The sequence below is a fragment of the Vanessa atalanta genome, chromosome 7, assembly GCF_905147765.1.
Source record: "Vanessa atalanta chromosome 7, ilVanAtal1.2, whole genome shotgun sequence".
Taxonomy (NCBI): Eukaryota; Metazoa; Arthropoda; class Insecta; order Lepidoptera; family Nymphalidae; genus Vanessa; species Vanessa atalanta.
Window position 1 is genome coordinate 4,888,327 of NC_061877.1, and position 211,221 is coordinate 5,099,547.

General features: G+C 30.8%; 11 protein-coding genes across 48 annotated transcripts; 5 read left to right on the forward strand and 6 right to left on the reverse strand.

The window, feature by feature from the left end:
* Positions 1 to 61,075: 61,075 nt before the first annotated feature.
* On the reverse strand, positions 61,076 to 69,890 carry LOC125065393 (arylsulfatase J-like). Its single transcript, XM_047672963.1, has 7 exons — positions 69,528 to 69,890; positions 67,395 to 67,554; positions 65,777 to 66,003; positions 65,266 to 65,371; positions 62,297 to 62,449; positions 61,451 to 62,107; positions 61,076 to 61,365 (listed from the first exon to the last, which is right to left on the reverse strand). The coding sequence occupies exons 1-7, from the start codon at positions 69,636 to 69,638 to the stop codon at positions 61,148 to 61,150; spliced, it is 1,632 nt and encodes a 543-aa protein (XP_047528919.1). The 5' UTR covers positions 69,639 to 69,890; the 3' UTR covers positions 61,076 to 61,147.
* Positions 69,891 to 72,805: 2,915 nt separating this feature from the next.
* LOC125065425 (arylsulfatase B-like) lies at positions 72,806 to 87,043 on the reverse strand. The gene is made up of 8 exons (XM_047673005.1): positions 86,986 to 87,043; positions 84,053 to 84,143; positions 83,376 to 83,535; positions 77,341 to 77,567; positions 76,028 to 76,136; positions 74,553 to 74,705; positions 73,310 to 73,978; positions 72,806 to 73,200 (listed from the first exon to the last, which is right to left on the reverse strand). Exons 1-8 carry the CDS (start codon positions 87,009 to 87,011, stop codon positions 72,806 to 72,808), a joined length of 1,830 nt encoding a protein of 609 aa, XP_047528961.1. The 5' UTR covers positions 87,012 to 87,043.
* A 13,529-nt stretch (positions 87,044 to 100,572) lies between these two features.
* Positions 100,573 to 102,522, forward strand: LOC125065232 (inositol polyphosphate 1-phosphatase). Its single transcript, XM_047672739.1, has 4 exons — positions 100,573 to 101,047; positions 101,240 to 101,384; positions 101,536 to 101,735; positions 102,021 to 102,522. The coding sequence occupies exons 1-4, from the start codon at positions 100,612 to 100,614 to the stop codon at positions 102,251 to 102,253; spliced, it is 1,014 nt and encodes a 337-aa protein (XP_047528695.1). The 5' UTR covers positions 100,573 to 100,611; the 3' UTR covers positions 102,254 to 102,522.
* A 98-nt stretch (positions 102,523 to 102,620) lies between these two features.
* Positions 102,621 to 104,386, reverse strand: LOC125065298 (RNA-binding motif protein, X-linked 2). Its single transcript, XM_047672831.1, has 5 exons — positions 104,255 to 104,386; positions 104,017 to 104,169; positions 103,811 to 103,940; positions 103,133 to 103,279; positions 102,621 to 102,777 (listed from the first exon to the last, which is right to left on the reverse strand). Exons 1-5 carry the CDS (start codon positions 104,266 to 104,268, stop codon positions 102,661 to 102,663), a joined length of 561 nt encoding a protein of 186 aa, XP_047528787.1. The 5' UTR covers positions 104,269 to 104,386; the 3' UTR covers positions 102,621 to 102,660.
* Positions 104,387 to 104,669: 283 nt separating this feature from the next.
* On the forward strand, positions 104,670 to 112,456 carry LOC125065505 (transcription initiation factor TFIID subunit 13). 6 transcript variants are annotated; one of them, XR_007119632.1, is made up of 6 exons: positions 104,671 to 104,858; positions 104,936 to 105,114; positions 110,282 to 110,439; positions 110,820 to 110,874; positions 112,182 to 112,217; positions 112,336 to 112,456. XR_007119632.1 is itself a non-coding variant. In XM_047673164.1 (5 exons), exons 1-4 carry the CDS (start codon positions 104,829 to 104,831, stop codon positions 112,184 to 112,186), a joined length of 372 nt encoding a protein of 123 aa, XP_047529120.1. In that variant the 5' UTR covers positions 104,670 to 104,828; the 3' UTR covers positions 112,187 to 112,217; positions 112,336 to 112,456. The 6 variants fall into 6 exon arrangements, 2 of the variants coding, with proteins under 2 accessions (XP_047529120.1, XP_047529119.1); XR_007119631.1 differs by having other exon boundaries at positions 112,182 to 112,212; XR_007119630.1 differs by having other exon boundaries at positions 110,820 to 110,870.
* A 1,190-nt stretch (positions 112,457 to 113,646) lies between these two features.
* On the reverse strand, positions 113,647 to 138,994 carry LOC125065501. 3 transcript variants are annotated; one of them, XM_047673156.1, is made up of 14 exons: positions 138,853 to 138,994; positions 138,353 to 138,582; positions 137,921 to 138,115; positions 137,699 to 137,809; positions 137,522 to 137,542; positions 136,332 to 136,437; positions 135,909 to 136,026; positions 135,197 to 135,332; positions 121,765 to 121,904; positions 120,339 to 120,457; positions 118,577 to 118,731; positions 117,183 to 117,312; positions 115,736 to 115,911; positions 113,647 to 114,737 (listed from the first exon to the last, which is right to left on the reverse strand). In XM_047673156.1, exons 2-14 carry the CDS (start codon positions 138,516 to 138,518, stop codon positions 114,622 to 114,624), a joined length of 1,689 nt encoding a protein of 562 aa, XP_047529112.1. In that variant the 5' UTR covers positions 138,519 to 138,582; positions 138,853 to 138,994; the 3' UTR covers positions 113,647 to 114,621. The 3 variants fall into 3 exon arrangements, with proteins under 3 accessions (XP_047529112.1, XP_047529111.1, XP_047529113.1); XM_047673155.1 differs by having other exon boundaries at positions 137,489 to 137,542; XM_047673157.1 differs by lacking the exon at positions 137,522 to 137,542.
* On the forward strand, positions 123,021 to 124,236 carry LOC125065504. The gene is made up of 3 exons (XM_047673162.1): positions 123,021 to 123,261; positions 123,650 to 123,792; positions 123,916 to 124,236. Exons 1-3 carry the CDS (start codon positions 123,107 to 123,109, stop codon positions 124,146 to 124,148), a joined length of 531 nt encoding a protein of 176 aa, XP_047529118.1. The 5' UTR covers positions 123,021 to 123,106; the 3' UTR covers positions 124,149 to 124,236.
* LOC125065503 lies at positions 130,468 to 133,118 on the forward strand. 3 transcript variants are annotated; one of them, XM_047673158.1, is made up of 4 exons: positions 130,468 to 130,592; positions 131,496 to 131,663; positions 132,333 to 132,490; positions 132,697 to 133,118. In XM_047673158.1, exons 1-4 carry the CDS (start codon positions 130,525 to 130,527, stop codon positions 132,876 to 132,878), a joined length of 576 nt encoding a protein of 191 aa, XP_047529114.1. In that variant the 5' UTR covers positions 130,468 to 130,524; the 3' UTR covers positions 132,879 to 133,118. The 3 variants fall into 3 exon arrangements, with proteins under 3 accessions (XP_047529114.1, XP_047529115.1, XP_047529116.1); XM_047673159.1 differs by lacking the exon at positions 130,468 to 130,592 and adding an exon at positions 130,612 to 130,797; XM_047673160.1 differs by lacking the exon at positions 130,468 to 130,592 and adding an exon at positions 131,163 to 131,353.
* Positions 138,995 to 140,296: 1,302 nt separating the features above from the next.
* Positions 140,297 to 142,576, forward strand: LOC125065196 (thioredoxin domain-containing protein). Its single transcript, XM_047672696.1, has 6 exons — positions 140,297 to 140,634; positions 140,774 to 140,959; positions 141,112 to 141,250; positions 141,379 to 141,540; positions 141,773 to 141,898; positions 142,095 to 142,576. Exons 1-6 carry the CDS (start codon positions 140,502 to 140,504, stop codon positions 142,306 to 142,308), a joined length of 960 nt encoding a protein of 319 aa, XP_047528652.1. The 5' UTR covers positions 140,297 to 140,501; the 3' UTR covers positions 142,309 to 142,576.
* A 41-nt stretch (positions 142,577 to 142,617) lies between these two features.
* LOC125065167 (ELMO domain-containing protein 2) lies at positions 142,618 to 144,188 on the reverse strand. The gene is made up of 2 exons (XM_047672645.1): positions 143,476 to 144,188; positions 142,618 to 143,403 (listed from the first exon to the last, which is right to left on the reverse strand). The coding sequence occupies exons 1-2, from the start codon at positions 143,992 to 143,994 to the stop codon at positions 142,981 to 142,983; spliced, it is 942 nt and encodes a 313-aa protein (XP_047528601.1). The 5' UTR covers positions 143,995 to 144,188; the 3' UTR covers positions 142,618 to 142,980.
* A 4,338-nt stretch (positions 144,189 to 148,526) lies between these two features.
* On the reverse strand, positions 148,527 to 210,604 carry LOC125065479 (glutamate-gated chloride channel). Of its 29 annotated transcripts, none has more exons than XM_047673082.1 (16): positions 210,510 to 210,604; positions 210,174 to 210,245; positions 169,840 to 169,934; positions 167,373 to 167,462; positions 163,541 to 163,629; positions 161,726 to 161,790; positions 161,458 to 161,610; positions 161,033 to 161,183; positions 159,822 to 159,962; positions 158,183 to 158,335; positions 157,803 to 157,955; positions 156,858 to 157,072; positions 155,766 to 155,816; positions 155,104 to 155,166; positions 154,669 to 154,779; positions 148,527 to 152,513 (listed from the first exon to the last, which is right to left on the reverse strand). In XM_047673082.1, the coding sequence occupies exons 4-16, from the start codon at positions 167,450 to 167,452 to the stop codon at positions 152,367 to 152,369; spliced, it is 1,572 nt and encodes a 523-aa protein (XP_047529038.1). In that variant the 5' UTR covers positions 167,453 to 167,462; positions 169,840 to 169,934; positions 210,174 to 210,245; positions 210,510 to 210,604; the 3' UTR covers positions 148,527 to 152,366. The 29 variants fall into 29 exon arrangements, 28 of the variants coding, with proteins under 28 accessions (XP_047529038.1, XP_047529037.1, XP_047529036.1 ...); XM_047673081.1 differs by having other exon boundaries at positions 210,472 to 210,604; XM_047673080.1 differs by having other exon boundaries at positions 210,339 to 210,604.
* Between the last annotated feature and the right edge of the window lie 617 nt (positions 210,605 to 211,221).

Genomic DNA, 211,221 nt, shown 5'->3' on the forward strand with positions numbered 1-211,221 from the left:
TTGAGTTATTTTTCTACAGATAAACTCAAAAACCGTTAAGGTTTTTGAGTTTATCTGTAGAAAAATAACCAGGAGCAGCCTGGAACCTGCAAAATTGGTAGTTTATACACCACAAGCAAAGAAGCAAGTGAAGCTGCTTTTGTTCGTTGTTTAATTAGTTGGTCGTGTACCTGAAATATTTCCGAGTTGCTTTCCTATCATTATGAGAGGGAAGCATTAGAGTGTACACCTTTCTAATACAAACACTTTTAAATACGCAAACGGATTCCATCATAACATAAGTTCATTCATCAAGTTGGATAATCTTTCTTGAGAATGGCCGTTTTAAATATAAATAAATAAACCTTCTTTGATTAATTAAAATATATAGACATAGCGTTTTTATTGTAAAAATATTATAATTTAATAAACAAATCTCAATCTTAAAAATATATTCTAGACCAAATTCAGTAATTTGTAATTTCACTATATAAAGTGAATTACATCATTAATGAATGATTCTCTTTAATAAGTACCTACTAGGTAAAGCCCGATTAGTTATGCCTTTTGAAATTTAAATTACAAGGTACGACTCGTGGTGCCATCTATTATTGGTTGATTGTACTGTGCCAGAAATCTTCACGGAATTCGCTATTACAACTGTGAACGCGTAGAAAGTGATCAAAAAACTTAATGTTATGTATTGCTTAGGTTTATAAGATATAACATACAAAAATATATGTAGCTAACTGCTGGTAAATATGATCTTGTTTTTTTTATTAGTATAATATCCACTCGCAAGAGATAGTATATAACGGCGACGGAGTGGAGCTATGAGAGAGAGTCATGCTGTTTCGCCACGGCATACGAGTCGGCTTACTGCCGATAAATTACTTCCTTAGCATACCGGTAGTAATAATAAATAAAAAGTAATATTAAGGAATAATCTTTAACATATGAATTAGCTGTACGTTTCCATTTAATTAAACTTCTCCTAAGCGGTTTGAACAATTTTTTGTATATTTTCGTGGGTCTCTGGATGGTTTATATTGGGCTCGGTAAGAAGCGCTGCGATCGGGAAGTAAATAAAATTCTTACTTCACCCGGACGAAGCATGGGCGGGCAGCTAGCTTTTCTCTCAGTTAAAGTCGATTTTGGTTGATCAATTTCAAAGGCAATTTGAACGAGTTAATGCCATGAGTGGTCGCAAGAACTTCGAATTATGCGTTGCACCATTTCCAAATATTCAAATGCTTGGTATAAATCTGGTGGTTTAAATCTCACATCTAGTAAAATGACAATTCAAAGTGTTTCGATATGAATTTGGCTATATTTTTTTTGTATAAAATAGGAATACAGATAAAAATTTTGTATGCCTTCCTAAGGCAGAGTAAATGGCTCTTGTAATGTTAAATGTTCATTAACACCATAGCGGTATAAGAAATATTAACCATTCCTTACCTTAAATACCTTAAATATTAACTCTACTTACCTATACCGCCAATACGCTGGCACCCGGAAATCTTGGGTACTAATACGTTATGTTGTCCCTTGTACCTTTAGCTGCACTGACTGACCCATCAAACCGAAACTCAATAATACGTATAATATACAGTTTTCCGGTAGAATATGTGATAGGTGATACCTACCTAGAGGGGCTCACGGAAAGCCCTACCACCAAATAAATCCAAATATTAGTGACGAATCATATCTTTTTGCCTGATATTTGTAGAGGAATTCGTTGAGAAATATAAATTAGTGTTACTGTTTATTACCAAAAGAGCGTAATTATCCAGCACACAATAAGCTCAATTCAATTATAGACCAGTATGCATTTTCTATTGTTAGTATTTGTCCCTAGGGTTCGATGAAATGCGTATTAGTTGCTTTGTAGGTTTATACAGGTTTTAGTACCATGAAACATGTCCTTTGTGTGGAAAATTCAGAGAATTTGAATAATCTATTTTCGTGAAACTGCAAAACACAGCGAGCTTTTTTTAATCGGTATACATATATCTGCAACCGTGTCTGTCTGAAATATGTTTTGCAAAGTTTAGTCATTTTGTTTATATTGCAAAAAAATATTAAAATGTTATATATTCTAAATCGGTGGGACATTCTGCAAAGGAACACCTTATGAAATGCAGGCAAATACGAACTGAGATTTTTTGAAAATGAAAATTCATCTACTAAAACCGTGAAGCTTAGGATGTAAATGCTATTTAGGCTTACATTTATGTATGAAGGTCAGGCGTTAAAGCGCTTTTGTAAATTCGTCCATTAAGGAGGTTAAATTGGAAATGAAAGTTTGCATGTAAATTCTTTATTTTTTAAGGTAAAAGACGTTGGTTCTGTTACAGTGTATTCTGATGGGATATATCATCGGGTACATGGCTAGTATATAAATAAATGCACAATTATTTTAAGTACCCTTGCGTGATAATAAAATAAGCGTTTTAAAGCAATAAAAGCCAGTAAAGTTCAGTAACAATTATAGCATTCTGTTTGCGTTGAAAATTGAAAACTAGAATGGCATTCTGTAATGGTAGAAGATAACTCGCTAACGATTATATCCATTTATTACTTGGGATTACCCAAGTAATAAATACATTAGTATTGAACATTTATTACAAATATACTGTTGTTTCTATATATAATTACTAATACTTCAATAAAGTATTTTTGATTTCGATTTTTACCGATGATGATCAAGTCTTGAACGGAATTGGATCATTGAATTATTTCTTTTGGGAAGACCACTCGAAAATTAACTTTGCGGTACCGATATTTTTAAATTTCTAACATTAATTATATAAAACGATACTAAATATATGTTCTCATTTAAATTTTTGTTCTGCAATTTTAATGTAGTACTTTGTTATTTAAATTTCTAATTAAAAAAAGAAAAAGCCGTATTCTCGGAGCCTGCGTAGTGTCCAATTTTTAACGAACCCTTAACGCCACGCATTTTGGCCTAGAGCCAGTTCGAACTCGGCTACAACTTTATTATGCATAATCTAATGTCGTGTTAACCTAAATAAGCAGCAGAATTCTTGCCAAGTTGCGCCTTTACATTTTCATTAGATCATGTCGCTGTCGACGTGCGTACCCAATTAACAGGCTTATGTCTCAGCAGTGCTCTGATGAGAGCTAAATTTGTAACGCTTTCATTAAAGAAAAAACGTTTGCATGGGACTAATTCATCAAACCTATTTTATGTGATAACAAAGGGGTCTTTTTACTTTAAAAACTGCGCGGGACGTATTAAAGTGCACAATTCAATGTGCAAGCACAGGTGCACTCTCTATTCCTCACATAATTCCGATTGGTTGGCAAATCCAACAAGACCAAATAGAGTTCATGAGTATGTGAGGCATAGATCTATCACGGATCCGGTTGAACCGGGATTTGAACCCAGAATTTTAGGATTTGTAGCTTTATAGAACCAATGAGTCAGATTCTCGATAGCAACTACTAAACTAGGGTTGCTTGCCTTTGAGCCATTCAGTCACTACATTTTTATCACCACATAAAATGTTTTTATAGTTGTCCTAGTTTGCGAAAAGCGAATGAGAGAGTCAGTGTCAACGGTTCTTAGTGAGTAGAAAAAGGATAACGAACATGGGATAAGTTTAAGCTTCAATTGTATAATACCTACTTCACTTTGCCAAGCCTGTCTGCCACCCCCATATCATATATTTAACCGCCAAACAGCAATATCAAGTATCGTTGTGTTCTGGTTTGAAGATTGAGTTAGTCAGTGTAACTACAGTCACAAGGGACATAACATTTTGACTCCCAAGGTAGCTGGCACTTTGGCGTTATAAGGCATTGTTTATATTTCTTACAGTGCCAATTTTAAGGAGCGTGGTGAGCGCTTACCTTCAGTTAGCCTGTGAGCCATCTACAAATACCTACTATAAAAATGAAAAAAAAACACTAGGGTTAGAATTTTTTTTATTTTTATATTTATGCAAGAGAGCAAACTGTAGAGTATGTGAGTCTGTAATATGCTCCAAACCCTCTCGTTCAGAAAAAAGGCAGCCTTTGCCCAACTGTGGGACATTTACAGGCTGTTAAAAATATTCTTATGACTAAACTTTACTGTCCCGTTAGTAACTAACAAGGTTATCACTGTTTTACATCTCCTTTAGTAATTAAATAAAATATTTAACATATGTCAATATAGCCGCCCTCAGTTCAATCAATTAAAAAGTGCTCATTTTTATTTACTGGTTTCATTAATTCATATTTATTGTATAATAGTTAAAAAACATATGACTGATAATTCTCATCTCTAATGTGATTATGTTTAATTTATGTTTTTAATAATTATTATTATTGCCAAATTATATTTCTTTCAACGTTGGAATATGTGTTATGATTTACACATCTGTGATTGATTAGTATTTATTATTTCTTTAATACATATTGCGTTATGTGATAGTGCACGATGAGACTACTTGTAAATAGAAGATTATTTGCAAAGATAATTTTGAAATGCAATTTTGTTTTTTCATATGATATTGTATTTTTGAATATTTATTAACATTATTTCATCATTAAATGAGCGTTTTATAAAAAAATACTCACGTCTTTGAATCAACAATAGACAAACAATTGAATTAAATTTGTTAACAAGCATTTCAAGTTATGTTTACAATAAATTAGATTTCAGAGTGCATTGATGTTAAGTTCTGAAGTATTTTGGTCTTGTACCGAAATAATACTCTTATGCTCTTAGCGAATGTTGAAATACATTTAACGTATAACATTATTTTAGCACACAATATATTTACTATGCTTAAAAAAAATAATCTTATATTTTAAAGTAAATTATTAAAGAAAGTAAAGTAAAGTAAAGAATTTTGAATTTGGAACGTTTATAGGAATTTTTTACTCTAAGGAAACAAATAAACAAAATCATTTTAAGCTTCTATAAATAAAAACCTATGTTATTTTGAAATAACTCTTAAAGAATGAATTCAGTTTGAAATGAGTAAATAAGCTGTCTATTTAAAAATCTAAATTTATAAAAACGGAAGTCGTCTCGTTTTTTCTGTCACCCATTATATCAAAAGAGTGCAGATACATATAAATATATGCTGCACTCGACAATTACTCTCGTCTGAGAGCCCTTTATCACCCCTTGCATTTCGGCAGGAATAGCAGACGCCAAACATAACGAGCGTTGTACTATATACCTATTGAATGAAGGCTTAACAACAAATGTAATACCTATTTTCAGACATTAACTTCGTTTTAAATATTAGTGTGATAATCTTGATTGGTCAGATACTGCAAATATTATAAAGCTACTAATATATATAGAATATATCTAGAATTCTTTTTTCTTTCTTCATTTACTAATGTATTAATGTAGCATTTAAAAGCTATTATTATTTTCTGTATATGTATGTACTCGTACAGATAATATTATATACATAAATATTTTTATTATCTCATTGATATCTGTAATAAAGCTACAAAACCCTAACAAAGGTCGGTACAATCCTTTGATTAAACCAGTAAGAGTTAGTTAGGCTTTTTTTGTTAAGAATTTATCTTCTCGAAAATTCTATCTATTGATCTATTGCCTGATCTATTGTGAGTTTGAAGTAGTCGTTACGCTGATTATGCCATTGAAGGAATATAGTTAACACTTTAATATGTTCTGTGTAAATTTCAAGGAAGACAAAACGTTGTCTTCCTTGAAATTTATCCCTATGGCCAAAATAAGCCAAAACGGAAGACATCATAGCTTTATCGTCAATCGAGTGTTACTGAGTAATAAAAAATGTAAAAGGGGTTTTCTATTGTTTTCATTGAGCATCCGAAATAAAAGTTATAAGCTCTTTCGCATAGTGGTTTTAAATCTGAATGTTTCGTCTTCGCGTGAAAGCTAGTAAGCGGATTTACAAGTGAATTTTCCTGTCGTATAGCATATGATATCCACAGGGATCTCTGATCTACGTTTATAGAGTCCCAGATAGAATAAAAAATGCCGAAGACAGGAATTGGAATAAATATTTTATATAATTTGTTTAATAAAATACATATTTCTGAATCCTAATAAAGCTAAAGTTTTTCGATCGTGTCTTTTGGCACTAATGTAACATTATTTTCGATTTACTGAAACAGTACTTATTTGAATTTATTAATTATTTGGAAATATTATATATAAACAAAGTCAAAACAAAAGAAACATATACATAATTATACATTACTGTTAGTTGTCCGTCCGTCCGTTAGTATGTCTCTAATTAACACTATACGTGATTTCGATATTGCAAAGCTATGAATCGTTCTATTTTTTTTTTTATAATGAGAAAAGCACTTTTATATTTCAATAATAGCCGAGCTCATTGTTATATCCTATCGGAAACATTATTAAGAAACCAATTGAATTTTCTAAGTATTAGAGATTTTTGGTATCTATGTATCCTTGAAGCAAAGACAAAGCTAAAAACATTTATTTATATGTATACATATATTTAATATTTTTGAGTCAATATAATTAATAAAGTGATTAATGTAATTTCATGTTATTTTAACAGTTTTTATTCAAACTTCACAAATTTCTATATTATATATGTACACTTATATAATTCGGAATCTGAGTATACACTGACGCAATCATGACTTTCATCCCCCATTAAACCTTGTTAGAAGATGAATTTTCACAATTTTTTTCTTATCGCTTACTTACGTTCCCAGAGGAATTTCTGTGAAAAATTCTTCTTGTCGTCATCATCCACCTTAGTTTAGTATGTGCGTAGTATGTCAGTCAATCATTTTAAAATTGCATTAAGATTTTTTATAATAGTAGCTGTTTTTATAAGATTTTTAAAGAGATTGTGTTCCAAATATTTATCAATCACTTAAACTTAAAATACTCTGCATTAATTCATTTGAATAAATCGTAAATAAACATTACTGATATTTTTAAAAATACATGATTTCAAAATGTGACTATTCAGTGTGATTTAAAAGCTGTATTACCCATAAAATGAATTTAAGATTATAAACACTACATAAACGTATACTTTACTACATTATTTTTGAGAAAAAAAGTATGAAAACCAAGCTGTATGCACAATATTAAGCTTCAAACTTTATGTTATTTCTACAAAACTACATCGTTAACCGAATAAATTCTTATGCAATTATAAAGTTTAAGTCTTTGTTTAAAGATTTATTTTTTCAATTTACATTATGATTATTATAATGTATGTATTTTTTTTTTCAAAATTATCTATCAACATTGAACCGCAACGCCAATTGGAATTTTAAAAACAAAGATTGTGATAGTTTAATAGACATTTATCCTCTATGTTGCTTACATAGGTGGGTTTTTTTTTATTTTTCTAAAGTATAATTGAACCTTAAACAATATATAAATAAGAAATGTGTCAGTATTTATCAAGATTTTTATTAGTAGAGATGGTAAAAAAACTTATCAAGTAGCTGGCACAAATTTACTGTAAATATGTATGAGACATTCATACTTATAGATACAGAGCTGTAGAGACAGCCCCATAACGTCAATGGAACGCTCCTCAGGCGTAAACTTTTTATAAAGCTGATGGAATTACCAAGTAATCAAGATTTTGTGTAAACACAGCTTATAACGATTATGAAGGGTTTACTAAGCTTATTTTCAGTCCCTGAAGTAATTCCCATGAAATTTCTAATTGCAAATTTATTAAATTAATCATACTTTATATTTGGAAATCGTAGAACAAAATAAAATGTTGCAATGTGAATGGGGATGTATATAGATTATATGGATAATATAATGATTTATAATAGGAAAAACACGAAGGCTACTTATCAGCCGAAATGAAAGAAAAAATACTCCCAGTGAAGTCGTAAACATTATCTTCGTATATATACAGTTCTTACAACCACATTGACATTAATAGTACATTTATATAAAAATGAAGTGTGATATAAATATCAGTTATTTGTTAATCAGTATCAGGATCAGAATCAAGAGTTACATTGTAATACAGATTTATGTTTAGTAACAAATAGTTTCCAGTTCTGCTAGGGTGTTAGGGAAGAGGGTGAGGTCTGTGTGCAGGTGTCAGGATAAAAAGTAACCTGTGTGCTATTCCAGACTATAATCTATTTCTGAGCAAAACTTTATATAAATCTGTTCAGCTGTTCTGGCGTTGTTGAGAAACGACCATCCATCCATTCCAATTCTTGCACTTAGAATATTACTAAGTAGAACATTAAGCTATACAATGATTAAATACGTTAATATTTATAAAAAATAAAGTTAAATAAATAGAAAATGAAATATTTTTAAACATTAATTATCAAAATTAAAAAATAATAACAAAACGTAATTATAAAATAACTTCACTGCGGACGCTTTTCAGGTCGAAGCTGAAATCGCAGTCTTTAAGAATTCCAGTCTAGTCGTGTAAGGGGTCATATATATCTTGTTCAGCTGAAGTATTAGATTAGCTGGATCCTCGTCTCTAAAGATTTATGACGCCAATACTAAACTCTTTACGGATTCGAATAAATCTGTGGGCGCATGTTTTAGGAAATTCTTAAACAATAAAAATACAATACAAATAGGCGTTAGTGTTATTGGTTCCGATTTATGCAAAAAATTGGCAAAATTAAATTTTGAATCTCTTTCGCACGTATGTTAAATCTAAATGCTAGAAAACCGAAACAATTATTACTATGCTATATGTACATAGTCACATATACAAAATATTTGGATTGCATTATGCCATTATGTTAACATGCTGATTATTATTTATTTTGGTATGAAATATATATGTTTAATCTTAATTACACGATGAGCTATAAGCCTAAAATATACATTTTGCATATAACTTTTTTTATTAAAAAAAAATGTGAAATTTCATGTGCTTAATTTGTGTTTATAATTCATTTCGTGCTCGGCGGTGAAGGAAAACATCGTGAGGAAACCTGCATGTGTCTAATTTCAACGAAATTTTGCCACATGTGTATTCCGCCAACCCGCATTGGAGCAGCGTGGTGGAATATGCTCCAAACCTTCTCCTCCAAGGGAAAGGAGGCCTTTATCCCAGCAGTGGGACATTTACGGGCTGCTAATGCTAATGCTAATGCTACCTTACAAATAAAATATATTATGACACAACTATTTCTCGTATATTTTAACTTTATAATGTTATAAAAATTTAGTTTGAAAACGACTTGCATTCTTTATTGCACAACTTTGCATAACACTATCTTGGAGGTTGGCACTATTTTGTTCGCTTCACTTTATTGACGGTGAGTGACATTACGCAGAATGCAATTAGCGACCTAAACGCTGAACAGTAAATTAAACACAGTTTTCACAAAAAAGATGGAATTTCATTAAAATGCTACGATGTTTTTTACTAATTTTTGACCCAGTGACTGAAATAACAATAATGTTAAAAGCTTTTCCTTAAATTAACTCCTCTTTCTACATTTATTCATAATCAAAACATTAAAGGTAAATATAATTTTAAAATTTAAATATAGGGTTTTTTTATTTAGGTAATAGATCTTTTTGTTTCATTAAAATACTCTTCAAAATAACATTCGACGTCTAAAATCTACTATATTAAAAGTCCGAACTTTATTTTAATAATATATATTTTTTACCAATTGAATATAAAAAATTTCACGACGCTACAAAACCATGAATGTTAGTGACGCAGTAATGTTAATGTCCTTAAAATAATTGTCATTGTGACGTCACATGTGCTCGGGAACTGTCGGCGCAGCGTGCTTCAACGGTACTGAATTAAAAAATATGAATGTGATATAACTTTATAATTATTATGAAAAAAAAATATGAATCAAAGGTGCTTGTAGAGCCTACTTGAATGAAGTAAAGTATATTTGATTTGATATATCATTCAATGAAATTATATACAAAGTTCTCTAGGCTAGTTAGTCCAGTACTCTAGATATTTGCTTATAGAAGTAATTTGCCATAATAGATTTTATTTCATAAAATTTGAGTCGTCACTATATTTTATCGGCTTAATTTATTTTTAACTAGATGAAAACCCGACTTGGCTTGGGTAAAACAAATAAAACTAAACAAATACAGTTTATACTTTACTTTTCATATAATATATAACTTTTTCATAAATGTTGATCTTTAATTTAATGTGGATAAGTTTTCATAGAGTCTACCATACCCCTGCACGAAATTATTATTTGGAACATACTTTCTGAACGCACCCGTAAAGGTCAAACATGGCCGCCGGTTGAACTGTCATGTAATTTAATTTTATGGATTTAATATCGAAATATCTCGATTATACGAATTTTGCGGGTATATGTTGTCGACTATAAAATCACTATTTTTTTAACGAACTATCATTTTGGATAGGTTTAATCGCGTCTATCGTAGGCTTGCACGAAATTATAAATATAGATGGAAGAAGAGATTTTAGACCTTACTTAATATGTAGGCGCTTAAAGATATAATTTCGAAAATAGCTTAGTAAATTATAGAAAATTTGTCTAAACTCAAATGGCCCTCAAACCTATATTGATATAGAAATAATATTTGTTCTCCAATACTACTAGCTAATAGTCACGTTATCGTTACCGTTCAGCCGTTTTCCTTTTCTAGTAACACAACGATTCCGTTTCAATTGAAGCTGGATCGGAATAGAATCAAGATCGTATCATAATCAATATAAATAAGTAGAACAGGTCTTCCTTTACGTTAAGGTGAGTATTGTCGTTATTGTCGAGGAATAGTCAAAAACTCACAAATAATTCGAGGTCAACTTTTTTTTACTTTCTTTAAAGGAATTTTCATTTATTTACTACAACATATTATTTTAATAAAATAATTAAGTTATAATATATATTTTGATGGTAATTTAAAATTTATTTTTATTTGCGAAATACAAGCAAAAATTATATCCACTCAGCGGTAACTACCGTCATTTATTAATAATTTCAATATTCTAACAATTCCCTAACAATACTAAGGCCGAATTACGAGACTATGTCTCTTCTGAATCTAATTACACTGGCTCACTCTCCCTTCAAACCGGAACAAAGTAACACAAATTATTTCTCTTTGGCGCTAAAACCGTCCATTGTTCTTGCTACCAAGCAAATGTGTTTATAGCATTTGTTTTATTAAATATCTACTTTAAAAACCATAAAGTTTTGCTTGCTCGAACTAATTTATCAAACAAGCTGTAGTTTGTATGAATATGACTAGATTGGCTAGACTGGCAATTAAATCTTTTACCAAATAAATAAAAAAAGTTTAACATTTTTGTAAATAATAATTGATTATTATTTTGTATTATACTTTCCCGGCCTCTTAAGAACTTTATTTTTTAGATATACTTATTCTGTAACGAACTTACTTAAATCGAAACTATCGAAGTAATTTATCTATATTAAACTTTGGTTTCGCTTAACTACAGAATATTTCCGGTGTGGTCTCCTGCAGCAAGTTCATAGTCGTTGAACCGAAATCAATTACTCGCAATATGGAAATGCGTTTCAGCTTGCACTAATTGAGTATTTGACTGTTACTTGCTACTAATATTATTATTGTGATTGTTTTGAGATAAACCTAATATTGATGAAATGGTTAGTATAATTTACAGTCTGAAAAATATATATCTTATACAAAGATACAGATTCACGATCCCTACATTTAAATTAAGTGTCAAAATAAGCAAATTTTTGGATCAAAGATATTTTACGCGGCTGACAGTAGAGTGAACTGGTAGAACTCGGACGTAAGAAAAAAAGTTTTTGTCCTTTCCAGACGACCTTTCCCTCTCTTTCTCTTTCTGACATTTGATTTGATCTCCCCATCTTTTTCTGTTATAAACGATTTAATATAAAATTATTTTTTATTATTGTTTTAATCCCCACTTTTAATAACAATTTTATATGGCCATTATAAATTCTCAAACGTTGTTAATTTCTTCCATTGTGTCCATTACTTAATACATTATATAGCGAAAGCTTTCCAACCGGGTGTCCATAATACATCTCTTTTTATATTTTATAATTTCTTCTATAAATTATTTATCAATATGCGTGCTATACTTGGTGGTAGGGCTTTGTGCAAATCCGTCTGGGTAGGTAACAATACTCAGTATTATTGTGTTCCGGTTTGAAGGGTGAATGAGCCAGTGTAACTACAGGTACAAGGGACATAACATCTTAGGTCCCAAGGTTGGTGGCACATTGATGTAAGGAATGGTTAATATTTCTTACCGCGCCATTGTCTATGGTGGTGACCACTTACCATCAGGTGGCGCATATGCTCGACCGCAAACCTATGACATAAAAAAATCTCAATACAATATTTTTTTTAAATATAAATTATTGTACAAATAAATAAATCGTAATAGGGATATATATAGGACTTTTTTTTTATTTTTATTTTAAGTAAATTATTTTCAAATATTTTTAATCGAATACCAAATAAAATTATTTCACAATGATTAAAAATGTTGCTCAACAATCTATGTAGTTTGAAATTCAATACATTTTTCCTCTCCAGATGAAAGCTTGATGGCGAACATCCGGCAATATGGCGCGTAATAGAATTTTGTTCAGTACTCTATAGGCGGACTTTAACAAAAAAGGAGGTTTCCAACAGTGGTTTTTATACAGTATAAGAAACTAAGAGCTCTATTATTTTAAAAAATATACGTATATTATTGATAATAATTTACCCATAGGTAGTCTGATTTTGCAATTCATACTACACAAGTTGTGATATTAGGAATCACATAAAAAAAATATTTAACGGCCTTTACTATCCCGCTTCTGAGGAGAGGGTATTGATCTTATTTTAAAATATAATTCACTTAAAAAATAATGATAATAATTACCATGGTAACAAGCCGCGAAACTACATGCTTTGATAATTTAATTAAGACAATATATTTTAAAACAAAACATGAATAATATATATTAAAAGAACATAAATGCTTAATAGTTAATTCGGATGTTTTTTTACAGTATAATTATGCGGACGTTCAAATGGACCATCTCATCATGGTACCATGAAATGGTAAGTGATCACCACCGCCCATAGACATTGGAAGACTATAAGAAATATTAATCATTCCTTACGTAGCCAATGCACCATCAACTTATGGAGCTAAGATATTACGTCCCTTGTACCTGTAATTGCACTGGCTCACTCGCCCTTCAAGCCGGACCAAAATAGTATTATGTATTGCTGTTGTGCGGTGGAGAATATGTTGGACGATTCAAAAAACGCTTCATTGTTTTTTTTTATTTGAGTGGGTGCTACCTGTCCAGACGGGCTTGTACAAGGTAGAGCCACCACATAAATAAACACATTAAGTTAAAAAAAGTTATTTTTTTGGAAGTTTTAATTATTTAAAATATGCTCGTATGTGATTAAAAGAACATAAGCCACGTCGTCTAACGAAAACGATTCAATGAATATCCTAAGAAAACAACCAGTACATATAGTACATTTTATTCGTCCGTTTGAGTGATAAAAGTGCTTAACGGGATCATCAAATATTTTACTGAATAGCTCAAAGCAAGAGCTTAGTCTTTTATAGAGTGCTCTTTAATGTATAAGCCTACTTATATTTTTAAAAAATACTTTGTTTTCTAGTAGGTTGTAAACTTTAATTTTATTTAAGTGACGTGAGTAAATGTATAAATAATATTGATGCAATTTGGCACGATGCATACAAAGCGACATAAAAATAACGTATTTTATATAACAAAACGGCGGGTTATAAATGCGAAAGTAACTCTATCTGTCTGTATGTCTATTTCGCTTCCAAACCACTGTACCGAATTCGATGAAATTAGTATGAGGCATGCTTGAACACTAAGGAGAGTCATAGGCCATTTTTTATACAAAGAACCTGACGACCAACTCTTAAAACTAGTAATACATAAAAATATCTTCTCTAATGACGGTTCTTATGGGTACGCCACTCCGAGGTCCCCGGTTCATTTCCCAGCCAAGTCGATGTAGAAAAAGTTTATTTGTTTTCTATGTTATCTTGGGTCCCAAGACCCAAGATAACATAGAAAACAAATGTTTGTGGTACTGTCGTTACTACTAATTTCCATAACACAAGTGCTTTAGCTACTTACATTGGGATCAGAGTAATGTATGTGATGTTGTCCAATGTTTATTTTTTATTTATTTAAATACAACATTGATAGCTTTTAAATTGCTAGTATTGCTATATATTGCTATATATTTAAATAAATATTCACAAGTGCAATTTAATAACACAAAATATTAAAAGTAAAGTTTAAAATTTAGTTTTGTGAAATGCATTCATCGTTCACATATAAAGCTATAAATATACAAACGACTAACTTTAGAGCATCGACAGCATGGCAACAGCGTCAATAAATTTCTCCTCTGTGAGGAGTGTTATAGACAGGAACAATCACGCGACCATGTTAAGAAGGTTTTTTATTTCACTGCGTATAAAATTTGCAAAATGAATTTATAATTTTAATATATTTAAAAAAAGAACGTTGTAAATAATGCCTCTACTCGATGAAGAAATATAAATATGCTGAGAAGGGTAAATTTGCAGAAATATAATAATTACTAATCTTCTTTACAGTTCTTCGCGGTATAATCTACATTTCGAACAAGTGACTTTAAATTTGAATTAATTTAATTGTAAGAGCCTACGTTAATGAAGCCTATTTTATATTTTAAATAATTGAATTTATTTTCTCCATCCTATATTTAAATTAATCCTCTTTGTTTACGTTAACACATATCCACTGTAAAGTGATTTGTCACGTATATTTATTAAATCTGTCCGCGTTTAATCATTATTATTCCTAGTGTAACACGTCATTAGCTATTTTGTTTTAATTCTACTGAAACAAAATTAACACGCTTAAATTTTAGTTAGTCAAAAATTTAGCCAACAGTGTAGTGTGCTCTCGAACGTGTAAGGGCAAAAACCTAACCGAATTTCCCTTTTGATGCGCATCTTGATCAAAGAGCGCTCAGTGAGGCGGCACCCTGACAAATTTTGTCCTTGCCTCATAAAATTCATCACAATGTCCTGTACAAAAAGATCTTTACAATTTATTTACAACAAGAATTAAATTTTTAACAACCTAACTCATAGAACATTTTTTGTGTATAAATAAGCATTTGTATATTTAAAAAACCTGTAACAAATCATTACCTAAATATAATTTAGACGACTTTAATTAATTTCCTTGCATTGTATTATACATTATTGGTGTACCAATCATACTCATATATAATATATATATACATATTTAAATATGAATTAGGTATAATTATTAGTGTGTAAATATTTGTATGTAAGTTTATTGCCGCACCGCCTGCCTATACTAAGTTTTTAAAAAACTCTCTCAGATTGGGTTGTCTGGAAGGGATGGCTAAGTAGCCATAGGTCCGCCCGTTGTACAGTACGTCAAATATTTTTTTTTTATATTTTTGTTTTTATGTTGTGTATTAATTCTATTTTTTGTGATTAGTCGTAAGATTTCTGTATTTTATGTTTGTGGTGCAAAATAAAGTATATTAACAATTGACATTATTATAAAAAATATCTTATGTTTTTATTGTACATACATTCACATGAACATTTCCATGTCTGTTCTGTCTTCTATATGATTTGATTGACGTTATTTTAATGTTTCTTTCTGTATTTAGTACAACATCATAATCTTTATTATGATTGCTGATGACAATATAGTATTCATGTGTAAATCAAGTTTGTAATGGACTCGACGACGACGACTTCTACATTGACTACCATGTGTGCCAGTTTTTGAATCGAATCGAATCGAATATCAACCGAAAATCGAATATTATCTGGATGATATTCGATCAGTTTGTCCACAATCGGATCATCAATATTATGATAGCCATGTTTATATTTTATTCAAAAATCTACTTAGTCATATAATATATTTTTTAAACTACTTCAAAAATAAGAGGTTTGTGTTTTTAATAAATACTTTTTCATTTATTCTAATTAAGTTTACAAATTAAATCGTTTTCTGAATTGACTCAATCTTGTTTGTTAATTTTCAATTTATTTTTATTCGCCCGTAATAGTATTTTAATTATTAATTGGGGGTTAATAGTTAAAAGTTTTCCGCCTCAACACACAAATTCAATACGATAAATGCCAACAAATTAATCACAAAATCAGTTATTATTTATTCAAGCAGGCTCTTAGAGCCGAGATGGCCCAGAACACGTTCACCTTAACCGATGATTGCGGGTTCAAACCAGACAAGCACCATTGAATTGTCATGTGCTTAATTTATGTTTATAATTTCATCTTGTGCTCAGTACCAATCCGCATTGGAGCAGCATGGTGCAATAAGCTCCAATCCTCAAAGGAGAGGAGGCCTTAGCCCAGCAATAGAACATTTACAGGCTGTTACTTTAAGGAGGCTTTTATATGGAAATTTAAAGGATTAAATTGAGTGAAGTTCCACTATTTCCAAATTAACAATTAATTCGTCGTAATTTAAGTTCTATTGAGAAGAACCGGCAGGAAACTTAATTGATATTCTTTTATTTAAATAAAATAAATAATAAAAATATAACGTGTCCAATTTTTATAGTTTGTTTGAGTCAAATCTTGCCAGCTGGTTACTTTTATCCTACAGAGTTGAAATTTTCCATGAAATTTAATTTTTGTTTTGTAAGCATCAACTTATTCTACACTCGAAATTAGCTCCAGTCGTAGGCGTCCCCCAATCGCCAACAGTATAGACAAAGTTTTATTTGCAAAAACTTATTTTTGAAACTGTATTTTTACTATTAATTTATTCAAGTGGATTATTCAAGTCTATGAATTTATTACAGTTATTAAATCGAATTGTTTATTATAAATCAACAACGCTTGTTTGGTTAGCCTTTAAACATACTCATATATAATACACAGTATTTAATTGCGCGCTTCCGAATAAAGCATATCACAATAAAATTGATTTATTAATCACGCGAGGGAAATTAAAGTGTAATTAGTTATATTACAACTATTTAAAATGTAGAACAACTAAAACGTGACATGTTATGAGATAATAATAACAATTAGATTAATTACATTCATCTATATTACCGACTAAGCTATTATTTCAACTGAGTTATTTTTCCTGTATGCGGTGAATCGATATTGAGTTGTTTTGATCTTTGTTAGTAATATCATCTATTCTCGTCTAGATATTTTTTTTTTTATGGTATTGGTTGGCGGACGAGCATATGGGCCACCTGATGGTAAGTGGTCACCACCGCCCATAGACAAAGGCACTGTAAGAAATATTAACCATTCCTTACATCACCTATGCGCCACCAACCTTGGGAACTAAGATGTTAAGTCCCTTGTGCCTGTGATTACACTGGCTCACTCACCCTTCTAACCGGAACACAACAATACAGTGTACTGTTATTTGGAGGTAGAACATCTGATGAGTGGGTGGTACCTACCCAGACGGGCTTGCACAAAGCCCTACCACCAAGCATATGTATATATTTTGACAAAACGTTATCACGTTTTCAAATCAAAGATAAGGATACCTCCTTATCTTTGATTCACAAGTGAATATAACGGTACATTAATTAATACAAGCCGAAGTGAGTGTTTGAAATGGCATTGACTCTCTTCAATGGGTTACGGTTCATCGAGTTTACGCTCATTTGATTTAATTGTTGCCTTACATACATATGAAATATGAAAATAATGTATTGAATAAATAATACTAAATATGATTATATTTATAACGATGTTTAGTGCATGTTTATCTATAAGACATAATTTTAACATTTTTGTGTAATCTATTATATTAAAAAATATTCGACAGTAACTATCTAATAACCTACTTTATTAATTCCCGATCAGTATTCTGTGTTGTAAATATACGTTCAATAAATAAATAATTACTTTAGATCTCAGAAAGGTAAGATCTTCATGGGTCTTAAGGTTTTAAGTTTAGAATATCCCTCCCGATCGGCTAAACTTGGAAAGGGCTCTCTTCTATATAAAAAACGCAAAGCCTTAAAGGGTTGTAATTCCAATCGATAACATCTAAAAAAGAATATGTAAAACATACTAAATATGCCATCGTTATAATGTTATTGGTGGTAACGGCTTATATGTTAGTTATCTTCTGAAGATTTTTAAATATTTTATAAGTTACTTCTCATTAAGAAGGTTCCAAATAAAATTAAAACAAAAAGAGTACAATCCTACCTTTTTTTTTTGGTTAACGAGGAGGAAATGCAATTACGCATGCCGCCCGGTCGGGGGACCGGGACGGGTATGTGGGACTCAACCGGGAACTAATTCCCCGTGCCAGGGCACGCTAGTGCTAATGCCCTGTCCTACCCACTAAAACCATCCTCGGGTTTCCACCATGCCGCCGAGTGGTGAGGCCACGGGTTCGCCAAGGGCATGCAACCGCGACCCCACCAGCGGCAGCCGGCTGAATATTCATGGAAAGCGCGCCTAGTGCGCGCCTTCCCCCTCATCCTCCACGTGGGAATGTGGGAACGTGTCGCGAACAAAGCTGACGCCCTGCGGCGGATAAAATGGTAGGCTCCGCCGCTGACCGCCGGTGTAAAACACCTCCAACTCCCTAGTAGCCAATGAGACCACTCACATGGTCCGCCCTGACGGCGATCAGGGACGTACCAGGAGCAGCCCCGCGGCATCCCTCCCGCCAGTCTTAGCCGTGGCCGACGTGCAAGCTCAAGCCGGCCCCGTTGCCCAGGGTACACCACGAGGAGGTGACTGACATGTACCCCAGTACAATCCTACCTTGTTATTGGTAAGAAAATGCAAATGATGAAATAAAATATCTAAAAGGTAGTTTATCTCAAGAGGTTTGTTATATGATTTGTCTATCAACATATTTTATATATTTTATAACATACTCGTTTCCGTTCGCGCCTTCTCCAACGTGTTATTGCGGGAGTAAGGTGTCTAGATGTTAGATATCATCCCTTTTTGTAACCTTGACAACGTGCCAACATTGACTTCAAAGTGCAACAAACAAACTCACATTACTTAAATATAATATTATTTAGGTTATGTTTAAAATATAAATCCGAATACTAAAAAGAAAAAAACAAGTGGTAACGTTTAATACCATTCATCCTCAATCCTTCAGGAAAATCAAAGAGATTGACAGCAACGTCATCCGTGGATGCAACTCGAGCCGGTTTTTGTTAGCAACGATTTTTCGTAAAAGCATCATCCTCGAAAGCTGGTTTTTTTATTCACTTTTTTATTAATTGATGTTATTCATTGAACATGTTTGGTCTCATTGTACAATAATAATAAAATTGTGTGTCTACATAAAATAGTAGCTTATATCATTTGGTAACGGAAATTCAGAAGAAAATGCAAATTATATGTAGATTAGTCCACTTTTTACGATTAAACCATGCCACGAAGAATAACTTCCCGACACTGTACCATAGGATCTTTCACTCAGTCTATTCTATAATCAAGGGTAGTGCCGCACCAGCTTTTGATAAATAATGCTGCATTTATTATTTGTCCAACCCACAAGTGTTATAATTTTACTGCCCGTTTTAGTGAGAAAGTTTATGCGAAAATCGATCAATTAGTAAATATATAGCATTTGTAAGTAACCATCGTAAGATCTGAAGAAAATAAAATTATATAAGAGACACAATATTCTATTACATCGGATAATACGAAATTAGATATTAAATACTTTCAAGAAGAAAAAAAGTATATTACCAGTGTCAACGTTTTATCGATAAGAGGTGAACAAATACGACATAAACATAGCAGAGAATAATACCAAGCTATAAACATATGTATATATATATATCTATAAATATCAATGCTATCATTAGCAGCCTGTAAATTTTCCCACTGCTGGGCTAAAGGCCTCCTCTCCCTTTGAGGAGGTTTGAAGCATATTCCACCACGCTGCCCCAATGCAACCCGCATTGCGGCGGAATACACGTGTGGCAGAATTTCGTTGAAATTAGACACATGCAGGTTTCCTCACGATGTTTTCCTTCACCGCCGAGCACCAGATGAATTATAAACACAAATTAAGCACATGAAAATTCAGTGGTGCCTGCCTGGGTTTGAACCCGAAATCATCGGTTAAGATGCACGCGTTCTAACCACTGGGCCATCTCGGCTCATATATATATACTATAAGTTAAATTGTTTTATTACTTAAAATAAACATAAACAAAATAGAAATCAATTAAGACTTAACAGATTAAGACAAACAGACTCGGGATAAAGTAAAACAACTCAAAGAATACAAACGTTATTAAAATTATTGACTAAGCGTTAAGTACTTTAATCATGAAATATGTAATAGGCGGACAACGCTTTTATTTATTTCCATACTCTTTTTACTGTTAAATAAATAAAATGCGAGAGAAATATTAAAATATATTTGCCGTTGCTCACTCTTTTAGCGACATGAATTTACGCAAGAATAACTTATCAACTTAACTTATATATTGGTTATGAAATAATAATACTGAATCAAAAGAAAATAAATAGTATTATAACAAAATAAATAAGTAATTCAAAAAAACACAAACATATGTATGTGCAGACGTTTGAACAGTTCAAACATCTTTTCTTTCTATTACAAACCCGTTACAAATTTCTGCTCCTCTTTATTTAATATATTATACTAGAATACGCAAGATTTTTATAATCTATATCCCTATAGAATACATACCGCAGGTGCACTTGTTGTACATAATATACATACATTTATAAAAATTAATAAGTAAGTCAATCACTTAGTAAAAACATTATTTAGCTATCTAATGTTTAAATTGATTAACAAGCCAGAAGACGAAATCAATATACCTACTCACTCAAAATAGCTATAGTTTTAATAAACATTTGATCAAGTTTTCATACAAAATATATCTTATTTGTGTGCATTATAAGTACTTTAAATTGTATTTTTCCGTATTCAAATGTAAGTTATACGAAAAATAATTTGTAAAGGTACTAAGAAGTTACTTTTATCACTTAAATAATATCAGTACATATACGGAGATTACATCATTTTCCAGTAAGAAAACTTTTATAATATAAAAAATAAAACAAAATACACTTGAAATGAGAAAAAATGCTGTTATGGTATATTGCACACAGTCAAGTTCTATGTTACAAGTCTAGTGGATGCGGTTTGTTTCGCGATCAATGTAAAAAATTAATATAAATACATTTTCAGCTCTTCACGAACGACTCTTTGAAGGGATTTATAGAATGCAGTTGAAAAAAAACGTATAATCCTTTCATAATTGGCAAAACAGCGGCAAATCCACGAAGCGGAAGCCTCCTTCTTATGTCTTATGATTTAAGCTGTGCGTTTATATTCAACGTGTCAGTGTATTGCCTTATTTATATAGACTGTTCATTTTCTACTGTGTTTTTTTTTTAAATTTCTATCACAATATTATGTCGTAAAAATAAAGTTTATAAATATTTATTATTTTTTTGTTAAAATTCGTTACGTTAACTTTAATTTTATACATGGGAAAATCCAGACGCCTTAGGCGTCACGTTGAGCGCTCACGTTTACCTAGGAATTGAATTATTTTGTTAATGGCTACCCTACAACAATAAAAATACTGAACACGAACTTTATTTTTGGATCATTTTATTTATTTATATAAAAAATAGAAAATTTCGAAATATAAAATTTTTGAATTTTGTCATGTTAGTCATTAATAACTCTTGACCATTTCTAACAAGATCCCAAAAGAGTTCATTGATAGCATGACCTGGTAAGGAAACGATCCTAAATTATTATTGAATATTCTAAACAATATTAAAACTTGCCCTAAAATAAAAGAAATCCCGCTGAGTACATAACGCCGATTCCTCTCAAATCTGATATGTAATTGTAATGTAATGATAAATACTGAACAAAGAAAGAATATACTCAATACTAAAAATGATACAGGACTTAAATGTATATGAACGAAGATAACCGATATTTGACGACCTCCGTGGTCGAGTAGTGTGTACACCGTTTTTCATGGGTACGCCACTCCGAGGTCCCGGGTTCGATTCCCGGCCGAGTTGATGTAGAAAAAGTTCATTAGTTTTCTAACACAAGTGTTTAAGTTACTTTACATTGGGATCAGAGTAATGTATGTGATGTCCAATAAAAAAAAAAAAAAACCGATATATCACGTACCACGCCGATGTGCCAGTCGACTGGCCACGATGTTCCGAGAACTGATATCCGATGGCCAAGAAAACTCCTCAAATGGAGACCACGAATTAGTTACATAATTCATAATATCCCTCTCTCCTATCCAAATATATCTAACGACTGAACTGAATTTATTTGATGGAATTTAGTATTAAGAAAGTTTGAACTCCAAGGAGTCCTTCCTTACTATAGACTACTTTTTATACCTGACATCTGACAGCCAACCCAAAACAAGAGCGAAGTCGCGGGCGACAGCTAGTATAATCATAATTATAAGACAGACACTTATTATATACGCATATAAATGTTTACATATAAATTCAAAAAGAATTAAGCGACAGTAAAATTCCAATTAATTAAGTATTTCAATCGAGTTTTAAAACGGTACATTACAAATATTAATAAGATTATTATAAAATTTGATATTCTCATCTAATAATTAAAGTCTTGCTTCATCCAAGTGCGCCAAAGTTTACTTGTTACAATAACCGAGCAACTCGCTCATTACAATAATTTACTCTATGATTAATGGCAGGAGTTTTAATAAAAACATCTTCATTAAAAAATATATTATAATATTTTTGCTTATTAGCTATTAGGCTCTTGCTTGATCACAAACATACCTGATAATAAGTACTGATGAAGTAGAAGATTTAAAATTATCTCCCCTTAACTCTTACGGCGAAGACTCTCGGACTATAAGGCTCAGGATACACATGGGATACACAGACATCTTAGACATTATTTTGAGGAGATATCGGTTTGGTGTGGCAGATTTTCGTTCAATATGCAGGTTTCTTCCCGCGGTTCACAAGATAAAATATAAAGACAAATAAAGCACATGAAAAATGCCTAAGCATGAACTCGCAACCATCTTTTAAGATTAAGGTGTTGCACCTACTGGGCCGTCGGCAATCGTGAGCTCGGTTCTTCGGCTCCCAGCATCATAGCTGTGTATAAGAAAGGAGAATTCAAAATGTTTAATGTAAGTAGATGGTGTATTGTTGACCTTCAGGCGTGGACTCTCGTGGCGTATAGTTGTCTGATGGCAGAAGGGTGAAGGGATATTAAAACGTGTACCTAACTCCTATAAGTCATCTAAGAACAATTGTAATCGTACTTTTGACAAATTAAGAACACTAATATATCAATGTCTGTATATCGCTTATTAAGTTTAATATGAGCATTTTCACATCACCCGCATCTAATTTAATGCTGACAATGGCATCCATCATTTTATATTTACATCAACGTTAAGTCGTAATATTAATTGATCCTCGATACATTACGAATCTATTAATATATTGTATTAAGTAAAAATCCTGTTCATATAATTAACATTATTATTCAGAGACATCGTCGCCAAGGAAATAGGTGTGCGCTTGACTCAACTTGGATATCATTGGAAGTATACGCTTCCTTGATATTATTTATAATACCGGGCGTATTATAAATAATCTGGGTATTTTTACATTTATCGCATATGTAGTATATGCGATAAATGGGGGATATAATATATCCCATACTTCTGATTCCCAAGGTAGATGTAGTAGTAGTGATGTAGGGATTAATATCTATTAGAGTGACAACCTTTATTGACAGTGATAGTACTTACCACTGTAGCCTATTTGGCATTCTGCCTTTTTATTTTACTAAAATAGTAATAACACAAATTTACTTAAAATAATACATTCATGTTTAATTTTTTCCGGAAATATCCAAGAGAAATCACTGCATTTATTTCCGTGTCAACGTGAAAAAAATTGTAATAAAAGTTTACGTAGTAATTTTTATGGTCTGGGTCGACGTATAAAATTTTTACCAACTCGTCATCCGTCCACATGGATAATAAAAAAACTATCTACATATCCAAATTAAATCTAGCTGTAAAGTAACAATATTATTTATTGTATTGTTTTATATTAAAATGTAGCAAAGCGTTTACACCTAGCCATTATTATTTTTTTCTACAAAACGTGAATTATAAGTATGCTTTAAAATATTATATATTACTTGCAACTTTGTTTTCTTAATCAACAAGTTTATAAATTTTCAACTACACTTTCCACCGTTCCACTTTAACCAAGTTTCATTGAATTATTTTTCATTACCCGAAAACTTCCTGGTAAAAATCATTAAAGAATAATCATTTTCTGTATATTCTAACCAATACAGTTTAACGTCACTACGTAAAATTATTTGAATGATCATTTTAGTGTCGACGTATTATAATATCTTTAATATGACATAAAAAGTTTTACGTAAAATTTCAATGTACAGTACAAGAGTCCAAAATAATACCCCTCCTGCTATAAAATAATAATTTGCATGAGGAATGAGACCATCTGTTCCATGAGAAGTTGAACCACATAATTATTTTAAGTACTTTTGTGAGGACTGGAAAGTAAAGAATTAAACTTTAGCTCCACATGGGTATACATAGATTAAAGGGGAAATACGTTAAGTAATTATATAACCTCAATAAATAGAATAGTAAACTCTTTCATGATATGTTTATTTAGATAACTAAAATTACTAATGTTATTTAAAATAAGTATAGAAAGGTAAATATTTTTTTATCTAACTCAACAAAATATTTTTTTTATATAGTAAGTAATGTTGATGTTTAAGAAAAGATTTTTTGGTGGTAGAGTTATGTGCTTGTCTAAGTAGGTGTCACCATATTGTTTTGTTTTCCGGTTTGGAGAGCGAGTGAGCCAGTATAACTATTAATAATGATGACCTTGTATAAAATATCCGTGACATTAATTCAGTCAGGCTAAAGCGGTGAGCGATGTACATATATGTGATCTAAAGCCACCACATTAAGTGTGTTCCCGATGTAAGGAATAGTTAAATTTTCTTACAGTATGCCCAATGTCTAGGGGCAGTGATGACCACTTAGTTTACTCAAGTATCCCATTTGCTTGTCCGACTAAATATTTCAAAAAACAAAGTTTTAAAAAGAGTTTAAGAGAATTGTATAACGAATAGAGAACCTTGTTTTTTGAAAATTGTTCTAAATAGGCGTCAGTTTTTATATTTAAAACAGTACTAAAAAAAGTATTTTTCTTTTAATAAATAAAAGTTATAAAATATGGCCCTACTGGCACTGCAGTGTTTAAATTTGGCTATTAAATTAGACAGAAGGTAGATTTTTGTATTTGACTTGCGACTTTTTCGAATACACATTGAGATTGTAAGAATCACACCATTCATATATTTTTGAGAATGTATTATGATAATTAAGCGTATTGACTTTAAGTATATGGCGAGGAAGAAGAAATAAAGTGTCTAAGTACAGTTGGAAATTAGGACTTAAAAATCCCTTTATTTTATAGTTAGCCTTGGAGGATCTAATTATGTTATTAGGTTTAGGTTTAAAGATTATTTATTCTCATAAAGACAATTACATAACTTAAATGAGAACACAATTAAAAAAAATTAAAACAATTTACAGATATTCGTGTAGATGATAGATATGTTATTACACTTTATTTATTAGCAATTAAATAAAGTGTAATAACATCCGAATTACACAGAAACTAAGGAGAAATTATTTTATGGAAATATTTCTACATTTTTCGAATGAATTGAAATAATATTTTTTCTCAGTCATAGTAATTAAATGTAGCACAACGTTATTTTTTCATTAAAAAACGAGAGGAAATCTATCTTATTAGGATTTTTTCGTACATTTCTCAACAATTAATGATGATATTTATCTTGTTTAACGTCTCCTTTTATTTATTCCCGTTTCAGTAAGTTCAGTTTGTCGTTTGTAAACACAAACAACAAACTGAACTTACTGTTTTCTTCGACTCTATAATTATTTTTATTTTCTATGATTTATTATTGTATTCATCACTACAAAATTCCTTATCCAAAGTATTTTACAAAATAATATTGTATTGTTTCCATAAGCAAGCACATTTCGATAAGGTTTCAGGCGTATAATTTTTTATGATAAAAATATGATGCCGAGATGGCCCAGAGGACTTGTGCATCTTAACTGATGATTGCAGGTTCAAACCCAGCCAAATACTACTGTATTTTCTTGTGCTTAATTTGTGTCTATAATTCATCTCGTGCTCGACTGTAAAGGAGAACATCGTGAGGAAACCTGCATGTGTCTAATTTCAACGAAATTCTGCCACATGTATATCCACCAACCCGCATTTAGTAATGCATGATCACCAATACCAGTAACGTATCCACATAAAACCTATTTATTATTACACATTGAAAGTTATACCGTTATTATGTTCTTATAATAAAAATATACAACTTTAGCAAAGCTTAAATATATCTTTTCGCCCATCAAATTGTATAAAATAACTATTTTCTCGGCAGTTTGGCCATTATCTCTCGCTGTCAGCATTCCCGGTAGTATTTCATTCAGTCACTCGTTTTGATTCAGCAAACAATAACATATTATTTTATTTATTACTTTTAACGTAAAACATTTTAACGATTTAGCCTTTAGAAGTTATGAAGGTGTTGTAATGAGCCCTATGTAGACTCCAACATTTTTCATTGAAACATTTCTACGTCTAATATGATTACACTAAACTAAAATGAAGGAGCATACATCGTATTTTTTTATATAGAAACTTCTTCATTAGCTTCAATACTGAAGGAGGTGTCTGTCCTGAAATGCTTTCACCAATGTGACGACTAGTTTACTCCACATCACTCTATCCTCGGCTAGTCCTTATAGGCTAGCATGTAGACACTTAATGTACTTAAATATGTTTATTACATACGATATAGCAATTTTATTATTAAATAAATATGTATTGATAAAAGTATGGGAAATTATATTACGTATGACTTAAGTTTATCTTTTGGACTTTCAATGATTAATAATATAACAATACTTTTATTGAGTATTATTTGTTACAAGATTAACAATCATAATTAAAACAAACACGCATTGAAACGCGACAGCATTTTGTGAAAACCGTCCTACTATTTTCAAATGTACAGGCTTAATTTAAAATTCCACAAGTCCTTCGGGGAACAGCTGTTGAATATTTTTAACGACGGGAAATCTCGCTTTACGAAGGACATTTATGTCAAAACAGTAAATCCCTATATTTTTATCCCATTTCATTGAATTAAACTCGATAACAAAAGATGTTGCATTGTTTTTGCTCATAAAGAAACACTAAATTATCAATTATGAAACTTTATCTTGAATCCTTATTTTGAACCAATCACCCAGTTCTGTATAGCTATTCTGTAACAAGAAACTCGATTCTCACGCAGAAAACGAGCTTGAAATTTCAGGATATGACATGCGACATCGACTAAGATAAGTATATTTATAACTATCAAAATGGTGTAACACCATAAATCGGTCGTCAAGACTTCATGAGTGAGATACGAAGTGAAGTTTTACAGAATCGCACGCACACACTTGAAACGTTGACTTTTAATTTAAATACCAAACTATTATTAGAAAGATGTAAGGATTGTTTGTTTGTTTGTATTTTCCAATAGCAAAAACTAGTTATCCGTTTAATATAGAACTTTCATATTCGTTTATATTTTCAGGAGGAAAAAATATTACGTCCTTAGTATTTAAGCTTATATATACACTTTTAGATACTATGTATGATTGATGCATCATATTGTGTTATTTAAGTAGTCTGATACATATAATATACATTAATGACATTTTATTTTATTTTACTTAACAACTAATTGCTAATTATTTACTAGCGGTGAGGTCTTCCTGCTTGGCCGTAGGGTCAAGTCGGGTACGGGCGTCGAGGTTGCCCTATTTGTCCGGAAATTTCTTCAACTCTGACCCATTAGGTCAGAGCCTAAATGGTCCAGTTGTGCCTTCGTACCTTCCTTCATTCATCCGTTTTACGTCTAATCCATGTGGTTATTGCGTGGCTTGTTGTCTCCGATGGTCCTATTAGGACGACGCCCTATCGGCCCTCTAATACTTAGTATTTACTAAGTATAACTACCTCTATATAGTTATGTATTCTATAATCATATTATACTCAAATTGTTCACCGATAGATTCGATTACTATACAAAATACTTAACTAGTCACACAAGAAATTATAACTACGTAATCAATCATCAGTTACGTCCACGCAGACTAGTGACATTGACAATGTTGACGCCGAACACACTTATAGAGAATTTGGTTTGCCGTAATGTATGTGATAATAAATATTAAATTTCACATAACTGAAATCTGTAACGATTTCCTAATTAAAGATTTAACAAATCCAAGAACATTTATTTCATTAATTTTGGTAATTACCATTTTAATTGTACTCCCAACCTTCTAAAATATTTAACAAATTATAATTTACTTATAAAAATGGGTATTCGTTTTTACCCGTCCTCCTACCTATATAATAAATAAAGTTGTTGTTATTTCAACATAAATAATATCCTTTTTCTCTTTGATCTGTGCGCAAATAAATATTATGAAAAACGCTGAATTATTCTAAAAAATATACCATTACTAACCTAACTAACAATATTTAACATTTCTTATAATATTTTGTCCTTCGTCGGTCTCGTTCCTGACATATTATGTAGTTATTTAACGTTGTAGTGAAGCCAGCCGGATGCCTTAATGCGACTTTGAAACTTACTAACTAATTAAAACTTTAGCACCTCTTGTTGGCGTCGCTTCGGGCACGGCGTTTAGCTTGGCTTCCAAATTAGTTCAAGCTATCGTGTTTGAACCATTCACCTACATTATAACCGTTTTCCCGTCAACATTGTTAGCACAGAGCTAATATTAGTTAAATAGGATACGATCGTGAAATATTGAAAAAGAATTGTTCGCAAAATTTATTAGGTTCTAGAACAAAACTAAAAAAACATGTACAATTTTGTATAGAAAAAAAAAACAATATTTTTAATTATAGTTTATCAACACTTAAACACAATAAATATAAATCAAAATACTTTTTTTCCATTTTGAATAAAATACAAATATTATTAATATAAAAATATTTCATAATAAAAAAATTAATTATAATAAAATAATAACTATAAGGCTAATATTACACATTTTCTTCTGTTTAAATAAATGGGCATCATTTTTTATTCCAAGTTTAATTTAATAATTAACCTTTTAATTTCCTATACTCTAGCAATCTCGTTTTTCAGTTTCAGTATCGACATTAATACATAACATAACATAAGCAGCCCGTAAATGTCCCACTGCTGGGATAAAGGCCTCCTCTCCCTTTGAGGAGAAGGTTTGGAGCATATTCCACCACGCTGCTCCAATGCGGGTTGGCGGAATACACATGTGGCTGAATTTCGTTGAAATTAGACACATGCAGGTTTCCTCACGATGTTTTCCTTCACCGCCGAGCACGAGATGAATTATAAACACAAATTAAGCACATGAAATTTCAGTGGTGCCTGCCTGGGTTTGAACCCGAAATCATCGGTTAAGATGCACGCGTTCTAGCCACTGGGCCATCTCGGCTCTACATTAATAGAAGGGTATTATATAAAAAAAAGTGTCTTCATTAAACTAAAATGGCAATTTTGACCCACTTTGATACACTTGAGAGACGTTGTCCATTTAGAAAGAAATTATCCAAATATAAATTATTATACCGCTATACAACACTACTTATAGTACCGTAGTGTTTCAGTATGAAGGGCGAGCGAGACAGTGTAATTACAGCCACAAAGGACATGACTTCTTGTTAGTAATAATGATGTTTCCTCCTTGTATCATTACAGAGTATAAAACAAAGTTGCTTACTGTTGTCTGTCCCTGTGTATGCTTTTATCTTTAAAATTACACAACGGATTTTGATGTGGTTTTTTTTCAATCGATAGATCGATTCAAGAGAAAGCTTTATACGTATAATACATGCACAATATAATAGAGAACCAAGGTTTCTAAAGTAATATCGTAAATAAACACATGTTTTGCGCTTACATTGCAAACGCTGGCTGAACCCTATGAGATAGATCAAAATAATGTACTACAGTGTTGTTCACCTTAAAAAGGTCTTCAAAAACGTCTGCAATGGTATACGTCTATCTCTTAGGGATAACCCACAATAATCATTTTTATCCTTTACTTTAAACAAGAAATAATGACTTATTTTCGAAGCGATTTTAAGCAATACAGCATCAGTCCATATCCAATTAAGTACCTTAAATACATTGTGCTTTTAAAATAGATCAATATGGCCCTGTACAGCATGTAATTTAAATGATTATTTTCGATGATATTACAGATTTGAAATGCAGGGACATAACGGTTTGTATTGTCTAATGACAAAAAAGCTGTGAACGTTGTATGAGAGTCTGTAGTATATTTAGTGTACCCGTGCGAAGCCGGGGTGGGTCGCTTGTACAATATAGGTTTATGTCTGTTGTATAAGAGAAAAACTATTATGTAAATACATAATATTATGTCCTATGTACATTAATAGTATAACACGCGTCCGTGACATTAATTCAGTTAGGCTGAAGCGGTGAGCTGTGTATGTACATATATGTGATCGAAAGCTACCACAGAGTAGCACTGATTCTACTTAATTTGAATTACTAGACGCAACATTTTACATTCATATTTAATTTTCATAGTACAATGACTACCATTTTAAAATATTGACTCTAGTACAATTGTTTATAATATTTTTATATTGATCCAGGTGTTAAATGAAATATGTTAAAAAGTTAAATACTATTTTGTCTTGTTAGTATAACATTTATGAATAATACAATTATTATTTATATATTATAACAATAACCACTCCTTCTATCGTGAATGTATTTATGTAATGTAACTAGAGCCTAATAACAGACACTCGCTTACTCTTTAAATCGTTGCCCTAAAATGCCAATCTCCCCCCCCCCCCCTTCGTTTCAGCAGGTGAAAGCTACTCACAAACGATAATTTATTTAAAATATTTGCAAACTTCATTATCTCTTTTGTTTAAGCTAAATATTACGAGAATAAATATAAGGTAACATAGTTGTCATTCTATTTCAAATTTTAAAAAAAGTAAGGATATATATATATAACACTTTGAAAACGTTTGAAACATCGAAAATTCACATGCTCACATATTTATTTTAAAAAAATGGAGAGGAAAATATTATCGATTTAATTTTTCGTTAACGTAACCTCACCTAACCAAACATTTATTTTCGTATTCCAAAAACCACAAAAATCGACATTCATACTTCGAAGCAAAAAATGAATCTCCTACATTTCACACTTTAAATAAACTTTACGTACTTACTGTTAATCTTTATAAGTTAATAATAAATACAATTTTCGAACTGCACTCTTTAATAATAAAGTTGTTCTCGGTTTTGTAACGCTCGAACTCATTGTTGTTGAACAAGTTCATAAGATTCTTAGAAACAGAAAATTATAGAACTAAGACAAAAGTTGTTTTCCCGTTAAAGCTATAATAAGTTTAATATCACTAACTATAGTTTATAAGACTAAATATAGAAATAGCGACTACTCCAAGTTTTCTTCGTATATATTAAAGAAATATAAATTAGACGAAACAAATAACTGCTGTAGTATGCTATAGCCATTCGTCAGAATTATTTACAAATATTGACATGACGTTGCAAGGTATATATTAAAGTCTGTTTTAACGTAAACCGCACCGGTTGCTGATTTTAGCCCGGGGATGGACGAATTTTTTCGAGCTAAATTAAATTAGCTTTCATAATTAATTTTGTGTTTAGCGCTGTATAAAAATATCGTAAAAAAACCCTGGTCTGATAATAATTTGACACGCTTAAACTAATCCACAGCGGAACAGCTTGTGGAATTCAGTTACAAATTTTCGCTTTATCTGGTCTTCCCCCAAGAGGGATATAGTTAATTTAATTTTTTCAAACTTAATTAACCAAACTTTATTTTATTAAAAGAGGCGGGTTAATTTAATGACTCCAATTTCAACATTCAATGTAATAAAGCAGTCTAATGTCATGTCTATGGCAATAATTCTGTCCTTCTCTTTCTTATCTCATCACTACTAAACTACTGAATCGTCCATAATGCATTTTAACAAACAGGTTACTATATATTTGCCGTTATAAGTTTAATAGGCTACGATTCGTACAGTCTTTCGCAGCTACAATATCAATTCATATATTTGAGACTAATTACACACAATAAAACACGGTAGTTGAAAATTATAAAAAATAACTAGACTACTCTGGCATCCTATCAGGGAACAATAGAACTCTTAAAGCGAATCTCTATTGCGTCAATAATATAATAAATTGCGTTACTGAGGTTAATTGTAGTATTATGTTATAAAACAACGACTACTTATAAATGACCCATGAGTTAAGGATATAATACCAAACCAATTAAACTTGGAAAAGATGAAGATTCACATTGAGGTAATTCCGAGAAAAAAAATATAGGTTTTCTTGGTGTGGACATGTAAGGTGGAGGGAGAAATGTCATATTACAGAATATATAGCGATAGGTATGGATATGAACAGAAAAAGAGATGGAATGAAGATATGCCATGCAAAATACTTAACTGTGGATATGACTAGAAGATCTATCACTTCGATTTGAAGTCTCTTTACATTAAGGAGGAGCTGCTTCTCAATAAATGTATTGATCAATATATAGAGAACCTGAGCCCCCCCTTAAGCACAACAATCACCCGGGTTCAAGCGAGGTCCTGATTGATATACATTTTCCAAAAAAAAAAATTTTTAAAGAGACCTTCGTCCATGACTTGCACATTATCAGCGAGGCACGCACAACGCGCGCTGCTTGCGTTTTTGCACGCCCCACACCCTTGATTAAGACGGGTCTGAATGAGAAAGACCACGGGAAATTTACTGGGGATTTCATGCATTATTTACACTTTTTCTTTAATATTGTATGTTCATGCAACCTTATTAAGATATTTGAGAAAAACACCATTATTTTTAAAATTGTTTGTCCGTCCGTTTGATACCTGGTAACCTCAAATATAGCTTAACAGATTAGAATATGGTTTTCACTGATGTACTGTAGTAAACTTTAGATATCAAGCATTTAGTGTTTATTTTATTTAAATTGGCTTAGCTTAGACAGGACCTAGTGTTTTTGCATTATATTTAAAAAACAGTGCATATTGATTTCGTTTATTTGTAATTATAAATAGAAGGCATTCAGTTACCATTCCCGTTTTAACCCCCACAACTTTTAAATTGCTGAACCGAGTTTTATTAAAAATGCCGAAGAAATTCTCGCATAAGTCATCTTCAATAAAAAAAAAAACTAAATTAAAATCGGTAGCTACGATGCCATATCCGGACACATAGATACATAGACAAATCAAACCTATAAATCCGCTCTTTTTGAGTTGAGGCTTAAAGCCACACGAATAGAGTTACGTGCACCAGCTAGTACAACAGTATATATTTAAAAAAATGCACTACTTAAATGTCATATATCCCACCTTTTCCTGTTAAATAATGTGGCTTTTCATGTCAGTGAGTCCATTTTACGATTAACCATCCGATAAACGCTTTTGCCTCTGTTTGGATCGACAACACACTTTATTGAATGAATTTTAAACGAAAAATTCCCTTTACTGCTTTTAGTGACTGCCCGTAGCACTTTTTAATATTGTACCATTTTAAATACAAGCTCAGTTTAAAATGTTGTGAGCGATTGCTTTGTGTGATATTGCATCCTTTTATTACGTAACAACAATGACAGTATAGGAGTTGTTGTTGTAGCAAATGTTTTTATATAATAAATTAATGCTATATTGATTAAAATAATACCCACATAAACACAATTAACGTATTAAATTAATTTCGATTGTTATCGTTTAATCAAAGGTTTCGTAACATCAAAGGGGATCCTAACGTTGTTATTTCAAATGATACGCATTTCAAAGCCAAATATTCAATAAGAGCATTCATATGACGCGAAACGTCAAACACAAATTATACTTATTCAAGAGGCTCTGTCAGTTATTAATTGTCATTTTACAATATAAAATTATATTGCAAGTAACATCCGCTTCGAAATGTAAATTGCTGTGGAATTATGAAAAATCTGTAAGGAACACTATTCTTTATTTATAAAATAGTTGGACGTTGGAGCAATTTGATCTAATGGTAAGTTATTAACATCGCCCATTGATACCGTAAGAAATATTAACCATTCCTTATAACAGAATGCTCCGAACTTGCGCTTGCCCTTGTGCCTGTAGTTTGGTTCCCTCAACTCTCAAACCAGCCTTCAAACCAGAATACAACAATGTTTGTGCTTGGTGGTATATATGAGTGAGTGATACTTACCCAGACAGGTTTGATTGAAGCCTTACCACCAAGTAGTTACTTTTTTCGCCAAATTATTCCAATAGTATAATTGAGTGAAATTAAACAATTACGTAATCCGCGTGAAAATCACCGAATGCTTATTCATTTTTTTGAAATACTTGACTATAGTATTATATTTATCTTATTGAGATTGAGATTCAATTTATTAAAAGAAAAACGCATTGGCCAAATAATCTTTATCGTTAATATTTTAAATTCCCTATTCTAAAATTAATAAATAAACGTAGGGGTATACAAGTAAATGTGAAATTACATTTTAAAATTTTTAATACAAGAGAACCTGAAGATTTTCGTATATATACCCGAGGTGTTATGCCAATAAAGCATTCCAGTCTTGGGCGACCGTGGCGCCATCTGGAGTGGAATTTTTAAAGAATTCTTGTTAACTCCATGATTAATTCTTAAACGAAATATGACAGGTTAGGTATTTTTAAAGTATCTGTTAACAAACTGGTTAATGTTTTGTAACTGGCATAATATAAAAAACAATATGGGAAATGCTATCAATGATACAAAATATTCGAATTTTGTATATTGATTTTTATTAGCTATGCGGTTAACAATTCATCTATTCTCTGCTTTTCAATAACAATTCAATGAACAAAATAATGAAACTTGTTCAAATACACTCGCTAACTTATGTAAATAAATGTATTTAAGTGATTTAAAATCGTATAATAATTGATTATAACAATTAGTTTTATATATATTTTCGGCACAAAAAAATAACAAATGACTCAAAAACATCATCATTCACAACTCCGAGCTTTCACGAAAACCATTTTCTATTGTTTTGCTATGTTTTTTCCAATATTCGCTGGCTCGCTTCAATTAGTGCTCGCGTTGCGGACTGACAAGACCGCCGGTCATCTATCAATGTATGTCGGTATGATCGACGTCACTGAAGGATTTCTACCGACGATTTTATCTTCCAACTAAACGATATTTAACTGTTCTATTTTATAACATAGCTATTATTTCTTATTTGGTAGTAAATATTCTGTAAAAATACCATTGCTTAGATAAGCCCGCGTCTCCTTTGGGGAGAGGGTTATTCCACTAAACTGCTCCCATGTGGTAACATTTGATGTTTTCCTTCACCGCCACGAACATGATGAAAAAAAAAGGATTAAAAGCATATGGTCGTGTATGTCGTGATGGCTAATCTTGACTCTAAATAGTTTATATACGTATTTATATATAAACTAAAAATCATTACCTTATCATCGATTGCCCAGAATTTAGTTATGTATTCGACTAGGTGCAAATTTCACAGATTATAATTTTAAAAGGGTGCGTATGTGTGTTAGGAAACCTAAACTTTTCAATTTTTTGATATATTTAATTTTCAATAAGGTTTTATTTAATACACACTAAAAACAAAGCTGTTTTTTCTGTTTGGTTTGGTTTTGAAAAATCAAAATTAATGGTTTTTGAAAGATTAAAATAATATAGAATAGAAATAATTAAATATGAAATTTAAATAAATGTATTAAATATTATTATAAAATATATAGCAACGAAATATACAGTATACGTGGCACGCCCACAAGGGTGTAGAAAACGAGCAGCATCATGGCGGCACAAGAGAGCGACATGCCGTTTGCCGTCGCGGAGCATGATCCTTACCCCAATAAACATTAATGGTTTCATATGATAATATAAACTCAAGACTACGTTACCTTTATGTTTGTTTGTAGTCGGGCAAAAATATGGTGCGGTTTTTGACATTAAAATATAAAAGGTTTCCAATAACGACGATCACCGTGACACCTTACTTTATGCAGACGTTGTCCAACGTGACAGCGACCGCTGGGGCGGAAGATTCTTTATTGTATGTCTTATTTAACATTTTCCTAAAGTATTTCAATTAAATTGGTTCTTTTCGTAAAATATTGAAAATGTAAATAAAGACACTACTAAAAATCTCATCTATAATACGAAGCCAAGTAAATTATTGTTTTTATATAATTAAAATAATATTATGTAGTATTTACATTCGTAGGATTTTTTTTCCTTCATTTTTGTAAAGATATTATATTTTCTATAAAACAATATTAATGCCAAGCTAGTCAGATATTTTATTTTTAATAATATACGTTGGCTTACGTTTAAATGGTATCATATGGTAAATGGTCACCTCTGCTCATACACATTAGCACCGTCAGAAATTTTAACCATTCCTTATATTGCTAATGCGCCACCAATCTTGGAAATTAAGTAGATCCTGTAGTTACGTTGGCTCACTTACCCCTGAAGTCAGAATACCCATACTAAGTATTTCTGGTTGGCGGTAAAAAATATGAAGAACGGTAGAACCTCCACACACGGGTTTGCACAAAGTCCACCGATATTTATGCTGATAGTTATTTCAGTAACGATTATAGATTTGTATCTCGATAAAATGGTATATCTACTCGTACTATTAAAAAATAGCCCTAAAAATTTGTACAATAATATTATTTGTTTGAAATACTAATTACACAATAAAAATAAAACACTAAATATTTCTTAATTGTAAAAACAACAAAATAAGTTTATTCTCATTTCACAAATATCGTAATATATTTTTATTACTTCCTAAAGTTGCATTAAATTGCTTTAAAATTGTTATCAATAATATCAGCTTAAAATCTTAAAAGGCAATCGTTCAAATTAATCTGCGGTTAGGTCATATTATGAGTCAGCACTAAAAGGTTAAACGAAGTAAGGTGAGGCAGCCCAACCCTATCTGCAGTAGACACCCCTAGTAACAGAATATCGCTAAAACTATATTTTACGGTGTTAAAGATTTATTTCCCGTCAATATTGAGAGGACGATAGACTTTTTTTTTATAATACCATCTTTAAGGCATGTTAGTAGACTTAAATTACAAATATTAAAAAAATAGAAATTTTATTAGGAATGCTGTATTATGTTTCCTATTAAAATTAATAATACAATGTTGATGAATAATAATCTAGTCTAAGCTAAAAAGATGCGAGAATAGCGTTATCAGAAACATTATTTAAAAAAATTAAATTTTAAAACGAACATTTTGTACCATTTACAAGCAACGATTATTTCAGCAAAATGTAAATGAGAACGCATAACGCTTGGCACAGCAAATAAAAACTACACACGAGCATATTTTTTCAGACTCGTTAGCCACTTCGGGATTATGCTAATTATTAAAGCTACAAAATGCTCATTATGTATAACAGTAAATTACAATAAAAAGAACGGAAATGTATAAATACAGTCGATGACAACATTTCGCTTAAATATTTTATCGTATAATCTTGTAACACAACGGCACATATGTACAATGTACATTGTACTACAAAATTATGTTTTTTTTTAATGTAATGATGACGTCGTCTTCCAGCCAACTACGCACACAGTACACAAATGTGTGTGCAAACACAGGTGCACCTTCCATTTATTTATATTTATTTTTAAACAAAGACGTAACGCGTCATTTCGCACTACCGGGAGTTTATATTAGCTTTAGTTGTTTCATTTTAATGTTTCGTGTAATTTAAGCTAAATATATTTTACCCAGCCCCTATTTTACCCCCTTGAGGATTGAATTAAAGTAATTAATATATCTATGCCTATATCCTTCCTTGAGGCTTAAGCTAACTTTATACTAAATTTTATCAAAATCGGAAAGGACAGACAGAGTTACTTTTCAGTTATATTTTTTTAAATTATTATAGTTATTATTATTATAGAGTAGAGATATTAGCAGAGATGAACGATATTGAGTTAGGACTTTGTTTACTTAAGTATTTTAAATATAGTGTATATTCGAAATACTTAAGTAACTTGAATTCTATGTTACACTCTAAATGGTTGATTTTTGAAGTGAAACATCTTTAAAATCGTTGTGATTTGAAACTGAAATGAAAATGAACGAATATGCTTCACGTCAAAAATGAACGAAAACGCTTCATATCAAAGGGACGTAAAAAAATATATTTAATTTTTAAAATAATATAATTAACTTTTTAAATAATATTTAAAAGTTAAAAATCACATGTGAATTCAGCAGTTAGCCGTTAAAATGATAGAGATATAGAGATAAACTTTCGTGTTTATGTATGAGTATTATTGCCACTTAAGTTTGTATAAAACAATCTAATAAAGTTATTGTGATTCAAATAAGATTGGGAGCGCAAAACTCTCGCTGAATACGAATGAACTGACACAATGTAAAGCCGCTCTGGAGTTGACCCGAATAGACTTTGAAGCACCATAGTTGACTGAACGAGTTAGCTAAGCAACGTGTGTGGGACAACAATTTAAAATATTTCTTCAATATATTACATAAATTATAGTGGGTATTCACGTAGTTATTTATTTTTTGGCACGATGTTTACGCGGCCCGACGAGCAGACGACATGTCCCTCTCTTTCTCTTTCTTTCTGTCTCTTTCTTTTATATACGGTTTTATTTAAAATATCTATTTTTATTCACATGGGATTTTTGATAGCATTTTTATTTCATTGTGTCTATTATTCAATAAATAATATATACCGAAAGCAACGTAATTCCAACCTGATGTCCCAGGACACATCTAGTTTTTATTTTTAATTCAAAATAGGATAGCAGACTGGAAAACGGGCCAGTTGATTATAAGTGGTCACACCCTGTCATAAACATTGTCACAGAGTTTCTTGCCGGTTTTCTCTGTTGAATCTATATGCTGAACATGTGTTAACTTTGAAATTGGATTACAAATGATGTGCTTTTAAAAGCCAACGTGAGTAAATTAGACTTTAAAACAAACTCCAAACAAACATGCAGAGCTCTGGTTATAAGATTATCCTAACTGTGAAAGTGAGTTTATTTATTTGTTACGTCTCACCTCTGAAGTACTCAACCGATCAGTCTGCATGCTGAATACAAGTATTATAAAGCTATTACAAAAAATATAGTAGAGTAGAAATAGTAGCAAAAGTCTGTAAATGTAGTCCGCTGGGCTAAGTCATTTCTCCTCTTAAAGATATGCTTTGGTGCTTATTACGCCAGGCAATTTACTATGTGGGTTGATGGGTACAAACGTGACAGAATTTAATTTATTTATTTCCTTATAGAATAATTATAAAAAATATATTAAGCACTCTCGATTAAGATGAACTTGTTATATAAACTCTCGAATACAATATATTTAGTAAGTTATTAATTCATAGCGTCCCTATACTTAATCTAGATATTTGTTATTATATCGCAAGCTCGCTTCACAGGGCAAAAAAGGAAAGAAACATGAACAAAAAGAATAACAATTTACTGACGATTCCGCGTTGATTTGTCATAGTCTCATACATCAATACATTCAGTGACGGACAAAATAAAAAAATACCAAATAAACAATTCATGTATATAGATATAAATGTAGATAGCGATATGTTCTCTTTTTGAATTAAGTTACATCTCACGAATAGCGACCTATGGAGGTTCATGTATAGTAGCTATAGGCGACGAGGGTCAGCGATGGAATAATTAATTATCGTGCCCAAGTACAGGGTTATTCAATTAGTAATATATTTTAACGATAGTAATAACGAAATCTAAGTACTGCACGAGACATTATATTTATCAAACATTCAGTCAACAGTTATCAACAGTTTTTGTACTTTATTAAATGCGGAATATTCAAATAAACTCTGCTTATAATTTGCATAAGCAGAACAAACGATCTGTGTTCTATTTTTACACTGGGTACAAAATTGTAAACACTTGAACAGTTATTTACACCTATTAATGGAATATTCTTTTGTTTGAATATAGAACCAGAAATAATAGTGTTATGTCTAGTTAACTACATAAGTCGCTTAGCACGTCAGCGCCTTTATAATTGGGTCTAATTGAATCGTTGATCTAGTTCGAATAGTATTAATAAAACAATCATCCTTATTTTATTTGTCAAGGACAAAAATCGAACTAACAAACCAGCGTTGCAGTTACATAACAATAGCTAACCTTGCATGACACTTCAATTAATTGTTCACAGCTTTAATTTAACGTGTTTTGTCGTACAAAGATTGGTGGGTAAATAAAATAATAGTACCTATACATAATTATAATTTGAGTATGAAATTAATTTGAAATGTTCATCTGACTTTATTTTAGCGTGCCGAATCATTTTTCACTGAAGTGCAATGAATTTTACATGAAACTGACTTTAAGTAAAATTTAATTCTATAAACTCCACGCCAACCGTTGCGTTATTCATAGTTTTAAAACAATGTTACATTTTTTTAAATAATAAACTACCTTTTGTATCTTTTAACATTTTAATAATTAATGTAATTTAAAAACACAATTAAATATATTTTATTTCCAATAATTTTATTATATCATTGTTTATTTTCATTTCTAGTATTCAAATTATGGCGTGTATTTTAAGTTGTATATTCGGTTTTTTTTTGCATAATAGTGATGTGCTATAGTACAATTATATGCAGTAAAATATTTAATTTGCTTAAGCTTTACTCTGAAATAATCCTTAAATAAGTCTTTACTTACAATGAATCACGACCAGATTAAAAATATTTTTCTAGAATAATCCCAAGATCGATTTGTTTTAATTATGCATTCGACCATGAACAGCTTAATAAGAAATTTGTTTGCGAAAGGTTAACTAAATATATTTTTCTATTAATTATAATAATCAAGAGATCCTCAGTTCCGAAGGTTGCGTGTTTGAGTTCAAGTAATGTAATTAATAATTACTTATTTGTCCCTTCATTTGTGTTTATTATTCATCTTGAGTTTGACGAATGAAAATCCTCTCGAGGGAACTTGTATGCGTCATTCACCAACCTGCAGTTAAGCAACTTAAGGCAATAAGCACCAAGATTCTTCTAAGAATGGCCCTTTGGCCATCCTGTTAAGGATATAAAATTATAGACGTGGTCTTTGCATACAAGCAGAATGGACGCACGGCGTTACTGAGTTTTAGTTTTTAGTTTATTGTAAAAAGAATAAAATCCTTTCTTATCTACCTATCTGATTACGAATTCAAATACGCAAATGCCCTTTTAAAATTTGCGGGTAACTACTTCCCTCCTGACCCATCAATTGAATACGAAACGAGTTGAAGAAGCCTTTTTCTTAATTCAATTTAAGCCCCTTTTTAGCCTCATTTTATGCGAAGATTCTTTAAATTATATTTTTTCGATGTCGTTTTATAATTTCCGTAATGAAAAGTTAACGAAAAGTTATTTTGAGCTGTTACGTGATTGTGACGGAACCAAGGACGGTTTTAATTTTTTTATAATTTATTTATTTACAAACGCAAAGTATTTGCTTTGTGTTAAAGTCTCATCTTAAATGGAGGAATGGCCCAGTGGTTAGAACGCGTGCATCTTAACCGATGATTTCGGGTTCCAACCCAGGCAAGCACCACTGAATTTTCATGTGCTTAAATTGTGTTTATAATTCATCTCGTGCTCGACGGTGAAGGAAAACATCTTGAGGATACCTGCATGTGTCAAATTTCTGAAACGAAATTCTGCCACATATATATTCTACCAACCTGCATTGGAGCAGCGTGGTAAAATATGCTCCAAACCTTCTCCTTAATGAGAAAGGAGGCCTTAGCCCAGCAGTGGGAAATTTACAGGCTGTTAAAGTTATATAATATAATGTTTTTTTTATGTCGCTTGTACATGCGGTACACTGCATCATTTAATCCATCAAACCAGAACACAACAATACAATATATTAGTATTCGGCGGAGAATAATTGATGATTGGATTATAATCCAGACGAGTCTAGACAGAGCGCTACCATTGGTCGAATATAAAACATTGCAAAAATCATAACAAAAATTTGATGTCATTATAAAACACACAGTCTACATACCTATAGCAACAAGAATTAATTGTAGTTATCGCAACAGTATTATGTAATTTATTTCTGTTTCGCTTAAATCTTTAATGATTTTTCAGTATTAAAAGAGTTCGATAATATTGTATCTTAACAGGCAGCTGTCAATGGCAGTCAACGTTGAATTTATAAAAGAAACAACGTAGAAAAATGTACAGGAGCTTTTTATACATGAATGCAGTTTCCTAATTATAATTATTTTTTTATTACAATAATTATTTTTCTTAATTTAATTTATGTTTGTATTTCCAGGTTATTTCCATAATAATATAATCAGTGGAAATTTTACTGATCAGTTAGACTAAATCAAAATATATTTTGTAACATAATAGATAAGTTATTTGATTTCGTTAAATAAAGGAAAAAAATAGGCATTCGGTTCAGGGAAGCAACGTTAAGTGATATACTGAAGAATAGCGCTCACATTCCACAATAGTATTCATATCTTCATACAATACACGGAGTACGTAACATTAAAGTTAAAGAACTTAATTTATAAGTTTTTTACGGACGGCATCAAATAAATGGCCGAGCAAAATAGATCTCTTGATGGTAAGTGGTCACCGCTGTATATAGACATAAAAATGTCCAGAAACAAATTGAAAACCATTTGTTACAACTAGATATGTTTCATCTGATTTTGCCAATAAAAATAAATCATCTGTGAAAGTAAGAAGGATATCTTACTTTTTATTTTGATTCTTTATTATCTATTATTTAATATCACAGAAGTCACTGAGTTCCTTAAATTTGAAAAATAACAACCGCCTCTCGGAATTCCATATTTTGATTTCGAACTTAGTATATTTCGTATTAAACGCAATAAAATTATCAAATATTATGATAATTTTATTGCGTTTAATACGAAAATGGCAAATTAATGGAACTGATTTACAAATATCTATTTTAGTATTTTTTTCTTTTTCTTTAACGTATTTTTTTAATTCTCTTATCTTCGAACCTTTTAGTGTGTGTGTGTAGGTACGTTTAAATAATAATAAGTTTAATTTAAATAAGATAGTACTAAATACCAAAAGAATATTTGGATTAATATATTAAAATCTAAATATACTCCAAGTTGGCTTTTTTGAATTATCACCTTTACAAGATGACATTTAACATAAAGCTATCACCGGTTCAGAACGTAGATTCTACCTTTCTAGGTCAGCCAAAAAATTCATTATTCTTTTTCATCAATTAAATAGCATAGGTATGTGGTACTCTTGTTGTCCTTTAATGACTGAAAATCTATATTAAAATCAATACTTACTGCGCGTTTTTTTATTATCTTTATAATTATTCTAATAATTATTAGCATAATATAAAAACTTTTTATTAATCAAATGTCAAATTTAAAACGAATATAATCATTATATGCTAAAAGTTATATTATAAATAAATAAAAGTAACTTAATTGAGCAAAATAACAAACGTATTAATATTTAAACTATTTTATTACTAAATAACGAAATTGATTGATGATTTTTACTTTTTATAATAACATACAAGAACTTATTGAGCTATTTTGATTGTGCAACGTATTTTATATATACAAACAAATGTATAAAAAATAAATCGGTTAATAAAATAAAACAATAAATTAAGCACGTATAAGTAAAATACACAATAATATACTTGGATTTCAGGTTATGTTCATTTTATTAAAGTTTTTATTTTACACGATGCTGATGACTTTTATTACCAGCTTCGGTCACGTATTTTGCATAGATTGTTTATTTTATTTAGTTTGTCGCACAAAAGAACTAAGACAAACGAACCAACTTTATTATCTTGGTGTGCGTGACAGCTTAACATTCAGCAAACGTCATATTGATGTGCCTTCGGAAAACATACAGCATTGCTTTGAAGAAGCAGTGTATACTTAGCCTTATATTTGCGGTCTATGCTTCCGAGTAGGGTAGTTCAACATCCCTCTCACCAGATGGCGTCAGTGACGCACCAGCAAGACGGGAACCGTTTTCATTTCGAATGTCATAGCGTTGTGTACTTTCGCCGCGTGCGGTCGTTCTTAAGACGTCTTTCTTATAATTTATTGTGCTTATTTAGTGTTAAATCGTATTTCGTTATGAATTTCGCGTCGAATAACGACACCGATGAGGCCCTCGGAGCCGATCGAGTGGTCGTTTCGGATGCACCGGTGTCCGAGAGGAATGTGCGCCGTGACAACGAGGAGGCATCGGGGGCTAGTTCGAGCAGCTCATCGGACAGCGATGATGAACCTCCACGAAAGAGACATAAGCGAGAAACTCAGGTAACGGTCGATCCTCGGATCGACGCGTTATATGACCAGGTCAGTCTCCTTACAAATTTTATTATGCATCAGCAATCTTTACCGAATATAAACTCGAATAAAAGTGATATAATTGAACAACCCGATAGAAATGATCATGTTTTTTTGTGTAACCCATCATCGAAATTATCAAAATCGCTTGACTTAGGCTCATGTAAGACAGATTTTGACGAAAGAAAAGTTCTTAAACCGGCTAATGAAAAACGCTTAAGTCAACTAATAAACCTTCAACAGTTTAATACTCCCATGTGGCAGCATATTCGTTATAAAAAGGCGTTGACAGATATGCTCGCATACCCTGGTTTTTGCAATTTAAAAATTAATGACGAGTTGTATTGTTTAAATAAAGGAAAAGATTTTTTGGCCCCAACGGAAGAAATTATGGCGGCAACTACCAACGCCTTGTTATATCAAAGAGAATTATTACAATCCGGGTTACAAGGAATAATTGATTGGGCTCATAATAATTCATTTGAACTAACACCTGACAATCTTTTTAATAAAATTTCTGAAACATTCGGGATTTCGTCTCAATCGTACAAATTATCCGAACAAACATTGCAATTAGTCTGCGGCAAAAGATCAGAATGTATAGAGACTAGACGTAGAAGAATAGTCTCCGAAATACCAGATAGAAATATTCAAGTTGCTCTTAATAACATACCTCCAAGTGAGGAATTTTTGTTTGACAAAACAAAACTAATGTCACTTATACAATCTCTCGGAGGGCCCCAATTTTGGATGTCTCCATCTACGCTTTCCAAAAATAGAGAAACATTAAGAAACAAATACAAAGAGTCCGTACCGTCTACATCCAAATACCGACATCAAACACAAAATAAAAATATTTTTCGAGATACCCACAAAAAACAACAAAAGTCAAATCAAACATACAAAGGAAAAACTGACACTTACAAACAAAATAAAAATTCCTCTTTTCAAAAAGAAAGGAAAAAGTGACTACCCGACTCATTTCAAGGGGGGTTGCCTAATTATGTACAAAAACCGTTGGCAATCACTGGGTGCAAACAATTTTATAATTTCAACAATCACTGGTTTTCGAATACCCTTTTACAAGAAACCTCCCTTAATAAAACCGAACAAACGTGTCATGAGGCAATATGCAACCAAAACGTCACCTGCAATGTCCCAAATAATAGAAGATCTCATAAATCAGGGTGTACTGCAACGTGTTGCCCCAAAAACACCCAGCTTTATCTCCAAGCTTTTTCTAAGAAAGAAAAGCGACGGATCAATGCGTCCAATTTTCGATCTTCGGGAATTGAACAAATTTGTCAGAGCAAAACATTTCAGACTCATTTCCCACAGCTCAGTTCCAGATTTTCTTCAACCGGGGGACTGGATGGTAAAGCTGGACATTTCTCAGGCTTACTTTCACATACCGGCAGCAAAATCTCACCGACCGTTCTTAAGGATCAGTTACAGCAATCAGCTTTACGAAATGATGTGTTTGCCTTTCGGCCTGGCTTCAGCGCCGCATCTATTTTCTTCCGTAACATGTTGGGTCGCGGAGACCCTACGTGCGAAGGGATGTCGGGTTCTAGTCTACCTAGACGACTTCCTTTTGGTCAACCAAGACCAATCCAAGTTATGTCTTCAAGCTGCGGAAGCTGTGAGGCACTTGGAATATCTCGGCTGGCAAATCAACTACCAGAAATCAATATTAACACCGACTCGGGATTTAGAATACCTAGGTATTCGATGGCAAACTGCAATCAATACAATGTCACTGCCAACAAAGAGGCAACACAGCATCAACAGTACGATAGACAGGTTGATCGTAAGAGATCGAATCAACCTCAGAGAATTACAAAGTCTGCTGGGACAGTTAAACTTCGCCAACTTTGTAATACCTCGGGGCCGATTGCATTGTCGAAAAATTCAAATATTCTTACGTCACTACGACAAGAACAGACCCCGACAAGCCCAGCCGATTCCACAAGCTGTTTATCGAGAGATGACGTGGTGGCGCGGAGCCACACGTCACTCAACTCCTATACACAAGAAGCCAGCAACCCATTTCTTAGCAACGGACGCTTCAGACACGGGTTGGGGAGCCCATCTAGACGGCAAACTAATGTCGGGAGTGTGGTCATCTCGTCAAAAAAGTTGGCACAGCAACAAAAAGGAGCTCTATGCAGTGATAGCATCGATCGAGTTGAATGTGACAACATTACAAAAATCACATGTCCTAATTCAGTCAGACAATCGGACCTTAATTGCATACATTCGGAAGGAAGGAGGGACCAGATCGTTGGCATTAGTAGCACTAACTTACAAACTCTTGAGCTTGACGGACAAGTTCAAGATAACCCTATCAGCGCATCACATACCGGGACGGTACAACGTGATAGCAGACAGACTATCACGAGGAAAACAACCCGCAGAATGGCATCTCCTGCCTCGAGCAACCACCGAAGTTTTTCGGAAGTGGGGTCGCCCAGAGATAGACCTGTTTGCGACAAAAGAGACTGCTGTGGTTCCCAATTACGTATCGATAGACTGCAGAGATCGATCAGCAAATTATATAGATGCATTCAGCAGACCATGGGTCCATCAACTGGCATGGGTGTTCCCCCCTCCTGCCCTAATACCCAGAGTCTTAGCACACCTGAACAAAGCAGTGGGAACATATTTGATAGTCGCTCCGGATTGGCCTCGAGCTTTCTGGCTCCAAGATTTGAAATCGAGAGCTTTAGACGTTCCGCACGAACTTCAGAACCTGACAGAGAACATGATAGATGTAGTGACATCGCGACCTCCACCGCAAGCAGAGACATTGACCCTGAAAGTTTGGAAAATTGGGGGTGGGGTGCCCAAATAAAGGAATGGTCCACACAAGAGAAAGAACTACTGAAAAATAGTTGGCGACAATCAACGTTATCTACTTATTTACCAGCAATTAGAAGATGGATTAAATGGTGTTCCAAATCTGAAGTAGATCCAAAATCCCCCCGACCTGCTGATATCGCTAAATTTTTAATACATCTTTTTATTCAAGAAAAGTTATCCCATAGTACTATCCTAGTACATAAATCAGCAGTATTAACTTTTTGTGGCCCACACGTAGAACAACAAATATTTTCTAACTTTATAATAAAACATACCCTTAAAGCAATAGGAGTAGCTAAACCGAAAATAATAAGACCATTATTTACGTGGGATCCACGAATAATCTTAGATTGGCTCTCTTCAACTCCACAGAAAGACACCCTATTTGATGTAGCTCGTAGAACTGCCACGGTATTATTATTAGCATCTGGTCGTAGGATTCACGATCTTACCTTGCTCAAAATTTCTAACGGTAGTTATTTTGATAATGGTGAAAATATAATTTTAATACCAGAGTTTGGATCTAAGACGGATACACATAATTATCGTCAATCCGCCTGGAAGCTTTCTAAGCACCACGATACGAATATTTGCCCAGTTACGCTCATTAGACTTTTAATAGAAAAAAGTAAAGTACGAAGATCTGAAGTAAAAAATTTAGATAATCTTTTTATTACGGTCAGTAATAAAATAATAAAAGCAGCTTCGCGTACTGTAATTGGCAACTGGGTGCGCACTGTTCTTAAAGATAGTGGTATTCATGCACCCCCAGGTAGCTGTAGATCCGCAGTAGCTTCTTTAGAATGGTCACTTAATCAATCAATTGATGATATTTTAGCACGTGGTAATTGGAAATCTTCTAATACGTTTTTTAATCATTACTGTCGCGCGATAGACCTTCCTAAAGATAATTGTAATGAGTTCTTCAAAACATTTATGCCATCCTAAATCTTACTTAATTAAAAGAATAAATACTCTTATGATTACATAAATAGTAATATTCTAAGATCAATTCTTATTATTGTTTCAATTGATTCATGTCATGTATAATGACTTCCTAATTATAATAATTTTCTTATGTAATAATTAGAAATACTAAATAAAATAAAAATTAATAAGTTACTATTAATATGTTTTATATTTAATTATGAATCATTCCTAATCATCATAGCGTTGTGTATTTATGTTTATTTCACCAGCAGATAACAAACACGTCTTCAAAGCAATGCTGTATGTTTTCCGAAGGCACATCAATATGACGGTTTTACATAACAATAAAACCGATATTATGTGCCGAGAGGAAAACATACAGCATTGCAGGAAGTTCTTCCTGGTGAAGACTATGACATTCGAAATGAAAACGGTTCCCGTCTTGCTGGTGCGTCACTGACGCCATCTGGTGAGAGGGATGTTGAACTACCCTACTCGGAAGCATAGACCGCAAATATAAGGCTAAGTATACACTGCTTCTTCAAAGCAATGCTGTATGTTTTCCTCTCGGCACATAATATCGGTTTTATTGTTATGTAAAACCGTCATATTACTTCACTAGTGTGAGTGCACTTAGTGGGTGAATGTTGGCAACATTTTTTTTTCTAAGCGTTTTCAGCTTTGACAGTCTATCGACACATATAACTAGTCAAAGCTTCTTTGTTTGTTTCTACAACAAGCTATCAAATAATTCAAAATTACTTATAACTAATTATATTATAATATGTAGAAAGTTGCTTGCAATTATGCCATACAACTTAGAAACATGGCAGGTACCTACATGTAACATATACATACAAATATTGACTAAGACCAAATATTTACACACCGAACAAAGTCTACCAACTATGGTCGTAATAGGAATCAATCGCGAAGTATATTGGTTATACTTCCTCTGAAACTATTGATGAATATTATAAAATAATAGTTAAATTACTTATCTATAATTTAAAAGAACGCCAAGAGAAATCCATCAATCTATCCACCAGCAAACAGAAGACCGAGTTAGCTCCGATTAAAGATTTTAAGTCGGTTGAGGTACGATACTACGTTTCGGTGCCGGTGTCGAGACAACTTGGAGAACTACAGGTTCAATGTTCTCGTTTATCAATTTTGGATGGCAGATGATTACAAAATCTTCATTCAAAATGAGAATCACTGTGTCTTCGTTGTACCTTGAGTGCCGTAGCTACATTTGGGCTACTTCTCCGACTGATTCCACGTACAGTTCTCCCGCTAAAGATATTCCTGTGCTTTTAGCATTAATTATAAGCTCTTGTATAGCAAACTTTTCCGTTGCCTACTCTCCTTTAGACTCCCTCCTCCTCGTTAGCTATATGCAACACTTAACCGTATCAGCTATCCCCGAATGACAAAAACTTCCCAGTTATTACTAACTGGGTAGTTCAGCTGGCACGACGGTTATGGCTGTTATCTTTGATTTTAACACAATTTACTGCTGGCCGAGGTGGATATATTATATCTTCATCACTCTTGTTAAAAATAAAGAGGAACCTACTAGAGGTTCCTCTTTATTTTTAGAGGATCCTTACTCGATCTTGGAGCCTGAGTTTTGAACCAATCGGTATATTCTTTACTATAGATAGTCTGCCCACCCTAATGCCAGATGTTTTATGCGGCTAGAGCTCCACGTAAACGATCAACCACACTGTCCAACATATCGACTACATCATCCGATGATAATCACCGAGCGGACAGACAGAATTCCACTTGAAATTAGGTTGAAGAAATATGTATGGACCTTTCAAAAGCGAAAAATATAATATTGCTAAAAGAATAAATAAAGTGACGCAGTCACTGAGACGACAAAATCTAATTAATAAAAAATATTCCCGCTGTCTATTAATTAGTATTTTAATAATTTATAAAGAACGAATTTCGACAGCAATCAACTTCTAAGAGGTTAGCCGAGTTTGCATTGAAATGACGACAATCTCTTTGTGAATTAATAATTAAAAAGATTTATATTGTTTATACGTCATTTTATATATATTTGAAGGCTGTTTTTTTTTTAAACAGCTAGACGAACTGGCTATTTATTATTCTACTCATGGTAAATGGTCACCATTACCCACAGACATTGGATGATAATATTAACTTTTCCTAACATCGCCAATGACTCACCAACCTAAAATTTCCACCTAAGCCGAAATATATACTCGATGACTGTAATAACACCAGCTCACTCACCCTTCGAACCAGAACACAACAATACTTTTAGTTTGATGTATGAGATTGTTGTTCAGCGTTGTAATAAGTGATGAATGCATGACGGACCAGAAGTAAAATAAAATAAGTCTAAATGTATTCTAACTTTTTTACTAAGTATTTATTGTATATTTCTTCTTTGTATTTATTTTAATAGACGAAATTCACATTGTACAGTTTTATAGTTAAGCCAACACAATAATGTGAGTGAAAATGTATTCAACGTCTGATAGCAAGAGTTTACGAGCAGTCGTAAAAGAGTGAGATGAATCCGATGAATACCGCCACAAGTTACTGTCGACACCGGCTCATATAAATCACGGCGTATTCAAAATTCAATCTAATTATTTCTTTAACTTACGAAACTACACAATAAAAATGCTAAAAAATTAGTACACATATAAAATTTACTGCAATGTGACATTATCGCGAGGAAATAATAAAAATTAAAGTTCGCATGCGAAATGCTCAAAAGACATTTTACTGACACGAAATTTAGATATTATGAAAATTTATACTTTAAGGATGGGTATTGTGCTTAGTGTGTGTATGTTGTTATTTTTTTTTAATGACGACGATTTATCAAAGTATGATATAAGGGAAAAAATGTCACCATTAGCGCTGTATAATCATTGCCAACATCATATACAGGTGACATACATCATGACCTTTAAATAACAACAGACCAAGGAAACAATAACAGTATCTCTGAAGTGACTATAAAAAACAGCGTCATAGATAAGTCCCAGTATCTACCAACGAGTTAAGATATTTCTCCTTGATAGTTCGAAACCCGATAAAAAATATTTATGTAGCAATTACGAATAATTCGATGGCATAAAGATCCTTGCATATTGCATAACAATAACATTACTTTACTCTCTTGTATTCAGGTAACTTAACCACACTAATACTCATATTCACTCTAGAGTGCCGCCCTATCTTGCAAAAGCGGGCATCAAACTAAATATAGTATTTTATACCTATCTCATATTTCCTAGGAAAAACTGATAATGCCAATCAATAATAGCCAAAAACTTATTATTTATTTTGATGGGTCTTTAAGCTCTTCGAGGGACTGTATACCAACGCAAAGTTTGCCCGTCTCTGCATATTTGTAATATTTAATAGTTCGAAGCGGCTCTACGTCGCTTTTAGTATGCGACGAACAACATAACTTCTTCGAACATTTTCATTCAAGATTTCAAATATTTAAGCCATCACAAACATATTTCGTAAATATAATGTAAATTTCGCTGAGTCCCATAATATTGAAACCGTATAGGTATACATTTTTAAATCTTGCTGTAATAAAGTAAAACGAAACGAGAGGTATGATGGAACACCCGGTTGGCACGAAGTTCCTTTCGCTAATATAACAGATACGAGGAAATAAATTAACAACAGTATATGTAATACTGTCATATTTAAATAAAACCAAAAAATATCCTTTCAAAAGTTATGAAAATAATATTTTATTTTTATCATTATAAGACAAATACGGGTGACGCACAAACGCACTTATATACTGCAGTAATATAACCTTTATATAGACATAAGCCTGTAAACACATACACTCGAGTAATCACGGACAAGTGACTGTCGAAATTTTACTCTAATTCTGCCTAAGTCTCATACGCTAAGCTTCGTTCAATAAAGATAAATCATCGAAATGAAATTTTAGATACAATAAAGCAATTATTAAACTTAGCACTGTTTTATTTCATGTAGTCTTATTGCATAAAAACAAGCGTATTTAATTTTTAATATTCGTGCAGTAAAATTTTTATGGAAGTGGTAAATGCGTGACGTGAAATCGCTTGGCTTATTTCCAAAGTACATTAAACAAGTTGTATGTAGATACTTATGAGTATGTATAACTTTATAGTTGTCGATAAAAAGTTAAAATAAAAACGTTTTGTCACAATAATTTGTACCTAGTTTACTGTTTTGTACATATAAAATACAAAAAAAGATACTTAAGTTGGATACTTGGATAAGGTTCCGCATATTTACGTTTTGTTTTTGTTTTAAAAAACGTTTTTATCACACATATTAATAGTGTATTATAAAAACCAATTAAAACGTATTATTCGTTTTTCGAAAATGGTTTTTAATTTTTAATTTACAATATCACAAGAAACCGCTATTACTTTAAATATTTTGCTATTAAATAACGACGACCCCAAACTGATACCAGTAATGGTATACTTGAACCATATAAACAAGATAGATTTTTTTATTATAAATTAAAAAAATAAAGTCTAAAGCAATTGATAGATAACGCTATAAACAGATTTTTATTTACAATATAAAAATTATATAAAAGTGATAAGTTAGTATTGGTTGATATTCATGCAGGATAAATTATAAATAGTTAGAAAGAATATATACTGAGATTCCTGGTTTTACGGCTGAGACGAGCCATGGGTGGCCAAAATAAAAAGAAATAAAAAAATATATTATTTAACTATACTAATATTAAAAATACGAAAGTAACTCTGTCTGTTCCGGTGTCACGGCATAATCACAGAATCGAATTTGATGAAAATTTGTATGAAGTAAGCTTGAACCCCAAGTTAGGACGCCTTTTGTAACTAACACTTGATCCTAAAACGCGACCGAAGTTGCGAGCAACAACTAGTTTATTATAAAAGCATTAAATGACAGCCGGTAAAAAGGAAGGTAGGAGCAATAAGTCTTCTTATCTTATATAAAGTTTTGTCTGTATGAAAGTGTGCCTTTATGAGTGCCTATTGATGGGACTGGGTGTAAAACCGACTCGTTTGTGACGGCCAACATTATAACGCTTGCGCCATCATGTTCCATGCGTGGCGCCTGTCATAATATAGTTATAGCAGTATAGCTTTGTTTCATATTACAAGCGATCCGCCCCGGCTTTGGATGGGTGTGATTTATTAGCTAATAAAGAAAGTGCGCTTAGTATATAAACATTGAATAAGTTCTACATATATTTAAATTGTTAAATATATTTATAACGTTGAATTATTTAATATTTTATTATAAATATGTAATAAATGAGAAATATGAATGATAATTTCATTGTAAAACATAGATCAATATATATCAATGCGTATAAAATTGTCTGTCAACATTAAATATAACCAATAAATACTAAATTAATACTACAAAAAATATATGATAAAGCAATAAATAAATAAAGTAAGCATAAAAGTCTTTCAATTTTAGTGACGGCCACATTTTTATTACTTCGCTAATTAATAAACCTAGGTTTTACGGTTCATTGCAGCGTATTATTTTTTCAATAACATTTTTATATATGGACTTAATTTAATTTGTCGTTCCTTATATGGTATAGATACTTGGCGTGGATGTGCTGCAATCCGATACAAATACATTTAGATCATTATGAAATATAATCTTATCAATTTACGTTGATTATACCGATATATGAGCGAGTTTGACTTCATATGTTTAAATTTGATATTTGCAACATTTTATAACATTAAATGTAAATATGAAAGGGTAATGTGGAACCTTGTGGCGTCAATTTTAAGGGCTACAGCCAAAAAGCGCCCTTGAGCCTCATTATTAGTTATACCCACTGTTTTGTGTTCGATTACTCAAATAACTGACATGAATGAATGACAAAAAAATTTAGTAGTACAGGAATTATGCCCAGCCCTACGTCATCATGATGCTTTGATATTTTCGTAAACCTGATTCTTTAACTGTTAAATCATTGTGATACACTAAAAATAATGTCAAATTTGGTAAAATTTAAAATTAAGTTAAAGCAAAACGCATGACCGCCATATTTCGTCCACCATAATCTGACAAATCCTTGAATTAGCGCAAATCAGATCAATCAAAGTTTCAGTATTGGCAGTGAAGTGGATAGGATTAGTTACATGTTATATTAAGCTGTGGATCGACAGAAATACGTTATCTTGTTATATACCATAAGGTTAATATTAAAAGATAATATCCACTTTAAACAATCATAATAGGCAAAGAGCTAAGTGTAGATGATAATGCGGATACAAAGAAAAACTAGTAATATTAGCTCACGGACACAAATAGTGGTAGGTTGCCAAGAACTATGGACGTGCCGTTTAATTTAACGCTTATCCACATTTGTTCAACCGAAAGTGTAATAGGACGTACAAGTGTTTGCACAGACACACAAATTTGGTGTAACAACCAACCGTCACCTCGTGATTGATATTTTAGTTAGTCATTATATATTAAGAGATGGATCTTTGTCGTTGTCCTTGATAGACTGGGCGATACCAACAAATATGCTGCGCGGAAACCTCACAAACCTTGTGCCCTAGAATTGCGAAGAAAAGTGTCACGGATACAGCATAAACTCTCGTCTCGCGCTAATTTATTAGGTGACAAAGATATTGACTCGCAATTTGCGCCTAACGGTTAAGTAGGAAAATCGTTAAAAAACATTTATGATTACATTCTACAAAATAAGAATAAGGTTAATTAGTATTTTATTACGTATTATATCAATGTTAATAGTTAAACCTTGTGATAGACAGTTTTGGAAAAATAAGCTTAAAATAAAAATTGGGGATAGAATTTTTCACAATATTTTTTTTAATAAATATTGGACAACATCACATACATTACTCTGATCCCAATGTAAGTAGCTAAAGCACGGTACTACAAACATCCAGACCCAAGAAAACATAGAAAGCTAATGAACTTTTTCAGCATCGACTCGGCTGGGAATCGAACCCGGGACCTCAGACCCATGAAAGCCGGTGTACACACTACTCGACCACGGAGGTCGTCATAATTGATCATTAAGTTCAATTAAAAATGGTAAAAAAAATACAAAGCGTATACGCTTACCATATATGGTCGGTACAAATTCCACACAGATAATTAAACTCATATTTATTTTAAACTTATTTGGATTAAGAGGAAATGCTATATAATAATGTAATATAGGTGACATAACAAAATTTGTTTAAGGATTTCCGACAAGTATTCCCCAGAAAATAGGGAATTAATGTAATTTAAAGTAGGCCATTTCGAGTATATTCACGCCTTATAAGATAACCTGGTACCACGTTTCGTTGATTGCTATTACATACGCCTCGTGTAGCTCAACTATCAAATAAGAAAAGCAATAAAAAGCCGACGGACGCACACATGGACATAAGCGTACAAATGTGTATTAAAAACATTTCCTACTGCTATTCCCAGCAATTTACTGGGTATAGATGCTGCTACTATATACATACATATCTCTACCGAAACAATCCAGCTATTTTCACTACAGCATGACGAATTACAAATACTAATGTCCGGCCGCAGAGAGAATACGCTCCCGACAGTTCCATGATCGAATGAACGTTGCAACTTTGAAACGGCGAAGAATTTACAATGAAAATATGAACATTGTTTATTTCTCCTACTAACCAACAATTACATACTTTTCTTTTTATTATATTCCTATTCAAATTATGTTACAATTTTGAGCTAAATTTAGTTTTGAATAATTTTGAGATTTTTTTTATTGTTTTCCTACTGTGCACTGTGTTTTGTTGAGTGTATTACTCTCAGATTGCAAAACTGTAGATGAGTGAGCGGAATATAATAGTGAAGCAATAAAAACAAAATCGAAGCGAATACACGCGTGCGTAATATTGCCTTATTTTATTAATACCTACGTCAAAAATGCTGTCACTTTAATCATTAATTATACCTTTTTGTATCTTATGTGCTAAAATTCTGTAATAACTCCTTTCAAAAATAAAAAATAGATGACAAAATTTAATTTCATAAGTAATTGTAATCTTTGGACTTAATTGAAATCATTTTCACTTTTTTATTTGTTATTTACAACTTGGAACACAAAACCTCTATGAATATCGTTTGGTGTTGTCAGGTTACGATGAAATATTTTTCCTCGAAAGTAAGTTAATTTAACGAAAAGGACAAGTCCACTTTCAGTTTTTGATTTTAACATAAGTATATTTTAGGTATGCAAATAATATATACGATGTCTTGGTAGCATTTCTTTACGTTGGCGGACTCAAAATCGACTACAGCTAAGTCCATGACATTTTTAAGGCATTTTTTTTTTTATTACGAATAGGGTACAAACTCGACACCAAAACCAGATAAGTGTAGATTCCTAATGTTCTTTTTAAGATATTGGTTTTTCCGCTTTGTAGCTGTCTTCTCTCTTTATCTCTTTGCACACAATGCTTTACCTAATTTAATTTTCCCAATCAGTGAATTTGCTCTTCTTTTTCTCTATAAATAATGTACAATTTGTAAAACTGACAATATAATATAATTTAAAACTTTCTTCATTAATGAAGTTTATTTTTTTAATTATTATTATCTGTTATTATATTCAGCTTTTATATTAATATTACATAGACAATAGACATGTTCAAATAAATAACAAAAGCGATATTTTATTTTTATTTTTCACTGTACTTAAAAAATAAAAGTTATAATATAAAATTCGACAATTTTACGAAATCACTACATTAGAAAATAAAAAAATAATATGATTTTTTTTAAAAAAAATTGGATTTTTCTCTATCCTGGCAGCCCTACACGCACACTGGCACAAGTATTTTTACAGAGCTGTCACACGTGGTAAATTTCTAAAAACACAATGTTCCACGCATTCCATCTGCTTTTTGTTATGTATCTGAGGTATCACTATTCATAATCAACTTACATACGTATGCTCAAAATCGTTTTCTCTAACTTTACATCTAACGTTTTATTTTTATGAAATCGATAGGCGAACAGGTGAATGGGTCACCTGATGGAAAATAGTCACTACCACTAACAGACATTGGCGCCCAAAATATTAATGATACCAGAAGTAAATATGCAGATACGCTATATAGGCCGAAGGTGAAATTTTCCCGGATGTATCACAATGAGTGCGGCCTAGGCATAACAGTAACTACTTTCTATTACAAGTAAAAGTTAAGAAGAAATATTAAAATTATTTTAAACCTAACGTATTTTTAGCGTTTATACATGTACACTATGACATTAACATATTTATTTGGTTATATGTTTAGAAGTAATAAAAATTTAATAATTGATTGAGTTGTATTATCGAAACGTTACTTTTAGAACAAAGGATCGATACGTGAAAATTGAATTAATTTTTGATTTAATTGAACTTAAAACCATACAAGAGTGACAGTAACATGAAATAAAAGTATTTATATTTCTTACTAGCTGTGACTTCGTGCGCGCGACTTCGTGCGCGTTTGAATTTAACAAAAAATCTATTGTTCAGTTCGCAGATTTTACTATAACTTATTAATTCTGTATTAGGCAGCTTATGTGATATTAAGTCGTTGGTGGGAGGCACCCGACGTGACAGCGGAGTGACATGCGCAAGGGCGCACGCGGTACTGGACAGTATTTGGACGTTGCACCGTGACTTCTAAAATAAAAGAATAAGTTACTCCTTATTACATCAGCTATGTTTCAGTAAAAGTCCCGTCCACATCGGTCCAGCACAGCACAGAACAGCACAGAACAAACAGGCAGACAGACAATAATTGTAAAATATGTTATTTTTATATATATACCGATACATATGCATTTGCATTGCAGTAAAAAGCGGTTATTTTAATATTACAAACAGACACTCCAATTTTATTATATGTATAGATTCAAGAATTTATTACTTTAAATGTTATGTTACGTTTCGTTATTTGTTGGTTTCATCGAAACGACAGAGCAAACCAAAACAAAAATGATAAAAAATATGTTTCATATATAAGGAAATATAAAATTCTCGTGTTCTTATTATAATTTGTATTTGTGACCTTTTATATTATCAGCATCGAATATTAAAATAGTTTATTTAAACTAATATACTCTGAAATAAGGAATAACAAACTTAACTTTATTTTTATACTTTTCAGTGTTCAAAAGAATATAATGTTGAATGTTATTACAGAAAATAAAATAAAACCATGCATAGCTTTTATAATAAAATTCGTTATGTAAACTAATATCTAATATAATATAAAGTACTGAGTTTTAATACTTTCAGCAACTTAAACAAAGTGCATTTTATTAGTTTTAAATCTTTAAAGAAAAATTTATCATCATTCGTTTTACAAACATCCTTGAATGTGACCCAATATAACTCATCTAATTTTTAGTCTTTCTAATTTAATGAGAAATCGCGTCTCTTTTATTCTACACAGAGAGGTAAATAGGTCAGCTGATGTTAAATGGTCACACACATAACACGAACCATTCATTACATTGTACACCAACCTCGGGAGGTAAGATGTTATGTTTCCTGAGCCTGTAGTTTCACTGGCTCATTCACCCTTCAGACTGGAGCACAAAAATACAAAGTTTTGCTTGTTAGTGGTAGGAAATATGATTAGTGTGTAGCCCAGACCGGTTTGCGAAAAGCGCTGCCTCCAGTGTGTGTCTTATAATATCATAAGATAGATAACAAAATCTCTCCAAATCGATTATTGCTTTACATCGTATGAGTATCGCGTAGGTCCCGACTTGGTCGAAATACAGTTAGGCTTATAACATGGTCATTTGACTGTGGACTGTAACAAACAGATGCACATATAAATATAAATTGCCTAAAAATTTTCATTGACACGTTATGGAAATATTATGCACAGAAAAATAAACTTTTCTCTCATCATCTTTTGATGGTTATATACAATTTACATTATTAACTTCGTTAGAATCGCACTTTTAAGAGCTACGCAAATTTATAAAATTTTAACCCGTAAATAATATTCTGCTTAGCTAGTAAAGAAAACATCGGAACCCTACAAGTATAAACCCTGACGTGTTTATTTACTGCAATATAGCAGCTTGGAATAATAGCCTACAAATACTTTTCGATAAAAGATAAATAGTCGTTCACTTCATGTACAGAATTGGGCTATTTATAGCCTGTTACTGTATTTATTTTATTTTGTTATAAATATGATATTTCTGCATCGAATACATACCTCATACTAAAAGTTTGGAACTGCAACTGTAATTAAACTGCGCTTCCCAGTACCTAAAACTCGGATAACATTGCTTAATTGACGGAGTACCATTGCTACGATACCCAAAAAGGTAGATTACAATGTATATAGGTTTTCAGTAGTAATAGTAATTATTAGGTAGTCAAAAACAATATAATTATAATCTTTGTCTCGAATTACTATTAACATTTTGTTTTGTTTGTAACTTGAACATAAAACATCTCATAATTTCATCTTAATAGTTTATTAATACCACTAATTGTTACATTAAACAAAAACATAATTGTAATTATTAATTTATTGATTGATCGATCATTTTGCAACTTGTCTGATTTTGACTTAAAGTTTTATTATAATTATTGACATAATCTGTAGAAAGAGATAAATATCTGCGATAATGTTATCTTAGTCATTCTCAAAGATTTAGGTCAAAGTTACTTAACTTGCTGTTCTATCTCCAATCAATCCAACAAGCCGTCTCAATAATAATACTAGATTTAATGATGTAAACGAAACGGGTTTGAATATCAACTGGGTCATTTGTTTAAGTCTAATTGCCTAATATTATGATACAATGTACAGTAACCATATAATTATATATTTTATTCCATTCAGTGTTACCAACATCGGGAAATTCTTATACTATAAAAATGATGATGAAGAAATTTATGAAGTACAACAAGTAATTTGAGTTAGTTTCCACGCACCTTACATATTTAATCATAGCATGCACGGCCCTGGGATTTACGAACGAAAGGAATAATTCATTGCTTATAGTCCAGCTTGTCGACGTTTTGTTAACTGCATCAAATTTCACAGACAAAACACGCATAGAGCGCTTTGTGTCTGTCATTCTTCGTGAAAACTTAACAATGCTAAATCAATACTATGCAATAAATTCAGTAACTTTTTGGTAATATTAAATATGTAAAATTATAAATCAGAAAGAAATAGAAGGAGAGATTACAAAAAAATATTTAAAAATTATAAGATGCAAGTTTAACAAAAGATAAAATTATTATATCATATTGAGCCCATATATGTATAAGCGTGTGTGAATATTTACGTTGAGAATAAGTGTGTAAGTGTGATTTGCCAATAAGCATCTACAATTTGTGTTAATGACTTTTTTAAAGTTACCTTATATAAATGAAATGTGTCCAATTCAGAATAAAATATATATTTTCATTATAACCATTTAGAATAAATAAAGTTAATTACGCATTTAAGGAATCATTTAGGAATGTATATATCAATAATTAATATTATCTTTAGATAAGTTGCAAATTACAGAAATTTCTAAAACTTGCCTTCTGAGGCGTGCCAAACATCCCAAGCATAATTGTGCAAACTAGGCATTGCTTGTAAATTTATTTCATGCGGCACCTTTCTAGGTATGATCCGTTTTATTTCTGCTTTCAATTGAGAATACAGTTTTTCTGCAATATCTGGATATTTTGACGATAGATCTATAATTTCACAAGGATCTTCCTTAATATTAAATAAGCACCAAGTACCTGAAAAAAAAAATACTTTTTAACATACTTCTCTTAATTATGTTTATTTCTTTATTTAAATTAACATTTATTAATAAATCCTTACCATTTCTAGGATAGCAAATGTTGGATTTATCCATATTACATGAAATTTTTATTTTGTTTCTAAGGCTTGTATCGCTCATATCAAACGGTACCCCAATATCTGATAAAACCGAGTATAATGTACTATTTCTAAGAGCATTCTCATAAGACGGACCAGTTCCAATGATACCTTTAAACATATCACCTTGATGGTTACTATAATTTGTAATAACGACTCCAGTAATCAATTTATAATCGTGACTTATGATTGCCATAAAACCCGTGTAATCATCAATTTCGAATATTACATCCCTTTTAGATTCTGTATTGGATACAATGCTGTCCCATAGATCAATACCATCGATATCCGATGGAATTTCAAGACCCGCAGCACTGAGTAGTGTTGGCACCCAATCAGCAACATGCATGTATCCCTTCCACAAATGCTCTCCTTGTGTTAGGTTTTTGCTCCACACTAATCCATTCACTCGTATACCTCCTTCAAATGGAGTCATTTTGAGACCTCTCAATGGCCAGTTTAGCGCATAATTAACAGACATTCCTGATGTTATTCCACCGTTATCTGATATAAATGCTATTATGGTATTATCTAATATACCCTTATCTGACAGTGCCTTAACTATATCTCCTACGCTGTCGTCAAGCCTTTTTACCATCGCTGCAAAATTAAGGTTAAAATTAACACAATTATATTTCGAATTTACTTTTTACATATATTTATAAAATAATCATAATAAACTAACCATGTTACAAACTTATCAAATAATTAATTTTAAATATAATTTAAATCACCACGCCTTACTTAAATATTTTATAAAATGTGTTGTGCTAGGAGTATTAATATTACCAGCATAATACCGTCTCTGTGGTAGATCAATGTGACGCATAGACCGGACGAGCTCAGGAGGTGCTTGTAGTGGAGCACCTTCGTTTGCAGAATGCGGGGCATTATGGGCCACCATCAAGAACAAAGGCTTAGAAATATCATGTAAATCTATGACTGAAAATTAACAATGAAATAATAATAATATAATTTATTGCATGCACAGACAGACACAATTAGAGCATATACAACAAAATAATAGTAGTTACAAATTGAATGGACGTTGCAAAACAGAGAGTTTAATTGTTTAGAGTAGATGATATACATAATAATATGTAAACAAATTTATACGTACATACATGCACAAACACTAACTTAAACTTTTAAACTATTATAGAATGAAATTCTGCTAGGACAGATCAATAAAATATACCACAGGCTATTATTTTCTTAAAATGTGTAATTTACCGATAGTATTACCGAATATTGACACATATTCGAGAGAACTTCAATACTAATAATGAATGAATAGGATTTTGTTTATTTAAGGGTCCCGTCTAAATAATAATAATTTATAATGTAAATTTTATTTCATTTATTACATCAAAATTCGATAAACATTTTAAAAAACCATCTAGTTTTATTGTTTTTTTTTTCATACACGGATAACTCGACACACACACCGATAAAACTTACCTACTTGCAATACTTATCTTATCAAATATCTAAAATTATATAAAGAGTACTAAGATTGTGAGTTACAATAATTGAGAGGAGGGAGCTACTTGAATGATTTTCAAAGTTAAGGAGATAAGATCGTATTTGGGTAGATCAAATATATATGATATGAAGATATGTCTCAAATTTGTATGTTCAGGTACCAAGTATCTGACATCAAGAAGAGACAAAAGGACACCATGTGCTAATGTAATTTTACTACAAACATCTTATGATTTTTTCCACATACCATACGAATGATACGTATCAAATATAATACCAAGATTTCAAACATAAAACGTAACTATGATTTATTTATATACTTCTGCATACCTATTTAGAAATAATTTGCATTATTATGTTAGGATTATTCATATCTTACGGTTCGGCTATACGTTGTGTATTTTCAGTAGTAGCATAAACATAATTGATTTTAGTTTGCTCTTTCAATGATAAATCATCAATTGCTAACCTAAAAATATTGAAAATTACTAAAATTTAAATATCGTACTAGGATGTTGGTCCCAGTGCAAAGCACCGCTACAAATCAAACTAATATAATAAAAATATTCGATGGAATATAAGTAAAGATCGATTAAAATTTGAAAATTCAATAATAAATAAAGATGGCGTCGTAAATATATCTATATATAATAATAATATAATATAGTCCAGTGTTGATCAAATACGAAATATACGACAGCGTCGAAATGATTTAATTGAAATTCCTGCTTGCATCCATATCCACTCTGGTACGTGGATACAGATGCTGAGGCTCTCGATACTCAGTCAAGATTTTAAACATTATACCGACATAAAATTATATCGCGTATGCCTCGCAGAAGACTTCAATGCTAATGTTTGCTTGTATTATTTTAGTTACAACTGACCCTTGATGTATTTGATTAACTTATCTATTAATTCATCTATTTTATTATCCTACCCTACTCTATGTCACTGTTGGAATATAACATATTAGTAAAACTTGGAATTTTGTCTATGTATACCTCTCATTGTCTCTGATTAGATTATAGAGTAGGATCTGTCCCTAGTGAATCAGTAGTAATAATTATAATGATATATATTAATAGTGATAATTTTACAGTAACCATTGATTGGTAAAACTTTTTGATAGGTTTTTTTCTTATTGTATTTTGTCTGCAAAACTAGTACATTTGATGACACATTCTATTAGCTAATTATATAATATTTAAAAAGAGCTAAAATCAAATTATAACGAATAAAAAAACGAAAAATTAGTCATTCACACGTATCTATTCCTAAATAAATACAGGGTTATCTCGCAGTCCCTGACTACGCATAATACATTGATAACGTAATTATTATCGGTACCATTATGCTAATTACTATAATAGATGTCAAAACAATTACTATGAATAGAATTTTTTTTTTAATACGATGTCTGTTGACGATTGGAATAATTTTCTTGTTTTCAGAAAATTAAATTTAAAGCCTTAGACTTAGTTTTAGATTTATTGAAGTTAAATTGTTTTGATATATATATTTATGTCCATTTCAATTAATTAAACATCATAAAGAATTGATTAGACTTCCCAGCCAGACTAGGTTTAAAAAATGTTATTATTAAAAAAAAAACTGTTTAATCCGTCTACAATTTTCAACCATCGTTTGTTACAAATATTTAATTACCTTTTAATCCTACAATTGAATTCGGCTTTGACTTTGTGTTTAATTTGTGATTTGTTATTTAACTAACAACTCGTCGCGTTTCCGTGCCAGTACAATTTATTAATAAACAAAATGAGAAGCGCGCTTACCAAGGTAATATTAATTAGGTAAATATTTTATAATATTTATTTATTCATTAATTTTAATTACTATGTTTAATTTTATTGTGAGACATATAACAAAGTATATAAATAACATAATTTAAAAATTATTATCATATAGAGAGATAAGCTGATTGACAAGAAATTGAGTAAAGAAAACATCGTAATATAGACAATCAGCCGTAACATTAGTGATAAATCCGATATATACCTAATATATTACTATTGCTGATGCACACTTATGAAACTCGTTTTTGCAAAAACTATAAAGAGTGAAAGAGCAAGTGTAATACAAACACGCGCCATGTAATATCTTAGATTCCAAGGAGGCGACACATTGAGTGTATTGCTTACAAAAGGGTAGGTAGGTGGGATTTATATTTCTTTGAAATTGGTTTGTCGACTGAATTACAATACGTCTTACGATAGTATGTATGCAGTATAACAGGATTATTAGCAACTTACGTGATATAGCTTCTTTATTATAAACGTCGGTGATGTATCCTTCAACATCCCATGCCGCAGTGTCATTTCGAAACAGATCAAACCCTGATACATCTCCGACGCTCCACTGAACATTACAAAAAGAGATATTTAAAATAATATTCGGTAATAATAATTATAATTTTCTAAACTGAAATCCGCTTTATTGGTTTCCAAATTTACCTGAACTGATTGCGATAAAATTGGCATAACGATATCATAATTATGGTCAGGCAATTACTAATAGAAATATCCATTGTAGTTAATGTGGTTGTATCGAAATTATTTATGTTAAATAAATAATAAACTACAAATTTTTAGACTTTAATAAACGCAGTTATTATAGTATTTCGATATAAAATGACTCGGATAAGTTAATTTACTGCTTCTATTACTATTGATGAAAATAGTGAAAAAAAAAATGGATTGTGAACAGACATTTTGTACAGTTGAATCTTTAGAAAAAAACTAAGCAAGTTATGCAATAACATACCGTTTCCAATAACGTGTACTCATAATAATCAATATAACCGCCTCGATGGCCGAAATGAGAGTCAAAACCCCGAGATGTTGGCAAATATTCGACGCGAGATTGGCCAACGTGCCATTTCCCGACCAAATGTGTAGCATAACCGACCTCCTTGAAATACTGGGGAAGCGTTTTCTCTGTTATTGGGAGGGCTCTATCTTCAGCATTTGTTAAGGGATAGCCTTGCATTCCTGTGAATTAGAATTAGTTACTAAGAACATTTCAAGAAAATAACGATTTTTAAAATTGTAAAACAGCTAATAAACATATGTAATAAGGTATATTCTTAAAATATTTTAGTAAAAAAGTTACGTTAATTAGCACGAAGAGTATATTAGATAATTTGAGATTTAATATTATTGTCAAGCTGTTTTACGAATATGTTTATGACAGTTTTAGAATGAATCCGTGTATTCTTGACATAAGTGGCCCTGTCTGAAACGCCACTAAGACATGTAGGTCGACAATAAACGGATGTACTACATAATATATAATCTATATACATAATATCTAATCTAAAACTAAAATTAGGATACAGCAAAAGAGTTTAAAACGAAAACGATCTTTAAAATTTCAATTATGAAATTAAACTTGGAGCTACACCAAACATAAAGACTTTCAAAGGCACAAAAATTATGTTTATGAATGTAAGATTTGATTAAAAATAATATAACAAAATTAATAATCAAAATAAAACAAATATTAAGAAAGCAATGAACTTTGTTGTTTCTTATTAATATTAGTCTTTATTTGACGGTAGAACGTTTGAATAGAGTACACAGACGGGCTTGCTCAACAGTATCATATAGCCGTAGTATTTGTATTATTCATTTTATGTCATTTTTTTCACGACCTGTTACCTCCTCAATACTGGTACTGTAAAAATCTCAATTCATTCTTATTCTTGTTATATAGCTGAACCTGCGGCTTTACCCGCTTGAAATTTATAAAAATTCACCTCCCATACAAACCGTCATCCCCCATTTTACCATCTCGAGGGGTAAATTAAAAAGTAACCTATGTGCCCGTACATACCAAATTTCATCTACATTGGTTCAGCGGTTCTAACGTGGAAAAGTAACAGACGTTACTTTCGCATTTATAATATTCGTATATACTGTATAATTTGTATATAATGTAGATTATTTATTAAAATTCTACTGCCAATTCATTTATATTTTATTAGGCAAATTATCGAATAGTTCTATTTGTATTATGTTTTTTAAACTTACGTTAAGAAAATATACGTAATATATAATAGCAGTAACACGTTTACATTTCTGGAAAATATTTTTAATTCAGTTAGGTGACCGGCCATATGAGCCACTTTTTGTCATGTAGTCACCTATGCCTAGAAATTGACGCTGTAAGAAATATTGAAATATAGAACCATTGACCTGTCCATACATCGCCAATGTGCCTCCAAACTTGGGAGTTAAGATGGTATGTCCCCTGTGCCTATAATCACACAAGCTAACATATATCATTATACTGTTATTTAAATTATATAATTACTAGGTAAAAAAAAATTAAACAAATGTATAAAGACAACCACACAATTATGTTAAAAATATCTTTGTACCTGTCACGTGAGCGAATTTCCCTGTGAGGAGAGCCGAGCGTGAGGGTGTGCATACACAATGACTGTAATATCGTTCCAGAGCCACCCCGGTGTACGCCAGAAGGTCTATATTCGGAGTCAAAATTTGATTCGATCCGTGAAAACTTACATCATCCCAGCCCTGCAATAGCAACTTGGTTTATTAATTATTTTATACATAAAAAATTAAGGACCAGTCCCAGCCTGGTACAGAAATATTGGTCTATTTTTTTTATGACATAGCTAACACATGGGCTACCTTATGGTAAATAGTTACCACTGCCCATAGACATTAGCGCTGTAAAAATATTAACCATTCCTTACACTGCCAATGCGCCACCATCGTTAGGAGCTAAGATATTGTCCCTTGTGTCTGTAATTTCACTGACCTACTCACCTTTCAAACCGGAACACTACAATTTTAAGTATTGCTGCTGTGCGGTAGAATATATACTGAGTGTGTGATATCTACCTAGATGGATTTGTAGAAAGTTTATATGATAATACTTTTAAGTCTATTAGTTTACGTGGCGGACTATCGGCACGATTTCTCCGATGTCTTCAACAGTCATCGCCATTTGTCAGCCAGTCCTCACAATAACATAATAAATTATTCACCTAAACCTCGTATGCTATCGAGCTTATTGCGAAACGCAATGTTGGGACTTCGGCGACATGTTGATACTTTTGCAACCATCACCAATTGAGCGATAATTTTGATAATATCAGTGTGCAAAACATATCTAAGTCCTTCTTCATCCGTTCTAAGTACTACTTATGTTACATCTTCATAATATATGTGTAAATATAGGTAAGTAGGAAAATTTAATTATTTCACTACTTTTTAAGTTATGTTATACTAAAATGTTCTAACATAACGATCTGCTATTCTGCTATCATATCTGCTATAACGAAGGCAATTTCAAATTTAATTTGTGGCATTATAACATATGATATTACACGGTGTCCGTGCGATCGTGGTCGTTGGTGGTCACCCGCAATCAATTTGAATTATCTATCTTTCAAACATGATGTTCATAAAACCAAGTGCATCTCATAACGATATCTCTTCCAAAGGCGCAGGAGATACTTAAATACACTTTAACTGGTTGCTATTTATACCAAGCTGTGTACTTATTCCATATTTTTAATAATTTTAATTATTTGGTTTTTTTTTTAGAATAGGACACCAAACCTTTCTATTTATCACGGTTAACTTAGTAAGATATCCGGAAGTGTTTGCATTTAACAGATTTTATCGTTAGAAACACAAACGATACGCAAAAAAAGTAAAAAATGTTTGTCATTGTATTTTGCGGATTTAGTTTCTGACAATTTTTTGCAACGTCAATATATCAATTATAAATAGTTTAGTTTCAGTATCATTCATTTTTTATTTGTTTCTCATGCGCCCGCAATTCAACCTGCACAAAAACATTTCCTAAATCTTCAAAGGTTAAATGGATAGTTGCGTCTTTGCACTCGTCCGTAATCATCAATTAAGTTTAACCTGTACTAATATTATAAATGCGAAAGTAACTCTGTCTTTTACCTCTTCACGCTTAAACCGCTGAACCGATTTAGATGAAATTCAGTTAAAGATTGTTTGATTCCCGGGGAAGGACGTAGACTATTTAATATATCATTATTATTATTCAATTCACCCCTCGTGGGGGTCAAATTGGGGGTGGCAATAATGTGCTATAGGTCAAGTTTTATAAATTTCGTGCGGGTTAAGCCGCAGATTCAGCTAGTAATATTTTTTTTTAGTTCTGTTTTATAAGTTCAACTTGTGAGTTTTCTGTGTTCGTATACTTGTAGCGTTTACAACTTTTTGTATTAAAAACGTCGACAAAAGTTAAAAGACTTTCGGTATATCCGTCACTCACACTGTCTTATTTTATTTATTTTAACTTTTTAGTATTAAGGTACCGCCTGTTTTTATTTGCATAGTTTTTATTGTTGTTTATGATTATGTACGTGCACAGTACAATGTACATTAAATTTATTTTATGAGTTAAACTCTACTGACATAACCTCAAACGCATATTTTAAATAACATGAATGACTATAAACCAGTGTAATTTAAACCATCTAAAATAAAAAGTTACTCACCATATCATCAGCGATAATTAATATTACATTCGGACGATTCGATTTACCCGGAACACAAAATGAGAGCAACGAAAATAGTAAAAAACACGAATACTTGAAAATGATTAACATTGTAATATAAAAATATGAAAAGTATTAAAAAAACTATAAATCAAAACTCGTCTTTTGAAGCTGTCTTATTTCTGTATATTCAAACCATAATCGAATTTCTCGAAATTCACTTGCTATAAATATATTCAACGACAAAAATATACATCAAAACGAGACGTTCAATTTCATAAAACGCACTACACTATGTAATATATCACATATATTTTGAAGTATTATGGCAATATAATAAAAACAACATTACACACAAACGAGTGTTGAAACGATCTTCTCGTATCTAACGTGTGAAAAGTATTGATTGACAAAGTATAATATTATATGGTATTAATGTATGTCAATGAGATGTTTAAAACCGGCATTCGTTTATCAAATCAACCTAAGATAACAGACATTTTATGGATAACTCATAAATATCTCCAAAGATTTTTGTATTGTATATTTTTATACAATAACTATACATGTACATTTAAATGTAAACAATTTAAAAGAATATATATTTATAACGTGGTGATGGTGTCAACCAATATGTGCTTTATCTTTTTTTAAAACATTTTAGTATTATTAGATAACTTAAAAACGGAGTTCCCAGCTCGGCAGTTTTTTTTTCTTAAACAACTCGATATATTGTGATTCGATTTTAATGTTTCTTTGCAATCGGCGTAGACTATAACCTTGATTAAGTTAAGCAAAGAAAAAACTCATTGCTTGGATACAATTAGCGTGGGAAACTAGATGACTCGTCATACACTTCATCAAGGCTCTTTCTCTTTTGAGCAGACCGTTTCTAAAGGTGCACACATACTCTTTTATTTACGATGTTGTATATATATAAACTTTAATATTTATGTACTAAAAAATAAAATAATATAAAATCAAAATTAGAAAATATAGTTTTTTAATTCGTTCTGTCGTTGCTTTCATCGTATCCTGATTTGATTATAATACTATATAAGAAGAATATATACATCAAATATATAGTAGGTATTTTTTACTGACTATTTTTATCTAATTCAATCTACATCTAAATTTTGTTTTCGTATGTTATGACCATAGTCCATTATTCCATTTTATAAGTGAACCGCTTTGACTAAAATTCGTACAAAATTACCCCTTTTACAGTTGAAGTTAAAATTCCCAAAAAGCCTTACTTAGCGAGCGACTTAGATTCAAAGCCCTTATTATGAATCACTCAGTGGTACTTGGCTTATATACAAATAAATTCTCGTAATAAATTATTGTAACTTTAATTAAATACCAACTAAAAGTTTTATGATTATCTTGTTAAGGTATCTTTTCATAAAGCAAGGGACGAAACATCGATATAATTTACGTACCTTATTAAACGTTAAGAATATAATCTTTGAGCAACATTTTTTCATATAAAATTACAAAAACAAGTGTTCTTTCGGTCTTGGCATTTTCATTTTTATATTTATCTTTATTGTTTGCCCATCGAAAGTAACCAGGTTTAATATCAAGGACTAGAATTGCGCATTAAGTATAAGAAAAACGTTAACAATTCTGATATATATTTTATTCATATTCGGTATTTAAGTCAAACCAATATCATTATGTAAAAATAAATAAGCAATAAGCCCATATTAATATGACACGAGTTTTTCGAATATTTGAAAATCGCCTATTTAAAGATCAGTGACGTGAACACTGATGCTTTATAAGTATTTATTTTTTATCTGAGCTAATTGCTAGAGCAAAACCTATTTGTTTTAATAATATTCAAATGTATATTTTTTAACCCAATACTTATGTAACTCTTGAGGTAATATATTATTATTTCTTGTCTACCCGATAAATCTTTTAGGGTTTAAGTAAAATTAATGATTATGTCCGTTGTCGAATGCTACTTGTAGTCGTCCTCAGCTTCGCTCGCTTTTAAGAGGTTGGTTGTCAAGTGTCTTGTATAAAAACAAACTTGCTTAATACCAACGTTCGTCAAATTTTGTTTAGTGTTTTGGCCGTGAAAGACCAACAGACAGACAGAGAGTTACGCTCGCATTTATAATATTAGTATATATTATTACTAGTCGACTGCATAGTTAGTCTTTTTTGGGACACTGGTTTTAAGACATTATTCCAGTAATGTCTTAAAACCAGTGTCCCAAAAAACCTAGAAATATATTATTTTGCTAAATTAAAAAATATATAGAGAAACATCTGACATGTTCGCCTTGTTTGGTATAAGGGATAATTCTGTTGTAATTATACTAAGGCGTTATTTTCTATCTATACTAATAATGTACAACGTGTTCGATAATACATTGTTCTACTATGAAAAACTTATACTAAATAAGCACCTAAACGACAAAGGAATACTAAATTAATTACTTATACTTGTTAAAACATAAACTACACTACACTCGTTCGAAAACGATCGTTTATTTTTTAAATGACTATGAAACTATATAAATAAAAGACATGAATTTAAATATTTAAAATCAGTTTGTCCATAAATTATTTATAACTCCATTTAAAATAGACTTAGTGTATAAATGAATAGTTTGTCAGAAACTTATAATACCGTGAAAATCATTTATATACCCTAACTTTGACGTTCTAGATGAAAGCGATTTTCCTGATTTTTTCTAAGTAATTGAGATTTTATATGAATACACGCTATATTATGAACGTTACGTTATGTTATAATTTGGCGTTCAAATTATTTTGTCATTCGAGCTATTCATTGGAAAATGGCAATATCTTTCTAACCGATCAAAATTCAACCAAGGAGTCAAATGTAGGTATATATATATCATATCATAGTTTTGGATCCTGGGAGCATTGGTATGTTGGTAGATTATAAATATGAATATAATAATTGTTATTTATTTAAATTTTATAATGCTTTAAATTTGTATTGAAATATGTATTTTGTTTGCTTGAATAAGTTTTAACTTTTGTATACTTCAAGAATCATTCAAAGTATTCATAGCTTGTACTAAAGTTTTGTAATTTAAAGTTTCGCACATTTGTTTCAAAACTGAAATACACTGTTTTAACAACACAAAATTTTAAGTAATTAAATTGCTTCATTTTTACAACATTAACAATAACATCTTATACATCTAAAATTGTTTTAAAACGTTGTTTATTAGAAATAATGAAAACGTATTTCAACAAAAACAAAATATATTTACAACAATAAATTAAAACTAGACAACACTTTTTAGTAAACATAGTAAATTTCTGAATCCCGTCGCACGATCACATCCGACAACTGACGCTACTGTCCTAGTATCGAGGTCACTTTTGTTCACTAGATAGGTATTTTCTAAGATACCTGCGTCAATATTGTTCGCTGTTGTGTTGGTGCCACTGTTATTATTGTTAGTATCACCAGGCATAGTGTCATTGAGCCAAGGAACCCATATGTAATCAAAGTTTGCTGGATCAGATCTAGCATCCAAGGCGAGTGGTCCTCTTCTCTGTTGCATTGACCACAATGCGCGCAATCTGCTTGTGAGCAACGCGGCTATTTTTGTTGCACGCGACCAAAGGTTATGACTCTCTGATGGATCTTGTCGAACATTGTACAAGCAACCACGAGCTAAAACAAAAATGAATATGGTTAAAAATGTTAGGTCAATTCATAATAACCTTGACAAATCGTTTTTAGATTAGTAACTATTAATTTACAATAATTAAATAAGACTTACTAGGTGTCGGCTCGCAGGGAATAAGGTCTCTTACTCCATCTAATTGACGAATAACACTCGCTTTCCGCATAGCCAATACCTGATCATAATCTAATTGCATACCAAGCTTTTCAAATACTTTAGCAACATCAGAAGACCTAAGAGATGGAAAATAGTCTGGTGGAGATTCCTTTAACCTCAAAAAATCTGATCCATAGTAACCATTACTCAAGCCAGATACATTGCCAACAATGATTTTATAATCACCGGACCTATAGGCAGCGTACACATTTGTAGCACTATCCTCGATGGCTATAAGAACATCATTTCTCTTCGATTCTCCCTCTCCACGTATAGAATTCCATTGATTTACTCCATCTATTCCTGTTCCTATTTCACCACCAGCCGCTGCTAATAAAGTTGGCATCCAATCAGTTATATGCATAATGCCATCCCAAACTTTAGGCTTAAACGATGAATGCCATATAAATGCTGGTACCCTAACTGCTCCTTCCCATGGAGTTTGTTTTTTTCCTCGAAACGGTAAGTTTACTCCCCAATTATTAAACTGGCCTACTGTCGGTGCTCCGTTATCGGATACAAATACAATAATTGTATCTTGTAAAATTCCTTTATTTGCTAGAGCCCTAACGACTTTGCCTATATGTGTATCTAAATGTGTCACCATCTCTGCAAAAATAAAAATACATATTAAATATTTATTTCAAACTCAATACACAATCGTTCTTCATGCAAAATGTTGTTAAGAAGTGGTATTCATTAAATGCATTGTGGAATCCATCAAAAATTTCATAGTAATTACAGAATTTTTAAAATACGAAAGCTAATTTTACGTCTACTGTAGCAGTTATAGATAATGTTTTCATTTACATCTCTTTTTTATGATATAATATAAAATAGTCCTGATGTTAAGTTTTCACCGCCGCCCATGACAATGGCGCTATAAGAAATGTTAACGATTTCTCTACTAGCTAAGATGTTATGTCCCATGTGCCTGTAGTTACACTGGCTCACTCATCCTGTTTAGCGGTAGAATATCTAATGAGTGGGTGGTACCTACCCAAACGGGCTATCACAAAGACCTACCTCAAAGTAAATACGACATCTAAAACAAATGTAAGTAAAGTAACATTTACTTTACATTAACCATGTACAAGTGATAAATGTATTAAATATACTCGAGAGGAGTTAGTTAACTTCATTATTTGTTTATATATTGTGTTCGTATTGCCTTGGTACATACCTGCATATAAACGTCTATCAGAGTGGGCGATATGGCGATTCCTGACAGTACTGAAAAGTGGAGGCTGTAAGAGGCCGCCTTCATTACCCGCATGTGGCGCCGTATGAGCCAAGTGGAGAAACAGTGGACGAGACTCGTTGTGATTTTGAATAACTTAAAAATAATTCATATATTATAATTGGCAAAAAAAATCCTATTAAAACTAGATAAACGAGATTTTTTTCCATTTTTCATAAAAATTTTATAACTCGATAATATATTAAGAGTTTATGATGATGATATAGTTAACACTTGTTTGAGTTTAATTTTATTAGATCACTTATTATTTGTCTGTTTACGATACCAAGTTACCAACATGCCGAAAATTGAATCGATTTAACGTCCATTCTAATGCTAATAAATATTAGTAACTTAAAATAAACATGAATGTACAGGTCACGGATCAAATACCCAAACCGGAACTGGTAACCAGTTCATACCTACAATATCAATTTTAATTTCATAAAGGTCAATTCAAATATTTTAACTCTTTATAATATTATATAAGAGGCAATTAACTAAACATCTTGCAAGCTACAACTAATAAGTACTTACACAATTATTTATTTAGCCATCACAATTCACATATTTATAATTAAGCTGTACCTACATCTGCAGTTCAAGTTCAATAATTTTAATACAAATAAACCAGCTGAGCCGAGTAACAAATATGTGTCGATTATTTCAGCATTACAATAAAAGTGAAAAAGTATCAGTTTACAGAACATCGAATGTAACTCTGGTGCGGTTTGTTCCTATCTAAATGCATATGTGATGAACACACGTTACGTTCAGAACAATCGATCAAAAGCAATATAGACGCTCTACACGGCAGCGATTTTATTTAGTAAACTACCATTTGTAGGAGATACAATTTTGACAAAGCTTAACGTTGTGTTCGAAGTCAGTTTGATCTGGTTCCTTAGATGAATTTTCCTATTTATGTTTGTTTATTCTTATTCAAGAATGTTTATTTTGACGTAAAAAATTTTAAAATAGAGGTTAATATCAACTAGAGTAAATTCTTATTAGCGTAATGAACATCTGATTAACTTTCATTATCATTTAATTTTATATGGTTCTTAAGTACGATGCACAAAACATTCTGCCAATATCAATTTCTTATCGGTTGAAAATAATGGCGATAAAATAATTTGTTATTGATAATAAAAAGTAAACAACCGATATATATATCGTTTGGTTTTCAAATGGCCAACAACAAAACTATTGTTGTTAAAGTCTGAGATACTATGGTTTTGCTGGATTTATTCGACTTCAATAAAACCTCATGCGTGAAATTTGATTAATAAATTGCACAAAACTCACGCACACATACATACGTTATTATTAACATAACAAAAAAGCGTTGCAACAGTTTCTGTTTTTTTACGTTCGTTCCTTTTTGTTGCAATAACAAATTATACGAGAGTACTTACTTTTAATAGCCCTCTCCGTTAGTGCATCTACAATGTATCGATCTTCTTCATTTTGTGGGATATCATCATCGAAGAAATCGAGACCGAAGAATTGTCTCCCGTTTGGCCACTGAAATATTTTATTTATTATTAATCTGTATACTGTAGAAGTTAAAATAATTTTCAATTAAAGATTTAAGTGTAAAAAAAAAAACAAAAGTATTTAACTGATCACATATCATTTAATTAAAAAAAAAAACGTCAGTTTTTACTATCGCCTATAATTTAAGTACTACTTTTAATTCTTTTTTTGTCTTATTTTCGTCAACTGTGAACTTTAATTAATGTTTTTGTATATGTACTGCGTAATAATAATTATTGTAATATACTATAAAATCTAAAGAAAATACGCTATTTGATTTTAACAATATTACAGTATTTATGGACGATGGTGATGGTTTTTGTGCTTTAATGTATATGTTGCCTTACTGTTCATGCAGTTATCACCTGTAATTGAGGTACCTTCTTTTATTTTTTATTTTATGAACTGTGTGCTGTCATGTATCAGTGTGTACTTTGTTGGTGATCAAATAAATAAATAAATGAAATATTTACAAATTCAATATTTTGGCACTAGTTTGTGAAATAAACGTTCATTTTTGTAAAAAGTAATTGCATGTTTCTTCATGTTGGTGTTTGATATAATATATAGATGCTATTATTTTATCGCCTCCAAACTATTTAATTTTGCGGGACGATAAATTTCGTATATGTTTGTTTTTACATATAAAATAATATTTAGAATGCCTGCTACCTTTTATAGGTTTATGTAGTAAATTGATAAGTAAATACTAATGCATTATTAAATAAGAGGTATACTTAATAGGTAGGTTTAGGTTGTATCGCGTTTTTTAAAGACGGAGAACTTTAACTTGAATGCAAACGCAGACTATTGTTTTTAATTAAAATATAAATGGATAAAATTTTCTTCCAAATGTCAACTCCATGGAGATTTAAAACATTTTTCTGTGTTTTCTTTCAATTTAAGGATCTCTGCCTCTAAAAAACACTTTACTTTTATGAGAGAAAACAAATTATATATTTTCTTATGAAATCAATGTTCATTGGACAGTAAAAAAATTGTAGACAAACTATAATCGCTCTATCGCCGTGAACATATGTAGCTCCGTATAAATTATAATGGAACAATATTAAGTTTGCGTTTTTAAATGAAATAATTAACAGAAAAACCCATTTCCCTCGTTTAAATTGAACCGTATCGAATGAAGTGGTCGTTATTTACTGTGTTAACAAACTCCTCTCGCTTCACTCACCCCCTCGACCTTATGATGCGTATAGTAGTCCACGAAGCCGCCTCTCGTACCGTAATGAGAATCATATCCCCTCGACAGTGGCAAAAACTGTCGTCTAGACATACCAACATGCCACTTGCCAACTAAATGCGTGCAATATCCCAATTTCTTTAAATACTCCGGAAACAATTGCTCGGTTATTGGTATACCACGGTCTTCGGAGTTATAAAGTGGCATTCCGTGCATACCTGAAACAAAAGGCATTAGTTTGTTAATCTGTACTAATAAACTGTAAAATAACTTGTCTGATTGTCTGTTTGTTATCTCATCCCAGTTAATCAATGAACCGTAATGAAGTTAACATTGGAATAGCCGGCGATATATGTACAAATTACGGAATATAGCACGCGGAGTCGCTGGGAACACCTAGTAGGTAGTGATTATTCTCAAGTATGAATAATTATTGTACTTATATTATGTAAGTATAAACATTGCGTTTCTCAGAAATTATACCATGATTATAGTTAACTGAATACAATGACTTTGTATTTTTATTTACATAAGTAAGTCTGTCTCTTTCAGAGCTATAATACTCGATAATAGTCAATACACACACCACTAATAAACATAAAATTAAATAATAACTTTCTCAATAATAATAAACTAGACTTTCAGCTTCGACCTCTTCTTACAAATTTCTTGATAGAAAAACCCAGAAACCTTATCTTGTTAGCTAATAGCATTCTAAAAGCTATAAACAATAAAAACAAAATAGTTAAAAAAGTATATGTGACACCCTCTCTCTCGCACTTTTCTAATTGTATGGAATACACAAAAAATAAGGACAAAAACTACGAAATAAAATACTAACATAATATAACTTAATAGATAATTGATATTAGTTTCAAATATAATGCCGTTTCAAAGGTGCGGAAAACCCTAATGGATATATAATTAATATACATTTCTTATTCAATTTAGTTTAATTCTAGACGAATATAATGACATACTGGCATACATTTAACATTTAAACACACAGGTAGTACATTTATTTCTGCTTATTCGTCAGTTTTAATCTAAGTTTCGACATAATAGACTGTTACAAAACCACAAATGATCTAAACTCCATCTCGTGGTACGCGTGAAGTATGGAACTAAAGAGTGTTGTAAGATCTAATTGTATTAAGGTACGATACAACTTAGGTAGTCACGATAAAATATTGACGTTGGACACTTATATTGTAATTTACTTATTCCAAACCCTTTCTAGACGATAAAGCTGATTGCATTTAAGGAAACGATCGATACTTTCAAATACATATTATATATGTATAATAATAATAATAATAAGGGGTGTAAGGGAGTCTAATAAGGGGGGATAGACTCCAAGCCAACCTCACCTGCTCGTGGTGCACCCTGCTACAAACCAACGAGGTAATGGCGACCGATCGATGGCGGTATATCCATCAGGGGAGCTATCTAAAGCTTTTAGGTGTGAACGTCTTACTAAGGTTTAGATAGTACAACTGGCATTAGCACAGGATGTCGGTTACAGGACGGCGGCGGAAGAGTATAAAGTATACCAACGGCGGCGTCCACGGGCTCAGTTAGGAAGCTTACTGTGCGCTCATCAAATTTGGACTAATATGATGAGTTCTCTTCGTCCAAATGAACAAAATTATGAATAATAATCCTTTAAATAAGCCCCTAGTTCCCGGTAGCTCCATGGGGGATGCTGATGATAGTAGGCAGTTAACCCGTGGCGCCAGGGGCAAGATGAATCTCCGGGTGGGAATCTTTAACTATCAGACGACCAATGCTAGTCTCTCGGACTCCGATACCACTGGATCGATAACGTCGTTATTAGCTACGGACGTTGTGCAGGAGGCAAGCGCCGAAACGCCTGCACCCGCCAAAGCTAGCAAACGTGCACGTAGGAAATGGAACGAAGCTATGAATATCTTTATCCTACGCACATATTTCATTCTAACATCTATGGAAACTAATACAAGATCGTACCTTCCCGAACTTCATTCTAGATTCACAGAAAAATTTCCGGATATGCAGGCCAGCAGGCAACATGTAGGAGGCCAGCGCCGGGCTATAGTTCGAAATAACTTATTAACTACTGAACAAATTCAAATGATACGTGAAGAGGCGGGTGACTACTTAAAAAAGAATCCTGGCCAGATCAAAAATAATGTAAGCGGTAGCCAAAGAATGCGCTGGGATAACGATTTAAATGAATTTATTATGAGAAGCTATTACAGAATTACTAAAGTTGAAACAAACAAAACTGCGTACAGACGACCATTACATCAATGCTTTATTTTAGAATACCCTAACCTTTCTCACGTATCTGAACAACGCGTAGCGGATCAACGTAGAATAATTATAAATAACAAACTTATAAGCACCGATAGACTTCAAGAATTAAAAGATGAAATTGCAATAGAATTAGCGAGTCATAGCAATAATAACACAAATCTTACTGAACGTAACACAAACTTGCAAATATCACAAGTACAACATTTTCCTTTAGATAGCACCCAGACAGCAACAACAGCAGCTCCGGACAATTTACTTACTCTAACTCCTGTAAGTCTACCGATTATTTCTGAAAATACTCTACAACCTGATACTAGCTATAACACTGTACAAGGTACTGAACACAATAACAACTTACAACATTCACCTAACCTGTCCAGTGACATACAAAATCAAATTAAAGAGACGTTCTTGTTACTTTTAAATAAATATAAAAACTTGGATCCCACCGATAGACCCAGTATTCCTAAACAAAAGACCTCCAAAAAATTTGCTAGCGTAGTACAATATATAAACCTATCCGTTCTTCCTGCCCACATATCACCAGAATCCGATTTTAGTGAAATTCAAAACGCTATATATTGTGGCGGCGTTACAGCTTCTATATATAATGGATGCAAAATAAGTGATCACCAACCTATACACAAGACAAGGCTTATACCTAAATGGCAAAAAAGATTAGAGGATAAAGTTGCGGCCCTTAGAGTAAAAATTGGAAGACTAACAGAATACATTAACGGCAATACGAGTAAGAAAATAAAACTCGAAGTTGATAATATTAAAAAAGCTTACAAAATTCATTCACGTCATGAAAATGCTAATACAGAACTGACTCATTTTCTCGATACTCTGAAACAAAAACTAACCGCTCTCTCTAATCGGTTACGTAGGTATAAAGAAACTACTCTTAGAAAACAACAAAATGGCTTATTTAATAACAATGAGAAATTATTTTATAGAAACCTTAATGCAAATATACAAGATAGTAATAAGGTAACTTCAACAGATATGCCAGAAGCAACAAAATTACATCAATTTTGGTCTAACATATGGTCTAATCCTAAAACACATCATGAAACCGATTGGATTAAACGAGATAGGGAAATATTAGTAGATTTACCTGAAATGAAATTTGATGAAATTAATATTGATATTCTGGAACAAGTTATAAACAAAACACATAATTGGAAAGCTACTGGATCTGATAAAATACACAATTACTGGTATAAAAAATTTACATATTTACATCCGTTGCTACTTTGTCATATAAATGCTTTTATAAAAAAACCGGAAATGATGCCTAACTACATCACATTAGGGTCAACATATATGATATCGAAAGACCGAACTGATTTAAAAAATCCTGCTAAATATAGACCCATAACTTGTCTCCAAACTATATATAAGATCATTACCTCTTGTCTTAGTCAATTAATTTACAGTCATGTGATCTCACAAAATATCTTAACGGAACAGCAAAAAGGATGTAGGAAGGGTAGTTTAGGCTGCAAGGAGCAGCTGACTATTGATGCAGTTGCTTCTAAGCAAGCAATCACCAAAAAAAGAAATATTTACACTATGTATATTGATTATAAGAAAGCATTTGATTCAGTACCTCATAGCTGGCTCATATACATACTTGAACATTATAAAATTCACCCGTTTATTATAGAATTTCTAAAAAATACAATGCTTCATTGGAGAACTACTCTCAAAATGTTTAATGGCAACCATAGTTTAGAAACAGAAACAATAGAAATCCGACGTGGAATATTTCAGGGCGATGCGCTGAGCCCCCTGTGGTTCTGCTTAGCTCTAAACCCACTATCTACACTTCTTAACAATTCCAACTTGGGTTATAGACTTACATGCAATAATAAAAGTTACACTCTTTCACACCTTCTCTACATGGACGACATCAAATTATATGGAAATAGTTTCAGTGAAATTAATAATCTTGCTGATCTCACAGAAAACTTCTCAATAAATATTCATATGGAATTTGGCATAGATAAATGTAGTATACAATCAATTAACAAAGGCAAAATTGAACAAAAGTCATATTGCCTTCGAACTGGTGAAATAATAGAACCCGTAGATGAAATATCTGGTTATAAATATTTAGGCTTTAACCAAACTAAACAGATCCACGAGAAACAAACTAAGAAAATATTAGAAAAACAATTTAAATCACGACTGCATAAAATACTGAAAACACATCTAAATGCCCGAAACACTATAAAAGCAATAAATACCTATGTCATTCCAACATTAACATATTCATTTGGCATAATACACTGGTCTAAAAGTAATTTAATTAAGTTCCAACGTCTTATAAATACAACACTAACAAAATATAGAAAACACCATCCACGATCTTGCATTGAACGGCTAACGCTACCGCCAAAAGAAGGTGGTAGAGGCCTTATCGATATCAAAAATCTCCATAACTCCCAAATTACCTCTATACGTGCATTCTTTCATCACCAAGCCACTAAGACCCCACTCCATTATGCTATAGTTCATGCAGACATAAAACTCACTCCTCTCAACCTTAAAGACCATACCAAACAGAAAAATGAAGTAGTTGTCTCCACAGAAGAAAAAATTAACACCTGGCTACAGAAATCACTTCATGGGAGACATCGCCGCGATTTGATGGACCCAGTTGTAGACAAGATAGCGTCTAACATGTGGCTCAAACGCGGTGATCTCTTCCCTGAAACAGAGGGTTTCATGATGGCAATCCAGGATCAAATCATACATACCAGAAACTATAGAAAACACATCATCAAAGACCACACACTACAATCAGACCTTTGCCGACACTGCCGCAATAGCTCAGAAACTATACAACATATCACAGGAGCATGTAGTTCAATAACACAGACAGATTATAAACATAGACACGATCAAATAGCTGCCATTGTTCACCAATACCTAGCATTCAAATACAAACTCGTCAATGACAAAACTGCTTATTATAAATACAAACCAGACATCATCCTCGAATCACGTGATTTTAAGTTGTATTGGGATAGGACTGTAATAACTGATAAGACTGTGCACTTTAATAGACCGGACATTATATTACATGATAAGAAAAATGAGACAGTATACCTTATAGATATCGCTGTGCCTAATACTCATAACATAGTTTCAACTTTCACCGAAAAAATTGCCAAGTATACTGATTTGTCTATCGAAATTAAATCTCAATGGAAAGTAAAAATCGTAAAAACTATACCCATTATCATTTCATCAACTGGAGTCATTCCTCAATCACTTTTATCCAGCTTACAGGCGCTTGGTATTCACAAACTCACTTTTATTTTATTACAGAAAGCAGTCATACTCAATACATGTAGAATTGTTCGGAAATTCTTATCTAATGATTAGGTAGTCCTAACCGTTTTTGTTTGGACAAAATCCCGCAAAAACGGAAAATAAAACCTCGATAAAACGAGAGCATTGAAAAAGTAAAAAATATAAATAATAATAATAATAACTCTTTATTGTACACACACATAAAAAAAAAAACTTACATTCAATAACACAATATTAAAAAAATCTTTGTATGTGTCTTTTTAAATTGTATTGGCGTAAATGAATGAAAAAATCATTTAATAATAATAATATCCAACTGTGAGATTTTATCTAAAATTGAGCTAATTATCACCAGTCCGTAATAATCTAATGTTGTCAATAGTAAATTATTTAACACCAACCTAATCTCATTGGATATTTTCCGGTCAAGAGCGCCGTACGAGCTGGCGTGCAAATCGCTTCGCTGTAATACTGTTGTAGGATGACGCTCTGCGTTGCCAAAGTGTCAAGATTTGGCGTTATAATCTGATCCGATCCATGATACGATACGTCGTTCCAGCCCTAAACAAAAATAATAGATTTAAATATTATCATTACTCAAAACAAAAATAAAAAATCTTAATTTATATTAGTGAACTCGGTGAAAGTGATTTACTACAATGTAGTATTAAAATAACATGATACCGATTCACGTTATTATTATTATATCAAAATAGATGTAAAACCTTTTTTTTTTTTTGCTACAAAAGGTGTCAAAGTATCGTTTGCGTGTATTCTTCAATAACGTTACAACACGTAAAAACTGCTCAATCTGGGTCAAAAGTATAATCTCGTGTCTCTCATTCACATACATAGTTGTATTTCAAACTTTGTTTGACGTTATTCGACTATCATCTTACGTTACATCAAATAAGTATTAGAGATAAAGTTGTGACATTTCCTTAAATGTTTACATACATCTTCAAATAAAGGACTTAATTTTAATCTATTTCACAAAATTCAAACTTGTCGACACGTGTGTAATATATTCAATATTTTTTCCCTAAAATAAGAAAATGTAAAATACGAAATTACGTACCATATCATCTACCATGATAAACAATATATTGGGACGTTTGCTTGAATATACACTTCCGCACAAAACGCAGAGAAAAGGCAGCCATCTTAACCTGAAAATATATTATTAATAGATATTTGATATAATATAATACTTATACTAATAATCATTTAAATAGCCGGCTAAGGAATCCAGAATCCCACAAAGACAAATAACTTCAATGTAACATTCAGAAACAACAAATATGTCGTCTTTATTCTACGACTTTAATGTAGAGATATATACAGCAAATTAATACTATATTTCTCAAAAAATCCTAAAACTTCAATTGTGATGCTGGCTGGTACAGGCAGACTTTTATAATTAAAATAAAAATTCAAATACAAATCATAGATAAGATACACCAAAGCAAAGATAGCATGTTTATGAAGCTACAAATATAACAATTAAATAATAAATAAACAATAAATAAGGAAAACAAAAAATTAAATAGCTTAGACCTGATTACTAAGTTCACGTTTTCACGTTTTCTATATTTTTTTTATTTATTGTTCTTTTGAGCTCGGATAAAACCAGAAGTGTTCATTTTAATATTTAACTATCATATAAAACATGTGTACTTTTACGTACATATGTACATATAAATTTTCACCACGCACATATGTCATAAAGAGTCATACGTATGTGATATTTAGCGTATTTTTTATTTGTTTCCTTTCTGAGATTAACTTTATATAAATACTTGTAGATTTTTATGTTATACGTCGTTCATATATAAACTTTATAGTTAATATTAAACGAAATAAAAGTAAATTTAATTCGATTTATTGGTCATGCAGTATTTATAAAAACAGGGTAATTATGAACTGGAATCAGAGATGTTCTAAGCTTTCAAATCAAATCAAATCAAATTTATTCAAGTAAACTTCACAACGAAGCGTTTTTGAAACGTCAATATTAAAATATTACCACCGTTTTGGAAAGCAGCCTCCAGCGAGAAGAAACGGCAAGAAACTCGCATAGTTGCTCTTTTCACATAAACATTGAACAGTACATCTCTGATTTACTATGTGTAACTCATCTCAGTGGCGAGAAAAATATTGTTAGGTAACCTTAATGCGTCTGATAACAATCTGTCACGTGTGCTTCAGTGTCAGCGTGGTGGAATTGGCATTTGTCCAGCATTGGAACATTAACAGACGGTTACTTTAAATACCAATAAATAATTAGCAGTATATGCCGTTAATCTACACAGAAGAGTTAAGGGGTACTACGTGCAATGGGTTTTTTTAGTTAGATCGAAGCTCTCTTATAACTAAGTCATCGCCTGATTGAATCCCTGATTAGGGTTCCGTGAACAATTTGCATTAAAATTGTTAGGGCTTTTTCTGGGTAAGTAACACCCACTCATCAGATATTCGCTAAAATCTTTGGACGGTGGTGTTCTAAGTGGACATTAGAATCGGCAAATTTGAAAGAATTCAAATATATATAGATATATATATATATATACCTATTTTAACAAAAAAAATAACCATAGTATACTTTGTTCTGGAAGGTTTTAAAAATATTGACAAGAATAAAAAAACAGCCAATGAACAACATGTATTTAAATATAAACCAACATCGGTTCACAATGTATATTTTACTAAGAAAAAATTGGCAAGATCCTCAGGAGTAACTCGATTTCACGCATGAAACTTCATACTATATGCATGTAAATGCATAAATTAATCATTTAAATAAACTTTAAATGCAATACTTTATACTTTATCTGTATAATTATTACATCGCACATTCAAATAAAATTACCACAATTATATGACGCTTATGAACATCATAGAAATTGATAAATAATAATATTAGTTTCGTTAAAAAAATTATTATATATATATTTTTAATTTTAAGATATATTTTATATATTAATTATACCAAACGATAACAAATAATGTATTATAAAATAATATATCAATTTTACTATTATAACGGATAGATATTCGTCGGAATTACTCGTCTTGTGCAGGACAGAACAGGAAGGTAATATTGATAACGACTACATGATCCCAAAGCAGAATAAAATATAATATTGAGGTTACCTACTTCGAGAATCTTAGATTTTTGACTATTAATGCAGTGGCAGTATGTGAGTAGTACACGCAGTTTTACAGAACGAAGCGTACTCATCATATTAATATGGGTTTTTTCATCTATAGTGATACAGAGCAATTATGTATATTACTCAGATCGTCTTCAAAGTCAGACCGATTTCAACAATGGTCTTCTATTGTATATGTTACGCTGGTATAACACAACATTTGTATTAAATTTGAATTAGGTAACCTAAATTCTGTGTTAATATTCTTTTATTTATATTAATTTTAATTGAAAGAGGAAAAAATACTCTTTTTTCTAGTATAAACTAGTTCTTTGGATTTGCGCAAAAGCCAAGTATTTGTCGATGTTATTGGGATATAAATGTTACGATAAAAGTATCTTACATGCTTATTTGAACAAACTATATTTAATTAATCATTAAAATTAGTTGAGTCTATTTAGTCGTTCCAGTGAAGTGATAACAAATTAATATTAAAAATATTTATATAGATTCAATTACTAGTTAAAAGGTGATACAACTTACAGGGAGTACGTTTAATAAGCAAAGTAAAAGTTACTACCGCTTTTAAAAAGAAACTACCCTACATACTAACGATATTATTTCATTATTATATATATATATATATATATATATTTGCAATAATACTACTACCTTTCCAATTAAAAAAAAAAAAACTTATAAAAATTAAATGTTATACATTGTTTTTTAAATAAATCGTTTTTCTATAATATCGATTTTGGACTAGATTAAATGATATATGCAACTTATTAAATAACATCACACAATTTTATTCAAATTGTAAGCAAAAATATAATGAAGATATACAAAACAAACTTACCAAATCAACTCCCTTGCCTTTATCATCTTTCAACACAAAAAAAAAAACAAGAAACAAAACCAGTGTAATGATCGCAATCCCCTAGACAATACAACACATGACATATACAATTCGACTTTAACGTATTTAAAAAAATCGAAAGATAGTTAGTTTACTTGATTGTATTACAGAGAACCGGCCCACGCAAACCTATAGCAGATACAGTACTGAAGTCGTGAAGGTTGTTCATAAAGGACTGTTGCAAAATTATACACACAATAGTTAACGGGTTCAATAAAATAATTGTTTATTAATAACACTCTATAACGTGAAATTTATGACAGATTAGGATAACCCGTATTCATTTCTCATTTTCCGACGAGAAATACTATTTCACTAATTATTCTATTCTATTTCTACATATAATGAACAATGACTTACAATCTTTTGTTCTTGCTTTTAAAGTATTATATCTTGTATTGGCTTTTAGAAAACTACTAAATGAAGTATGGTATTGGAGTGAAAATGTAACTAATATAACACACAACAAATGCGAAAGGCATGCATAGAAAATAAAGAAGAGTAACTCATTTATGTTGAACCGAATACATTAAAAAAAAAACATATAAAACCTTACACGTTAGGGACTGCTAAATAAATGCTTTTATTATTATTAGTTTTTAATAATTACAACGTTGTTTCATAATCGTGACTAATACAATTTAATGAAATTCTAATATTTTGCTTTTGCTCAACAGAGAACACGCGACGATTGTGTTTTTATTGTAATAAAAGAGTTATTAAAGAACAAACATTTATAAATATTAAAAACTGTTTTCAAATTTATTTCTAATATTATATTACTAAAAATCAATAATTATTAACAATGAAATAATATTAATCAAAAAACGTAGACATGTTTAATGCAACGTATATATTTTTTTACTTTACATAAGTTATGGAGCAATTTTAAAACATAATAATAGAATTAGTATGCTTGAATTGTGCTGACGTTTTAACTCAATCAACGAACACTGCGAAAGGAACCTTGAGCTATATAACTTTCTTAAACTCTCAATATACTAATGTGACAAAACGGAACATTTCAACAATAGTTACTGCAAGCTATTATGTCCATTACATTTGTTAAGTATACGGAAAACTATTTCGCGTGATCTCGTATTTTTATTTTGCCACAGAATAAAATAATCAAGTACCTATTGCAGATTAGTTAAAGTAAAAGACGAACATTTTATTTTAGTATGCACGACAAATTACCATCAATTTTTATGTAAACGGAATCAATAAAACATCGCTTTCGTTCCATTCGCACGATATTTCAGGTTTTGACTAAAGTTGATAAGCCATTTGCATTTTGATCACATGTTGTCAGTACCTACGTCCGTATAATATTAAGATTAAACTTATGACTTAATTGTTAAAAACGTTAGCAAAAAATTAAAACGTTTAATAATTATTTTGAGACACCATAAATTCAATAAATTTATATTTAATAATAAAATAACGTAAGAGGATTAATTAAAACTACATGTATTTTTATTAACAATTAGTCCGTAAATGTTTCACTGTAGAGCAAAAAAAAAACGCCTTCCGCTTTTGTTTACTTGTTGTTTACTGCAATTAATTTTATTATAATTAAATTAAGCATGCGATACGTTTGGATGAGTGCTTCTGAACTTCCAACCTTCGTTAAAACTATCCACTGGGCCGTCCTAGCAGTATGTATTTAATGGATCATATGATTTTATTTCTATAAAATCATAATATATATTAATTCATTAATGTAATAGATAAAAATATAGGAATAAATCTAAAAATAAAGTATCGCCTTAAAGTTGTTAACTCGACGTTAAACTATGCGTAAACTATAAATAAAAAAAATTATGCCTACTAATTGAAAGCCTTATTATTGACCTTAAGTTCTGAATAAACGTCCATGAACTTAAGCGTCTTTGTTGTTTCCGATAAAAAAGAAAATCAGAATATTCATTTTTAATTATGTACCTATATATTCTAAAAATATATTTATATAGCAATTAAAATAAAAAATAAATTGTTTAAAGCTACAACCATAAAATGATAAAAGACAACTAACAAATTTAAATTTTAAACTTCATTTTCAGAATAACATATTATGAATATATTGAGATAAATATATAAAAAAGGTTATATATTATCTCAAAATACTTATGTTCAATATTTCCAACGTGACCTTTTTTACTTTTATACTGAAATTACTAAGAACTTTGAAGAGAACAATCTTGAAGAGAGCTCTAAGTAACGGGTTATAAACGGTACCGAAATGTGATTTTGAAAATTTACGAGGTACACGATAGTGCGGGGAAGGAATTCTAATGAATAGGGTCTTACAGGCTTATACTAGAAAAAATCTAAAAGAAACAATTGAAGATGCCATAGTCTTGACCATAGTGATAACACTATGACTACGATCTAGTGGTAAACGAATGTTGCCGAAAGACTGTGATACTCTACACTTACAATCGGCTAGAGTCAGCGTTGTTACTAAGCAATGCAACTATATTTTTATTAAAATAAATAAATGTATATATATTAGGTAAGATATTATGTTTATGGATGATATACATAATAATATGGCGGACGGGCAAATGGGCCACCTGATAGAAACTGATCACCACTGCCCTTAGACATTAGGGCTGTGAGAAATATTAACCATTCCTTACACTGCCAATGCGTCACCACCCTTGAGAGCTCACTCACCCTTTAAACCGGGACACAACAGTACTAAGTATTGCTGCTTGGCGGTAGAATATATAATGAGTGGATGGTACCTACCTAGACGGTCTTGCACAAGCCTTACCACCAAGTACGTACTATCTCTAACAATTGACCAATATATTATGATTAATTAAAAAATATATTAAAACTTACATGTTTATACAATTGTTTTGCTCATCAAAACGTAATTATAGCAATGCCCTTACTGTTTACCGAGCCAACTGCTTAAATACTTACATTTATCTATTTGTTTTATGACTTTTGATATCATCAATCGTAAAAAGCCACATCATTAAAAGCCATAAAACAAATAGATAAATGTTAGTATTTAAGCAGATATCTCGTTAAACAGTAAATGTATTGCTATAGTGATAGTCTTGACCATAGTGATAACACTGTGACTGTTGAGAGCTCACTCATCCTTTAAACCGGGACACAACAATACCAAGTATTGCTGCTTGGTGGTGGAATATATGATAAGTAGGTGGTACCTACTCAGATGGGATTGGACAAACCTACCACCAAGTAGATAAAAAAATATTATGACTAATTAAAAAAATATTAAAACTTACATGTTTATTCAATTGCTTTTCTCATTAAATGTAATTATAACAATGCCTTCACTGTTTACCGAGACATCTACTTAAATACTTACACTTATCTATTTGTTTTATGGCTCTGTACGTAAAGCAATATCAAAAGCCTTAAGCATGTGTTAGGGGTGATCCCGAACTATGGAAATTGGTCTTGTATATTAATATTTATCGTAATGATTAATAATAATTTTACAAATTCAGTAGCTTGCAATATGGCATCGGTGTGGTTTGTTGAAAATATAATTACATTAATAAAACTTTAATTAAAAACGAAAATATAAATCGCGATACTGTTATAATTCGTATAAGAGGTAGAGTTACAGAATTAGTAGTTACATAATATAACCGAAAGTGTAATTATAATTTTTGGATTGATTAAACGAAACTTTATTCATCTGCTAGTGCTAATTTGAGTCGGAGGTTGAGTTATGGCTATTTGAATTATTTTACTGCCACTCTGAGTAAAGAAGTTAAGTTTACCAAACTTATGTTCTTAATGCCTTGCACGATGAGCTGGTGTTGTAGCTTGAAAACATGTCTGTAGAATTTTCCAAGATCATCGAATACTTATATCGTATATTATTTATAGGTAATCTCAGCTTCCGTCTCAGTTCCGACATTAATAACCAGGTTTCTATTCCATAAAATTATAGAAAGGATATTACGCGGCATCGTGGTATGAAACGACATATAATATTAAGTCCATGTTAATTTGTTATTTTTATCCGACTGAAAAAATACATTAAGAATGTGGATTAAATGGAATAAATTATTGTAGTAAAATTCGTTATACTTCGCCATGGTCTCAAAGTAAGATTTTTTTCCATATATTTACGATACAAATACAAAATTAAAAGACCAACTGTTAACATAGATTTAAGAATATGAAAAATAAATCAGCATACGAAATAAATAAACGAATATATAGCAATCTTGCAACTGTTTTAAATTAATTTAATTCTTGAATATTAAATATTAAAATTTTAAAAATATAACCTAAGACTCAATAGTCCACAAATAGTACATAACATCGAGACTACATTCCACAACAACCCCGCAATCAATCTCAAACATTATAATATTGCTATTATAATGTTTTACCAAAAACCTACTTTGAAACACACTAAACATAACGGTACAAATTTCACATCAAAATATACAGCGGCTTTTACATGATGGGCGTTCAAAAAAACCAGCAACATTTATCTAAAAATGTAAGGCAAAAGAAAGTAAAAACAACATGCTGATTGTATGTGGTTTTCCTCAATATCGTAATTCGCACTATTATTCAGGTATGCCATAAGTTCTTGGATATTTTTGAGTCACTCAATATATTTTTTAAAGTGTTTAAGATATTTGGCTAGATAGGTATAGACTAGATACAATGACCAAATATTGATATACTTACAGAAAAAATGTCAAAGTATTCATATAAATTTAATAATTGTTAATCTATATATATATAATATATATACATATATTTGTTGTTAGACATTATGAAGGTAGATATTTAGGTAATCAAGCAGTGATACAATAACATGAGAACGATGTGGAGGTTCCACATCGTTCTCTATGTTATTTAAATCTGCACAATCCTTCTTGTATAATTCCATTCCAAATTTATTACAAATTAACACGTTCTATGCATACGTCAATAGAATAAAAACTATTTTATGAATTGCCAGTGTCACTCACATATAGCCCACCTGGCATCCCTTCATCAGCTAGATTCCGTCTTGGGGCGACAGACTATATTAATGATCGTCTTTGACATATATATAATACTAGATATATATTCTTAGCTCTAAGCCAATAAAGGTATGCGACTATACCAATCGACACAGGATCGTCCGTCAGGCTTTTAATTTTTAAAATTTCATTGATCCTTGCCCATTTTTTAACACCCTTATAAACCCTACCTTCGACCAAGCCTATTAAAGAAAATATCACCTATCATTAGTATTAAAAGACACTTTTTAAATTGGCAAAGCTATCAACTATGCGATCTAAATTATTATATCCCTAGAGCCTATAATGTCATTGTCTCACTCGACCTTTATACCGTTTGTTTAGCGGTAGAATAATTGATGAAAGGTTGGTGCCTGCGCTTAAGATAGTAAAGTCACTGAATTTACCGACTTCTACTAAAAAATTGAAATTTGTGAGCAAAGCGTAATAATTTATATAAAAACTATTTTTGATAAGGATTATTTTTGAAAACGAAAGGTTTTTCTTGAAAGGTTTATCTCATACCAAATTACAACAGTCGACCTATACATTATGTAAAATACGGCACTCTTATATTATGTCTGCATGTTTTCTCCAAACTAAACTATTTCTCCTTCGATCCTTAATAAGATCAGTAGTTTTAATGTTAATTTAAAAAAACAACACAAACAAAACTTGCCCTTTAAAATATTAGTATAACAAGTTTTTTGGCTATATTGAGTAAGTTCCAACATTTTAAATGTATTGTTCCAATTATTTTATTTATTGATAAATTTATTAATTTTTTTTTTTGGTATAAATTTATTATAATGGTATATTTCTCTCTTAGGCTCTAATATCTTATTTTAAACTTATCCGTAATATCGTAAATTATATTCTTATCCAAATACAACGGAACAAAAGAAGGCTATATTTACAACTCTCCATGGCGTGCTTAAGGTTTTTGACAAGGGTATGCCGACAGAAATCCTAAAGAAATACATACAAATTACATGGAAACGACATTATAGTCATCATAGGTTATGCCATACTTTTGGTTACAACCTATCTTACATTTATTACTACTGCAAATCCGAAATTACAGATTTTCACTAAGTTGGCTATTTTTTGGTATTGAAACTTTTAAACTTATTCAATATACACATATACAAAAAGAATAGACCAAAAACATTTATAAGACCTTGAGATGGGCCCTTTTATATACAATTTTAAATTTAATTATAAAAGTTGGATTCAATATTGCCAGTGTCATATTTAGGGGACAGTTCTCTGGGATGCAACCCCGGGTCCTACAAAAGAGGGCACACACAGAAAAACAGGCACTGTTTGCAAATATTCATAGAACCTATAAGGACCTCTATGACTAACTTCTTAATTTCAGCATATTATTTTAAAAAAATCTATTGACAAGTACATTTCTCTAAATCAACATAATATACTATACTAAATGTGATTCTTTGTCAGGCTTGGGATCATTTTTTTTTAGAAATGTCTAGTCAGCCTTTTAGATTATATGAATATTTACAAACAGCTGTTGTTTATCTTTAAAATATAAATAAAATGTGACTGTGCACATTTTATTTATATTTAGTTAGAATATTTCAGACGAAGACACAGAAGTTTAGTTTAAACGTCATTATATAAATAATTAAGGTAGAGCTCTGAGGTTTTTATTTGTCGTCTCAATGATGTGACGTAAACACTTACTAGAATCTCTATTGATTGCGTCGGCATAGAGTACTTGCTCATGATTGTTGACAAATAGTCTTTTATTATCATACCTCTCACAAAGCACGAATAAAAATCTAAATTGTCAATAACTAACAAAGCAAAAGGTATTTAAGGAAGCGCGATCACAATGTAACTTATTTATTTTAATATTTTCGTCCTTATAAATAATAGAAATGAAAGTGCCCTATATTCCAAACAATCATGATAACGTTCAGAGAATTTTGGTAAATCAGTCTTAAGTAGTCAAAAAAGAACCCACCTCAGAAGTGACACAGCCTTTAAGAAATAGACAAGAACTGCTGATTAGCTAGCGCGTGATAGATAGTTGTATAAAATTATCAATATAATTAATTATTGTGACTTAATATTATTATTAAAATTATATTATTTTTCAGTATAGTATTTATTTAAGATAAAAAGTTTTTAATAACATAATTAAAAAAACGTAATATGACAACTTTGACACTTAATTTTTGTATAAATACCCCTTGTAAGTATTTTACCGGCCTCTTTTGGTGGCGATCTGAAGTGTCAACGTCTACGAGATACGTAATGTATTTTTATTTTTGCTAGTGTTAGTAAATTATTATTTTAAAATATTTGTGTATAAAAATGATACTAATATTTCCCTATAGTTGTTATTGCTTGTTAAATTATGGATGAATATATGAATTGTGTCTTTTACAATTATCAATATACAAAGTTAGTATAATGTATTTAACTAACATGATTGTATTTTTGGACATTGAAAAAGAGTAACTACTGAGTTTCTTGCCGGTTCTTCTCGGTAGAATCTACATTCCGAACCGGTGGTAGTTTTACTTTAAAATAGTTGGTTAAATGACGATAAAAGCCTTCTTGAATAAAGTATATTTTAATTAAGGTAATTGTTTGGTTTTATTGTAATTATTAATTATAAATTGAATAAACAAATCTAACATCAGAAGTGGGATATGCAATTCACATAAGTACCTACTAATTTTTATTTTTTGTGTTTCAATGGTCTCGTCAACGCGATTCGAGGAGCTGTATCTGGCCGTCACCGTAATGATGACGACGCAGCACTCCGTCTACGATCGAGCAACCAGTGACAACAGTGCGGAAGGCTGGTGTCAGAAGATTAAGAAACCGTCAAAAGAATTTCGATGGAGCAGCGTGGCTGTTCCTAAGGCTGGTAAGACCCTAAGGGGTTCCGTTTAAAATGTTTCGAGTCTGGCGCCTTCTGGAGGTCGAACTTTGGAAAACATAGTTGTCGAAAATAGCCTTAGATGATAATAATTACATATAACTAATTGTTACTAGATATGACATATTTGCCTAAATTGTAATGTCATATTATTTATATTTCTATATATGATTAGGAAGGAAATTTTGAAGTATACAAAAGTTGTGATTGTTAATAAATAAAAATAAAAAAAAAAAGTGCTTGTCCGACGCACTGGCAGCGAGTGATTGGGTCAAGCATGTCGAGGTAATCAATATAAAAAAAAAAAATCTGTTTCCGCTGGTCGGTCTTTTGCTTGATGCAAGTCTATCCCACTAGCAGCGGGTGGAGGGACTTGACATGTCTAGGCAATAGGCAAAACAGAAAAATAAAAAAAAAAAGATTTTGTACTATTTGTCGAAAACCCGGACATACAGATAATATTTGTCGGTACGGTAATAAAAAAGATGATAATAAGGAAGTCAATTTTTTAGGGGAACCCAGCCTCAGTCAAAATTAACAGTAGTATCTATTAATAATGTTAAAATCAATTCATTAATTGATACTGGGGCAAATTGCAGTATAATAAGAGAATCTATAGCAAAGCGATTAGGTTGCCATCTAACGCCATGTTGTTTTTACGTTTTTTGGTATAGGTAAAGGTAGTATAAATATATTTTCGAAAATTACGGTACCCGTTAAATTTAAAAGTTATGTATCGAATTAGATATATATGTGGTTAAGGACAACGATTGTCGTTATGATCTTTTAATAGGTAAAAATGTTATACAGCATCCCGATATTGAGATTATAACAAATTCATTAGGTTCTCGTTTAGTACGGAAGTATCCACCTAAAATTAATCTTGAAATTAATTCATTAGAAAAATTAGAATTTTCAGACGACTTTAATAAGAAATTGTAACACCTAGATGATAGTATACAGATAAGGATTAAGGATATTTTTCAAAAATATCCGTCTGTTTTGAAACCCATTGGAAATGTTAAGACTGGTAAACTAGAAATCAAATTAAAAAGAGACGAAGTTGTGTATTATAGGCCGTATAGATTAGCTCCAATTGAGAGAGAGAAGGTTAAAGAAATAGTTAATGATTTATTAGATAAACAGATAATTAAAGAAAGTAATTCAGCTTTCGCTAGTCCTATGATTTTGGTTAAAAAAAAAGTGACGGAACTGACAGAATGTGTATCGATTACACAGCTTTAAATAGAATAATAGAAAAAGATAGATACCCCCTCCCTCTCATTGAAGACCAAATTGATAGATTAGGTCAGTGCGAGTTATTCACATCTTTGGATATGAAAAATGGGTTTTACCAAATACCCATAAGTGACGATTCGACTAAGTACACGGCTTTCGTAACACCGGATGGCCATTGCGAATTTCTCAAAATACCATTTGGAATTTGTGGTGGACCTTCGGTGTTCCAGAGAGCTATTTCTAAAGCTTTACGACATTTAAAATTTGTATTAGTATATATAGATGACATTTTAATACCATTTAACAACATTGAAGAGAGGGACTTGATTATTTAGAACAAACAATTTTGGCTTTGGATTCTAATGGTTTTACAGTAAATATTAAAAAATGTAAATTCTTTGTTGACAATATTGAATACCTAGGTAGGCACATATCGTGAAGGTGTTAGGCCAAGTGAATCTAAAGGTAGTGCTTTAGTAAATTCTTGTATACCCAATAATGTCAAGCAAGTATATTTTATTAATAGTTGACGGTTTTACTAAGTTTTGTTTGTTAAGGCCACTTAAAACTTTAAATACCCAAGAGTTAATACCTATCATAAGAGAAACGATTACAATATTTGGTACGCCATCCTTAATTATCACTGATCGCGGAACAAATTTTAGTTCTAATCAAATTAAAAACTTTTTTAGAGAATTATCTATAGAACATCACATGATAGCTACTGGTACACCTAGAAGTAATGGACAGGTTGAACGTTATGTAGCCACAGTAGTTAACATGTTAAGCACTATATGTAACGATTTGTCAGACTGGCCGAATGGGTTATGGAAAGTACAACAATCTATAAATACCACAGTCCAAAAATCTACCGGATTTTCTCCTTTGCGCTTACTGATCGGTGTAGAAGCAAATATACCCGTTGTTCAAGCTCGTCTAAACGACATTCTCGACAGTAATAGCTTAAATCCTTACATTGACGTACAAGCTGATCGTGAACTTGCTAGACAACGTTTACAGCAGATTTAAAAAAAAAATTCAAAGATCGTTTTGATTCTGTCAGGCGAAACAATATAATCTATAATGTAGGTGATTTAGTTTACGTTAGTCAGGATCACAGACACAATGATAAATTAAGACCGAAATTTAAGGGCCCCTATGAAATTACTTCAATTCTTTCTAATGATCGTTACGCTTTAAAAGGACTCGGTAATTTAAGAGATACTGTGATTGCAAAGTCGCATAAAACATTAAATTTTAAATTATTGTTAAATATATAATATAAATAAATACAATTTCGATTAGCCCTTTCTGAAGTTATTATTTGGAATAAAAAGAAAATATTATAAAATGATTGTTTAATTTTTATAATTAAATATAAAACATTAATGTTCGAATAGTATTAAGACAATTGTTATCGATAATACATAAAACATCTGTTAATAAATCATTTAATTTGATATTAGTATATTATTTTTTTTCTAGATTATAAGTTATAAATAAAAATTAAAGTTATATTTTTAAAATACAATTCTTACAAAATTTTATTGTTATAAAACATCTGTTATTGAATCTTACTTTGATATTTGCACAATTTTTGATATATTATTTTTTTTTTCGAGTTATAAATTTAAATTGGGTAGGCTGCTGGTAGGCCATGATTTGGTGCTGATTAGTTACTCATCCTCCAGCGGGTGAATGGAATCAGTATGTCTATGTTATTGGCTGAAACCTCGCTGGTAGGCCGTGATTTGGTACTGGTTAGTTACTGACCCCCAGCAGGTGAATGGAATCAGTATGTCTATGTCACTGGCTCAACTGTTTCGCTGTTAGGCCTTATACTTGGTGCCAATTATCTCACAAGCAGCGAGTGAATGTGATTGGCATGTCTATGTATCTGGCTCAAATACAAATCTTATATAATATTTCAAAATCTAATTCTCGCAATTGTATGAGAAAGAAAAACAAATTGTGCAAATAACAAGTTAATGTTTCAATCAAATGAAACGTAAAAAAATCTTTAAATTGTTACAACTTTTTTACAGTTATTCCTTTTGGTTATTAATACTTCTTTATCATTTTTGTTCCACTATTAATTTCAATTATTCAAGATTGTCAACTATTACGATATTATATTTTTATTCGAGTTGTCCTTCGTGGACGAAGTACTGTCAGTATGGCCGTGATAGATAGTTGTATAAAATTATCAATATAATTAATTATTGTGACTTAATATTATTATTAAAATTATATTATTTTTCAGTATAGTATTTATTTAAGATAAAAAGTTTTTAATAACATAATTAAAAAAACGTAATATGACAACTTTGACACTTAATTTTTGTATAAATACCCCTTGTAAGTATTTTACCGGCCTCTTTTGGTGGCGATCTGAAGTGTCAACGTCTACGAGATACGTAATGTATTTTTATTTTTGCTAGTGTTAGTAAATTATTATTTTAAAATATTTGTGTATAAAAATGATACTAATATTTCCCTATAGTTGTTATTGCTTGTTAAATTATGGATGAATATATGAATTGTGTCTTTTACAATTATCAATATACAAAGTTAGTATAATGTATTTAACTAACATGATTGTATTTTTGGACATTGAAAAAGAGTAACTACTGAGTTTCTTGCCGGTTCTTCTCGGTAGAATCTACATTCCGAACCGGTGGTAGTTTTACTTTAAAATAGTTGGTTAAATGACGATAAAAGCCTTCTTGAATAAAGTATATTTTAATTAAGGTAATTGTTTGGTTTTATTGTAATTATTAATTATAAATTGAATAAACAAATCTAACACGCGCATATGCCACCAAGCTATAATATTGCATCTCGAATTCTCCTCGTTCCGTATATTGTTCGCAGGAGTCATCCACCAACGCCTTAAATAATATGCAGTCGATATTCGATTTCAATGACTAGGTAGCAACTCACTTAACTTCTCACAAGACTTGGAAAGATTGAAGTAAAATGCATGAGTAAGCTTAGCTTTAATTGATGCCCGTATTTTACTTAAGCTTTTAATGTCAGACATTTAAGTAAGTGAGATAGTAAGCAAAAAGCAAATAATAATAATAATAATGTTGCGTATTAGCAATACAAGCTAAGCTAAGCAATAAGATGCACAATGAAAATATTATAAATTTTACGAGATAGCAATGTTATTAAAAAATATTTCTCGAAAAGCCAAGTAATTAGTTTATACCAAACGGAAAATAACTAATACACTATAAAAATAAACACAATAATGGATGAATGAATAGATGATAGATAAAAAAAATGGTAATGAATTTTAAGGAATGTAATATATGAATGAATATGATTGAGTATGGTAATAAAAAGAGATGATTGTGATAAGTAAAATGAAGAAAATGAAACAATCCAACGGGTTGTTTGTGCAATCCACCAAATGATGTGACGTGTAAAATGTCTAAAGCACGTCCCGAAGTCTTCAGTGTATGCAGGCAAAACCAATGACATCCAAAAAATCCTGTCTTCTTACTGCTCCAGGCGCAATGAAATCCGCGAAGACGGTTAAGATGTATCCGTGCAGATTTTCACGAATATGGACACCACGGTAAAACAGGATCCTGGCGAATACGACTTGAATTCGATGTAAAATTATTTGATCTTGACCGTTACCGTTTCAAGTTCAAATTCTTTGTAACGGACCACAGCATTTTATCTTTTGAGGCTGTGATGGATCATATGCTGGGTTCGATATCTTGTGGTGTTAAAAAGAAAAGTGGACTGTATTTTAAATATGTATAATCGAACTTAATGTACGAACAAAGAAATTGTCGCTACAAGGATATAAGTCAAAATAAGATGCGCGTGCGTTTTCGATTGTCGTTACAGATGACCGACTGACTAGTTAGTAGTTACTGCCTACTGACGACGGCCGCCTCGACCGGTCAATGACCGCCATGTCCCCCGCTCCTTGTATGTCTCTCGCCTCCTTCAACGAAGACTTGACGACTCAACAATTTTATAACTAGGTATTTAGTAGTTGTTGGCGAACATTAACTCTTTTACGTGTACGACAATTTATTAGACAGTGACTGTTCACTTGAACTAGTCAAGTATAGAGTATAATTTAATCATCGGGATTTAGTGGCAATGATACACGTTCGCTTCTTCGCAGAATTCACTAGAAAGGCAATTTGCTGACTGCACTGCCTAATAATATAGTGTATTCCTTCTTAGTCACTTCGCTAAATAATTGACCAATGTACACTGGCTTTACTGTTTGACAATTATTGAATATTGACAGATGACTTTAGTTAAATGACAACAGTAGAAATTAGAAAAGAGGAAGATTTATTAAATTATATTGTAATTTCAACGTTAAATAATAACACTTGTTTTGATTTAATAAAAATGACCCATATTTTAAAAGTATTAATAAGTGCTTCTGAAAAAGCAGCACGCGTTGCTAAATCGTGTTGTGAAAACTCTGAGTCTCTACTAGTCGCTGAAAAATGTGAAACTGAAGCGAATACCCGTTTCGATAAAGATTTTAAGACAATTGCAGATGTTTTGGCGCAAGAATCGGCGAAAGCGCTAATAGTTTCACATTTTCCAGAGCTTGCATCTCACGTCAGAGGTGAAGAATGTTCTGAGATAGGCGGCATCACTATTGGATTGCAAGAGGATGTACAAAGAACCAGTGAATTACTAAGCTGTTTAATACCACCGGTAACCGCAAAAAGAATGTCAGAAGCAGCACACTGCGATATCGACCTTAACTTAGATCTCCCATCTTCTCTTCCAGACCTTGATCTTGATAATTTAGGAATATGGATTGATCCTATAGGTAAACAAATAATAATTTGAAAATTACCTATTACAACATTTTGAAATATTTCTTATTGTAGTAATCAATAAGCCTATAAAACCTGTAAAGCCTATAAAACCTGTAAAGCCTATAAAACCTGTAAAGCCTATAAAACCTGTAAATTACCTTACATTTAAGATAAATGTTATCTTGTCTTGTTTTGTTAAATAGATGCTACTGCAGAATTTATAGCTGGTGTAAGAAATGAAGCAAAAATGGGTCATGGTCTTCCATGTGTGACGGTTTTGATTGGAGCTTATTTGAAGTCCACTGGAGAACCAGTAATTGGAATAATAAATCAACCATTTTATGAAAAGTAGGTTGTGTGAATGTTTTGTCTATTAATGAAGCCTGTCTTTTAACATTGTGCCTATTAAATTAGTACCTACTTATGAATAAATTAAAATTTCCAATAATCTTATTGATGGTATAATTGATTAATTATAACATTAAATTTACTGTTTAAGTGGGAAAGGCCGGATTATCTGGGGTTTTAATTATGGGAATGTAAGAGAGTGGTCTAAAAATGAACATGATGCTTCTGATGAGAAAGTTATTTTAATGAGTGGAGCCGAAAAGTCAGATGTTATAGAGAAGTTTAAGGCTTTAGGATGGCTTGTAAAGTCTGTTCCTGGAGCTGGTCATAAGCTGATGAAAGTAGCTTTAGGTATGTGATATTTAATAAATCCCAAATACAGACATTAATTTTATTATACAAAATTAATAAAATAAAACCCCATAACCATAATAAAAGTGGTTCATAATGAATATTCCTACTAGTCAGCTACAATAACAATATGCGAAAGATAATGAAAATTAACTTTATGTATAAAAATGTATGCTTGATACTGTTTATTTGTACACATCCTTTATAATTGATTTTGGCATATTCATGTAATTTTGTAAGCATGCATCAATTAGTGGTGAATATTAACTATTAAAATATTTTCAGGTGAGGTATCAGCATATATTGTGTCACAGGGAACAACATTCCGATGGGATACTTGTGGTCCACATGCTATTATCTTAGCCAAAGGCGGTAATGTACTATCTTACAAAGACTTTTTACCAATTACATACAATGATGATAAAGACCTTGATTCCAAGGAATATTGTAATAAACATGGTATTATAGCTTACACAAATGAATCTTTTTTAAATGAGCTAAAAAACATTATTATTTAAAATATTTCAATATAACTTTACTTATTTTTGAATTTTTTGTGTCTACTAGTATAACCAAAACTGTGATTGTTGCGGAATCTCTACCAATTAATAATATAATTATTAAATCTACAACCATGTTTTATCAGAAAGTATGTTACAATCATAATTATGTATTTATTAACATTTGATAAGATAACAATGTATTTTTAATATTGCTTCTCAATAGAAGCTAAGAGTTATTTTATTATCTTTCATGTACCTGAATCTTTGATCTCATTAAATACTAATTGCTTTATATTAATATGTTTGTGAATTATAAAAAAAAATATTTCATTGTTCTTGTTTCCTTTTAAACTGCCAAGGTTATAAAAAATATAAAAACAAATAATATTAAATAATATTATTTTATTATATGAAAAGTTGTCTTATTCACTAGAGCTAGAATCAGATTCTGATTTATTTTTCTTCTTTTTCTTTTTTTTACTTTTCTTTTCTTTATGCTTTCTCTTTTTTTCTTTATGTTCTTTCTTTTCTGTCTTCTCCTAGAATGATAAAAAAAATTAATACATTTATATTATTTATTTTTTTTTATTAACAAATGTTAAAATAAACTCTTAAAAACCTGTTTCAAAAACAATTATTTTAGTTAATTATATTAAAAAACAAAAACAGTGACCTAATATAATTAGTGCAATTTAGTTGGCCATAACATTGAAACATACTTTTAATGTAAAATATGATTTTGCACAGGCCTGCTAAAATATAATTGGTTGCTATCTATCACTAATAATAAATAATACTATTTTTGCAGTTCAAATAGCAAATCTATTGTAGAAAATTAATAGTCTCATGCACCAAATTATAAAAATATATAACTTAATTATATATTTGACTTACTGCTTTAATAGGTATTTCTGGTTTGGGAATAACAGGTGCACATCCTTCTATTCTAATTGATGCAGTTATTTCATCTATCTTGCTCATGTCTGCATTTGGGGCTTTATACTGTTCACAGTGGTCCACACGAATTGTTCTACCTAAGATCTATAAAAGATATTATAATAAAAAAGCTTGTAAAAATTACTGTTCCTTGGTCTAACGGCTCATATATATGGGAGCAGCCCTTAAAGTAATAGGTGCAAGCCCCAGGTTGGACCTAGTACTAGACTAAAAAAAAGGGTTTTTCTGTTAGATAATAGAAAAAATTTGATAGTAGGCAGTGTATACATTCCTTGCTTTAGAAAACTGTTGGCCCTCTCTCTGGTGGTGTCGGATATCCACCCCATCAGATTGTGAGAGCACTTAAATACTATTACTTGTTGTTTACGATTGGTCAGAAAGACAATATTATCATAATAAAAAAACTATAAAATAATTGTAAATTGTTTAAGAATTCATATATCACTACAAACTAAACATAAACAAGTTTAACAAAGGTTTTATGCTAGAAAGAACTGCAACAAAGAATAAAATTAATTGTATCTAATGTTATATGTATTGATAATTACTGCACTGGATAAATGTAAACAAACCTTTACATACTAAATAACTACTAACAGTGATATTAATGCTTACCTTGATACCATTTAAATTGTCCACAGCAAGAATTGTAGACCTTTGATCTTCATAGCAAATAAATGAAAATCCTCTTGATTTGCCAGTAGCTTTATCTCTAACCAAGTTTATGTTAACCACTTCCCCATACCTGCCAATTATAAACAAGAAAACAGTTACGACATTCATTCATCCATTTTCTCATATATGGAAATTTTAAAACTTACTGTGAAAATACACAAATGATATCTCCTTCCGTTAAATCATACGGTAGGCCTCCGACAAATATCCACGCACTGTCTTTGTACTGGTCATGCCAAGAACTTTTCGAATTTCCCGAAAGTTCTCTTTCACTTAATTTTAAAACATTCTTTACATTTCTGAAAAAATATTTAATATAATATAAAAGGTTTGGTTGTTATTTTTATTAATAATAATGATTTCTCATTGAAATACAAAACTTACGTCATAGGATTCATTGTAAAATATATTGTATGGTCTTTTTCAATAATAAGTTTAGTTATTTAACTTCACATTGTTTGATAACATAACCTCATCATACATGAATGTATAAAATGTTATTTTTTTGAAATTTTGACATATAACGTAGTGACTTTTTACTCTTTGATAAGACGCAAAGTATATATATGGTATACTCTAGTATATGGTAGCGATTTATTAACCTCAAACCAACTCTAACCGCTACATACTCTTACTTACTAGTTACTACGATATTCCTTTTACCTCTACACTCGAAAAAATGATTTTAAAACATTCAAAAATCCATTAGGCTGAATAACTAATTGCTTTAGTCTATCCTGAATAGGATAAATGTAACAGCTATAACTATCTATGACTATTGACTTGTCACTCACTTGTACTTCTAATTGCTGTCAAAATTTAATGTCATGTTGATGATATTGAAAATATGAGAAACAGGAACTTACAATTAGCTTTATTAATTTTTGTATTTTGTAAAATAATTTAGTTCACAAAAAATAGATTCCTGATTATATTTTGTAAATTTATTTCCTTCAATATGAGTGCAGAAACACCTGAGTTTGACCAAGTATGAATGCAAAAAAATTAGTCTCGATAGAACTTTTTTTTATAATGCAATTATATGATAATTTGTAAACATTGTAGTTTGATGATGAAGATGGAGATCAACAGTTGGGAGCTACAGCTTCAGGTAGGAAGAGATTGTTCAGTAAGGAACTTCGTTGTATGATGTATGGTTTTGGTGATGACCAAAATCCGTATACTGAAAGTGTTGATTTCTTAGAGGACCTTGTAATAGAGTTTATAACAGAAACTACGCATAGGTGAGTAACTTATATTTATATATTTTTTAAACATACATTTATCATTACCATATTCTGGTTTAGTGCAAGTACAATTGTTAAGTAAATATTTAGTATCGCGCCACCAATTACTTCCCATTCAATCTCAATTAGCTGATATAGATGCGTAATGATTTTTATATACTAAAACTATAATCTTATTATTAGATCATATGGCCTTTTTTGGCCATGGCAAACAGGCACAGAGTACTCGTGCTTTGTTACAACAGGTAGATGCTGTACTTATCAGCATTAACAAAGCTGGTTTTATTATATTTATACACTCAAAAAAATCATTCGACTTGACATGACTGGTTACAATGTTTCAGTTATATTGAAATCATAAAAAAATCTCTCATTGTGGTGGTGCAATACTAAATAATTACTATTATATCTAAAAGCAAGAAAAAGGACTAGACTAGACTTTTTTGTTCAGTCGTTGTTATGTACAATGTTATGATTAAAAATGTAGGGTACTTTTTTACTTTGTTAAATAATAAAGTAACATAAGTGGGTGTGTAAAAAATAGTGTGTGACAAAATGAAGCTATAGACGGAATTACATGGTTAATGACAAACTCCTGTGTTTTCTTCGTTCATACGAACATAATAGTGGCGACGTATGGTAAAAGTGATCAAAATGGATAAAAAAGCAATAAGTTTTGACGAGTTTAATCCGGACACGGCTAATTGGGACAATTATATCGAAAGGTTAAAATTCTGTTTCGAAGCAAACGGAATCATCGTGGACAACGTGAAACGTGCTAACTTTTTTACAGTATGTGGTTCACGCGTATACGAAACTTTACTTGCGTTAATTACGCCCAGGAAGGCGATCGATGTGACGTTTACGGAGATAGAAACTATATTGGGCAAACATTATAGTCCGAAACCAAATGAAATATCAATGTCTTTCAAGTTTTACAAACGCGACCAAAAGCGCGGGGAATCAGCATCGTCATACATAGCCGAACTGAGAAAACTAAGCTCCGGGTGTAACTTCAGTGACTTAGAAAGAATGCTACGGGATAGACTGGTGTTTGGAATGTGTGACAGTAGGTTGCAATACGAACTATTAAAACGAGAAAATTTACAATATCAACATGTGGTAGATGCGATGTTGTCATCTGAAAGTGCGGGACGTGACGTTCGAATAATCCAAAGAGCAGCGTCTGTCAGTGTTATTTCAGACCTGCCGACACACGCCACGACACCCGAAGGCGACGCCCCGGAACCGATGGAAGTTAATGCAGTGCAAATGACACCTAATTTAAGAATGTGTTTTCGTTGTGGTAATCGGCACCCGGGAGAGTGTCGTTTTATTAATGCTGTGTGTAGGTATTGCAAAAAGAGAGGACACATCGAAAAAATTTGCATTAAAAAGAAGAAGTCTACTAACAGAAATGTTCATTACACAGAAGAGTGTGACGAATATTTAAATGGCATTTATAATGTTAAGAGCTCAAGCCGCATCCCGCCATTTGAAGTAGAAGTATTTTTATTCGACATGCCTGTTCGCATGCAAGTGGACACAGGAGCTAGCTTCACCTTAATTAATGAATACACCTGGAATATGCTTTGTAAACATCTGCCGTGTAATACGCTGCAACAAGTTCAGTTATGTCTACGAACATGGAATGAAACTCCAGTACACATACTCGGACGGGTTACAGTACCAGTACAGTATAAGGACATAGAGCAAAGCTTAGATGTTATTGTTGCTAAGGGTAGCGGACCAAATCTTCTTGGGCGTGATTGGTTGGCTCCACTTAATATAAAAATAAATATCAACTTTATTTCCAACGAAGATTTTTTACAAATGGACAGATTAATTACAAAATATGAAGAAGTATTTAAGGACGGACTAGGCAGCTACCGTGGTCAGCCAGTCACTATACATACTAAACCAGGGACAAACCCAAAATTTCTTAAAGCTCGCCCTGTACCATACGCAATCAAAGAGCGAGTGGAAAAAGAAATAGACAGGTTGGAACGAGAAGGAGTTTTGAAGCCTGTATCTTTTTCAGAGTGGGCTACACCGGTAGTACCTATTTTGAAAAAATCTGGTGAAGTTAGACTGTGCGGAGATTATCGTAGTACGGTCAATGAAGCGACAGAATCTGACACTTATCCAATGCCGACGGCTAGTGAAGTTTTTGCGATAATAGCTGGTGGTAAATTTTTTACCACTTTGGATTTAGACCGAGCCTACACGCAGGTATTGGTGGATGATGATACAGCGAAATTGCTTACATTAAACACTTCTAAAGGCCTTTATACGGTACATCGATTAGCCTTTGGGGTTAAAGCCTGCCCCGGAATCTTTCAAAGGTTAATGACTTCGCTACTAGCAGGAATACAAGGAGTAGCAGTGCTGATTGACGATATTATAGTTTGTGGTCGTACAATGTTGGAAATGCAAGAAAGGCTTGACATGGTGCTAAGTAGAATCGAAAAAGCTGGACTTAGATTAAATAAAAATAAATGCAAATTTGCAAAAGAAAGAGTAGAATTTTTAGGTTTTGTTATCGACTCTGAGGGAATTCATCCAGCACCGAGTAAAGTTGAGTCAATATTAAACACTCCGGAACCGAAAAATAAAAAAGAGCTACAAGCATTTCTTGGGCTTTACAATTTCTATGAACGGTTTATCCCACATAAAGCTACAATACTAGAGCCTTTACATAGGTTATTAGATTCATCACGGTCTTGGAAATGGTCGGATTTAGAGCAGAAATCATTCATAACAGCAAAACATTTACTTACTTTTGATTTGACTCTTGTACATTATGATGAAAATAAGCCTTTGATACTCACTTGTGACAGTTCGGAATATGGGGTAGGAGCGGTCCTATCCCATGAAATGGAAGACGGTCAAGAACGACCTATAGCCATGGCATCTCGGACACTGCATTCATATGAACGGCGATATTCACAGCTTGATAAAGAAGCCACCTCTATTATGTTTGGTATCACAAAATTTCACAATTATCTTATGGCTAGGCGTTTCCGCATAGTTACCGACCACAAACCGTTACTTGGTATTTTTGACCCGAAGAAACCAATGCCGAATATGCTTTCACCTCGTTTAACTAGAATTGCCATCGCTTTAACTTCTCATAATTATGAAATCGTATATAAACCGGGATCACAAATCGGTAGTGCGGACAGTTTAAGTAGATGGCCACAACCGGTTCCAGAGCAACCTGAACAGCAATTAAGCGACATTCTTTTAATGGCTGAAGCACCTGAAGATTTTCCCTACGACGTCCAACGTATTGCTTCTGAGACAAAACGAGACAAGACATTATCCCGGGTTATGAACTATATTCAGCGCGGGTGGCCTGATAAACTTAATGATACAGATTTGCGTCCGTTTTGGTTACACCGCACAGAGCTTTCATTACAAGACGATTGTATACTACTGGGTTGTCGTGTGGTAGTACCAGAGTTACTTCGACAGGCGGTGTTAAAAATGTTACATAAAGCACATACTGGAATAGTGCAAACCAAAGCGATAGCTAGGAGCTATGTGTGGTGGCCTTCTCTCAGTGAAGACATCGAAACGTTAATTGACAGTTGTTCTAAATGTTTAGAAAATCGACACATGCCGTCAAAGAGTAGTCATGAATGGATAACACCTTCAAGACCATGGTCGCGAATACACATGGATTTTGCTGGGCCATTTCATAATAAATATTTTCTTATAATTGTCGATTCGTATTCGAGATGGCCTGAATTGTTTATGGTTAATAACACTACGTCGGCTACAGTAATTCGGCTTTTGAGATCATCATTTTCTACACACGGATTATGCGAAACAATAGTATCGGATAATGGCACATCATTTGTTTCAAATGAAATGAAAAAATTCCTACTTGCTAACAATATTCGACATGTGACCACAGCACCATATCACCCAGCTACTAATGGATTGGCAGAGCGTATGGTGCAAACAATAAAAGATAAACTCAGAAAAATGGATGATTTGGAATGGGAGATAAGAATTCCCAATTTACTATTAACACTTAGAAGTACTCCTTGTACCACAACAAACAAAAGTCCGGCCGAATTGTTAATGAAAAGACGTTTGCGCACATTATTAGATACTTTGCATCCAGACAATATACAACGTAAGAAGACTGAAGAACAAATTACTAAAAATAATGAAAAGAAAAACAGGGAGACTAATGTGGAAGAACAAGTAATGTTTAGAAACTACAACCCCAGTGGCCCAAGATGGCTACCAGGAAAAATTATTGACAAAAGAGGCCCATCAACTTACAGGGTACAGACAAATGATGGTGGAGTAATTACAAGGCATATAGATCAACTAATCAAAAAAAGATCTATTACTACACATCCGGAGAAAGAGGGAAATGTAGTTAAGAGTACACAAAACACGGATAACACAGTACATGAAGAAAATAAGGAAGGAGTAAGAAATAGTCAAGAATTTGATAGAATAATTGAGCTACCAGATGCTAGCGAATGGGAAGAGATGTTGGGGATTCCATCTACTTTTTCTGATAGTATAGGAAAAACAAGAAATAAATTAAACTAGCATTCTAAGTTACCATATCAAAGACCCTGAATTAATTAAATCCTATTTATCTTAATTTAATTGAAAAACTTGTTCTTTATGTTAATATATATAACATTGTGTACCAAATTGTGTTGATTCTTAACAGTACTTTTTGTAAATTAAATGTTAATCTTAAGAGGTATGTTATGTACAATGTTATGATTAAAAATGTAGGGTACTTTTTTACTTTGTTAAATAATAAAGTAACATAAGTGGGTGTGTAAAAAATAGTGTGTGACAAAATGAAGCTATAGACGGAATTACATGGTTAATGACAAACTCCTGTGTTTTCTTCGTTCATACGAACATAATAGTCGTCTATCTACCATCACCAAAATGTTTTTGTTGGTGGGTTTCTGTCACCAATTAAGTTCTTAAGATATGATAGAGATCTATAGATATAGCTACATGGCTGGTGATCTTTGCACTCAAAATAACAATGTCTGTTCTACCAAACCAAATAAAAACTTATAAATATGTATGTATATATTATATAGAGAATTATTTGATCAGAACAAACAGATTTACTTCTTGAGATAGATTTATGTGATATTGTACTTTGTAGAGCTATGGAAGTTGGTAGGCCAGGACGAGTTCAAGTTGAGGATATCATATTTTTAGTTCGCAAAGATCATAGAAAATATGCTAGAGTGAAGGATCTATTGACAATGAACGAAGAGCTGAAAAAAGCTAGAAAAGCTTTTGATGAAGTCAAGTATGTTGGTGAGTTGAAAATAACCCTTTTCATACTTTGTTTTAATATTTTGAATTTATCACTTGATTTTGAGTATTTGCATTAAGCATGACCAATATACATTTTTAAACTTACTATTTTTGTATTACTATTTTTTTTTTTTTGTCAAGAATTAATTATTCATTTTTTACAAATATATGTACTTTAATAGAATCTGTGAACAAGCTTCAATAAAAATGATAAGTGATTTTTTATTTTTAATAAAAAAATAAACCTGAAAGTAAATGATAAATTAGTATAGTGAGTTCACATTTATTTAAACCGAATATCAAAATTTATTTTTTAATGAAATCAACTAATTAAAAATCTAATAGAGAATGTTTTTTGATGTTTTTTTTTTAACTTATAGAAGACCAACAATAAGTTTGGTGGTCAAACAACATCATGCTCTCAGACTGATGCAAGTAACAATATTACATATACACACATTGCTTTTGTGTTAATGCTATTTATTAAATCCATTAATAAAACTTGTTATGCTTTGTGTTTAGAGGTACCTACTAATATCAAGCTACTGACTAACCTTAATACCTATAACCTAATATAGAATTTTTAATAACACATTAAAAACTTGTTGTTGTCTGCGGCTTCGCTCGCCCTTTTCAGGGATTTATTTCTTTTCATTAGGACAACCAACAGTAGATACAATATTACATCACAATAAAAATAAAAATTACATTACAAAATTGTCTAGGTAAAAGTTAAGTAGGTTAAGTTTACTACTTACAGGTAGTCTCACCATGCACTATATTGCACTATATGCATTAGAAATATAAAATAAATATAAGCACTAATTAGACATAAGAAGTTATAATACATTTTTTTAACTATTATATAATTAATAAAACCAATAAAATATTCCATAAAATTAGATATGAGTGCAAATAAAATTCTTTATTTTTTGATCGAACTGAGGACTGTCGTGACATATGTCTAAATCTTTTACTTGATTACTGATGGTGATGTATAACAATGATATGATGGTTTTTTCCCACTTGCGTTCTATATAATTGTAATCTGGTATAAAATAAATGAGTCATATTACGGTTATCAGCTGTTAGGCATAAAAGTAATCTATTTTCTTCCTTCGAACTTAAGATACCTTAAATTTCATCAAATTTGGTTCTGTTGTTTGCCCGTGAAAGAGTCATTTTAAATTCAAGAGTTTTTATAGGGTTTTATTTAACATTAGATTGGCTTGGTTATATTACTTGCTAGATGATAATTTTAGTTTACATATTGTATCATTTTATGTACAAATACACATAGGATACTAACATCTATTCTGTTGTAGAATTTACTTATAACAGACTTCACGCAGTAGTTTACAAATCGTTTTATACAACAGTTGTAAACTCAATTTTTGTTGTTTCCAATACTATGAACTATCAGTACAATACTAACATTATCTGTTAAGAGTAATATCATTTTGTATATAATCAAGTTTTATGCACCCAAGTTTGCATGAATGTTTTCTATATTAATCTTCTTTTAATAGCCTTCAGAATTGATTTATTTAAAACAGAAAGTCTTTCTAAAATTAATACTATTATATTTAACTTCATGGGAATTTTGGAGTTATTTCAACGGGAGTTAGTGATAAAATTTACTTACACATTGTTTTCGGGTCTAGCTTTGGTTCTTGTTCTATTTATTTCCTATTTAATATTTTAGTTTTTCTTCACTTGTAATTATTTGTTTTCTTTTTCAGAATGATAATTTGGATACTAAAGGTCTATGAGGTGAGGTAATAACACTAAAATAAATAAATTATAATAATTTTATTTTTATGAAATGTAATATTGTATTATTTGTAAATCTATATTTGAATGTACTATTAAAACTAAAAGTACCTTCTTTTTCAGATTAATTTTGTGAAGGTCCAAGATTTTTGGTTGACAATGTAATACAAATACTACAGGCTCAGTAAAGACAATTCTTCTAATATGTATTTTGTTTAAGTATAATAAACTTTTCTTTACAACACATGTAAATTTTTATTTTAATAGTTTTATCCCAGGCACTCTGTTGAAAACTGAGTCAAGGCGACAATTTTATTATAATGGATAGAAATATTTTTTTTTGTGTATTAATAGTTTCAGACAACCATTTCATCCCTTTTAATCTCCCATTTCACCTATATTATCCTGTGCTGGCATCTGAGATCGACTAATATTCTATATTTAGTTTTGATCTGATATTTAGCCATGCAAAATCAGGCCATCATTAGCAATTTGCTTTATATTCTGAAAGGGAAGTTCGCTGGTATAATTAATCTTTAGGTAAATGGAGTAAAAATAACACATTTTACTAATAATTTATTTGTGCGATTACAAAATAGAAAAGTCTAACACGAAAAAGACACTCAAATATACAGTAAATAATACAACAGTAATCAATTATAATTTAATTAATATTTTAAATAACTTACTGATTGAATACAGAACGAATATCTCACTATAACATTGGAATCACAATACAAAGTAACAATTTTCAATTGTCATCCTAATATTAAATGAATTCGTATAAAATATGAGTTGATATAAAAAAATAATAAATGGTCAATGATTAAATATCAAAGCTTAGTAATTATATGTGTAATGAATAATGATTAATGTCTAATCTAATATGTCTACTTGAAACTATTGAAAATGCTATAACTACATTATAATGGTCCGTTCATTTCATTAGAAATTGTACAAAATAAAATAACGTAGCGCTTATTTTTCTGCTGACTATTACGATTAATAAACGGTATAATTTTTTTCAAATCAAATTGATAATCGTTGCTACTAATGTTACCAGATTCAAAAAGTACATTAAAATGAGTGAAATAATTTTGTACAAGTTGTAATGAAACATTAATCACAACATTGCTCACAAGGGGTAACAAATTTTAATGAATGATTAAAACATTCAAATTCAACGTTCATATATATATCAAATAGTTTTATAAATATAATGTGTATAAGGTATATCTAAGTTTAATATTATGTGTAAATAAATGTAACATACCAGGCGACTAGTCCTGTGTAAAACAGCCGAAAGAAAAACCTTTGGTTTTCACAACAAATTGTAAAACATTTCAATTTCTGAATATAAATATTTTCCTACATATTTAGGCCATTTATGGCAGAGGAATAATTTAAGTTAGTCTACATTTTTTCTATAATCTATGTTCTGGCAATAAAATAGTAAAAAAGTTTTCATTTAACTTTTAATTCGACCAAACAATAAATAATGAATTAGGTGACTTTTAAAACTTTGGTAACTTTGTGAACTGCATTAGCACGTCATTTTAATATTGTATATATTAAAGGGACTTTTCTCAATAATAACTCGCTATAATTATTGTTCCCTCTTAATCTACTGGTTACACTTTTTACCCTATGAACGTGACACGAAAACCTTATTAATATAAGAAGACACATGGCAGTATATAATTGTAAAATGGAAAAAGTGAAATCATAATCAACAGTGTCAAATATTCAAGAGTAGTTAAAAAACAGAGATACCACTCTCGATTAGAAAAGTCATTATTATTTATGGAAGGCCTATAAAAACTTAACGTAGATACATTTTTCAACATTAGAAGACCTGATAACTTATTTGAAGATATTTTAAATAGATAATGAGAGGAATTATATTGTGTATTACGATGTAACGTTAATAAAGTTGTAACATTAAAAAACGGATGTATAACTACTGTTTAATAGTATATGAATAAAAAAAGTTCTATATACTAGAATTCTAACAAGTAAAGTAAGGCAAGTGGACCTGTAATCTCGTCTAATGTTAACTACAAATATATGTTTCTTCTAGTTCTATACGAAAAGTGTTAATAATAAAGACGTCGATCAGTTTCTGTAAAGATTCGAAATGCAGTACTCTGAATGTTTTGATTTTTTTTTAAATATTGGAATCTCTGTGCGTCTTAGATTGTTTATTGACTGTACTCATCGGCACTTGTAATTTCAATTTTTCAAGCGATTGAAGCGTCGATAAAATATAACTTCGTATAATGTGTTATATATACGTATTAGGCCACATATCGAAACGGTCCAAAAGACCAATAAGTTAATAAATAATTGTTTTACTTCTATAAAGTATTTAAGGCCCACAATTATTATGATTCGTTACCGTCTCCGTGTTTAGTCTGTGGGAGGCGCCATGGCAGTAATGATCGCCTTCATGACGGCGGCCGCGGCCAGGGCGGCGTGCGGCTGCCAGTCCTTGCCGCGGGTGCCGTCGCGATAGTCGGAGATACCTGGAATATACAATTATGTTATACTAGCTGTTGCCGGCGATGTCGTTCGCGTGCTCTTCAATTTGTTTAGCAGCTAATTTAAGTTTCATTTAAATGTATTGAGACAAACAAAGATACATTGAATTCGACGGGTGTAATCGACAGTGTCGTTTATGATGAATTTTATGCGTCGTAAAATAAAAAAACAATCACAACCAACTTGAAATTCCATTAATATTTGCACTATTGTTAATAATAATGGTATTTAAAGTTGGTTGTGATTATTAAAATGGAATAATGCGTGTTGTACCTATTTATTTACATTATAATTATGTTCATCACGCATTATTCCGTAAAAGATATAATATGTGAAATTCAACTTGATTCTATTCTTTAAATTTAACTTTCAGCCTCATTCCATTCCACATACACATATTTTACAAAATTAGTAAAATGATGTATTGTATACTCTGTGGTGTATGTGGTCAGAATATGACGTTTATCCCACAAAATTCTTCGCAAAATATATTATTCAGCCGTAATTTGATATATTTCGTACATCCTTGATAGTTATGGGAGTTGTCCATAAAATGTAACGATTATATAAATGAGTATCAAATCTTGGTATATTTATGAATAGGAAGAATCGATGCAGAAGACAGCATCAGGATATCTTCTAATCAGTACCGGATTTAAAGGTTTGAAGGCCTGGGAGCCATAAAGACGTCGATGCCCTGGGGGCCACAAAGAAGTGAAGTCCCCTAATAATTATTTTACAAATTTATTTGAACATTTTCATTTTTGTCAGTCATGTTTCGTTGTGTCAGTGACATTTAAACAGTTATTACTAATATTTTATGAGAATTTGACTATAACTAGATAGAAAAAATATATTACGTTAAAATTGTTAATTCGTCGGAATTTCTCCTGGAGACTCCAGGGCGGTTGCCTCGGTTGCCCACCCCTAAATCCAGCCCCGCTGGTAATAGACATCGAACCATTCGTAAGCCGTCACTCACCCCTGATAGATATGAAGCAGTCCTTGCAGTTGCCGACGACGCTGTCGAGCACGGCGTCCAGCTCGCAGTCGTATGCGAGTGCGCGCGCATGCGCAGCGAAGGCGGCGCGCGCCTCGCCCGCGCTCGCCACGGCGCGCCCGCCCGCCACCGGCGCGCAGTGCACGCGCGCGCTGCGGCTGAACGACACATGTCAGATGTAGCTAGTTGCTACATTCGTGTGAGATTCATGACACAAAACTAAGTGGCCATTAAAGGTTATTAGTTAATTATTTTCTCATTATATTAACAGGTTATATAACCGAATAGTATGAAACATATATATTACAGACTAGGAAAGGGATGTTTATAATTTGCTCCGTCCTTAATAATTCGTCAGAGTCTATTAAAATAGACAGAAAATGTAACATACAAAATGTACACTGTTACCCATTAGATAAGATACGTTTATGAAATTGAATTATGAATATTAGTAGAACTTGTCTTCTCTCTGAACTGCAGAATGAATTCGGTAACTCATTTTATTTAATAATACCTTACTAGAGGAATATCTACCATCTATGCAATAATATGAATAAAATGTTATAAATATCATTGTTTGATTTACTGCTACATAGTTAATGTTCCGTTTAAAATTGAAAAACACATATCGGAATCTATACATTTGTCTTTCAGATACAGTAACTTCGCTTAAGACGTTTATGTAAACCCACTTTTAACCAAAAACATTTTTAAGTATGAATTCTCACAAGCAGTACCGATATATCAATAATAACTATTCCTATAGAAAATTTAAAATAGAATCAACTAGTTAGCGCGAACTAGTTTTGTATGCAGTATACAAAAATATCAAGGAAAATAGAGTTCTTAGGATTCCTAAAACTCACCTAACGCACCAACACATTCGTGTCACACGTGTCGTGATTTTAAAGTTAAACATGACCATTATAATTTATAAGTTACAACTATATTAGTAGAAATTATAATAAATAGAAGATAGGTTACTGGCGGATCTAGTGTGGGCTAACTCGTACTCGTATAAACATATATTTTTTTTAATTTACAACATCCACGGGCTCACAGTTGCCCATGCCTTTTTTTACATTCTACGTTCATACATTTTGGCGCTTTACATTTTTACTGCACCAGCAAATCTTCGCTGGGTTTCAAGCTTGTCGTCTTGTTGGAAGACGAGGCCCGCACTGACTTTTTTTTTGTTGAAAATAATACATAAGTATATTTTTTAACAGCGGGCCCTGCTCCTCGCTCGATCAGAGAGAGTACGGCCTCGGCGACTCTAATGTCGCGTTTATGTATAGATGCCTTAAACGTATAAACATTGGGTATTGTTACTTAGCATAATAATAATTATTTATAATATTGTTCTGAATAAAACCTGAAGTGAACTAATGCGACGTCGAGTTGAGTAGCTAGTATGAATTACACTTACATAGTTTCACCTTGCGGCGCCGGATGAGACACTTCTATGAAAGCTCCTCCACCGACATCCACGCACAAGCGATCCGTGGCTTGTTCCGGGGGCTCCCATCTTCCCGGAACGCCCCGTAGACGATCTAATCCTGTAAACAAATTTGTACATGTGGATTTATGACTTTGTAACCAATGCGAAGATCCAAATAGTTCTGCCTACAAATTCAAATATTTTTTTATTATAAAACAATGAGGATTCCGTTAAAAAAATCTGTTTCTGATTATTTTTTCGTTTGATTTTTCATGAATATTGGTCTTTTTACGTAATCGGTAAGCAGACGAGCAAATAGAGCGTCTGATGGTAAGTGGTCACCACATTGGCTCTGTAAGAAAGAAGAAATAAAAACCATTCCTTACATCCAGCAATGCGCCTCCAAACTTGGAGACTAAGATGTTATGTCCCTTGTGCCTGTTGTTACACTGGCTCACTCATTATTTTAACCGGAACACAACCATAGCAAAAGGAACACAATATCAACGACGTTTTTGGTCCAAATACAGCAGGTATGGTATCATATGATATTTTAAACTTAAGGAACGTATTGTATTTGAATACTTAATAAAGATAAAATGAAGCACTAATTAAATGTCAGGAAAATCTATAAATAAATAACCTTCCCACAAGACGATTACGCGAGTATATGATAAAGTACTGGGAAAATCACTAAACAAGATTCATGTCCCTTTAAAGACACCTTAAGTTTACATATTATATTCGTATACAATGATTAACCCATCGTGCCGAGAGTTTCTGCGTTTGTAGGGCCATCCAATTATTTTATTTAAAATGATTAATATTTTATTTGGTAGGGTTTTATGTAACCACGGCTGGGTAGGTACCATCCACTTCTCACATATTCTATTACCAAACAGCACTACTTAATATTGTTTTGATTAGGTTGGAAGGGTAAGTGAACCAGTTTACGTATAGACGTCAAAAAAGAGAGGGACAAACTAAATTATTACGAGTATTATTTAATATAAAGTGAACTCGTCAATTACCTAATGTTAAACAAATACCTACACTCCACTTAAGGGCAATGACCTTTTTCCTCGTCGCTTATCGAGTGTTATTACCATATATGTGGTTGGATTACTATCATTAAGCAGGTTTTCATACCAACTCAGTAGAGTTAACTCAGATTCACTCAACTCAATATTATATAAAAGTTAAAGTGGGCAGATACAGCTATTCATTATTATAAAAAGACGAGAATGAAGAAAATAAAAATAATGCCATTGTTTCTGTTGTTATGCGATTAATATAACTTATATTGAATAGGTTGGAATTGCACATAGGAAAGTTTGTAAATAATCTGCAAGATCGCGTTGTACGTTGAAATAAAAAAGTACCTTCGTTAACATAAGTGCTCCACGAAGCAGATGTACTTGCGAGTCGTAAAGCGATGTCCTGCAAGAGGTAGTCCGCTGGCTTGTAGGGTTTCACCTCGTAGTCGAATCCACCCTTGTCATTGCGTTCCGCTTTTTCGCAGAATATATACACGTACCTGACAATATTATCATATTAACTTTAAGTAAGCTAATTAAGTTTGCTTAATATTAAAAAAAAATACGAGTAATATTTAAATTCCTTTTAGTAATAAGTATTTAAATTCATTCATACGATACTTTTCCGCCAAATATCGAGAACGAGTAATTAACGTTCAGTATTGTTACAATCGAGTGTAAATGGTACATAAATCTGTTAATTTACGTCCTTGTTAGTGCAACAACGTCATAAGAGACTCTTCTCTTTTAGAGACTTATGTGCAGCCCAATGCACTGAAGTATCCGGCATATGTTAGAACTTATAATTAAGGGCTTCAAACTCAAGACTGATTTTCGAATATTGGTATTTAACTTCTAATTTTCGCTTATATACAATAAAACGGTAAAGTAAGTTCTTTCTGATGACGGTTAATTCTGATAACCCCATTAAGTTTAACAATTACTTATAAATAAACATCATAATATAGGAAAACTTACATAATATTATTAGCAGGAATACTGATAGTTTTTGAATATAATTAGCAATAAACATAAAATTAAACAGTTTCCCCAATGCTACGTTTTCAGTAACAACTACGTCAATGGTGATGTTATGCGGCAGGTGATATGATCGAGTCCGAGTCCTGTCATTAATTAAGTCACGTACCATGTGAATCGATTCCAATTTAGGTAAATAAAAACTATTCTATTGAGTCACAAAAATAAAAAGGTCCCTAAAAGGACGGTTGTGTTTTCCCTTTACTTTATTACTAGGTTTAGGTTTGGACTTTGGTCGTTAGATTCAAGAGAAGTTTTTCTATACGTGTGAACAAACTGCTAAACGTGTATTGAATGACTAATGCTAATAATAAGTAAATGCTGTCATCCTGACCTATTACGGTCATATTGTAGTGCACAAGTGTGTGTGCCAACACAGGTGTATGCTCTTATCCCTCACTCTTAGAATCCTTTAAGACGGAAAATCTGACACGACCGGAAACAGTTCAGGTGCAAGACAACGGCTTTATGTTCTTTCATCCAGACTTCGAGCTGCTACTGTGAATTTTTCAACAGTAAAACCCAACAATTTTTTGCTGGTGCGAGCTGAGGTTTGAATCAAGGACTTCTAAATCTGCGGCCACATGACTACTAACTAGACCAACGTGCAGTCAGAAAATAATTGTCACAAGTCAGCACTTTAGTGTACCATATGGTAATATTGATATACAATTACATTTGAACTTATTATAGGGCGACGGCAACCTCATTTAATTTATTTCCAATGGTTACATCGAGATTTTGTCTTTTAAATAATTTTATTCCAATTGTAATTGAATAGCCTTAGTCACATTTAGGTTCTAGCGAGCATAATTTCTATATAATATCCATTTTAGCATTACTAATCCGTATCCCAAAATTTGGTACCCCTTTTTATTCATTTCATATAAATAATGATAATTTTCAATATGATGCTGACATTCGACCAAATGTTGGCACCTGAATTGGAATTGTATTTCGATTTGAACTTCAGTATTTATTAATAAGTAATATAATTGAATGAAGTACCAAACAGTTCACCAGCTCCCTGAGTATTATTTTGAAATTCGATTGTAAATTAATAACATACTTATCTGGCAAATCTGAAGCGGGCGTCGAAACAACAACATCGCCGAGCCTCACATGCTTCGAGTAGTCCGTGTAGTGTGGAACCCCTCCGCCTACGCCTACCAAAAACACGTAATCCACCTGAGAAGAATAACATTGACCTATATACCCAAATGACGTAAAATTACCAACGAGGTCAAATTAGCTGTAACGTACACGTCATGAAATACAAGTTTGTTCGAGCTCGTGGGCAGATGTACCTAAGTTGTTTTTAATTGTTTTGAACATAAAAGAGCCGCCTCAAAGTAAAAGCCATTCTATGTAATAACAATAAATAATCCACTACATTTTTTTTTATAACAAAAAGTTTAATTACATTTGTGTTAACTATAAATAAAATTCCCCATTATGCATATGGCTCAAGTTTAAAGGATATTTTTTTTCATTTTCCGATTTCAGGGAATAAAATAATAAGTATGTAAAAAATGTATGTAATAAAATTATTTTGTAATTTTTAAACTCCATGTTAAAATCACGTGTTACAAACACAAACAGTTTAAATATAAATGTCATCATATAAATTCATTATAAATTTAAATAAACATGTTCAGTAATATGTAGACAATCATAATTTTTTTAAGCGAACATTCCACATGAAACACGTCTCTTAAATAATCATAATCTCGTTGGAATTCGTAAGCAATCGTTTAGTTATTTCGGAACTGTTACTCTCGATTTAAACATCCGTACCGATACATTCACAGATTTGAATTATGCCCGCAGCCACTTCACATAGTCGTACAATGTAGACTTTGCCTGCGAGGGCATACTAAATATATTAACGTTGACTGGCTAATTGATTTCCGTACAAATGGAAATACGATTCTTTAAGGACGTATCTACTAGTTCATGTTACCGTCTTTAAATTTAAAACACAAACAATCGCCTATTTAGATAATTTCAAGTAAAAGCCCTTAAAGATCTCACAGAGTTTTGGGTTTTAACGCTTTTGGATTATGTCCATGTAAAACTAACCAAAATAAGGTTGCTCGAAAAAATTCTTGATATCGTAAATGACCTTACGGACCTTTTTTGAAGAAAATTTCTTACATAATAAGTTTTTTCTTTAGTTTATTTTGGAAAAGCGATCGGGTAAGGTTAAATATTGTTTTAAATGTCATGACAAAAGAAAAAAGGCTGTTAAGATTTAATAAATTATATCATCAAACGAAAACGAAAAAACTAAGTAATAATTTTTATTCCTCATTTCTCTATTTTATTAAAGTTATAACCTTCTCCGAAACCCGCTACTACTTCGGGTACGATTCCGATTTGACTAAGTTACTAAAACTTACTTCAAACGTAGAACAGTCATTATAAAATTAATTTAAACCCACATACACTAACGGGCTTATAGAGATGAATTTTGATATAAGAAAACATCTTACCTTCTGGAAAATTCCAAGAAGCCTGGTTGTGGTGTTTCCGGCTGCTGTCATTGCTTCTCTAGTTCTTCCAACTGATGGCAACTTAGTGGTGACAACTCGATGACTGCCAATAGTACCCAAAGTATAGACATTTGATTCGCCTGTGAAACAAATATACAGAGGACATAATTTTAGGATAACAATGTATAGTTTAACAACTGTTTTTAACTTCCATAAATTCGTATAGAATTTAAGAATAATAAAACGACGCAAGTAAATGTTATATTTAAAACAATTAAAGTTTGTCAAATATACACAAAAAAAACAAGTTACAGCTACAACTTTTTAGATTATTTTAGAAATTTTATTTCAGTATAATTTTAATGAACAACGTTGTACAAAAATACCAAATATCGTCGAAAATAAAAGGTTATGAGAATAATACTTAATGCCTGAATACATTCGCTGCCAGTCAACCCTTAAGCCAAAAAGAAAACCATGAAGGCGGTAATTAAAAAATAACAATACACAAACATATAAACTTTAGAATAATAATCGATCCATACTATCTATAGTAAAAACATATAAATAATAGTGCTCTATAGATGTCATGAGAACTATGCGCTTTCAGACAATATGTGCTCATGTAGACGAGTCTTAAAAGTAAATTTAGAAGTAAATTTATTGATATTAATAAATGTCCCACTGCTAGGCTTCGGCCTCGTCTCCTGTTGAGGATTTGGAGCTTTATTGCGGGATCAAACACGTGTAGCAGATTTTCCAGAGCAACGAGCGCAATTTAATAATAAACAACGCGACACATTTTCCTGATACCAAAAATATTCACTATGAACGTAACATTTATTTCTCTTGACGGACTAAATTCAAAACATTTCGAAATATTAATTATAAGCCGTTCAAGAGGGATACTAAAAAGCACAAAACGGAAACTAAATTTCACAAAATCCATTATTTAGTGCGTCTCACGACATTACTTCAAATATTATATAATCTATATGTTATAGTCTCTATATGTTATAGAGGTATCATAGTAAAGGCTAATTGATACTCAGTCATATATAACTTTGCCTTTTATAGTATAAAATATAGGCACGTCAATTTTCATTCATCTCTAAAAGGAATTATTTGGTTAATTTTAACGGATACGTATTAGAAACCAAACCAAATGAATATTTGTTGTGAATCATTATATTACTTAATGATATATATACGTATTGTATTTACAAAGGTATCATTAATAATTTATTCATGAAACATTAAACACGTAATTGATATATAGAGTAAATTAAATAAGTAAATCACATAAATTTGATTTTGGAAATAGTAAAAAGTGTTAATTATAATGGAACTATTACTGTATATAATCATTTTCGGTTATCTTTTTAATCGGACCGAATTGAAACCGATTGATGAAAGTGTTACACTGAAACTTCCCATGGCTATTGAGAGTGGAATGAACATTATACTAGGAGGAATGTTAAACAACGAACACGACCAGTAAGTACCGGTGTTTATATTTATACATTATTTTCTAATAATTTTACTGTTCTGTTTTTGTGTTAACTGTTCTGCGCTTTGCAGTACGCTATTGTCGCTAAGCCTTCGTGAGTCTCTTAAATACGACCAAGTGACTGTGAATCTCGTACACGTGTTCGTGATTTCAAAGATGCCGATTAATTTTAGGTTATTTCAAAGCTAACATTTTATTAAGTATCTTGTATCTAAATCAAATCAAATGCAGTTTATTTTAGTCTATCTGACAACTTTAAACTTTATTGATGGATTATATTTTTTCGAGGATATCGTATTTAGGCAATTGTGACTTAACTTAATAAATATACAGTATTTTCTTAAACTGTGTGTTAAATAAATATTTTACTTTCAGATTAAGCTTAACATTTTCGGGGGAAAAGATGAGTGCACAAGATGAGTGCCACGTTAAATATATTCCTGAAAAAAAAAAGTTTCTCCTGACCAACGATGGCGTAGAAACTTCTGTTTCTTTGCCGAAACTGAAGACTATATCGTGTAAGCATATTAAACAAGCATGATTCGACGTATCATATTTAATAAAATAAGATATAAAAGAGATTGCTTAGTACATCATAATAATTACCATAGTTACATTTTTAATAATTTGTTTTGTTGCAGATCCTTCGCCATTTGTTTTACAATTTAACGCCAGAACCGTTTTAGAAAATGATACGGATAAACACGTTATGGAATTATATTACGAAGGTGCTGGAATCGTCCGAGGGTCTTTAGGAGAATTCATTAACTTCCAATCTTTTGATTTAGTCGATTTTATTACTGTGAAAGGATTCTCAAATGTTCATAATATTACGTTCAGTTTTAAAAGAGAAGAAATACAGTTACTTAAATAAGTAACCAAAGAAATTATTTAAAGTATATAATACTTTTATAAAGAAAATAACTTTCAATGCAAAGTGATCTTGCTTGTTCCTACATCGGTCGCAAGTTATAGTTGTATAAAAAATCTAGTCAATATAATCTAATGTTAAGTCAATTAGGTAAATGTTTTTCGGCTGGTCCGAGAGTTTTGTTTCTAATAAATCAATATTTTTATAAAAATAAAACCTGTGTTTTTATTAATTTCACTTCACACTTAACACTTGGAATCCTAAATCAATCAAATCGATCGATTCAAGTTTGAGCAAAGATGCCTGAATAAACAGGCTATCAAAATAGTGACAAAGCTCGGAAAGTTTGTATCGCAATAACTTAACTAAGACAAGAGTAAATCGAATAAACGACAAGTCTTCCTGTTAGTAGCTTACGTCTACATAATATGCGATACATATTAAATTCCTTATAATTTACGCACTAGTTCGATCAAGCTCGGTCCTAGTGTTGTTTATACTCATCGAATTCGATGTGTTCAATCACTAGTATTCATTTTAGCGCTTATCGTTGCCTGTTCTTACGCTATTAATAAAGGCACGTATGTATAACGCACAATTGAATGAAATAATTTATTTTTATCATTCAATTATTATTTATAGGAGTAATCATAGGAAAAAAACACATAAGTTCACGTTTTGTCTTTTATAATGTAAATGTATTTAAATATATTTACAATAATTAATTAATAGACTAGGATGGAATTTAATAGTTAGGTAGCAACTTGCATACAAATTTATAATACAATTATGTATCTTTAAAACTAAAATCTATTTTAAAATATGAATTTTGAAACAACTGCACGGCTTGACTTAAATTATTAGTAGTTGTGAAAGTAAGTACATAATAAATACTACGATACAATAGAATATAACTTTATATAGACTTTTGCACTCACAAGAGGACAACAATTTGATTTGCTAAAAAACCGTTTTGAACGTCGACGAAACTGTTATCGTAGTTTTCGGAGTAAAATTAAACTACACAGATATAAATAGTTAAGTGGAATAGTGTTGTATATAATAAAATTGGTACATACATACATTGGATACATATAATAAAATTGGAGTGTCTGTTTGTAATATTAAAATAACCCATTTTTACTAAATGCATATGTATGTATACACGGTACATATAACAAAATAACATGTTTTAGAAAATTTGTCTATCTATCTGTCTGTCTGTTTGTTCCGGCTAATTCCTGGAACGGCTGAACCGATTTCGACGGGACTTTCACTGGCAGATAGCGGATGTAATAAGGAGTAACTTAAGCTACTTTTATTTTAGAATTATATATAGAATAAAAATAAAATCACGCTACAATATCCAAATAACTTAAATTCAAACAACGCGCACGAAGTCGCGGGCACAGCTAGTTATAAATAAAGATATATTAATCAAGTACTGTTAGTAGTGTAAAAAATAGCAGAGCTATTAGAAAATCGCTTGGAATAACGAAATCTAAGGTTTGTATGTCTACATTCCTTCTTCCATTTGAATAGACTATATGTATATCAAAAGTGATCTTGAAAAACTGGTACGTAATGAAGTACTATATATTATAATTTTAAATGCAATTAATGTTACCACAATATTATTATTCTATTATTATAATTATTAAGCCCAAATGTTTCAATTTAAACTAGTATTATTTTCTCATTAGTAAGTTATTTCTAATGGCCGCATTTTTAAGTCCAAATCGGTTGCTATTTTTTTTGTTTAGACAGCCTAGGTTACTTTATATGAGTTATCTATAACGGGAGTTTAGAGTTTAGTTTCCCGGAACGTATCGTGTTTCGAAGTCCCAGGACTTTTCGACGCTCGAGACACGCTGAGTGTGATTTTTTTTTTATTGATATTTAATGAACTAATTATCTTTGTAAATATTCTTCGTATTAATTCTTTCATTCGGAAGATTCGGAAATACGGGACACCAAACCAAAATACTACTAACTATGATAAGATCTCTAAGTAAGTTACTTTTATAGTTAAAGCATGTTATTACAAAAAAAAAATGAATTTCTGGTGTTGGGAATGATGACTAACTGTGACAAGGTATGAAATGATGATTAATTATTGGTGATGAATATTATACTCATATACTACTTTGCAAATTTTGTTTAATAATTACAAAACATTAAAGATTTATATGGAATATCGATCACTTAATTTGATAAATATTGATTACTAAACAAATGACAATTATGATGATACAACAGCGAATTTCATTTACGATAATTAAAACCCCCTCGAAATCTCGGTACCTCTAGCGACCTTGACTCTAGGATGTCTCGTATCCCGTGACTTGTCGTGAATTCCCAAACACTAATGCGTATGCAACTAACGTATACTCGTAAGCGTTTACCTGGTATATCTCATACATATATTACGAATTTCCAATATATAATTAAATCACCTTTTCTCATTTATATAAAAATGCTACTCAAATGTGGACATCTTTAACATGCTTATATAATAGATATTATGAAGGCCTACAAAGGGTTCCGTACATTTGTAGGTGCATATTATTGAAAAAAATTAAGTAAGTACCTAAGTATACGTATAAAAAAGGAAAGAGTTATTTTTTTCATTGTTCATCATATATCAAAAACTGTACATCAATATATATATAAATATATATTGTATTTGTGGTAGAATCACAACTTTATCGTATCTCAAAAGGAGAAAAAGGAACCCTTATACGATTACACATATATATATATATTTGCTTGTGGTAGAGCATTGTGCAAGCCCATCTGATCATGATCACTTATCTAAATTACGGTTACATAAAATTATTTATGTAACCTAATACAATACAAATAACATAGTAATTGTATCAATACAATTACACCACCAAACAGTTTATACACTGAGCATACACACCAATATTAATTGGTAGCACAGGCATGGTAAAATTGGGGAAACTCCCAAGACTCCTTTCGAAAAGTTTTTAAATAAGTAGGAATTTACACACAATATATTTAAAACAATATGATGTATGTTCACAAAAGCATTTATCGCTATGATAGAATCATTGTATAAACAAGAGACGTCAGGATGGCGTCGGATTTTTAATCGCTTGTTATATATATATACAGGGTGACTTAAAGATGGGTGCAAAGCTTTAAGGAGAAGCTAGTATAGGCAATTCAAAACTATTTAGGCCAAGGTTGTCTGTCGATAGACAAAGTCTGATTATTTTTTTTCTAGCAAGATTTGAAGATTTTTTTTTAAAAAGACCCAAAAATCTGCACTTTTTTCAAAATAGCTAGCTTAATATAAAAAAAGTAGTCAAAGTTTGATTTTATTTTACTAAATGAATGTTCAACCAATCTTCGGAAAGCAATTATCAAGCATGTACGTCATAAGAAAAAAAAATACAGTCATTTGAAGTGCGTGATATCTATCAAACAAAATTCTATGAGTTGATTTCACATTAATTAATAAAAAAAGGAGATAATATTTTTTGGTTCAATACTTTCTAAAAATATGCTTGATTATCCCTCTTTCTTTTGAGGTATTATTTATGAAGGTATCTTACACATTAGCAAAGTTATGGCCCGATAACTGACTTGTGGTAGATCTTATTAGGCATTCAAAAATGTAATAAGCTCGAAAGTGAAACATGAAATTCATGATGGAATCACTAATTTTAGTTTATTTTGGTCAGTTTTTTGCAAGTACATTTTTTCTGAGTCACACACATTATTGTGTAATGTTCTGGCGACTTCTTAAATAATAATACTACACACAAAAAAACACTTTTAAAAAATGCTATATATACTGCTATATATACATTTAAAAAATGGTATATATACCCTGTACAAGGTAGCTTGATATTTTTGACAGATATAAATTTTTCTGATCGACATAACTTTGACAATGACGAACATATTATTTTTTTTAATTTAATGATTTACAAAAAATCATAATACAAAAGTTCCTAAAGATTCAAGCGTTATCTGAAAATTTTAAGACATTTTCTATTATATATTATTGCTTCAAAGTAAAATTTAAATAGAAACACTGAAAATAATAGACGCTTCTACAATGTTACATCGGTCGGACGGTAGGGACCCGAATAACAGGCAGTAACTGCTACAAATATCGATTACAAAAATCCTTATTAAAGATCATTGTTAAGTTATTTTTACGAACGGGGGTCCTTTTGGTTGGGATCTCTTTGGCTAGTAGTGGAGGTCTCTTTAGCTCGTATAACTCTTTTTAAAAGAAAAATAAGTAAAAAAAAATTGAATTCTAATTTGAATTACGCATTCCATCGACTGTTGTATGTGTTATATTTTCTGTTTCTCATCACTAGCCCGTCTGTCAAAAAGATCAAGCTAGTTTGAACAGGGTATAAAAAGTAATCATAAATAAGGCATATTACTCAATACAAGATAATATAGATGAAAAAAAAACGTGGAGTTACTACTTGATGACCTTCAAGCAGGATATAGTATACTAGTTTACGCTAACGGGTTCGCCCACGTATTAGTGCTTGTCAGATGTTAGGTATAAAAAATTGCTTACTTTATACCTGATTAAGTAATTATTTTTTAAGCTAACATCATTCGGTTGAGTGGTTTTAGCCTTGAAAGCGTAGTTTAGACAGTCTGACTTATAATTACATTTATTATATTACTTTAGATAAATTTAATTGTATTTGATTGACATAACTTTGTATTGATATACAGAATAAGCCTCGATTAGTCTTAAGTAAAAAAATACAATCTGCCCCTTAAGCAGCAGCGGTAATATTGTATTAATGTATATAAATACAAAACGCGACTGCTTAAGATGCAAATTGTTTTTTTTTTACTTAACACTGAACGTTAAGTACCTAGCGTGAAATCAAATGGCAGACGTCTGTACTGTCTTCAAATATTAAAAGCATTATATTTGCATTGAAACAAAGTTCACAATTATACTTAATCAACTCAATTGAACTATGACCGATCTAATAAAAATCTTGAACCTTTGACTTTTATTAGTTACCTAATATACTAACACTATATTTTACTGATATAAAGCTAAACTTTGCTGATAGGGCATTGTGCCGACCCGTCTATATTGGTACCACTCACAAGTTATGCTACCGGAATAATATATCTGTGTATAGGAAGTGAAAGTAACCCACCAGTGTAATTGCAGGAACAAGGGACATAACGTCGGCTTCTTGCAGTGCTAATAACAAAAGTAGCCATTTTATTCTTTACATATCCTTCTAAATAATTTTAATAAAAACTCAAATTCTTGAAGATTCCTGATATTTCTCTAGTCTGTCTATTTTCCTTATAAGATGAGACCTAATCACAGCATAATATTTACATATCTTATATACAGAAAAATAAAAACGATTCTTGTATCAAATTCTTAATTTTTTATAGTAGTCGCACGAGCATATGTAGCATTTCTTACATCGCCCATGCGCCATCATCCTTCGGAACTAAGATATTATGTCCTCTGTGCCTGTAGTTACACAGGCTCACTCATACGTCAAACCGGAATATAAAAAATATTAGAAATGTATTTACGAAATTTCCAATATTTATTTTATTGCAATAAAACATCATAAGTAAATCTGCGCGTGGCAGATGAAATCTTCGGTTCAAACTTTTTCCTGAGTCTAAGTTATTATAATTTATAATCATCAATAATAGTGTTTTATAAGGTGTTTTTTTTAGAAAGGCGGACGAGCTTATAGACCACCTGATTACTAGCACTTGGTCACTACCACCCACAATGGCGCATTAAGAAATATTAACCATTCCTTACATTGTCATATGATACTGGGTACTGCTATTTAGCTTTAGAATACCTGATGAGTGGGTGGTACCTACCCATACGAGCTAGCACAAAGCCCTACTACCAAGAAAGTAGGTAACGATTGAAAATAAAGCTAGATACTGTTGCAAATAGCCACTCATTGCTTTACAAAGGTTTGAAGAATTTATCGCTGTGACTTAACTATTTACAAAAAAAAAAGAACACTGTAAAAGACCACAAAACTACTTAAAAATATATTCGTTGGCGGAAATAATACTGTTCGCCAATTATTAAATCTTCGTCGAACGGACTTTTTCTCTGGATGTACAAGATTCTGTATTTTGTTTTATTTTATTATTAATACAACTACTAACCGACATTAAAATACACTTAACTAAATTTTCCCTGTTAATGACTAATTTTTTATGCTATAAATATATTTACAATGAATTCTATTTAATATTACACATAAAATTTAATTTATATATAAGGCTCTCTCAGAATTTCACTGCCAGTTAAATTAGTTTTGCTATTGGTCTGGTCTGACGTCTCGCAGTGTAGTCGTGAATGCGGTGCGAAGGTAGCTGTATCTCAAAGCCAAAGTCATTAAAGACTTTAAATCTCTTTGCTCAAAGGTGTGTATTGTATTTCCATATATACCGTTCAGTGAACGTGTTTGTTTTGGACATTACGTCATCCCCGTCAATGCTACATTCCATCTGTAAATCTTTATTGATAGCTAGTGTAAAAAATACTTTTATAGAAACTGACGTGTAATTGAGTTGGTGTTTATTAATAAATACAAACGATGCTTAAAACTTGTTTCGAGTGCTTAATAGGGTAAGATTATTTACGCCGTATGTAAGAATGTTTTTTATTCTCATCAACATTTATTAAAATAAATCGCAATTTGTCACATTTCACTTTATTATTATACATTCATATGTATATAACAAATATTATATACATGATGAACGTCGCTGTTTTCAGAAAAGTGTAACTTTAAAACCCAAATCCTAATTAAATTCAACTTCCTTATAGGTCAAGGTTTCTATTTAAGTTTTGAAACCAAAATATACACGCGCAACTTTGTTATTTATTGTTTTTGTTAAAGTGTTTAAGGAAAAGATTAACATTTATATCGGATAGACACAATTTAAGATTTAGATTTTTATGCATGTTCCAATTTACGAAAACTTTATGTCAATGTCAAAATTCATTCCAACATTTGTCAAATCTGGCGCTTTTTAATTTATAGAAAGATACGACCGTGTATTCATATAAAATGAATAACTTATTATAAAATGCTTAATATAAACGGAAATATATATTTATTAAAAACAGTCGTCCGGAATTCAATCGTAAGACTTAAAGGAAATTTCTATTGAAGTATACGGTAATGTATTAGTAGGAATGAACTTGTTGAAGTGACTAATTTTATACAAATCATACGGTGTAACAATACGGCTTTAAATGCTTACACAAAATTAGAAGTACGTTTACATATTACATTCAATGTTAGTGTTAAATTCTTTCAGTACTAGCAGCCGTGCAGAACATGATACATACGAGACGAGATTAAACGGACACACGCAAACAACGATGTGGTCAACACTTGAAAACGAAGAAATATTTAGGTTACCAAGACCTTTGAAAAATGACGACATAATAAGTATACGTGGAAACATGACTGAAAATAGAGAAAAGTAAGTACACATTTTATATTAGCAATGAAACATTAAGCTATATATTAAAATATCTAACTATGATATAAATAACTTTCAGAGCATATAACCTATCTCTTAATCTTTATTATCAGATGCTCATGGCAACCAGTATGCATAGATTAAATATTTACAGTATGGTAGGGTAATCCCACCGCAACCCAACATTCAAACCATAAAATATCTCGATTGTAAGTTTAGAATAATTAAGTAAATTCACTATAAATTATGTATATTTCTTACACACTCTTGTTGCTTAAAGTTAAGTATCATAGTTACTGAGTCATACCTAGACAATACTACTTTTTTTTTTTCAATAAATCAACATTACATATATAAATAATAAATTCATCAGACATCAAATTATTATATTATTCGAAATTATCGACCTTATTGACTTACCTTACTTTAGGAAGGTGGAATAAATACTATTGAACATATATTGCCAAAAAAATATTTTCAGTCTATATTCTGCAGCAAAATATAGACAATTGCAAGCCATTCAAAAGTATTATTTATTTATATAATTGAGTCTCAAAATTCTTTAAATATGCAATTAATAGATATAAACAATAAATTAGAAACACACTTGTTTTTTATTAATTTGAAAAGTGCAATTATACAACTTAAAATATTTGTTTATTTTTCCAGGTTATTTTTTAATTTAAAAAGTGGTATACCTTCCCAGAACAATCAAGACTTTGTCCTACAAATGGGAATAGATTTTTCTGAAGACATTATTACATTAGTAACAAATAATAGTGGACCAAGAGATCCAGATAGTCCAAGGCCTTCAAGAATACTGAACAGTTAGTAAAATAATTTCATATAATATTTCATATCTTAAATTATTGTTCTTGTTTCATTTATTAAAAACAAAGTAACATTTATTTATGAATTACTAAGATGTAGTAAATTCTACTTTTTTCAATATTAATATTGAGATACATATAAAATGAAATTAAAAATATATTATAATCAACTGAATTTATATTAATGAATGTTTTGTTTCTAGCTTCGGATTTCAAGTTAAAAATACAAATAAGAAATTATGAGGATTCAATGCTCATAGATCTCGCAATTGGGGATTATTCTCTGGATCCTTTAGAAGTGGATAGAAATTCATTAGAAAACATCACATTTTTCACATTAAGCAATGTTATCAAAGTTGAAGAATTAACATTTACTTATGCATAATTTTTTTATTTTTATTTTGCGACCAATATACTTAGTCGTAGAATATGTATGCGTGTTGTACTCTTTATGTGTCCATTTTAAATCAGTATTAATCTGTTAAGAACAGCGAGCATTTCAAAACTATTTATATTATAGTCATAAAATATATTTTTAAGAATGAACCCACCCATGTAATATTTAATGCCTATGTGAAATGTTATTATTTTGTATTTTTTATTAAAGTGTACTAAGTTGATATGACCTGCAGAGAAGTTTATTTTAAAATATCCTATAAGAATATTTTACCCATAAATTAATATATTATCTATTCTATAACAATCTAGTCAGCCAGATATTATTTAAGCATATTAAATAAAAAAAGTAAGTAATAGAGTAACAGCCTGAAATTAACCCAGTCCTATGGTCTCCTTTCCGTTTGACAGGAAGATTGGGAGCTTGTGCCACAAGCTGCTACAAGGCGGTATGGTGGATGCCTTTGGCAGATTTTCATTTAATACACAGGTATTTCCAGGACGTTTTCCTTCATCGCCGAGCGCGAGATGAATTATAAACATTGATGCACATCAAATTTCAATGGTGCTTTGCCCGGGTTTGAACCATTGGTAAAGAATTAGGTATTCTTACCACAAACAATCAAAGCTCTCTAACTGTAATGGTTTTTATAAAATTCTTAAATATTTTTTTAAGTTCAAAAAAAATATCGATATTACGTCAGTAATAAGGTAATAATTATGATGTACATACAACACTCGATAATAGCTATAAATGTAATAAATTAGCTGATTTTGTGCAAGCCTTTCTGGATAGGTAGGTGAATGACAACTCATCATATATGCTACCGCATAACAGAAATACTCAGTATTGTTGTATACCGGTTTGTAGGGTGACTAAGTCAGTGTTATTACAGGCACTTGACTAGAGACTTAACATCTTAGTTCTCGAGGTTAGTAGCATATTGCCTTTGTGTACTGGCCACTGACCTGGTGTTATAAGATATACTAAATATTTATATTTTGTATTATGTAACTTATGTCCTTGGTTAGACAACGCCGAAAATTCCTTACATAGCCAAGCCGCCACCAGCCCTGGGAACTAAGATGTTATGTACCTTGTGTCTGTAGAGTTGTTTAGGTGTTAATGATTTATACCTGTATGCGTTTTTCCTTTACTTACAACGAGATATTAACAATAATAATAAATATTTACAGTATTTAATGTACAAATGTGTTACTTATAAAGCATAAAATTTTATTTTATTTATTATAATGAATGCGGCGGGACTCTATCAGAATTGAGGCACACATTGTGAGAGGCACGTGTCTAGCAGTGGATTACGATTGACTGATGGTGATATTATATAATATAACTATTGTTATCAATATTTTGTTAGACTGACGAGACTGTGACTTTTTAAATTTTTATAACGTTAATCATTTTAAATAACAAGAATATTTAAATCTTTGTCATAAGGATGATTGATTGTATATACATCCATACCTTACTCTATTAAATGTTAGATTATGAATAAAACGTCATACCTCTGAATACAGAATAGTTGTAAATACCATTGTAGGAACTTTTGAGGTATTATTACAATCTCATTTTTTTTTTAAAATAAATAAAGATATATTAGATAACATCTATGGCCAATTAACTCTATTATTATTGTCATAGTCCGAGATTTTAACGCAGAACATCGCATCAGTAGCTTTATAAGCTAGACCTAGCGATAGCTATCATAAAGGCAGTCTATAGTATGCTCAGCTCAGCTATATTGTACAGGTACAGTACTAATAGTTTATGATTAATGTATATGTATTTACAATATAACACTATTACAATTAACTGCTTATTTCCACTTTAATTTTAAATCCAAAATTCCGATAACATTTTTCGCAAATCCATAATGAATATCATAAATTAATCCAGCTCTCGACCAATAATATCGCGTCAATTTGCTGTCAAATGTTGTTTATTTGGCTTTTTTCTTGTTATGGTTGGAATAGAGTATATGTTCTACTACGTCATGCGTGGAATAAGCTTTATGTGTAAAATTACACTCACCTTTTTTATGAAATAGGTAGGTGAACGAGCAAATGGGCCATCTGATGGTAAGTGGTCACTACCGCCTATAATAATTGCATCGTATTTTTTTAAACATTCCTTACAACTCCATTACGCCACCAACCTTGGGGACTAAGTAGTTATATCCTTACATAACTATGGGAACACAAACCATTGCTGCTAACATCGTGGTCAACACTTGACGAGTGAGGTGCAAATATCTATCGTGTTAATTATTATATTAAGGAACTCACCGACAGTAGTGTATCGGACATACGTCTCTTGATTGTCCATCATGGCATCGACGGCTTGTTTCTCGCAGTACAGAGCCGTCACAACGGCTATGGTCGGTTGTCGCGACGAGCATAATGTAGGCATTTGTTTCACCACCTAACAGAAATATTAAGAACGAACACAATATACTAACTAAAGACACAAATAACTATTTGCGGCAGGACCGGACTGTGAGTTTAGGTAGCCCTGGGCTAATACTAATTAGGGGCCCACCTAGATGTACACCTATATATACACACCTGAATGTAAACTTGAATTGAATGGATTTGATTGAATGCAAGATTCGCAGGGCTGCAAAACAGACGATCTGTTTAATTTAATAAAATTAGGTGATTCTTTCGCATTATCGTCCATTTTTGACTTTGACTTGACTTAGCTGGACCGTTGATCCACGGGGCCCTGGGCTGAAGCCCATAAAGCCATATGGTAGATCCGGCCCTGATTTGCGGAAATGTGAAACTTATGTTTCCTGACGTCATTGAGACTATTTTTAAGTCATCTTAAATAAATGTGCGTGACAAAAATTTTAGATCCATAAAAATCAGTGCACCAAAAATAAGGATTGATTTCTATTATACACTGTCCAAGGTGACATCATCCAGTAACACAATACTTATTTTTATTATGTAAATATTATTATCAGCTTTAAAAATGAATATGAATGACTCTTACTTGTGTGTCGATACTGTGCTGACGTACATACACGCCGTCGGACATTAAACGCGTTAAACCTTTTTCTTCCAGTGACTCTAGAGCATCTTTTACTTCAGTCTTCGACCATTTTCCAGCACTAAAAGAATCATATCAATTTATACAAATATCTTCAACAGAGTTTATGTACAAACATTATACTGAAATTTATATCAATGAAATTAAAATGCGTATAATTATCGTATACGTGTATTATCAACATTTTCGTTGACTTTTGAACTTGACAAAATATTCGTCTTCATTTAAGAAGAAAAATCGCGACCTCATTATTTCATAAATATGATTAATACTGTGGTATACCATTAGAATCTTTTTTTGGTAATTGTATAAACAGCATAATTAGGGTAAAATAAACAAAATTGTAAAACATACGAAGATACTTACGTCACAAAGTCTTCAACGGAGAGAGGATTAGGATAGGCATTTTCGATCATATCTAGTACCTTTTGCTCAGATATAAAGGTTTGGTTTACTGTGTCTTCGATGAAAGCTAAAAATGTAAAATTAATTTGTTTGAGAATATTGCATAATATAAAACCTAACTCCATGCAATGCAATACAAAACAATTGACTATACAATTTATTTTCAATTTAATTATTAAATATATATATATATTATAATAAAAATAAAAAAAAATAAGAAATAATCTAACAATAGACATACTTAACATTTAATATTGCACTTTAGTAATCGACAAAATTACATCATTAAAATTTTCTTATTCATTTTAATCTGATGCTGATGATATCATCTCATACATCACTACACAGTGCTGACTCAATTACAATTAGCCTCAAAAATATACATACCGAGAGTTAATATTTTACACATGAAAACATCATTTTATATACCACCCGGACACAAACTGTCTTCAGTAGAATCTTATTTTTAAATGTAATTTTAATTTTCAAAGTCAGTATTTGTATGTAATAGCAAGTTAACAAAACCAAACAACTGATTACTTATTAGAGACGATATTTATACATAGCAGTTATACATATTGTAATTTAAAAGCTTTTATTAACTTTACCTATTAATATTTCTAGGTCAAATCTGCAAAAATTTTTAAACCAGTGTCACACAACCGCTTAAGCTGATACTTTGTACACGCTCTTGGTATAGATGACAATAAAATTTAGCAGACTAGATATTATACTTTGCCAAATAAAAAATTGTGTTTGAATAACTTAGTTTAGTCATTTCTATTATGATAGTCATTATTTATATACATATATATAATTAATTTGAACAATCAGTAAAAATGTCTATCATGTTACAATACTACAAAAAATACAAAAGAAAAAATTTCTAGTTGGAATGTATCACTCAAGCTGTGTGCAAATTGAAATTTGAAGTGAAAAGAAAATATTTCTTTATTTATGTGAAATTTCAACATGCTTCAGATATCAAGTGCATCATGTTAGTTGACCTTTGTTTTATAATCATCCTATAATATATAAAAAAATATGTAAATTATTAATATATACGTCATCTCTTGCAAAACACAACATGCTTAATATACTAAAAATTAAATACATACAACCATTATAATACTTGTATATAATTGCCTTACTCGTAATATCGCCATTCGCTTCTGTGGCATAAAATTAAAACAAAGTACTTTATTAAAAAAAATTTAAAGCAATATATAATAATAAGTACAAATATTTATTATTCTGTAAGAGATATAATACCTTTACTTTATTGAAGAATATGATATAATATGTGCATATATATTTAATAAACAAACCTGGAGGCGGTGGACCACTTCCTTCTTGTCTTAGTTCAACTTCTAAAAGTTTTAGTTGGTGATATTTATTTTGCATAAGCTTTATTATCTTCTTTATAAAACCAACATAATCTGAAAATATTAATAAAAAAATCTTAAATAAATCCTTGAAACATGAGGTACAAAATATTATATTTATTAGTTGAACAATATAAATAAATAATAAGCAAAAAAAAATTCCACCTTTAGGAAAGTCTTGAGGGCTAACTAATTCACGGAAGAAAGCTTGTGCCTCATGGGGACATTCATTTTGAGTAACTTCAGGTTTGAACCAAAACCGGAGTGCTCTTGCTTCTCGTGTATGACTACCAGTTACAGCAGATACCAAATAAACACAGAATTCTAGCTGGGCATGGCATGGTTCTGTTACACCATTTTCTGTAAAAAAAATAAATTATTAAAGTTAAATTGAAATAAGAAATATATTTGTGGAATATATATTTAGGCTCAGCAAGAATTTATTTCCTTTTATAATCAATTTCATTAGAGTACTGTAATCAATGAGGAAAATATTATAATTATATTAATTGAATTATTCTAACTATAATGCTATATTTTACAACAAAAAATAATAATTAACATAGAAATTAGTAATAACTTAAGTTTGAAACTTACCATATACTTTTTCCTTATTTATTATGATACCAGTGTGATCACCTCCAGCTACATGTATTTTATCACTAGGCTCTGCTTCTATTACCTTCCTTTCGACTATCAATATAGTAGACGTGGGTGTTTTACTCTTTGGGGTCATTATAACTTTTTCTTCCAAGTCTGCCATTATTATGCTTCCGAAATTCCAATAAGAATCCTCTAAATTCTTAATTCGTAGTCGTTACTCACTTCTGTATTAGCAAAGCAACCGATGATTCATAGTTCATTAAAGTATTTTTAAAGAGTCTTCAGCAAATGGTAACTTAACAATGTACTTTAAAGTTGAACTACAAGGTTAAAAACAGGCTAACCTTAAGTTCTAGTCACTTGTTAGATCAATTACTCGCGACTTCAATAAAAGGGCGGATATGTTTATGATAAATCGAAAAATGACTATAGCAACTATCTATAGTTAAATAACAAATCAAGCAAAAATTACGAAGTTATGAAGACTAATTTACCTTTTATGTCTCTCAGTCTCAATTAAGATATATAATAATTGCTTAAATACAAACAGTCGCTTTGTATCGTTCAACGAACTATATGTCAACTTCTAATTTCATACGGATTGAATAGTTCTCGTTTTCTCAAACCTCAATCATCATAAATATCAATGCCAAATTGCCAACTGTCATATGTCTTTTGGTCAAATGTCAAATTTACAGAGTAGAACATATTAAATAATAGAGAAACAACGCACACAAAATATTTTATTTTATGTAAATAAAAATCAGAATATCATCCAAATATTCATAAATATTTATTCTTTGTCATGCACTAAATACAATTTTCAATTATTTTTATAACTAATTAGAAATTGTAATTATTTAAAATATTTATTTTACATCTTTTTGTATTTTAAATACTATCCACAGCTTCACATACCAATATACTATTTAAGTTTACGAGGCGATGTTGCGATTTCGCTTAGTGTTTGCTACGCCTCTAAAGCTATACTTTCATACAGTAAGATTTAAATATATGATCCTACATAAATATTAACTACAATGACACAAACGAATTTATAACAAAATATGTACAAAGAGATATCTATACAATACAATACAATAAGAAAGCCTAATTGTAATTACAATATCGAGTCAAACCACTCAGATTATACACAGACTAAAATAAACTAGTGAGATAACTGCCACAAATATCGTTTTGTTATTTAAAAGATTTAATTTTTATTAATTTTTGTTCATAAAATGCAAATAACTTTATTTTAATGGGGCAGAACAACCGGTGTTTGACTACTGTAGATATTTATAAATTTTATTTTATTTATGAAAAATATAAAAAACAGTGATAATATTATAGGTATTATTTTTGTCCCATAAGAGATATTTTAATAAAATTTTCAAATACACATATGTGATTTTAATCATTATAAATGAATAAGTATTAGACTTTCAACGTGCGAGGCCCCTTAAAAGCGAAGCTGTAGGTCAAGGCCTACGTCGTCCACACCTTGCGCCACTTCTGCCCAACTTCTGCCTGACGCCTGTAAAAATTGCGACTGAAGACAAAAGTTTATACAGAGGAATTGAGAGTAGAAATTAAATTTGATCAGATATTGAAAAATACTTTTTAGGCGTTCACCGAATCCCTCCTAGGATTAAAAAACTTCCTATAAATTTCCAAAAAGGTATCATAAATAAGTCAATACTTAAAAAAGACATATTAAATATATAGTTTTTATTTAAATACATTTTTTTTATATAAATGGGCAATGTCGTATGTAATATGAAAACAAAATATTAAAATAAGTAGGTACTATAGTGTAAGTTGACGAAAGTTAAGATAGGAAAGGACAATAAGCTGATACAATATACATGGATTACAGTTGTCAACACTAAATTCAATCTGTCTTATTTATACTTCAAAAAATAGGATTTTTCATTGTTTCCTAACCTTATCTTTATGAATAATATTGATATTTGACCTTGATAAAAAAAAAAAAATTTTAGTAGATTAATTAATTATATTTCTATCCAGGATCGTAAATATGATCCTATCTACATTATTTTGAATTTATATACTTAATTTTAAGTCGATTGATTTTATTTCAAAACAAGCCAAGTGGATCTTTTCCATCCATACTTGCAAAATGTATTTAAAAAGTTGCTGGCTAATTCTTCTTTTAGCGCTTTTAAATGTTAAATGCCAAAGTTTGCAAAGTGTAAGTGATGATGAGTTATTGCAATTTATAAAAGAAGAAGAAAAACTTATAGTCCTATTCTGTGAGTATACAAACGTATTTAAAAAATAAGTAATCAGATTGCCTTAAGTATGACTTAGTTTTGTCTGGATTCTATGCCACAAACTGGTTCAAATACATCAATTTATGATTTGATTAATACAATTTTTAATTATTTTCAGCAAAACAAAATTGTGTTATATGTGACAAATTCGAAAAAACTCTTGATAGTTTGTATGAAGATTTTCAGAAGCACTTAAATGCTGAAACTATAAAGGCGGTAAATAGTCATTTAGCAAGACTTTATTCTCCGACTAAGGAGCCAGCAATTGTTTTCTTTAGACATGGTGTTCCCTTATTATACGATGGTAATTTTTTTAAATATATGAAGTTATTGGAACTGACTAACCTCAATATTAAAAATTACAATTATCTGAGTGTTATGGTTATTTATTTATTAGAATGATGATATTAAAAGAAAGTGAAGGTTAACTTTCCTAATTAAGTTTGAATTAAATAGGTGATGCTGATGAAAATGAGGTTTATGGGTTTTTGGAAAAGAATCAATCCCCGGCAGTCAAGGAATTGACAGATAAAATATTTGAACATATGACTCAAGCTGCGACTGGAGCTACCACAGGGGATTGGTTTGTTATGTTGTAAGTAAATATTTATGTTTGTTTTAAGATATTACCCTATTATCATTTATAGACATTTAATTATTTTTTTAATATGGAAAATGAGGTAAATCTATATGTAATAATTTTTTTTTATTATATTATGACAGCTATGGTGCGTCCTGTGTGGAATGTCAAAGATTGCATGCTGTTTGGGAAGGTGTTGGTGCCACTTTACGAGGCAGGATTAATGTTGCCAGAATGGATGCTAATTTAGCAGGTCTAAATACAGCTAAACGTTTTAAAGTCAAGAAGCTACCAGCATTTCTTTTGTAAGTTATGTTTAAATAATATATATATACAAATCAATGTAATTGAAAATCATCACCCATTTTTTATATTCCTATTTTCTAATAAGAATTTAAAAAATGTGTGAAAAGATGGTTACTTGATGGTAACAAGGTTTTCATAAATAAAAAACGATTTAATTCTTTTTAAAAATAGAAAATTAAATCCCGATCCATGCACAATGCCAGTATTTTTGATATGATTCAATATTTTCAGCTTCCGCTTAGGCAAAGTATACAGATATGATTTGCCTAAAAATGATATTAAGTCATTTGTTACATTTGCGCAAGATTGGTATAAAAATTCAAAGGCAGAAGCTGTGCCTCTACTTTCATCACCATTGTAAGTATTCTTTTGTTAGTATTTATTTAAACTGCTTAAATTTTTTTCTTAATTGTGTAAAATGTTTTTCTTACTATTTTTAATGTTTACAATATTGACAATATCTATATCTCTTATAAAGCATCTAAACAAACACACAACTCACAACAAAAACCTACATTTGTTTTGAATTTTAAATATTATTCTAACATTTCAGTGATGAATTGGTTGATTGGTGTGTGGAGATGATAAGGTATAGTATTGCTTTTGGACTGGAGATATTAGCAAGATATCCATGGATTTGGCAAATTGGTGTTGTTGGTTTTGGTTTAGTGGCTATAACAGCTCTCATTGCAATTATCAAGGCTGGAAAATCTAAACCAAAAGCTATTAAAAAAGACAAACAAACGCAAAGCAAGAAGAGTAAATAAAAACAAACTTTAGACAATAAAATGTTTTAAAATAGTTGAAACAAGTGCTTTTATATTTGCAGGGTAGTAATATTGCATTTCATTCATCCGTCCACATTATTTTTGTGAAGCATGGTTTATTATTTAAATTTTGGGTTTTAATATATTTTATGTGTATATTTTGCATTAAGTAATAGTGAGACCATATCCAACCTTTAAGTAATGGTTTACTGTAGGTGAAAATTTTGTACTTTTTTCAATAAAGTTATTATATTATTATTTTTTAATATTTTATTTGATGGTTGAATAATGAAACTACTTTCTGTGTATGTGAATTTTATTTGCAATCATTTCTTATAGTGAAAAAATACCTTGCATTATGTGACTAAGATAATAATTATATCACAATCATGTCATGGAGTGATCAACAGATATAATTTTAAAAAGCCATAATTAAATTTGTTGATATTGCATACTGCATAATTGTACAGACACATGAACTTACATAAAAATAATTTACATTCAAACAAGCATTGTTACTCATAAGAGCACCATATATTTAAATATCAGTGAGTGATAACATATCTAAGGTCAATTTCTCATTTGCTAAATATACACAACAAATGCATATTTTTATAATATAAAATATGAGATTAAGATCTATAAAACAAATATGATGACTAGTTTTAATCGTTAAATGGTATCGACTTCTATATTTATTCTGAACACAGATGCTGGGTCAGCTAATTCAGTGTGTATTGCATTCTCAAACTTTTTGAAGATTACAGAAAACTCCATAATGTTTTCAGGCTTAGACTCTATCCATAATTTGTCAAACTCATAAAAGAGATAACAATAAAATTTATGAAATAAATTAATACAAGGCAGATACTGTTTAGCATTAAACATATATGTTTTTGCTGATCCATCCTTAAGAAGATAATAAGCCATTGAAGTTAAATTAATGCCTACAATGGCAAAAGTGTAACCATATTTAGGATGTCTTGAATGGCTTAAAACATGACTTGATACTTCAGGATATTCAGAGGCAAAATATAAGAGGTTTTCTAAGCCAAGAAGTCCCATACCACGAAAATCAGTTTTTGGGTCATCTCCCTGAAAAATTCAAATCATTACATAATGGAAGAAATATTTCATATAGGTATCTAGTATACTACTAATAATTACCTGAAAACCAATGTATTGCCATTCTTTTGTTACCCGTGCTTCTAAAGGATTGTTAGGTACTAATAAATCCCACAATTTCAATAATTTATCTTCATGGTCTAAATTATTACTATCAAACTGCGTGCGACGAAGATCTTCTATTTCATCCACCAGTTGTCGATAACACCAAATTTGTTGTAAGCTTCTCCGAAATGAAGGTACAAAGGCATCATGTAGTTTTGGATTTATTTTTTTTACTCTTAAGATGATGTTTATAGATGGATCAAGAATTTGATGAAACTGAGATGAAATAAACCTTCGTTCTTTTACTATTGAATCTAAAAATGACACAACCTCCTTAACATCTTGTGTTCGGCTCAACATTAATGATTTTTCAATGTTGCACGTTCTTTCGGCTCCAGCCCTATCGCCATAGCATATTCTCTGTAGTTCGCAAAGCTTTGTAGTTTTTCTTAGAAACCATTTTATAAAAGGCCTTAAATACCATTGTAGTACTGACCAGAGATTGAAAAATACCATTTTATTTTATGTATCAACTCCGCAAGTTGTTACATATTACTTTAATTTTTCTATTATTTATGGTTTAAACTTGTTGCATTATGTCATATGTATATTACTGTACACATGAAAGCTTACAAAAATATTCACATAGCAATCTGATTACGATTAGAATTTAGATGTATCAGTATATCAGCTAAACTAAAATTGCACATCTGTCGTCTGTCAATAAAAAAGTCAATGTCTGAAACTATGAATGTCATACAACTTTTTTATTTAACTTAACGGTTTACGCTAAGATACGTTCAATATACTGAGGATAACACTTATTAGCGGTAATAAATGAGTAAAGAATCACAAAATTTTCCGGAAACGAGAATCAGCTTCCTTTTTTACCTCTAAATATTTTTGTATTTTATTTTTATCCAGAATATCTGCCTCATGGATTTGAAGTTAATTATGACCATCAATTCCTAGCAAAGTAAGAATTAAAAATTGATTTAGTAGACCTTTTTAAAATATATGTACTGTGACATCATTCATCTTGAGACAGAATCTTAGTTTTCCGGCACAAAATAATTTCGTAATGAATTGAATTTTATTTCTGTCTTTTTTTCATCATATAAGTACCTATTGTTTGTATGTTATCCAGCTGTTTAAACATTCGCCATTGTATTATAATAAATACTCAAAATCTACTTATATATATACCTATTATGACGTATTTTTTTACTTTTGCTCATAATATTATGACCCAATGATTCATTAAAACTTATTGAATAGTGAATTTGTAAACACTAAAATAAAATAATAAATCATCTAAAATTAAAAAAAAAATGAAATAAACGGATTTACCCAAAGGATAATTAAATATAAAATATAGCTCTTAATAAATCCCAAAAATAATGGTTTGTAAAAACTGTTTGTCGTATTATGTACAAACAATGCTTCATAATATTTAAGTGTACTTTTAGTTTAACGCTGTTGAATAGGAAACCTAGGAAAATAAAAATTATAAATATAAATAATTACAAAAAAATAATGGTATTCATGTTTGAATTTAATAGGCAGCGTAAATTGGAATAATATTATATAGAATTAGTGTTATTCCTGTGGCTATCTGAGACCGGCGTGAGTTTTATCTATCAGGGTATTTTATCAGTTCAGTTCAATAAGTTTAACCTGCAATGGCAAACTATAATATTTTACCGAAAATTAATTGTACAAACTAATACTAATAGGCAATAAAATATTGAACGAAAATATTCTTAAAAACCTTCTTACAGTAAAACGTAGGGTTTTACCTTTTATGACATATAGCTAAAGGTTATATCAATTATAAATTAGTATTTTCTATAATTTCTAAGGAATCTTGTAAATATACTATTATTTACATAATCAAACATTATATAAATTAACACAAAATCATTTTAAACGCTAGGTTGAAGGTTTTTTATTATTTTAGGTATACATAGATATTGTGCTATATGACATTAGGTATCAGGATTATTGAACAAAATAAAAGCAATTTAGTCCGAAATTGTGTTTTATTTACTTTGAAAATTGTAATCATAAATACTATATTAAAATTATTTACAATGCAACATACAATTTCATCTTGTCTTCATTTATATACACAAGGCGATGCGTGAATTGCAATTTTTATTCATAATTATTATAGTAAGTAGGTAGTTACCGATTATACGATACAAGAAATCGTAATATATTTAGAAAAAAATAATAACCAGGTACTACATTTTATTATACTCTAATGCATAGTGAACAGGTTAAGAATATTATTGTACAAATAATAATTTCTTATAATATATTGCGTCTTCAATAGGTACAAAATTTAATTCATGTATTTATAAATATGGTCACCACGCTTTTTGGTAACGAACAATACCTATAAAAATGAGACTTTTACTTGTAGGTTCTATAGATCTGCAGGTTAATGCAGAATAAAAAAACAGTTTTTACATAAATACGTTTCAACTTAACCTAAGAAAGAAAGATTTTTAAATGTGTAAGTTCTATCTATTTTTGATTTTAATTGTTCTATATTAGCAAACCTACTATAAAAATACTTTTATAACTTTATTGAACACTTAAAACAACGATTTTTTATAACATCAATAAATAATACTTGTATTTTATAATGTTTCTCATCAATTTATACAGATTAAAAAAAAAGTTTAAGGTACTCCATTTTTATTTTGAATTATATATTAATGTGGATATAAATAATTGCAATTGCTAAAAGAAAATTAAGATAAAGTTTGGTTAATAGATACATTACAAATTGCATTAAAACATATGAAGGCAGACAACAAACAAATTATGTTTTATTAAAATGTTTTAAAAAGCTTTCGCTTCTTTCTGGTATTTATCTCACTAATGTCTTTTCGTGCATCTTAATCCTAGTGTACTAAAACATGTCTACTTATACAATATACGCAGCGTATAACTAACATAGCGAAATAAAAAAAAAAACTGAAAATAAAATATTTATGCATATTTATTTAGAGTAGCAATAATTTTCCTCAAAGTACTGATTAAAATTAAATTTGCCACTTCATCAAAGTAAATGAAATATAGGTGCAGCTTTAAGCAGTTTAATGTTCATTTAAGTGCTTAAAGAAAAAATGTTTCAAAATCATTCTGGGGTTCTTGCGAGGTTAAAACCGCATATTTATCCTTTGAATACCCATATTATTAATAATAATAATTATGCAAGCTCTGGCATGAGTGGACGGAATTTTACTGAAAACTATATAACTTACCACAAGGTTTTTTAATTACATAGTGAGTATTTATTATTTATTTGTATACAGCAACTTGATAATTGAATTATGCAGTTGTAGTTAATCTGTACTTTGAGGAATTGTGACAGATATATATAAAAAAATTTAGGTTTCATTATTATTCACATTTTATATGAAGATTCGGTATCTGTTTCTTTGCCTATTTTTTAAAATCCATTTTTAAAGGATTGCCTACCTATTATTGCTATTGATTTGGATTTTGGCACAGTTTTACATAATGTTTCGGCGCTTACCGATAAATCTGATTTATTTTTACTCAATTTGAATCATTGAAGGAATTAATTCTATAAAGTCAAATGGTATATTATATAACCTTTTTTGTATTTTCAAAATTATACGAAATCTTCGATATTACGTCGGACTTTGTAACTATTATTAACAACGATAATTTATGGCCAGCGACAGTTTGACTTGCACTGGAATACGTGCTTAACTTCGATGATTTATTTATAATTTTTACCCATTATATATTGAATTTTTACATAAGGTATATTCTTAACATAAATTTCATTTTGATTTCAGAGAGAATCATAATAAAATCACAATTCTTTTTTAAATATATAACTGTCATATATAAACAATGCAACAAATGATAAGGCGTTCGCTAGAATATACAAATGACTACTCGATTTTATTGTTTTCAAGTTACAGCATATTTACTTCCTTATAATCTAAAATATATTGAAAAATTTATGGTAACATACCTACTTATAATATAAAGCAAATTGAACTTTTATAATAGGGCAAAGCATCATGCCCTAATGTAAGTGAAAATGCATTTTTGTCACACGAGCTTTATAAATAGTCTTTATTATACGACTAGGGTAAGCGAATCTGCAAAATACTTGTTTTTTCTATGCTAATTACTACATTTACTGGTTTCGTTGCAATTTGTCAGGTCAATTTAACATTTCATTTTGAAAAAGACTTGCAATTAAATTATAAAATAATAATTAACAACATAGACTTATATGAAATGAAATAATTATGATTTGGTACATATATTTAAATAATTTCTATTAGTAAAACTTCAAAGGTTAGTTTGTTTTTAAACCCATCCGCTACCGCCATGTGTAAGAAACATAATTACGTATAAAATATTTAACAATGTTTAAAATATAATTATCTTATAATATACCGATGAGTGGCGCTAAAAATATAATATTTTATATAACAAAACAACCTATTAATAACAATAATTTTATTATTACTTATATTATATTATGACACATATATATTTAAATTTGTAGTCTTATTTAATGGTATTTGTACAAAATATTAGTGAAATAAAAGTTTTTGTTGTTGGTCATTTTTTGTAATTGTAACGTTTTTTTTTTTAAATTAAAAAATTGTCGACAGATGTGACCCGCGTCTTTCAATTAGAAATATTTAGAAAGGCATATACTAAATATGCAGAAATGAGTTATATATCACAGTGACATGTATTTTGTACAAATTCCCTTAAAAAGAAATAGGTAGTACGTTAAAAATAAATATAAACAAAGTCACAGGATAAATATTTCATAATTTAACAGTAAATAGTTGAATCAATGGCAGAATATTATAATCTTATATATTTTTAACAGAATATAGAACAATAAATTTATTTTTGTGTCTTATAAAGCGAATGATATGTTATTTTATCTTATATTTTAACAGTAGTTATACAATTATACATCGCGAATTAAAATAGTATCACTTCGAATATTTTTATAAAATTTGGGAATGGTTTAAATTTAATATTTTTCATGATTTTCGTTTTGAAATAGGAGATCTTTATTTAGAAGTAAATTCTCAATTTTAATTATTTAATGATTATTTTTAAATATCTATTATATGTATTTCTTTTCGTATTTGAATTGATCAAAATTTCATCACATTTTTTATGTGGAAATGTTTAAACGATACTTTTCAATAGGTTCAAGTATAAAGTTATAAATATTTTATAGTTTATAAACATCAATTAATGGGACGGCATGTCTTAGAGTATATCGCCTTACTTTAAAGCCAAGGACAGGAGACAGGCCAAAGGATTTTTATTCATTTTATAACAACTCCTTTAATAATTCGAGTTGATAAAATTAGCTGAATTATTCAAACGACGCTTAAGCAACAGCATTCTTTGATGTTATTTTAATATAATAAACATATTGCACTTTCAGTCGCTGGCTATTGATAATTGATTGGTCAATATCTCTTTAATTCAATGAAGAAATTGTTTGAGCATTTTGAGATGTATTGTATAATAAATAATCGAGGAGAGACAGTTTTCTTTAACCCGTTGCAAAACACGTATTTTAAAAATATGATATCGAACAGAAAGAAAACATTAATAATTAAAATAATTTCGTAATATTATACAATTTAATTTACAATATTCAAGCACAGCCAAAACGGGTTTCTTATTAAATACAATTTAACTATACATACAATATAGATAAGGTATATAATTACCAAAAGTTGACGCTTTGGTCCGCTCTTTTAATAAGCAAAAGGCATATAATCGTCGTTTCTATACTTATGAATTGAACGCTCGTGTTCCAATGGAATAAAAAGCTTAGGATCTACACCAGACACTATTTAAAATGGACAAATATAAAATACACATACATATTTTTTTATATCTAGGATATTATTCCAGGTGTCTGTAACTTACCATTCCTTAAGACGAACAATCGTTTCATTTTTTTAAACATGAGCAAAAACCGCCAATTAATTAAACTAAAATTATCTCTGCCTCGCAGGTGAAACCTGTTTGAGTGATTGATAACTTTAGTTAGGAGCTGTTTTGAAAAATAAGATATTGTAAGTTGTAAGAACTTTCTCTGCTCAATAAACAATATTTTATTTGAAACTATATTGTTCGTTCATAAAGAAGGAGTTTATAGAAATCATGGTGTTTAATATAGTATTAATATCAGGAAATAATCAAATTTGTTTTGCCTTTTTCTGAACAACATCTTCAGGAGATATCTTATACGATAATATAGTTTGTGAAATAGGAAATATTATACGCTATTTTAAAAATAATTACTATATGAAAAGGAAACTATCGTTATTTTTTTTTAAAAGATCGGATAATTTGTCGAAAAAAAACACATAATTTTTCGATTTTTTTTAAGGTTAAATCATATAACGAATCACATGTTGAATTTTAACATTGGGCGAATTTAGTGATTTTAATATTAATAATTTACTAAATATTAAGTAAATTATTTATTTGTAATGAGTTATTTTAATTCTAATTCGATAATGAATATCATCTGAATTGATGACCTAAAATGTTAAATAAGTCTAAGTGAGGTACTTCAAAGTTGATTCCGATCGCGTGCAAGGTAATTATAATATAAAGACTAGTGCAAACTAAATGTACGCCTGTGTACCGATATGAACGACTACACTCCACATATTTTACGAAAAGCGATTGTAGGTTATGAAGATAGGTAGGTACATGAAAACTAATATAAGTATATTTGAATAAATGACACCTAATTCAAAAACGGCGTAGCTACCATAGAGCAAGATGGTGCAAAGAAGAAGGGCCCAAATGCTGAGAGGCCCAAAGGGCAGTATACTTTATCTGTATGTGATTTGTTGTCTCTTAATTTTTATTTACTTTTGTTAAGTTTATAACCATGTTAAAAGTGAAAGCTTGATTTTTGCACCGCGCCGAACAGGGCCCTTATCTGCCATGCTAATCCACTGTTTAAGATGGAATAATATTTATATTTTACTATTTGGTTACATCTTCGTATTTGAACTATGCCGTATTACAACAAAAAAAGGCTAATTTTATATTACGGTATATTAAAGGTTTATATATATAATATATTTAAGGTTTATCTCTCTTTCGGGTAAAACTATAAATTAGTTAAATAATTCATTATATATTTTTAAAGTAATAACAGTAATAATAAAATTATAATAATTAAAATTCCATATTTAATATGAATTAATATAGCAGATGCTATTTTGCTAATAATGTTTGAACTTTCGAACCACTAATATGTATATAATATGTATTATATGCATGTATCAGGTACTGTTATTGCAAGAAATGTAAATAACCCCTGATAATATTTAGAATTGATGCAGTACATTTCCACGAATATTTAGTTTTTTATTGATCTTTTAAAATATCAGGAATATATTTCTCACTCTTATTTATCACTTCTTAGGAGCTACCTGATAGAGTTTTCGAATCCATCGCAATTCATAGAAACAGAATGAATTAAAACACTTGATATTATGTCTATTATGATCTGAATATGTTCGTTGTTAGAATAATATATACTGAAATATTAAAATTATTTTATATTCTTGGTTTTAAAATTATAAAAGCGATTTTAATTCAAATCGGATGGAACCAAAACAGTTATGTCTTTATATGTTTCGAGACTAACGGTGATGCATAGTAATATTAAAAACTTAGATAATATAGGGTCAAGGCACACTTACATCTAGGGTTTCTTAAATAAAGCTTTTTGAGCTTATTTTACAAATCATACAAATGTTTTATAAAAACTGCTGGAATAAATAAAGAAAGACATTTGCAGAACACAAATTCACAATACGCACTTATATTACATTACAACTTATATTCTTACGTATTTAAAGGTTTTACTGTATTTACATTGTGTAGTAATTATCTAGTACTAAACGGCAAATAAATCAATATTTGAGTTGAAGAAGTAATAGAAGGCATGTTCATGGTTTTACATAAAACAACGCAAATACACGCAATTATATTCAATATATGGAAACAACGAGTTCGTCTGAGTGGTGTCTAATTCTAAAAAAATATCTATTTGAGCTTTATTTTCTAAGTCTAATCTTTGCGTAACTTTTCTTCAAACTCAAACTCTGGTAAAACATGTTTTAATACCTAGCGTGACATGCACTCTTCTAAAAGCGATTTTTAATATTGGTGATATCACAATAATTGTGGTGTCTAAAGTGATTGTAATGATTTATAAAATCTACAACATTAAATTGGCTTATACTAAATAAATTTCCTACAATTGGACTGTCTTTAGGTTTGAAATAGATTTCATTTAACGAACGACAAAAACGCACGTTACGATCTCGATCCAATTACTATACAAAAATCACACAATTCAGAACTCGAACATCGACTATAAGTGAATTGTTCCCACTTTAACCTATCATAAGATTATTCATGAAAAAGGAATCGTTCCTTGAATTCGATGGAATAACGCACCGTCGAATAAAGCCTGGAACCTATTTCAAATCCTCGGAAAACAGATATTCATTAACGATCTTATTTGATTCTTTTCTTGATTAAATTATTAACAAAAAACTTACTAGAGTCTTTTCGTATCTATTTATTTACGGCTCTTACGTGTGTCTTATTCTGTTTCACTTAATTATGTTAGTACAATCACAATTACTTAAATTGAATTGAAAGTCATCAAAAATAATTGTATCAGATCTTGCGAGTGATTTTATAAATCCTAGTAAATAGCCGTGAAATACGATGTATAAAATACGAAGCCGCACTAATATTCGAACGCACGTTAAGCACCTCGTAGCGCGTTGTGGGCAGCATTAAGAGAAGGCCTTGTAGTGTATGAAGAAGAAGATAAGAAACACAGCATAGGCAGTGGGGAAAGTGATGCGGGCGATGACGTCGATCGTCTTCGCCACACGGATCGGATGCGGCGGCTCCTTTTTACGGACCTGGACGAAACATGGCTGAAAGAAATTATTTTGCAAATGAATGGTGATGGCGAACGAAAAAATACGTAACTAATGTTTTTGACGTACTATAAAGAAAGCAATGTGGAATAATATATTCAAATAAGCATATGTATGTACGAGTATGTAAAAATGGGTATTGTAGAAACACGAGGTAACAAATGTTACTCAGGTACATTTATAAAAAAAAAAACAGTGCCATAAATAGTGCCAAACCAATAAGTCGATGAAGTAATTTACTATTTTTTCTATATTCATGTATTTTGCGTAAGTAAAATATTTTTGACATTAGTTCAAAGAATCAGTGAAAATCAGATCAAACCAGCGAATTTAATTTTTAATTTAGGTTTCTTTATACCTATTATAGCTATTCCAAAAATCTTACACATACAATAGTACACTAACGAACTCATAAACTACATTTTATTAGTTCAAAAAGCCTTTGAAAATAACATTTTAGCAAAGTAGGGTGTTCAAACTTTTTATACAAATTGAAATTGAAACCTATAGTTTGGTTCGTAGTATCATCATATCCTTAAGCGTCAGTTTGAATTATTTTTTTTTGAATAAAAGCGATAAATGTAACAAAACTTGGTTTTGGTTGGTTTATCGAAAAATTGGTTTTTACAAAAAAAAACAAAACTTGAGGTACAGGTTCTTTTTCTTCTTTTAATAAGGCGTATTGCCTCCATGTGCCCTCATTACAAATAATTATTCTAGGGTTATTAAACGGTCTTATGGAATATTGTCCCATACTTAGAAATTTTACTGAACTGTTCTTAGTGCTGCTACTGTTGTGGGCACAGCATTTCTCACGTACAGCTTTTTTTAAATTCTTTCAAACATGCTCAATGGGAGTATGATCCGGGCTGGGTATTGCCTAATTCATGGTATGTATCCCAAGCTCTTTGCCATATTGTCGAATACATCTAGCGGTGTGAGGTCGGGAATTATCTTGCATTACAGTAACATTTTCGCCTTTTAATCGCATATAAGGTACCATGTGAGCTTCTAAAACCTCTATAATATGGTGTTGTGCCTTCAAATTATCTCTTCTACCGATTTGACGAACCATGTCGATGAACACAAGTTCCGTTCGACCTATCATCGAAATGCCACCCCACACCATACAAGAACTCTCTGTAAAAGCAACACACACCTCAATGAAACTTTGAGCATATATCTCTCCCCACTTCGACGATATACTCTTCTGTGACCGTCTGCACCATTTATACATTCATCGGTGAACAATATATATGCCATTGCTCTTCAGTTCAATAAAGATGTTCATGCGTAAATCTTAAACGAGCTTGTCTGTGAGCTTAAGTCTAAAAGGGGTGCCGTTTTCTTAAGCCTCCTTCTTATTGTTCGTGCACTCACTTTTACTTTACGCACTTCTTTCAGCTCTGTTTTGATGTTTACTGACGTGAGGAAACGATTTCTTAAGGAAGTTGAAACAATAAATCGGTTGTCACCACGCGTGGTTGCTCGAGTTCTGCCGGTACTGGGTCTCCTTTTGTGTCTCTACCAATCTCCAGTAGTAAACTGTAGATTTCTAGCAATCGTTCGTGGATCCAAGCCTTCCCGCACTAATGCCAAAATTTAAGCGTCTTGATCAGACGAAGTATCCATATTAATAGTTACAAATCTTTTTTCGAGTTTATAAGACTAATAAGTAATACTATTGATAACAATAATTTATATGGCAAAATAAAAGACAAAAGAATTCGACTTTAAGAAATATTACACATGAATTTGAGACTATGCATAAATTTTATTATCCCGGCTATGTTTATTTTATCTTTTACTGCAGTTCTATTTTATTTTATTATGATTAATGGGCTGTCTAGAAATTTTAATTTAGCTTAACCTAAAAAGATTTTGATTCTATCAAAATATTAATTCGAAAGTATCCTGAACTTTGATTTTTTTGGTAGATTATGATCTGTTGATTATGTCACTATTTTGTAGTAAGTAATGACGCCATGAAGGGTTGAAATTTGTCATAATAGATGTTAGAAAGCGGAAGAATAAGAAAAAAAAACGTAATGGGTTTGTAAGTCATAAATCGAGTAATATCGAAAAGCTTAAATAGTTAAACAATAATACACAAGAGTCGAGAAAATTTAACAGAAAAATGTTTATAAATTACCTCTGATACACCGCCATTATTAGTTGTATGGGTGCACGACCCAGGAGCCCCCGTGCAGGCCGTGCACGTCACCAAGTCGGCCGCTCCTGTCGACTCTCGCTTTTTATCACCCTGTGGTTAGTTTTTCTTTTAAAATGGCACTACTACTGAATTATTTCACGAAACTACAATTAAGATTAAATAATTATATATCTAAAGTACTACTGAATTTAGTCTATTGAATGGAAAAAATACGATGGTACTGAAATGAAGAAATGAGATAACGTATCGCTGTTAATTCTATGGTAAAAACAAACTACAAATCTATAGGCTACTTACAGGCTGTAGCAATCCGAAGTGGCATTAAAGAAAAAATATGCGTTAGATATCGTGATATCAGATCTGAGATGGTATGGTGTTTGGCGGAATGTGTTGGGACGTTGTGACATCACTTACAGCACCGCTAGACTCCGGTTGGGGCGTTTCTGATTTAGCCCAATTGAGGAATGCCATCGCCTCCTACGTGGATGAATATTATTATTTACTTTAGCCGAAGCATCGAATGCGGATTCGTAATCATGATTTGCAGAAGCTCAATGTTACTTGATGGTCACTAAACAAAGCATCGTTGTAGGTAATATTGCTTAGCGGTTGATTAATTTGGTTTATAAGTAAAATTTCTGTTGTGAAATCCAAGACGTTGCATTCTTCTTGTAAATAATCATATATTGTGTGGTTTAAAGCATACTCCTGTTGGTGGTTGTTCACTTATAAAATAACGGTATAATGATAGAATTATTAGTGTATATTCAATACAAGATTAAAAATGGAATAGCTTAATGCGTTTCAAATACTACATATTAACAACACTTATATGAGATTGTTATTACTAAATACAAAGCGATTAAAACTTGTCTTATTTCTATACATTCGATGTAATCGTTGACTACGCATGCGTTATCGAATGATTCTGTGCTGTGGTTGCAATGGTGTCCTATACTGTTACATTTCTTCATAAATATTCATTTATTTAATTTATTCAGTCAATATATGTTTTACTAAGAAATATAACAGTCTCGTATCGGGAATGTGCCAATGATAATGGCGAATGTTCTTACCAAAGGGCTGGCCAGTATAATGCCAATTCTGCTGAGAACTGCGGGCAGTCGCTGTGAACACATTATACAGACATTTCGTTCACTTGTGACAGATGGTCTACTGGAGTGCATAAGTGAACATTGACTAATTGATGTGGCCACACTTAAAACGTCTATCAACACAGACACATCGCTATTTTATACAAAACTTTTCACATTGTCACTTTATTCGTTTGATTTTTTTATCTAAATATTCTTTGCAATGTTTTCTATACTAACAGAATCGTGTATTATGTTTTAATGAATACGATAATTTATATGGAAGGAACGACCATGGCCACACAAAAAAGTCTTTGCATTTTGGTGATAGGATTATAAATAGTTTCTATAAAAATGTATCGGTATTAAAGGAAATGGAACAAGGCGTGCAAGGGTTAATTTAAAAACATGCGAAAAAAATTAGAAGGAATATTAAAAAATGGAAAAAATTACATGCTATATTTGTGATAGTTAAGTCAATGAAAGAAAACATTGCAAAGAGTAAGAATAGAAAATGTAATAGGACTCATTCATCAAGGAAGTAATTAATACTTATGCTTTGTGTAATATTTAAAAAAAAGCCCATGAACCGATTAAAGTCATTGCATTCATAGTATAAGCATAGCTTGAAAATCCATTTCAAATACAAAATATGTAAGAAGGTAAGTTTATTGATTATTATCGATGAAGTTTAGACATAAAATGAAAAAAATATCCGCGCCTTTTAAAATAATTTCAGATAAGTTAAAGGTGTTTAAAATGTTTTGTTAGTACCTACGTAAGATAAATGTAGATTAAAATTGGAATTTTAATAGAAATTTTAGGTAAGTTTTAAATGAATGTAAACGCATGTGTGAGTAAAGTATTAGAGTACTTAACGTTTCCAGGAGATTAGAACATCATATAATCGCAAAAATTATGTTTAAAGTATTTGGCTCATTTGTACCTTAACGATTATTATTAAAACTTGTTAGGTGCATTAATCACAACTAAGCGTTGCTATAATTCACACTTTATTTGAAACACAGATACAAACGACACGAATAATATTTATATGTTGAAATAAGAACTCACCTGCGTCACTGGATTTTCGCCGGGTCTGTACACGACATTGTGAAGTGGTCGTTTTCGACCGACATAGTTCACACACACGAACTCAAGTAGCGATGCGTAGATGAAACACATGCATACCCCGTCCCAAACGTTCATAGCTGTTAAGTTGGAAACCACAGGTAGGGTTGACCGGAAACCGTTCGACGTTGTGAAGAAATTCAACATTGTCGTTACGCCTGTATCAAAAATAAAATCAATTAGATCGACAAATACTGTTTATGATATGAACATTCCAGCGGACGTATTCACTATTTAGCAGCAGGCACAAAAATTACTTTGCTGTTTTCAGTTACTAGTCACTATTAACTTATTAAAATAGCGCAGAGTAATTTTTTGATTTATTAAGGCGGTATGACTTTTTGCGTAGCAGCATTTGCTTAATAAATAATATAAAGTCAGTCTATTTGCGTAATATTTATTGGCTTGCTGTATAATTATTTGTAAGGGCATATTTATATAATCTGGCTAAAATAAAATTCGATCTAAAAAAACATGCTTAGTTTTCGCTGGATGTTCATATCTTGAATATATTATAGAACTATTGGTTATTAATTATGATAAGTGCTTATGAAGTAAAGCTCTGTGAAATATTACTATAAAAATTTTAAAAATTAAAAAGTTCTACAAGTAAGTACTTTTTATCTACTTGTTAAAAAGCATAATATGTTTATTTATCATGCAAATTGTAATTCCAAAAGTTTTTACTCAGAATCTATTTTTTATTACTCACATAGTATTGTACCGCAGTTTTCTTTAGTACATGACAAAGCAACTTTATCCTCGATCGTCAAAGTTGGAAATAATAATGTACACACTTTGACGAAGAATATCAATAATAATATTTTATTATATATGTGCTTTGTTTGTCGTATGTTTGTTATATGCAATTGAAATAATTTAATTTACCTATCATAACTCTAGCAGGCACTGCATTCCATTCCAGCCAAAAAGTAATAAAAGACGAAGTCACCAAAATGATCCCCGGAATGAAAACGGTAGTGAAGTAAAATGATCTATCTCGCGTGAAGATGAGATCCACTTTCAGGCAGCTGTAATTACCTAAAAATGTTAAGCAAATATCTAAAAATAAATAATAATAAAAGAAGCAGATGTAGACGCTAATTCGTCGGCTTTACAATAGAACAGTTCTACATTGCCAACGGGAAAGCGAAAGTACCCTGCGAGAGGTAGAGTTAGCGTGTTATGTAACAGCCGCAGCCACAACTACGAAGAGAGAAGATGCAAGATGCAAGACCGAGAACATTCCATTCGCCAGCCAATTTTACCTATCATGGAACGGGCTGGAACCGCGTTCCATTCCAGCCAAAATGTGATGAAGGAAGAGGTCACCAGAATAATTCCAGGGATAAATACTGTGGTAAAGTAGAATGCTCGGTCTCTCGTAAAAATAAGGTCCACCTTTAGACAGCTGTAGTTACCTGTGAAGTTAATATTATACGTAACGATTGAACGTCATACAACACGTGCTTGCTCGGAATCGTGTTCAGTGTTGTATTCGGTTGTACAATGGAATAAACGGTTAGGGTAATTTTCGGATGTATTCCAAGTAACTCTATTCAGTGGCCTTGTAGATTATTTACAATAACTATAATTAAAGTAACTTCTAATCTACTACGATCCCGTATGCAGGAGTAATGCGTGTTGTGTATCAGAGTGTACGAGCGTAGTGTAACAACATTTTAAACAGCAGAATTGACTAAAATCTATCACGTGCATTCAAACAGTTACGTGCACAAAAGTAACACAAATTATAAGTAAATGTTTGATGACAGTGAATGATGGAAGTACTGGTTAAGAAGTTCTCTTAGCGTTTTTCACTTGTCTATCACACAACAACGCAATTACTCACACATAAGCGGAGAATACGGTATAAATACGTCAACACCGGAAAGGACTGTCAGTCATCCAGTTCAACTCAAGAGGTAGGTACCTTGCTCCTCAAAGCGTCTCTGGCAAAGATTACATGTCAGCTCTTCATCGTCCTCGTAAAGGGAAATACCATCAGCTGCTTGCAAAGACGTGAATAAATTCTTACATTCTACATAGACACTTCTTTAATATTTATCATGAAAATATTGTAACAAATAAAAGCTGATATACTAAGATTGTACAAGTAATGCAAAATGTGTGTATTGAACCAATAAAAAATGAACATGCCATAACTATGTTAACTACACTTAAATTATCTACTACTTAGTATCCTTATCTGATTATTATCATCTAACATTACAATAAGAAGCTATCGTATATATAACACATGTATTATAAAGTAATTTTGTATCTTGACATAGCACGAAAAACTTAAAGGTATGTTTCAGTAAACCAAGACCAAGCTGAAAAGAGTTAATCAGAATTTGTTTTATTTAAGTACAGGATTGTGCTCGTAACAAAAGAATGTATGTCGGGAATACTAAACTACATAATTTGGGCGCGACCGGTTTGCTGCAAATATACAGGGAGTCCCGAAACTAGGTATGTAATTAAATATAAATAAAGACAATTTATTAATAAGGAAATAAGGGTAATTTAAGGGTAGAAATTAAACACAGATCTCGTATAGATGGACTTTCGTCCCTAAGTTAAACTAAATAATTCCATTGCTGTCTGGAAGCTAAGTAAACAAACATATCAATCAGTTAATAAAGACAATCATTAATTTTTCACAAAAAGTAGATTAAATCATTTTATTCACATCATCACACAACATTTAACCAAATTTAAAAAAATATCTAAGATTATCTTAGAATCAAGTATTGAAATCCTGTATCCTTTTTCCAATACATGGCTTAAGATCGAATTAAATTTGTGTACCCGTGTTCATCGACACCCTGTATACGTTAGATTTATTGGTCAGTAATGTCATAATAAGCAATATTAAGGTGCTGAACGAGAATTATCCGTTACCTCTCCAGCTAGCTTTGATGGGACAAGGAATGGTTTGATTCTGGATGAGGTACGCATTCAGGGTCGTCAATGATGGCGACTTTCTCAGCGTGTCCTCGTCATTCTTCCATACATAGGTAATAGCCGATTGCTCATAAGATACTGAAATAAAAAAAAATTACATTTACTATTTGCAACAGGCAAATAGAAAGATTTGCTTGACAAATTGAAGTCTCTGTTTACATGTTCTAGTAAATTTTCTATCCTAATAACAAGAGTCTAAAACGCTAAATGACACATTTAACTATAAGAAAAAAATAAGTCAAGCTATAAGTAATATAGAAGTTTCAATGTACTAAACGATACCATACAATCTAAGTACAATTACTTAGCAATAAATTGCTACATTAAATTTATTTTTATAGTTATAATTAGCACAAACCGAGTTGTTAACATCTCTCATATTTTCACAGATGTAAAGCATGCCATCTGATTTATTCTTTGGTTTGATTCTTGGTGATTTGATATTGTATTGCAGTGACGTTTGTGTTTCTTAAAAACCGTCATCATCGGAGTTTACATGGATTGATGTTTATATGCTTACGGTATCCGTAAGTAGAGGTGCGTTTACTAAAGAGCCTGCTACTCTTGAAACAAAGGAAAACCGGATTGTAAATAACCATTGACTTAGTAATCAGCTGTTGTGGTCTCTTATTGTTCATCAGTGGCAACGTATTCGTTCATTAGTCGAATAATTATGCAGGAATTGGGATACAGATAAGTTTTATGTTATTGCAAACTGTAACAATTTTTAATTTATTTGCCAGGTCTGGTATCATTTTTGTAATTTACTGTAGGTATGTTTATAGGTTTTCTTTTGGACATGTCAGAAGTAAATGGTTTTATTCGTTTATGATTGCTCAAAATAATAATTATTATTTCACGTAAGACATTTAAAATTAATATCTGATGAAAAATTGAGAAAATACAAAATCGACGAATAAAAAATATATAACAATCTTTTGAAATCTGTAATTTAAAATTTATCCAAATAGTTCGATTACGCGTCCTGCGATAAGGTCCCAACGTCATAATGTAATTCTTATGACCATCATGACTAAATTAACGTTTACTTATTTCAATTCTGTACATAGAATTTTTTTTTGAGCAAATTATTGCCAAGTAATTAACTATTCATTGCATTGCTCTATAAGTTACACAACATTACTCACTACTCTCTAATGCAAATGAACACAAAGGGTCATCAAAAGGGAAGATGTTGAGCCGCCCCTGGCAGGACAGTATGAGATGACGCCGCATTAAGTAGTTGATTGTGCCATTCCGGTATATGCGCAACGCAAAATGCATAGGTATTATTGGATCCTGAAATATTACAGTAAAATTAAATAATGTCCACTATAATAAGACCTAAAGATGCTATCCTTGATAATTATGCGAATTTTTGCATCATAGCAATTGACGATTACGTTTTTTTTAATGAGAAAAATAATATTAACAAAACATTTTTCAAGGCTAACAACTAACAGCGTTTTCAATCATTAAATGCATCTCTATCTCATCTATTAGAGTAACTAATGTCGTTCTATTTTAATTTAATAAACGACAGACGATAAGGTTAAGTAATATTGGAACTTACTTTAAAATCCCCATGCATTATGAAGTATGTGTCAGGCAACCAGATGTCCTCGTGATGATGGATGGCATTTAGGAAGTCGTAATGCGACTGATTAGAATATCGCAATCGAGGGTCATACCACTGCTGCTGCAGAAGAAACTCCACCTCGTATTTCTGAAAAGATCAAATTATATAATTAAATAAGGTAAAATTAAATTAAAAAGCAAGATAATTATAGTGTAGGTTAATTCATATATAAACATGATAGATTATTAAAAAAATAACTTACAAGACTAGATTCATCTGGAGATGCTAAACTAAGAAGTAGCACGCTAACATTTACGGTGAGGACACCTGGAAATCAAATACGGACAATGTTTGTGATCAATTATGGATTATTCTTAAATTATACTTCTTTATCAATCCAGTTTCCTTATGATAGAGAAGAACAGCAACATAAAAGGCTATTTATAGAGAATAGCAGATAGAACTACACGTACATACACTGTTTGACATTATACAAGCAGACATTTATCTCGAAAAGAAAAACGCATGCTTGGATTCTAAAGGAAAACATCAAAGTGCTTGGTTAATAAATAAAAAAGTTTTTTTTCTTCGCGGTAATGTATGCAAAATATAATTTATTTTTACTGAATGAACGTCGCATTTACATCAAACTTTCAATTGTTACATTTAAAACATTAGCATGATTTGTGTTATATGTTTGTGAAAAGAGAAACAAAAATAAAAATCAATAAAGATATTACGTTGATAGTGTTTTAGAATTTATAGTTAAGAACATAATACTGAGTACATTATAAGAGATTAGTTTGTATTTCGAATGACCTTTTTCCATGTTTAATAGATAACTTATAAATCTACATATTCATATTAATATCCACTTAGTCTAATGATGTAATCATGTATTAAAATAAAACTTATAACTATTTTTTTCAAATGTGTTTTGAAACAAAATTAATAATTATTTTTAATATTATAAAAGTAATGAATGAGCTTTGCATTGGTTGCTTCTGTGTGTGTGTAAAGAAGTGAATTAAAAGCAAACTACAATTGCATACAATTAAACTGAAATAACAATGTTATTTAATAAAAATAAAATCTACATCTCGATTACGCCTTAGGATATTTATCTTCTTTTCAAAAGTGTTTTTTTTTTTATTAAAAGGAGAAATATAGCGCAAGGTAAAATCGAGTTTTAAATGTTGTCTGAAAAATCATTATTAAATGGATACTGTACGAGATTCCAGGTTTTACTAGTTTTGACGAAATAAGAAGTAATAAACTCACCAAATCACTTAGTTATGATTGCCAATACCAAATCAAGCCAAACTGATTTACTAAAATGCTAGAATTGGAAATATAAATGCAAAGATTTGCATCTCTGCCAAAAAAACAATTCTTCCGAGGCGTTGCAGAGCCTATACCATTTATACCAAAAACAATTTCAGCATTAGATTTGTTAAAAAAAGTATTAAATTAATTATTTTGTTTTACAACACCTCAATATTAATGAACCTAATAAAACTTGGCCTCTCGCTTGGTAACCACTTGTCATTTAGTTTTGGGACATATAACAACTGTACAATGTAACAAAATAAACCTTGTGCAGAGATCATTGCGGTGATACACAATAAACTAAAAACAAAATTAATAGGGAAAGACATTTCTCTTTTCAAAAACATAGACACAACGAACCGCGATTGTGCGATCGAGGCCGAAGCGAGGGTAGCCCAATATTATTTTGGTCAACAGTGTCGTTCGGTGAGGTAAGACCACAACAAAAATCTGGATCTGTAAGTTAATACAGCCTTGTAGCTGAAATTATAATTCAATTCTTTCGAAGAGTAAATAAAAAAAGATTATTCAATAAAAATACTATTCAATCTTAGAGTAATAAGTTGTATTTCATCTTCGCACTATTTTTTCTACAGAAACACTCAAAATCACATCCTTGATTAAATTTAAAACGATCCCAATTATGACGATCGCTTTTACTTTCGAAAAAAAACGTATTGCGACTGAGAGTGTGAACGACGATATGCTGGCTGAAATCCACATATATGTATATATTTAGTTTAATTACCATCTACTGGTGGAAGCAGTCTTTTGTCATAGCGGGAGTTTTTTAGTAGATTGTCCAGAATCTCTTTGTCCGACTTGCCCGCTGCAAAGCTGAAATAATTAATAAATATGTTTTACATAAAAATGAGGATCCCATTTATATCATAATTATATAATATATAATAGAAACAATGAAATATTTTCTTAAGATTCTAAACCTATAAGAATATCCAATAATAAACACATCACTCACATAAACACATCTTGTAGACAAGAATATAGTCGCCTTGAATATAGTATTGATTTTAGATTAGTATCTATCTAATCGTTTATTAGCAAACCTAATTGCTATGCTTAAGCTCAGCAGATTTACTTTGCAAAGGCAGTGTAAATTAATTTCACCTCTGGTTATTTTTATTTAAGACTACCTACACCCGCGGTTTCTTCCTCGTGGAATTCAGCTTGTACGAAAATCCGTTCCCATCGTGCTATTTTAAAGTTTAGCTCATTGTATAATAATAATACATGTTAAAACGATTATATATTAAAATATAAATGTTTAGGAAGCAGCGTGAGTGTAATTTGGAGACTGTTGGAGAGCAATGCAAAAATTTTATCCCATGGAACGCACTTCCGAAGTTATGAACCGTGGCCCATGTCCTGAATTTCTGATATATTTAATTATGAGCTGATATAAAGAATCCAAATAATTTTATTGGTCTAAATTGTGTCCCTCAATTATAAATTGTAATATAATTAATACAAATATATAAGATGTTATAAAAAATAGGATTTGGCATTTGGATTTGTTAAAATTAAATTTGTATAAGGTAAGTAATATATCACATCTAAAATTAGTGCAATAAATAAATAAAATATAAAATAATTTCGATTATTTCTCTTAATATAAAATAATTAATAACTTACTAATTTATACTATCGTATTTACTTTTTTTAATTACTATTCTATAAATGTATTTCCTAGGTATCCGCTATGTGGTCTATCGACTAAAGGATTGCTTTTGTTTCGGCCAATGCTCCATTAAGTAATAAGTATCGCCGACATCTTAAGAGACCACTTGGCTTTAAAAGAACGGATACAGGTGTCAGTGTTACTTAAGAAGGTACTATACTAAGAGGACTCACTGTTGTTGCTTTAGTGCTACTGAAGACTTTAGAACTGACTACTGTGCTATCAGAAAAAGGTTATTTGTTTATAAATGTTTTTTTTTTATTTGTAAATTTTATTAATAATTAATAGAATGAAAAGAGGTAAAAATAATATAAGAATGATTTGCTTGTTAAGTTGGATTCAAAGAGTGTAGCACAAATTTTAAACAATAATTGAGGTCACAAGAACAAGATTTTACCACTAAGATGGTATCAGTAAAGGCCTTCAGCGATTTTTTACAATCTCGCTTGTTTTACTAACTCAACTTTTATAATATACTAAATTTCAAAAACAATAATACAATCATCGACGCAAAACTTACTAAATAAAGGATTGAGGTTACTCATGTAGTAGGAGTTGATGAAACATCTCGGCTAATAATTTATTTCATATTTAATTTAAATTTTCATTGTATTAAGCAATACAGGTACATGCGCTGCCATGCTATAAGTTCAGATAGATCGTATGTTTTTCAGCTCATTACAATGACTTCAGTTTAAGTTGCAAGTTTACATCATCGATTTTTAATCGAAAGTATGTTAAGACCGATCTGTTCTTCCGATTTTGCAGTTAATCGACTATAATCGACTCAAATGAACCGATTATAAGCGGAGGTAGATTAACAGGGTATTTATATAAAATCAGATAAATGTTTTCACGAAGGCTTTACGCTAATAGAACTAGAAAAATATAGCATAAGATTAATTGAAAAAAGACCCAAGAGTTACTTTACTTAGACCTAAGATTTTTTCGGGCTCTCAGTTTATTCTAATATATTTTTTAGTTCATTTATATCTTAATTTGTTTTCTTCCTAATTTATTGTTTTATTTATTATTTATCTGTATATATTTAACTCGCTCTATCCACTGCCTTTGCTTGCTAACGTTAAACACGTTTTACGTTTGAAGCACGATACCTTTGTCCAATCCTAATAACGTGAATGACCTTATTTTTTTACCTTGGTATTTGTGTTTTTACCTTGGTGATTTATTAAAGTTGCAAGTAAACGGGTGCAGAGATCCCCTTGTCAACAATTATATTAATAAAATTGCACCTCTATTTACAAATTCCTTGGTGGTAGGGCTTTGTACAAGCCCGTCTGGCTAGATACCACCCACTCATCAAATATTCTACCACCGAACAGCAGTACTCAATATTGTTGTGTTCCGGTTTGAAGGGTGAGCCAATGTAACTACAGGCACAAGGGACGTAACATCCTAGTTCCCAAGGTTGGTGGCGCATTGGTGGTGTAAGGAATGGTTAATATTTCTTACACCGCCATTGTCTATGGGCGGTGGTGACCACTTACCATCAGGTAGCTCATTTGCTCATCCTCCTACCGATATCATAGAAAAAAAAAACATACCTAAGGACCAAACATAGAGTCTTGAAGTTTGGACTTCAAGGCTATGTATTAAAGCATAGGATGGGCCTCAATAGTCAGTACCGAAAGATTGTTTTTTACGTAAATCGATTAAGTATTTTGTCATTTTTAATTTTGTACTATATAAAATAAATAAACAATAAATAAATACGAATATATTTAATGGATGCATATTAAGGAAAAAACTTAAATGTAAAAAATATACTTTTGAAAATATTCGACTGCTTATAGGTACTTAATGTTATATAAGACTATACAGTGTTACTTATTTTTCTGTAAAATTAATTATTTTCAAAAGCGATACATAGAAAAAAATGTACGTACACAATATTGAATTAACAAAAGTGTTGGTGGCGAAACAGTTTCATATTTCAAAAGTGTTCGTTGTGAAACTTCTATAAATAGATAGAGGGGTATTTCACGCTTGAACAGATGTTTACCGTGTTACATCCGCTCCACCGCCCCCCACTCGTCCTACAAACCTTTCTCATTTGTGGTGTACCCTGCCTTCTCACCACTACGTTCAATTCGATTAACCCTTACTATATTATCCACTATCAAAATTAAAGTGTTTTACTGGCACAGTAAATGATGCGTTCAAAATGCAATATTTCCATTTGAATATTCGTTTAATATTTTGGTTGGTTTAGGTAATTTTAGTCGTATAGTAAAGAGAACATTTTTAAATATAAAATTAAAATATTAGGGAACGTATTCACTGCTACGATTTATTTTATAAAATGTAGCGACAAATTAGTCTTTTTCACAAAATCTGTCATAAAACATAAAAGTATAGCAGTTAAACGTTTCAAATGTGGTGGATGAAGGACTTAAAGCCGGCGTTTCATGTGCTTGGCAACATGGTAGGTTGTTTACTGTGTATAGTTTTGTTTTCACAATGTTTAAATGCAGAGTGCAATAAAACTACTCTTTTGTATGATATTCGAGGCTTTTAGTCTAAAGGACGTAGAGATAATCTTCGTATTACTCGTATGTTAATGCTTTCAGTTGCGTTGACCTATTTTTGTTTGGGTTGTTTGATTTAATACATTTTGATATTGAGAGGTGAATTTTGTTTTACATCAATTAATTAAAATTTGGTATTAGTTCGTAAATATCTTCGTCCGCGGGACGTAAGTTAATAAGTTTCCTCTCCTGTCAAGAAAAAAGTTTTTATTTTAACTTCTTGTTTCAGGGCGCTGGTATAGCTGCGGAACAATAACACGGCACATGCTTCATGTTTCTTGCCGATATACGTCTTATCTTCGAACTTATAAATGTTAAAAAGTAATACTTACATGTCGGACGTTAGCGCGGATGCTCTGCTGAGCATGAGGAGAAAAGCCACGGCGCGTGCCACCACGCATGACCAACCCATATTAGGACATCTGAAAGATTTTTATTAAATACTTACTGAGTATATAATTATATATGTGGTGGGGCTATTTTAACAAGGCCGTATAATTATAATTTCAATAGTGACATTATAATTGCGGAATTTGGGAATTTTGTGTTAATTAATTTGGATTACTTTAAAATCCACTTTAAAGTTATAAGTAATAGCAGGAGAAAATATCATTAGCAGTGTAAATTTATAGATTTATTCATTATTATTGCCAATTTCACAATTTCGATTCGACTTTCAACTTACAACTCTGTCTTAAATACATTTATTCCGGATTATTTCGAACGTCGATTTTGGTCGAATTTTATACATTGAATAATAAAATAATTGATGCCAACTATAATTCATATTTATTTTGGTGGTATTTATTTATGTACTTATGTAATGTCAAATATGTAAATAACATTAGTTTTCATAGTAGTTCAAAACTAAAATTAAGTAACGCAATTTTCTATTACATGACAAACAATATTTTAAGATATTGTAGGTATCATTTGAAGAAATAATTTTACATGACTTTAACCCGCATAGAACCATTTACATGAACGATGTTTGAACTATGAACTATAGCGTATTTTCCGATATTGATCGATTCATGGTTCCCAAGTAAATTAAATCTGTAACTCATGCGAATGCATACAGTTGTCGACTAACTGACGTGTAGCGAGGCCACCCCGTAACATGATTTTTCTGACAGCCTCGAATTAAATACATGACCTACATTGAATATGGAAATGCTATGACGTCAACTACATTTTTGTAATTATTATAGTGAAAAATTATAGTGGTATGATTGAATTGAAAGCACAATAATGATATTTGTAAGTTACAGTAGTTGTTTTTAAATAATGACTATTAAATATAATGTGTTGTGCTAAAACCGGGGATGACTGGTTAGATACTTTAAATATAAACTAAATTTGTTCAGATTTTAGCTTCAAAATTGAAAAAATCTTTTTATTTGTTAAATCAATATAAAAAGGCACACATCACAGTTGAGTGTGTTGTATTTGTGAGATGATATAGCACACTTTTAAAATAAAACTTTGCGGCCAAGTTTAAAGTAAAACATAATATTAGTCGTGATTTATAGTTTATACCGATAATAGAGCACTGCCACGCCCCTTCACGTTTTACGTTTGCAATAAACGTATTCTTTTAAAATATTAATAAAATCATCATACATTATGTATAACTATCGTTAACCAATTAAGTTAGAAATAAATAAGTGAAATTCTAAAGTCGCATGTGACTTAATAGCGTCGCAAATATGTTCTCGGACTACAATAGAATGCTCGAGGTAGACAATTCTCAGCGTTTCCGCTGCACCTACATCCTATTATGCTGATGCCTTTGAACCCTTTGAAATACTTCAAAGCCCGACGCGTAATTGCGTTCTACATTAAAATGTTTTTTCCGTTTATTTGTCTTGTATCAACTAGCAAATGTATCTTGGTCCATAAAGTTATGAATGTTTCAAGATATAAGTACAGTATATTAATATTTGATATAGTTCCTATTTGATAAAAAGTAAGTCGAATTAAACTATATTTTTTCATAATTGGTAAATCTATTAGATATAAATACCTATTACTTAAAATTACAGTTATTGGGTAAATATTGATTATAATACTTATTAATTATGTAAAATGACCTAAAACTTCAACATTGTGTTGAAAAGTAATTTTTAATTAAAGTATCATGGAACTGTATTTATATATGTGAGAAAATAATAAATAACTTCGTTCAATCATGTTTTCGTAACAAATTTTATTTACTTTATAACCCAAACGTTACTCTTAATATTAATTCATTAGTAAGCAGTTTTATTTTGAACAGTGTGTTTGATGTGCAATATGTATATATACACAAAATATATTTACATAACGTTGTTACTAGATTTACTTTGAAGAATAAACTTAACTTGACCTCTTTTACAGTAGCAAAAGCGACAGAGCTGCGAAGCTATTTTGGAAATTCAATCGATTACCTATTTGATCCAAATTTTTTTAACAAGTATTTCAAATGAGGATACGAATTATAGAAATATATCATAAACTACTATTAAGTTTGTTATAAATAAAATTTAAATTTTGGAATTGATCTCGTAAATTTTATAGTAAATTGGTAATTTGTGTTTAATAAAAATGAACTAAATTTAATGCATCTTAATTAGTTTCGATATTGCGTTTAGTTTATTTTTGTATTTGAATATTGGCCTAATTAATTAGTATGAAAATATTGAAACACGATAAAATGTTGTAGAAGTAAATAAATATATATTAAAGGTTAGACGTTTGAAAATATATAAATTGATTAATAAAGGTAAGTGGTTAATTGATAATTACAAAGTAATTAACCTTTCTGCTGACTGCAGAGTGTTGTCGGCATGTGGAGAGACGCTCAATCTGCCCAAGCCGCATTAGTTCTCCGCCACATGATGAGCTAAAGTTATCTGGGAACAAATAATATAGTTAGTATATTTATCCTATATAATTATATAGCTGATGAAATTCTATACAATTAACAAAACATTGGTTACATTGACATATATTGTTGCTGTTTCACTATGACATAAATACTGCCTGATCTTTCCGGTCTTGTTGAATTCGCCGTCACATCGGATCGTAAAACTGTGTGTGCATACTTGTGCTGTATTATATTTCCCGCACAGGAGTCCTTAAAATACTGTGATATTATTTTATAAACCTGTTAAAGATATTGCTCATACTTATTAAAATAGTAATAATAAATTCCTTATTATTATAGTTATAATAATTGTTACTATTATTATATATTGGTATTTATGGCATCAATAGATTCCTTATTGTTTCCTTACGAAGAATAAGAAAATACTTATTTTTCAAACGTCGAATATTACTAAAGTAAAAATACTTGAAATAATTCTTGTCGATATTTAGTCAAATACAAAGTAGAGTAAGTAGAAAATACACGACTAATATATTACAAATATTATAATAAAGTAATGACGGCAGAAGATAACTAGGCGTAGGTTACTTGTAGGTATATATCGTACTTCCAATTCTACTTCGTTTAATTGGACAGAGTGTTAAGTGTTGTCTTGGAAACATATTCGTGTAATATTTTAAAAGCACTTGAAAACCAATTCATTAATTTAAACATCTTCACCACAATCATATCTCATTAAAACATTTTACTAAGTTTTTAATTAAATATAGATACTAAAGGAACTTGAACTTTTCGGTTTAATATTTTTATTTTTCAAACGTTGGGATTTTGTTTCGTAACGAAGAGAGAAGTTTAGGTCAACTTTTAAAATAGTCCGGGCTCTGCAAAATACCGTAACTTTTTTATTTGTTGACTCCATTCATTTGGCCAAGCTTCATTCCAGTAAACCTAGCTTATTAAGATGACAGAAAATTATGTTTCGTGGCCTTATTCGCAGGAACGATCATAGACAAATATATCTGAATTGTTGTTTTAAACAAAAATATTGTGTATACGTGTATATTTTATACGTATACTAATATTCTCTTATGAAGTTATTGGTTTAAAAAATATATATTTTTGAAGTTATATCATCCCAAATATTTTTGCTATGAGAATTTTGAAACAAAAGGAAATATTATTTTATCGGTGGTGTTCCACTCCCTTTTTTAATTAACAAAAACAAGTCCCTGATGAAATTAAGTCCGAAGCTGGTTCCATTCTCGCGCGGAATGAAATTGTTTAAACAAAAATGTGACGACATTAATAAAAAAAATATTATGCTACGATGTTTGATGTACACAATTTAAGTGTATCTTTTTATATAGCAAAAAAACATATATTAAATGTATTTTTCAGATAGAAATATGCTTTTGTGTTTTTATTATATTATAATTTATTTTGTTAAAATAAATTATAATATAATTGTAAACAGCCTGTAGGTATCCCATTACTAGGCTAGGGCCTCCTGTCCTTTTTGTAGGTGAAGTTTATGAACTTATTCCACCATGCTGTTCCACTGTTTCCTTGCTATTTTTTCCTTTACCACTGAGCACGAACTGAATTATAAACACAAATTAAGCACATGAAAATTCAGTGGCGCTTGTCTGGGTTCGAGCTTGCAATTATCGGTTAAAATTACGTGATCTAGCCACTTTGGCCATCTCGGTTATTTATTTTTTGTAATGTGTATCAATATATATATATATATCTATGAGTCAATCAATTATCAAAAGAAATTGTCAAATTAAGAATTACAATTGATATATAGTTTAAATAATTATTACTTTAATAACCTTATATAAATTGATAACAATGACACTTGGTAAAAATAAAGACCCTGATGAGGCTGACCGACTGAAACATTGCCAACTATGAGGGCTCGGTTATGTATGCAATTGAAAACGGTGCCAAATATTACTCGCGCTTAAAGAATCTACTTCCTTCCTATGAAGCTAGTCAGAAGTGGGTGAAGTTTAATTGAGTTCACACAATGCAATATAAGAGTACTTAAATGTGACATTTAAATAAAATATTGTTGAAATTTACTGCTTTTAATGTGTTTCTAGGTTGTTAAGACTTTCAAAAATTAAGATTTAGTAACCTATTTTTTGTATTAAATTAAATTTTTAGGGCAGCGTGCAGTTTTTTAATCCAATAACTAAAATTGTATGACATATTTTGATATTTCTTAGAATTATGACGAAAATAGTTATTATATTTAATATTTTGAATATTTCGCGTATATTCAATTTGCGAAACAAAATAGAGTAACAATTTTTAAATATTTACTTAATGATCAAAATAATGATATTTAATTTTAATTGAATGCAAACTTCCCAATAGTTACTTGAGTTCCTTAAAAGTGTAATACAGATCTTTGTTTTTATTTCCAAATGTGTTTTAGCTTGCTATGCTAACGCTCCCAGCACGCGTTTTCTGCACCTTTTACCCAGCATCTATTCATTACGCAGAAATGGTATATATATTCCAGATTATATAAAACGCAACTAGGTAGGAATTCCATCACATCGTGATTATCATTGTTATACATCACCATCAGTATTAAAGTAAAAGATTTAGACATAAGTCACGATAGTCGCCCTCAATTAAATCGAAAAATAAAGAATTTCATTTGTGCTCAATTCTAATCATATGGTTTATCTTATTAATTATTATTTATTGTATAATAGCTTAAAAATGTATTGTATTTCTTATTTTTAATTATTATGCTTATGTTTAATTCATATTTTCAATAATTACATTGTGTAATATGATAATGCATGGTGAGGCTACCTGTAAGTAAAAGAACTTTTCCCTTGATAATTTTGAAATGTATTTTTTTACTTTTTATTTTGGATGTGATATTGTATCTACTGTTACTTGTCCTAATAAAAATTAAAAAAAATAAAATATATTCAATAATTTTCTTTGTAAAGATTTATTTGAAACGAATTTGAGTGTGAGAGCGTTGTGACATTTCAACCACACTTCCACACATTAAGTTTTTTTTAAGTTCATATTAATTTGTTTGCAATAAAATTGTAGTTTACGTATGTAGCTTTTTGTTTTATATATAATAAATCTCTAGAGTATTAGTTCAGCCACTATATCCAAAAATACAGGGCGAGAAATTTATAAAATAGTATTTTTTTCATGAGTCTCGTATCACGCACAGATCGCAAAAAAAACGAAATTCAACCCTTTCTTCATGATGGCGGCGAACGCACATAGGAAATCGAGGTCGACAATTTCAAGTTAAGCTTTTCTAAGCTCCTCCTACAACATGTCCAAAAACCCGTCTTCTCGGTTCATTTGCATTTCCAAATGTCTATAATGTATATAAATAAAATATATTTTTTCTTAACGAAAGAGTGCCAGTACGTTTTATAGACATCAATTAAAAAATATACTTTTGTTCTATAAAATACTTTTAAATTATAATTAATTAACGATGTTGGATTCAGCCATCAGCCCACACGTGTCATATTGAGGTGTTCACTTAATAATGCAAATAGAAATTACTGCATAATATATTATTTTATTTACGACCACCGTTTTGGTCAATTATATATGTATAAATTTAACTTAGCTCAGACAGAGATCGCGTTTGCCTATAAAATGAACACATGTTACCACAATTTAAAAGAATATGTATATGTCTTTGTAATAATACTAATTGTTGTTGCGTCTGTTAGCGATTGTCACTTATGACAGACATCACATTTTATATATTCGCAAAATACTATATTTGTTTTGTAGAAATCATTCATACCGACTCGTTTAGTATTTGTCCAGTTATTAATAATTTCTAAATTTATCGACCAAAGGTAATATCTACTTTATATTTTATTAATCTTATATATTTTTAAAGGCCAAGAAGTGTCGTGGTCTTACGAAAAGGCTTAACTATAATATCGGTGTTTGGAATCTACCTTTTTTTGTAATTATAATGGTCGATCGACCATTTAGAAGTATCATTATTTTTTATACACTAAGACAAATAAATGTGGTGATATAGATGTAAACTCTAAAGAGTTTATGCAATCGTGCCGCAGGTACTAAAATGTTCCGCATACATAAAGAATATTATATTTCTATTATATAAATTTTCTCTTAATTGTGTATAAAAATCGCAAAGATCGTCAAAAAAAATAATAATTAATACAATAATTTTCAAGATCAGGTCTGAATCTGCATTTGTAAGCGCAACAGTTTTGTACAGTTATTAATGTGCATCTAATAATATAATTATAAGAATAATAAGGATAATAATTTTTTTTTTATACAGTTACTCTAATTACAAAAGTAGACCCTCTTTAAAGGTCCTTATTCATTTCCTACCTTACAAAAGAAAATACAAGTGTCCCTGCCCTATATTTTTATATTTCTTTGTAATGTTGTTAAAACAGTGTATACGGAGCAATGAAACAACGTCAAAAAATTTATTATTGTATACACGAACCCTCATGGCAAAAGTGTTGAATGATATGAAATTATTATTACTCATTGAATCTTATTATTTACTTTGATAAATGTTATACTTAATCCTTAAATCTTAATAACATATTTTTTGCGTCTATTCCATTTATTATAAAAGAGAAAACTAATCCGAATACCATTTGTTAGTGCCTGCCATAAAAGGCATAGCAACCTACTCACCTACCACTTATTTTATACACATGCGACCACAATATGTTGCCGTTCTAGACGGTACTCATGTAATCAAGCTATACATCTAATTCTTGCTAAAAATCACTCGTTTTCGCCGTGTTTTCGCCGTACAGACGCTTTTAAGTTTCCAACCCATACTCACGTCCAATAAAAATCTGTTAATTTTACATGCATCGAGTTTTCTTTGAACTCATAGAATACACCATTATTATAAATATTATTTTTATTGTTGTCCTTTGAATCAATCATCTTATATCACATTTTTACAGAAATATTATAAAATTTCGAGACCCGAGTCAAGCCCGCCTGGCTTGATAGTTCTACAGTCAAGCGAAGGCAATTAATTCTAGGCGGCAAGCGAGCCAGTGAGAAGGAAACAGATAATCAATAATAATAATACTTTTAATTGTATGCTAAAACAAGAATGCGTGCAATAAAAATACAATGACAGAAGTGGACTCTTGCGTCAGACGCTTTTCATGTCGAAACATTATACGAATTTAAGTAGAAAAGGGACCTATAGGTGAAAAAAATGAAATTAGTATAAATTCATTTAGTGTCATTATATAGTCTGTTGGTACGCGTCGACCCTCCTACTAAAATGGATTACATCAAACCACTTACAATATTATATTGTAGGGCCGGATTTTAATCCCACATACCAATCTAAAACAGATATAAAAACATAACTTCGCAAATCCGTCGAGTAATATAGTAAAAATTAATACATATAATGAAATTTACTATACCTTCATATGTTTGTTAAAATAATTTAAATTGATAAATAATTATTGTAACATCCAAAAAAAGAATTTTTAAGATGCAGTTTATTTAAAAAAAAATTCTAATCCCGACCTTCATCGAAGTAAACATGCTATATTAGTATCGCAATTCGTAGTAAACAATAACTTAACAATAAATAAATTGCACAAAAATAAAAGAGAACAGCAGAGAAGGACTTTAACGAGCTAATAATTAAATTGTTTGTTATGTCAACATAACATTTGTTGACTGGACCGAAGAATAAAAATAGTCTATGACAAAGAGAAACGTCAAAAAATATTACAAAGGCTAAGCCAGACAAGAGCGAAATTCGTTTTGAGCTTGACCAGTTTTTTAACTTGAAGTTGTCCGTACAATTTTAAATTCTTTACCAGATGTCACTACTAAATATGCAGCACCCAGTGCCGGTTTTATTTATCATATCTGCAGCACTGTTCGTACATTCTCATTGAATATTCATTGGACTTTACGGAAAAATTGCCGATCAAGTATTTTATATTTTTAATATTAAGAAATGTAATTCGAAATATGAGATCAGTGTTTTTTAGTATTCTGTAATGAAAACGAATAAAAGTAAAGCGACGGCCTGTAAATTTCTTATTGCTGGGCTAAGATCCGCACATGCGGATACACATTTTGCAGATTTTAATTCGAGATGTGGAGGTTTTTCACCATCGAGTACGATCTAGGACATGAAAGTTAAATTTTACTGAGAACAATCGGATAATTCGTGCTCTGTTTCCTAGTAAAATTAAAACGTATTCTTGTTCCTCCACTTGTGGGTTTGACTTTCTTGCTTGAGGCATTTTATATCGTAGGCGGCATTTAAAGACTAACTTTGTTTGCTCTTAGTATATTCTTCCGAAGTATATTTTGTTTTTGCTTTTGTAGCATGACATTTTGTTTGATATTAGATATTGTACTCATATCTTAAAAATACTTGTGCAGAAGACTGCTCCTTTCGTCGCATTAAATTACAGTTACTTTGCTAGTATTACATTAATTGAAGACATACATAATAATTAATTATTTGCAAATTAAAGCCGCGGTTACTAATAATAACTGGTAATAATTACTAGACGGCACTGGATGTCAACTGGTTATTAACTTTATAAAATAATAAGACACTATACGAACATCAAAGCGGAACAATTTTTTAATTAATACTTAGGTACATTTATACGTACCATTTGCTATTATATATCGAATTCACATTATTTAAAGCATTTATAAATTTCAATTGATATCTTTTTTTAGTCAGAGACATATATTGACACAATCCGAATGGTATGGTGGTAAGCTATATGAAAAATTAAAGCGCCTTGACTTGATCAGAAACGATGACGTCTATGTATGTCAGGTAAACTATGTTTTTATATAATTGGAGGTCAAAACTTGGATGTATATCATAAAAAAAACACATCTAAATTTTCATCCACGGCCTTCATTAGCGATGTTTTATTTTTAGCTGATTATCGGAATTATGATTTGACGAGGATTATTTCGTATTGGTAGCATTGATTTGAGATTGGAAAATCGGTTCTCTTTGGTCATAATTGCTACTATGTAGCAATTACAGTTTTATCAAAGTCTATTTTAAACAATTTTGACCAATTCTCTATAATATAGGAAATAACGCTCTGCTCATAAAATATTCTTCAATAAACTACTTTAACGTATTGAACATTATTTAACTTGCGGTATGCAATCTGATCGTTTATATCTAAGTAGCACTATGTAAGCGAAGCTAAAGAATTTCAATGTAAGGAAAATTCCTAACGAATTGAGGTCAATAAACTCAGATTTTATGACGTGAGATTACAGATCTTAATTTTATTAATCGAATTTCTAAGTTTTATTCGTTTCACTATGATATAAATAAAATCAAACAGCAATACTTAGCATTATTGTGTTACCATTTAAAAATTACGTAGGCCTGTGTAACTACAATTTTTGTGGGCGATCGACACCTCTTAAAAATATGTATAAAACAATAACAAAACTAAGCGATCTATATCCATATTAATAAAGCAACCCCTACGCTTTTTGACGTTTTCACACATATCATGTAACATATTCAAAATTAGATACAGATCGAAACTGCAAGGCAAACAAAAACATTTACTAAAATAATAAAAATAAATAGTACATGTATTGTTTATTTTGTTAAGAGTTAAGATTAATACTGTGTGATGAAAAAATTGAACTCAGGTTAATGTTTATTAAAAAAAAAAACATTATTTTGACTTATTACTGTTAGGCTAATAACTCCTCCAGTGTTTATAATTCGGAGTTTAACAATATATCTCAAAATTGCCGGTAATATAATTATATATTACGCATATTTGCTCAAAATGTTCATTTTTCTATTGTATAACATGAGATATATTAGAAGCACGGCCACGTGAATCCCTCAGTAAAGCAAAACTTAGCAAAGTGTTCATTTTAAAATTTGTAATCATTTTATATTATGCCTTTGTGTACGCATTATGTGAATAGATATTATAACAAAATGCCAAGTTTGGGTGACAACTTCAATCCTATTATAAACTTGAGATGTTTTAATGTTTATTTTTGGAATACAGCTCCCAGGTGACTACTTAGAAACTTTACTTCAATATTTAACATCTACGAGGTATTCTTGCGGAATAATAAAATCCTTCAAGTATGTTTTCATTTAAAACTAGATTATAGTATATTTAAATTAGGTATATGAGATATTCTAACCTCCATTGATTATTTATTATTAAGGCCAAGTGTAACTAAATTATTATTATTTGTGTGAAAAATCCTTTGGATCTGTAAATATATGTAATATTTATCACTCGGTGACATGTGTTAAAAGTTACATGATACTGCACTTTGTACTCGCTTAAATACTTTTAGGAGTGCGGTGAAATGTTGAAAGTCGCACATTTTAATAAAACCAAGTGCTCTTTTACTCAATTCTATTTAAAAAAAGGAAAGAAAAAAACAGTTCATAGTGTTAAATGAATACGCATATTCGTATCTAAAGAACATTATATTAATCTGTATTAATGTTATTAAGATAAAAGCTTTGCTCTCCTTTCTCCGAATTCACTTAAAACTATTAATTCGAGTGACATGCTATTGTTATCACAACAAAATGAGATAACATTGACAATGTAGATGAAATAAGCGTCGATCTTGGTGTCTCTCTTGTAAAAACCTACAGTAGTTTTCTAGTTTTATAATACAGTCGGATGTAGTTGGCAATTGGGCCATTTGACGGTAAGTGGTCATCATCGCCTATAGAAATTGGCGTCGTGATAAATATTAACCATTCTTTACATCACCAATGTCCGTGGGAGCTAAAATTGTGACTATACATTGCATCACTCACCTTTCAAACTGGAATACATCAATATCTTCTTACGTACCTGTTGGAACCAGGTACCATTTGTATTTTTAAAATTAAATTAATTTAGTATTAAAATATGTTTTGGCGATATACATTTAATGATTAATAACTCATTTCGGTTCTACGTCATCGGTTTTACTAATAAAAGATGCATTCCTAGAGCAAAGTGCCACACTGATCTCTCTTTCTCTCAATAATTTGACATTCGAAAGAAGAAGACAAAACATCGTGTATACCTATAACAACTTTTATTTCTGGTATAGTGAGAGGGTATGAATGAAGTAATTGAATTAGTTGGAGGCATTAACAGAATTCTTTGAACGGTAAGATAAAAACTATGACATCGTAGATGCTATAAGGATTCCGACTTACAATACACAGTATGCTTATTGCAAGTTAAGTAAGGTTGCACATAGGTAATGTAATAATATTAAGCTTATTACAGTAAGCCAGATAAATATACCCGAAGGTTGCTTTGCTCGGTTAAAGCCGAACCTTTTTCCTTGAGTGAAGATGCGTTCTTTCGGAAGAAAATTCTCGAGCAATGGGAATGGCGCTTATAAAATCGTGAACTCGAAAAACGCAAATGGAAATAAATACATTTTACTCACATTAAAATTATTGTACTAAGAAAATTAAAGAAAAATGTATTTTTAAAAGTAAAAAAAAAAAAAAACTAAAATATAAAATGAATTATTTTATTCTAATATAGTACCTGCAAACAAGTTTCATTACGGAATTGAAAACATTTGGTAGTGTCAGTACGTATAAGGAAAATTTATATTAGTGGAGTCATATATTTGAATGAAAAAGCTTACACTATTCCAGCGAGTACAAACGGCCAGTCCCAATATTAATTCAAATTGTAATAGCATAAGATTGCCCAATCCACGTGGCATTAATAACGTAACTTATAGCCAAAATATGCTGGTTCAACGGCGAAGGAAAACGTGAGAAAACTTGCACGTGTCGAATGAAAATCTACCTAACTGGAATCCAACCCGCATTGGAACATAGTGATCGAATAATAAACCTTTGACTCAAGAGGACTGGAAGACAGAAATGGGACATTTACTACGTTACATTTTTTGTGTTTCAATAATGAATTCTGACTTTTATTCATAATGTAATTTATATGATACACCATTTTTATTAAATTTATATGATTAAGGAATTATAATAATAAAAAAAAATATTCTTTTAAAATCTGAACTTTTGAATATTACCCGAATAACATTCTACCGTAATGATCTCTCCAACTCTCTATCCAGTAGATAGAGAGTTGGCGTAGTCAATGACCTTAGAAAAACGATCCTATATTTGACAGGGCTTCGAACATGCAAGGAAAAATAAAAGCCTGTAAGACGACATACCGAAGCTGTGTCTGGTCATAAAATAATTACCCCGACGTTAAAATACTGTGGAGTCAAGTATAATTCAAATAAAAAAGTTATTTTTTTCATTGTTAGTGCTGAAGTAGTTGCGTAGAACAGATTTAAAGACTTGTATCTTTAACCAGTATAATATACCTAGTTATTTAAATAAAAATCTGCATGAACTGGGAGCATTCATCCGTCATACAGAATTTATATCGAAAGATATTTTACGTTTGCATTTCCAACGCATCCACAGAGCATGAAACATAACTCAATGAGCACCTGTTACTACGTGAGAAATCTATGACGCAATGCGACCTCACGCTTCAATGGATTGGTGACATGCGCGATGATTAATGATATCTGGAAGTGTGAAATGTTTGCTAAGCCTCGTTGTTAATCGTATGTTATTATACTTATATATCGCTGTCTTATAATGATGATGTACTCCTGAGAGATTTTCAACAGACTAGCGAACTGCGCAGGGCATATTGCAGTGCACAGGCGTGTGCGCAAACACTGATAATTGACTGATTGGTTACGATACGATCCCGATTATATTCCGATCCAACTTTGACTGAACTGGATCGTTGCGTTTGTTAAATAGGAAAACGATTGAACGCAACGACAAACTGTCGATTTGTTGTAACACTTGTCTCCGCAATTACGGGGCATAGAAGGTATGAGATATGCGTTGGGCATATTATTGGTTGTGTGCAATCGAGCAAAGTCAATGACGTAAGGAGACGTTAAAGGATAGGGGGTTAGTTTTATCATGATGTTCCAATACAGGTTAGTTGATGTAAATGACGTGAAGAATTTCAGTTGACACATATTTTTTTTCAATACTATAACCGAGACGGTTTTAATAAACGCATATTATTATTAATCATATAAAAACTTACTGGAACTGAATATCTGGTTATTCAAATCTGCAATCCAAAACTGCTCCTGAGAAATTCTTGACAGAAATCCCGCTTAATTTTTAAATAGTATTTACTTTAATAGGTTTTTGTAATAGGTATAAAGAAAAATATATTCATAAATACTTTAATTCAACCTGTGTCTCATGGCAACATATTTCTATGCCCAATGTAGGAAGAAAGAAATGTAAGTAGCACTCGTTAGTCTTTCGTTTTCTTTATTTCATAAATCTTCTAGTACTGTAGGAATAAACTAATTTAGGATCAGTATTTTAATGTATGTTTCATCAATGAAATTAATATTTTATCTTTTAAGTTCGATCAAATTTTTATTTCTTACTTTCTTATGTATTTTGAATTAACCCAAAATCATTGGTCTAATATTATTTCTTTGGATTAAAAAAATAAATGCAAAAGAATATACTGCTTGAGTTAATTAAGATGAATAAACTTTTTAAAACTACTCGTATGCATATGTATCAAGGGAGTAATCATTCTATCTTTCCATAAAAAAACCATTTCGACAAGATCTCATATCGTAATGGAATTAATGAGCATGTGTCTAAATTAGTGATGTCTTTTAATGCGATACCTACATTCGAGCCTTTTATAACATGCTTACCGTATGGATTTACCGTATTACTTTTAGTACACAACTACTATATTATGAAATAGTAAATTTTTAAATTATAATTTAATTGAATTAAAGTGGTTTTAGTTTATTACCTAGTTGCATTTTTTAAAGTCCATTTCTATATTAACCGGTTTATTCCTTATAAATAAAAATGTTTGTTTGCTTGCATTCCTAAATTTGAGTGTGATGTAAGTATGTGTATACTCTGACCGCGGGAATTCATGGCGTCAAAAAGACATGATGTGTTGGTCTTTCATTCTAAGCGTTGTATGTATTTTTATTAACTAATTCTAACCGTACGAAGCCAGAACGAATAGTTCCTTGAAAAATAAATTTAAGCTTGTCTTAGTGTCAGAGGCGTTTCAATCAAACATTGCGTATATAAATGTACGTGTGTGTGTACGGAAAAAGTGAAACTTAATAATGAATTTAAAAAAATGTTATTAATTTTTGTTTGTCAACGATGATGTCGTGATGCATTTTTGTTTCATCGATTTTAAAATTTACCAAACTCTTAATTTTACTCTCGATTAAGTTTCATTAATTTCAGATATTATATAACTAAAATATTTTTCATTAAAATCCCCAAGCGTCTATTTTTATGATTCGTACATACTCGTAATATTTGTCCTTTAAAAAAAGCACATCGCTTCTGTTCCACTGAATACATAGCTGAGTTGCCGTTTTCTGTGACTTTTGAGATAAGGAATTTAACCCGTGTTAACAAACAGCATAGGATTGAAAATACACTGTCGTTTAATTTACGGGCGTGCTCACCTATCTTCACGTTTACACAAAGTTAAATTTACGCGAATTTCGGCTCAGCGACTTGTACAATATGAAAATAATTATTCAGTTGAGCCACGTGTGAATGTTAAATTAGGCCGTGGGGCCGTGAAGAGAAAATTCCTGAAAAATTTACATTTTCACCCGTAAACGTACGTTTAGGAAGTTATTTTCTTGTATGACTTTGTAATTTCCACGTGATTGCTAGAACGCTTTTAATTTTAATTTTGTGTATTCCGGTTGGTTTTTTTTATCTTTAGAAAGGCCGACAAGGAAATGGATCAAATGTAGTCCCTATCACCTATGGACAATGGCACCATCATTTTATTGACAACTAAGGCTACATAACAATTTCAAATATTATGTTAAAGATCTCTCGTCTCTGTATTGCATTGGCAGACACACACAGGCCCAGAGTATTGGTTTTTGTAAAATAAGTCTGTGTGTTGTATTAATAATTATTTATTTATTACAGTAAAATTGTACGTGTTCGAGTAAATTCATGTTAATCGTGTTCAAATGAAAGGGAAATCTAATTTGAAAACGATATATTATTCTCTTTTGAAGTGACTCACCTTGATTTTCAGTAAGGTGGAAAAGAGTTTTTGCATTATTTATAATAATGGTTCGACCTTCATAACATGTGTGAAGTTCTGAATAAAATCAATATAACATTGCTGTACTTAAATTCTAAGTAATGTGATAAATTTCATGTTTTTTATCATAAAATATGTACATGATTATATTATATTTTAAATACCCATTATTTCTATAAGGAAAATCTCTTATATAGAGGCAGTGAAACAAGTATACGTCAAACGTAGATTTGTGTCAAATATCTATATATTAATACGTCAAGCAATAACTTTGTACTCATATTTTACTAAAATGACGCGGATTTGTATGTAATTTGGCACTATTAAAGTTTATGTAAAGAAGGAGTGCAGAGAGCTAATATTTTTTACAAAATATTCATGAGAAATACATTAAAATAATAAAAAGAAATATTACACACACTACGATACGATTAACACATACACGTTTATTAACATAATATTTAGTATGAAACATTCATAGTTTACATTCATTCTGCCAATGACAACACACGTCATGTCAAAGATGACAATCAATGACAGCTTTTTTTACATTTGATTTTTTATTGTAGTAGTGACAAGGTATAGTCTAGTTGAGCCTCATTTTTCCTAAGCATCTAGTATATATAATATATATTTCGAATCAAAGCATCTTATATTTTAATAGCAATGAATAACGGTAGAATTTCAACCAATGGGCGACCACTAGTATAAATTATGTTTTGAAATATCATTTAAAATAAACTTATATAATATAACGAATATATTTAACTATGCAGATAGTACGTTAAAAAACCAGTAGTTGAATTTTTTCATTTAAAAAATAGTATTATTTCATCCAAATTATATAACTAAACGATATAAATCAACAATTTCAGAGGTGCGTTTGGGCGGGCGTGTTATATTAGGAGCAGTATAATTCTCAGTGGGGGAACCTCAGAACTAAGTTACTTATTACTTTGAGTACTTGCATAATAATTCTAGTTATGTTTATAATAGGACATTTCTCTCTTCACCTACGAAGTGTATAATGGACTAATTAGGACAAGTATTTCAGGCACGTATTTAAAAGCGTCTTATTATTGGCGTAAATTATGAACTAATTTATTTCAGAAAAACTTTTAATATTTAAATTGTCTATTTTTTAGCTTTATGATTAATTAGACTCGCAAATATCTAAAATAATTTTTGATGTGAAACATTTGTATCGCGTCATTGGTATGACCAAATCCTTGACGGAAAACAGCATGACGCTCTTGCATGATACAGGGCCAGATAAGGACATGCATAATATAATAGATGCATCTTAGACATCAATAGATTTACTAATGATTTATATGATATATTTATTGAAATATTATGATATTATGATATTAAAATATGTATGAATTTCAGTTTTAAGCCAAGGTGGACTTAAAGGTATGTTCTTGATAAATATTGGGACCTTTTTTATCAAAGCCTCTTATTATATTTATTTATTGTAAGAACATATAACATTATTATAATTTTGATACACAAATTCATAACTCAAGCTATGATTGTAGTCTGTATCTGTAAAACAAATGAAAAATTAACAATCGCCTTCAAAATATAATTTTATATAATTATCATTTATTTTTTTATTTAATGTCTTAATCTATGTTTGCAATTAGTTTCAAAATAATCATATTATTTTATTTTAGGTCAGTGTGTTTTTTGTTTCGTACTTTTTCTTTATGACTTTAAACTTCTTCTTTGATGACAAAAGCGGCTGAAACCGCTTAGCTCGTCTTAAATTTAATCCATTGTACTATCGGAGCATTTTTATTGGACCAGCCTCGCAATAGACCAGTTTTAATCATTTTAATTCGCGAAAAAACCGCAATTGTATGCATAATATTTAAAAATGTATTTATAGAACTTTGTAAAAGAGCTCTATAAATAGCTGTGACGCATTGAGAATTCAAGGTTATTATAATTGAAATATTTCTTGTTCTTCCGTTGATCAAAATTAATTGATTTAACAGAACTAACGATATGATCTCTTTTTTTTTAATTTATGAAAAAAGAACGGCTCAATAATATTTTTAGTAGTCTCTTGATATAAAAGTAATAATGTCACTTAACAAGTAATATCAAACATATTCTAAAAAAATATATAATATAATAATCAATCAGTACATATTATAGGATAATCTCAGTAAGGTACGTTAGGAGTTAGGTACGTCTATTTCTAACTTAAGAAGCAAATTGCAGCATACAGTTTCATAACTAATTATATATATATTTTTTTAGATGGCAAACGAGCAGGAGGCTCACCTGATAGAAAATGACTACCAGCGCCCATGGACATCTGCTACTCCGGGGTCTTGCAGGTGCGTTGCCGGCCTTTAAGGAAGGAGTACGCTCTTTACTTGAAGGTTCCCAAGTCGTATCGGTGAAAGCTGGTTCCACAGAGTGGTTGTGTGAGGCAGAAAATGTCTTCAGAATCGCGCTGTTGTGGATTTTCGGACATCTAGATGGTGCGGGTGAAACTTAGAATTTTAACGAGATGTCCGAAGGTGAAATTCAGCAGCCGGGATTAATCCAAACAATTCCTCGGAACATTCCCCGTTAAAAATTCGGTAGAAGATGCAGAGTTATCCAACATCTCTACGCAAAGCCAAAGGATCAAGCAGATCGGAAAAGGGCTTCAAACGGTCAAATGGAAGGACCTGGTACTGGGGAGCACCCACCCAGAGGTGAGAGCAGTACTCCATGTGAGGCCGAATTTGCACCTTGTAAAGTTTGTACTGTCTTATCTTGCTGAGTACGCCGAGCTTTTTTGATGCCAATTTGGCTTTGCCATCCAATTGACCGCGGAACTGAACAAGGCTTGAAACATCGACGCCAAGTATTCCGATACTAGCTGTGGCGGCTATATATAATTAGAGGAATTGGAAAATGAAATATAAAACAAAAACGCAAAAAATTTTGTAGTCACACATAACCAAGTTCATCAGTCTGTCTCCATGGCATAACTTCACAATTTCGAGATCATTGTCATGTCGAGATCTCAATTAAAATGAAGTATGTTTTTGGGTACACTTTCTCCCCTTTTATTATGAGGGGCGAGTGTTAATTATTCGTAACCCTCATAATTAACGGTCTTTTATTAAAACTTTCCGAACTTATCATAAATGTATAATTTTAAGTATTTGTATAAACGCATATATTTATATTAGGTGAATATAGTGATTTTAGTAGTACCGAAAATTCACTTGTAATTACTACTATAAATTTCTTTACATATGCAAATGTATATTCGGAATATGTCATATTTTTAGAAAAAAATAATAAAGAGATATCATATTGCTATTTACATGAGTATTTATAATAGAATATGACCAAGAGCGGATATGATACCTTGGTTGCTTTTTGAAGATTGCTGCCCTCAACGAAATCACGAAAAGACACTTTAAATTCACCGCAGAACACGAACGTGAAATGTCAGAATTGTATATGCGACATTTACTATAATAATAATAATATTGATGGGATAAACGTATCAATATGGCGTATCACCGTAAGTCGGTTGTCAATATTTCACGAGTGAGATACGAAATAAATCGCAGTGCTGTTACTTAGTTAAAAATTGAAATACCTGCAATTCTTTTGTATGTGATTGAATTTCTAAATATAAAATTCGTATAGTAGTAGAAAGTGTTGGTATAATTAAAAGTATTTCGTAAACCTGAAGTCGTTTACTGTTTTTTAAATAAACCAACGTGACAACACAGCTCTAACAAGTACGGAACTATTTCCTTGTTTGCACCGCGACGGTAAGGCCATTGGTTTAAACTTTTAGTTTCACACTTTTATGTGTACGTTTTACTTTATACCGTAAAATGTGTTTATAGCCTTACTTTAATTAGTATTCTTTCTTTTTTTAATTTTACGTAACAATTAATTATAAGATATTAATCATAAAATCTGCATTTATTATCTATCTAATGATATTTGGTAAGAATTTGTCTGTATTTAGGAGTGTTTTAATATATTTTTTACGTTATATTGAAACAGTAAGTCGCTTTTTCAGTATGATAATATGGACTAATATACTATTTATGTCGCAATACAAAAATCAACCATATAATTATATATCAAGTTGTGACGTTTTAGTTAGTAACAACTATCATTAACGTGGCATATGATATATTAAAAGTATATATATTTAACTTACATTAAAATTACTTACATTAAGGCTTTTAGTATATACATATCAAATTTTAAAATATATTCTACAAAAATCACGACGGCTTGAAAGAGTGGCAAAAAGCATAATTCCTCGTGGATTCTAAATTTTCAGATCTCTTAGTCGAAAAATTTACCGGCTGTTCTATCCCAGCTATTATATTTTAAATAAAGGTTTAAGCAATATTACTCCAAGGTACAAACTAAATAACTTATTAATAGGATTACCAAAATCGAAAGAGTAACAAAAGTTACGCGTTATATCATTAAATTTTCGAAATCCGCAAGCAACTTTAAAGTTGCGTTTTCCGAAGAAAATAAACTTAAGCCAAATTTTATCCAAGATACGTGCCATAACATGTAACGTTTATTCTTTAAGGCAAATCTGAGATCGCTTGGGATTTACCGAGTTCTTCTTACACGTGTTTGGTTCAAAACTGCTCGTTTATTATGTATGTATGCATTCGAGGATACAAAATGTATGTAGACTTTGTAGGTACAAATAATTTAACTTGCATATGTCATGATTTTTATACGGCCTGTTACCTCATCATAATTGAATATATGATTTAGGAACGCAGAGAGGACAAACACACAAACATACATTTTTATTTAAATAGATAATAATGACCATTATATATCTATAAATATTAAATTTATTTAAACGTATTTTGAGGGTGTACATTTGTAATTGTTACTTTATTTAAATATCATATAAGCCGAAGTGAGCATGTCGTTTAGCAAAGGGCTTATGTTCAAGTTGGTATTGTGTAAATGAGATACAAATGTAACTGTGTCAAGGCTAATGACAACATTAGGTACAGTTAGCAATAAATATAAGTGTTTTTAGGGTAAATTATCCCTTATATTTTATTTAAAGGATATGTAGAATGTTATTTCTTGAGTTAAAAGTACAATCAGTAGCATATACATAATTATATAAATAAATCATTACCTTGTTATTTGTTAAATAATATTGCCCAAATTTAATTTATAAATTTCATCATAGTTTATGAAAACATACATGTGATATATCATGCCTATATAACTGTATTGTCTTTCGTTGGAGCTATCCGAAAATAAAACATATTAATACTTTTATTGTCTTTAGAAGTATTGTATACTAATTGTATAAATACAAGATCTACTATAGACTCTAATTGCACGGGGTTTTAATGGGTCATCTAGTCACCAGTATTATTCATCTGTTAAATAACACGATCTCTAAATATATCGGTTAGTTACTTAGTTTCCTAAGTTTCTTATTTTTTACAGTCTATGCATCGTGACCACAGACTTACACAGTCATCTTGCAAAGACCTAGCTCTTGGTGTGAACGTTATTTTAACTCTGTATTAAAGTCGTTTCAGAAATTTCCTCTTACTAATTTCGTATTCTCTATCCTTTTCGTCACTCTATATCTCTATCTCTTTCTCAGTGGAAGGCATTTCCCTTTCACATTATCTTCGTGACCCCAAATTCCGATCCATATATGACAAGAGGTTGACGTTAAACTCCATAGTTTCAGCTAGGGTTAGATCACGCATTTAATCCTTGTGCCACTTCGCCTTCCAGATTAATTTCAAATAATAAAACAATTGTTGCGTAAAATATATTCCTAAGCTATAAAAATATTTTTGCAGATTTAAAATTAACTTTAATTTGAAACAATTGCAAATAGCTGTTGCAATATAGCACTTAATTGTTCCTTTGGAAACGTAGGCTCAGTTTGTTGAATAATTTTAGCAGCCACTTGTAAACAAAAGAACTAGCCTCTGTAATAACGGCTCTTTATACTTAAGCTGTATTTTTGAGTGCTCTTAATATAAATAGCAATTGCTAGTGCTCTTAATATAAGTTTCAAATTATAATAAAGTTGTGCATTTTAATTATTTGCTTGTATTTTATTTATGTTCCGCTTTCATATATCTTAGGAAGTTTAATAGATTATATGTGTATACTCATGTATAAATAATTCTTGAATTTAATTAAAATAATTAAATTATAAATCAAATTGCTAATGTTTTTTTTATTATTATAAGGTAACAATGAACTCAAATTCTAGAACATTCGGTATGTAGAAAAGAGGATAACCGACAATTTTCTTTTCTTTCCGAATTAAGTTATAATATATTTGCAACCCGCCCGGCTTCGCACGGGTGCAATACTGATACTAAATATACTACAGAATGCTTTTACATACAACGTTCACACCTTTTTTGTCTTTAGACAATACAAACCGCTATGTCCCTGCATTTTAAATCTGTAATATCTTCGAAAATATTCATTTAAATTACATGCTGTAAAGGACTATATTAATCTATATTAAATGCACAATGTATTTACTTATTTAATGGGTTAATGCTGTATTGCTTAAAATCGCTTCGTAATTAAGCTATTATTTCTCGTAAAAAGTAAAAGATAAAAAAATGGTTGTTGTGGGTTATCCCTAAGAGATGGATACCATCCAGACTTTTTAAGGTGTACACTATTGTCGTACATTATTTTGATCTATCTTGTAGGGTTTAGCCTATGTTGGCAATTTAAGCGCAAACATTTTTTTTTTATTTACAACATTTCATTAGAAACCTTTAAAATGATCAGTGTAATCAATCCGTTCCGTAGTTTTAAAGATCTAAGCATGGACAGACACACAGCGGGAAGCGACGTTGTTTTATACTATGGTAGTGAAGATTTTGTTTTTTTCTACAAATAACTCAGTCAAAATATCATCCGTCTCTTTTCAAAAGCGTCACTAAGGTACGTTTTGGAAATTAGATTCGTCATTCATCTCTTATTAAACGAGGCGATCAAAGTAAAGTGGAAGTTAAATTATTCAGTACAGCTGTTCAGCTGAGAATAGAAAACTGGTCCTTAAAATATTTCAATTCGCTTTTCCAGATATACATTTCAAAGAGAACGTTTTTTTTTATTATAAGGTCTGAAAGACACTAGATTTATATACATAATATTTGGAAAAATGTATGAGAAATGGTGAATTTATAGCTATTTAGAAAGAAACGACTGCACGTGTTTTAACTCTCACGTAAGTAAAATCAACTCGTGCCGTAACAAAATAAACCTAAGGTAATCTCATTAAATAGTTTACCTGATTTTAATTTACTAGCTCTCGTGCAAGTTTAAATTTTTTTCTAATGAACAATTTTTAATAGCGTTATTTAGGCGAATCGATTTTATCTAATGGATACTCTTAGAAAACTACATTATTTAGTTCAAGCGAATCAACTTAGTTTCAATAATGTACACGGGGTAAAATAAATATGTCGCTTATTTTAAAAATAATACAAAACTTTTCAAACTTCTGTATAAATACTACTGTTATCATTTCTAAATATAGGTCCAGAATATCAATTTTTTTACCATCGTTCTATACGAATATGTAGAACACGGCCCTTTTAATAGTGCTTAATTTTGTATGATGGAAACGTGAACTTTTATAAGTCGTAACGTTAAACGACCATATTCAGAATAACCTACTTAATTATAACTGTGTAGAAACATAACTTTTTTGTTATGTTTCTACACTAAAAAATGACCATATAAAATATATATATAGTTTTTATATCGTTTTATGTCTTGCAAAATCACTTCGACTAGATCAATATCATATTTTATATACATTTACTTCACTTGTACTCTTTATACTTTATTGTACACCAAAAAGAAAAATAAAAACAGATACAGTCTAAAAAATGCTACTTCTTGTAGCATACGATTTTGGCGACCTTAGTGCTGCAATAATAAATAAAATAACTTTAATTTATAACTAAAACTAATCAATACATTTAAATATAAAATACACGTATTATATGTCAATAAATAAATTATATTATCAATACATCTAACCTAACCTAACCTATATCAAAAGAAATTACTCTATTTACTATTCACATTATGTTATCACTCGTATAGAGGGAAGGTTTAAAATAGCCAGCTGGCTGAGTAATTACAAGTACATTATGAATAGCGTACACAGACACCATATAAGTTACGAGGCATATATATTTCAGGTAATACTTGTTACGGAGGGTTAAAGCCTTCAAGAGGAAATTGCTGAACAAGTTAATTTAGTTAAGGTAAGGCTCATACATAATATATATCGATGGAGTGGGTAAAGGGGTGCACTGTTATATACCTGATATTTTTCGTTACCATCAACGCCCTATTACCACCCACCTAACAGCCAACGCTAAAAAAATCTAGTCACGTAATTCGCGTATTAAAATGTTTATGTTCGTGAATGGTACAATGAAAAGGCAACATAAACTTAGAATATAGTAACGTTAGCAAAATACAACAATTGTTATTTATTTTATGTAATGCGATACTTTTTATGAGTTTGAATGATTTTTACATTTTATGTAGATATTGTTAAACCCCAATGCAAAAACGTTTTGTTTTTGCATTGGGGTTTAAGTTTTTACTATATTAAGTTTAATGTGTGTACATGTATGTCTGTGGCATCGTAGGTCCTAAATGGTGCCAATTCTGATTTAGTTTTTTTTTTGTATGAAAGTTGAATTGATCGAGAATGTTCCGATAAAAGATAATCTGTACAGCTGTTAGAGATAATCTTCTTGATCCTAGTTGTTGAAGAGATGTGAGTTATTTTTACTGGTGTGACTGATTCGAAATATTAGTATTCTGTGAGAAAAGGGAGAGGAGGCCTTTATCCCAGCAGTGGGACATTTACGGGCTGCTAATGTAATGTAACATGGTAACTAGAACTCAGGCTGCATTATTTAAAATCAGCAGAATGAACATTTTCTTAACAATTTACTTACTTGGAAAGGTTTCAATGGTTAAATTCCTAATTATGTCATTTTTATCATAATTGAATTGTTTTTATTTTGTTTGTTACATTTCTTATTGCATTATTTACTTATTCCTATGAATATAAATACTTTTCATTTGCGTGTCAACATATTCGTATTTCAATGTGACATTTAATTTAAATAAATTGAGGCATAAGTACTTTATCCAATTTTACTTTACTGAAATGTAAATTCAAATTTATATATATTTTTTGTGACGAATGTTTAAAAGTCGAGGCCTGCAGCATTTTCAATATAAATCTCGTAAGGTTTAAGTGAATGATTAAAAGTTTATAAGTACTTGAATAGGTATTGATTTATATATATATATATATATATATATATATATACAACTTTATTATTAGATTTTTTATAGCATCGGTAGGCGGACTGATATAAATGATCCATCTGATTGGAAGTGGTCAGCACTGTCCATAGACATTAGCGTCGTAATGTGGGCATTAACGGCTATGTAACGATTCCTTACATCGCCAAATCGCCAGCAACACTGGGAACTGTGATGTTATGTTCCTCGTGCCTGTAGTTTGGTTTGAGGGTGACTGTGAGCCCATTGGCTCAAACTGGAACATGAAGATCCTCAGTATTGTTGCTTGGCGGTATTCACTTGGTGGTAGGATTAAATAAGCCCATCTAAGTAGGTACCACCCAATCATCTTAAATATAGGATTCGTAATTTCTATAAACTAAAATATGAGTACATGTTACTAAGTCTTCTTTAAGTACTAACTCTAGTCGAAAATTGATTACGTACGATAGTATCCGCATAAAATATTAATATCGAGATGTTTTGTATGCATTGCGCTTCTCCGCGATAGACGAGGGTTGGCCAAAATTAAAGCGATCATTTCCGTTGGCTGTGGAGTTATTACGTGTTACCCTTTATATCAACAAAGCATTATTAGAGTACGTGAGAAAATATTAGTTATATTAAAAACAAAACTTATTCGTACTATTGTATATAGCTTGTGAATTAGCAGTTTACATCGACAGTCAGTTATTCATTTTAATAACTTAAGTAATAGTAGTAGTAACGTACTAGTATATTAGGTAATTATCAAATTAAATGTATAGAAAATTAGTTGTGATCAGCGGCTCCGATCGGGGTTGGTCGTGAGGTTTTAATCATATAAACGTAGCCATTGTCATTCCTTAGGGTTCAAGCTTACCTTATACGATTTTTTTTCATCAAGATTTAATCAAAAGAGTAACCGACTGACAGACAGAGTTACTTTCATATATATGGAATATACTATTCCATAGAATTACGAAAAATTTTCATCAAAAAGATTTATCCAGAGATATCAGTGGCCTTTGGTTTTCCTTATTTTAGCTAAATGATGTGTACTCGTAGTAATGTCTTATTAGTGAGACAAATTTCTGGATCAGACTAATCGCCAGCGCGGCTCGAACATGCCCTAGTCTACTCGGTCACGGGCACCGGCCAAATTGGCACCACTCGCTTGGTTAATTTTATCGATCCATAGCACCCGATTGGCTTGTTATGAAAGTTCATATAGAATAACATTTTATTTATTTTTTTAATGAACCTTGTTTTACAAACCAAGTCTTCCGCTTAATGTAACATTATTTTTGGAATATAACGTTAAAATGTTGCACAGTCTCCTCACAGCATTTCATGGTTGTGAGGAGACTGCAAATAAAAAAATGAACAGGAAGATAAAATAAATTAATACATAAATACATTCGAGCAATGTTGTTTGCATTTTTGTATGTTTGTATTTCTTATTAAATTTGTGTATTTGAGAAAACGTACAAATTTAACGTTTTTTTTTTATGGTAAATCACTGGTTTTCTTACACCTTCGTATTTTATTTCCTTCCTTTGTTTTTGTATCTTATTTATTTTCCTTACTTAAGTAACTTCCTTACTAAAGTCCTTATTTTAGTTTTATAAATTATTATTTTGCAAAAATGTCGAAATCGACCAGAGGTTAGATCACGTGAATCGCAAGATTTGACCACAGAATTTCTTGTGCTCAATTGTAATTCATCAGCAGGAGTGCTCGACATTAAAGGGAAATCTTGATTAAGCTGATGACGGAAGATGCATGTTTAATGTTAAACTTTAAATGTTTAATATTATATTTATATGTTTCCAAAATTACAATAATAAAGAACTTAAGAAGACAATGATCCCATCGGCTAACGCGATACGATGGAAAAAATACAATAATAACTATTATTGTCTCGTAATACATTCTCAAGCCAGACATTCCGAATACTATGTATAGTATAAGTAAATACGCAGTAATGAGTTTGCTATATTGCGTCAAAGAATTAATATGAAACTTCAGGTGTTTAGGTTGAGATAAATAGATGTTCTATAAACAAAAGTAAAACTAATCTAAGCTAAACTAAGAATTTTATTTAATGGAACAGTTAAAAGTAATAAAATCTTTATTAAATAGCTAATTAGGTCAGTTAAAATATGATTTTATTCTAGTTTTGTTTATTTAATGTTTGAAAAGCTGATGCTCTAAATGTTTGCACTGCGAAGCAAAAATGAATTACTATATAGTTAGAAGATAAACTTCTTGTGCGAGGGTGCCTTACAATTGAGTTATTAAGTTTGTAGTATGCTGAGGAAACTTTCATAATATAGTACGTTTTAATACTACTGAGACTGAGTGGATACAAGTGCACAGAATATATTAACTCGACTTGTAAACAGAATTAGTTGCTAAATAGATTTGAAATTCGTATTATTAAATTAAGTTCATTGTAATTAACTGGGTCATATATGTTTGATTAAACAAATGATAAAACAATGCTTTGGTTAGTAAAATAAAACAAGTACTGTGTTATGACAGTTCGTTTTAAAAAATTTGCACACACACAACCATAGATTGCATTTACTTTTTTATAACTTAGCCTCAACTCATAGTTTATCTTGTCTTTGGTATATTTTTTAACATGTGTTCGACATTGTAAGAATATACATATATCAAAGAAATTTCCTGCAAAAATGAAATTACATTTTGGTTGTCTCATATTCAGCTCGAGAAATTCGCGCTTCCTAAAACATTGGAAAGAATAATGATCGTTGTTTGAAATTAATGTTACGTTATATTAGAATATGACGAAGCAATTTTGTGCTATCAAAAACGGTGACCTCGTTGGAAACATCTATTGTCAATGTGCTTACAAATTGCAATATCGGGAAATAGGCCGCATTGCTGTAATATTGGAAACGATCAATTGAATTTCCGCCTCCAAAAAATCCTCAGTCATTCTGATTTTTCAAACTTTTTCACAGTGGTCAGCATAACACCTGCTGCTTGCGTGCACCGTTTATATTACATATTATGTTAATTAGAATGGTTACAAGCTGTACTGACTGCACTGTTAGAATGATATATTTATCTAATATAAAAAGTATAGTATAATTAGGTCATTAAGAATGATATAATTTGTTGGTGAACCTAATTACGAAAAAAAAAAACTATTATTCTGTCCGCATCGCAATTTTTCTTGAAACAAATAAATAGTTTTGAAAAATTCCGATCATTTTCGATAATTGAAAAACCGAGCTAAGTTTCGGTGTATACAAAAATTTATGTATTGCGACGAATAAAGCATCGTATTATATACATATACCTATTAATATGATAGTAAAATCACGTAGAAGAGTTTTTGCAGATGACCCTTAAATTAAAGACATCTAGAGGATTTTATTAAACCTTACTCTGGTTTGGTTAAACATTCACATTTACAGTTATGTATTAAGTTTGATCTTATCATATTATAATTCATCAGATTAATGAATGATGCAAGTATGAAGCTATTTCATTAGGTTTTCTTCTTGTAAATAGGTTTAAAAGAAATATAGTAAAGTAAAATAATGAACAGCATTTTTTATTAATTGAATTTAACAAGCCAGTATTAAAGACAGACAGAAAAAACAGATTACAAAAATTATGATAATTATGAGTTTATGTGTAACATTTAGTGATATTGTAGTGAAACACATATTTCATAGACATAACTTTGAACTACAATAAAATATATAATTTGTTTAGGAGTTTGTTATTCAACATTTTGTCATCTTTATAGTCACGAAGTTATTTTATTACAGATAGGTCTATATTGTCAGATAAAAACTGGCAGCATAAAGTCTATTCATAGTGGCCTGTTTTGACTCTAACGCCAGACAACCAGGCGGCAAAGTGAATCATTTAGGTCGAGACGTTATTGATCCTACATTTTACCTTTTGAATAGGGCGCAAAATGTTGATGATATCCTAACGATTTCCTATTACATTTTGCACTAAGTATCATTGTTGCTTAACGCCAGAAAAAAATGTGAACGTAGAATCCAAAGAGGATTTATGATTCCAGCTTTTAGAACCTCTTTGAAATTCGATATTGCTGTAACTAAATTTTCCAGTTCATTTATTTGATGTGATAGATCCAGTTTTAATAAATTAAAAAAATATATTTTCGTTCTTTTTATGGATTAATCTTATTTATTGATGTTAATATTTATTGGTTATTTAATTGTTTTAAGTATATTTGAAAACAACAAGAAAATATGGTGTACGTCGATCTTGAAGCATCCCTCTAAACACAGCCAAAGAAGCTAACGAAACATTCATAGAAAATATTTAATATTATACGATATGAAGTTTAGAGATAATAAAAATACATTATGGACATTTATCCACTACATAAAACTTAAGCAACACTACATTAAAACACTACCCATAGGGCTTCGCAATGTTCAGAGAATTATGAAATAAAATATAGATATACCTATTTTAATTCATCTTAATTGCATCGCTTTAAAATATTATTTCGTAATGGAGTTTTAAATGATTAATTATTGAATATTTTATTTATTATATATCAAATAAGCATGATTATTTATGTATATGTGGTACTTCATTGTCCACGACAAATGCTATTGTGTAACATGCGAGATAATATGATTATTACGCAAATATTTTTGTCATAATGGCTTTATATTCATCAATTATTGAATACGATAGTAAATATATTCTAAGTTGAACATTAGTTGAAATTATTTATAATTGTATGGCAGAGTCAACAGGTGGAAATGACGTATCTATATTTAACCAATTTGCTCGTTACACAGTTGGGCAAATCACATTGTAATACTGGCTTCCCGCGACTAATACAAATCGACTGTTTATAATCCGTATTGTGTTTATATATTTTAATTTATTCAACATAAAAATACTTTAATGTTCAATAAATATTTTAACCACTCATCTCACTCGAGCTTGTTTGTTTTAAATTTTTGTATATTTTTGTTTTAATATACATATTTCAGGAGGCGTTTACGTATTACTTAATTGGTGACTTAATTGGTGACATATAGGGTAAGATACTAAAAAAATATAATATATGTCAAACACAGTCCATTTATTTAAATTTTATATATAGGCGGACGATCAAATGGGCCACCTGATGGTAAGTGGTCACCACCGCCCAAGTCCATAGTATCATATCCTAACCTAATCCGGAACTACAGGATCTTAATTGTTTGAAATTACACTGGCTCACTAGCCTTTCAAGACCGGAACACAGTAGTGCTGACTACCGTTTGGTGGTAGAGTAAATAACAATCCACCACCATAAAGTTCTACAGTGGTAAAATAGAAAGATGATAATATACTTATGTTCCTTAACTATGTTAGTCACGGATTTTCTAAGCTGCGAAAAGCCAACCGCGCTAGAAACATTGCCGAGCTCCAGCGTTCACTCTCATAATTCGATGAGACGTTAATTCAATACGACCTGAGAGAGTTTACACTGAGAATTAAATTTTTAGTGATGTCCTGGGGTTTATATCTACGACCCCGCACCTGCAGTCAAATACCTTTTCATTCGTTCCTTTCGTAACAAACCTATTTCTATAATTACTACGTAGTACGAAGAACTATAATTTTTGTTTAGTGAAATTAATACATAAACAATGTATATATTGTCACATTGTCTATTTGCTGCATGGAACTAAAAATTTTACTATAAACTAAGCTATATTTAGTGGAAAATAAACTTTTTGTTAAAAGTTAATTAATAGAAGAAAATCCTTCGAAAGTATTGTTTTATTTATATTTCAAAATAATATTTCTGGATGGCTTCGGGGAAATTATTGTCTACATCCGTCACAAATAATGATTACAAGTTTAAAACTTGTAACAGTTCACGCTGAAGTTTTATTTGCTGAAATATATTTTTGTAATGAAGCTTCTCGAAAAACACAGTTCGGTAACTTTATACTGTATTTTTGATTCATTTCTATTAAATGTCAATCATTTATAGTTGTAAATATATATATAATGTATTGTTTTATTTATAAAATACATAAATTTATTTATGAATATGCAAGCAATCATCAATAATGACTGATAATTAGGTACTTCATAGAAATAAAATGAAGATAGTATCTAATCGATAAACAAAGTTCATCTTAGCTGAATATCACGTGGCGTATGAGTCAGCCTCATGGAACTTACGAGATTGTCATAGAAATACATAATTATATAAATATGTTAGAGCAAGTTATGGATTATGACGTTGTAAAGGTACTGCAAATCTATCAAAATCAAAACATTCTTTATTAAAAAATTTAAGGCTTATAAAAGGCACTTTAACAGCTTCATTTTACAGTTAAATTAAATGTCAAGCTACCGTTCTTTATAAGACTTAATTAATTTTTTTCTAATATCGGTAGGCGGACGAGCAAATGGGCCACCTGATGTTAAGTAGTCACCACCGCCCATAGACAATGACGTTGTAAGAAATATTAACCATTCCTTACATCACCAAAACGCCACCAACCTTGGAGCCAAGATGGAATTTAGGAGCCAAGATGGTACGTTCCGTGTGGCTGTAGTTACACTGGCTCACTCACCCTTCAAACCGGAACACAACAATACTGAGTACTGCTGGTGGGTGGTAGAATATCTGATGAGTGGGTGGTACCTATCCAGATGGGCTTGCACAAAGCCCTACCACCATGTAAGCACTCAATACGTGAACATGGGTACTGAATATTTCTATTAATTCTATGTACAATATCTTCTAAATAAGATTCTATTATTTACTGTCTTTTTGAACATTAAACATATATTTTATTTTAATTGTATTTTAGGACTAAACAAATCTAGGAAGGAATACCTCAAATTATATATAAGGTATTCCTTTTCTTTGGTTCTGACGTGAAATGGCGACATTACATAGAAGTTGGTACTGTATAGTTTGCTTTGGGTATTTAATTGATTAAATTTAGTATGAACTTAAAGGGACATTGTATTTATACTTTGTACTGTCTATTTATTTTCTGTAAGTTGAAGCTGTTTTGTTTTTTGCCTGAATTAACTCCAGTTGTATCAAGTAATTAGAGTTTGAGAGCATTTGTGATTGCTTAATGACATTTATGCATTACATATAATATATTCTACGCGGTTGGCTAGTATTCCTTAAGAAACAAGATTGTTTTTATTTTTAAGATTTATTTTTCATACTATGAAAGAATATTAAATTTTTCATATATGTATTGTACTTATTTAAATGCATATTATTATATTAAAAGGAATATGTTATATAATAATCGAATCTGTTAATATTCATTCAAATGTCTCTAGTGACAGCGACTTTAAATTTGGAAGAGCATTTTGTTATTTTTTTTTTGTCTATGGCCAAATTTGCGACTGAGAGTGTAGTACGTTTTAATATTCCTTACTTTCACGTAAAAAGGCTTCAGTTAAAAATCAGTAGATTGATTTCATTAAAATTCAGCGTAGTGATAGGTTAATTATATAGTATGCTCATAGAAAACTTTTTATGGCCGGAAACAAAAGCGTTCCCAAGGGTATAAAAAACTTTATTTCCACGCGTCGCGTGCACTCCAACTCGTTCAAATAAAGAAAACAAAATATAATGTGTTCATTAGTTTATAAATTAATTTTGATATTGATTTTCCACGTACTTATGTTATACAAGGTGTTGTTTTTAGTGCTTAATCGTTGTCGGAACAAAGTATGTAAGGTAATTACAATGCAGAGTGATTTCGTTGGGGTCACACATGCGAGTATCTTGTTTATCATTTGTAAGTTTTGGTTTATATGCGTAGATTTCTTTTTTCTTATCTTAACTTTAGTATACATTTTTTTGATTATACAGACCCCTTAATGCATTATGAATTTAACATTTTGAGAGCAGCGAGCAAATAACACCAGCCAATAATCCCTCATAGATCGTCACAAAGGATATTTGAAACGGTCCACTGCCTGCAGCGCTGATCCAATCACAAAACAGTGCAGTATCCTCATTAAAACATTATAAACTATAAAGAATAATATTTCTGTTTCTCTTAATATTCCATTACAAGCCTTTAAAAATCTAAAGGAATGTTTTAGTAACATTTATTAAGGACTAATAAGCATCATGTCTCCTGCCTAGCTCAGTTTATTTAAACAAATACCGTTAATTAAAATCCCAATCAGATTGTTAATATACCTATAGGCTGAAATCAACTAGCTTTCGGAGAAGTATGGAGAGATCAGCCTCTTCTGCCTACTCTTCACACGCAATACTGTAGCTTATAATATTCACAAAAGTGGAATACTTCAGAAAGGTACCCAGATCTCGTACCGGGTCAGGCTCGTCTTAATATATGCATCCTGTGCAAAAACTCGGGCGCCTCGTCGATGATGGACAACTCTTGGACCATCGGTGAAGCGAATTAGAAATATTAATTGCAGTTTTGTTAAGTCTTTTCTTTTTGTAAACTTATGTTGAGCTTATTTTAATTAATGACCATATATAAATGAGTAGAGAAAGAAGCTAATATTTTCGTAATAATAGAATATCATTATTAATTACACATTTTTATGATGTTTTGTTGTTAAATCATATTTTAATGTTTATGTTACGATTCAAATGAATTAAAACTGATATAAAGATATACAGTAAAAATATTTTTGATCTTACTCAATATAGAGATTTTGGCTTTAAAAATAAATCTTTGAAAGTTTCTTTAAATCAGGGGGAATGGCTAGAACTCTGCTTGCACCGCGACTCTTATATTGCTGTCTTAAGCAATACAACTGTACCGGCTTATATGGGATTTTTATCAACTAAAACTTCTGCGATGACTCACGGCGATGCCGTTACGGTCATCCGAATCTTCCCTAAACTGAATGATAGATTGAATTTAACAAGATTAAATGCAGGAAACGAGCATAAAAGGAAGTTTCACGTTACTCTTTTTATTGTAGTTAATAGCTTAGGTACTTTAGATATCTTAAAGGCCCTCTTGCATATTTTACAAAAGGGATTAGATTGTCTAGAGTGGGACTACTTCTAACCATTTTTATTATTCATTAGACGGATTTCTGGCCCTTTCATTATATCTCGGAGTCGACTCGTTATGCTTTATTCATCTCGCAGTCTTATAATTTAAGCGAAAGGCTGTCTCTGATAATAGCAAGAAATTTCAAAACAAATATATTTTTTTAGAAAATTTCTGATGACATCATCCCTTAAATTATAATAAGTATGAAGATTTTTTTAATGTAAAATACAGTACAGGATTTTTTTAATCTGAGTTTATGTAAAATGTGATTGGGTTGCAATTCATACAAAAATTATAAGAATGGAATTTTAAGACTCATTTACTTAATAACTCAAGAATGATAGTATTTTAAAAGTATCCATTAATGATCATCAGCTATGCAAGGCCTTGCTCTCCTGATATAGAACACTTGGGACTTATTCCATCATACTGTTTTTTACAGGTTAAACTGGTGGTGCGAATTTTATCTGATTAAAAAAGCCTTTAGTTCCTCGCCTAATATGACATAAACTTCAAAAACAAATAAGACATTAAAAATAACTTTATCTTTATATTCCCTGGCACTCGACTCTTCAGGGGGTAGGGATTTGACTTGACTGAGCGAAATTTTTAATGACGTTTTTATACAATAGTATAATCTATATACGTTTGTTATGCTACAAGGTTTTTAGTAATTTCCGACAAAGAAGAAGAGAGAGATGGAGAGCCCCATATCATTTTTTGTGTTCAGCGCATCCATAAGTACCTAACGCTTCAACAACCGTGAGGTGGCTGAAACTAACCCACCATCAAATCCGCCCCCAAGGAGGCTTGGCGTTAAACAAACGGCCGACCGTAAAGTCTGCTAAATCCTTTTTCTTCTAGTTTTATACATACACTGCGCCGAACATAACAAATTGAATAAAGAGATAGATAAATAAAGAGCTAGAGTATTTATTTTTGACGATATTTTATACACACCAGCATAAGATAGATGACATTTACTTAACAAAATGTTTAAATCAGTAATGTTTAATTTGTAGTCAGCTCTTAACCAAACTACATAATATAAATATAAACTCAATGTTCTGCCATTGTTACGGAATGTTAATGCGATTGAATTTTACACGGAGGTTTTGTGTAATTGAGTTTTCTCGTTAACACCAAACCAGCATATTTGTATATTACATAAAACTTAGCATATTTGATTAATAAATACTTAATTATATGAATTTAGTTCTTGTTATATCGCTTAGTAATTAGTAGTTGCAGTTTTAGATAGACAAACACATATTTTGCTTACTTAATTATTATGTGTATTAAAAAGAAAAGGACAAAAAATAAAAGAAGAAGAAAGAAGACAGAGACAAATATACGATAAAAAATGTGAGTTATAAAATGGTCCTGTCTACCAAAATAAAGTCCATTAGAGGCAACAAAATAGAAGGTATTTCGGCTCTAAAAGCCTTGTCTGAGAATAATGTTGCGAGTCGGAAACATGGGAATATCTGGATTTAATGGTTTGTTCGACCACGCCTCTTTATTCGCACCTAAGCCTCCAATTGCTTACCATGTTACTTTTACAAATATAATTTTATTTTGTGAACTTGTACAGCAAAGAGTTCGATACTATTTCGAATTAAAATCTTCATATAAATAGTAAGTAGGTATATAATACTATGAGAACCATAAATTAATTGCGTAATTCTTGGATATTTGGATAATGCCTAATTTTTTAAATTGTTGTAAGCTATTCATATTTATAATTGGCTTCATTTGAAAAGGAGAATTTCATCTCTTTTAGTTGGCTCACTTCATTCTAATATAGCACTTACACCAATTTTAAGCAAGTACGTTTTAATGATATTCGTTGTACTTACTTAGGTACTACGGAATTTATATGAAACGCGCCTTCAATGTACGTCATTTGAACAATTTTCATTTTGACTCATTCATTATGGATTTATCATAGTATTTTTTCGCATAAAATTAAATAGCTGTGTTTTCAGTAGGTATATGCCGAAAAGCTTTGTTTTTTTATACAGTTTGGTTTGCACTCGACGATGCGTAACGAACGCAAAATTGGTCAGGAATCACATCGTGTGCCTCAAAAAAGATCTGTAAACATTCATAAAAAGCAGTATTTTTTTATGGTGTATCAAGGTTATGTAATGTTATCGATTGTGTTAACGACATTTTTTTATGAATGCCTCTTATTTGACTACACATGTAACATTCGCTTAGATAAAAAGTAATGCGAAAGTTCAAGTCGTTTTGGAAGATTACAAATCTCGCAAGGGAGTAATGGTTTCTACGTGATGTAGCGAGAGATTGCGATAGGATATTGGGTGGGGATTAATATTTCAGACGTACCTTGTAAGTTAGAGTAGTCAAATAGTAATAATAGTTTCCATAGATGATCTAAATTAATATGCAAATTACAAACAATAACAGGTGCTTATTATGTCTTTAGCTTAAAGGGTTTACCAAAATAGAAAATTACGTGAGTTTTGGAACGAAGATCTTTTACGTGGTTTACAGTAAAGTGAATCGTTTCGCAAGGAAAAAGTGTTAAATCTTCTTCAGGCGACCTTCTCCTCTCTTTCTCTTTCTCTCATCTATTATTTAAATTTATTTTTTGTCATTGTTTTAATCCATTATAACAGCAATTTTAATTCTTGTCATTTCGTTATCAAACGTTGATAATTTATTTAATTTTGTCTATTATTTAATACATTATATATGGCGAAAACATCATCGTTCAAAACGGTTGTACCACGACATACGTTTTCTTCGGTGGTTTTAAGTTTTAGTAGCGATATGAAAAATCTCTTGGGATTTATATATAAACGTCTTAGCGTATCTATATCTTATCTATGTGTATGAAATCGTAAGAAACAGAGATGTTAAATTGAACTGTAATGATAACGTTCAATAATAAAAACTATTAGACTATTTTGAATATACGGCAACAAAACTCCTCCAAATATTTATTCTATCAAAATGAAATCTGTTTTTGATGCAGAGAATAGCAATCAACCCATTCAATTAAAAAGCGCTTGACGTTTGTCGATGTATACAATTTCAAATAAAAATAAAAGTCATTTCAATCGTTACACACACGTTACTGCTGCTATTGTTCTTTTAAACGTTTCATATAATGAAGTAAACGGTGAAACAGAGCAAGTCATCTGTCATTTTATACTTGTGGAACATTAATACGTGCCTACGATAGTCGCATTTATGTTTCACACATTAAAGCCCGTGTAGTTTGAATTAGTATGTGAATACTAACTGTTGATAAGCTTAAAATCTTTAGATCAAAATTGTAAATGCTTCTTTAATTGCGAATGTACTTTTCATTTCTTGCATTCAGTACAATTCAAGGGCGAGTGCCGTACGTCTCCGTTCTAATTATAACGTTTGACATTCGCTGCCGATACGAGTGTCCAAGACAAGTATTCTCATCAAAACATTGTTTACACGTATAATATTAGATGGTGATACATAAAGTATCGTATATTAAAAATATTTTTTTTTTATGTAATATTGATATTAGGTCAAATCGGATGCGAAACATTTGTCACACAATGTTTCCTTGAATAAGAACAGCAACAAAGAAATAAAAAAAGTACTCTTTATTATGTACAATGTATGAGGAGAATATAATTCCTATTTAAAAACATCATCACAAACGCTCTTTTTTCTTATACTCTAATATTTGTGAAATTATTTGTCATAGATAAGTTGAGAATATATGTAAGCTAATTTACTTTTGTATTTTATTCACGACTGCGTACAACATTATATTTTACAGACGCCATAAATTTGCAAAGCTTTGCCAAACTCTAGTAATTCTTGCAATATATAAATACTTAATAGGACAATAGAAAGACTCTTTTAAATTAATTTACACTGAACATACACGAGATAAAAATATATTGATATTAGACTACAAGACATCGAAGAATTTAATATTCGTGTAGCCAATTCTTTTATCAGTATGTTTACTGAATTCGTTAGTTCGTTAATAATTGAATCATAATAATTATCGCAAACAACACAATACATCGTTTTTTTATATGGAATTTATAAATAAAATACATTTATATTGTACGTAAAAAAATATTTAATTTGAGAAGTTTTCACTCTAAACATGCTGTCATGTCGATATAATACGTCTTCGTTTTTAGGGTCATTAAACTTTACGCGAACAAAATCTGCCGCTACTACCTCCTCTTTTTGGAAAAATGTGTATTATTATGAAGAACATCAATATTTTATTTATTTATACTATAATAATAAGTTCAAGTGAGTATGATATGAGATATGAATCTAATTTTTATGTCACAATTTTTAAACAAAATATCGACATTCATCGTGTATAAATTACACCGTTGTAATTAGTAGATTTAAGTAATTTTCTTAAATTATATATTGCATGGGATTGTTATATTATAAATTTCCGTTAAAATTATGAACTTTCCTTTTTAGATATGTTATATTTCATGTTATTATCTTAATATTTTCGAATAATATTATATTAAATTGATATATTCTGTGTGTCGAGTCTGTGTTTTCCCACGCACAATTATTGTACAAGTGGCGGTTCGTTTGCTTGTATTAATTTATATTGTCATGTAATTGCAAATTTGTCTTTATTTAAAGTAGTTGTCATTTTTATAGCTCATCAATTATATATTCAAGGAATGCAATAAGAAAACATTCAGGAATAAAACTGCGAACGTCCGAAAATAGTGTAAAGTCATAAAAGTGTTGTTTATAAACGTTTATATAAGGCGCAAGTCGTTCCGTGGTTTACTATCTACTTATTTAAACGGAATTATATTTGAATTGAACATAAACAATACAATGAATAAATGATAAATCAAATTTATAGGTGTTTAAGCATTTTACTAATTTAGGTACGAACATAATTAGGTATTTTTACTGTTCCGTAAACTCGTTAAAAATAATTTAGTGAACGTAGATCGTTCGTTACTATAACACTAATTTTTCTTTCGATAAGACTTATTTGGACATGAAATGAATTATAAAAAAAAAACTAATCATTTGTTAAGATTTTACTTCACGATATTTTGTTAATAATGAGACAATATAACCTTAATTCAATCAGCTAATCTACTCAAGTAATATGTCCGTTCGTACTGTGTTAACACATCTCGTAGCGCAATCTACGTCATTACTTTATTTTTAAATTAAGATATCTTTCAACATCTTAATTTTTATTAATCATAACTGTAAATTGTAAACAACAATTTTTATTAAGGGGGATATATTGATTTGTAACATTGGTAATGTTTTTTTTTTATTTATTTATATTATATATTAGTGTAATAAAAAATGTTTGTAGACAATGTGGAAATCTACAATTCTTACGTACAAAGGAATCATAAGTTTTTAAGCGAATCACATGCAATGTAATATTTATGTTTTATAAGATAATATTTCGACTAAGTTCTTTGCTGTTATACAGTTATGTATAAATAAAAATATAATGGAGTGAACGTATTAATCGTATGGAGAACAAACGTGCGTGGATTTTTCGATGTGCTGAAATTAAATATTAAATTAAATGTAATTATTTAATTTGACAATAGAAAATGTGTAAATGAAATACATTTTCCTTGATTTTCCTTTCTTTTTTTTTTTCTTTTTTCTTAATTTTGTTACTTTTGTCCTAAATACATTATGGTAAGTGAACTCTATATACCTTACTCCTCTAAGAAATGTTAACTAATCTTTACACCGAATGCGCCACCCACGCTAGAAACTAAAATGAGCTAAAATGTTATGTTTCATGAGACTGTAATTACTAATTATACTTAATTCAATGAAACGTCATACCCGTCGAAGATAATGTATATTTTCCTTACATTATTTTCGAATAACTGGATACGGACAATTTATAACAGTCGGGTACATGCATGCACGACAGTTAACAGCTCACTTTGAAGAGATTGAAAGGGATTCAAATATTATTTTATTTTACCAGCGGTTGATACTATGAGACACTCCAGATATCATACCTTAAGATATTGTGATTCGTGACATAAAATATTATAGCTTTAAAAAAGTTTTTAAATGATTAACAGTCTCTCTCTTTCTTGACATAAAAGGTAAGATATTTCGATCTCAGAAAATGTCCAGCATATAATAGATATATATAATGACATTTTTTATATAATGCTCTACTGACTATTATATACATAAAAGTAGATACTATGGGAAAAAGGAAGACGATTATTACTTCTTCAGAAAAAAAACCTACAATTAAAAAAAATACAATAATTGCAAAAATGAATTAATTGATCATAACGATTACCTTATAGTATTTAATGTATATATTGTGCATTTATTCTTATAGCTTCTGGTTTCGCGAAACAAATTGGATAATATTCTGTTCGCAAAGCAAAATTGATTTATTGAATGTACTATTGTTATATATTTGTTACATTTGTGTTTGCGTTAAAGAGTGCGGTGCGATATTGCGTAACATAATCATGCCCCACGCGTGTTGACCGCAAAGAATAAATGGTGACAGTACTTTTTTTTACACACACAGCAAACTTATACGCAAATATATTAAGCTCTTAATATAAAAAAAAAAAAAACATTACTAGATATTCAAATAGTGAATAATTTATTCGACTATCTGGTATAAAAAGCTTGGAGTTTTGATAATTAAAAAAAGAGTAACCGAGAAATCGAAAAACCGAGTTAACCGCTAGCAGTACATTTAATTTTCTTAAGATATTTTTATAGTTCTTTAACAAAGCATTACATAATATAAACCTATTAGCTGAACCTGCGGCTTTACCCGCGCGATACGGTATCACTATTTTACTAAATAAACAAAAAAGCCTACCTCCTTCCTCGGGATTTAAAGTATCTCCATACCAAATTTCATCTAAATTTGTTTAAGTAGGAACAACACACAAAGTAACAGCGTGTATTAATTTCGCATTAATAATGTTAGTATAGATAATAATTATTTTGGTTGTGTTATAGGACAAAAGACTTAGCATATATAAGTATATACTTAGACCTAAATTATGACGACGAACGCTATCATGATTGTAGAATATGAAAATTGACTATTACATTCTCAATTAGTCCAAAGACCTTAACCCAAAGTTAACGATCGGTTCGTAGATGTTGGTCGAATTAATTATTAATGAACAACAGAGCGATTTAGATCATGCCAATCTATTCTAGACAGCTCGGTAGAATGTTGATGCCCCTTCCAGGTCTGTTAGAATTCTTAGAAAAGTTTCTTGAATTCTGAAAATAGCGTTTCATGTAGACCATTGCCGTGTACGGCTACAATCGATTAAGAAAATATACCTACATATTTATATTTATAGTGGCAACAATTACTTAACGTGTAGATATTTTAAATAAGGTTAAAGAATAATAAAACGTAGGTAGAATATCGTAATGTTTTCTGATGTTGAGTTATTACTATAAAAGCTAAAATTAATGTTTATATTTCGAGCATATATTTTACATATAATAAATACATAATTAATTATGATTTACTTTTTCAATTCCATATTAAGTAAGCCGTATATATGTATACCAATAATAAGTTTAACGTAAAACCAAAAAAAAAAAAATTTTTAAGACTTAAATTATAATTATGTTTAAAATTATGAGGCTTTAATACTCGTATTTTACACATCACTAGTACGTATTTAAAATTCATAAAACGTCTTGTCTTCAATCCCCTCTTAAATATTTATATTTAATTGTAGCTGAATTAACCTATAAAAGCTAACAATTAATTCTTTCACAAAACATTTCGTATATACGAATTCGGACATCTCTATGACCTACTTCTTTGAGAATACCTACTTTACGTCACACTTTGGCCGAAACCCAATATTTATAATTGCAAAAAAAAAATGTCCATAAATAGGATGTGTATCATTAAACATGTCATTGATTGTAAGCATTTTGTGTGGAACATGTTTACATATATCTATATGTTATAATTCTCGTTATACAAGCATATTGATTTTAACTAGTAAGTATTACCTATAACTTGACTGTAGTTTGTGAAGAATACCATCTAAGAAACCGTCCTAGTATCTTACGTGTTAACGAAAGCAAGGTTTTAATAATAAATTTAATTGAAAATATACATAATTAGATTCTTTATTATTATGTTTATGAGATACTTTCAGTCACTACGGTATAATACTCGTTTAATTATATATTGTTATTAAAAATAATACTCATTCTTATTCATTGTTATTAAAAAATAAATTTAAAAAACATACGCAATATTATTTATCTGTTATTAAAAAATAAATTTATAATCTGTTATGAGTACAGCTTGATATGTATATGAAATAGAATTTCTTACTTGAGTTACGTGAGCGGTTAAGTCAGACAAAGATTGTCTTTTAGACTTTACTGTTTTTAATTGGAATATTCATATAAATACAAATAATTCATGTGAATTAAAATTTGATCATTGATTGATTTATTTGAATTAGATATAGAAAAATATGCGTCAAAAATTAAAAACCTTCGTCTGAATCCATTGTATTGAAAACATTATTAAAACGAATGAATGAACTGAATTAATTGTTTTCCTTTTGCTATATTTGCAAAAGAAATACGGCTAAATAATAAAGGACGGTAAAAGTTTACCTTGCCGCTCCCACCGCAGTATCGATTCCTTCGTACCACCAGCGCGGTCCCACCGGGCACCGCCACCACTTGCTACCAAGCAAAGTAAAACAAAACAAATGAACACACACACTTAGAACGTTCGCACTATTTCATACGTAACCGGCGAAATCCGCATCGACTCACTTTTCGACACAGTCAACTTTCGAACAAAACTACAGAAAGTTACTAATTACAAGCATTAAATAATGTTGGCTTTCAAATAGGTTTTGACAGTTGATAAATAAATAAAAAAACGCTATTTTAATTGAGCGCGCACCGCGGGAAAGTTTTATGGCGATTTACGCTTCCCCATACCGTCGGCGCGCACGGAGCTGAAGTTTTCAGCGTAGCGTCTGAAGGCGAGTGTGCTTTTGTTACGCAATTCACTGCGACGCGAGTCCGCCAGGGGGCAGCGCGCCGCCTAGTGGCGCAGTGGCGGGCATGCGCACTTTCCACCTCTGCGACACATCACTACACTGTCGTTTGTTTTATTTTCAGCCACATACATATTTATTGTTCGGCATTAATAACAAATAAAGTCAGTTTACGACTACTGTTTATTATTTATTTGTAAAAACGTACATACTTTTAAAAAACTTCAGCTTTCCGATCTAACCTTAAATAGTATTTCAACGAACAAATTTTAACATTCTTTGTTTTCTAAAGCTATAGGTAATGTAAATGAGATTTTTAGCGATCGGATTTTTATAGTATATCGTTAATAAGAGCAGCTAATAGGTATGTCAGTAACAAGTATACGCTACGGGGTAAATTATTATTATTTTTAGGATTAGTTATTTGTCGCTTCGTCCTATTTAATCCATAGCGAGTAAGGCATAAGAAAGTCAATAACAAAAGTGGCTGGAGGTCAGGGCGTTAAGACATCGCGTGAACCACGATAATGGCAAACGGCAGGCGAGTTTAATCCACGTCCTCGCTTGTAAGCTAGTTTTTATTTAAAACTTTCTGGAAATATGATTTATTTTAAACAACAAAGAAAACTTAATTGAACTCGTAATTGTGTACG

What these genes read in the sequence shown, in the direction of transcription:
- LOC125065393 (XM_047672963.1), bottom strand. Translation starts at nt 69,638, where the DNA reads ATGTTAATCATTTTCAAGTATTCGTGTTTTTTACTATTTTCGTTGCTC. An exon ending in ACAGAGACGGTATTATGCTG is followed by an intron (nt 62,108 to 62,296) that starts GTAATATTAATA and finishes TTAATTTTGCAG; the next exon opens with CGATGGTAAAAAGGCTTGAC. An exon ending in CATTTGCTATCCTAGAAATG is followed by an intron (nt 61,366 to 61,450) that starts GTAAGGATTTAT and finishes TTTTTTTTTCAG; the next exon opens with GTACTTGGTGCTTATTTAAT.
- LOC125065503 (XM_047673158.1), top strand. Translation starts at nt 130,525, where the DNA reads ATGCGGTGCGAAGGTAGCTGTATCTCAAAGCCAAAGTCATTAAAGACT. An exon ending in ATGACTGAAAATAGAGAAAA is followed by an intron (nt 131,664 to 132,332) that starts GTAAGTACACAT and finishes TTATTTTTCCAG; the next exon opens with GTTATTTTTTAATTTAAAAA. An exon ending in GCCTTCAAGAATACTGAACA is followed by an intron (nt 132,491 to 132,696) that starts GTTAGTAAAATA and finishes TTTTGTTTCTAG; the next exon opens with CTTCGGATTTCAAGTTAAAA.
- LOC125065505 (XM_047673164.1), top strand. Translation starts at nt 104,829, where the DNA reads ATGAGTGCAGAAACACCTGAGTTTGACCAA. An exon ending in AAACACCTGAGTTTGACCAA is followed by an intron (nt 104,859 to 104,935) that starts GTATGAATGCAA and finishes TAAACATTGTAG; the next exon opens with TTTGATGATGAAGATGGAGA. An exon ending in ATAACAGAAACTACGCATAG is followed by an intron (nt 105,115 to 110,281) that starts GTGAGTAACTTA and finishes TGTACTTTGTAG; the next exon opens with AGCTATGGAAGTTGGTAGGC.
- LOC125065479 (XM_047673082.1), bottom strand. Translation starts at nt 167,452, where the DNA reads ATGGGTTGGTCATGCGTGGTGGCACGCGCCGTGGCTTTTCTCCTCATG. An exon ending in GCGAAAATCCAGTGACGCAG is followed by an intron (nt 155,817 to 156,857) that starts GTGAGTTCTTAT and finishes ATGTGTTCACAG; the next exon opens with CGACTGCCCGCAGTTCTCAG. An exon ending in TTATACTGGCCAGCCCTTTG is followed by an intron (nt 155,167 to 155,765) that starts GTAAGAACATTC and finishes TCATCCACGTAG; the next exon opens with GAGGCGATGGCATTCCTCAA.
- LOC125065298 (XM_047672831.1), bottom strand. An exon ending in ATCATTTGTGTATTTTCACA is followed by an intron (nt 103,941 to 104,016) that starts GTAAGTTTTAAA and finishes TATAATTGGCAG; the next exon opens with GTATGGGGAAGTGGTTAACA. An exon ending in CAGAAATACCTATTAAAGCA is followed by an intron (nt 102,778 to 103,132) that starts GTAAGTCAAATA and finishes TTATCATTCTAG; the next exon opens with GAGAAGACAGAAAAGAAAGA.
- LOC125065504 (XM_047673162.1), top strand. Translation starts at nt 123,107, where the DNA reads ATGGAACTATTACTGTATATAATCATTTTCGGTTATCTTTTTAATCGG. An exon ending in TTAAACAACGAACACGACCA is followed by an intron (nt 123,262 to 123,649) that starts GTAAGTACCGGT and finishes TTTTACTTTCAG; the next exon opens with ATTAAGCTTAACATTTTCGG. An exon ending in GAAACTGAAGACTATATCGT is followed by an intron (nt 123,793 to 123,915) that starts GTAAGCATATTA and finishes GTTTTGTTGCAG; the next exon opens with ATCCTTCGCCATTTGTTTTA.
- LOC125065232 (XM_047672739.1), top strand. Translation starts at nt 100,612, where the DNA reads ATGACCCATATTTTAAAAGTATTAATAAGTGCTTCTGAAAAAGCAGCA. An exon ending in AATCAACCATTTTATGAAAA is followed by an intron (nt 101,385 to 101,535) that starts GTAGGTTGTGTG and finishes TTACTGTTTAAG; the next exon opens with TGGGAAAGGCCGGATTATCT. An exon ending in GCTGATGAAAGTAGCTTTAG is followed by an intron (nt 101,736 to 102,020) that starts GTATGTGATATT and finishes AAATATTTTCAG; the next exon opens with GTGAGGTATCAGCATATATT.
- LOC125065196 (XM_047672696.1), top strand. Translation starts at nt 140,502, where the DNA reads ATGTATTTAAAAAGTTGCTGGCTAATTCTTCTTTTAGCGCTTTTAAAT. An exon ending in TGTTCCCTTATTATACGATG is followed by an intron (nt 140,960 to 141,111) that starts GTAATTTTTTTA and finishes TGAATTAAATAG; the next exon opens with GTGATGCTGATGAAAATGAG. An exon ending in CCTCTACTTTCATCACCATT is followed by an intron (nt 141,899 to 142,094) that starts GTAAGTATTCTT and finishes CTAACATTTCAG; the next exon opens with TGATGAATTGGTTGATTGGT.
- LOC125065167 (XM_047672645.1), bottom strand. Translation starts at nt 143,994, where the DNA reads ATGGTATTTTTCAATCTCTGGTCAGTACTACAATGGTATTTAAGGCCT. An exon ending in GGCAATACATTGGTTTTCAG is followed by an intron (nt 143,404 to 143,475) that starts GTAATTATTAGT and finishes TGAATTTTTCAG; the next exon opens with GGAGATGACCCAAAAACTGA.
- LOC125065425 (XM_047673005.1), bottom strand. Translation starts at nt 87,011, where the DNA reads ATGATAAAGGCAAGGGAGTTGATTTG. An exon ending in AAAATATCCAATGAGATTAG is followed by an intron (nt 77,568 to 83,375) that starts GTTGGTGTTAAA and finishes CTTTTGTTTCAG; the next exon opens with GTATGCACGGAATGCCACTT. An exon ending in AACGGAGAGGGCTATTAAAA is followed by an intron (nt 74,706 to 76,027) that starts GTAAGTACTCTC and finishes ATTATTTTTAAG; the next exon opens with TTATTCAAAATCACAACGAG.
- LOC125065501 (XM_047673155.1), bottom strand. Translation starts at nt 138,518, where the DNA reads ATGGCAGACTTGGAAGAAAAAGTTATAATGACCCCAAAGAGTAAAACA. An exon ending in ATACAAGTATTATAATGGTT is followed by an intron (nt 136,438 to 137,488) that starts GTATGTATTTAA and finishes TTACATTTTTAG; the next exon opens with CTTTCATCGAAGACACAGTA. An exon ending in TCCGTTGAAGACTTTGTGAC is followed by an intron (nt 136,027 to 136,331) that starts GTAAGTATCTTC and finishes TGATTCTTTTAG; the next exon opens with TGCTGGAAAATGGTCGAAGA.